Consider the following 269,298-nt stretch of genomic DNA (forward strand, 5'->3'; position numbering starts at 1 on the left):
CTCAAGCGATCCTCCCGTCTTGGCTTCCCAAAGTGCTGGGATTGTAGGCGTGAGCCACCATGCCCGGCTGACAAATTAGTATATAAAATATGACTTAATTGTGGATTTTTATAGTTATGGGCCCTAATGGACATAATGAAAGTTATGTATGGAAGCACACCTTAGAGCAAAAATACTTAGAGTGAACCATGGTAAAAAGGCCTTCAGAGTCCTTTATTTATTTATTTATTGAGATGGCATCTCACTCTGTTGTCCAGGCTGGAGGACAGTGGCACAGTCATAGCTCACCGCACCTTTGACTTCTCAGGTTCAATTGATCCTCCCCCTTCAGCCTCCTGAGTAGCTGGGACTACAAGTGTGCACCAACATACCCGGCTAATTTTTTTTAAATGTTTTACAGCGATGGGGTCTCACCATGTTGCCCAGGCTGAGATTATTTTTATTTAAAAAAAAAAAAAAAGATTGCAACATGAAGTCTCTTCCTTCCTAAACAGATGATGCAGACTTTTTTTCCTTTCAAATGAAGAGGTTTTATTGGAAGGTGCATAGAGAACACAGTCAGTCACGAGAGCAAAAGGAGCAGGTTCCAGGATTCTGGGGAGATATGGGTACAAGCTGAGAACTCCCCTGAGAAGCCTGTGTGCAGACAGCCCCGGGTGATCCTGGCTGTCCAAGGGCTGAGGGTGGGTTGGGAAAGGCCCTCGTCACCCCAGAGGCCAGCTCCCCACACAGCAGCCAAGTAGCACCCAGAGAACCCGGATCTTCACTCAGGGTGGCTGGCAGCAGAGCCACAGCCCAGGCCACCAAAGCCACCAGAGCCCCTGTGTGGCAAGGCTCATGATGCCAGGGTGGTGAGTTGGTTGCTGTTCTCAGCAGGATCCTTAGTGCAAACGGCCATGCCTGTCCAGCATGGCTTATGGGGCTGAGCATGTGATAACTTGTGTGGCCTGTGCCTGTGCAAACACGTGTGCCCTGGGTATCACACCCAGAGCCCTGCTGTGTGAAGAAGCCTCAGTCATCACGTGTGAGCTCGCAGTATGGCCTGGTTATGGTGCCCTTTCCACAAGGCGCACTGCTGCTGCAGGAAGGAATTGCTGTGTCTGCAAATTCTGGACATACCAGACCCTAAATAGAATGCTGGGAGCAGGCAGGTTACAGAAGCCTCTGAGTGTGGCGGCTGTATGGGAATGGGGGTGCTTCACTTACAAGTATTTGAGGTATTACAATGTATCAAATCTTTTTTTTTTTTTTTGAGACGGAGTCTCGCTCTGTCACCCAGGCTGGAGTGCAGTGGTGCAATCTCGGCTAACTGCAACTTCTGCCTCCCGGGTTCAAGCGATTCTCCTGCCTCAGCCTCCTGAGTAGCTGGGATTACAGGCATGCACCACTGCACCCAGCTAATTTTGTATTTTTAGTAGAGATGGGGGTTCTCCATGTTGGTCAGGCTGGTCTCAAACCCCTGACCTCAGGTGATCTGCCCACCTCAGCCTCCCAAAGCGCTGAGATTACAGGTGTGAGCCACCGTGCGGCCAACTTTTGTATTTTTAGTAGAGACGGGGTTTTACCATCTTGGCCAGGCTGGTCTTGAACTCCTGATCTCGTGATCCACCCACCTAGGCCTCCTAAAGTGCTGGGATTACAGGCATGAGCCACTGCACCCGGCCTGTTTATTTTGTTTTTTTAACTCCCCCCACACTTCCACCAAAAAAAAAAAAAAAAGAAAGAAAGAAAAACTAACCGGTGACTCTAAAGTGTCTGGTAGCCGGTGCGGTGGCTCACGCCTGTAATCCCAGCACTTTGGGAGGTTGAGGCGGGTGGATCATTTGAGGTCAGGAGTTTGAAACCAGCCTGACCAACATGGTGAAACCCGGTCTCTACTAAAAATACAAAAATTAGCTGGGCATGGTGTCGCACACCTGTAATCCCAGCTACTCGGGAGGCTGAGGCAGGAGAATTGCTTGAGCCCAGATGTTGCAGTGAGCAGAGATTGCACTCCAGCCTGGGTGACAGAGCGATACTCTGGCTCAGAAAAAATTAAATAATAAAGTCTCTTGCCTTTGGAGTTGGGCATGAAATCTTAATCCATGAGTTTTCTACCTGGGCCAAGGTGGGCCACTGACCACCTTCAGCCTGCATGGAGGCTGGCCCCCGAGGGTCACCAAGCTTTGCCAGTGCTCCCTGGCCTGTGTGGGGCCTGGCTGAGGGCGAGGGCAACAGGAATGCATTGTGTCTGGGGCTGAGCAGGACTTGCGGTGCCTGGGCCCTCTGACCCTGGTGACTCCTGAGCCTGACCCCATCACCCGTGTGGGCCGACACGAGCACCTTCCACGTTGTGCTCCTGTGTTTGCCGCTGGTCTCCAGGAGTGGCCGCTTCTCCATCAAAGAATATTCCAGTCTTCATGCCCATGGCTTCCCCCAGACCCCAGCCCAGCCAGAGAACAAAGACTCCATTTTCCCTCCCTTGCAGCTGCGGTGGTTGGAAGGCCCAGAGGAAGGGGGGTCTGGAGTGGCCTGGAGCTGCGGCCTCCCCAGGCTATGGCCAGGCCCGCCAGGAGGAAGCCCCTTGCAGGCTCTAAGGTTAACGCTGCCAAACCAAGTCCTGATCCTGAGAGGCTGGCTGAGGATGAGAAGGAGCGGTGGTGTCATGCACGGGCACCTGAGGCCCCTGGCTGCTGTGGCACAGAGAGGCCCCCCCAGAAGGACTCCGCAGGTGCTGGAGCTCGCTCCCTGCGTGGACAGCTGCAGCCTGGGCAGGGGTGGGGAGCAAAGCTGCAGGCCCGGCCCATCATGGAAGGACATTGCCAAGTCCATGTGGGGTGAGCCGGGGACAGCATGGGGAGTGGGAGGGGGACAGTGGGAAGGGAGGAGAGGGGGGTGAGCTGGGGACAGCATGGGGAGTGGGACAGTGGGGAGGGTGGAGAGCAGAGGGAGCCTGGGGACAGCATGGGGAGTGGGAGGGGGACAGTGGGGAGGGGGAGAGCGGGGGAGCCTGGGGACAGCATGAGGAGTGGTGGGGGTGGGGGAAGGTGGAGGGAGGGCAGTGCATGGAGGACAGTGGAAGAGGGAGGCAGTGGTGACAGTGGAGAGGGAAGACAGCGGGGAGGTAGAAGGGAGGAGGGTAGGACAGTCCAGCCCCCATTGGCAGGGGCAGCTGGGGAGAGCAGGCCCCGCCTTGTGTGCCCCAGGGCCTGGGCCTGCCTGGTTAAGAGTCTGCACAGTCCCCGAGCTGGAGCTTCTCAATGTCACTGTTGCAAGGTGAGCCACACTCCACTGGGGACAATGCAGGGGCCCAGGGGTCCTCCCTGGGAAAAGTGTGCTGTGCCCCGCCATGGGGTTCGTGGCAGAAGCCCCTCCCCTGAGCTCAGGCCTCACCTCTGGCCATTGAAGACAAGGAGATGCAGAGAGGGGTGCCCCTCACTCCCGCACCCCTGCAGCATGGGCAGGGCTTGGCAGCCTTCTTGGAGGCGCCCAGGCCTGGACAGCTATTCCAAAGCCACAGCCGCCCTCCCCAGGGTGGGTCCCTTGGTCTTAGGAGCGTCCAAGCTGCAGAGCCCAGTAGACAGAACCTGGATCCAGCGCCTCACTTTACAGGAGGGGAAACTGAGGCACAAACATGTGCTACCTGGCTCGGGGGCCAGCAGGCAGCCTTTTCCCTTCTGTCACCTGCCCTAGGGATGGACCACCACGTCTGCCAGCCTTGACTGGAGCCTCCCTGGTGGATGTTTACTGCACACCTACTATGTGCAGGGTGGTGCAGCTGGCGAGAGTCCCCTCTCCTGTTCCACAGGCCGGCAAGGTTCCCCTGAGCCCTGGGGCAGGCAGGACCTTTGGCTGGAGGTGGGTGTGCAGGGCAGGGTCTCTGAGGGGAGACCTCAGACTGTGGACTTGCGGGTGGACGCTTCTTTGTGTCGGGGCCTCCCGTGTCCAGAAGGATGTTGAACAGCATCTGGGGCTTCCACTCGCTGAAGCCAAGGAACAGCCCCCAGCTGTGACAACCCAAAATGCCTCCAGACCTGGCCCCATGTCCCCCAGGGGGACAGAACAGCCTGGTGTAGGGCAGGGTCCCCCGAGCAGGAGTGGCACCTGTTCCTGCTCAGACCACAGACAGCTGAGCTGGCTGTGCCCAAGACGCCCTGCACCCACCGAAGCCTCAGGATACAGGCACAATTTGCATCTTACTGTCTTAAGTCAGGTTTCTGGAGATGACTGTCACAACACTGGAATCCAGCCTGTCTACAGCAAGGGAGAAAGAGGAAGCTGATGTCGGGCTGCGAGGGGCAGGCGTTACAGGGCGGGTCTCACAAATGCCGACATGACAGGCAGGGCTTCTGGGGGGCTTCGGGGACCAGCAGGGAGGCGAGACTCAGGCACTGACCCACAGACGGCATGGCCTTGGATGCACAGTGGTGACAGCAGCCTCCAAGTGTCCCCCGTGCCCCAGGCGTGAGGGGTAGAAGCTTTTGGGGCCCCTGCATCTTTCCTGCCCCCCCGGTGAAGGAAAATCACCTCGGATGGGAAAAGCTGGAGCCAGACTCCCTCTCCTGCATTAGTGTCGCCGTCCTGCCTCTGAGGTCCCCGGGCCCAGGGCACCTCCCGGGACACCTGAGTGGTGATGCATGACCCTCAGTTCTGGGGCTTAGGACCTCTGGGTGCCCCCGTAGGTCCGTCCTGGAGTCACTTCACAGTCACTGCAGATGGGCACCACACCCCACTTTCCAACGCCCCAACTTTCCACACCCAAGCAGCTCCTTGTCCCTGCCAATCAATGCCCGGTGATGACAACTGTTCTTTTATAGACACCACACATCTTCTAATGCTTTCACGTTAAAAGCGGGAGTGGATCCCACATTCACTTAAAGGCCCAGGTAGGGACTGTTTTTGTAGAAAACCAATTTCTTGTAACAAGTACTGGAACCTCATTGTAACCATGAGTCCTCACTCCTCCTTTTGTTCTAAGTCTGGGTCTGAGAAGTGCAGGCCTCTCACAGCTGTCAGTTCCAAGTGACCAGGGCTATAACAGGTCCTGGCTGACCCTGGGAATGTCAGGGGACTCTGGGAAGTAACAAGGAGGGACGTTTGCCCATAGCCCTGGGGCAGACAGTGTGTCCCGAGGGCCAGGCCAGGCCGTCTACTCCATCTCCCTGGGGCGAGTGCACCCTGGAAAGCATCCTTTCCAGCCCTTCTGGAGACAGTCAGCAGCTGATTCATTCTGGGCACCAGCATGGCAGGTGCCGGGGCTGGTCAGGGCCCAGGGCTGTACCCCTCAGCACTGGGCCACCCCGTCTCCTGCCCCCTTGGGACTGTTGGGCTCCGAGGAGCCTGGCGCTGGGGTCAGAGGTCTTCATCTGGACCCTGGGGACCCTCAGGGTTGAGTGGGGTGGGGCTGCTGAGGGTGGTGGGGGCCGGGGGAGCCACCTCTCACTTTGGGGATCATTGCTGAGGTGAGAAGGGGGACCGTGGCCACCAGGTGATACCCTCTCCGTGCACCTGACTGCTGCTCAGGACTCTGGGGACCGTGTTGCCAGGCCTGCGCCTGCTGGAGGGCTGTGTCTTTCTCGCTGCAGAGCCAAAAGCCCTGGCAGCCTCTGCAGCTGGCCAAACACGGCCCTGGCACCGCCTTTCTTCTGGCAAACTCCACCCATGCCTCTTCCAACGGCAGCTCGGCTTTTCACCAGAACAGCCGAGGGACATTGTTCCTCCCAGGGAATGTGGCAGAGGACATTGAAGCCCAGTGGGGACTTCGGGGGCTCCTCGGTGTGGACGGCTGTCTACACTTGTGGGCACACACATGCGTGGGTCCTGTGGCCTCCGGGCGGGAGGCAGGTTGGGAGCGTCCAGGGCAGAAGAGCTCCTGTGACCGTGGCCCTGCAAACAGCCTTGCATGACGCCAGCAGCACGGAGGCCGTCCTGGAAGAGCGGACACCCAGTCTTCTTTTTAAACCAAACACCCTTCGGTCTCAGGATCCCACATCCCACGGGAAGACCCACAGTGGGTCTGGGTACTGGGAAGAGCCTGGTGCTGAATCCTGCACGCTCCGGGTGGAGACAGCCCATCACCAGTCCCTTCCTGTGGGTGACTGGCAGTGACGGCGGGGAGCCCACTCACTTGGGGACACTCGCCTTTGGTGTGGATGACGCTTTTGAAAGGGCTTCATTCCAGGATCACAGCCAATGCCAGCAGTTCTCCCTGGGATGCAGCCGTGGTCCTTCTGGGGGCTGCCCCAAGTGCTCCCCTGCAGTCTGGGAGTCCATTCTCAAGCTGCCACCTGGCCTCTCATGGTGGCGTCTCACAGAAGCCCTGTCCACGCTCCGGGCAGTGAGCTCTGGTCAAACATGGCCTTGGAAGGGAAGTGAAGGAGAGAGAGGAACATGAAGGACACCTTTCCATTCTGCAGGCAGACGTCGGTTTTCTTAGGACTCAGCTTGGTGGAAACAAAGGGTTTAAAGCTTCGGAAACAGCGGCCTGTACAGGGCGCTTCGACTGGCTCTGATAGGAAGAGGCCGGCCATGTTTCCAGCAAGCCGTGTTCCTGCGTCATCTGCATGCGCTGACCTGGCCTTGGAAGTGCGTTTCTGCGGTCGGCCATCAGCTCGCCCGGGTCCACAGGTGACACCACAGCGTGGTGGCTGCGCACACCCTGAGCCCACTGTCCCCGGGGAACCCCTTCTCATGGGTGGCAAAGGGGGCTCAGAGGGGATCCTGGCCCATGGCGGGGAGCCCGGCTGGCCTGCCTGCGAAGCTCAGCGCCCCTTGCAGCCAGAGGCTCCTGCCAGGTGGGTGACCGTGTGTGGACATTTTTCCCAAATTGGACAGGAATCCACATCTGTGTTGCTCCTGGAACTGAGGGGCAAAAACCTCCACCAGGAGACAGGGAGCCGCCCGAGAGCTGCAGGAGTGGCTGCCGCAGAGAGAAGCTGGCGGTGCCTGGACCCGCTCTGGACACCCTGGTGGGGGCTGGGCGCTTGGGAGCACAGGGGTCCAGCACTCGTCTCTCTGCTTCTGTGCATGTTGGGAAAATCCCATTGCAGTGTGAGAAAGTGCACACCAGGATGCCATCCCATGCCAAGGGGAGGCTGCAGGAAATGCCGTGCGCACCATCCAGGGCTTCACTGCATCTCCGGGAGCAACAGTTGTTCAGGGCAAAGGACTTTTGCCTTTTGAAAGTTTTTTGAAAATCTGAAAGACAGCTGGCAGCCAAGCCTCGCCTGGGCCCCCCAGAACCTGCTGCTTCCCATGGCAAACTCACCAGTGAGCTCTGGCTCCGGCCTCACAGCCCAGACACCTGGGGGACAAACCAAAATGGTCAGGGCAGCAGCAATGGGGGGTGTCCCTAAAGCCCCTGGTGTTCGTGAGCTCTCAGCAGCCCCCTAAACACCCCTGTTGGAAGTCTCCCCAAGGCTCCCGGCTCCAGGTAGGGAAAGCACTCACAGATGAGGGGCTCCCCAGGCCACATGGCTTTTGAGAAAGATCCTCTTAAAGGGGTAAGTGCCTGGGAAGCACTCAAAATGCTGTGACCTGGCTCTGGGGCCCTTCCGCGGCCCAGCCGGCCGGCAGTGGCATCATGGCCGTGGAAGATGTTTCTGGGATGACTGAGATTGGCCACAAATGGGAAAGCCAGGGGCAGCTCACAGGAGCCGCCCCTACTCCGTGGCCACTGCGCCTGCACTCCATTGACTGCCACCCTTGGGGGGTTCTGGGACGAGCCCCCCCCCACCCGTCATCAGGACCGTCACTGCAGCCAACGTTCAGGGCTTCCTGCGCCACTAAGTTCTGCTGCTGTGTCTTACGTGGCTGAAACACAGACCTCCAGGCTCTGTCGCAGAGCTGGCCAGAGTCACAGACCCACAGAACAGGGGTGCTCAAGGCAGCCTCAGCGGCTTCCCTGGAAATGACCGACCACCCTGGCCTCTATATGCAGAAGCCATCCTGGCCACCCGACCTGCAGGGCAGACCTCACAGCGCCCTTCTGGCTTGGCAGTGTCAGGAATGTCACAGATGCTGGGTTTCAAAATCACTCTGTGGGAGAGTTCAGGTTGCTAAGGCTCATGAATATTAGTGCTATCGCAACAAAGTTTCTTTTCTTTTTTTTTTTTTTTTTTTTTTTTTTTTTTTTGAGACGGACTCTTGCTCTGTTGCCCAGGCTGGAGTGCAGTGGCGCGATCTCGGCTCTCTGCAGGCTCCGCCCCCTGGGGTTCACACCATTCTCCTGCCTCAGCCTCCCGAGTAGCTGGGACTGCAGGCGCCCGCCACCTCGCCCGGCTAATTTTTTGTATGTTTAGTAGAGACGGGGTTTCACTGTGTTAGCCAGGATGGTCTTGATCCCCTGACCTCGTGATCCGCCCGCCTCGGCCTCCCAAAGTGCTGGGATTAGAGGCGTGAACCACCGCGCCAGGCCTACCACACAAAGTTTCAAGCTAAATCAGTATCGGTGAGGGAAGTTAAAGCAGGCAAACGTTCACACCAACAGAACGAACATTAACATCCACACTATGGGGCCGTCTCTACCTGCATAGCTGCCTTGGAGCCATCGGCCCCTGAGCACCAAGAATATGGCCACCGCCACGGCCACAAGCAGGCACGGGACAGCCAGGATGCTCCACGTGGCCACGTGCTTCTCGCCGGTACTGACTGGATTCTCTGTGATCTTGTCTCTCTCTCCGATTTCATTTCCTACGAGAAAGAGGAAAATAACCGGACATAAAGGATCTTAGAGGAAAAGGGTCTTTTTCATCCTGGAGTGGAAAGTGTTGCAGGGAAGTATTTATTCCAGAGAACTTCCCTGACATGATTTTGAGGTTTTAAAAACACCAGGCTGATGAGAGGAGGGTTTTCTCTTGCAGAGGGGCTTTGTTTCCTGCAGAGATCTTGTTCCTCCCCGTCCTACCTGGGAGAGGCGATAACCCCACCCACAGCCAGGGGAGCACAGGGCTAGGTGTGGTGGGAAGCACAGGTTCTTACTAGATTTTTTTTTTCTTTTTTTTTGAGGCAGAGTCTCGCTCTGTCGCCCAGGCTGGAGTACAGTGGCGTGATCTTGGCTCACTGCAAGCTCCGCCTCCCAGGTTCACGCCATTCTCCTGCCTCAGCCTCCCAAGTAGCTGGGACAACAGGTGCCCACCACCTCGCCCAGCTAATTTTTTGTATTTTTAGTAGAGATGGGGTTTCACCGTGTTATCCAGGATGGTCTCGATCTCCTGACCTCGTGATCCACCCGCCTCGGCCTCCCAAAGTGCTGGGATTACAGACGTGAGTCACTGCACCCGGCCCTTATTGGATTTTTAAAAATCAAAGTGAGGCCAGGTGCGGTGGCTCACACCTGTAATCCCAGCACTTTGAGAGGCCGAGGCGGGTGGATCACCTGGGGTTGGGAGTTTGAGACACACCTGGCCAACATGGAGAAACCTCGCGTCTCTACTAAAAATACAAAATTAGCCAGGTGTGGTGGTGCATGCCTGTAATCCCAGCTACTCGGGAGGCTGAGGCAGGAGAATCGCTTGAACCCAGGAGGCGGAGGTTGCGGTGAGCCGAGATCGCGCCATTGTACTCCAGCCTGGGCAACAAGAGCAGAATTCCGTCTCAAAAAAAAAAAAAAAAAATCAAGGTGAAAGCCCCATAACATAAAATTAACCATTTCATTTTATTTATTTAGTTTTTGAGACAGGGTCTTGCTCTGTTGCCCGGGCTGAAGTGCAGTGGTGTGATCATAGGTCACTGCAGCCTCAACTTCCTGGGCTCAATCAATCAATCCTCCCACCTCGGCCTCCCAAGTAGCCAGGACTACAGGTGTGCACCACCAGGCCGGGCTAATTTTTTTTTTTTTTTTTTTTTTTTGTAGAGATGAGATCTCACTATATTGCTCTGGTTGGTCTCAGGGCTCAAGTGATCCTCTTGCCTCAGCCTCCTAAGTAACTGCAACTACAGGTGTGCACCACCTTGCCCAGCCAAAATGAGCCACTTTATGCTTTATTTATTTATTTATTTTTTTGAGACACAGTCTTCCTCTGTCGCCCACTCTGGAGTGTAGTGGTGTGGTCTTGGCTCACTGCAGCCTCTGCCTCCCAGGTTCCAGCGATTCTCCTGCCTCAGCCTCCCGGATAGCTGGGATTACAGGCACATGCCACCGCACCTGGCTCATTTTTGTATTTTTAGTAGAGATGGGGTTTTGCCATGTTGTCTAGACTGGTCTCAAATTCCTGACCTCAGATGATCCACCCACCTCAGCCTCCCAAAGTGCTAGGACCAGGTGTGAGCCACCCCTCCCGGCCCAAAACGAACCATTTTAAAGTGAGCAATTCAGGGTGCCAGTGCCATCATAACCACCACCTAATTCCAGGATCTGTAACCCCCAAAAGGGAACCTTGTGTCCATGAGCGGTCACTCCCCACTCTTCCCTGTCCTCTGCTGTCCTTCTGGGCAGTTCATCGGGGAGAATGGTCGTGTCCATTTCAGAGGGACTGTGAGCCCGTGTTAGCAGCAAGAAGGACCAGATCCAAATGAGGGGGTCTCAGAACAGCTGGGGCCTCTAATTTTTCTCTTAAATTTTGTTCTCATTTAGTGCTTTATAGCACTCCCTTCAAATTTCACTTTTAAAACTCTAGCTTGGGCGTGGTGGCGCACACCTGTAATCTCAGCACTTTGGGAGGCCTAGGCAGAAGCATCGCTTGTGTCCAGGAGTTTGAATCTAGCCTGGGCAACATAGTGAGGCCCCATCACTACAAATAATCAAAAATTAGCCAGGCAAGGTGCATGCACCTGTAGTCCCAGATACTCAGGAGGCTGAGGCAGGAGAATTGCTGTCCTCCTGCCCCAGAAGCCTCTAGTCTGCTTCGTGTCTCAGTGGCTCACCCTATTCTGGACACTTTGCATAAACAGAGTCCCACAGGCTTGTCCTCAGGTGTCTGGCTCTGTCACTCGCCTGATGGCCTTGAGGTTCTCCACGCCGCAGCGTGCATCAGGACAGCTGCCTCCTTCCTTTTTCAGGCTAATTCTCCCCTGCACGCATGGATCACGTTTGGTGCATCGGTCCACCCACGAGAAACACTTGGGTGGTTCCCACCTTCCGGCTGCCATGAACATTCATGGACAGGCATTTGTTTGAGTCCCTGTTTTGAATCCTCTTGGCTATATCCCTAGGAGAGAACTGCTGGGTCCTGCAGTGCTTCCACGCTTAGCTTTTCGAGGAACTGCCACACCGTTCCCCATGGCAGCTGCACCCTTCTGCTTTTCCACCGCGATGCACAAAGTTGCCAATGCCTCTGGTCTCTGTGTGCAGTGTCTTTGCCCTTCAGAGAGCCGTCCTCACCGGCAAACAAGCAGCGGCATCCCCCTGGGAGCTTGTTCTGAATGCCCGGCGCGTCTCCAAACACACCTGGAGAAACCACCTGGACGGTGCTCAACCTTGAACCTCTGAAGCTTTTAGACACTATGCCGATGCCAGGTGCCAGCCCAGAGCTTCAGGTGCAATGGGTCTGGGCATGGGGGCTTTCATAGGCTGCCCAGATGACCCCACTGCGTAGCCGGGGTTGAGACGACAGCCCTGGGAGAAGCTTCTGCTGCCACTTGGGCTGCTCTGCGGGGAGTATGCTGGCTGGAAGGCAGTTATCAGAGACTGCTTTGGGAGCAGCCCCTCATCCTGCTGCACGCAGCTCACAGACTCTGAATGCTGAGTCATAATGGCTGAGCCCTGATTTCAAGAAGGAGAATGTCTGGCTGTGCTGGGGATCCTGGCGGCCAGGGCAGACTTCGAGCGTATGACCTGTGCAGGCTTCTGGGGTTGAGCTCAGAAAGGCCCGCAGGAGGTGCAATGCTTGTGGTCACTGTCTGGAATTCTTAATGCTTCCGAAACAATGAGCCCTGCATTCTTGCTTTGCACAGGGCCACGGTGAGTCCTGCTGGCAGCCCCTTTCCTGCAGCCGGCAGGGACCCAGGACCCCTCCTTGATCATCTCCTGCCTCCACCTTCTGCCTCTCATCCTGACACAGGAGTTGGGGACACAAATGGGGAGGGCCTGTGTCCTCTACAAAGGAGTCCCTGTAGAGGAACCCCTTCCACAGGGAGGGGCTGGGCACCCCTTCCACAGGCAGGAGCTGGGCACCCCTTCCAGGGGGGCTGGGCACCCCTTCCACAGGGAGGAGCTGGGCACCCTTTCCACAGGGAGGGGCTGGGCACCCTTTCCACTGGGAGGGGCTGGGCCAGCAGCCGTGCCCAGTGGGATTCCCGTGTCTGGGGCCTTCGGTCTGTCTTCTCAGGGGACACACGCCCAAGAGGCAGGGAGCTTGGGTGGGGGCTGCACAGCTGTGGGCTTCTGTCCTGGGCTGCTGCTGCCTAGTCCTGCGGCTTCTGAAGTGTTACCCAGCCTCAGAGTTCAGCCCTCATCTGTAAAGTAAGTTTAAGAAAACTGACTCCAGGTGAAGAAAATGGAGCAATATGCACTGGGCACGGCGCCCATTCCTGTTCCCGGAGACCGTGGTGGTTCTCACCGTGCGGCACATGCCTCTCACCTCCTCTCCCTTCCAAGCACCTTTCGGGTGCTGAGCCGCGTCGAAGGGACTTTTGTCTCCTGCCTCAGAGGCTCTCCCAAGCCAGCCCTGGCCCCGCTGTCGGGCTCAGCTCAGCACGCAGGCGCCGGGACCTTACCTGTCTGGCTGCCGACAGTCAGGTTCTGCTGCAGAAGCACGTTCTCTATGCAGCAGCCAATGTTCACGCTGGGGGTCCACGCGATCCTCAGCACGCTGACCACGTCATACAGGCCCCGCGTGTTCAAGAAGACGGTGTCGTTCTGCAGAGCCTGGTCCAGCAGGCTGTTGTCCGTCTTATTGATCCAGTACACGTTGGGCCTGGGGTAGCCGTTTATGGATGTACATGTGAAGGTGAGCTCATCCTGGGAGGGGCCGTTGGGGGCGCTGACGACGGGCACGCTGAAGTTTGCTGCAGGGGAGGGAAACAGGTCATGAGAGATGCCGCCAGGCCCTGCTGGTCAAGAAACAGAGGGTACACGGTGCCAAGGCTGGGTCAGACGGGAGGCGGCCCATTGTGCCCCGACATGGGTGACAGGCCAGGACCAGGGCTCTGGTCTGAGCAGCAGGCTCCGCCCTGTCCTGCCCAAGAGTCATCCCCCAAGCCAGTCCCAGTAGCCAGGGACCGCTGAGCCTGTCAGGCAGTGACTGGCACCCACAGACCCCCCACTCCATGGCCGTCGGCTGTGCCGGGACCCTGTCATTTGGATCTGGTCATTCTCACTGCTGACGCAGGGGCTCACAGTCCATCTGAAATGGACACAGCTGTTCTCCCCAATGAACTGCCCAGAGCTCCTTGGTTGCCTCTTATTTTTCTCTTAAATTTTGTTCTCATTTAGTGCTTTATGGCATTCCCTTCAAATTTCACTTTTAAAAGTCTAGTTTGGGTGTGGTGGCTTATGCCTGTAATCCCAGCACTTTGGGAGGGTGAGGCAGGAGGATCGCTTGTGTCCAGGAGTTTGAGACCAGCCTGGGCAACGTAGTGAGACCCCATTTCTACAAATAATCAAAATTAGCCAGGCGAGGTGGCATGTGCCTGTAGTCCCAGATACTCAGGAGGCTGAGGCAGGAGAATTGCTGGAGCTCAGGAGGCCAAGGCTGCAGCGTGATCACACTGCTGCACTCTAGCCTGGGCAACAGTGAGACCCTGTCTCAAAAAACGAACTGGCCGGGCGCGATGGCTCATGCCTGTAATCCCAGCACTTTGGGAGGCCGAGGGGGGCGGATCACGAGGCCAGGAGTTTGAGACCAGCCTGGTCAACATGGTGAAACCCTGTCTCTACTAAAAATACAAAAATTAGCTGGGTGTGGTGGGGGGTGCCTGTAATCCCAGCTACTTGGGAGGCTGTGGAGAATTTCTTGAACCCAGGAGGCGGGGGTTGTGGTGAGCCAAGATCGTGCCACTGCACTGCAGCCTGGGTGACAGAGCAAGACTCCGTCTCAAAAAACAAAAACAAAAACAAAAACTAACTCAAGAGGCAAAGACAGCAAGGGTAGGAGCTCTTCCGGAAAACCAAGCAGCCGCAGGTCATGCACTAAGGATTTTTCAGCTGTTTAGTTTCCCTCGAAGTTAGACAGAAGCCTGATAACACAGATGAGAATTTTCTTCACTGGAAGAAACAGTGAATGAGCCAGGGAGGGGGTTTCGTGAACACTTTTCCACGATGTGAGTCTGGGATGGACCCAGCTCCCTCCGCCTCGACGGTCCTACCTGCCACGTGCAGTGTGACCACAACGCTCAAAACCTCCTGGAATCCCAGGGATTGGCTCAACACCAAGCAGTGAAATTTCTGCTCGTCCTGGGGGGTGACGTTGAACAAGCGCAGGGAGAAGTCGCCCCGCCGCATGCCGGCTGGTGACATCAGGGCTCGGTTCCGGTAGCGGCTGTCCACGTTTTCCAAGGAGCTGTTCTGCGGGATGTGGTAGGTCACCACGGTTTTCGACTCACTGGTTTGCCAATATACGTAAACGTCATTTAAATCAAAACGGCTTCCTTCAGGGCAAGCGCAGCTGAGCTCCACGTCGCTGCCTACCATCGCTCGGACTTCCTTCTCCTGAGTATCTGCAATGGCCCAAAAGGTGTAAAATCTGTTTTCAGAGGCTGATGCCCAGGCCCTGAAGCTACTCTACGGGGCAGGCTTTGGGTTTCAAGCCTCAAACACCAACGGTGGCTCAGAATTTATTAACAAGGCACATGTAGGAATGCAGTCAAACTTGAAAAACGCAGACATTTCATGGTGAGGTCCATGTCAATCTTTGGCTTCGATGACACACTCCCGTTATGTAAGGGGCTGCCATGGGGAGGAGCGGCTGGATGGGGCCTGGCCGCTCAGTGTTATTTTTGTTACTCAGCACTATTTTTACTACTTCTCGGGAGTCTATAATTAATGCAAAATAAAAAGTTCTTTAAAAATCAGGCATTTAAGGGAGAACAATTTCTCAGCAATTACATTATATTGCTGCTCACTTGCATCAGGAAAGGTGTCATAAATGTAACATAAATGTACTGTTTGTGCAACTACGTAAATGCCTGTGGGAAAATCTTCTTTTTTTTGAGACGGAGTCTTGCTCTGTTACCCAGGCTGGGGTGCAATGGCGTGATCTCGGCTCACTGCAACCCCTGACTCTGGGGTTCACGCCATTCTCCTGCCTCAGCCTCCCAAGTAGCTGGGATTACAGGTGCCTGCCACCATGCCCAGCTAATTTTTTGTATTTTTAGTAGAGATGGGGCTTCATATGTTGGCCAGGCTGGTCTCGAACTCCTGATGTCAGGCGATCCACCCGCCTTGGCCTCCCAAAGTGGTGGGATTACAGGAGTGAGCCACTGCACCTGGCACCTGCAGGAAAATCTGTGTGTGTCCCCTGCCCCCAAAGCCCTCTGGGCTAGAAGGCTCGGCAAGGTTTCGGGTTTGTGCTGTGGTGCCTCGTCCTTATTCCTGGCTCTTCCAGAGACTGGTGGCTCCTAGGGCTCAGCAGGGCTGCTGCCTGGGACAGGGAGACCAGGGGACCCAGGAAGCCCTGGCTCAGAGGAACTGCATTCTGCCCGCAACAAACACGGGATCAAACAAGAACTCCGGAGTTTGCAGAAGTGTTTGCAGAGTTTCCTTTAAGGAAACGCTTCTATCCTGTGCAGCAACCTAGGTTTAGGGTCCAACTTTCTCCAAAGGGCCACTTGAGAAGCAAGAAGGAGCCTGGTGAGGCTGCTTCCAGCGCCCTGTGGCCGGCAGTCCACGCAGCCGGAGAGCCCATCTCTGAGCGGGGCGCCCCATGGCAAAGCACCCCCTGAACTTACCGGCTCGAAGGCTGCTGAAGAGCAGGAAGAGCAGTCCGGGACTGGAAAAAACAACCAGAAAGGCAGGTGAGGCGGGGCCGCCGGGGAGTTACCTGCATCTTCCAAACAGGAGCAGGCTGGTTCCCACGGGCAGGAGGTAGTTAGGCCCATCACAGAAATGTGAAGGCAGAGCCAGGAGCCTGCCTGCCTCTGTTCTCCATGGGAATTCGGGGTCCCTGCCCAGCACAACAAGTCTGAGGGGCTGGCAGCCTCTCGCCACTCTCTAGCTCTCGCAATAACAAATCCCTAGAAACACAGTGATGCTGGCGTGAGGATGAAGGGGAGCGAGGGACGCCATCGAGGCTGGTCTAGCCTTCCTGAGGACAGATGCCAATAAATTGTAGAAAATCAGAGAAAAAAAAAAGCTTTCAGGGCACCTATAGTAGGAGCGTCACTTAAAATGCTGGGGAGACGGAGAACATCAGGCGTGCCCGTGACAGGGTCAGGTGAGTGACGGGACAGCCCTGTGGGGAACGCGGATCATTTTGAAACCAAACCTGAGCTCCTCCTGTTTCAGATCCTGCTGCAGCTGGTGCCCCTGCCTCGGGCAGCAAATTCCCCTCGTGACTCCAATGCCCCTGCCATCTTGGGTCTGGGAGCCTTTGCACTCTGCATGCCACAGGCTCACCACCTCTTCCCGCCAGCCCCCAGGATGCCTTCCCCAGGCGGAGGCCCTTAGTGGCCGGGACAACTTTGGTAGCAGTGCTTACCCCAGCCCCCCAAACCATCAGTTTCTGGGGCCAGCTCCCCAGGAAGTGGGAGCCCCCGGAGCACGGGCATCTCCTCTGATGTCCCTGTACCTCCAAGATCTGGAAGACGCTCATCCCTTTTCTCTGTGGCCTCCGCCTGGGAAAGCTTGGGGGCTTTGTAAGTCAAAGGTTGGTCTTGTGGGAACCTCCCAGTGGGCTGTCCCTGAGCCCTGGAGCCACAGAAACCCCTGCCCCACCCACGATGGCCGTCATCTGAGTCTGCATGGAGGTGTGCCTGTGCCAAGGGAGCACACATGCACCAAGGCCGCCCCAGGCCACCAGGGGCTCTTGAAGCCTGCAGGTGGCCCTTCCTCTCTCTCCCACTCCCCCTATTGGGGCCACCGTTCTGGCTGGCAAGATGGGTGTGATGGCCTCCAGCAGGCCCCCTGCCTCCACCCGGACCTCCCTGCCTCCAGCCTTAGCCCCTTCAAGCATCTCCCCAGAGCCACCATCTAATCGACAGCTGTGAGAACCCCTCTGTGCCCCCATTTGTCTCCCACAGTGCCCATATTCATCACCAGCCCACAAAGCCCGTCCTGTCGATGGAGGCCTCCTCAGGATATCTGGGGGCTTCCTGGGCCGGGGGTGGGGGGTGCCTGCTCCAGGCTGTTTCTGGCTTGTCCCCTCCCTGGGTGCTGCCTACCCAGCGGCCTCTGTGTCCTCTCCTTGGACCCTCAGCACCCCTAGATCTAACCTACCCCCACCCGGAGTTTGCCTCAAGACCCAGCATAGACAGGAACACCTACTTGAAGGTGTGGGTGGCGGAGGGCTAAGACATTTGGGAGGGTTATGACATTCCGGGACTTTTAAATTCTTTCTCTCTAGGGCGGGATCATAACTGCATACACTTCTAATGGGGAGGGGTACTGGGGAGTGTGACACCGGTGTGGCCCAGCTCTGGGCTGTGCAGGAGGCATCCCTGGGGTCAGAGGCCTCACAGGTTCACCCAGGGGAGCACAGGCTGCGGACCCTACAACGTGGGTTACGAAGAGTATATTTTGGATATTTTCGCAAAAATCCAGGAGGAAGCTGTCACTCCTGGTTCAGGGAGCCACAGCCTTCCCCAGTGCGGATCGGCTGCCGGGCTGCGGGGAATCCCACGTGTGTGGGGGAGGGCGTGTCCGCAGACCGTGGGCACCAGCTGGCCTTGGAGAGCGCTCGGCCGGTCACCTCCCTCCTCCCTTCTTCTAGGAAATCAGCAGTGCCAGGGAGTGGAAGGGGCAGCACCCGTGCCCCGGCGTGCAGGGTGCGCCTGCCTTCCCTCCCTCCTTCCAGCGTTCGCGGTCCTCCTTCCCTGGCAGGGACCCCACCCCCGAGCCCGCCCCCGCACGGCTGCGCGTCCTGCCGTGGGTCCCGGTGCCAGGCCCCGCCGCCTGCTGCCGTCCACGCCCCGCCGGCCGCCCCGGCGCCTCCGCCGCCCGCTCCTCGGACCCGCACTGCCAGCCTGGCACCTCCAGGCGAGCTCCGCAGGCCCCGCGTCCGAGCCGACCTGGGGACGCGCGGGCCGAACCACCCCGCCCCTGACCGCGGCGCCTCAGCTCCTTCCCCGGCTCACCTGCCCAGCCGCATGGTGCGGGCGGAGACCTCGGGCCGCGGAGACCTCGGGGCGCGGAGAACTTGGGCCGCGGGAGACTTCGGAGAGGAGCAACCTCGGGGCGCGGGAGATCGGCTCTAACTGCGCTCCCGCCGGGCCCGAGGCTCTGAGCGCCCAGCGCGCGGCGTGCTGGAGGCAGCCGTGTCCCCGCCCTGTCCCCGCCCCGACCCCGGCCTGGCTCCTCTGGCGACCGAGACCGCCCCGGGACGCAGGAGGCGGGGCGCTGCGCGGCGGCTCCGGAAAGTTCAGCTCTGCCCAGGCGTGTGCCCGTCGGCCGGAGGCGGGACAGAGGCAGGTCGGCCTGTCAGCCTGGACGCGGACCTGGGCGCCGTAGGTGCCCCGGGAAGCTCAGGGGTGGGGGGCACCCGGAGGAAGGTGGCCAGGGGTGCTGCGGGTGCCGGCGCAGCGGGGGAGGGGACCGTGGGAGGCAAGGGCCGTTCCCCGCGCCGCGCACAATGCGCCGGTCCTGCGGCCCTCCCCGAGGAGGAGTCCGGGGACCCAGGCCCCCAGGCTGGGAGAGCGCCAGGCCCCTGGTCGGCTGCGCTCCGATGATCTCAGGACTTAGGCGAGTGAGCTCAGCGAGTGCTGAGGAATGAATGATTGAATGAATGCGTGCATGAATGGAAGGAGGGAGGGAAAGTGGGCGGGCTCTACCCTCTGGGCCAGCCCCAGCCCGCCCCCACCTGGCCTTGCTCCCCTAGCCTTCGAGGGGTCTGAAAGGCGCTGGCGCAGCCTCTTTGCATAACACTGGCTCTGAGGATCCCCCGCTGAGAAACCGAGACATCCTTGCGGCTCTGGGCTCCTCAGCCTTGGCAGTGGCGTCTGGCTTGGAGTCTGGGGCAGCTGGTTTGGGAAAGGCTGCTCCACGCAACCGAGGGTGGGACCCAGGGTCCCTGCTCCCTCCCCACAGCACCCAGCCCACCCCGCCTTCCCTCCCTGATCCCTGCAAGCCAGGTGGAGCCCGGGGGGAGGTGACTCCCTTTCTGCAGAGGCACCTCCGGAAGGGCCTGGGTGAGGCTGCTGGACAGGGCAGCGGGGCACCCTCCTCCCGGAGCCCCCGCCTCTGGTCTGAGGCTCGGATCCCCACCGCCTCCTGCGCGTGGAGGAGGCGAGAAGCGCCGGGAGACGGGGGCCCCAGACGGCACCCCGCAGGCTGCCATTCCTTCAACCAAGATGTAGAGAGCGCCGTGGACAAAAGCTTAAAAAAAATTCTGAAACCTCTGCCCGTGGGAAGTCAACATTTTTGCGGAGCAGAGAGCCCAGGCACAAAATAAGAAGGCGGAAGAGACGGGCTGGGGGGGTAGGGCGGACGGCGGCGGGAGGGCAGATAGAGCAGCGGCGAAGGCGCAGGAAGCCCTGAAAAACCGGGCGGCTTCCCCCTCCGCTGAGAGATGGGGGTTGGGAGGATTTAAAATCGCTCGCCTGGCAGGGGCGGGGCGGGGGCCACCTGCCCTCCCGCGGGAAGAGCTGGGCAGGGCCCGCGGCGTGCAGGGCGGAGGCACTGACCGTCCGCACGCGGGTAAGGTGAGGCGCGTAACCCCATCTGAGCCGGACTCTTCAGGACGAGTCCAGTCCCTGGAGCCAGAAAACCCGGTCTAGCGCCAGCGTGGATGTGCGCTTCCCGGGACACGCTCAGGGACGCCGGCTAGGACCGGCGAGGCTGGTGGGGTGGCGATGTTGGGGGCTGAGGTTCCTCGCCCCGGGGCGGGCGGCTGGTGGTAAGGGACCGCATGGCCCCGCGGGTGAGGAGGGCGCAGGTGAGCCGGGCGGGCGGGCTGCGGGCAGCGCCACCTCCTTCCGGAGGCCCCCTCTGATTGACCGGCCGGGATCCGCGCGCCTCTGGGCCTGCAGCGGAGGTCCGGGGCTGCGCCGCGCGGATTAGCTGACGCCGGGCCGAGCGCTCCACCCCCAGGGCCGGGCGCACCTGAATGCCCTCCACCCGCGGGACTGCAGGGAGGGGGACGGCCCCCGGATACCGCGTGGGAGCTGTGGGAGGATGGGGAATGGGTCCTGGGGGAGCAGAGCCTCCCAAATTAAGGTCTCCCAAGAGCGCGGCCGGTCATCCGCGGCGGCGAAGGGAAGGTGCCCTGTCGGTGGGTCCAGACCCCGCAGGGCCCGCCGTGCTGTGGCCGAGGGGGTAGGTCCAGGCTCTGCTTCCCGGGCAGACGCCAGAGACCCCAGCAAGCCCAAGTGCTGCGGGCAGGCCCCCCCGAGAGAAGGGACGCGCGTGGAGGGCACAGCCAGGCAGGGGGCAAGAAGGCAGCTGGGCCAGAAGGGGACACTGAGGCAGGCCGAGGCGGCCGCGGGGGAGGGCGCCAGGACCAGCTCAGGAACCTCGGAGACAACGGTAAGCGGTGGCTGGTTCAGATCCCAACTCCGGAGCTGTGTGACCTCAGAAAGTTCCTTAGCCCCTTGGTGCCTGCATCCCCTGATCTGTGACATATACGTGAATGGGGTTGTTGTAAGTGAACGCACACAGCACACCGGCACATGGGTCACAACACTTAGATGGGTTTAGATGAAGAAACAGAAAAACCCTTGAGAAGTTTCCTGTAGTCAAAGGAAGGTTTTTGTTCTCCCCCTCAACCGTGACTGTTTCTTCGGCGGGCAGGATAGGCTTTTGTTCTAGGGGTGTGGAGAGAGGGCCCCTTGGCAGTGTCCGGGGCCAACTGGGAACCAAGCAGGAATCCTATTTGTGCAGCCTGGGCTTCGAGGCTCTGGGTGCAAGTGGTAGTGCTTAAGCAGGAAGCAGCTGCCCGACGCCCCTAGCCCCAGGCCGCCCTGCTCTGCCGTTTCGAGGGCGTGGGGGTCTTCTGATCTCCTCCTTGATGCACCTCCAGGCCCTGGTCCTTTTGGGGTCTGGCACAGCAACCTGTGTTTGACAGCATGGGTGTCCGCTGATGCTGAGAGCTCAACTCCTGGTCCAAGGAAGATCTTTTCGCTTTGGGGAGCAGTCATACATTGTTTAACGAAAAGCATACATTCCTTCTGAGAAATGCGTCCTTAGGTGATTTTGTCCTTGTGTGAACACCGAGGGCACACACCGGCCCTGGTGGCACAGCCTGCTACGCGCCGAGGCTGTGTGTCACAGCCTGCTGCTCGCGGGCCACAAGCCTACGCTGCAGGTGACTGCGCTGAATGGCGTAGGCAGCTGTGGCTCACTGGTATTTGTGTATCTAAAGCCATCTAAACATAGAACAGGTGCAGTAAAAATACCGCGTTGTGATATGGGAGCACTGTGGCATTGCTTGTTGACCGAAGGTTGTTATGTGGTGCATGACTGTAGGTTCGTTTCCTGCGGGTGCTGGAACTAATGACCTCACGCTTGCTGGCTCAAAACAACAGCAATCTACTCTCTGTCAGCCCTGGAGAGTGGAAGCCTGCCTGGTGGAGGCGCTGGGGGAGCATCCTACCTGCCTCTCCCAGCTCCCGGTGGCCCAGGCATCCCTATGCTTTGCTCCAGCCTCCACCTCAGTGGCCCTGTGGCTTCTCTGTGTGGTCAAGCCTCACTCCGCCCCTCTCTTATGAGGACCTTTGGGATGACACGTAGAACCCACCTGGATGGTCCAGGGAGGCCTCCCACCTTAATTTAATCCCGTCAGCAAAGTCCGTCCTTTGCCACATGAGGTAACATTCACAGGATCCGGGAATGGGGACATGGGCATCCTTTGGAGGGTTGTTCGGCTGAGCATGGGGTCATGATGCATGCTTGGAAGGCCGGGCACAGTGGCTCACACCTGTAATTCCAACACTTAGGGAGGCCAAGGTGGGAGGATCACTTGAGCCCAGGAGTTTGAGACCAGCCTGGGCAACAGAGCAAGACCCCATCTCTACAAATAATTTTTAAAAATTAGCAGGGCATGTTGGCATGCACCTGTAGTCCCAGCTACTCCAGAGGCTGAGGCTGGAGCCCAGGAGATGGAGGCTGCAGTGAGCTGTGGTTGTGCCACTGCACTCTAGCCTGGGAGACGAGCTAGACCCTGTCTCAAAAAATAAAAATTTAAAATAAAATACAGAGAATCTCAAGGTAGTGTGGACAGTTCTGAGTGTTGAGGAGAGAACAAAAGAAGGAAAGTGCATTTTGGGTGGCAGAAAGCCCCTCACAGCGCCCTGGGCTCCTGCTTTGAAGCAGCCCTCACAGAAACTGAACACGAGTTATGTTGGGCCCATGACACTGGTTCCCTGGGTGGACGCAGCCTGAGCCCAGCCCGCCCTGTCTGGAGCTCTCACCACCCCACCTGGCCCGTGCCCACAGGCTCACGATGGCTTCAACCCCGTTTATGTGTCAGCTCAAGCACGGCCTCCCCAGAGGGCTCATTTGCACTTGGATGCCCTCACCTGTGCTCCCTCTGTGGCTTCAGGAGCCCCGGGGTCATTACAGAGCTTGCTAAATTCATCCCTGGACATGAGACGTGTGTCGTAAGCATCCAGGACTGTCACAAGATGGGAGAGGCATCCAGCCATGTTAATTCAAGTGAAGGCTTCTATTCTACTTCCAGATACACATTTTTAACCTTCAAAGGGTCCAATTTTAACCTTTCTTCCACAAAGCATTTTACATACCACTAATAGTCCCAGTGCAGACCCCAAAGTTCCCCTGTAAGATTCATTTCCTGTGATTCGAGCCCAGCCTGAGGCACAGCTTTCTGCGGGGTTTATCCTCACTCAGACTCAGACTGCCGAGGGCCAGGAGGAGCCCTGCTTTTTGCAAGCAATACCACCTGGGGTAGGACCCAAAAGTGACATCCTTTGTGTGTGGATCTGGCCTTGGCCTCCGCACTGTCTGTTCAGCAGGTCCCTCCTTTGCCTGCCAAGGCTGAGGTCCTGTACTTTGCAAAGGTCTAGCCTGTTTGGTGCAGCTACAATCAGGGTAGCGGTCTCATGGGGAAGGCCCCGGCAGAAAGTGCATCATGCGGGACACGGCGCAGGCGCTCCGAAGACGTCTCCTGCTCACTTCTGGCCTACACCCCATGCCCTGCAGGGTGACCGATGGCTGTGCCTATACATAAAACACCAGACGTGACCAATAACTATCTTATAATATACTTGAACTTCTCAACTAGAACACAGAAATGCTTTCGGGAAGTACAACGCGCACCACCATGTGTGGTCCTGTGTGCAGCGGCGCGGGCCTCGCCCGGTCCCATGAGCCAGCGTGATGGGGGAGAGACCCTGAGTCTCCAGAACCCAGCGGAACGTGGGTCCGCAGTGACGACGCAAAAAAACCAGAGCTGAGCAAATAAAACAAGAATCCGAAGAGGAAAGAGACAATGTGAGGAAAGTTGCCTTTGCTCTAGGAAAAGTCTTTTTTTTTTCTTTTTCACAGTATAGTGACTCATTTATAAAGAGGAAGTGAGTTCTGTTGAAAAATACTTGAAATATTCTCTTAGGGGGAGAAAGCAGTTCTTCACCAGCTTGGTGGGCCACTTGGCCATGAGCTTCGAACTCTGCCTGTTCTGAGCCAGCAGGGACAATTCCACTTCCGAAACCAGAGCCGAGTGCCTGCCGCTGAGAGCAGAGGAGGGAAGGTTGTGAGCAAGCGCAGCGCCCACAAGGTGGCCCGGAGATGGGGCTGGGAAGGAATCGCTGCGAGGGGGTGAAGGGAACAGCCTGCCTCTCAGTTGTCCCAGGTGCCTAAGACCCCCCCGGAACCCCCGCCTGATTCTGGGAGTTTTTCTCATGGACGTGGAGTGAGCGGCAAGGGACCAGATGACTCCCCTGCCTCCTGCGTCCCCCGGCCGGGGGCTGGTCCCCTGGGAAGCAGGCTGGGGGTCACTCTGTGTGAACAGCGAGCTCCAGGGCCATCGCTAGAGGATGTCACCGTCCCTGGGCAGCACGCCCGCAGAGGAAAGGACAGGACTCTGGCCATTCCATCACAAAGGCCATCCCCTGGGTTCCTGGGGCTGCCTGTGCCGGAAGCCCCAGCCCTGGGCACAGGAGGGCAACAGGGGAGAGGAAAGGTCCCCTGTCAGCCTGCTGTGAGGAGCCCTTGAGGAAGACGGGCTTTGCAGACTGGGCACCAACACCCCCTCTCCTGCTCCCAGCCGCCCCACTGGAGGCCAGGAACATCTGTTTATTTTGGGGTGAAGGCTGTGAGTGAAGTGCCAGATACAGTGTCCCCCTCCTTCTCCTCAGGCACCCTCCCTAGGGCAGTGGGGACTGTCCTTAACCATCCTGGGGGTGATGGTGGCCACCTCTGCAAAATGATTTCTCCTTTCGGTGAGTGGGTGTCTCCGACGTCACTGTTGAGACACCCAGGAGCCTGGGAGGGAAACCTGTGGGAAGGAACTGCCAGCCTCCTTCTGGGAACCAGGTGACCCCAGGATCATGGCTCAGGTGCATCCAGCCCTCGAAACCCTGTGAGGAGCTCTGTGGGGCCTTGCTCAGAAAGGGGGCCTGGGAAGAAGCAGCTGCCAGCCACGGCCCAAGCCTGCAGGGACCGCAGGTGTGGCCACTGGAGCGGAGGGAGGCGCCTTTTGTGGAGCAGCCTTGCAACCCTGGGTCTGGCTGCACCTGCCACTTAAGAACCCTGATGGGGCCCTGTTCTCTCACTGCTGTGTGGACGCATGGAGCCTCCGGGGGCCAGGCAGCAGGTGAGGCATGGCCTGTAATGCACACAGGTGTTGCTGGGTCTGCCCCCACCTTCACCCCCGCTCACCCAGCCCCACAGAGCCTTGCATGGCCTCCCAGGAAGTGACATGGCAGGGAACAGGCTTAGGGTTAGGGGGAGGTTGTGCGAAGGCCGGCATGCAGGTGAGAGGGCTTCTGAAGAGAAAGCATTCTGGAAAAGTGGCTCAGCTCAGCCCCACCCAAACTCAAATCCAGGGGAGGCCAGGCCAGCAGGACCTGCGGGTGTCATGCCTTGGCAGCTGCCAGGCAACAGGATCATGCCTCGATGGTGACATGGGAGGTGAGAGGGAATAAGTTTCCAGAACTCACTCTCAGGCAGGAGGAGACATGACTCAGCTGAGCCAGAAAGCGCTCGTTCCACACGAATGCACGTATGAGCGAGGCATGCCAGGCGAGTGTGGGAGTGAGGGGATGGATGGGCGGTTGGCTGGAGGGCGTGAAGTCTGGGCTGCCTGGAAAGGCTGTCGAGGGGCGGGGGCAGCTGGGAGAGGCCGTGGGGGCAGCAGGAGGGGGCGCTCAGCCGCAGAGAGGGCGCGTGGGGTGGGGCTGTGTGTTCAAGGCCCCAAAAGGTGGGGAGGGCAGCCCAGGAGTGCACCGTAGGGGGTGCAAGCGTGTGGGTGGGTGAGACTGATGCGTGTGTGCCTGTGTGATTGTGAGCACATGTGAACGTGTGGATGCACGTGCTAGTCGTGAGTGTGCTTGTGTGAGCATGTGACTGAGGGAGCATGTGGGTGTGTGGATGAGGATTTGACTGTGGGGATGACGGTGTGTGTGTGCACACGAGCACACAGGCGTGTGGATGAGCGTGCAAGTGAGCCGTGTGAGTGTGGCTGAGTGTGAGCACGCATGCGCTTGTGAGTGTGCAAGGGAGGTGGGGAGGCCACACGGAATGAAAGCCTGGGGGCTGCAGCCGATCCAGGGCCAGGCCGCCATGGCGCATATGGGTGTCCAGGGGCTGGACCCCGAGAAGCTGAGAGCCAGTGCTGGAGAAGCTCCCCGAGGGGAAAGGGGCATCCTCAGGCTTCGGTGCCTTCAGGGTCTCAGGGTGGCCCCAAAGGCCAACCGCAGTCCCACCGGGGCACAGAGGCTGCTCTGGGCTTGGCTCTGCTAGACAGACCCCATTTCCTCAGTGAGCCCCGCTTCTGGGTCCATGTTCCCCTTGACCCTGAACGCTTTCAGCTGCCCGGGAAATACCTCCTTATGGCTGGGATGTTGCTCCACACGTGGACAGCATTCTGTAGGGATCCGCCGTGGACATCTGGGATGGTGACTGGCTCCATCTGGGGGCGGGAGGGTCGGCTGTGGGTCAGGGGACCTGGACAGTAAGTGCCCCCCACAGGCCCACTGGCCTCAGCCGCCAACGGCCCTGAGTGGTCAATGGACTTTCTAGCCTGACTGTGTTCCCTACGTCCTTTTTCCTTATAAATCACCTTTGGAGAAAAATGCTAATTAATTATTTTAAACTGACAGAACAGACTCTGTGGCAATAAGATATCAAATTACAAACAGGACCTCAGGCCACACCGGGCAAAGGTCGAGCCGCGTACCCTACACCGAGAGGATGGACTCTGCTCTCACGCCACAGCTGCTGCTTTTTCTGCAGCGGCTAAACACGCACTGGCCCCGCGATGAGCAAGATTCAAACAACTGCAGCTCATCCACCCGCAGATGCCAACTGACCACATTCCACAGCCATGACCACAGCTCTGATTGGGCAGGAGACTGACTTCAGGAACCTCCTCCTGATAAGGGACCCCCAACCATGGACCGGCTCCGGCCGGTTTACAGAGGCTGCGCACCTGAGTGCCTGTGTCCTGAGAAGACCTGAGGTTTAGGGCCTCATTGAGACACACTGACATGTTAAGACTCCACTTCAGAGTGAACACAGGTCGTATGTTACACGCATGTTTGTTTAGTACGCATGCAGCAGGACCCGCTTCATGAATATTCACCTCTCCTCCATAACCTGCTGCACAGGTTTAGCCAACCCAGTCAGCATGGTCAGCACGGAGCTCCTGCCCCAGCCACCCCTCCCCTTCGAAGTGTCTCGTCCTGGCTCCTCTGGTCTTGGCGGAGGCTGTGCTTCCCAGCCTGGGGGACAGGGCCTTGCAGGCTGTGCCCCTTTACAGAAACAAAGTCTCCTGTTCTAAAAGCAGACCTTGTGATTTTCAGCTCATGGCATTTGCTCCCCTTCCGAATAGCTGGATTTGCATTCCAGCCACTCCATGAGATTCCAGCCCCAAAGGAACCTCGACCCCGCCTGGACCCCCAGCAAAGGCTCCGGCCCACAGGTGCTGCCCACTCGGTGGGTCGGGCCCCCTGCTGGTTGTGGCCCCTCCATGGGACCTGAGAGCATGAGGAACTTCCCCCTCCTGAGCCTCACACCTGTCTCCGGTGGCTGAGGTGTGGCCGTCCCTTCCCAACCCTGGAAGTGTCTGGAACACCCGGCCCATCAGCCCCAGGAGGGACCCGTCAACTGAGTCCAAAAGTGGCTGCTCTGACAATCAGGATTCAGATGTGTGAAGAAAAGGCTGTATGTGTGTGGTGTGAGTATGCATGCACGTAGTGTGCCTGTGTGTATGTGGCAAGTGTGTCCCTGTGTGTGGTGCATGAGTACAATGACTGTGCACATGCACACTGCAGTGTGTGTGCACCTGTGGGTGCGTGTGGTGTGATGTGCACGTGCGTGTGTGGAGACTGAGGGGGCAGGGGCAGGAGGTGAGCCCCTGAGGCTGTGTTCTGTGAGCACAGGAGTGGTGTGAGGTGGGACTGCCCTCTAATGCTGTCCTTGAAGGGGCTTCGCGTCCCAGGCCACGGTCCCTGCCTGGACTGCACAGCAGCCCTCCTGGGCCCTGTACACACCTGGAAACCAGGGGCCGCAAGGAGCCAGGCCCGGAGCCTGGGGTGTAGACTGAAAAGCCCCTCCCTCACGTGGGCAGGGGTCAGAGGGAGGCCCACGCAGCCCTGCACACACCTCCAGGAAGCGAGACGCGACATCCTGGTCTTCTTTGTTCAGCACCAGATTGTCCACGAACATCCAGAAGAAGGGCCTGGGGCTGCCTGGCTTGGGCCGTGCGTACTGCAGGAGCCGGTGGAACTGGAACAGGTACCAGCCTGGGGTGGGGTGAGGGGGCAGGGCTGAGGGGGGTCTGGGGGGTGCTGGTAATGGAGGCGCTGTTCAGGTGCATCTGGGCGGGGGCCTAAGGAAACTGGGGCTTGAGAGCAGGGCTGAGGGGGCCTAGGGGATGCACCAGCCTGGGTCTGAGGGGTCCCCCTGACCCTGTCCCTCCAACAGCAATGGAGCCCTGCCCAGTGCTGGGGCCACAGAGATGTGAGGACCCCTCCTCCCCCAGGCAGGCCTAGATTTGGGAAGAGACAGACAGGCAACCCCGAGGGAGGAGCTGATGCAGAGTGCATGCCGAGACACAAATACTGCCTTTTAGAGGAAGCTCCAGAGGACACGTGAGCTGCAGTGATGTGGGCACGCTGGGGCTGCACGGGGTCAGCGGGAGGCTTGTGGGGCACAGGGAAGCCTGCAGTGATGGGGACGCTTACTCTGTTGCTCATGATGAGGGGTGCATGGGTGTGGAGCTAGCTCAGAACTCATCCAGTCAGACACGCTGAATGCATGCAACTTACTGTATGTCAGTGGTGCCTTGATAAAGCTGTTTTTGAAAAATGCTGACAATCTGCAGTTTCTGCCCTGGCATGGAGGTGTGAGGAGAGAGGAGAGGAGACAAGGGTGGTGGGGACAGGCTGCCAGAACTGAAACATCACTCACTGGGAGGACGGTCACAGGTGTGGCCCAGGGGAGGTGTGGCGCCGTACAGAAGATCGAAGGGTCCCCACTCCTCCACCTGCAGGACAGAGGGGCGTGGGCACTGAGAGGCAGCAGCAGTGGGCAAGGTCGTGTACAGCAGCACGAGATGACCCCAGGGCAGACCCTGCTCAGCTCGCAGGGCCCACAGGCCGGGGCAAGCCGAGGAGTTGAACCCACTAGGCAGAGCCTTCCACAGCCACCACCAGCCTCGGGGGCTGCCTGCCTGGAGCCCAGAGGAGAACGCTCCGGGTCTAAGGTGAAGACTCTGTGCCATGCATTTGGGGACTGAATTCTTTTTTTTTTTTTTGAGACGGAGGTTTGCTCTGTCGCCCAGGCCCTGGAGTGCAGTGGCGCAATCTCGGCTCACTGCAAGCTCCGCCTCCCGGGTTCACACCATTCTCCCTCAGCCTCCATGCTACGTCCTCCAGCTATTTTTTTTTTTGTAGAGTTTCCCTGTTAGCCAGGATGGTCCGATTCCTGTTCGTGACCTGTGGCCCAAGGCGGGTACGGCGTGAGCACGGCCGGCGATTGGGATGATTTGCTTTATTTTTTGTCATCTTTTAGGAGCGTAGGGATCACCTTACAACCAAAAGCGGGGGCGGGGGTGGATCCGACTGGGGGCCGAGGCGGGCGGATCACGAGGTCAGGAGATCGAGACCATCCTGGCTAACACGGTGAAACCCCGTCTCTACTAAAAATACAAAAAATTAGCCAGGCGAGATGGCGGGCGCCTGTAGTCCCAGCTACTCGGGAGGCTGAGGCAGGAGAATGGTGTGAACCCCGGGGGGCGGAGCCTGCAGTGAGCGGAGATCGCGCCACTGCACTCCAGCCTGGGCGACAGCAGACTCTGTCTCAAAAAAAAGAAAAAAAAAAAACCCACAAAAGCTTGTGGAATGGGTGTTTTTGACCTGGTATATTGTGACTCTGCTGTGGCATCACACGACAGACAGCAGACCTCCTTATTTTAACTCAGGCATTCCTTTCTACTGACTCCGAGTTTTTAAGCGAAGCTTAACTCTTTCAACCAACTGCCAACTAAAGAATCCCTCAACCCACCTATAACCTGTAAGCCTCAAAATATCCCGCCTTTTGGGGCTGAACCAATGCACATCTTCTATGTATTGATTTATTGATTGATTGATTTTTTGAGATGGGGTCTCGCTGTCACCCAGGCTGTAGTGCAATGGCGAGATCTTGGCTCACTGCAACCTCTACCTCCTGGGCTCAAGCAATCCTCCTGCCTCAGCCCCCTGAGTACCCCCGGGTGCACACCACCATGCCTAGCCAACTTTTTTGTAGTTTTGGTAGAGATGGGGTTTCAGCAAGTTGCTCAAACTGGTCTTGAACTCCTGAGCTCAAAGTGCTGGGATTACAGGTGTGAGCCACCGCGCCCGGCCCGTGTACTGTTTTCTGATTCCACCTGCAGTTCCCATCTCCCTGAAATGCATAAAACCAATTGTGCCGGGTGCGGTGGCGGGTGCCTGTAGTACCAGCTACTTGGGAGGCTGAGGCAGGAGACTCGCCTGAACTCTGGAGGCGGAGGTTGCAGTGAGCCCAGATTGTGCTATTGCAACCCAGCCTGGGCAACACAGTGAGACTCCATCTCAAAAAAAACAAAAAACAAAAAACAAAAAAGCCCCCCAAAACTAAACAAGATAGTCAAATATCAGAACCCCATCTCCTGATAGCACCAGTCTACAATGGACCCAACTTCCCTGGACCCCCTCAAATCACATAACAGCTCGACTCCCATTAGCCCCAAACTCCTCGTGCCTCCGGAGCATCCTTTTGTGTCCTTCCCCGATGTAGCAAGTGGATAAACCTAACTGTTAACGGCAGGTGCGACCTGAGGGTCTCCGAGTGCCAAAAAGGCATGGCGGGGTGGGGAAAGCGGAGGTGAGGGGGGCTGCTGGTGCCAGGCCGGGACCCCCCAAAAGACCTGTACACATGCGGCTGCTCATGCTTCTCTGACAGCAGCATGGGAAGGCACCAGGTCAGCGGGGAATCTGGCCCACAGAGGGAACGCACAGCTGGAGCTGTGTCACCTCCTTCCAGCAGCAGGAGGATGCTTTCCAACAGTGACCAGTTGTCCAGGTCAAGGCTCGGCCTCCTCATTTCAGAGTGTGGAGTGGGGGTTCAGCCCCTCCTTGCCGGACAGCGCCCCATCACAGGCAGTGAAAATTGGCTACTTGGATTTCAAGATGTTGGACAAGATGTTTGCCCAACTGCCCTGCTCTGAGCTCTGGGCTCTGGGCAATGCTGGGACCACCAAAACATGCTGCTCAGCCCTCCGCTTCGGGGCATCACAGTGGTGCTGGGCCGGCGGGGGTGGGGCTGACTCCTGCCAGACCCAGGACACCCACCGGGCTGCCAGAGGCCCCCGTGTGTTCAGGGCTCCTCCCAGCCGCTGCCGCCCCTCCTTGCCAGCCTCATCCTTGGCATTTCCTCTGAGGACACTCGCACCCCTGCCCCCACCGCAGTGTCTGAGAGTGTGCGGTGTCCTTCCTCCTGTGAGGTGTACTCTGGGTAGTGTACTCACGTCCTTCCTCACTGTGAGGTGTACTCTGGGTAGTGTACTCACGTCCTTCTCACTGTGAGGTGTACTCTGGGTAGTGTACTCACGTCCTTCCTCACTGTGAGGGTACTCTGGGTAGTGTACTCACGTCCTTCCTCACTGTGAGGTGTACTCTGGGTAGTGTACTCACGTCCTTCCTCACTGTGAGGTGTACTCTGGGTAGTGTACTCAGTCCTTCACTGTGAGGGTACTCTGGGTAGTGTACTCACGTCCTTCCTCACTGTGAGGGTACTCTGGGTAGTGTACTCACGTCCTTCCTCACTGTGAGGTGTACTCTGGGTAGTGTACTCACGTCCTTCCTCACTGTGAGGTGTACTCTGGGTAGTGTACTCACGTCCTTCTTTTTTTTTTTTCCTCACTGTGGTAGGTGTTACTCCTCTCCTTGGGGTAGGTGTACTCACGTCCTTCCTCACTGTGTCTGTGACATCGTCCACATGCTTCAGCTGTCCCGGCTTAGAACCACTTTCCAGAAAGCCCAAACTCGTCAGCTCTAGATGGGGAGAGACCAGAAGGGCCCAGAGGGTGAGTGTGGATTGTGCCCCTACAGGGACTCAAAAAGGCTGACGGCTGATCGGAGCACCCTTCTACCATTAAGGAGCCAACTTTATATTTTTGTTGCTGTTTTGAGGTGGAGTCTCGCTCTGTCGCCCAGGCTGGAGTGCAGGGGCACGATCTCGGCTCACTGCAACCTCCGCCTCCCAGGTTCAAGCGATTCCCCTGCCTCAGCCTCCTGAGTAGCTGGGATTACAGGCGCTCGCCACCACGCCCAGCTAATTTTTGTGTTTTTAGTAGAGACAGGGTTTCACCATGTTGGCCGGGCTGGTCTCCAACTCCTGACCTCAAATGATCCACCCATCTCAGCCTCCCAAAGTGTTGGGATTACATGTGTGAGCCACTGCACCCCGCCCAACTTTATCTTTTTAATGATGTAGCAGGATTATTAAGGTTGGAGGTTTTTGTCTCACAACAAGCTAAACAAGCAAACATTGCCAAGTATTGATTTAAGAACGTCAAGCACGGCCGGGCACAGAGGTTCAAGCCTGTAATTCCAGCATTTTGGGAGTCCGAGGCGGATGGATCGCCTGAGGTCAGGAGTTCAAGACCAGCCTGGCCAACATGGTGAAACCCTGTCTCTACTAAAAACACAAAAATTAGCTGGGCGTGGTGGCAAGCACCTGTAATCCCAGCTACTTGGGAGGCTGAGGCAGGAGAATTGGTTGAACCCAGGGGGCGGAGGTGCAGTGAGCCGAGATCGAGCCTGGGCAACAGAGAGAGACTCTGCCTCAAAAAAAAAAAAAAAAAAGGATGTCAAGGACGTCAAGGACTGTATTACAGCCCCAGGCATTTCTGGGATGCGATGTCACCTCTGGCTATCTGGCTAGGAAATCCACAGAGCGGTGGAGTCCACTCCACTCTGCAGCTGGTGTGAGCTGCAGAGCCCTGGAACGGCCTTGGAGGAGGCCCCGGCTTTCTCAGCCCCGCCTGGGCAGCAAGACCTTGGGCAGGCTGTGCGGGTGCTGCGAGATCGGGCTCCTGGTCGGCTGCATGGGGCAGATATGTGCTCCCGCGTGAGGCCGCTCTGAGACGCTGTGGGCCTTAGCGGGTGTCCCAGTGGGACCCATCCCTAACAGCCAGAGGAGAGGGAGTGTCTTCATGGATTCGGCTGTGCCTGCGGGGCCCAGAAGACGAGTGCCATTTCCAAAGGCCCCAGTGCAGGGTCAGCTGGGCCCAGGGTGGGGAAGGGTGCAGGTCACCAGCAGCTGGCCAGCTTAGGTGGGGGGTGGGGAGCCCCGGGGGGTGGCCTGAGGGGCAGTCAGGTGTGTGGAGGCATCTTTCCACGTGTGTCTTTGGGATGTCACTGACTCACCTTTCTTGATGTTTTCAAAAAGGGACAGCACCCGGACCGGCTGTCTCCTCCACACAGGCACGGTTTCGAACATCTCAAGGGGATTCTCCTATTTATTAAAAAACCAAAACAGGACATTTTGCCGGCTGCTTGGTTACAGAGCCCTTGAGTTACAATGAAAATTCTTCCCTGGATGAGCACTCACTTACCGGACTTACCGGAGACACACCTAAGACGCACCTGCTGAGGCTGACTGGGCCTGTCCTGACCAGCACTGCCCCCCAGGAAGGCCAACTCCAGCCCCTGCCCCAGCAGTCTCCCGCTCTGACCGGTCTCCAGCCGAGAGACAGTAGGTGTGGAAGGGTTTGCTGATTTTTTTTTTTTTTTTTTTTTTTGAGATGGAGTCTTGTTCTGTCACCCAGGCTGGAGTGCAATGGTGCAATCTTGGCTCACTGCAACCTCCACCTCCCAGTTCTCCTGCTTCACCCTCCCGAGTAGCTGGGATCACAGGCACGTGCCACCATGCCCAGCTAATTTTTGTATTTTTAGTAGAGACAGAGTTTCACCATGTTGGCCAGGCTGGTCTTGCTCACCCAGGCAGCTTCCAGAACCTCAGAGAAGAGAGCCCCACGGCCAGAGATGCCGGGGAGAGGTGAGCCTCGGGGCAGGTGAGGCCTGTGGTTTTCCCTGCCCCTGCCAACCTGATGGGCCAGGCGGACAGCCAGCTCTGGCCTCACGTGCTCCCTATTAAAGGGCCAACCCCCAAGGCCTGAAACTTGGGGGCCTCGGCTTTCAGAGTGCTAGGCTCTGTTCCTATAAAATACCTTCCCATCTGACCCTTTCCTTCGAATCGGAGCAGGCTGAAGCTTGCTAGGCAGGGAAAGATGACTTCGTTCAGCCTTAACAAATGTGAGCTGGAGGCCAGTGCAGTTTCATGATCAGCTCAGGGGCCCCTTGCTCCCCATTGGCCGCCTCATGGGGGGCCACACCCCTTCTATAGGAGCTTCCCGTGGCTGGCCTGCAAATTAAAACAGACTGGAGGGGCTGGGCCCGGTGGCTCATGCCCGTCATCCCAGCACTTTGGGAGGCCAAGGCAGGTGGATCACTTGAGATCAGGAGTTCAAGACCAGCCTGGCCAACATGGTGAAACCCTGTCTCTACTAAAAGTACAGAATTAGCTGGGTGTGGTGGCGGGTGCCTGTAATCCCAGGTACTCGGGAGGCAGGAAGGAGAATCGCTTGAACCTGGGAGGCGGAGGTTGCAGTGAGTCAAGATGGTGCTATTGCACTCCAGCCTGGGCAACAAGAGCGAAACTCCATCTCAAAGATAAAAAAATAAAAAACAGGCCAGGGGACTTAGCACAGCAGCAATTATTCTCTCACAGCTCAGGAGGCCAGAGGTTTTGAAGTGAAGGTGTGCTGGCAGGCGTGCCTCCCTCAGAAGGCACCAGGCGAGGACGTGCCAGGCCTCTCCCCCAGCTCCTGGGGCTGCTGGCGCCCATGGCTGGTGGACGCCTCAGTCCAGTCTCTGCCTCCATCATCACGTGGCTGTCTTCTCCGTCTCCATTTCCCAAATCTCTTACAGTGACACTAGTCGCTGCGTTGAGGGCCCACCCTAAATTTGGAATGATCTCACCTCGCGATCCTTAACTAAATTACATCTGCAAAAACCCTGTTTTTCCCAGGTATGGGATGGAGACTTGGGTGTCCCTCTCAGAGGGACACAATTCCACCTTCTCTGCCTTTGTCTGAGGTTCCTGCCGGCCCCCTGGCTCCTCGGCTGGACTCCCAAAACGGCCCACACCTGGCCAGCACAAGCCCAGGCATTTGCTCCTGAGGACTGGACTTTGAGACGTGCCAGCCACCCTCTCCGGGCCCCTCTCCTATCTGCTACCAGGGCCTCGTTCCTAGGCTTGGAAGCAACAAAACTGCCAAAGCAGTTTACCCAAAGCCACCATCAAGTGGAAGCCACTATCAGAGGAACCCAGGAAAGAGTGTGTGCTCCCGAGCCTGCAGCTGTAGTGCCCATCGGCACACCTGCATTCTGCAGCAGGAACCGGGGGAAGGCCGTAAGTCAGGGCCTGCTGCTGCCGGGTCCTGCCCCTCCATGGGTTCCTTACCGACTCTCGGTCGTAGAAGGCCTTGAGCTGGCTGCGCCACTTCCTCCGACGCTGCAGCAGCCCGTTTCGGGAGAAGGGCAGGCACAGGAAGCACACCCAGTTGCTCATAGCATGCACCTTCCCCGACGTCCCGGGGCCGACCAGGCTATCCACACATTCGAAGCAGTAGCATCTAAGGCCAAACAGAAAACCACAGCAGCAGACATGACAGCCCGCCTATCCCGAGGATGGCGGAGGTGGGCCTGAGCCTTGTTTTGGAGGGAAGTCACGCTGGAGCTCCCTTTGGGAAGACCAGGTGGTGGACTGGGAAGGGGCACATGGTCCTTCCTAGAGACGCAGAGTGACAGGAGCCGAGCCAGGTGCAGAAGACAGGGAGGTGGATTCACAGGCAATGACAGATCCAAGGAACCCCCTAAGCCACCTGTCTGCCGCCAAACTCAAGCCTGCAGAAACAGTGTAGGGACTCCCAGCAAAACCAAATGTAGCAACACCAGCTGGGGGAGAACTTGAGGTGGGGGGAGCTGTAAATACGAGGATGGCCCAGAAGGACCGAGGAGAGGAGCCCACGGAGGGAGCTGAGGCGGGGGAGTGACGAATGAGGGGTGCCCCTTGTCACCTCGGTCATGACCGGCAGCCTGGGGTGTGGGGTTTCCATCGCCCCCTGCACAGTGATGTGGCAGTACCAACACCCAAAAGAAAAATCACAATCGCCAACCGTAGACACCCGCCTCCCATAGCTCAGGGCTCTACGCCAAATGATGCATTGGAGACAGAAATCGGAAGCTCTCAGGGAAATCATCCATTTGGGAGCAAAATCCACCCACACTCCAGAATGAGTAGCTCAAAGGATGGGTGTGTCCTCAGCCCCTTCACCCCCCTGGGCAGGCCCCTCGCCTCACCGGGTGCAATCAGGGTTTCCGCAGATGAGCAGCGTCTCTCCGGAGCAGCAGATGGAGCAGTAAGATTGGTACCCGTCATCGTCGTACAGGAAGAGGGCATCCAGGAACTTGTCCTTGGAAGGAGCAAAGCAAGGCTGGCTTTGTGTCATCCGTGCTCTGAGGCCATGAGGGATCACCCCCAGCCTCTCTGCCTACCTTACACGGGGTGCAGATCCCTCCCTCAAACAGAGGGTGCTGCGTGTGAACCTGGAGACTTCCGCAGCAGATGCAGATGTCTAAAGAAAACATTCAAAGCACAGTTTTCCCAGTGCCATCAAATGCAGCAGACAACTTAAGAATAAATTTAGCCAAACAAATATGAGGCTTATACACTGAAAACTGCAAAGAAGCATTGTTGGAAGATATTAAGGAAGATGGAACAAAATGGAAAGATATCCCATGTTCATGGATCAGAAGATTTAACATTGGCTGGGTGTGGTAGCTCATGCCTGTAATCCCAGCACTTTGGGAGGCTGAGGTGGGCAGATCACCTGAGGTCAGGAGTTCAAGACCAGCCTGGCCAACATGGTGAAACCCTGTCTCTACTGAAAATACAAAAATTAGCTGGGCATGGTGACAGGTGCCTGTAATCCCAGCTACTTGGGAGGCTGAAGCAGGAAAATCGCTTGAACCTGGTAGATGGAGGTTGCTATGAGCCAAGATCATGCCTCTGCACTCCAGCCTGGGGGACAGAGTGAGAGTTTGTCTTAAGAAGAAGACTTAATATTGTTAAAATAGCATGAGTCCCCAAGTGGATCTACAGAGCCCTCTCAAAATCCCAGCTGGCTTTTTGGCAGGAGTTGACAGGCTGATCCTAAATTCATACGTAAATGCAAAGGATCCAGGAAAGGCAAACCCATGTTGAGAGAAAGTCGAGGAGTGGTTGCCTAGAATTAAAGGAAGGGAAGCAAGAAGGGGGAATTGGGAGTGACTGTTACTAGATATGGGTTTTCTTTTCGGGGTGATGAAAACCTTCTAAAACTAGATGGTGATGATGGTTGCTGACTCTGTAAATAAGCTAAAATACATTGAACTGTATGCTTTAAATGAAGCTACAGGGGCCTTGGGAGGGGGAGAAGGGATACATGTGGCACAGTGGTGTCCACTGCCTCCTTCCAGGATCTCACCGTCACCCAGGCTGGAGTGCAGTGGTGTTATCATAGCTCACTGCAGCCTCGACCTCCCCAGCTCAAGCAATCCTCCCACCTCAGCTTCCTGAGTAGCTGGGATGACAGGTGCATGCCACCATGCCTGGTTAATTTTTATTCTTATTTATTTGTAGAGACAGAGTCTCACTATGTTGCCTAGGCTGGTCTCAAACTCCTGGGCTCAAATGATCCTCCCACCTTGGTCTCTCAAAGTGCTGGGATTATAGGTGTGAGCCACTACACCCTGCCTCTTTTGTCTGGTGTGGGCCAACATGCAAACACTCACCTTCTATATTTCGCTGGTTAGCCTTGACTTCATATGCAATAAGATCTGGAAAAGATAAGAAGTAGCCCCTTTCTTCTTCCTCTGATCTCTTAATTTAAATTCGGCCAGGAAGTGAGCATCACACATTCGTTTTCCAAAGACACAGGAGCCTGAGGTCCCCTGCCATCCCGCCCTCACACCTTATCTTGGTGTGTTAAACGCCCATGCCTGGGGGAAGACTATGGGTGGGGAACCTACTGCCCCAGCCGGGTGTCTGAATAATGCATGAATACTCCAGAAGCCTGGAACTCCAGACCTCATCCAGGCCTGGGGTCAGCATCCTAAGTGACTGGTCCAATAAGCAGATGAGCCCTCACCTCTGCCTGTCCCGGGTGAAACAGAGCTTGAGAGCTCACTGGATCCCACCAAAATCACATCCATGCTGGGCTCAGCCTCCGGGTCCAGGGCTGGGATGTCCGCCATGGGGATGCCTCGTCAGGACACACGGACACAGACGTGAGAAAGCCGTCAGCCCCTGCTCAGATCCCTGGTGCACCCCAGCACAGGAAGCAGCTTGCTGAGCAGACCCTGACTAGCTCAGGCCACCTGAACCCCCGCAGTGACACCCACGTGCCCAATGAAGGGATGAGGGGCAGGACAGCCAAGGCCGGTGCCAGCCCTGAGAGGGGCTCGAGGGTCCCCTGAGGCGTGCCCCCCACCTGCCTGGCCCTGTTACAACATGGAAGATGGGGCAGAAAGGGGAGGGCAGGGGCCTCATGAGGACCTGGGGCCAATGGCCGCTGTAGCCCCTGCTTTCCTCTGGGCCCAGCCTTCGACCCCTCAGGGACCCCCATGCTCCAGCCTCCCACAGTGTCCCCCAGGCCCAGCAGGGACCCCTGGGGATGGTCTTGGCCAGCCGCACCCTCGAAGGCAGGACAGTCAGGGAGTGGGAGACAGACTCACGGGTTTCACAGGGCGGTTCCCACGGCTCCTGGTACAGCCAGCTGGGGGGGTCAAGGTTCCAGTGGTCCGGGGCCTCCAGGTGCGGGGTCCCCGGGGAGGACTGGGCCATGGAATGAGGGACGGCGCAGGCAAAGAATGAGCTGGAAGTATCCAGGCCCACCTGGGACAGCGGGCGGCCAGAGGTCACCAGGCTATGGGGGCGAAGAATCTGGGCGTGTCCCGCGGGGGCGGGGAGGGGCGGGGGCGGGGCAGCCCTTCAATGCCGGTGTGCAGTGGGAGGGGCGAGGAGCTGCTGGGGGTCACTTGGGGTGGGGAGCTAGGAAGCTGGGGGAGGGGCAGGGAAAGGGAACACTCAGGTGGGGAGGGTTAAGAGCTCAGTGGGGCTGGGGGATTGGGGTTCAGAGGATGGGGCCCTCAGGATGGAGTGAGGGGTGGGGTTTAGGGACCTCAGTGGGGGATGGGGTTCAGGGGAGGGGTGGAGATGGGAGGACTGGGGATGGGGCAGATGAGGGGGGTTTCAGTAGAGGGGGGCCCTTGGGGTGGGGTGAAGGATAGGGGTGGCTGTGGGGTAGGGGCAGGACGCTCAGAGGTGGGGCTTAGGAAGGTCATAGGGGTGGGCTTCAGGGAAAGGGTGAAGAAAGGGATGAGGGTGGAGGGGTGGAGGGGTGGAGGTAGGGCGGGGGTGGGGGTTAGGTGGAGTTGGCCCCCTGGGTGGAGATGGATGAGGATTAGTGCAGGTGGCCCTCAGGGCAGGTTGGGTGGGTGGAGGGCGGGGCTTAGGGAGATCTGTTGGGGATTAGGAAGGGAGTGGGGGTGGGGGTGGATGGTGAGTTGGAGATGGGCGCCTTCAGGGGAGGTGGTCCTCTGGCAGGATGGGGGTGAAGATAGGGTGAGGGTGGGCACTCAGGGGCAGGGAGGGGTTTCGGGGCAAGGGTAGGGAGGGGTGAAAGTAGGAATGGGGTGTGAGGCTGAGGATGGGGGTTTCAGGGGAGGTGGCCTTTAGGGCAGGATAGGGGTGAGAATGGGGTGGGGATGGGCCTTAGGGATCTCAGGGTCGGTGGGGAGGGGAGTGGGGGTGGGGGTAGGTGGTGAGGAGGAGATGGGGGTGTTCAGGGGAGGTGGTCCTCTGGCGGGATAGAGGGAGGGGCATTCAGGAGCGGGGCTTGGGAGCTCAGTCTGGAGCCCCAGGTTTGGGGGGCAGCTGTCGGGGCTCAGAGAAGGAAACCGGGAAGGCCCTGGAGGGTGGGGTAAGGGGTGTTGGGTGGGGAATGTCAGGGCAGGTGGGGGTTGGGGAGCTGGGAGGGGTAGGTTCAGGGTGGGGGTGGAAGGTGGAAGCAGGGAAGGGAGCAGGAACGTGGGGTGGGCAGAGGGGCACTGTGGGAGGTGTGGGGTGGGCAGAGGGGCACTGTGGGAGGTGTGGGGTGGGTTGGGAAGGGGGACTTTGTTGGAGGGAGGTTGGGGGCTTCAGAGCAGGGGGCGGAGGACCGCGGGGCAGGGCTGCAGCCACAGGGCAATTATGGTGGTGGTCGAAAGTGGGAGAAGACCCTTGCGGGAGGTAACCCCCCTGAAGTGTGGGCTGGGCCTGGGGACTTCCTTCTGCAAGTATTGCATGAGGGGTGACCACACAGGGGCAGCCTGATGGCCCCTTGGCCCCTTGGCCCCTGGCCCAGGCCAGCGTCTCGAGAGGATTCGCCTGGGTAGGTGCCCTGCACCGGGGCTTTCTCCCCCCACCCACTGCCCAGTCTCTCCAGGAGTGAACTGCTGGGTCCCAGCAGAGGCAGCCCAGTGCCTGAGCCCTCCTCCCTGGGGCTGTCAGGCCGCCCAACGGGGGAGTCTGAGAAACTCACAGCGGGGGGGGGACCCTGAGGCACTGGGACAATGAAGTGTCACGTGGGATCTCGGATGGATCCCGGGACAGAGAGGGGCGGCAGGGAGTGGGAAATCTGAATAAAATGTGGCTCGTTGGCTCTAATTTGGTGCGTCTGCAGGTTTGTTCAGGTAACCACAGTGTCCATGGCGGCCTGAGGGCTGGGTGGGGGTTGTGGCAGTTCTGGAGCCTCAAGGTTTGTGTAACTTTAAAGCTGTTCTAACTTAGTTACTTTTTTTAACGAAAAAAAGTGAAGGGAGAGAATATTGACGATGACAGTGAGATCACTTCCCTGTGTTTGAGTAAATGACCTTGATTGTTTTCTCCTCCTTTTATTCCAAACAGCTTTGTTTTTCAGGAGCTCACGAGATTGAAAGTGATGAGAAGGAGCCAGCGGGTGCAGCAGGCCCATCTGTCCCCTGACCCCAGCCCCACACCCAACCTTCCCTGCCCTGCGGGGCTGTTCCCACCAGCACAAGTGGAAAGGGGAGAATTCCTGGGGGCCGGTTTTGACTCCAAGGAGGGCAGTTTTCTTTTTTTTTTTTTTTTTTTTGAGATGGAATCTCGCTCTGTCGCACAGGCTGGAGTGCAGTGGCGCCATCTCGGCTCACTGCAAGCTCCGCCTCCCAGGTTCGCGCCATTCTCTTGCTTCAGTCTCCCGAGTAGCTGGGACTACAGGCGCCTGCCACCATGCCCGGCTAATTTTTTGTATTTTTTTTTTTTTTTTTTTTTTAGTAGAGACGGGGTTTCACCGTGTTAACCAGGATGGTCTCAATCTCCTGACCTCATGATCCACCCACCTCGGCCTCCCAAAGTGCTGGGATCACAGGCGTGAGCCACCGCACCCGGACTGTTTTTCTTTTTCTTTTTCTTTCTTTTCTTTCTTTTTTTTTGAGACAGAGTCTCGCTCTGTTGCCAGGCTGGAGTGCGATGATGTGATCTTGGCTCACCGCAACCTCAGCCTCCCAAGTAGCTGTGATTACAGGCATGCACCACTATACTCGGCTAATTTTTTTTTTTTTTTTTTTTTTTTTGAGGAGTCTCCCTCTATTGCCCAGGCTGGAGTGCAGTGGTGCCATCTCTGCTCACTGCAACCTCCACCTCCTGGGTTCAAGAGAATCTCCTGCCTCAGCCTCCTGAGTATCTGGGGTTACAGGCGCACACCACCATGCATGGCTAATTTTTGTATTTTTAGTAGAGACAAGGTTTCACCATATTGGCCAGGCTGGTCTCAAACTCCTGATCTGGTCATCTGCCCGCCTTGGCCTCCCAAAGTGCTGGGATTACAGGCGTGAGCCACTGCACTTGGCCCTGTCTACGAGTCTTTTTTTAGATTTCCATTCTTCCTAACACATTTAAAAAGTTCCTCTTCACCCCAAGATGGTATAAGCATGCACCTTTATTTTCTTTGGGTATTTTATTTCGTTTTTTCCATTTCATCATTTCATGTCTTCATTTAAGTCATTTTATGTTTTAATTCTAATTGGAATAATTTTAGTGTTTGCCATGGCTTTTGCGAATTACTATCCAGTTCTCTAGAGATCACTTGTGAATACGCCCTCCATTCCCTGATGCATTCAAAACCGTGTGTCAATCACCTGCCTCTCTGAGTGCCTGGGTCTCAGGCTTTGCACTTCCTTCCAGGGGTGTGTCAGTTTCTGCCTCGGAGCTCCTGCCACGTTGGCTGTAGCTTTACACCATGTTTAAACACCCCACGCCATGTGACAGTCTTCAGAACTGTCTTGTCTCATGTTCACTCACCTTCCACAAGAACATTAAATCAAGTTCTTTGAAAAATCCCGTTGGTAATTGGATTGGAATGGTATTAGATTTACACACTAATTAAGGAAGAACTGACTTGTAAAAATATTATCAAGGAGTTAAATCCAGGCCGGGCACCGTGGCTCATGCATGTAATCTGAGCACTTTGGGAAGCCAAGGCAGGTGGATCACCTGAGGTCAGGAGTTTGAGACCAGCCTGGCCAACATGGTGAAACCCCATCTCTACTAAAAATACAAAAATTAGCTGGGCATGGTGGTGGGCACCCATAGTCCCAGTTACATGGGAGGCAGAGGTTGCAGTGAGCCAAGATCACGCCATTGCACTCCAGCCTGGGCAGCAAAAGCAAAACTTTGTCTCAAAAAAAAAAGAAAAAAATTAAAGCCAGCTAGACACAAGGGCTCACACCTGTAATCCCAGTGCTTTAGGAGGCTGAGCTGGAAGGATTTCTTGAAGCCAAGAGTTGGAGACCAGCTTGGGCAACATAGCAAGACCCCATCTCTACCCAAAATGAGGTGGGAGGATCACTGAGTCTCGGAGTTCGAGGCTGCAGTGAGCCGTGGTCTCACCCCTGCACTCCAGCCTGGGTGACAGAGTGAGACCTTGCCAAAAAAAAAAAAAAAAAAAGTTAAATCTAGGAACATGATGTATCTTTCCACTTCTTTCCTCTTTTTTTTTATTTTTCTTTTTTTTTTTTTGAGACGGAGTTTACCTCTTGTTGCGCAGGATGGAGTGCAATGGTGCGACCTCGGCTCACTACAGCTTCCGCCTCCCAGGTTCAAGCAATTCTCCTGCCTCAGCCTCCCGAGTAGCTGGGATTACAGGCATGCACCACCACGCCCGGCTAATTTTGTATTTTTTATAGTAGAGACTGGGTTTCTCCGTGTTGAGGCTGGTCTCGAACTCCTGACCTCAGGCGATCCGCCCGCCTCAGCCTGCCAAAGTGCTGGGATTACAAGCATGAGCCACCGCGCCCGGCCCCTTTTTTTTTTTGAGATGGAGTTTCGCTCTTGCTGCCCAGGCTGGAGTGCAATGGCATGATCTCGGCTCACTGCAACCTCCACCTCATGAGTTCAAGTGTTTCTCCTGCCTCAGCCTCCCGAGTAGCTGGAATTACGGGCACCTGCTACCATGCCCGGCTAATTTTTGTAATTTTAGTAGATACGGGGTTTCACGATGTTGGCCAGGCTGGTCTCGAACTCCTGACCTCAGGTGATCTGCCCGCCTCAGCCTCCCAAAGTGCTGGGATCACAGGTGTGAGTCACTGTGCCCGGCCTAGTTCCTATTTTAACATCAGAATGAATCTATGCATATGTCTACAACGGAAGCCATGCTTATGCATGCAGATTAAACAGTGGCACGCTGGACCCCACGCAGTCTGAGCACTCGGTCCCGGCTTCCCGTTGCTGGCTGGCCCATCATCTGTGGAGAGGGACGCCTGGTCTCTCACCTGCCCCCACTGAGGGACATTTGGGTAGTTTCCGTTCTTTTGTCCTTCCTCTTAATCTCAGAGGACTCCCTTCCAGCCCCTAACCAGGCCACATTCTCCTCTATTCTCTGTGCCTCAGCAGGTCAGGAGCAGGTGGGGACATTGTGGAAGGGACGTCCCCAGAGCACCCTGGCCTCAGTGCCTGCTTCCATGGCCTGCAGTGGTTCAGGACCAGCACACCAGAGACCCGGCAGGGCTGAGGAATGGCTGGAGTCTGCCTGGGGGCTCAGGGCCAGGGCTGAGGATGCCTGAATGGGGGTGCCTGCAGAGGCCCTCTGACCTGGAGATTCCCTGTGTGTTTTCTGCACACGTGGCTATCACTCAAGGGTTGGCACCTTTCCCCAGCACTAACCCATCAGCACTTCTGGGGCCTGCTCCCCTTGTCTCTGGCCGGGTGGAGAGGCTGAGAGAGCCCTGTTCTTTCTCTTGTCCATGCAGCGGGTGTGTCCAGACCTGCTCCAGGGCAGGCCCTGGGCAGACGCTGGGAGAAAGCCAGCCAAATCTCGGGGAAAAGTGGACCCACCAGGCAGGGCTGCGGCCCCGAGGCCAAGTGGGCTGGGGCGGGTTCTTTGGGAACCTGGGATAGCTGGGGGACCCTGCAGAGATACAGGGGTGAGGCCAGAAGGCAGGCCTGCTGGGCAGAGGGAGGGTTCCTCCATGGGGGGAACAGGGACTGGCTGCCCAGCAAAAGGCCAGCAACGAGGGGCTGGGAAGTCAAGCTGCGCTGGGGTCTGGAGGAAGAGCAGGTGCTGGGCTGGGCCAGGAGGGGACCAAGGTGTAGTGGTTTCCTTTCTGGTGCCAAGGGCCATGGGCGGCTGCTAGCATAGAAGGCTCCTGGGGCCCCTCTGAGCGCAGGCTCCTCCTCGGAGTGGGGGGCTCTTCCTGCCAAGGGTGAGCCTGTAAACCAGCACAGCCTTGAGCACCTGAGTTGACACCAGACGGGCAGGGCCCCAGGTGAGGACTGTCACAATGGGGCCAGGGTAAGGATGCCCCTCGGCACAGGTGGCCGTGTGCGGGTCCAGATGACAGGCTCCCCCTGGGCCTCCTGCTGAGGACACCCCACTTACCCACCTCCCTCTGTCAGGGCCACCGTCTGACTCTGGATTCAGGGTTGGCCGATGCGTTGTGGATCCTTTCCTTGTCCTGCGGCTCTGCACTGCCTCATGGGGAGGGACCCCGTGGGAAGCTCCCATCAGCACCCAACGCCCTGTGGTGGTTTCTTCCCTTCCTTTTGTTCTGGGCTTTCTGACTATGGTGGAGCCGCCTGTGTTTGCTGCTTGTTTTTAACCCCTTCGGTAACAAGAGCTCCTACTACAAACCCCAGTGCTGATGGGGCCCACGCCAGGGGTGGGGGTGCCAGAGGGCTGTTCCCTGGTGCCACGCTGCCGACCCTTCGGTGCTGATGGAAGGCCCAGCAGGGGAGAGCCACCTACCCTGGCAGTGAGCAGGTGGGCAGAGGGAAGATGTGGAGGGTGGAAGGGAGGGTGCTGTGTTCTAGGAAGTCCTTGGAGACCCCTGCGTGGGCACCTTGGGCTCCCCCTGAGTGGTGCAATGTGAGTGGCACTGGAAGCCCATCCAGTGGCGGCCACACCCACCAGCACCTCCGCCGGGCAGGCTGGCAGAGGCCTGACCTCAACCTCGGTCCTGGGTGTGGGCGAGTTTCTGCAGGTTATGGGGGGCCTCTGAGGGGAGCCAAGAAGGGGTTCCCCCACCAAAAGCCTTGAGGGGTTCAAGTGGCCCCAAGGATGCAGCTCTAGAAATCTACAGGGTGACCCCAAGTTTCCTACAGAAATGCCAAGGACTTCTACGAGCAGAAGCAACAGGATCCCTGTGTGGCCGGACTCCAAAGACGTGGTTGTGGGGAGCCAAGGTCACTAAGACCACAGGGCCCAGGTGAACCAATGGACACATGGACCATGGAAGGGGGAAGATGCAGAAACAGACCTCATGCCTGTGGACAGCTGGCCTTCGACCAAGGAGCAAAGTCCATTCAATGGAGAAAGGGGTATTTCCAGTGCCAGGGCAACTGGACATGCACCTGCAAAAGGATAAACCTCAGGTCCTGCCTACTTCACACCATACACAGAAGTCAATTTCAGGCTGGGCGTGGTGGCTCATGCCTGTTATCCCAGCACTTTAGGAGGCTGAGGGGGGCGGATCAGTTGAGGTCAGGAGTTCGAGACCAGCCTGGTCAACATGGTGAAACCGTCTCTACTAAAAATACAAAAAAACTAACTGGACGTAGTGGCGCGTACCTGTAATCCCAACTACTTGGGAGGCTGAGGCAGGAGAATCGCTTGAACCCAGGAGGCGGAGGTTGCAGTGAGCCAAGATCGCACCACTGCACTCCAGCCTGGGTGACAGAGAGAGACTAAAAAAAAAAAGAAAAAGGAGAATGAAGTGAGAAATCAGTTTACTAGGTCTCAAGATTTATTATATAGCTACAGTAATCAAGACTGTGTGATATTGGTAAACAGACACATAGACCAATGGAACAAAGCAGAGAACCCAGAAATAGATCCATACGAATATGCCCAACTGCTTTTTAATTAATTAATTTGTATTATAAATTCACAAAACATGAAATTTACCATTTTAACCATTTGAAAGTTTAAAATTCTGTGGCGGCCGGGCGCGGTGGCTCACGCTTGTAATCCCAGCACTTTGGGAGGCCGAGGCGGGCGGATCACAAGGTCAGGAGATCGAGATCACGGTGAAACCCCGTCTCTACTAAAAATACAAAAAATTAGCCGGGCGTGGTGGCGGGCGCCTGTAGTCCCAGCTACTCGGAGAGGCTGAGGCAGGAGAATGGCGTGAACCCGGGAGGCGGAGCTTGCAGTGAGCCGAGATTGCGCCACTGCACTCCAGCCTGGGTGACAGAGCGAGACTCTGTCTCAAAAAAAAAAATAAATAAATAAATAAAAAATAAAATTCTGTGGCAATTAGTACATCATGATATTGTACAACAGTCATCACTGTCTTAGTTCCAGAACTTTTTCATCCACTCTCAGTGGAAACCCCATACTCATTAAACAGTCACTCCTCATTTCCCCTTCTCTCCAGCCCCTGGAAACCACCAATCTCTTTTCTGTCTCTACAGATCTGCCTATTCTGTGTATGTCATATAAATGAAATCATACAATGTGTGGCTCTTTCATGTCTGGCTTACTTAGCATAGCATTTTTGAGGTTCATCCACATTGTAGCAGGCATCAGTACTTCATTCCTATTTACAGCTGAATGATACTCCATCATATGGCTATGCCACGTTCTATGTATCCATTCTTCTGTTGATGGACTTATGGGTTGTTTCTACCCTTTGGCTGTTGTAAATGGTGCTGCTATGAACATTTGTGTACAAGCTTTGCCTTGAATACCTGCTTTCATTTCTTTTTGGTGTATCCCCAGAAGTGAAATTGCTAGATCATATAGTAATTCTATATTTAATTGTGTGAGGGACTGCCAAACTGTTTTTTACAGTGGCTGCACCACTTTCTGTTTCCATCAGCAACTTGTGGGGATTCCAGTTTTTCTACATTCTCACCAACACCTGTTATTTTCTGTTCTTTGAGAATAGCCATCCTAGCTGGGGTAAAGTGGTATCTCATTTGATTTTAATTGGCATTTCCCTAACGATTGAGGATGTCGAGCATCTTTTCATGTGCTTGTTGGCCATTTGCCTATCTTCTTTGGAGAAATGCCTATTTTAGTCCTTTACCCACTTTTTTTTTTTTTTTTGAGACGGAGTCTCGCTGTTGCCCAGGCTGGGGTGCAGTGGCGCGATCTCGGCTCACTGCAGGCTCCGCCCCCCGGGATTCATGCCATTCTCCTGCCTCAGCCTCCCGAGTAGCTGAGACTACAGGCGCCCGCCACCTCGCCTGGCTAATTTTTTGTATTTTTAGTAGAGACGGGGTTTCACCATGTTAGCCAGGATGGTCTCGATCTGCTGACCTTGTGATCCGTCCGCCTCGGCCTCCCAAAGTGCTGGGATTACAGGCGTGAGCCACCATGCCCGGCCTTTTACCCACTTTTTAATTGGATTGTCTAAGAGTTCTCCATATGTTCTCGATATTAGACCGTTATCAGATATGTGATTTTTCAAATATTCACCGGGGGGATTTTTCACTCTCCTGACAGTGTCCTTTATTGTATAAACATTTTATTTTATTTTATTTTATTCTGAGATGGAGTTTCACTCTTGTTGCCCAGGCTGTAGCGCAATGGCAAGATCTTGGCTCACTGCAACTTCTGCCTCCTGGGTTCAAGCGATTCTCCTGCCTCAGCCTCCTGAGTAGCTGGGATTACAGGTGCTCACCACCACGTCCAGCTGATTTCTTGTATTTTTAGTAGAGACGGGGTTTCATCATGTTGGCCAGGCTGGTCTCCAACTCCTGACCTCAGGTGATCCACCTGACTCGGCCCCCCAAAGTGCTGGGATTACAAGTATGAGCCACTGTGCCTGGCCTATAGAAACATTTTAATTTTGATGAAGTCCAGTTTATTTATCTGATGTTTTTGCCATCACATCTAAGAAAATACTAACAAATCCACATCATGAAGATTTCTCTCAATGTGTTCTTCTAAGAGTTCTGTAGCTTTTGCTTTTCTATGTAGGTCTTGGATCCATTTGATTTACTGCCCAACTAATTTTTGACAAAGATATAAAATAAATTTAATGGAAGAAAGACAACCTTTCAACAAATTGGACACCCACAGAGTAGGGGCAAAGAGCCTCAGCCTAGGTCTCACATCTTCTGTAAATATTAACTTGGAAGGGATCACAAAGATTTAAATGTAAACGTAAAATTATAAAACATTCAGGCCGGGCGCGGTGGCTCACGCCTGTAATCCCAGCACTTTGGGAGGCCGAGGCGGGCGGATCACGAGGTCAGGAGATCGAGACCGTCCTGGCTAACATGGTGAAACCCCGTCTCTACTAAAAATACAAAAATTAGCCGGGCATGGTGGCGGGCGCCTGTAGTCCCAGCTGCTGGGGAGGCTGAGGCAGGAGAATGGCGTGAACCCGGGAGGCGGAGCTTGCAGTGAGCCAAGATCGCACCACTGCACTCCAGCCTGAGCGACAGAGCGAGACTCTGTCTCAAAAAAAAGAAGAAAAAAATCTGGCACCACCTAGTTCACTGAGAAAAGTGACACCGTCTGGACACATACCCACAGTGGGACGCAGTGGAGAGGCCAGGCCAGGGAAACTGAGGCCCAACCAGTGGGGCAGGTTTGAGGCAAGAGTAGTAGGAGGGGAGGGGGCAGGGGTCCCTCTTGGCTGAGCCCTTGGGTGAGCAGGGGTTCTTCTGAGCTCACCGGCGCTCGGAGCTGCTTCCCTGACTTGGACACCCATGTGGAATGGCCGTCCCGCCCTCAACAAGCAGAGGCAACTTCCTCTCTACAGTGAGGAAACTGAGGCCCAGTGAGGAAGCTGGTGGCCAAGAGAGTGCTAGGGTCCTCACAAAGTGTTCTGAGGAGACCCACACCTCCCTTGATGCCAGACCACCTGGCCAGGCTGCAGGAGCAGGGCCCAGGGCCTCCAGGAGCCAAGGCCTGGCCAGGGATCCATGTCCCCCGAGGCCATCCTGACTCAGGCTCCAGGCCTCTGGGAGCCTGGCCCTTCCAGGGAGCCACAGGGGATGGAACCTCCATCTGGAGCAGGGGAGAAGGCAAGGAGTCCAGGCTCGTTTGAGGGGCCAAGGCTGAGCCCCCTCCAGCCCCTTCCCTGCTCTGCCATTAGGACCTGGCTCCTCCCAACTTCTGTACACATCACATGGGCAACATCCCTCCTCTTTGCAGGCTGAGAACTTCTGACGTGACCTGGGCACCTGACAGGCACCCGGCACAGCAGGAGCACGGACCTGGAGACTCTCTGTTCTTCCGTGCATCAAGGTCCGAGTCGTGCTTCTGCCTGTTAGCAGCTGCGTGACTCTGGCCGAGCTCCTCCCCGCAATGGGCCTCAGTTTCCACATCTGTGGATGGCACTAATCACGACGATGACCTGAGGAGACCGTTCTGCTGATGGAGTGAGCAGAATCACAAAGCTCTCAGGGCCTAGCCCGGGGCGTGGCAGGTCCGCAGGCGTCCAAGGGCACAGCACAGATGTGGGAGAAAGGGCTGCCGGGCCCTCTCGCTCCAGCCGAGGACACGGGGCTCAGGGATGGAGCCCAATACTGTCCCAGAGCTCTGCTGCCCAGGTGCCTCTTGGGGAAACTGAGGCTCAGTCCCACAAAGGCATCAGCCCCACTGAAGACAGGGCCAAGCCCCCAGCCCCTCGCCCCCCTCCAGGGGTCTATGTCACCTCCAGGGAGCCTTGGCGGCTCCATATCACCCGCGGGCAAGGGGCTGGGATGGAAAGCCCCACGGCTTGGTGGAAAGTCCAAAATTCTACAGGGGCCTCTTTGTTAAACCTCCATGCAAGAGGCTGGGTGACGCCTGCCCACAGGGGTCAGGCTCCAGCCCAGTGACACAGGTGCACCCGCAAAGATTGCAGGTCTTTTTTAAAAAGTGAAGTGCAGACTTGGATCTCGCTTTGCAGTTTTTAATTCCCCTTTAACTATCTCTGGGCTAAGGCATCCATTGACTCACTTAACCATCTGGGGAGAGAAAAGCCACCAGGTTGCAGGGGGTGACTTTGGGGCAGGATGGCCTCTGAAGGGGGGTTGCCCCTCCACACCTGTGGGTGTTTCTCGTTAGGTGCAACGAGAGACTTGGAAAAGAAAGAGACACAGACAAAGTATAGAGAAAGAAATTGGGGGACCAGGGGACTGGCGCTCAGCATACGGAGGACGGCCTCTGAGTTCCCTTAGTATTTATTGATCATTATTGGGTGTTTCTCGGAGAGGGGAATGTGGCAGGATCATAGGATAATAGTGGAGAGAAGGTCAGCAGGTAAGCACGTGGACAAAGGTCTCTGCATCATAAACAAGGTAAAGAATTAAGTGCTGTGCTTTAGATATGTATACACACAAACATCTCAATGCCTTAAGGAGCGGTATTGCTGCCCTCATGTCCCACCTCCAGCCCTAAGGCAGTTTTCCCCTATCTCAGTAGATGGAACATACAATCAGGTTTTACACCGAGACATTCCATCGCCCAGGGACGAGCAGGAGACAGATGCCTTCCTCTTGTCTCAACTGCAACGAGGCGTTCCTTCCTCTTTCACTAATCCTCCTCAGCACAGACCCTTTACGGGTGTCGGGCTGGGGGACAGTCAGATCTTTCCCTTCCCACGAGGCCATATCTCAGGCTATCACATGGGAAGAAACCTTGGACAATACCTGGCTTTCCTAGGCAGGGGTCCCTGCAGCCTTCCGCAGTATTTTGTGTCCCTGGGTACTTGAGATTAGGGAGTGGTGATGACTCTTAACAAGCATGCTGCCTTCAAGCATCTGTTTAACAAAGCACACCCTGCACAGCCCTTAATCCATTTAACCCTCAGTTGACACAGCACATGTCTCAGGGAGCACAGGGTTGGGGGTGGAGTTACAGATGAAAATGGAGTCTCTTCTGTCTGCTTTCCATACAGACACATTCACAAGCTCATCTCTCTTTCTTTTCCCCACAGCCTCAAAGGAGAGAGGAAAGCCGAGTTGCTGGGAGCAACAGTTACTGGTCATCCCAAAGCTGTGTGGGCTGGTTCCCTGGCACCCCAGGGGCTTTTGTGCCTGAATGTGGAGCCAGTGGGTCCGAGGGTTGCCGTTGAACTTGATGTTAGTGAGCTCTCCCCTCGTGAGACGCCTGCCCATGGATGAGCAAGGAGAATGGGGGTGTTTCAGGAGCAGACAGGGATCCTGTGCAAAGCTGGGCTTCTGTGCGACTGTCGCTTGCACTTATTTAAATATTTTTGCTGTAAATACAGAACTGCAGGGGAGAGGGCAGGAAACCCAGAGAGCAGCAGCCCGGCCTGACTGGGGACAGGATGTGCCTGTTGGAGCGGGGACCGGCAAGGCAGGCATGCAGGCATGGGGCTTCCCTCTCGGGGTCTTCAGAAGGCGCAGTGCAGGGAGTGAGACACGCCCAGGCATGGGCAGCGAGAGGGCCCTGCTCCCCGCTCAAGGCTCCCAGGACGTTCCACACAGGAGCCAGCCTGTTTCAACCCTGCACTGCCTGATACTCCACAGCCACCGCTGGCTTTCTGAGATGGACCCCCTCCCCCACAGCTCCCACGACGTCCCCAGCACCTGACCCCAGGCTGACCACCTCGGCCACCACCTCTGGCCCCACCTTCCTCCCCAGGTTTCTTCCCAAACACCCCTAAAGTCTTTTCCGGAGCAATCTCAGACACGCAGAACGCTCAGGGGGACCCTGGGCCTGAAGGAGGTAGGAGAAACCGAGACTGACCCCCGGTCTGGAGGACAGGTGTCTGCCGCTCCCCATCCTGGACTCTGGCTGCCCAAAAGCAAACGGCATGCCTGCCCACGTGGGAATCTTGGTGACGTCTCTCACTGTATCAGTTAGTCCCCAGCCCAGCGCTGCCCAGATTCAGGCTTCCTGGTACCTTCGTCCATCCTTCAGCCCTAACCCATGCTGGCCAGGTCATCTCCTTCTCCGGCTCAGTGGGAACACCCGTGCCCAGAGTCCTCTCGTGGTTCTCTGCAGCCTGCACACAGGGCCTGCCTCCCTGGCTTGACCGCACAGACAAGGGGACTGTGTCACCAAGGCCTCCCATTGAGGCCGCCCCGCCTCCAGGCCATGCCTGCGGGGCCGCCACAGCCTCAGCATCATTGCAGGCCCCAGGCCTCTGCACCTGGTCCTGTTTTACAGGGGGCACTGTCCCCACTCACGTCCACCTGGGACCCTCGGCTCCTGTCCACTGCAGCTCCCCTCCAGGACACCTTCCCAGATGCCCCCAGAAGCTCCTGTCTAGGCCACAGCATCCCTCAGCCTCTGTCACTGGTCCTAGGAAGACCCCTTGGGAGCTCTCACTCAGGGCCACACTCAGGACCCCTGTTGTGGGGCTGGCCGCCTTCCTTCTAAAGCACCTGGAGGAAGGAAGGAAGGAGGGGGTCAATGCGAGCCTCAGTCCCCAGGCAAATGTGCCCCTTTTAAAGATGAGGGAACTGAGGCTCAGAGAAGGAAAGGACTGGCCTGGCTTCCCACCGCCAGCCTGAGATGGGGAGGTCAGGAGGCTCCCCAGCAACGCCCGGGCTGCTGTACCGTCTCCTCCATCAGACTAGGCCTCCGTCCGGCTCCTCCCACAGCCCCAGGCGGGCCCCTGAGTAGGGGCTCTCAGCTTGTGTGGAGGTCCCCCAGGGACACCACCCCGATCCAGCCTCCATGGAGCCTCTTGCCGGCCACTGGGAGGGGCCAGTGCACCCTGGGCAGCCCCTGCCAGAGCCCTGAGACCCGAGCCTCCCCGCCGAAGGCACCTGTCTCGACTTTGCCCCATTCGAGCAGGGCCCTCGCTGAGGCAGGACAGGGCCACATTCGGAAGTGAGAGGCCTCTGAGTCCCGCACAGAGCAAGTCTCTGTCCCCAGCCCCCAAGGCAGCTGCCCCGGCGGGTGAGTCAGGCCGGGTCCGGAGACTTTCCGGGAGCGAGGGAGGGACCGCAGCGCCTCCATCACGGGGAAGTGGCCCCGCGGGAGGCTCTGGCCCTGATTGGGCGCCGGGGCGGAGCGGCCTTTGCTCTTTGCATGGTCGCGGGGGTATAACAGCGGCGCGCGTGGCCCGCAGACCGGGGAGACGGGCTGGCGCACAGCCGGCGCGGACGCCCCACAGCCCCGCCGGGACCCGAGGCGAGGCGAGGGGCTGCCAGTGTCCCGGGACCCACCGCGTCCGCCCCAGCCCCGGGTCCCGGCGCCGACCCCATGGCGGCCGACGCGGCGCTACGCCGGCTCCTGAGGCTGCACCGCACGGAGATCGCAGTGGCCGTGGACAGCGCCTTCCCACTGCTGCACGCGCTGGCCGACCACGACGTGGTCCCCGAGGACAAGTTCCAGGTGGGCCCCCCGCCCGCCCCCCGCTGCCCCCAGGCCCTGTGAGCCAGGGATAGTCCCCAGGGAAGTTCCAGGAGCACCCCGCCCCATGCCTCCCCGCCCCTCCAGATCCCCAGGCCCCTCCAGCCTTCCCCAGCTCCCTCCCTACAAGGAGCCAGGGGCGTCCCTGAAGACAAGTTAGAAGTTGGTCCCCTTCCCCCAGCCGTCCCCACACCTCACCCCCAAGCCAAGCGAATGGCCTCCAGGTTCCCCCAGCCCCACCCTCAACACCCCTACGCCACCACCTGACCCTACCACAAGCCGAGGAGATGGGCCCGGAGCTGCGCCGGCGCCTCTGGCTGGGAGCTCCACCCTCTAGTCATGGTGGAGATGGGCAGGCCGCAGGGTGCGGGGGACCATGCAGGGACCCTCATGCCACCCCACTGCAGGAGACGCTTCGTCTGAAGGAAAAGGAGGGCTGCCCCCAGGCCTTCCACGCCCTCCTGTCCTGGCTGCTGACCCAGGACTCCACAGCCATCCTGGACTTCTGGAGGGTGCTGTTCAAGGACTACAACCTGGAGCGCTATGGCCGGCTGCAGCCCATCCTGAACAGCTTCCCCAAAGGTGGGTCCTGGTGGACTCGGCCATGCTGGGGGCCTGGGGCAGCTGCTGTCACCTGCTCAGCCCAGCTGGACTGGACCCGGAGTGGTGTTTGAGGAGCCCGTGGGTGATGTTCCAGGACCGTCTTGGATCCTAAGAGGCAAAGGGGTCAGGCCTCACCCATCTGGCCAGGGTGTCCAGTTCTGGGGCCCACCCTCTCCCTGGAGAAAACCCTGAGGTTGGGACCCTGCTCCTGCCCCTGAGCTGCAGATGTGGACCTCAGCCAGCCCCGGAAGGGCAGGAAGCCCCCGGCCGCCCCCAAGGCTTTGGTACCGCCTCCCAGACTCCCCACCAAGAGAAAGGCCTCAGAAGAGACTCGAGCTGCAGTGCCAGCAGCCCTGACTCCAAGGGGCACCTCCAGCTCAGGTACCGCAGGGGAAGCCAGCTGGGGTCTCCAGTCTTCCCCGGGAGCCCACACCCTCTCCCCACCCGGGCTCCCAACCACTGGGCGTGGAGCCAGCCTGCCTGGGGCTGTGGGGGTCTCCCCCGGGTACTAGACCCGCACACTGGCCCAGCCTCTCAGCTCCCTCCTGCCCGAAGGCTGAGCCCCCCAGGGCTGGCGAAGTAGGCAGGCAGGTTTCATTTCCTTTTCACTGATGAGAAACCAGAGCCTGGCAAAGGGAATACCCAGCACTGAACCCCCCCTCCACGCCCTCCCACCGGGGGCCCCTGCCCACCAGCACTCACCCCCACCGAGAGGGGAGGCCAGGCTGCCCCAGCTCCCCCATTCAGGCTCTCAACTGAAGGCCAAGACCCCCAAGAAGCCGGAGAGCAGCGCAGAGCAGCAGCGCCTTCCGCTCGGGAACGGTGAGCGGGGCCCAGTGGGAGCGCCTCCCTTCTCCCTGGCCAGGGCAAGGGGTCAGGGGTCAGAGCAGGGCCTGCCCTCTGAGACCCTGTCCTAGGGGCTGGGGACGTGCTGGCCTGGCGTGTCATTCCAAGGGCCTAAGCTGCACCACCAGACCCAGGAAGGGGACACCTTGGGTCTAAGCACGATCTTGCCAGTCACCCCTGCCCCCACTGCACCCTGGTTCTGGGACCCCCTTCTCAGGCACCTTCTCTGCCCATCCACTCCCTATCCTTCAGGACCAGTCCAGACGTGGCTTCCTCCAGAAAATCATCCCTGGCCCCAGCTGCATGCAGGCTGAACCCTTCCTGTTCCCTTCTCCTTCCTTCCCAGGGCACGGGACACCAGGGACCCCCTATCTCCCTGAGGGCAGAGCCTAGGTATTCTGTGTCCCTCCCAGCACAATGCAGGGCCCATGTCATGGGGGGGTGGGGCTGGTCATTGGTCATGCCTTCCTATCCATTGTGCCAGCTCTGCTGACACTGCCACCCCTGCTGACACTGCCACCCCCCAGCACACGCACACATGGGTGCACACACGAACACACACATTCTCATGTCTCTGCACTTACCTGTGGGCTGTCTGCACATGGCAGGACTGGGTCCCCTCCTCGGCCTGCCCTGGCTGGAAGGAAAGGGCTCTGCAGCCCAGTACTGGCTGCTCCTGGCATACAGTATGTCCCCACAGGTGACCCCAATGGGTGCTCCCTTTCCCAGGGATTCAGACCATGTCAGCTTCAGTCCAGAGAGCTGTGGCCGTGTCCTCCGGGGACGTCCCGGGAGCCCGAGGGGCCGTGGAGGGGATCCTCATCCAGCAGGTGTTTGAGTCAGGTAGACGCTGTGGTGGGGAGATGGGGCTGATGGGGAGACCCAGGCTCCAAGATGGATGGAGGACTGCGCCCCTTTGCATCCTGGTGGTCCCACAGCAGACCGGGCTGTCGCTCAGGTAGCCAGAGTTTCTGCCTGTGGTTCTGCTGACTTTGGAGGAGGAGGGTGGGCACTGAAGTCTCCCTGTCGGGGAACCTTCTGCAAGGCCGGTGGTCCAGGCCGACGTCCCCACCCAGGATGTGCAGCACTCCGCAGTCACCTCCATCCATGTGCATGGACCCTCCTGGGCCATGGGGTTGCATTCTTAGAAAGTTCTGCCTGTACTGCTGAGACCCTCCAGGGTATCGGCATTCTTCAACCAGGACAGCCTGTAGCATAGCGTCCTTGCCCCCATACCCTGGCCAGCCTGCAGCGTCCTCGCCCCCCATTCCCTGGCCAGCCTGCGGCGTCCTCGCCCCCCATTCCCTGGCCAGCTGCTGACCCCATGCAATCACCAGTGCCATCTGACCAGGGCACAGCAGGGCCGCTGGCGGCAGACCCACCGTGCCATCGAGTCCAGGGAAGAATCCTTCCTTGTCCCTCCCAGCTCCTGGTCGTTATGGGGATACCCCTGTGCCCCTTGTTCCTGGGCTAAGGACCCCACCACTCCAGCCTCTGCTTCTGTGGCCTCACAGCCATCTCCCATGTGTCCTCTTTATAAGGACACCAGTCATTGAACTTATGGGCCAGTGTGACCTCATCTTAACTAATCATATCTACAAAGACCCCAATTTCAAGTAAGGTCACACTCTGAGGTTCTGGGTGGATGCGAACTTTGAGGGACACTGTTGAACACCCTGGTGTAGATCCAGGACAATCCCCGGGCCCCAGACTCAGCTGGGATGGGGGCGGGCTGGAGGAATGCAGGCTGTGGGAACTCCACCTGTCTCTGCTAGACCCCAACTCGGGGCCTGCAGGACTGCCAAGGCAGGTCCTGCTCGGTGGGTGAGCCAGGACCAGCCGGCATCTCCTCCCAGGGGGCTCCAAGAAGTGCATCCAGGTCGGCGGGGAGTTCTACACTCCCAGCAAGTTCGAAGACCCCGGCGGCGGGAAGAACAAGACCCGCAGCAGCAGTGGCCCGAAGCCTCTGGTTCGAGCCAAGGGAGCCCAGGGCACTGCCCCCGTAAGCCCCTGACCGTCCCTGGGGAGCCCGGCCTTGATGCACCCCCGCCCCAGGAACAGCGTTGCCTCTGGGGGAGTGGCTCTGCTGGGGGGGCTGGGGGCTGCTGCTGAGAGACGCCTGGTGCCACAGCCTGTGCACCCTCAGGCTGCTCAGGCCACCCCCATTGCTGATGCCCCTCTTCCTTGCAGGGTGGAGGTGAGGCTAGGCTGGGCCAGCAGGGCAGGGTTCCTGCCCCTCCGGCCCTCCCCAGTGACCCCCAGCTCCACCAGGTAATGCCCTAGAGCACAGCAGGGGCCCCTGTCTGCCCTTGCTCCTCTCGGGCGGGTCCTGCTGCCTTGACCTGGGCACTCAGGGATGAGCACCAGGGCCTGAACCCCTACCCACAGGGTAGAGCTCTTTTTCTTTAAGAGACAGTATTATTTTCCTGATAATACACAATGGTAATATTTTAAATAAGTCAGAGAAAGCGAGGTCCTCTCAGGCTCTTAAAAGCAGGTCCAGGCTGTACCTGCTGCTCTCAGCTGGGCCCGTGGGTGGGCCAGGCACCCCTGCTATAGCCAGGAGGTCAAGGGTCCACTGGGAATGCCAAGCTCATCCTTCATCCCCAGCATGGTTTCTTAATGGGGTAGAAGCAGTGTGGTGGGTGCCTGCCATGGTGGGTTACAGATCTTGACCACTTGGCACCAGGGGCTCTGTGGGGCCCTGACATTTAGGAATGACAGGGCCCAGTCCTGCACTGCAGGAACACCCGGGCTGGTGGGCGTCTGGGGGATTGTTAGAATGAGTGAGGTCATTGCTGTGCAGGACCAGCCTAGCCTGGCTGTCTGGGGGGATTCTGGAGGAGGTGGTACCTGGGAGACCCCTGAAGGCACAGCACGCACCATCCAGGCAGGGCACAAGGACGGTGGGGGCTGCAGGTGGAGGACTCAGCAGGCGCTGAGGTCGGGAGAGACCTCCCTGGGCCTGGCCCCATTGCCCTGTGAGGAAGGGTGTGTGTGGTTCATGTACAGTTCCGGGGCCCCTGGAACGCGACAGCCTGCAAGAAACTGGGTTTTCTTCCCAATAGGGATGGCCCCGGGGGGTGTCTGTTGGAGACCAGATGGATGGGGAACAGGAGGTCAGGGCGGAATTTCAGGCCCTGGCAGCATGGGAGCAGGGCAGAGACTGGGGACTTCAGGTACCCAGAGATGCTGCTGGGGGAGCCGTTTCCGGAAGGAGGAGGCTCTCAGGAGGGTGCTGCACCGCAGCCCAGTCTGCATGAGCGTCTCTTGCCTGTGCCAGAAGAATGAGGACGAGTGTGCCGTGTGTCGGGACGGCGGGGAGCTCATCTGCTGTGACGGCTGCCCTCGGGCCTTCCACCTGGCCTGCCTGTCCCCTCCGCTCCAGGAGATCCCCAGGTGAGCCTGCACCTCTGCCAGCGCAACCAGGCCACCCCGGTTCACGGCCACCTCCACCCACTGACCCTGAAGGGAAGCTACCCCAAGGCTCTCCCATCCAAGATGGAAGGGGGCTCTGAGTCAGGTCACTGGGCCATGGGGCTGGGGCCTGGGGTTTTCCCACCCTGCCACCTGCCTCCCGGCCTGGCCACACTGGCTGCCCAGCCTGGACAGCTGGGCCCCTGAGGGCAGCAAAGCAGAACGGAGGCCCAGGGTGAAGATGCCACCCTGTCCAAGCTCATCCCAGGCTGCAGCCCACGCCCCCAAGCCCCACCCCAGAGTCCCACCCCAGACAGGGCTGGGGAGCACAGAGGCCACAGAGCTGCGCCCCCAAGGGCAGGTGGGAGTTTGTCCACCAATGCACAGGACCCCTGGCTTAGTGGGGGCGGGAGGCCTCCTCTGCATTCACATCCCGGCGCTCCTTCCCCACAGCCCACCGAGCCCTGCCCCCATTCCAGCCCCACAGGACGTGGCAGTCTGTGGGAGGAAGAGCTCTGGGTGGAGTGGGGGCCCACGTTCAGGCGAGGCTCTGCCCCAGCTCCTGAGTGGCCGTCACCAAGCCCCCTCTCAGCCTCGTGCGTCATCACTAGAATAAGGGGCACAGTGGGGGTCATTGCTCGGCTCCTTCTGAAGCCGTTCCTCCTTGCCGTCTCTTCTGCGCTTGATCACCTCCCATTCTGCTGGGTGCCATTCCCCTTAAGGAAATGGGTGGGTCAGCTTAGGGAGGCCCCCGGCAGGGCCCAGCCCTGAGAGGCAGGCAAAGCCACTGTGGGCTCGCAGGTGTTGGGGATTCCTGGGGTTCATCAGCGAGCACGCCAAGGGGACCCTGATTACGCTGGCCAGGGCCACCCCGCGAAGGGTAAATGTCCCCTCGCTGGGCTCTCCCTTCCTGTGTCTCTCCCCATCTCTCTGCTGTGCCTCGGTTCCCACTCTGCAAAAGGACATGGTGCAGAGCCCCCGAGCTCCACCTGTGGGTTTGGGGATCTGTCACCCGCTGTCTTGTTCTGCATGTCTCTGACTGGTGGACACACGAGCAGTGGGACCTGGAGGTGCTCCAGCTGCCTGCAGGCAACAGTCCAGGATATGCGGCCCCGGGCAGAGGAGCCCCGGCCCCAGGAGCCACCGGTGGAGAGCCCGGTATAGGCCACGCCGCCTCCTAGCCAGGCCACCCCTCCTGTCCGTCTGTCCCCTGGAGTCCAGTGGGACAGGCCTGCCCCAGCCATAGCACTATGCCCCCCATGTCCAAGCCCGGTCCTTGTGGTCTCCTGTGGTGGAGTCCCCATCATGGTTCCTATGGGCCTAAACCCAGGTCTCCTGGCTGCGGGTCCACCCCAGGGGAGGCACTATGAGCACTGATAACGGCCCCAGAAGATGTGTTCATCGTTCTGCTGCTGTGAGGATAGGAGGGCTACTGTGCACAGACCCAGTGTTCCCTCTGACAGCCCTGAGGGCCCCTTGTGTGTAGAGAGGGGAGGAGGGAGGACCACAGAGCCAGGAACTGCCACAGACTTTCCCACTCAGTGTGGACGCCTTCCACCGTGCCGGCGCTCCGCCCCCACCGTGCCGGCGCTCCGCCCCCACCGTGCCGGCGCTCCGCCCCCACCCTGCCGGCGCTCCGCCCCCACCCTGCCGGCGCTCCGCCCCCACCCTGCCGGCGCTCCGCCCCCACCCTGCCGGCGCTCCGCCCCCACCCTGCCGGCGCTCCGCCCCCACCCTGCTGCCCCGGGTTTCAGGGTCCCAGCAGTCACTGACTCCCGGGTGGTGCCGGGCAGGTGCCCGCTGCCCCTCTGATGCTGACCCTTGGGTTCCAGCACCCCCCAGGGCTTAGGTCGGCGGGAGAGGAGGTGAGAGGTCCACCCGGGGAACCCCTAGCCGGCATGGACACCACTCTTGTCTACAAGCACCTGCCGGCCCTGCCTTCTGCAGCCCCGCTGCCAGGGTTGGACTCCTCGGCCCTGCACCCCCTGCTGTGTGTGGGCCCTGAGGGCCAGCAGGTGAGCGGGGAGTGGAAGTCAGGGTGGGCTCTTCAAGGACCTACGGGGTGGATGAATTCACCTGAAACAGGAGGAGAGGGAGGCCCGGCGCGAAAGGCTGTGGGAGGCACAGGGCCTGGGGCCGTGGGGGGAGCGTGGGGGGCTGCGGGGGGAAGGGGACGCTCCTAGACCTCCACTCCAGCTCCTGGCCCTGGGCATTACTGCTCCCCCAACGAGGCACGACAATGAAGGGGGGGATGTCCAAGCATACATGGAGCCCTCCCCTCCCTGCCTCAATTCCCTTCACTGCACCCCTGTGGGCACCACCCTTTAGGAGACTCCCGCACTCAGCCCCAAAGGAGGCTGGGCCCGCCAAGCAGGAGAGAGGTGCGGGTGCCAGGCTTGCAGACAGCAGCCTGAGGGTGCTTGGGTCGCCCCTGCCTCCTGGGGATGGGACTGGCCCCGCTGTCCTGCAGCCTGCGTGGCACCGTGAGGCTTCTCACTTGCACGCAGACCCGCCGTCCAGCCCTGGGTGGTCCCAGGGGAGAGCGCAGAGCACGGGTTCGGGTTCAGCTACATTTTCCCCCGCCCCCCCGCGTCACCCTGTGCTGTCGCCTCCCACAGAATCCGGCTCCTGGTGCGCGTTGCGGGGTGTGCAGAGATGGTACAGACGTGCTGCGGTGTACTCACTGTGCCGCCGCCTTCCACTGGCGCTGCCACTTCCCAGCGGGCACCTCCCAGACTGGGTGAGTGTGGTCCGCATGGAGGCCTGAACCCACATCCACACCCTACACCCCACCCCACACTCCTCTCCCACACCATACAGCCCACAACCGCACCCCACCCACACCCTACACCCATACTCCATCCCACACCCCCCACCCACACCCCTACTCACACCCTACACCCCACCCACACCCTACACCCCACCCACACCCTGCACCCCACCCCACACCCACACCCTACACTCCACAGCCACACCCCACCACACCCCCCCACACCCTACACCTACACCCCACCTCATACCCTGCACCTCACCCACACTCCACAGCCACACACCTCCACCCCACACTCCCACCCACACCCTACACCCACCCCAAACCCACCACTCCCACTCACCACCCACGCCCACACCCCACACCCGACACCTCCCCCCAGCACCCCACACCCCATACCCTGGAGGTGGCACTCCTGCTCCCCCCCAGGCCTGGCAGCCCCTCATCCTCTGCTGCAGGACGGGCCTGCGCTGCAGATCCTGCTCAGGAGACGTGACCCCGGCCCCTGTGGAGGGGGTGCTGGCCCCTGGGCCTGCCAAGGTCAGTGCCGCAGGGACCCTCCATGCATGCCGGTGCTGGGGGTGGGGAACCCCTTGGGTTGGGGTGGGGGAAGCACATCTCAGGGCAGACCCTGGGTGCCAGCTTCGAGGGTTTGCACCATATGCACTGACCATGTGCTCGTTATCTGTAGAAAATATTGTCCCTTTAAACCAATTCTTTTTGGCAACTTAAATATAGTTAAAAAGCTCCCCCCGAGGGTTGGTGACTGACATCACGGTTGGCTGTGTGGCTGCCTCACAGCTTGAGCCTGAGAGTCCCGCCAGGGCGCCCTGGTGGGGTGAAGGGAGAGCGGGAGTGCCACGCCTGCAGGAGCACACCCCCACCCTGTCTGACCCCTCTAGGTCGTCTCACCCCCAGTCCTCCCTGGGGCCAGGATCCACCCCATTGTGTGGCCGGAGCCCTCTCAGAGAGGCAAAGCGACCCCAGGTCCAGCCACTAGTTCTTCCTGTCCTCCTGCTCTGGCGTCAGAGAGGACCTGGGTGGCATGGACACCCCTGACTGCTGGGGCGGCTGAGCTTGCCCTGGAGCTGGGTGTGGGGGAGGCCCGAGTCGCTGCTGCAGGAGCCTCCAGGGGTGGTGGCCTCTTGCCCTGACCGTCCCCAGCAGAGGCCTCCTGAGCACGTCCTGGCCACCGAGGAGCCTTTAGGGATCCTGGGGTGATTACACGTCCCACCTGCTCCACTGGCCCATGCTCTCTCCCAGCTGTGCCTCCACCCTGTATACACCGTGTGGGTGACAGGCCACCCCGGCGTGGTACTCCCCAAGAGGGTGACAGCCCGCCCCAGCGTGTTACTCCCCGGGCAGGTGACAGGCGTCCCTGGCATGCAGGCTCTGGCCTGGCATGGCACAAGCCTCAGACCAAGCCCTGCCCTTGGGGCTCTTGTGAAACAGTGGCGTGGCCCACAGCTGTCACTGTCCCCTTCCTTCTAGAAGCCTCCCTCCTCATACCACCCACCTGGAGTCAGGGGCCCAGCCGGGCCTACACAGATGCCCCTCCCCAGCCCTAGGCAGCTTTCCTGCAGCTGCTCCTGCAGCGGATACCTCGTCATTAACCTCCTGGGTTCTGTCTCTGAACAGTAGAGCCCTCTTTCTTGTCATTGTGATGTGAAATGTAACGCCATGTTACAGGAAAAGTTCTGGCTGGCCTTGGCCCCTGCCCCTCCAGCCTGTCCCCTTCCCCCAGGGTGGTTGAGCTTGGCCCCAGACCCCGTCCTGAGCATGTCTCCCACCCCCTGGGAGCATCCTTAGGACCGGGGAGCATCCAGGGGCTTTCTCCTCCAGACCGGGCAGCCCCTCCCTCAGCCACGCTGGGCTGCCGGGCCTTGCAGCGCCAGTGTTCACCCGAGTGGAGGAGCTGGGATGTGGCTGTTTGGGGCTACAAATGGGCAATTCCACAGGGTTCTATTTAATATGGTCTCCTCTCTGCTGGGGGTGCCTGCCTGGGCACCTTCCCCCACTCTGGTCACTCACTCATAGTGTGGGCTGGCCCTGGTGGTGCTTGTCGGGGGCGGGGTGGCATGGACCAGGCACTTTCCTCTCTGGACCTCAGACTTCCCCTCTCAGAGTGGGACTTCCTTGCTGGTTCCCTGAGCCCCCTCGTTTTCCCCAGGAGGCCACACAGTGTGGAGGCTGTCTGGGGGCCGCGGCAGCTGGCCGTGGGCGGTGGGCAGTGGGCAGGACCCTGGGGAGGCAGCCGCAGCCCCATCATGCCCACGCAGGCCTGTGCCCCCGCCCCCAATGGAGCTGGGTGTAAGAATTCCCATCTCAGTGTGGGGGAAACACCCCCGCGGCCCCTAGGCCCTGCGGCCTCTGTGTCCCTGTGCGGCCTCTGTGTCCCCGCCAGGGCTGTGGGAGTTGGGTTGACCTCTTCCCTTTCCTGGGTTCCAGGATGACACTGCCAGTCACGAGCCCGCTGTGCACAGGGATGACCTGGAGTCCCTTCTGAGTGAGGTAATGCCTCCCCCGGCCTCGGCTGCACCTGCCCCTCCTCCACCCCCCCTCCCCTGCCTCAGCCAGCACCCAGGCCCCCCACTCTGGGGGAGGACTGCCAGCCCCCACTACTCCTGAGCCATGGAAACTCAGGCTGTCCCTCCTCCACCCACCAGGAGCCCCAGTGCTGCTGAGCACCTGGCACCCCCCACAGAAGCCCCCCCAGCCCCTCGCAGGAGCCCCCCTGGCCCCTCCCCCTGCAGGAGCCCAGTGCTGCTGAGCGCCCCCAGCCCCTCCCCGACAAGAGCCCCCACACGGCCCCTCCCCCGAGGGCCTGGACCCTGGCAGGCAGGGGCTCGAGCACCAGGCTCAAGTCCACTTTCCCAGGGAGGGTGGGGTGTGGGAGTGGGGGGGTCCCAGACCCCGTCCCTCTGAGAGTTGCTTGCCCCTCCCAACTCAGGCCTCTCTACGCTAAGATGGGCAGGTAGAATCTGTGGGGAAAATGTGACTTTTAAGGGCTCTGTCTTTTTGGCAAGAGGATAAGCTCCTCCAGCCTGCACGGGTTCTTCTCAGTGCCTGATGTGGCACCTGGGAGTCCCAGCTGACCATGAGGCAGGGGTCCTGCCCTGTGCAGTGGCCGTGCCCCACACACCCTGACCATGCAGGTGTCTGTAGAGCCCCAGGGCCTGAGAGTGGGCCAGGAGACCCAGTGCTGGGTAATGGAGCTGCCCCGCTGGTTGGGGTCCCCGGACATAGCTGGAGAAATGAGGGATGGGCTCACAGCCTCTCCGGGGCGGCGGCCTTATTTCTGCTGGCATCGTGAGGCCCGTGGCCCCATCCTGTGGGAGCGTCAGGCTCCTGAGCAAAATAAGCAGCTGGCCCTGACCCCCCACCCCGAAGGAGCCACCCGAGGAGGCAGAACTGCCATGAACTGCCATGAACTGCTATGGGGATGTGCCCTGGGCTTATGGGATGCGGTGAAGTGCACAGGACAGGGTCCTCCCCAGACTGGCCTGTGCCGTGGACCCTCGGGCCTCAGTTTCCCCACCTTTGACTTAGAGGGAAGGTTGGATGGTGACTTCTTGTAACGATGGCCACAATTCTGTGGCCGTGGCGGGGGCGCACCTGGAGGTTCTCACCATCGCTCTGTCCCGCAGCACACCTTCGACGGCATCCTGCAGTGGGCCATCCAGAGCATGGCCCGCCCAGCAGCCCCCTTCCCCTCCTGACACCGGACGGCTGGGACACACAGCTCTGATGGGAGGGTGCTGAGAAGGACACTTCCTTCCTCAGCCCTGGAAGCTGGTCGGCTGGGACCAAGAAGGGGACAGCACCACGTCTTGTTAGTCCTCGGCTGTAAACAGCCCTGTGTTTCTGGGGACACCAGCCGTCATGTGCCTGGAAATTAAAACCTGTGGTTTCGAGATGCTCTTCAATGGGGGCATTTGTTTGGGGCGTTCGTACGCCTGGTGCCTGAAGTGTTGGCCAAGCTGGCTGGAAGGGAGCTTGCCGTAAGGGAACAGCGGTGCCTGTGGGCAGGAGTTCACCAACAAAACCACAAGGCTCTGTTCCCTGCCTCCCACGGCCCCCCAGCAAAACCCAAGCCCTTGCTGTCCACCCCGCAAGGCCCTGCGTGGTTGGGTCCCCACCCCCGGCCTTCACCCCTCACTGTGCTCTTGGCCTCCCTCTGTTCCCCCAGCAGGCTTGTTCCTACCTGCTGGCCTTCGCTAGGCGTTCCCTCTGCCTGGACACTCCTTCCCCTAGAGCTCTGAGTCCGGCTTCTCATCGTTGACATCTCAGCTCCAATGTCACCTCCTCATTTATCTTCCCAGACGCTGGCGTTACCACTAGACCAAGGAGCCCTCTGGTGGCCGTGTCTGGGCATAACAGAAGGCTCGCAGTCCTGTCTTCTGGTCACACCTTACTACGTCCCCTCAGCTCCTGTCCCTGTATGGCCTGGCTTTTCCTAGGTTATGATTATAGAGCGAGGATTATTATAATATTGGGATAAAGAGTAATTGCTACCAACTAATGATTAATGATATTCATATATAATCATATCTAAGATCTATATCTGGTATAACGATTCTTGTTTTATATTTTATTATACTGCAACAGCTCGTGTCCTCCGTCTCTTGCCTCGGCACCTGGGTGCCGCCCACACCACGGGGGAGGGTGGACATGCTCTGTGCAGACAGTCGAAGGTGACTCTCCAGGACGGCCAGGGCACTGCATGTGTCATGGCCTCTAGTTGTGAGATAACGCCCAGGTTGATGTGTTCTCACACTAGGCACAGTAGATAAGGTGGAAACCAGGAGGCGTTCATGTGACTGGGGCCAGTCCGAAGTCAACGTGGTGGATTAGCATCCAAGAGGGAGCCACCTTTGTCCCCATGGGGTGATGAGGTGGGGCCGTGGCATCCAGGGTGGCTAGAGAGCTGGCCAGGGCGGTCCCAGACGCTGCAGACACGCCACCCATCAGGGGCCAACGCCCGCCACTCCAAAGCCTTCTCCCTACCTAAATGCACCCGGGCCATGAAGTCCTCTGGACCTTGTTCCCAGGCACGCACCCAGTCTTCCCCCCAGCCCAGTGCTCTGCTGACACCTGGGGTCTCACCTTGGGGGCCTGGGGAACCCCAGTCTTATCAGAATTCCTCTACAGACAGGTCCAGGAGGACCCTGCCCCTGGGCCCAGCATCCCTTCATGGGGTTGGTAGTTCGACTGCGCTCATGTCGTTGTCCCCCAACTCTGTGTCACTCTTCTTTGGGACTTGAGCCCTGAGGTCCTACCCTTCCTTCATCCAACTGCATGCGGCTCTGGGGGCTCCTCCCCCAGCCACAGCTCAATTCCCTTAGAAACAGCAAGGATTCTGTTTGGACGCGGGTGGGCAGACAATGCATGGACGACTCCCCTCCTTCCACCCCACAATCACTGGGTTGAGGACCAGGGAGGCAGGGACGGGCCTCTCGAGGGCTTTGTGTGTGCATCTCGGGAAGCAGCAGTCTCCCCTGCTCTCGATAAGCATGTGCTCAATTGGCGTTTTATAAAGTAAATAGAAAATGGCAAAAGAATGACTGCCTCTCGCTGGGCGGCTGCTGCCCTCACCCCGCAGTCCCCACTGCCTCACGCTCCTCCTGTCTCCTGCCTTTAGACACCAGGCCTTCCCTGAGCTCGGCTGTCTCTCTGAGGGGATGGAGGTTTGTCTCCTTCATCTGGCCACTGGAGCGAGGTCTGCCCACGTAGCAGGCCTGCCATCTGCTGCTGAGCACGTGAGCACACACGCGTGGACACATGAGTGAGCACACATGCGCGGACAGGCGGCTATTCACACGAGCAGCTGCGGTCCACAGAGCGGTCTACACAGCCTGCATCGGCCCACAGAGTGGTCTACACAGCCTGTGGCCCACAGAACGGTCTATACAGCCTGTTCCGCCTCCCATGTTCCTTTCCTAGGGTGGCCATGACAAAGGACCCCAGGCCAGAGGGTCAAATAACAGACACGATTTTCCCACAGCCCTGGAGGCTGGGGTCTGAGTCAGGGTGCAGCAGGGCTGGTTCCTGAGGCCCCTCCCCTGGGCTGGCAGATGCCATCGTCTCCTCCCTGTGCCCTCACAGGGCCATCCGTGTGTGTCTGTCCTCATCTCCTCTTCTCACAGGACAGTCAGACTGGATCAGAGCCAGCCTAATGGCCTCATTTTAACTTACCTGCCCCTCTCTGTTTTTTGTTTGTTTGTTTTGAGATGGCGTCTCGCTCTGTCGCCCAGGCTGGAGTGCAATGGCCTGATCTCGGCTCACTGCAACCTCTGCCTCCCAGGTTCAAGCGATTCTCTTGCCTCAGCCTCCCGAGTAGCTGGGACTACAGGCATGTACCACTATGCCTGGCTAGTTTTTGTATTTTTAAAAAAGATGGGGTTTCACCATGTTGGCCAGGATGGTTTCGATCTCTTGACCTTGTGATCCGCCTGCCTTGGCCTCCCAAAGTGCTGGGATTACAGGCGTGAGCCACTGCGCCCGGCCTGTTTTTTTTTTTTTTTTCTTGAGACAGCGTCTCACTCTGTCGCCCAGGCTGGAGTGCAGTGGTGCTATCAAGGCTCACTGCAGCCTTGACCTCCCAGGCTCAAGAGATCCTCCTACTTCAGCCTCCTTGCTAGCTGGGACCACAGGCACATGACACCACCCTGGCTTTATACTTTTTTTTGTAGAGACGGGGGATTTTTTTTTTTTTTTTTTTTTTTTTTTTTTTTTTGAGACGGAGTCTCGCTCTGTCACCCAGGCTGGAGTGCAGTGGCGCGATCTCGGCTCACTGCAAGCTCTGCCTCCCGGGTTCCCGCCATTCTCCTGCCTCAGCCTCTCCGAGTAGCTGGGACTACAGGCGCCCGCCACCACGCCCGGCTAATTTTTTTGTATTTTTAGTAGAGACGGGGTTTCACCGTGGTCTCGATCTCCTGACCTCGTGATCCGCCCGCCTCGGCCTCCCAAAGTGCTGGGATTACAAGCGTGAGCCACCGCGCCCGGCCTGAGACAGGGGATTTTGCCATGTTGGCCAGGCTGATCTGGAACTCCTGGTCTCTAGTGATTCATCCTCCTGCCTTGGTGTCCCAAAGTGCTGGCATAACAGGCGTGAGGTACCGTGCTCAGCCTTAGCCACCCCTTTAAAGACCTCACAGTGGGCCGGGCGCAGTGGCTCATGCTTGTAATCCCAGCACTTTGGGAGGCCGAGGCGGGCAGATCACAAGGTCAGGAGTTCAAGACCAGCCTGGCTAACATGGTGAAACCCCGTCTCTACTAAAAATAGGAAAATTAGCCGGGCGTGGTGGCACGTGCCTGTAATCCCAGCTACTTGGGAGACTGAGGCAGGAGAATCGCTTGAACCCAGGAGGTGGAGGTTGCAGTGAGCCGAGACCGTGCCACCGCACTCCAGCCTGGCAACAGAGCGAGACTCCATCTCAAAAAAATAAAAATAAAAAAAAAAATAAAGACCTCACAGTGCCATTGTGAGTAATGAGGGGTGAGGGCTTCGACGTGTAGGTCTGGGGGAGACAGACATTCTCCTTGGCCAAGCTTCGGTCGGGTTCCTCTGAGTCTTCTTCTAGATGAAGCCTCAAGCTTGGGCTCCGGCCCTGGTCCACTTAGTCCAGCTCAGCAGGAGTCCTGTGGTCAGGTTAGCAAGTGTTGTGGGCAATTCTGTGTAACATCCCTACCACCTACAGCAGCTCTTTGAATCCATCGGGGGCTGGGGCGGCCTCAGGGGCAGGCCCTGCCTTTGGTCTCTGCTCAAGTGTCACTGTTTGGAAATTGTCAATAATTTATGAACAAAGAGATCTGAATTCCACGGTGCTGAGCCCCACGGCCATCCTGCCAGGAGTGCTGTGGGCTCTGGGACTGGCCGGCTCTGGCTTGGGGCATTCTAAACACCCAGGTGGAGAATCGGTGGACACTGGCAAAACAGCTGGGCTCAGAAGAGTATTTCTGGAAAAGATTAGGCTCAAGAGAGCAAATCAGGCTGGAGCTCTGGGCTCAGAATCTTCAGTGGATTAAAAGCAGCCCTCACCCGCTTGCCCTGTAACTGGAGCTTCCACATGCTCTATTATATTAACCTGGGTGATTCAGGTGAAAGACGCCTCAGCTCTTCTGTGAATTCCCAGGGACCTCAGGGCTTGCAGAGCTTCCCTTTCCTGGGAAGGCTGGGCTGGCACCTGCAGGCAGGGGTCCTCTCGGAGGTCCCAGGGACAGGTCCTGCTCAGTCTCTGGAACCCAGCCCCCAGGAGGCTCCTCTTGCCACCCCCTTTCCACCTGCGGCTTTTCCTACACCATCTTCTGTAGGGACCAGCCCCACAGGGTCGGTGGGTCTCTCCCTGTGTGAGGCGACGAGAGAGTGTAGAAATAAAGACACAAGACAAAGAGATAAAAGAAAAGACAGCTGGGCCCGGGGGACCACTACCACCAAGACGCAGAGACCGGTAGTGGCCCCAGTGTCTGGCTTCGCTGTTATTTATTGGATACAAAGCAAAAGGGGCAGGGTAAAGAATGTGAGTCTTCTCCAGTGATAGGTAAGGTCACGTGGGTCACGTGTCCACTGGACAGGGGGCCCTTCCCTGCCTGGCAGCTGAGGCAGAGAGAGAGAGAAGACAAACACAGCTTACGCCATTAGTTCTACATATCAGAGACTATTAGTACTTTCACTAATTCACTACCGCTGTCTAGAAGGCAGAGCCAGGTGTACAGGATGGAACATGAAGGCGGACTAGGAGCGTGACCACTGAAGCACAGCATCACAGGGAGACAGTTAGGCCTCCAGATAACTGTGGGAAAGCCTGACTGGTGTCAGGCCCTCCACAAGAGGTGGAGGAGCAGAGTCTTCTCTAAACTCCCCGGGGGAAAAGGAGACTCCCTTTCCCGGTCTGCTAAGTAGCGGGTGTTGTTCCTTGACACTTCTTGTTACCGCTAGACCACGGTCCGCCCAGCAAAGGGCGTCTTCCCAGACGCTGGCGTCACCGCTAGACCAAGGAGCCCTCTGGTGGCCCTGTCCAGGCATAACAGAAGGCTCGCACTCCTGTCTTCTGGTCACACCTCACTATGTCCCCTCAGCTCCTATCTCTGTATGGCCTGGTTTTTCCTAGGTTATGATTATAGAGCAGGGATTATTATAATATTGGGATAAAGAGTAATTACTACCAACTAATGATTGATGATATTCATATATAATCACATCTAAGATCTATATCTCGTATGACTATTCTTGTTTTGTATTTTATTATACTGGAAGAGCTCGTGTCCTCGGTCTCTTGCCTCGGCGCCTGGGTGGCTTGCCGCCCACAACACACACACGTGATGAAGCTGTAAGAAAAGGGAGAGAATAATGACCCAAAATGTCAGCACAAGGATGCCTCAGGGGTAGACGCAGGTGTCTTTTTTTTTTTTTTTTTTTTGAGACGGAGTCTTGCTCTGTCCCCCAGGCTGGAGTGCAGTGGCGTGATCTCGGCTCACTGCAAGCTCCGCCTCCCGGGTTCATGCCATTCTCCTGCCTCAGCCTCCCGAGTAGCTGGGACTACAGGCGCCCGCTGCTACGCCAGGCTAATTTTTTGTATTTCTAGTAGAGACGGGGTTTCACCATGTTAGCCAGGATGGTCTCGATCTCCTGACCTCGTGATCCGCCCGCCTTGGCCTCCCAGAGTGCTGGGATTACAGGCGTGAGCCACCGCGCCCGGCGACACAGGTGTCTTCTTAGCGCCTTTTAGCCCACGCTATGTGCTTGCGCAGTCTCTCAGTGTGTTTTCCAACATTTCACAATTAAATAAGGAGTAGTCGATATTCACAGCCACCATTTCCACCGTATATGTAGCGAAAAATGCACAAATCCTAGTGATCAGCCCGCTGAGCTTTCACAAACCGAACACACCGTGCGGTCACGAGGCGGCTCTCCCGAACACCGGCTCTGCATCCCCAGGGCCCGGGGACCAAGACTTTCCCAAGGGCCCAGCAAAAGTGAGGAAGGAAGGAAAGGAGGGAGAGGGAGGGAGGAATGCTGGCTGCTTTCCGCCAGCGCCCCGTTTGGGTAACGCCTCTGCTGAGGCCTGAAGGCAGCCCTGAGGGCCCCTGGGTGGCAGGGAGGGGTGGTGGCTGCGGCCAACAGCAAAGAACCTCCGGAGAAGCAAAGCTGGGCCAGACGTGCCACGGGTGCCACCGGGGCCTGGCGCTGGAGAAGGGACGCGTGCGGCCGCACTGGGACCAGCCCCGCCCTGGTCCCCGGCCACATCCTCGAGACCACCGGGCTGGGGGGCTCTGCCCCGGGTCTCACTGCTCAGGGCCCGCGTTACATTGCACAAGTTTAGAAACGCACAGCGGGAAGGCCCCGGCGGGCCGAGGGCGCAGGATCCCTGCTCCGTCCGGGGTCCGTCCTGCGAGGAGGCGCCAGAGGCGGGCCCGGGGCGGGCCCGGGGCGGGGCGGGCGCAAGGCGCGCGCAGGGCGGGGACGGGGACGGCGACGCGGCGCAGGCGGCGGGAGTGTGAGCTGGGCCCGGGTCTCGGCCGCCGCCATGGCCGCGGTGGACCTGGAGAAGCTGCGGGCGTCGGGCGCGGGCAAGGCCATCGGCGTCCTGACCAGCGGCGGCGACGCGCAAGGTGGGCGGGGGTCCCGGCCGCGTTGCGGTGCAGGGTGGGGAGGGCGCCTCCGCCCCGGCCCCTCTGGAGCGCCCGCCGAGCCCTGGGACCCGGGTCTCGGGCCGGCCGTCCTCCCTCCAGCCCCGGCCTCCCGCCCTGGCCTCCTGCCCCGGGTCTGTCCCCCGCTCCTCCCCGGCGCGGTCTCCGGCCTACGTGCGGCCGGCCACGTTCTCGGCCTCCGCCTGGGTCTTGGCACCGCCCGCGCCCTGCCCCGGGGTGTGTCCGACTCTGGGCCGCGGGGCGGGACCCCCGAGGATTCCCCGAGGCCACGTGAGCGGAGGGCGCCGGTCCCGCCGCCCCCAGAGCCTGGCCCTTCCTGGTTCTGAAGCGACCTGGGGACCCGGTGCCTCCCGAGGGCCGGCGCCCGACTGCGGGCTTCCGGGACCTCCTCCCGGCTGGGCGGGGGCGGACTCACCCCCGGACCGCGCCTCCTCCTCGGGGCCCTCGCGGCCGCCTTCGTGTGGATCTAGCTGAGGAAGAGGGCGGTGGGGAGATGAGCTGCCCGGGGCATTGAGCAAAGCCCCGTTGTCACCCTTTTTGCAGGGGTACTGGGGAGGCCCCAGGTGGTGGGGACTGGAACTTGGCAGAGCTGGGTGGGGGTCCGGCCTGAGGGCGTGGTATCCTCCCACGCTCCCTCCTGGAGGCCCGGTCCTGCCCACTGCCGGCCTCCAGTGTCTCTGGCCTGACATGTCCAGTGTGGCACCTGTGGCACAGGACGCCACCTACCCTAACCCTCAGGAGGAGAGAGGAGAGGATTTAGGAGACCAGAAGTGAGGTGCTGGGTTGGGAAGGGGCCCAGCCAGCACCCCAAGACTGTGCAGCGGGGTCTGGTCTTTTAGAGTTCAGAAAATGGTTGAGAAAATGCGGACACACACCCCCACCCAGCTTCAGGCATCTGACCCTCCTTTTCCCTATCTGAAAGCCAGGAAGAGGCGAGAAGGAAGCGGGCCTTGACCGGGACCAAGCCAGGGAGGCAGGAGTGGCTCATGGGTGTCACTGTCTGAACCCCGGCCTGCAGAGGGGGCTCCTTCAGACCTGGCTGAGCCAGGCCTGTGGTGGCTGCCCGCCCGCCCTTCTCACAGCTGTGGCAAGAGTGGGAGCTGCTGCTTGTTGCCGGCCACTGGCAGTGTCCTGGAGCGTGGCCTGGTGGGTTGTGGGCCCAGGTGGGAGAGGAGGCCCATGGCCTTGGAGGGTGAACTGGGGAAGCTCCATCCCATGAAATTAGACAAGAAAGACCCCGAGTCTGGAGGGCAGACACGTTGCTGCGGGGCCGGCCTGCCTGCCCGCCAGGGAGGCGCTTTCTTGGTGAGGCTGGCAAAGCCCCAGAGCCCACCTGTGACTGCCTGAAACACAGAGGGTCCCCAACCAGCTTCCTTGTCTGCAAAGTGGGAGCAGCAGCAGCGGAGGGTTGGGAAGGTTCAGAGCCCGAGGTGGCACTTCCCCCCCCACCCCCTGCCACCCCATGCACAGACTGAACAGAGAAGGGGGGCTCACTGGAGGTTGCTGAAGGGCCAGCCTGGCAGGTGGTTCTTGGGCCAGCGGAGAGGGGCACCCAGGGTGACAGACAGGCAGTTCTGGATGCTGGTGGAGGATCTGGAGATGGGAGGCCCCTCCTGGCCCTGTGGACAGGCTGGCTGGGTGGGCCTCCCATCTCCGTCTGAGCTGGGGGTGCCGACTGCCCAGCTTGGCCCCAGTGCCTGATATGGGGTGGGCAGCGCTTCCTGGCTGCAGCTGGGAGGGTGCCCACAGTGCACCTGCTGGCCGATCATGGCATCCCAGCTGGGTCTGTGCCTTCCTCTGCAAATGTCCTCCCTTCCCAAGCCCTGGGCAGCTGCAGCGTCTCTGTATGCGAGCTCCCGTGCGTGGACAGGGAACAGGTGGTTTTCTGCAAGGGAGGAGGACTCCACACACTTCCCCAGTTCAGGGCTGGGGCTGATTCGTGGAGGATGATCGGGGGCGAGTAGGTTGGGAGGAACTGACATTCTGGGCAGAACCAGGGTCCTTCTGTTTCATGAGTTCTGAGAAGCAGTCTGCGGGGCTCTCCCTGGCCACCACTGCTGCTGCCGTGTGGCTCCCCATGGTGGGTGCTCTGTTTTTCTTCTTGGGGCCCCACTGCCTTCCTAGAAAGGCTGACCCTGGTCGAGGGGAAGCCCGTGGCCTAGTGTGGCCTTCTCTGTGCCCTCCGTGTCAGCCGGACAGCAGGAGAGCGGGGACTGGGAGGCACTTTCTGCCCCGATGCTGAAGTCTGCGTTTGTTGGATGTATGGAACAGCCAGCCTCACCACCCTGCCAGTGTTGCCCAGTCCTGGGACTTCTTGGGCCTTGATTTTCCCTTCTGTGAAAAGGGGGGTTGGGGACAAGACAGGCCACCTTGCAAGTTCCTTCTAGCCAGCCCACAAGTCCTGTCCTGTGTGGCTCTGGGTCACGCCTTTCCTGTTGGCCTGGGGTCCGTGTTGTCAAGCAGGGGAGGGCGTTGTTCAGGGATGTCTCTTTGCACAATAACCTGTGCAGAGGTAGCTAGAAGACTTGAAACAGGCCGGGCGCGGTGGCTCACGCCTGTAATTCCAGCACTTTGGGAGGCTGAGGCGGGTGGATCACCTGAGGTTAGGAGTTCAAGACCATCCTGGCTGACATGGTGAAACCTCATCTCTACTAAAAATGCAAAAAGTTATCTGGGCATGGTGGCGCGCATCTGTAATCCCCGCTACTCCGGAGGCTGAGGCAGGAGAATCGCTTGAACTAGGAGGTGGAGGTTGCAGTGAGCTGAGATCGAGCCACTGCACTCTAGCCTGGGTGACAGAGCAAGACTCTGTTTCAAAAAACAAAGAAAAAGCCCCAAAAATCAGCCAGGCGTGGTGGTGCACGCCTGTAGTCCCAGCTACTCGGGAGGCAGAGGCAGGAGAATCGCTTGAACCGGGGAGGCAGAGGTTGCAGTGAGCCAAGATCCTGCCACTGCACTCCAGCATGGGTGACAGAACGAGACTCTGTCTCAAAACAAACAAACAAACAAACAAAAAAAAAACAGCCCGGCCTGCCTGTGCCCACCTTCATCTCGCCCTGGCCTGGGCACTTTTAATTCTCTGGGCCGTTTGTCTAGTGCCCCCTCCCGGCCCCTGCAGGACACTGTGCCCTGCCTTTCCCTGGCCGGCGTGTTTGGACCTTGGTTTCCTGTTATCGCAGGTGAGGACTTAGCTTCCTGGCCCGCCACGCCTCCCTGACATGGTGTCCTGTTTGGAGCCTTCAGGCTCATGCTTACGTCCTTAGCTGATCATTAAACTTTGCGACCATTTCATGCTCACTGCTTTCTTGCCCAGGAGCTAATGGTGAGGAAAGGTCACGGGGAGCCAGCACACCAACCTCAGACATCGAGTTTGTTCCAGCCTTTTTCCTGGGCAAGGGTGGCTATCACCTGCTGGTAGGCAGCGGCAGGCCCACTGTCCTGCCTGTCCTCTGACTGTGTGGTGTCCGCGACTGCTGCGCGAGGTTTATTTTGAGAAAGAAGAGCCGATTAAAGGGCCATTAAAAAGGTCTTTTGAAGATTACAGCTTCCAATGAGGTTGACAGAGAAAATTTATTCCTTCAGGCCGCAGCCAGTCCCGTTCTAAAATCCAGGACATGTCCCGTTCCAGTCCCGTTCTAAAATCCAGTCCCAACAACAAAGTGGCCGTGTGACATGGCCACTTTGTTCTCCTCCCAAGGGCTCAGCACAAAGCTGGGTTTTGGCAGCTTCATTGTCTCTGGGCGTCAAAGCAGGTTTTATTTTGCAGAGCACCCTGAAGACATTTGGAAGCGAGGGGCACCCTCGCTGACCCCTGACCCTGGGGCCCCTTTGCTGTTCCCAGGCCCCTTGACAAGCCCACCAGGCCAGCTGCTGAGATGGCTGTGACCCTGGGCTGACCCTCCCAGTGGCACACTGACTCCGCCTGGAGCTGGGGAGACCAGAGAGGCCTTGTGGTTGGACGGTGGCCTGGGTGCGCTGCTCCTGCCCTCTCCTTGCCCTGCCTCGGCTGCTGCCTGCCAGAGGTGGGCTTGGACCTGTGGTGGGACCGGGTCTGCAGGGAGGGCGAGGGAGGGACAGAGGCTTAGCTTCGGCCAGCTGTGGCTGAGTGGATCTCCCTCACTGCCCCCAACTCCAGTGAGGGTGGGGGACAGGGAGCCTGTAGTCACAGCACCGCCTTGGACACTCAGCTTCAGGCAGCAGGACTTGGCTCTGCTGACTGTTTTTGGTTGTCAGGTGTTGGGGTGGCTCAGCTGTCTGGGGGGGGCTCGGCTGTCTTTCGGGGGAGGCTTGGCTGTCTGGGGGGCTCAGTGTCGGGGGGCTCGGCTGTCTTTCGGGGGAGGCTTGGCTGTCTGGGGGGCTCAGTGTCGGGGGGCTCGGCTGTCTGGGAGGCTCGGCTGTCTGTTTTGAGGGGGCTTGGCTGTCTGGGGGGGCTTGGCTGTCTGGGGGGGGCTTGGCTGTCTGGGGGCTTGGCTGTCTGTCTGGAGGGGCTCGGCTGTCTGTCTGGAGGGGCTCGGCTGTCTTTCTGGGGGAGCTCGGCTGTCTGTTTTGAGGGGGCTTGGCTGTCGGGGGGGCTCAGCTGTCTGGGGGGGCTCGGCTGTCTGAGGGGACTCGGCTGTCTTTCTGGGGGGCTCGGCTGTCTTTCTAGGGGAGCTCGGCTGTCTGTCTGGGGGGCTTGGCTTTCTGGGGGTGTGTGGGATGCTTGCTGGGTTCCCGCCCTGGTTTCAGCTGTAGCAGCCGCGCTCCCATCTGTGTGGGGATGTGAGGGAGGCACTGTTCCTTTAGAGACGGGGTTGCTTGCTCAAGTGGAGAAGCTGCCAGTGTGGGCAGCTCCAGTTCCCTGCAGGCTCTGTGCTCTGCCTGTTCTGACGTCTGTGCCCCTTCCTCCTGGATGGCTGCCGGGCTTGGCTGTAGCACCCCTGTTGGGATCCCCTGGCTGCTGGGTGGGGAGAGCGCCACCTACTGAACCTGAGGATGGGTCTGGGTGAGTCCTGGCTCTGCTGCCACCTGCTGGGCTGTGGAAGGTCCCTCACCCTCCCTCTGGGACCTCGTTGGATTCCTGTAGTGTGGGGATGGTGGCAGATATTCTGGCTGCTACGTGGGAACAGTGTGCCGATCCCTGGGGTTTCTCAAGGTGTGGCACCTCACCTCACACCTGCTCCCTCCTGCTGAGCCCCACGCCAAGCTGGAGAGCGGATGCGAAGCATGTGTAACCAGGGTAGAGGTCGAGAGTCGTCTCATGGGGGTCTCCGTGTTCAAGGGAGCTGCTGAGGCTTGAGCAGGAGCCCCCGGCAAGTCAGCACCTCCCGCCTCTGCGAGTGCTCGGGGGTGGAGGGCAGGGGCTTTTGAGGGGCACGAGGCTTGGGGACAGAGGACCCGCATGGCTTAGGGATGGATGGCATGGTACGGATGCCGGGAGGGAGGCAGGAAGAGCAGGGCTGGTCCCAGGGGCAAGGGCAAGCTCAGGCCTGTTACACGGCCCCAGACCTCACTCGGAGGGGGACCCCGGCCGCCGGCATGGGTTTCCTCCTCTCTGAAGATTAGGTGGTCTTGGCTGCCCCTTTTGTATGAAGTCGTGGATATCTTTTGAGATGGGGGCTCTCAGGAAGAAGGTGTGAGGTACATTGGCACCAGCGTTTCCTGCCTGCCGCCGCCTCTGTTAATGTCCCTCTCCAGGAAACCGGCTTTGTTAAGGCCCCCGCCGGGACGGGCTATTTCTTTCACTGCAGTCCTGGGAGCCGAGGGCAAGGGGACAGGAAAGAGGAAGTGACCTCAGAGCCTGGTGGCACCAGCGTCATGTCCAGGCTGGGGGGTGAGGGTCCCTGAGGCCCTGGGGCAGGGCAGTGCTGTCCCCTGGGTGGCTGAGGCCGGAGGGGCTCTGTTCTCAGTCCCCTGTCTCATTGCGGAGGAAGGAGCCCATGGGCATTCCAGCGAGCGCTTTCCTCAGTGCCCAGAGGTGCTCCCCGGCTCCTCCATCCCCGTGCTGCAGCCTGAATGTCTGGGGTGGGGGCCGGTGTGGGAGGTGCCAGCCCCTTTTCCACCTGCCCCACTTTTTATCCTGCTCTGTGGTCAAGGCCTGGCCCCGTGGCCTGTGAGTGTGGGGGCTCCATGGCAGAGGTTGGGGTGGCGGGGTGTGGAGTTCGGGACACCCACACACGCCTGGTTGCCACGCCCTGCATGGGATGCTCCCAGTTTATCTCTAGGCACCATACTCCAGGTGCTCGGAAGCTGAAGCCTAGAGCCTGCTGGGTTCACCCGAGCCTCCACCCGGGGGCCCAGGGCTGGTCCTCAGGTTTCCTGGCCTGGTGCCTTCTGAGATGGGGAGGGTGACCAGGCCTTCCCTACCCCCTGCCCTCTGAGATGGGGAGGGCGACCACGGCCTTCCCCCACCACCCCCCCTCTGAGATGGACAGGGTGTCCAGGCCTCCCCGACCCCCTTGTCTTCTGAGATGGGGAGGGTGTCCAGGGCCTTGCGTCTCAGCGTGGGACTGACAGGTGTGCCCTGACCTCCACAGGCATGAACGCTGCTGTCCGGGCTGTGACGCGCATGGGCATTTATGTGGGTGCCAAAGTCTTCCTCATCTACGAGGTAAGGCCAAGGTGGGCTGTGTGTGTGCAGGGAGTGGGGCCTCCTGAGGCGCATGCCGAGGTGTGTTCTGTGTGGGTCACCCTGGGAGACGGGGTGGTCCTGGCCTGGAGGAGCTGACGGGTATGTGGTCTTGGGGAGTGTGAGGGGGAGCTTGGGGGCCAGGCCAGAGGCATCTGCAGAAAGAAGAGAAGACCTGCTGCCTTGGGACTCAGCCCAGCCCGGCTGGAGGCTCAGGGCCTGGGGGCAGGGAAGGAGCTGGGTGGAGAGGGAGCATAGGCCCTTCCTACAGTGATCGCTGACGGGCCAGGCCCCACCCACCACACCCCTGCCTGGTGTTCCCCAGCCTGGCCCTTGTCCCGCCCTGAGGCCTCTGTGAATGAGGACCAGGGACCTCACCGCCTCTGCCCTTGTCCTCCCCAGCCTCCTGCCTCACCACCCAAACCCGGGGAACAGCCCCTAGCAGCAGCTCTGCTGCGTCCATGTTCATTGTGTTCCCGTAGGAGCAGCAGATGCCCCACTGCCTCAGCCCCAGTCCCCGTGGGAGATTTGGGGCTCGCCCTCCGTCCTGGGTATTTACACACCCACACTTGCACTCACACGTGCGCACACACAGGCGCATTCACACACTTGGGCCACACCACGCACTCACAGGCTGCATTCTTGCCTTGTCAGGTGGTTTTCCACAAGACAAGGCCTTTTGTTATTTTGTTGCCACTTTTTATGTAATATGTAGCTGTTTACATAAAATGTGGCAACCCCAGCTCTGCAGCCCCAGGCACTCAGCCCCACCCGGCTCACTGCTCGGCTCACTGCTCACCGCCCTGGGTCTCAGTTCCCCCATCTTGGCCCCAGGGAACAGCAGCCTGCCCAGCCCTCCCTCTGCAGGACCCTGTGAATGAATGAGCGAGTGGGCAGGCTGTGCTGGCCCGTCTTCTCCCTGCGGCCAGGCTGGGGTGGGGCTGGGGTCCTGCCAGTATTGGATTAGGAAGCAGGTCTCAGAGCCCTGGGGAGCTGGGTGTGGGGCCTCTCTAGGCAGGCTGGGCTGTGTCCCTACAAACCCCTCCTGCCACCTGCTTGACCTTCAGTTTCTTCTTCTAAGTGGCAAAGGGGAGAAATTAGGGTTTTCCTGAGCCCCCACACATTTGTGGTTGGGAAAGACTCCTGTGGGAAAAGACAGAAAACAGGTTCATCGGTGCAGAGTGTGTCCTGGAAAAGGGGACAAGAGGCACTTTGCTGTTCCTAAGAGTCCTGGCTTCTGCAGAGCCCAGCAGAGACCAGTGCGCATGGAGAAGCCGAGGGGTATGGGGACACAGTGTGAGGCCCTCGGAGGTGGGGGAATGCAGGAGGGTGAGTTTATGGGAAAAGGAATGAAGGGGTAGGCACGGGTCCTGGGGCTGTCTCTGGGTCCTGAGGGTTGCGAGGGGCATTTACATCCTGTCCGGGCGGGAACAGGAGGAGCCTTAGTCTTGGGATGCTGTGTGCTGCTTTCCTCTCGAAGGGAGGCAAGGCTGAGAGCTTCCCTGAACCTGCTGCCTAGTGGGCTTTAGCTCAGAAACATCCATATCTAAGAGGCAGATTTTGATGTGAGACATTCTGGTATAGCGGCCCAGGGAAGACTTCCCCTCCGTCCTGTGAAGGTTCTTGGAAAAATCCACTTGCCAAAGGCAGATTAATAGGGCAGAGGTGCTGGCATTCACTGTGAACAGGCGTGGAGAGGTAGGGCGAAGATGCTGACCTGCCCTCCTCCCAGGGGAAAGGGGCATGGGCAGCCTGGATGATTCTAGGGGGGTAGGAATTTTTTTTTTTTTTTGGAGACAGAGTCTCATTCTGTTGCCCAGGCTGGAGTGCAGCGGTACAATCTTGGCTCACTGCAACCTCCACCTCCCAGGTTCAAGCAATTCTCCTGCCTCAGCCTCCTGAGTACTGGGATTACAGGCACCCACCACCACGCCCAGCTGTTTTTTGTATTGTTAGTAGAGATGGGGTTTCACCATGTTGGCCAGGCTGGTCTTGAACTCCTGGCCTCTGGTGATCCACTCGCCTCTGCCTCCCAAAGTGCTGGGATTACGGGCGTGAGCCACCGCGCCCGGCCATGAATGGTTTTTAGGGGATTCAATGGGCTTGGACAGCATCTGTTTGTCCTGGTGACCACCTGCCCAGGTGTGTTGGCAGACACAGGTCTTTCTTCCTGCGATGACCTCAGTGCATGGAAACTCAGGGAGGGGACTGGCCGTCACTGTTCCTTTCTGCAGCAGCTGTGGGCTTTAGGCAGATACGGGGGCCTCAGGGAGCAGCTGCATCCTGAGCTTGGAGGAGGCAGAGGGTCGAGAGGCAGAAGGGGGAGGTCAGGGAGACCTGCGGCTGCGTCAGTTCACATCAGACAGCATTTGGGTTTCTGAGCCCCCAGCGTTGGCTTCCTTCAGCAGGGAGACCGATCCCTTCTCCTTGGGGCTGTTGTTAGGGCGGAAAGGGAGGGTGGCCTTGGAGGTGAAAACCCTTCTCAAGTTCTGACACAAAGGAGGGCTCGGAACAGGCTGCTCTTATCCCCCCCAGGAGAGCCCACAGCGCAGCAGGGAGGGCCCTGAGCCTGGGTCCAGGCCTGCAGGGGTGAGAGGAGGGGGCGGGGTCCAGGTCTGCAGGGGTGAGAGGAGGGGCGGGGTCCAGGCCTGCAAGGGTGAGAGGAGGGGCGGGGTCCAGGCCTGCAGGAGTGAGAGGAGGGGGCGGGGCTAGAGGGGAAGGAGGGGAAGGTGAGCTCCGCCTAGGAGGACAGATACGGAAACAAAGTGGGTAGAGGGGGGCAAACCGCTTCTAGAAGGTTCCAAGGGTAGGAGGAAGTTGTGTCTGTGAGACTGATTCCAGCAGACCTGAGCCACTGGCCTTGTGGGGGCTCTGGGGACTGCTGGGCTGGCCACACCTGCCTGTCCCTCTGCCTAGTGGGGCAGGGGCCTGGCTGGCACCTGGGCTCTGTATTGGATCCTGAGTTTTGCAGACAGATCTGTGTTTGGTGGCCTCCTGCTCAGGTGGGGCTGTGGGTTTGGAATCATTTTCCTGTTTTCCTTGTTCCTAGCTCAGGGCTGGTACAACCAGAGGGGCCAGGCTGGCCTGGCCTGAGCTGGAGGAAGTAGCTCTGTAGTCCCTCAGATCAGCCCCTGAGATGGCGCAGGGGCACCTGTCCCCCAGCTGAGCTGGTGGGGAAGGGAGGCCGTCAGGCTGGGTGCCCGCCATGGCCAGAGTGGGGACGTTCACGCGCCCTGCAGCGTGCACTGTCCCTTGACCCCCTGCCTGGTTGAGGCACTTGCCCTCCTGGTCTCCAGGGCCCTGGCACCCGGTTGGGGAGGAGGCAGAGGGAGGAGCAGAAGCCCACAGCTGAGCTGGCATCAGCCCCAGCCGAGGAATGGCTGCTCCACTGCTTCACCTCACGGCCTGGAGAAGGCTGCTGATGCCATGGAGGGACCGGGGCTGCACGGAGGAGGCCGCCCTTCTCTTCTCCACACCCTTAGTGAAATGCAGTCATGAGTGTCCCTCCCCTCAAACAACAAGAAAGGGCTGGCCGTGCAGTAGGAAACAGGCACGTGGTGTGGAGGCTGTGCAGGTGCCAGCTGGGAAATCCCAGGTAGAACCGCACGAGGGGCAGATCCACGGCACTGGATGGAAGGCCCAGTGTGGCCAGCGTGGCGGGACGCGGAGCCCGGAGGAGCCCCTGCCTGGGGTGTTGCTGGCCTTACAGGCGATGGCCACTCGGGTCCACTGGACCCAGGAGCCCCCTCGGGCAGGGGCCTGCCTGTAGGGAGGTGTGTGTGTTCTCAGCTGCCCGCTCTGGTGAGCAGATGGTAGGCTGGGCTGTTCACGCGGCCGCCACACAGCAGGAGCATGCACCGTACAGCCTGCCGGCCGCGTGCCCGGGAGGACTCCAGGGGGGACAGAAGGAGCCACACACAGCAACCTCTACGGTGTCATTTCTAGGACTTCAGAACAGGCAGACCTAGGATGCACCCTCAGGAGCTGGATGGCGGGCTCCGCTGGGGCCTTTGGGTGCTGAACTTGCCTGTGTGGATCTGGGTGGGGTGAGGGAGCTCAGACAGGCCCCTGCACCAAAGTGCTTGCCACGGGAGTCACGCCCCGGGACACACGGACTCACCAGCTGTGCAGAGGATGTCTGGAGCCCTCCTGGGGGGCACCCAGACCCCATTACCCCAGGCCCTGGGATGATGGTGGGGCCTCACAGTCAGCACCCCGGTCCTGCTTTCTGCTGCTGGGGTGAAAATCCTGCTCCCAACCACATGCTGCCGGCTGCCATGGGGTCCCCTATCTCATGCCTGCCCCGCTCTTGATTTCAGGGCTATGAGGGCCTCGTGGAGGGAGGTGAGAACATCAAGCAGGCCAACTGGCTGAGCGTCTCCAACATCATCCAGCTGGTGAGGCCTGGGAACGCAGATGCATGTTACACACGGACTCGCAGACAGACACACAGAGACAGACCTGCACACACAGACACATGCACAGAGACAGATGTGCACAGACACATGCACAGACACACAGACAGGCACACAGACACGCACACACACACAGACATGCACACAGACACGCACACACACACAGATGCACGCACACACAGGCGCATGCACACACACACCCGTGCACACACAGGCGTGCACACAGACACAGACGCGTGCACAGATACACACAGACAGACACACAGACGTGCACACACACACAGATGCACACACACAGGCGCATGCACACACACACCCGTGCACACACAGGCGCATGCACACACACACCCGTGCACACACAGGCGTGCACACAGACACAGACGCGTGCACAGATACACACAGACAGACACACAGACGTGCACACACACAGACACACAGACGTGCACACACACACAGATGCACACAGACACATGGATAGACACATGCAGACACATAAATACACAGATACACACGTAGACACACAGATGCGCACACAGGTACACAGATACAGAAACATACAGACATGTGTACTCAGAGTCACACACACACGTGTCCCATCGCACAGGGGCTCAGGTTCGGGCCAACCCTGTCATCTGCTGCCATGGAATTGTTGGGTCGCAGGGTCATGGGGTTGCCAAGGGCCAGGAGGGCCGGGAGACGTGGCCGTGCTGGGTCCTGGAGGAGCCCTGGCTGAGGCTGGCTATGAGGGGCCGCGTGAGCACACCTGGAGCTGCTGAGGCTCGTGCCCTGGAGGCCCCGGCCAGTTCCCTGCGTTGGTACAGGGCCTGTGTGTGGCAGCCTATGCTTGTGTGTACTGTGCTTTCCGGTCTCCAAAGCCTTCCACTCTGTTACCTTTGGGCTTCCCGAGCCCGGGCCGGGACGGACATTGTCCTCCTCTTTGTCTCTCCAAGGAGAGAGGCCCAGGGAGGTAGGGCCACCTCAGGTTTCCAGAGACCCCGGGGCTTCTGCCTCTCACTCTGCAGGGTCTGCCGGTCCCCTTGCTGCCCCATCCTGGGGTCCCTCCGATGATCCCAGGGGCTGTCTGCCGCCTGCCATCTCTCCTGAAGGTTCTGGCCTCTTCTTGCAGGGTGGCACTATCATTGGCAGCGCTCGCTGCAAGGCCTTTACCACCAGGGAGGGGCGCCGGGCAGCAGCCTACAACCTGGTCCAGCATGGCATCACCAACCTGTGCGTCATTGGCGGGGATGGCAGCCTCACGGGTGCCAACATCTTCCGCAGCGAGTGGGGCAGCCTGCTGGAGGAGCTGGTGGCGGAAGGTGGGTCTGTGCCTGGTGCACTGGATGCCCTGGGGTTTTGTTTTGCCGCTGCTGCCAGGCATGGGAATGGGCGGGACAGAGGGAGGAGGGAGTCCTGGGTACCCCGAGGCAGAGGAGTGGCTGTCTGGCGGCTGGCCGGGGAGGAGTGGCGTCTGCCAGCGCGAGCTCGGAGGTCTCCCAGAGATGGAGGTCAGTGCTCAGGCCTGAAGGAGGGGACTCAGGCAGTGCCTGGGCTGGTGGAGGCCGGCGTCGCTCACCCTACGAGGCGTGGACAAGTCTTCTCTGGGATTGATCCGAGGGAGATTCTGGACAGGCGTGGTCACAGTTTGCAGAAATAGAGTTAAAACCGGGGTGACATAAGACACAGAGTCCCGAGATTGCTGCTTGAAAAGTGGCCTCTCGGAGCCGTGTCTGTTCCATGTCCCTCGTGTGGGGGACCCTGAGGCGAGGCCTTGGCCGCTCTGCAAGGCACCCCAGAGGTCCCTCGTCTGCACTTGGCCCCAGTGGATCCGGCTGTGCTGCCACAGGGTTCCAGGCAGGAGGAGGCTGAGCCTGGAACTGCGGGGCCCCTGCCAGGCTGCACGCCTGGGATGCGGGGGAAAGGGTGGCAGGACAGGGGTCTCTGGCCCTGTGGTGGGGCCAGTGGAGCCTCAGCCAGGCCCTCCCGCTGCTCCTGGCCCAGGTAAGATTTCAGAGACTGCGGCCCGGACCTACTCGCACCTGAACATCGCCGGCCTAGTGGGCTCCATCGATAACGACTTCTGCGGCACCGACATGACCATTGGCACGGACTCGGCCCTCCACCGCATCATGGAGGTCATCGATGCCATCACCACCACTGCCCAGAGGTGAGTGAGGCTGGCGCCAGCGGCCAGCTCAGGGCCCCTCCTCCCCGCACGGTGGTGAGGTGGTCTCAGGGTGACAGCCATCCGCAAGGGCAGCGGACTCTGGTAGCCCCCGGCATCCAGGCCAGCCGCCCTCAGCCCCCAGCTGGGGGAACGCACAGCGGGCTCCACTCCCACTCTGCCAGGCTGCGGGGGGCCTTTGTGCAGCCCCTTCTGAGGGGCAGCTGCTTGCCCTGGGGTGTGACGCCCCCAAAGGAAGTCCTGGGCTGGCCAGGCCTGGGCTCGGCAAATGACCCTCAGCCTTGGAGCAGTCGAAACCAGCCCAAAGGCTGGAAGGAACCCAAGGTATCTTTTCGCTCAGAGCCTGGGCGTGAGAAGGGGCTGTCCCCTGCCTGCCTCTCCATCCAGTGGGTCCCTTGAGCACCCCGCAGGGAATCGGGCCGGCAGGGCTGTGTGGCTGGCACTGATGCATCCCTCCTGTTCCATCTCCACAGCCACCAGAGGACCTTCGTGCTGGAAGTGATGGGCCGGCACTGCGGGTGAGGAGGGGCTTCCTGGCCGGCTGGGGTGGGCCGGGTGCTGCTGGGGACCGCAGCGACAGGTGTGGCATATTTATTCTAGGGCTCAGTTAACACCATGGGTGGGGTGTGAGAGAGCCGGGTGGGGGCCGGGAGAGACAGAGAAGCTGTGGCCCAGAGTCGAACCTCTGGGTAAGGGGAAGCTCCCCTCAAAGACTGGGTGGGGGTCCTGAGCAGGCAGGCGCTCGTCCCTCCAGGTACCTGGCGCTGGTATCTGCACTGGCCTCGGGGGCCGACTGGCTGTTCATCCCCGAGGCTCCGCCTGAGGACGGCTGGGAGAACTTCATGTGCGAGAGGCTGGGTGAGGTGGGTGCCGTCCAGCCTGCTAGGGGCTGCAGGTGTCCTGGGGCACTGGGTGGGGCCGCAGGTGTCCTGGGGCACTGGGTGGGGCCGCAGGTGTCCTGGAGCACTGGGTGGGGCCGCAGGTGTCCTGGGGCACTGGGTAGCGCCCCTGGGGTTTTGGGACCAGCTTTGACCAACTCATCTATCACTTATTGGATCATCAGCAGCTGCAGGTGCCCCTCGGGGCGGGACGCACAAGGAGTGGGGGGCTACGGGGCTGACCTCCGTGAGGCACCTGTGGTCCTGCCCCCAGTGGGCAGGAGGTGGAGAGGGTCACTCAGGCCACCGCCGCCCCAGGCTCAGCTCTGTGGTCAGTGTGGGGACCTCGGTGAGGCTGCTTCCTGGGGTGGGACTGCTGAGCCTGGGCCAGTGGGAGGTGGTTGGTTGTGAGGTCCAGACGGCAGGGCCCTGGGGCGGCAAGGCCAGGAGCTGGGCCAGGTGGAGAGCAGGGCCTTCCCCTGAGGGCAGTCAGGGCCCGGGGGTGGGTTCTAGCCTGGAAAGATGTGTCGGAAAGTGGCTGTAGCCACAGAGTGGACAGGAGGTCCTGGAAGCAGGAGAGAGTGGGGAGGCTTCTGGGAGGCCAAGACCGCCTCTGGGAGGGATGGGGGGTGCCTGGCGGGGAGGGGTGTGTCTGGAGTGGGGGTGCTTGGAATGCCGCCCTCTGGTTCCCTTGAGGGGTGGAGTTGGGGGCTCTGGCCTAGAACAGGCTGACACTGCCCTGTGGACCCTGAGACCCCTCAACTAGGACAGGTCAGCCCCTCGGTGGGGCGGGGCTCAATGGTGGACCAGAGGCACGGGCCATTCAGGCTGTCCTCCGCCCATACCCGACCATGCAGGGCAAGCCCAGGGGCCCCCGTGGCTCTAGCTTTGTCGTCTGTGCGCTGAGGCTGAGGCAGGACCACTGGAACCAGCCCTGGGGGCAGAGGGTGGGTCTGGGGCTGACACGGTATCCCTGTCCCCATGTGAAGGTGGCAGCGTCACTCCCATTTGTGTGGACACTGGTTCCACCTCCGCGTGGCTGTATAGCGCTGCCGAGGGCAGTGGGAGAGGCCGTGGGTAATGACCTGGCTTCTAGAACCTTCCCCAATGGAGCCTAGGGGCCAGGGGGAGACGGAGCCCAACAGGCGAGGCTGGCCCGAGGTGCGGGTCCTATGAGGGGCCTGCTCTCCTAGGGCAGGGACTTCACCCCGGGGGTCCCAGCTGCAGTGGTGACCTCGGCCTTAGCTTATGTCTGTGACTCAGGTCGGGCCCTCCTGGAAGTGGCCTGGATGCAAGGCCGGCCCACCTGCTTCCTTCCTGCTCTGTGTGAGCAGCTCAGGCCCTCGCTGAGTCTGTTTCCTCCTATAACGTGCGGGTTCCCACCCTGCCCACCACCCAGGGTGCACTGGGGCAGGGAGGGTGGCGCAGCTCTCCTGTGGGACCTGCAGCCCATCTTCCGGGTGTCTGACCTCACCTGCACTGGCGCCACCTCCTCCAGGTAGCCCTCCACTCCCACCGCACCCGGGCCCTGTCTGAGCTGCTCCAACCCTGTCCCTGTAGGAGGCTTTGTGGCCCGTGGTGGGCAAACATGGGGCTTGTGGCTCAGAGCGAGTCCCACAAATGTTGGCTAGGTCGTTGAAGTGGACAGCTGGAAAGCCCTTTCAGTTCCCAGAGAGCTGGGCCGAGGCTGGTGTGTGGTGCTGAGGCAGCAGCCTGAGGCTGGCAGAGGGGACGGTGTGTCCTATGTGCACCAGTGTGGACCCACAGTGGCTTCAGGGTGCAGGGTGTCCGGGGAGCCCTGGCTGGTGCCAGCGATGTGAGGTCCCTGGTTGTAAGGATGAGCAGATGGAAGCTCACAGGGGCCCCAAGTGGCCCAGGCTAGCCCGGGCAGGCCCCTCTGCCCTGTGCCCCGTGGAGTGGCAGCCCTGTGTGTCTTCCTGCCTGGAAGCCTTCACCAGACACAAGGGCCCAGCTCCAGCGTGTGTGTGCTGGGCCCAGCCCCGAGGGCCCCCTTCCTCCCCTGCTGCCCTTCCCAGGCTTACGGGCACCACCTCCTGGAGGGCGGGGGTCCTAGTGGGCCCAGCCTCATCTCTGCCCTCGTGCTCCGGGCCTGCTTTCCTCCTGCTGGGTGGGGGTGGTGCCCTGGCCGACGTGGGTTGGGGATGGTGGCCCCAGGGAGGGCTCCTGGCGCCTGGGGGCTGTGTCCGGGGCAGGCTTCCCTGCCTGGCAGCTGAGCCCTGTCATGTCTTTGACCCAGACTCGGAGCCTTGGGTCCCGGCTGAACATCATCATTATTGCTGAGGGTGCCATTGACCGCAACGGGAAGCCCATCTCATCCAGCTACGTGAAGGACGTGCGTGTGGGCCTGGGGGTGGCCACTGGGCAGACCCCCTGCTCCTCTAGGCCGTGTGGGCTGGGGCTCAGGGCTGGTCCTTCCCACTGTCCTGCAGCTGGTGGTTCAGAGACTGGGCTTCGACACCCGCGTAACTGTGCTGGGCCACGTGCAACGGGGAGGGACGCCCTCTGCCTTCGACCGAGTCCTGGTAAGTGGCCGCCACCCTGCCCTGCGTACGTGCGTGGGTAAGCGTGGTGTGTGTGTGTGTGTGTGTGTGTGTGTGGGCAGTGTGCACGCGAGCGTGGCACGTGCACTGTGTCCATGTGGCTGTGGGTGAGTGTCCATGGCTGTGTGTGGGGGTGTATGCGTGGGGGATGCCTGGTCCTTGTGAGTGTGTCTGTGTGTGTCTGGTCCTCGGTGTGTGTGTCAGTGTGTGTGGGTGTGTCAGTGTGGGTGTGTAGTGGGTGTTCCCTCAAGCTGTTGCTCCTCCTGGGGGAGACTGAGGCCTGGCTTATCCATTCCCCTGCAGGCGTAGGGAACTCAGACCTGGGGACCATGGGAGGCTCCCCACCAGCCTGTGCCTCCCGGCCGTTCTGCCCCCCACCCCCTGCCAGCCCAAGGTGGCAGCAGTCAGGGCCAGGGGTAGGCCCTGGGAGAGGGGCTGGGTGGGCAGAGGGTGGTGCCTGCGGCATCACAGTCTGGGGAGCTGGTGCTGGGAGGGAGCATTCGGGGTCTGGCGGCATCACAGTCTGGGGAGCTGGTGCCGGGAGGGAGCATTCGGGTCTGGCGGCATCACAGCCTGGGGAGCTGGTGCCGGGAGGGAGCATTCGGGGTCTGGCGGCATCACAGTCTGGGGAGCTGGTGCCGGGAGGGAGCATTCGGGGTCTGGCGGCATCACAGTCTGGGGAGCTGGTGCTGGGAGGGAGCATTCGGGGTCTGGCGGCATCACAGTCTGGGGAGCTGGTGCCGGGAGGGAGCATTCGGGGTCTGGCCTGGCTCACCGTCCTTGGTCCCGATCACCGCTGGGTGTCACTTTGTCCTCTGCAAAATGGGAATCAAGTTGGAGACAGATGGAATGGGTCTGGGGCCAGGCAGGCCCCATGGTAGGCAAAATGCCTGTGTATGAGGGTGGTCACCCTCTCAGGCAGGGCCACAGACTGTCAGACAGGTGGGCTTGTGCTGAGGGAGACCAGGTGACTGCGCCCAGCCCTGTGACTGCACCTGGCCCTGTGACTCCTGTGCTGAGCCGAGCATTCCCAGGGAACCCACAGAGCTGGACGAGGGCCACTCTACAGAGGGGACGCTTCCTCAGGGAGGGACCCTGCCGACCTAGCCAGGCAGCTGCTGTCCCCTCTGTGAGGCCTCAGGCTCACTCTGAAGAGCCTCGTAAGAGGCCTGGGACATCAGGGCAAGCCAGCCGCCGCCGCCGCTGAGCCTGGGTGACGGAAATGCCGCTGCTGTGACCAGGCCAGCCACGTGCTCCCAGCCTGCAGGCTGCCGGGTTTTCCAGCCAGTGTCTCGGATGCCCAATGCCGGCTCCGAAACAAAGGACAGTTGATCATCCCCAGCTGCAGCTGTCACCCAGAGTGTCAAGAGTTCTTGTGCTCCCTGAGCCCGTATTCCCACTGGGTGCCGCGAAGGGGGCCAGGGGACCCTAGCACGTGCAGTGATAACCTGGACTTTTCCAAGGAGCCTCATCCTGCATGGGGGGTGTCTCCGAGGCTGCTCTCCCTAAACAGTGTCCTAGAGAGACCGCCTGGAATAAGGTGCTGCCTGTGCCTCACTTGGAAGATGAAAAAACCTGTGGCCCTGGGGGTGCAGCTGCTGGGCTGCTACAGGGCCGGCCGCTGGTGGTCATGGGATGGCCACGGCAGCCGCAGGCCTGGCTTTCTTTTCCACTGTGGCCGGTTCCTGGGGTGGGGCTGGGGCCTGCCTTTGCAGTGTGTCCCTGGGGGGCAGCTCCTGGATGTGTCCACTGCCCAGCCCCTTGGCCGGCGCGGACACACACCAGGGAAGTCACGACATGAGGGCCTCCACGGGAGGAACCATCGCAGTGGATGGGGCCCTGGGGACCTGGCTCCCGCCCTTGCCCTGCGCGCCCAGCGATGGCACCGAGCGACGGTGGGTGGGTCGCATTGCATGGCACCCTGCACCCCGCAGTGCAGGCTGGGCCTCCCAGCAGGGCAGCGAGGACTCTGTGAAACGGTGTCCAGCGTGCCATCGTGAATGCTGGTCAGACACGTTTCCATCTCTGGTGCCACCTGTTCTGGAAGTTTCCGTCAGCGTGGGGGGCTCTGGAAGCTGGGGTTTGCGCATCTGCAGAGGATGGGCATGTGGCTTGGGGTAGAGGGACCAAGTGGGTGTGTCAGCCTGAACCCCTCCCCACAGAGCAGCAAGATGGGCATGGAGGCGGTGATGGCGCTGCTGGAAGCCACGCCTGACACGCCGGCCTGCGTGGTCACCCTCTCGGGGAACCAGTCAGTGCGGCTGCCCCTCATGGAGTGTGTGCAGATGGTAAGCCCTGGGGCCCCCCATCAGAACCACCTGGCCCCTCTCCCCAGTCCCCACTCACAGGCCCCACTGCTCTCTGGGGGTCCCAGCACTGTGAGCACCGGAGGGCAGGGCCTCGTGGCTGGCCCAGGGCATCCCAGGTCTCTAGGGAGGGGAGGGGTGTGAGCACATCCCCAAGTGGGACGTGGGACCTGGGACATTCCCCAAGAGGCGTGTCGGAGCTGCAGGGAGCCTGGTGAGCAGGGGAGTCACAGGGGTCCACGGCTACTGAGCTTCTGTGGGCAGTGGTGGGAGTTGGGGTTACGATGGGTTGGAGGAGGAGGGGCCGGTGATCAGAGCAGAGCCCTGGGAGGAGCTCGGGCAGGTGATGGGGTACACTGGGGTGGCTGGAGCAGGGACCCGGGAGAGGAGGTACGGGGAGGGTAGAGGCGAGGGGGCCGGGTGTGGGGGCTGGTCCAGCCCTGGCTCAGTGGGTTTGGAGGCCTGCAACTGGGGCAGAGTGGCCCTGCCTGGAGCCGGAGCTGCTGGGAGGAGAGGAGGGCAGCTGGGGGCAGGGTAGGGCCTCCTGGCCTCAGCCAGCCTCAGAGGAGCTGGCCTTGGTGGGGACCACTGTTCCTAGGGAGAGGCTGCCAGGCCTGGGCCAGGGTCAGGAGATGCCGGCCAGATCTGCCCTCGTCAGGCCCACCGGCTGGGGCAGTGGCCATGGGTGTGTGGGCCGGGCACCGCATAGTCTGTGTTCTGTTTCTCTTCCTTAAGACCAAAGAAGTGCAGAAAGCCATGGATGACAAGAGGTTTGATGAGGCCATCCAGCTCCGTGGTGGGTAAGCCCCCTCAGCAGACCCCTGCACTCTTACATGGCTGGGTCCTGGTGCCAGGCAGCACGTGCTGCGGTGGCGCTGTGCACGCCTGGCCTGGGTCATCCTTCTAGGCACCGCGTCTGAAGATCGAGGGAGGAAGGGGCCCGCGGGTGGTACAGGAGGCGGGCTGGGAGGTGTGGTGCCACAGGACACCCTGGGCGGTGGCATGGGCAGGGCCCAGTACACAGGGATCTGGGCATGGCGAGGGGATGAGAAGCTGTGGATGCAAGCCTAGGACATGGGGTGGCCCCGCGGGGGCTGGGAAGGCTGGCAGATGTTGGGTGTGGGTGCCGCTCTCCTGCAGGCATCCTGGTGGCCGGGTCAGGCTGGATTGGACGTCTGGTTTCCCATCTGTGCCCCCACCCGCTACCAAGTTGGCCAACCCTCCCTTGAGCTGGATGCCGGCCACGTGCTTTGCTGCACGGGCTGGCGTGGCCTCGTGTTGGGGGTCTCTCACCTTCTGTGGAAGGTGCCCTGCCTGGCATACGTGGTGTCTGCTGCCTCATGGCTGAGCTTCCATCGGGCCGTGTGCCTGTGACCAGCCTCCTGGGCTCTGTCACGGCTGCACTGTGGCTGTGTGCCGTGGGGCTGCTGGGCTGTGCATGGCGTGACCCGAATCCTTTCCAGGAGCTTCGAGAACAACTGGAACATTTACAAGCTCCTTGCCCACCAGAAGCCCCCCAAGGAGAAGGTGAGGCAGGGAGCAGCACCCACAGAGGGAGAAATGGGCTCGGTTATTCTGCAGCCTCTTCACGCTGGCCCCTGTGGCTGGGCCCGCCTGCCCCCACTTTCCCTCCTGCTGGGGTCCGAGCTGTGAGCAGGGAGGGTGGGCTTGACCTCTGCCTGGGCTCAGGCACAACTGTGGCTGGCAGGTCCCAGAGGCTGGGACCCTGGCTGCAGGGCTGGCTGTTGCTTCTCAGTGGTTGATGGAAATGAAGTCAGGCCCACAGGCTTAACTCAGGAGAGGAGGAGCCATTGTATAGAAAATGTCCCCCGTGGCCAGGCTCACACCTGTAATCCCAGCACTTTGGGAGGCTGAGGTGGCCGGATCACCTGAGGTCAGGAGTTCAAGACCAGCCTGGCCAACATGGCGAAACTCCGTCTCTACTAAAAATACAAAAATTAGCTGGGCGTGGTGGTGGCACATGCCTGTAATGCCAGCTACTCAGGAGGCTCAGGCAGGAGAATCGCTTGAACTTGGGAGGTGGAGGGTGCAGTGAGCCGAGATCCTGCCATTGCACTCCAGCCCGGGCGACAAGAGTGAAACTCTGAAAATAAAATGTCCCCAAACAGCTGAAAACCTCAGGAAATGGGATCTCTCTAAAATAAGGATGAAATGGCTTGTTTCTAAAGTCCTGGGGGACAACGAGGGCCCTGTAGAGAGAGTCATGGCCAGTGAGGTCCTGGCTGCCAAGCCCCTTGAGCCACAGCCGGAGCTGCAGGCCAGGGCGGACAGCGTGGCCCAGCCTGGGTCTGGTCTTCCCTTCCGTGGTCATCTTTGGGTGTCCCTGCTGCTCCAGCCTCCTGCTTATCCCCAGAGCCAGTCAGTGCGCTCCACCCTCCGTGGTGGGGCAACATGGTCTCCATGAACCCAGAACCTGGCTGGGGCGTGACTGGCTTTGTGGGCAGCAGGGCTGGCTCGTACCAGGACTCAATGGGGCCATGTGGCTGTGGAGCCCTTGGGTGTGGTTGCTGCCAAGTGGGGTGTGCGGCATGTGACAGGTGCGCGCCAGGTTCAGAGCCTCAGCACTGGGGTGGAGGGGAGGTGGTGGTGGCCATCACTGGATTCACATAGACGTAGTGGGGTTTTGTGTCCATCAGGTTAAATTAACTGTAGTCCTGATGGGACTGTCTCCACGTCTTTTCCCTTCCCTTAATATGGCTACTAGAAAACACGATAGTCAGGGCCCCTTCCTCACTCGTGGCTGTGCACCCCCTGCCCCCCCGCCCGCTGCCAGCCCCTTGTGTGGGCACTGACCTGTGCTCCCGCCCCAAGCCTGGCTTCACAACGGTGCTCGCCCCCTCTGCCTCCTCTGCTGCCTGCGTGCCAGGGGGCCAGGCTTGCACCATGTCTCTTTTGGTCTTCACCAGAATCTTCTGGAATTAGAACAGATACCGTATTCCCAGGGCAGTGGGTGTGCTGGGCAGTGTCCAGGCTGGTGGCAGGGCCTGGCCCCTTTTTCCAGAACCTGCCGGCCTGCTGACTCCTGTGCAGGTTGGGGGTCCCCTCCTCGGCCGTGCCTCACGCTCGTCTCCCTTTCTCTCTGAAGTCTAACTTCTCCCTGGCCATCCTGAACGTGGGGGCCCCGGCGGCTGGCATGAACGCGGCTGTGCGCTCGGCGGTGCGGACCGGCATCTCCCACGGACACACAGTATACGTGGTGCATGATGGCTTCGAAGGCCTAGCCAAGGGTCAGGTGGGTCCAGCCGGGGCAAACAAGCGAGGACTTGGGCCTTCTCTATGCAGACTTGGGGCGTTTCCTGTGGAAGGCTGGCTGCTGGAGGTGGAGGCCGAGGCCTGGGTCTGCGTGTCGGTGCCCACCCAGGCCTGGGTACTCAGCTCTGTCTGCAGCATGATGCCCAACACTGGCTGGCCCCTGGGCACAGGCCCACCTCTGGGGGGAGTTGACCAGAGGCTCAGACTGGCCCTTGAAGCTGCATCTCCTCCTGGCAGGTGCAAGAAGTAGGCTGGTACAACGTGGCCGGCTGGTTGGGGCGTGGTGGCTCCATGCTGGGGACCAAGAGGTGAGCTGCCTGCTGCGGGTACCTGGGGGCAGGAGGGCCAAGGCGCAGTATCCAGGCCCCGCAGGTGGGGGCGGCAAGGGGAACCCAGCCCGGGGCCCTGGGCTCGGCCCCTCTTCCTGCTGGTGGTCTGCCCAGAGCAGGCTTCACGCCTCCTGCCTGGGGCTTCCTGGCCTGAGCTCAGCTGTGTAGGGCAGGCTGCTCTGGCGGCCCCTTGCCCACGGTGGGCTCTCTGTGGCAAGGAAGCTAGCCAGCGTCTGTCCCTGCCTGGCCGGGCCAGGCAGCCTGCACTGTCAGCACTCTGGCTGAGGCTGTGGGCCTGTCTGATGGCTTTTGTCCCAGGGCCTTAGACCCTTCCGTGGGCATGGGGTGGGCACAGTCACCCTGTGTGACTACAGGGGAAGTTGCTGAGTCCTGAGCCACTGAGTGGCTGCAAGGGCCAGAGGAAGCATCCTCTCCTGCCACTGAGTGTTGAGCGAGAACGCCTCGGGCAGGAAGGGGTTCCCATGGGGAGCCCAGGGGGGTGGGGGGTTCACTCGGTTGCCTGGCCGGTGCCTGGTGATGCTGAGTGGTGCCCAGGCGGCTCACGCTGGGCGTGTGTGTCCCTCTCCGAGTGGAGCCACAGCGCCACATCCAGGGCGTTGCAGTGACTGCTGACCGGCTCGGAGGAACGGCCAAGGCAATGCCTTTCTGTGATCAGATGCAATCTGGACACGTGTCCCCGGGTGCTACGTGTTCACGCGGCTGTGTCTCTGACTGCAGGACCCTGCCCAAGGGCCAGCTGGAGTCCATTGTGGAGAACATCCGCATCCATGGTATCCATGCCCTGCTGGTGGTCGGCGGGTTTGAGGTGAGGGCTGCCCACGGACGAAAAAGCCCTGGGGCACAAGAGAGCCAAGGTGTCCTCCCGCCGAGGGGGCCTGTCCTGAAAACCCGTGTGCCAGCTGGGCCGATGCAGCGGCTGAGAGGATCGGGGTTTTAAGTGTGGTGTGTGGGCTCGGGGGGGTTCTTCACAAGGTTCCGATTAACCCCGGTGCTGGGGAGGGGCAGGGGAGGAAGGGGACTCGGAAGCCGGAGGACGAGAAAGAAGGGAGGCGGAGGAGGCCGAGGTGTAGGCGCTGGATGGCATCGCTTACGTGGTGTCCTGGCACTGGGCAAGCTGTCACTAAATAATGAATAAGTGACAGCCCTTTCCCCTTGCCCTCCATGGAGTGGATCTGGGGTCAGAGTGGGTTGGAGGGGCCTCCTGACCCTCATTAGAGTCCAGTTTCCCTGGTAGGCGTCCTGAGATGACACCAGGCTGACTGCCTGGCCCAGCCCCAGGGGATTGAGCAGGTGGGTCCTGGCGTCCAGCACGGGGCACGTGGCAGGTCGGCAGGGAGCAGGGCTGGGCGGCCGCTGGCAGAGCCTGTCCCTGGCCCACCCTGGTCTTGGTGCTGTTTTTGACCTGCCCCCCGTCCCTACTGCTGCAGGCCTATGAAGGGGTGCTGCAGCTGGTGGAGGCTCGCGGGCGCTACGAGGAGCTCTGCATCGTCATGTGCGTCATCCCAGCCACCATCAGCAACAACGTCCCTGGCACCGACTTCAGCCTGGGCTCCGACACTGCTGTAAATGCCGCCATGGAGGTACGGGGCTCCTGGACCCCTGCCTGCCATGCCCAGGCCCTTGTGGGGTGGGGCTGAGCCTACGGAGGCTGCTGGAGGGGACAGTGCATGGTGAGCACCCGGGAGGGCTGCCAGGGTTGGGGTTTGTGGGGCACAGGCCCGGGTGAAGGGGCTCAGCTCCCTGCCATAGCCACTTCCAGGGCCAGGGGGGCCCTGCGTTGTTCCTCGCTACTGTGACGAGCTCAGATGGGGAGACTAAGGCGGGAGTGTCCCTGCCCCAGTGCTGGGTAGTCTAAGAGCAGTGCCTGGCCTCTGTCCAAGGGTGCCAGGGACACCCCTGCCCGCTCACAGCCAGTGTGTGTGCAGGCCGCTGTCCACTGTGCCTTGGGGGGTGGGGTCGCCTGGTTGAGAACCCTGGTCCTGTGGGGCCCAGGTGGGAGGTGGGCCCAAGCCTGGTGCTGCTGGCTGTCTGGGTGCGTCAGCCCCAGGCTGGCTTTGGAGACACAGGGCTCCCTGCAGGGTAGCCATGCCCACGGCCTGCAGGGAAGGGTGGGCACGTGGAGGACCCCGACCCCCCTTGTCCCCCAGAGCTGTGACCGCATCAAACAGTCCGCCTCGGGGACCAAGCGCCGTGTGTTCATTGTGGAGACCATGGGGGGTTACTGTGGCTACCTGGCCACCGTGACTGGCATTGCTGTGGGGGCCGACGCCGCCTACGTCTTCGAAGACCCTTTCAACATCCATGACTTAAAGGTGAGCCCAGCCTAGCCCCTGCTGCAGCAGACCCGCCGGCATGCCAGCCTGGGCCCCAGACACTCAGGCCGGCCAGTGCAGGGCAGCGCCTGGGCAGGCGGGACTCATAGCCCAGTGCTCTTGCTGGCCCTGCATCGCTGGTCAGCCTGGAATTCCCTCCTCTGGCTCATCCGTGTCCGCCCCTCCCGCAGGTCAACGTGGAGCACATGACGGAGAAGATGAAGACAGACATTCAGAGGGGCCTGGTGCTGCGGTGAGGCTGCCATGGGTCCCCGGCCACAGCTGAGCTTCCAACCCTCAGGGCTAGGGGTGGGGCTGCTGAGGAGCGGCTGGGCAGGAGAAGGCAGGAGGGGTCCTTGGAGAGGGTGGGCGAGGGCCGCTTTCCTGGGAGCTGCCACTCCCTCTCCCAGGCCTGGCCCAGCGGGGACTCAGGATTTGGGGGAGACCTGAACTCGTTCCCCGCTGACTCAGGCCCTGCTGTCCCTCTCAGGAACGAGAAGTGCCATGACTACTACACCACAGAGTTCCTGTACAATCTGTACTCATCAGAGGGCAAGGGCGTCTTCGACTGCAGGACCAACGTCCTGGGCCACCTGCAGCAGGTGTGGGGCAGGGGTGAGGCTCTGAGAGGCCTGCCCCTCTTTCCTGCTACCATCTGTCCCTGGGCCCAGGGGTCCCAGCCTTCACGGGCACCCACGGGCACTCCCGGCAGGCCCTCGGGCATGTGTGCCCTGCCCCAGTGAGGGGACCGAGGCCCGTATCTAGGTGAGGTCTCATTCCAAGAAGGGGTGGGGCTGGGGCTGGAGCCGGGGCCCAAGCCAGGGCATTCACAAGCTGAGCCGAGCTCCCCACCCCTGCCAGGCCTCCTGTGGCCACTTCCGCCGAGCCCCTCACCTAGATCCTGGTTTGCTCCCTGCCTTATGGTGGCCCTGCAGGAAGCCCGCGTCCTGGGGTTTTCTGAGCCAGGAAAGGGAGTCAGGGTGGCTGGGCATGGGGCCCGAGGTGATGGGGCCCGAGGTGGGGCCACCGGCTGCCGATGCAGGGCCCAGGAGTCACTTGACTTGGCCAGGGGGCAGCCGACTGCCGGCCTCGGAGGCAGCTTCTGGCCTGGACTTGGAGCTGGAGAGAGGAGGCAGGGTCCTCGATCGGGAACAGACGGGAACTGTGCACGGGCTGGAAGGAATGGGTGTCAGAATCCGCCTGGGAGGTTCCCCGTGGGGACCCTGTCTGCACTGGGGTTGGGCCTCCCCTCTCCTTGGCCCAGGCAGCCCAGGGGAGTCCAGGAACCGGCCTCCCGTTTCCAGGGTGGCGCTCCAACCCCCTTTGACCGGAACTACGGGACCAAGCTGGGGGTGAAGGCCATGCTGTGGTTGTCGGAGAAGCTGCGCGAGGTTTACCGCAAGGGTAGGTGGTGGGTGCGACCCGAGGCCTCACTCTGCCCTCCCCTGGCTCCCTGGGGCAGGGCCTGGCTGTGGAGGCTGCCACGTGCCTCTGTTTGCAGGACGGGTGTTCGCCAATGCTCCAGACTCGGCCTGTGTGATCGGCCTGAAGAAGAAGGCGGTGGCCTTCAGCCCTGTCACTGAGCTCAAAAAAGACACTGATTTCGAGTGAGTTCCACCGAAGCCTCGTGGAGGCGGGTGGGGCTGAGGGGTGGCCCAGACCTTCCCTGAGGCAGGTGTGCCAGGCCCAGCCCCACGCGCACCCTGACCCCGCAAGGCCTCCTGGGCCCCCACGCCCGGGTCCCCGCCAGGCTGTGGAGAGCAGGGACCATGCCCAAGTCTTCTGAGCGCAGCACTGGGCGATACTTTCGGGTGGGCATGGGGGCACAGTGGGCAGCCAGGAGTGGGCACGCCTGAGGGCGGCTGCGGCTGACTCTGTGCTGTGCCTCCGAGGGATGGGGACCCCAGACCCGTCCCAGCTCCATGATATCGAGATGTTTAGAGGGAGGGGCATGCACAGGCCGCAGGGTCGGCGGGGTGGGGGGGCTGGGGGCGTGGCCTGAAGAGCTGCCCTGACCCCTGACTCCCCATCATCCCCCCATCCCCGCCCTGCACAGGCACCGCATGCCGCGGGAGCAGTGGTGGCTGAGCCTGCGGCTCATGCTGAAGATGCTGGCGCAATACCGCATCAGTATGGCCGCCTACGTGTCAGGGGAGCTGGAGCACGTGACCCGCCACACCCTGAGCATGGACAAGGGCTTCTGAGGCCGTGCCCACGCCCCTCCCCAGCCCCCTCCCATGCCAGCCGCAGCGCCAGGGCTCAGATGGGGCCTGGGCTGTTGTGTCTGGAGCCTGCAGGCAGGTGGGGGCTGCGTCCCTGTTCAGCCCACCCCCTGCCTCTATCCCTGGCCACCTGCCAGGCCTCCCTGGGGCTGCTGTCTTGAGACCAGCCTGCCAGGCCCTCCAGCAGGAGGACAGAGCACCCTGGGGCATCCACCTGCCTGCCCAGGGGACGTGGCGCTGTCGGTGTTTGGAGGCTGCTGCCCCCTGGCTTTGGCGCCCCATGGGCCCTCAACGTCTCCCCACGCTGGGCTCACTACATGGGCTAGCCCTCGCCCTACCTGGCCGGTAGGCTGCTGGCGCCTGGGTTGTGTTGAGAGGGGGATGCCCCTGGCCCTGCCTCACTGTGACCTGCTCCTGCCCACGTGCAGCACCTGTCACCTTTTCTAGAAATAAATTCACCCTGACTGTGGGGTGCATCCGTCTCTGGAGAGCACAGCCCGCGGAACTCCTCGGAGGGAGGGGAGCAGCACCGTGCGGCCAGCCCAGTGGGCAGCGGCCCCAGGGGTGGAGAGCCCTCTGGCCAGTGCCTGGGCCAGGCCAAAGGGACATGTGCCCTAGGAGGCCACAGGCGCTCTCCAGGACTCCCTGGGGGCCACCAGGGTGACCTGAGCCCCTCCTGGTCCTCCCCTGGGGGCAGAAGGGTACAGCCTCACTCCTCTGTCTTCCCAACCTCAGCCTGAGTGGGGGTCTCCAACCTGCAGGCTGGTGGCTGACTTGAGCCAGCATCCAGGAGACATTGATGGTGGACACGCAAGAGGGGAAGAGAAGGCAGTGCAAAGCTGTGCCCACCAGGGGCTGGGGCTGAGTCCTGCAGGTGGTTATGGGGTGGTGGACGCCCTGCTCGCAGGATGCCTATTAACCTTAGCGTCGAAGCCCACGCTCTGCATCACCAAGCTGGCAGGTGCTTGCCCAAGAGGGCTGCTTCCTGCCTGCAGTGCCACCCTGGGGATGTGGTTTTGGGACACAGGAGGTATCTCAAGGGAGACCCTGGCTTGGAGGGTTCTAAGGGCCACATTGAGGGCCCCTGGGCGTCTCCTGGTTGAGCTCAGGCCAGTGAGGTGGCTCTAGGGACCTGGTGAAGGGGCTGCGGACCCTCTTGCCGTCGGGCACCTTGATATTCCCAAGAGCCCCTCACTGTGTTGGCCCTAGTGCCGGAGGCCTCCAGATTGCTTCACTCTGGAGGTGGAGGGGCCCACACCTAGTGGCCTTCTAGTTCATTCTGAGCTGGGCCGTTCTGGGGCCAGGCCCTGGAGGGGACAGTTGTCTAAGGACAGTGCTCCTGGGTCTGCAGCTCTGTCTCAAAGGAACAGAGGAACGGGTTCGCAGGCCCAGGGAACCACACAGGCATGCCTTGGGGGCTCTGTTGTGTCACACCGTCTGGGATCAGGACTCAGTTCTGAGTAGACCCCCCTTGGCCTGCCCTGCCTGATGAGGTGTTAGAACCTGTTCAGCTGCCACTCAGCTGCTGCACCCAGGTGGTGGCCTGTGGCTGATGCCCGGGACAGTGGCCGCCTCCCTCCTGGGCGACGTGCTGTGGCGAGCGCCTGCGTCAGGCCCACTTCTGGCTGCGTGGAGTTGGCGTTTCTGGTATTTTGGGCAGAGTGATGCGGCCTCCTGGGCCCTTGGTCCTCTCCTGTGAACTGGGTGAATGGGACAGTGTGATGGCAGTGCTGCTCGGCTTGAGAACCCACTTTTGGGGTGACTTGGGGAGGAGTGGAGTGGGACTGTGGGGTACCCCGAGCTGGACGTGCTTCTGGCTGTCCTCCATGGCTGGGGGCATTGGGTGACGAGGTGTCGGGAGGGGGAGCATGCAGGAGGCTGAGGTTGGAGGCGGCAATGGTGGGGACGGGGATAGGGGGAACCGTGGGGCTGAACGCAGGCAGCTGCCCCCACAGGTCCCACCCAAGGTGCGCACGGTGTGGGGCAGGAGGGCGCCGGTGTAAGCCCCACATGCCCACGGCAGCGCATGGCAGGGGAAGTGGAAGGGACTCAATTTAAACGACCTCAACCATTCCAACAAAGCGCTTTACTGAGGGCACCCACCCCACAGTCCCAAGGAGACACAGGCCTGAAGACTGTCCACCCTCTGTGTCCCGAGTGGTGACTCCACTCCCCACTGCCCGGAGATCACACACCTTCTGGAGCGACTGTCTTCACCCTGGGCTTCCCCAAGTCCGGCGACAGTGGCTGCCCCAATGCTGCAGCTGGCTCTGGTGATGGTGGCACGGCATGGCCCCGAGCTTGGGAGAACAGCGGCCTGCACGCGTGGTCACGCATCACCGCTCAGTGGAGGACGGGGACATCTCACGGAGATCTGGATCTCAACCCCACACAGGACAAGGGCCCAGGGAGCTGGCTTTCCTACACACCAGCTGGAAGACTGGCTCCCCATCTTACGTGAATGCTTCCTTGGTTTTGGGGGGCACTAGGAAGGTCCCCAGGGCCGCGGGTCACTGCCCAGATTGTGGCATCCTCATAAGACTTGCGATTCTTCCCAGAGGAAAGAAAACCCCTCTCAGATGCTCCAAGGACTCCCCTAGTCCAGCTGCTTCCTGTGCCAGGCCCGGACCCCAGAGCAAACAGGCCTGTTCATCCACAGCCTCACAGCTGAGGGCCCTCCTGCAGTTCTTCACAGGAGAGAGAGAGGAAGGCGCACCTGCCCAGCCCGGCCAAGAAAACAAAACCCTCTCCCGTGGATGCGGGAGGTGCTGCCTGCTGAGAGCAGCTCAGGGCAGATGTCCCTGTGGATGCCAGCATTGTCGAAGTCTCCCTTGTGCAACAGAAATCTATCCAAGGACCAAGGGCTGGAATCGGCAAAGCCATCCGTGAATACCTCCTCATTCTGTGGAGAAACGGCCCTTACTTTCAGGAAGACTGTCACAACCATGCCTTGGGAAATGTCACCTCCAGATCAACCTTGGGAAAATCTTTTATTAGGGAGGACAGCCTGCAAAATCCTCCCTTTAAGAGCCCAGGCCAGCCCAGAACCACCAAACCACAGAAGGGGAGTCCTGGGGACAGGACTGGTGCGGACAGCATCTCTACCGCCCTGGTTAGCTGGTACCTAACACCCACTCCTGCCCTCGGCCGATGTGGCGAACCAGGGAGGCTTTTGTGTGGGGCCAGGGCTGCGGCCGTGGCAGCCACCCTCCAGCTCCCGGGGGCTGGGGAAGACGCTGGGGTCCCCGTGGAGGGTGGAGTGGCGCTCAGGTCCTGCGGTCACTCGGCGTGCTCCTGCACCTCCTCCCCACGCAGGGCCTGCAGCCGGCTGCCCACAGTCTGCTGCACGGCCTCCAGCCCCTCTGCGTCCAGCTCCCGCAGCAGCAGCAGGATGGCACTCAGGACATTCTGGGGGCAGAGAGAGGTGCGGGCTAAGCCCACCCAGCACCGCGAGGCTGCTTCCCTCCACAAGGGCTGGGGCCTGGCCAGCGATGCCCCACCACAAAGCGACTGGTCCCGGGGGTGCGGGCCGTCCAAGTGACTGACCGGCACACACGGAGAATCTGAGCAGAGGAGGAGCCCTGTCTGTGAACATGTGTGTGGCGCTTCTTCCACGTGACTCCTGTTGCCCTCAGCCCAGCAGGGCCTGGGCCCACATTCCACAGACCAGGAGACCAGGAGAGGCTGAGGGGCCAGGAGGGCTCCGTGCGGGGCACGTGTTACACGTGTGTGCGCATTCACAGACCCACACACGCAGCTCCCACTGGGGCGCAGCTCTTCAAGGCCCTGTGAGGCTCCATCCTCCCTCCCCACGATTTCTGTGCAGTGGGCAGAGGCAGCAGCGGCCCCCTAGCAGCCCATCACTCACCCTGCTCTTGTGGCTGCTCAAAGCATCCCTGGGTGAGAAGGAAGGAAACTGGTCCTGGGAAGGGGGCTTCAGGCCAAGTTCACCCCGGGCGCTGCTGGTGAGAGGGACACAGGCGTGTGAGGGTCAGGGGCTCGTGGCAGCGGGGGCCTCTGCAAACCCTGTCTGCAGGTCACATCCAAGCAAAGGCGGGGCTCATGCAAATCCCACCTGGCACACGGGGGCAAGAAAAGGGAGGCAACTCCTGTGAGGTCAGGGGCTACAGATGGCAGCTCCTACAGAGCCCGGCACTTACTTCACGTGTGGGGTGCCCTCCCGGCACCCTGGGGCTCCCCAGCTGTAATACCTTCCACCCGGGGCCTCGGGGACAGGGTGGGGGCCACCCGAACACACAAATGCGGGGGGAGAGCTCCTGACCATGGGGTCAAGCCCTGTGCCGGACGGCAGATGCCTAATGGAGATCACATCCCGATGCCCCCACCACAGGCACCAGCAGCAGGCGTGATCTGCCAAGCAGGAGAGAAGCGCCCAGCTTCTATCAAATGTGTTCGTGACCTGCAGCCAACTGCCCTGGGAGGCGCCGGCGTCTCACTGCAGTCAGCCCTGTGGCCCCTCCGCGGCCCCCAGGCCCAAGGCCGTACGGGCACTGATGGCCGTGCCCACAAACCATTCCAGTGACTGTGGCCCTAGGCCACACCCCCCACCAGGGGCTCCCTGCACCTCACAAGCTCTGGTGCTGCAAGCCTTCTCTGTGCCAAGGCACGGGGCCTGGCTCACCCCCCTCCTGCTCCCTGGCACATCCACTGTTGGGCAAAACATGGACCTGCCACTGAAATCACTACCTGGGCACTGAGTCACTCCCAGAGAATATGGATGAGAACAGACACTCCCCCGGATAATCCCTCTCCCTCACTTCCCAGAGATGCAGCTCACAGGAAGCCCCATTCACTCCCCGTGGGAGGACCCTGGGGGACAGGGACGGGCTGCGGAGTCCCCACTGCCCTCCAGCCTCACATTGCCTCCTCCTCGCTGTCCAGCGGGTCCTGGCCAGTCTCAGCAGCAGAGCTGAGGGACCTCAGTGTGCAGCATGGCTTGGGGCTGCCGTGGCCTGTGCCCTCTCTCTCCGGGGCGGCGGTGATCTCCTCTCCCTCACTCAGTGCACGGGACAGCTCTTCCTCCGTCACAGCTTTGGGATGAAGGACAGAAGACAGCATGAGTGGCCTCACCCACGTGCAGGCCACACGCACTGCAGCTCCAGTCCTTACTGCAGCCTCAGGCACAGCCTGCTTGTGAAATGCATGCAAGTGTATCCACCTCCAGGGACAACTCCCAGAGTAGGAGCCGGTTCCTCACTGTCCCATCCCCAGCCTGGCACGGGCCGACACACAACAGATGGTGGAGGGCTGCTCAGGAATCTCAACACCAGCCTTGGCCAGAAGCAAATACTCCTCAAAACCTCAACTAAGACACAATAGAAAAAGGAACAGATCATCCTTAATTTATTCCATTTTACTCACATATCAATTTCCCTAAAGTTTATATTACTAATATTAATAAAATTGTCTGGAAGAAAATATTAGTGTCCGTATGCCTGACAAGGATGAGACACTAGTGTGCTGAGAATGCCAAGGATGAACAAACAGCATGAAACCACAGCCTGGAAAACTGTGTCGGTGCTGACGCTGGCCAGAGGAGGCACGAGCGCCTCCAATAGGTGGAGCGCAGCAGCGGGCACTGCGGTGCTGGGCAGCCCCTTCCCACGGCGGGAGCGCGATGGCACCGCCACCCTAGGTTCACAGTGGCCCGTGGAGCCTGCCCAGTCCCTGTGGACCAGTGCGACGCTGCTTGCCAGATACTGACGCCCTCACTCGCCATGGTGCATGGCGATGGTCAGAGCAGGGCTGCTACTCACAGAAGCAAAGAAGGAACCCTTTTGCTTTGCTACCAGGTCCTGCGGTCATCGGGGCATATGCAAACTGTCAGTCCCAGGAGGGACCCTACGCTGCGCTGCTGCATTCGGGCGGCGGGATCAAGAGGAGACACAAGCTAGGGGAACAGCCTCTGGAAGAGACTTCACAGGACACATCTGTGTCCCGCCAGACCAGGTATTTGCAGAAAAGGAGAAGAGAAAAGAGGGCCGGGGACATCCCCTTCCAGGGATTGTTTTGGGAGGGCCGGTGACCCCGCTGCGGCCACCTACCCTGGTTGTCCAGCTTCTGTAGGCGCGGCAGGGTGCGCAGCACGGTCATGCGGTAGCGGTGGGGGCTGGCGCCGCAGCACGGGTTCTCGGCCAGCCACAGCACCCGCAGACGCGGCAGCCCCTTCAGGTGGAAGAGCTCGGCCAGGCTGGGGATGCGGTTCCTCCGCAGGTACAGCTCGCTCAGGCGCTGGCACCGGCTCACGGGCTCCAGCGTGGAGATGCTGTTGACGCTGCACGGAGACCAGCACAGTCGGCGAGGGTCGTGGCCAGGGCCCCCAAGGCCACCTCTCAATCCCCACCCCCAGTAAAAGGCACTCAGGGACCTGTGTCCCTGCCCTCTCCTGAGAAGCCCAAATCGGATGTCACGAGTCATGTGCAGCGGACCTGGGCCGAGGAGAGAGCTGTAGGAAGGCCAGGCCCTGAACTCAAAGGCGGACTGGGGTGGACCCCGCCAGCAACAGCCCCTTGGCCCGACGCTCCGCATCAGCTCCTCAGGGCACTAGAGTGTGGGAGGTGGGGGATGTGGCCCTCCTTCACAGGTGAGGAAAACTAAGGCCTCTCAAGGAACATATCATGTCGCCCCAAAGCAGGGAGCGGCCAGAAAAACTCCTGGCAAAAACTACGAGCCAGCTCCATGTGACATGGGAGTGAGCACGGACCTTCCAAACCCCCGCTTGAGGGCGACAACTCTGGGGATGGGCCTCATTTCCATTCTACAGAATGTGGATGCGTCAGAGAAGTAGAGAAACGCAGGAGGCCGGGAGCGGAGACCTGCAGGCTTTACCCGACAGCGTGGGGTCCGTCCCCTCCGCAGGCGAACACGCGGAGCCGCTCCCGCAGGCCCTCAAAGGTGCGGAGCGTCCGCCTCCCGAGAGCCAGGGCCCCCTGCCTGGAGGGCTGCTCTCGCATCCAGCAGGCGCCTCAGAAGGGCGGTTACCAGGCCCCCATGGGCAGCCTGCGGTGCTGAGCCCCCCTCTCCATGCCATCCCTTCACTCGGGGTTTCCCAGGTATTGTCTCAGCAGCACCTAGCTATGAGGCTGCCCCATTTTACCAAGAGCAAAACTCAGGCTGTGGGACTCTTTCCAGGATGGAGTCTGCCCCAGGCACAGGCAGCGGCGTGATGTGCGGACCACACCCGTGGCCTCCAGGCTTCCTGCTCCGCTCCAGGGCAGTCAGGCGTGCAGGCACCAGGCACCTGAGCTCGGTCAACACCCTCGGGATCCTGTCCCTCCTGAGATGTGACAGAAATGGCCCCACACACGAGCGGCCTGATGCTCGGAGGCCCTGTGGCCCCTGGGTGACTCAGTGAGCGGCAGGGACAGGGCTGGATCCACAGCTCCGCCCCAAGCTTCCTGCCACCGTGGGAACCACAAGCTCCACGTTTCCCTGTCAGGTAAGCCTTTCGGAGGCAGGGCTGAAATCCCATCCTCACTGTGTCGCCTGACTTAGTGAAACGAGCCCCGCGGCAGGCACGCGCACCCCGGCTCAACCTCTGGGCGGGCACGCGCACCCCGGCTCAACCTCTGGGCGGGCACGCGCGCCCCGGCTCAACCTCTGGACTCGGGCTCCATCTCCTCCTCGTCTCCCTGTGGGGTGGGCACTTGTAATACCTCCATGTTACAGAAAGGAAACTGAGGCACAGAGGGCCATGCCTCGCCCAAGGTTAGCCAGCCAATAGACGGGAGGGCTGAGATTTGACCCAGGAACATGCCTCCAAGCCCATTTCATTCATTCAGCAAGGCTCGGGCAAGACAGGCTGGTGCCCGCACTGGGGATGCCTGAACACCAGATGGACTGGCCTCAGCCCATGGTGGGCAGCAGGCTGGGCACGGGCATCAACATGGCAATGCCAACCTTGGAGGGCGTTACGGAGGATGGGCAGGGGCTGGCCTACCCCGCAGCTGCCTGTGAGATCAAGAAGGTAGGTCACAGTCAGGGACCAGGGGCCTGCAACACCCACTCTCAGAGCGCAAGCCCTGGAGCCTTCTGAGCTGCCAGAGGGGTGGGCCTTCCCCACAGGGTTTAAACCCTTGTGAGCTTTTAAATGCGGAAACCCAAAGAAGGCACCCATCCAGCGTCTGGTGGGCAGTGGTGAGCCATGAGCGTCTGCTCCCTCCCTGGGTCCCACAGTAGGCAGGAGGGAATTCAGGGTAAAGGGAGCTCTTCTCTTCCCCAGAGCCCCCAAATACACCCCAACTGCCTCAAAGTCCAGTAACATTTGTTCATTCAAGGTTCCCTTAGTCTGTTGGGAGGGCAGTGACCCCAGAAGACAGGCACAGGTCATGGGGTGCAGAGAAACTGGTAAGCAGTGGTGGCACTGGGGGGCAGAAGAGGCCAGGACTCTGGGGTCCCGGGGCAGATGTGGCCACTGTGAATCCTTAGGAGGGCTGGCTCCACCACTGACTGGCCTAGTGAACACAGCAATGGCTTATCGGAGCACACAGGCCAAGGGTGGGCAGGGGTACAGCAGGGCAGGCAGGGGACAGGAGCCATCAGGAGGCCCAGGTGAGGCTCTTAGGAAGGAGGGCTGAACATGGGGGCCACAGGGTAGGCCCAGCTCTCGATGTCCCGGCCCCTCCCCTTCTAGAAGCCGCACTCAGTCTGTGCTGGAGGTTTCCAGGTTATGTCACAGTGCTGGGTCCCACTGGAGGGACGTGAGGCTCTGCCCCGGCTTCCAGGCCCCAGGCTGAGCATGCTGGCAGGAGCGAGGTACCTGAGTGTGATCACCTCCAGGCTGGGCATCTCCCGGCAAATGGAGATCTAGGAGGAAAAGAGCATGACTAGCAAGCATGGCACAGCAGGGCATCGCGGCCGCACTGCCATCAGCCACAGAGAACTGTCGAAGCCATGGCCAACCCACTTCCGGGGCCTGAGGGGCACGGCCCTGCTCAGCCAGTGTGCCCAGGGTGAATGCCCAGGAGCATGCCAGGCTCCCCTCTGACACCACCTTGCAGCCCAGACGCCCCGCAGACTGAAGGAGAAATGTGAGGCTCCTCCTTACACGCACTCTCTTTATTAAATTTTACAGCAGCATCGTTGCTGTCAGATGCTGCCAGCAGTGGAGACAGAGCATTCATTACTTTAGATGCCCTCAAAGGACATCAGGTAAGGGGACCCCAATGCCCCCTATGCAGGGATAGAAAGCAAGGAGAGGGTGGAAATCTCTTCTTGATAACAGGTCTGGGCCAAAAGGAAGACAGGCTTGAAACTGGATCTCAAATCACACTGGTACTGTCAATTCAGGGGTGAGGTGCCCAGTGGTCCACAAAGCCTTCACAACCTGCAAAGCTCCCACATATGCGAGAGCCCACCATACGTCAGGCATGGCACCAGCGCTTGGGTGCCTGGCAGGGCCCCAACCTTAATGAACTCACAGCCTAGTCAGATGCATCCCATGTATAAGGGACTCGTGTCTATGGACATGGTACATTTGTATATTCACTGCTAAACATGGAGTATTTCAGTTACAGCACAAAACAGATTACATCCAGGTGCCATGTAGCCAGGCTTTTTTTTTTTTGTCTTTAAGGAAATGTACAGTTCAAATTAAAAAAACAAAGGAGAATAAAGAGATAAATAATTGGGCTGGACATGGTGGCTCACACGGCTGAGGCAGGTGGACCACCTGAACTCAGGGGGTTTGAGACCAGCCTGGCCGACACAGTGAAACTCCATCTCTACTAAAAAGTACAAAAATTAGTGGTTGCCTGTAGTCCCAGCTACTCAAAGGCTGAGGCAGGAGAATCGCTTGAACCCGGGAGGCGGAGGTTGCAGTGAGCCAAGATCGTGCCACTGCACTCCAGCCTGGGCAACAGAGCGAGACTCCATGTAAAAAAAAAAAAAAAAAAAAAAAAAAGGAAAGAAACAATTGGTATGCGATCCCTGTGTAAGTTGGGGACATTTTGGACTGAGAAAGAGAATGAGGGAGAGAAGAAAAAAATCTTTCCCAGACGCACACGCTCAAGTTCTCCCAGCAGCGCTTATTCTCTGCCTGCCTTTGGGGTAGCGGTAGGGGGTACGAGGCTAGATGTGACCAAGAAGAGGGGGTGTAGACCTTCAACTTCCCCTTAACAAAGTAAAACAAACCCTCCTGGGATTGCTTTCCAGGTGAGAGCAAGTTCCAAACTATTGCTCCCCTCCTCTGCGACCAAGTGACAAAGGGCATTTCATTTATAGGGATGTTGACGGGAACTGCAAAATAAGCCTGGCACTAGAGAATTGTTTTTCCATTAGTGGTTCTGCAGAACGAAAACTGCTAAGTGAACGAAGTACCAAGTGTGGGACTGAACTGATAGGTGCAGTTTTGTCAACTTAAAAATTCTCTTGGGAAAGAAGCTACAACATTTGGGATTGAGGCTATTTGGAGATGATCAGCACAATATTTACATCTGTGAGGCAATACTTACATCTGTGAGGCGGCTGCCCCTAGGGAGAGAAAAGATACATACTTTAATTTTGTTAAAGTTGAATAAAAAATACTGAAGACAAAAATTCCAAAAATGACCGATGACTCCCTACAAACCTTAAGATTCTAGGATTTTAGGCCGGGCGCGGTGGCTCAAGCCTGTAATCCCAGCACTTTGGGAGGCCGAGGCGGGCGGATCACAAGGTCAGGAGATCGAGACCATCCTGACTAACACGGTGAAACCCCGTCTCTACTAAAAATACAAAAAATTAGCCGGGCGTGTTGGCGGGCGCCTGTAGTCCCAGCTGCTCGGGAGGCTGAGGCAGGAGAATGGCGTGAACCCGGGAGGCGGAGCTTGCAGTGAGCCGAGATCGCGCCACTGCACTCCAGCCTGGGGGACAGAGAAAGACTCCGTCTCAAAAAAAAAAAAAAAAAAAAAAAAGATTCTAGGATTTTAATGGCATGGCAAAAAAGGAAGGTTGCCCAGATAACTGGCAAAGGTGTAAACAATTGTTTTAGTTGATTTTCAACTAAACTGTATGTTTGACGTTGGGGTGGTACTTTTTAGATAAGGAGCAGCAGGCGGTGCTCCATTTGTAAGACACAAAAAGATGAACTCTTCCTCATGGTCCCTGAGTAGCAGAAGGTTCATTTCTCTCACTGACAGACATAAACAAGGGCGAAATTCATAAACAAGAGGCCAAATTCAAAGGGTGAACAGGCACCTTATGAAGCAAACTTTAAAAGCCTGAAATAGGGTTGTTGTTTCTCCCAGCTTAGTGAGAGTACTGACCACCCCATGCAAAACAAAGAAATGCATTATTGAAAGCAAATGACACAGATGAATTGTAGCCAAAACACCAGATACGCCAGGGCAGAGAGAAAAGCTTTTTAATTAACAGGGAAGAGCTCACTCTGGGCAGTCTGGAGACACCCCTGGGAGGAAGCGTCTGCTCTCCCTGACCCCCACGCCCGCCTGCACGGTGCGGCCGGTTGACACGGCGCAGTGACTCCGCTGAGTCCCCAGGGAGCCCTGGAACTCTTGCAGGCCTCAACTCCAGGCTCCCTCCTCTGGAAGCTCCTGGTCTTCCTTGGCCCAGTGAGACTCAGCATTACCCGCCTTTCAGCCTGCATGGGTCCCACCGCACCCACGTCCCTTCCTGTCACCTGCCAGGAGTACCCTGGGCACAGCCGCCCCCAGTACTGATCACCAACGTGTTTCCTGACTCAGTCCTCAAGAGCTCAGTTCTCTCTCCTATTCGACTTGGTCCCAGTGACTGCTGGCAACCCCAGACATCAGATCCAGCCCACAGGGCAGCCTGGGCAAAGGCGGGCCGGGAAATGGGGGGGCTCAGGCGACCCCCGACCCCCGGCCTCCTCCCCTCCCCCACCCGTGGCTCCTTCGCCGCCCTCGCCCCTGCCCTTCCCCCCGTTCCACTCCTGCCCCCGCCCCCTCCCCAGCCCTGGCTCCGCCCTCTCCCCGCCCCGGCTCCGCCCCTCACCGCCCCGGCTCCTCCCCCGACCCCGGGGCGGCCGCGGCCAGGCCCTGCCTCACCAGCAGTTGAGCTTGCGCACACTGTGCAGCTCCGAGGCCTTGGCCCGGGTCAGGACCATCTTCCGCGTGAGCTTCATGGCGGCCGCCCAGGCCCGACCGGCGGGCGTCCCCAGCCTCCTGCTCCCGGGCGGGTGACGACTGCGCGGCGCGTGTCTCCAGGGGCGGGGCCCGCGTCGTCAGGGGCGGATCCTGAGCCCATTGGCGACTAGGTGAGGACAGCGGGGCGACGCTAGCGCGCTGGGGCCGCTTGGGCGCTGCTGACACGTTGGCTCTGCTCCTGCTCATGCGCGGCCTGGGGCGCCCGGCTCTGACGCGATTCTAACGCGACCCCGGAAGCGCGCGGCGAGCAGAGGGTGGGTGCAGGTGGCGGTCCCCGAGTCTGCCCAGTGAGGGCTGAACTGCTGCTCCCAGGAACCGAGGGCGGTGGGCTCGGTCCCACCCGCATCATGGCCGAGTGCCTAGGCCTGACTCTGAGCGCGGGCCTAGCGTGGATGGGATGGGCACTACACAGCTCCAAGTTACGCGATTCAAACTCTTGGAATAAACCCAGGGCAGCCCTGGGGCTGTGTTGATTCCTTGTCTCCCTCCCTCCCTGCATTTATAGGAAAGACGCACGGGCAGGTCCAGCAGAGCCCTTACAAGCGTTTCAGCCTTTTAGAAATCAGATAAGACCCTCTAAACATTGTTACACGGGCCACAGTTACATTAAGACAGGCGTTCTGACGTTCTGAAACCGCCTTTGCAAAAAATTGTATCGGTGAGAGAAGGATGGCCTTGAAGGAGATCTGGCCAACCCCCATCTTGCCTTTGGCCTTAAAGCCGCCCTTAATTATTCCTGGATAAGCAAAGCTAACTTTGGGAGGCATTTATAGTTTAAATGATAGCAGCCCTTCCTCAAAACTAAACAGCCTTTGTAAAGCTAATGAGACCACTGCAACCGCCTTTGCAAAAATCATAACTGAAGAAATTATGACAGGGAAAGGTCTCCTAATGTGGGCGGCAAGCCACCCAGGCGCCGAGGCAAGAGACCGAGGACACGAGCTCTTCCAGTATAATAAAATATAAAACAAGAATAGTGATACCAGATATAGATCTTAGATATGATTATATATGAATATCATTAATCATTAGTTGGTAGTAATCACTCTTTATCCCAATATTATAATAATCCCCGCTCTATAATCATAACCTAGGAAAAACCAGGCCATACAGAGATAGGAGCTGAGGGGACATAGTGAGGTGTGACCAGGAGTGCGAGCCTTCTGTTATGCCTGGACAGGGCCACCAGAGGGCTCCTTGGTCTAGCGGTGACGCCAGCATCTGGGAAGATGCCCGTTGCCAGGCGGACCGTGGTCTAGTGGTAGCAAAAGGTGTCAAGCAGCAACAACCGCTACTTAGCAGACCGAGAAAGGGAGTCACCTTTTCCCCAGGGGAGTTTAGAGAAGACTCTGCTCCTCCACCTCTTGTGGAGGGCCTGGCATCAGTCAGGCTTTCCCACAGTTATCTGGAGGCCTAACCGTCTCCCTGTGATGCTGTGCTTCAGTGGTCACGCTCCTAGTCCACCTTCATGTTCCATCCTGTACACCTGGCTCTGCCTTCTAGATAGCGGTAGTGAATTAGTGAAAGTACTAAAAGTCTCTGATATGTAGAAATAATGGCGTAAGCTGTAAATTAGTGAAAGTACTAAAAGTCTCTGATAGGTAGAAATAATGGCGTAAGCTGTAAATTAGTGAAAGTACTAAAAGTCTCTGATATGTAGAAATAATGGCGTAAGCTGTCTTTCTCTTTGTCTTCTCTCTCTCTCTCTCTCTGCCTCGGCTGCCAGGCAGGGAAGGGCCCCCTGTACAGTGGACACGTAACCTTACCTATCATTGGAGAAGACTCACATTCTTTACCCTGCCCCTTTTGCTTTGTATCCAATAGATAACAGCGAAGCCAGACATTCGGGGCCACTACCGGTCTCCGCACATTGGTGGTAGTGGTCCCCCGGGCCCAGCTGCCTTTTCTTTTATCTCTTTGTCTTGTGTCTTTATTTCTACACTCTCTCGTCGCCGCACATGGGGAGAGACCCACCGACCCTGTGGGGCTGGTCCCTACATCCTAACCCACCCCATCTTCCTACTATCCTCTAAGCTGCCTTTGTTCATTCCTGGGTGTAGACCAGACTAGCCTTGGGAAGGAATTTAGTTTATAGATTAAACTCTGAAATAAAATTGATAATAGCCCTTTCCCAAAAAAACCCTTCTTGCCTGGGGACCAGTCTGCCTTTGTAGGACTAACAAATTAAGCTACGAGATTAAAAATTACAGTTTAGGGGCCATGCAACCTCTGGCAGCAAGAGTCTGAACCTCCCCAAATTGCTTCTGGGAATAACATCACTGTTGCAAAACTTAAGATCAGTGCTTGAAATATTTTGTAGACCCTGCATTTGGATGCAGCAGATGATACCACCCAAATGGATAATCTGGCTCAACCATGTGTGTGATCCCACCCAGGGACAGAAGTCAGCCAGAAATTGTTTCGACCCCCTATGATTTAATCTTCAACCTGACCAATCAGCACTCACCACTTGCTGAGCCCATACCCGCCAAATTATCCTTAAAAAGCTGATCCCTGAATGCTTGGGGAAACTGATTTGAGTAATAATAAAACTCCGCTCTCCTGCACAGCCAGCTCTGTGTGAATTACTCTTTCTCCATTGCAATTCCCTTGTCTTGATAAATCGGTTCTGTCTAGGCAGTGGGCAAGGTGAACCCATTGGGCGGTTACACTACCAGCCTAGAAGGGTAGAGGAGCATGAATTCCACTAAGGAGCAGATGTAAACTTTCGTCAGCCATTATTCTGGAGGTCACAAGACAAGCTACTTCCTCAATTACTCTTGCAGGTAACATCACTATTGTAGAACATCACTATTGTATCTTTGCAGGTTTCTTGCACGTCTGACACGGATGGATCCAGCTAGATGTCTTGCCAACAGCTCCTGTGGCCCCACCCAGAAGCCATGCAGCACAAAAGGACCAGAAGGACAGCTAGATTTCATCTCGCACGTAACCAATCGGCACTCCCCATGCCCTAGCCCCCTGCTCACCAAACTACCTTTGAACAACCTCTAACCTATGAGCCTTCAATTGTAACCGAGCAGCTTAGCAGCTGTGAATCCAAAATATCTGAGACAGGTCTCAATCAGTTTAGAAAGTTTATTTTGTCAAGGTTAAGGACAAGCCCGTGACACGACCTCAGGAAGTCCTGACAACATGTGCCCTGGGTGGCTGGGGCACAGCTTGCTTTCATACATTTTTAGGGAGACATGAGAAATCAATATGTGTAAGATGGAAAAAGAAGAGAAAAAGAAGAAAAAATGTATGTATAAGATGTACATTAGGCCGGGCGTGGTGGCTCACGCCTATAATCCCAGCACTTTGGGAGGCTGAGACAGGTGGATCGCCTGAGGTCAGGAGTTCGAGACCAGCCTGGCCAACATAGTGAAACCCCATCTCTACTAAAAATACAAAAAATTATCGGGGCGCGGTGGTGGGTTTCACTCGCGTCCGTGTGAAGAGAACACCAAACAGGCTTTCTGTGAGCAATAAAGCTGTTTATTTCACCTGGGTGCAGGTGGGCTGAGTCTGAAAAGAGAGTCAGCGAAGGGAGATAAGGGTGGGGCTGTTTTATAGGATTTGGGTCAAAGGGGTTCTCTGGTGGGCAAAGTGGGGGTCACAAGGTGCTCAGGAGGGGAGCTTTTGAGCCAGGATGAGCCAGGAGAAGGAATTTCACAAGACAATGTCATCAGTTAAGGCAGGAACAGGCCATTTTCACTTCTTTTTTGGTGGAATGTCATCAGTTAAGGCAGGAACCGGCCATCTGGATGTGTACGTGCAGGTCACAGGGGATATGATGGCTTAGCTTGGGCTCAGAGGCCTGACAGTGGGCGCCTGTAATCCCAGCTACTTTGGAGGCTGAGGCAGGAGAATCGCTTGAACCCGGGAGGCAGAGGTTGCAGTGAGCCAAGATTGTGCCATTGCACTCCAGCCTGGGCAACAAGAGCGAGACTCCGTCTTAAAAAAAAAAAAAAAAAAAGATGTACGTTATTTCAGTCCGGAAAGGCAGGACACCTTGAAGGCCGGGTAGGGGTGGGAGGGTGGAGGGAGGCTTCCAGCTTCCAGGTCATTGGTGGATAAGAGACAAAATATTGCATTCTTTTGAGTCCTTTCACTGAATACACAATTTCGTCTGGCATAGTGAATCTGCATTTTTACATAAACAATAAGGCAGAGAAAGCAAACAGATAGGCATGTGTCTCCGGTGAGCAGGGGGAGGACCTTCTGTCCCACACCTGTGAAGATCAGCTATCAGTTTACATTCCAGGGTGAAATTCAACAGAACTGTTTGAGGGTAAAGATCTTGAGGCCCACAAGGAATTTCCTTGTGGGCAAATTGAGGGAGCTTCATAGCTTTTTATCTTTGTAGCAATCTTATTTAGGAATAAAATTGGAGGCAGGTTTGCCTGATGCACTTTCCAGCTGACTTTTCCCTTGACTTAGTGATTTTAAGGTCTTGAGGTTTATATTCCTTTCACACAGCTAAGCCTCAAACCATGTTTTAAAACTTTTTTCCCCTTTCCTCCTCCTCCACCCTAGTCTGAAGATGTAACTGAGACAAGCTGCTTATGTTACCTTTCATCTTGAAATACAGCCTGGGAATGTGAACCTCCACTCCGTTCTCATCCCAGGCCTTATGCACATTTATTTTACCTGGATGCCTGTTAAGCACACACCATGCTCACTCACCTGGTCATCTCTTTGCTTGGAAGCTTCAGGGGTCAGCTCCTGAAAGGGACCGGACACCTCATTCTGTCTCCAACAAGATTACTTCAAGGCTGGAACTCACTCTCGGCCTTGAAGTAATTGAGGACTAAACTCTGATTTTTTTTATCTTGCCCAAATTCCTAAGGGGTATGGAGAGTCATGCCCTACAAACCATAAATTCTCATCAGATGGGTTTTATTTAACCTTATATATCGTGGTGTTGACAAAAAGAGTCAAACTCTGTAAAATATTTGAAGAGATTTATCCTGAGCCAGATATGAGTGACCATGGCCCGTGATGCAGCCCTCAGGAAATCCTGAGAACATGTGTCCAAGGTGGTCGGGGCACAGCTTGGTTTTATACTTTTTAGGGAGACATGAGACAGCAATCTAATACACTTAAGAAATACGTTGGTTTGATTCAGAAAGGCAGGACAACTCAAAGTGGGGGCTTCCAGGCTATCGGTGAATTTAAACATTTTCTGGTTGACAGTTGGTTGAGTTCGTCTGAAGACCTGGGATCATAGAAAGGAAATGCTCAGGTGAAGATAAAAGACTGTGGAGACCGCCAGGCGCGGTGGCTTACGCCTGTAATCCCAGCACTTTGGGAGGCCAAGGTGGGCGGATCACGGGTTCAGGAGATCGAGACCATCCTGGCTAACACGGTGAAACCCCGTCTCTACTAAAACTACAAAAAAAAAAAAAAAAAAAATCAGAGCTTAGTCCTCAGGTTGGTGTAAGATGTGGGATGATAGAAAAGTCTGAGAGCAGTGCCTTCTGAGCTCTTCTACACCAAGCAGGCAGAATGTTCAGTGCTAATGAGGCTGGAGCTGGGCCCCAGCAGCGGTAGGAAGCTTCCAGCAGGCTCAGGTTGCGGGTGCTTGCAGGAGTGCAGTGTGACGGCCACGGGCCTCAGAGCTCTGGTGGGCTCACGAAGGCTCCGCTGGACCTACGTCACAGCCTTGGCCCCCCGCCCAGCCCTGGGCCTCCCTTCTTACAGGGGGTGAGTTAGGCACGCTGCTCCCCAGTAAATCTCAGGGGGCCACACACAGAGCCTGCTTCCCAGAGACATGGAGAGTGGGGGACACTGGAGCTTCCTGTCGAGTCTTTGAGCAAGGCCACCACTGCTGTCACCAGGCACACGGGGCTGACACCCGCTTTGTGGTTTCAGCCAGTGGGTCGGGGTTTCTGGCTTGCAGCTAGGGGTGCTGCTGAGGACAAGGTACCATGGATTGACCGCTGCTCCCTCCTGCCCTGACAGCTGGGGGCTCTGCAGGGCTCAGCAGGGAAGGCTCACTCCCAACTCAGGGCAAACGCTATTCTGGCGACACGTGGTACTGAGTCCCATGCGCCCCAGGTCCTGTCCTTGTCTCTTCTTTCCTCCACCACCTTCGCCCCGTAGGTGACACCCCCAGTCCAGACCCGCTCCAGGCTGATACCCTAGTCACCTGCACTGCATAACAAATCACCTCCAGACTTAGCAGCTCACAGTGGACATCGCTGTCTCCCGGTTTCGGAGGCTCAGGCATCTGGAGCAGCTGAGCTGCTTGGCTGGGCTCAGCCTCCTGGGAGGGAGGGGGACCGTCTCTGAGGACCTGGTTGGGGTCTCCCAGCTGCCCCACAAGATGTCCGTGGGAGGCTTTGCTCCCTGCAGCATGGTCTCTCACAACATGGCCTCCCAAGGAGTGAGGGATGAGGGGGGCAGGGAGAGGGGGAGAGGAGGAGAGAGAGACAAATGGAGAGTCAGCAAACGTGCTCCGGAGCTGAAGTTTTCATGATCTCGGAGTGACCACCTCTCCCCTGCCCATGTTGCTGGCCCTGCCACCCCCACTCGGGGGCAGAACCTGGTCCACCCTGGAGGCTCTGGGCTCCATACCACATCCCTGAGGCAAACTTTGGAACTACTCGGGTGGCAGGTGTGGCACACCTCCCAGATCCCCTTGGGAACTCTCCCTTGGTCTCAGAAGCCAGTGCAGTGGGTAGCCTGCCTGACCACCGGCTGACCGAGGACCCCTGGCTGGTGCTGCAGATGGCTCAGATCCCTGTGGCAGGTCAGAGCCAGGCCTGGGAGAAGGGACAGGCAGCACGTGTTGATTTATATTTTTTCAGCGTCCTGAGAGGTCTTCAGGCCTTGTGGTCATTTCCAGCTCCGTTCTCGTAATTGCCGTTCTGGGAGCCATTGGGGCAAGGGCGCCTGGCACAGAGAGTTCACGGTGGCCACGCCGGCTGCAGTCTTTACCCTGGCGTGGCATCCATCGCTGTCCTTTCACATTTTAAGAACAGTTCTGTTGTATAAGATATTTCCAGAATGCAGATGACTCTGTGGACTCCAGAGATGAAAAGAAACATGTCTGTTCCCTCAGCCCGAAGCCCTGCTCTAGACCAGGTGTCAGCAAACTGCAGCCCACTGGCCAGATTGGGCCCGCCACCTGTTTGCAAATAAAGGTCCTTTCTTTCTTTCTTTCTTTCTTTCTTTCTTTCTTTCTTTCTTTCTTTCTTTCTTTCTTTCTTTCTTTCTTTCCTTTCTTTCCTTCCTTCCTTCCCTCCCTCCCTCCCTCCCTCCCTCCCTCCCTCCCTCCCTCCCTTCTTTCTTTCTTTCTTTCTTTCTTTCTTTCTTTCTTTCTTTCTTTCTTTCTTTCTTTCCTTTACTTTCTTTCTTGATGGAGTCTCGCTGTCACCCAGGCTGGAGTGCAAGGGCCTGATCTTGGCTTACTGCAACCTCCGCCTCCTGGGTTTAAGTGATTCTCCTGCCCCAGGCTCCTGAGTAGCTGGGACTATAGGTGTCAGGCCTCTGAGCCCAAGCTAAGCCATCATATCCCCTGTGACCTGCACGTATACATCCAGATGGCCTGAAGTAACTGAAGAATCACAAAAGTGAAAATGGCTGATTCCTGCCTTCACTGATGACATTCCCTTGTGAAATTCCTTCTCCTGGCTCAGAAGCTCCCCCACTGAGCACCTTGTGACCCCCACCCCTGCCCGCAAGAGAACCCCCTTTGACTGTAATTTTCCACTACCTACCCAAATCCTATAAAACAGCCCCACCCCTATCTCCCTTCATTGACTCTCTTTTGGGACTCAGCCCGCCTGCACCCAGGTGAAATACACAGCCTCGTTGCTCACACAAAGCCTGTTTGATGGACTCTTCACACGGACGCGCGTGACAATAGGCATGCGCCACCATGTTCGGCTAATTTTTTGTATTTTTAGTAGAGACAGGGTTTCACCATGTTGGCCTTCAACATGCTGATTTCAAACTCCTGGCCTCAAGTAATCTGCCTGCCTCAGCCTCCCAAAGTGCTGGGATTACAGACGTGAGCCACTGTGCCCAGTCTGCAAAGTTTAATATTAGTGCCCAGCTATACTGTATTTGTTCGTTCTTGCATTGCCATTAAAAAACCCCTCAGACTGGGTAATTTATAAGGAAAGAGGCCTAACTGGCTTACGGTCCTGCAGGCTGTACAGGAGGCATGGTGGCTTCTGCTTCTGGGGAGGCTTCAGGAAGCTTCCAATCATGATAGAAGGCAAAGCGGGCAGGCATCTCACATGGCAGGAGTAAGAGAGAGAGACAGGAGCAGGTGCCACGTACTTAAACGACCAGATCATGGAAGAACTCACTCACTGTCACGGGAACAGCATCAAGGGGATGGTGTTCAATCGTTCGTGAGAAACGCCTCCTTGATCCAATAACCTTCCACACTGGGGATTACAGTTTTTTTTGGGACAGAGTCTCGCTCTGTTGCCCAGGCTGGAGTGCAGTGGCACGATCTCGGTTCACAGCAACCTCTGTCTTCTGGGTTCAAGTGATTCTCCTGCCTCAGCCTCCGAGTAGCTGGGATTATAGGCGCACACCACCACGCCTGGCTAATTTTTGTATTTTTAGTAGAGATGGCGTTTCACCATTGGACAAGGCTGGTCTTGAACTCCTGACCTCAAATGATCTTGCCTGCCTCGGCCTCCCAAAGAGCTGGGATTACAGGTATGAGCCACTGTGCCCAGCCTGGGGATTACAATTTGACATGACATTTGGGCGGGGCACAGAGCCAAACCACGTAACATACTGTTTCATTTATGTAGTTGATCCTTGAACCACTCAAGAATTGGGGGCTCCAACACCCCTTAAAGTTGAAAATCTGTGTATAACTTTTGACTCCTCCAAAACTTAACTATGAATAGCTCACTATTGACCAGAAGGAAGGCTTACTGATAGCATAAACACACATTTTGTATGTTGTATTATAAACTGTATTCCAACAATAAAGGGAACTAGAGAGAAGAAAATGTTATTTAAAAAATCATAAGGAAGATAAAATATATTTACATTAAGTAGAAGCAGCTCATCATAAAGGCCTTGCCGTCTTCCCGTGAGTAGGAGAAGGGGGAAGAGGAGGGGGTGGTCTAGCATCTCAGGGGTGGCAGAGGTGGAAGAAAATCCACATAGAAGTGAATCCCGGCAGCTGAAACCCATGTCGTTCAGGGTCAGCCGAATGGCCCATGGCTGCCTTCCCACTGCAAGGGCAGAGGCGAGGAGCTGGGACAGAGACCATGCGGCCCTGTGCAGAGAGTTTGCTGCTCCTGCTCTAGCTGGAGCTTCCCTCCTTCCCGGAGTCTCCTCTGAGGAGCCCGCCGCCTGTCACCTGCTCCCGTGTCTCACTCAGGACCAGAGTGTGCCAGTGCCTGCGGCCCTGTCACTGCCTTTTTCTCTAGTTGTGGTTTTCTCCTGCTGCCAGAGCAGGGGCCTTTTCACCTGGGCCTCGTGCCCACACCGTGAGAAACACTTTGTGCCAAGTGCTTTCTCTCTCTGAACTCGAGAGGACTCTCCAAGGAGATTGGTACCTGCCCTGCTCGAGTTTTATGGTCACGTGTCCTCTCTTTTATGGGAAGAATATTGCATAATTGCTACTGCAGCAGCGTCTGGGCAGACAGACATGGTCCTCTGTGGAGTGTGCGGTTCTTCTCTAGAAAGGCAGGAGCCGCTCCCAGGGCGATGTGGGCCCAGCTGGTTCATCAGAGATGGTCAGCTTGGTAACTACTTCACCTTAAATGACGTTCCCACAGAGGCCCCGGGATACTTGGAAACAAGCGCCCAGCCAGTCTCGCAGATGGCTCTGCAGTTATGACTGTCTTATAAAATAGTAACTGCCCTGCAGTATGTTTTTAGTTAACGAGATGGCCCTCCAGCCAGAAAGCATCCAGGGCAGGGGCACTGGATGGGGCTCTGCTGACATGGAGCGGGTGAAAGGGAGGGGTCTTCACTTCCTTTGCCTGTTAAGGAGGCTCTAAGACACCTCTCTGGGGATGTTGCTGGTTGTCATAGAATCCAACTCCTGCAGCGGGTGCTCATCGAGCACATCTAGTTGCAGGGTGGACCGGGCGGAGGACTGTACCGTCCAGCAGGGCACAGCTGCGGGTGTGTGGGGACACTGTGCTGGTTACTCTGGAGGGCAGCTTCTGGCCACGCTTGTGCAGAGTAGTGTCCTGAAAAGGCGACAGTGTCCTGAGTGCTGTCCTACACCAGGGGCTCTGACCACTTTCCCACCACTTTGCAGGCACCAGGATGGTGGGTTAGTGAGATGGTGGACATCCTTCAGCACTGCTGGCTGGCTCATCTGCGGAGGGCCATCCAGAGGCGTGTGCTCTGGGCAGGAGTCCGGGCAGCAGGCCTGCACACGCAGGGAGGAAATGAGGGTGGCGGGTCAGGCAGGAGTCTGGGGGCACCCTCCCTCCTCCCAGATCAGAGGCCACAGGACCTCTTCACTTCCCTGGACACGGAGGCCAGCAGAGCCCAGGAATGGCAGCCGGGTATCGCCCTCTGGTGGCAAGGAAGGGGCGGACAGTATGGCTTTGCGTCTGGGTGAAAGGGCGTCTGGGTGGTCTGGGCCATTTGGGAAAGCGTATTCGCCTTCTCAGGCATCAGAGGGCAGTCCCCGCCCCTCCCCAAGCCAGAGAGTGGGCAGCACACAGGGTGGATGGGGCCCCGTGGCCAGCACCTGCCGCGATGGGGACTGCTGGGCTTGATCTTTCTGGCTGTTCCTGTCCCCTCTATTGTGACAGATCCAGGGAGCAGGCCCTGAGCCTGCCCCAGCCTTGGGGTCCTGCCTCTCTCACTGGGAATGGTCCCTGGCTCTGGGGTCACATCTGGAGTGCTGGGGGAGGGGGCTGCAGAGGTCTTTGAGCAGGGGGTCCTGAGTCTCGTTGTGGGGGGTCTCACTCAGGCCCAGGTCCCCCTGCGACTCCTGTCCTGCCTTTCCCACTCCCGTTGGCTATTCAGGGCTTAAAGATAATCGCGGCAATCGCCGGTTTAAAGGAGACACCTGTCCCCAACCCTCGGAAGGCACATATCCGCGCGAGTGTCCGGTCCCAGGTCTCTGGGGAGGGCGGGCCCGCAGGTGCGGTGTCTGGGCCCAGTCTTCCCTGGCGTGTCCTTGGCTCTAGCTGCGGGCGCGGGACGCGGCGCGGGAGGCGCTCTCCGGGCTGAGTGACGCAGAGCGCTGCGGGCGGCTCCACTGCACAGGGCACGCGGCGCACGCTCGGGCGAGATGCGGACGGCCCTGCGGGGCCAGGGCTGCGGTGCCGCGCGGGGACGCGGGTGACGCCCGGGCGCGGGCGGCTCCGAGCAGGTAGGTGCCCGCCGGGGGCGGGGCAAGGGCGCGAGCCCGGGTGCGGGGACTGAGGCAGCGGTCCCTGGAGCTTGTGAAGGTTGCGGCGGGGTGCAGGGGCGTGGACCGGGGACGAGTGCGTGCAGGGGCGCGGGGTGCGGGGACCGAGGCCGCCGGCCCCGGTGCTGCTGCAGGGCGCGGCGGGGTGCAGGGGCGCAGGCGGGGTTCGGGGCCCTGGTGCAGGGCACGGCGGGGTGCAGGGGCACGGGTGGGGCTTGGGGCGCTGGTGCAGGGCGCGGTGGGGTGCAGGGGCGCGAAGGGGCTCCGGGTGCTGGTGCAGGGCGCGGTGGGGTGCAGGGGCACGGGTGGGGCTTGGGGCGCTGGTGCAGGGCGCGGTGGGGTGCAGGGGCGGGCGGGGTTCGGGGCGCTGGTGCAGGGGCACCGGTGGGGTTCGGGGCGCGGACTGGAGCACCGAGTGTGCGCAGAGGCGCGGGGCGCTGACTCGGAGCCAGGTGCGGTCTGTCCGCGGGACGCCTTGCCGCTGGGGCGACCCTGTCCGGCTGGCGCGAGGGGACCTGGAGATGAGGGACTCGGCCGTCCTCGTGCCCCTGCCCGTCCGCCGGGACCGCAGGGTCCGCTTCTGGGGCGCTTACTTCCTCCATCCCCGCACCCGCCTCTGCCTGTCCAGTCCCCGAAGCACTGGCTTTCACGCGGGGATTTCAGAGGATGCCCGAGCAACCTCCAAAGAGGGCAGGGAGGCCACACGGTGTACCGAGGGAGTGCAGGGCGCGCCTGTCCCAGTCCTGCCGGTGCGAGAGGCCCGCCCTGCCCAGACAGAACCTTCCATTTCCCGGGGAATCTGCTGGCTGGGCCGGGCTGGGCTGGGCTGGCTGGGGGCGGGTGGGCACACCAGGATCCTCTTGAGTCGCCTGGTCCTGGGCTCGCGTGCCAACGAGTCTTCTTGAATTCGGCCTAGGTGATGGTGGTAGTGGTCTTCCCGCTGCCACCCCTGCCATGTGGGACCCCCGGGGCTGAGGGTGGGGCTGCTCAGTGGCTAACCCTGAAGGGTCCGGAATGCCACCCCAACCCACGCTCCCTGGGGCTCCACTGCACCCCTTTCTCCGGGAATAGCTCTGTGCAGGGCTTGGGTTTGGAAATCCACCCCACATGGGGCCTTGCCTTGCTCATGCCTGCTTCATGCATTGTCTTCTGGAAGTTCACTTCCTACCTGAGTGCTCTCAACACTCACACCTGTGCCAGTTGCTTGTGGAGAATTTTAGCTGTGAACCAGGGTGGCCCAAGCTGTTCTCAGGCGACCTGTGAGAAAGGGATTGAGCCTGTAATTTTGGGTAGAAGAACCCCAGAAAGGGCTGGATGGGCCCTTGGAAGGTTGTTGCCAGGCCTGGGTTTTCAGGGTTCTGCACCCCTGGGCTGAGGCTGAGGCACCCGTCCTGTTGGGCACTGGGTCGAGCCATTGGCCCCCTGACAGCGGGCATCAGATGCTCACGGGGGCTCCTGGCTGCCTCCTGCAAAGTCTGGGGTGGTGCTGGAGCAGGTCTGACCTGCTTCCCAGGGCCCATTTGCCGCTGGGATTAGAGGAACCTGCACAAGACCCCAGGGGCTGTGCTGAGGTGGGCAGCTGCCTGAAAGATGAGCATGTGAACAGAACATGCTGGTCTTCCTTAAGGCAGAGAGCCCCACACCGTGGGCCCTCCTGTCTGATGCTGGGACCTTCGTTTCCAGCATGGAGCCATCCTCATCCCGTGCAGGGTGGACCACCTGCCTGGGGAGCCATCTGCAGTCTGGGTCCCCTTGTGGTGCCACTGTGATCTCTCTAGAGCCTCCTCTTCCTCCTGCCACTGGGGACGTCTCTGCCCCTCTGCTTCCCTTGTAAGCTGGTTGTGAAGCCGGGCCAGTGGCTGCGGGGACAGCTCATGGCCCTGGAAAGGCCCCACTGGCATGCGGCACGACATCTGCTCTGAGAACTGCAGGAAAGGGCCGGGCAGGGCACCCCTGCCATCCTGCCAGTGAAGTTTACGGGTCTTGGAATGAGTGTGGCCAAGGGGCAAAGGGGAGGAGGGAGAGGGGGAGGTGGGGTTGCCTGAGAGTGCCTGCCCCAAGACAGCAGCCAGTAGCTCAGCCCCAAGTGCCCGGCACCGAGCTTCGAGCTGCGTGGCCCCAAAGAGGGGCTCAGTCACCTAATGTGATCAGGGGACGGCAGAGCAAAGTCTTGACTGACAGTGACCGTAATGTGTAGTGGAGATGACGTGGCCAGAGATCGGGTTTCAGGGCAGGGATGAGGGGGGAATTGCAGTCAGATCTTTTGCCTCCCAGCAACCCTCTCCTTCACACCTTTGGGGCAGGGGCAGGGGATGACCATGGATGACCTCATGAGAACCGCCTTGTGGGTGTCAGGGGCTCAGGGAGGCCCCGCAGGGCTTGAACACGCTTATGTTTCTCATTTGTAAAGGGAGGGCAGTCATCCGGTGGCTTCTTGTGGCCTCGGTGATGAAGGCCGCATCAGAGCCAGGGAGAAAGGATATGAGAGAAAAAGATTCCTTTGAATTACTGTCTTTTTCCTGGAGTGGAGAGATGTGGTACTCCCCAAAACTTCCTTTCTAGGCTGGGCACGGTGGCTCACGCCTGTAAAACCAGCACTTGGGGAGGCGGAGGCCGGTGGATCGCCTGAGGTCAGGAGTTTGAGACCAACCTGACCAACATGGTAAAACCCTGTTGCTACTAAATACAAAACAATTTAGCAGGGTGTGGTGATGGGCACCCATAATCCCAGCTACTGGGGAGGCTAAGGCAGGAGAATCACTTGAACCCGGGAGACGGAGGTTGCAGTGAGCCGAGACTGCGTCACTGCACTCCAGCCTGAGCGACAAAGTGAGACTCCGTCTCAAAAAACAAGAAGAAAAAGAAACTTCCTTTGTGGACAGTGAGGGCTATTTAAAAAATTTTTGGAATATGAAAGTAGTCACTGGTGTCTGGAAGCAGGAAGTGTGCAGAATTGCACAGTTGGGAAACCATGTCGCCGGCAGCTGATGCTGGCGGTGGAGACTTCCCTGTGTGGTGCTCAGTACAGATGCATCCGTGGGGGAGGGAGCTTTCTCTGGCCCTGCAGTGACCTGAGGTTGTTACCATTATGAACGGCCGCTGGGACCCCCGCATGTGCATGTACTCCCCCCAGAGTGTCCGGGGGCCCCAGCCAAGGGACACAGCTCAGGCAGCTGGGAAGATGTGCAGGCTGATGAAGAGAACCGGATGAGGGCTTCACATGAGGAAGCATGTGGCCGGGTCCTCTCAGAACATCAGCCTCATCTTCCTGTCTCTGATCTATTTCAGCAACCACCCCGTGTGTCTCTAGAACCCCCAGTGTAGTGAGCTGGAGAGAGGACTGTCCTGAGGGCAGCAGGCCTGGTTGCAGCTGGCGTGGGGGTCTCAGGATGGAGCCCTCAACCCTGGGGAAAGCTGGCTCCGAGCAGGAGGAGGGCTTTGGGGGGCCTCCCAGAAGGGTCACTGCCCTGGGGAGGGTCTCCAATCTCCGGCGCAGCAACAGCAGCCTCTTCAAGAGCTGGAGGCTGCAGTGCCCCTTCGGCAACAATGACAAGGTAGGCTTTCTGCTGGTCAGCCTGCAGCTGGCACGTGGCCATGGAGGTCACTGTTGGGCAGGTCATAGCTTGAGGCTGTGACAACGGGGGTGGGAAAGGGGCTGCTGACCTTGGGGGCTGCTGCCCAATCATACCCTTGGGAGAACAGAACTGGGGAGGGTGATGTGTGGCTGGCCTTTCTGGCCTTCTGTGGGTTGCATGATCATTTCCCGTGGTTGGTCTGATTGGGAAATCACTGGGTTAACTCAAAAATGTTGTGCTAGAGTCCTGGCAATCTGTTGCCCATGCTTACCTGGTTGTGTAATGATTTCACATCCTTTATCTGATTGGGAGGGCCTGGGCCTGGGCTAGCTTTCCCCGAAGCCCCGGATACAAAGACACAAGTGTGTTGAAAGCACGTGGCATCTTGCAGTCCCCTTGCCAGGCAGCCAGGAAGGTGGTTACCCTTTTCCCGATGGTGCAAGATCCAGGTCCCCAGATCCCCAGCCTCCACGTTTTCCACCACACCACGTTGTTCCCAAGGAAGGTGGTGTTGTATAAACTGTAAAGTGCGTGCACATTCAAATTGGCCCCAAGAGGAAAGGATTTCTTAGCTTCATTGCTCCCTCCTGAATCCCCACCTGAGCGTCTTGGCAAGGTGCTTCTAATCTTTGGCTCGGGGTTGCGCAGGCTTCCTTCCTTCCAGCAAATAGTGTGGAAACTCCTCAAGGAGCTCAGATGTGTCTCCGGGGGGCTGGGTGTGCTCTTTCGAATGTTGGAGGATCTCATTGTGCCGTCTTCACCTTCAGCAAGAAAGCCTCAGTTCATGGATTCCTGAAAACATCAAGAAGAAAGAATGCGTGTATTTTGTGGAAAGTTCCAAGCTGTCTGATGCTGGGTAAGTGACATGATTTGTGTGTCAGGCCTCTGACTTCTTCCTTCTGATCCCACATGGAGTAGCTGATCAGGCCAAGACCCCTCAGGGCCTCAGTGAAGGGTCACTGGAGATAGCTCTGTCTCCGTACGAGGCTTGGAGTCCGTAGAGCATTTCCACCTAACCCTCACAAGCCTCCTGTCGGGGACAGTTGACCCTCATCCTGCCTCGCAGGTGCAGGGACCAAAGTGCAGAGTTTAGGTGACTTGTTCAGGGTCGTAACGGCGCTATCGCACGGCGAGGCCCAGTGGTTTGAACACAGATGCATCCTCTAATCCTCTCATTTCCACACCTGCCCCCACCCCAAGAGAGTGAGTCCCAGGGTCCAGGAACTAGAAGGGCCTTAGGGAGAGTCCACGGCCAGAAGACTGCCCCCCTGCACAGCTTGCCAAAGCCAGAGGCCCGACTTGCCCCCAGGCCCCACAGAGCCCCCTTTGCCCCTCCTCCCCACAGAGCCCACGACTCAGGTGTGGCCAAGACTCCCACCCAGGCAACATGGCCACTGTCTCTGAGTGGCTGGATATGCCCTCCGGAGCCGATGGTGCTCCCCGCAGTTGGCGCCCCTTTAGGCACGAACAGAATGTTGATTCATGTTTGTGTGCCCTCCCCGAGCAACACCCATTTCATGCTCTTCCACAAATGAGCCACACGCTTCCTCCTTTTACTCCATCGCCTGGTGAGCTCCTACTTATCCCTCAAGGCCTATTGCAGATGCCGCCTCTGCTGTGCAGCCTCCCTTGACTGTACAAACTCTACCAGGAAGTGAGCTTCCCTCCTACCGCACCGTGTGTTTCTCTTTGATCCCAGCTGTCGTGCTGTAACTGTGTGGCTTTGTGTTCATCTTTCTTGCTAGCTGCTGAGCTTTTGGGGGTCTGGGACGAAAGCCAGAGTATTGTATTAATCCCCAGAGAGTGGCCTTCAGCTCATATTTACTGAATATGGGGAGGGAGAAGCATCCTGTGCTTGGGAAACAAGAAGATTGTGTTGCCCCAGAGTACCTCTAGTGTACTCGGTACATCATCAGAGTTTCACGGTCACCAATATAACAGCTGTCCCTCGGCATCCCTGGGGAATTGTTCCCGGACACCCACGGATACCAAAATCCCATATCTCCTATCAGTCCCCAAATCTCATATCAAGTCATTGATATGAGATGGTGTGGTATTTGCATATAAATTATGCACATCCTTCAGCATACTTTAAATCATCTCTAGATTACTTATAATACCTGATACAATGTAGATGTTATAAAAATAGTTATACTGCATTTAAAAAAATTGTATTTTTGGGCCGGGTGCGGTGGCTCAGGCCTGTAATCCCAGCACTTTGGGAGGCCAAGGCAGGCGGATCACGATGGCAGGAGATTGAGACCATCCTGGCTAACACGGTGAAACCCCGTCTCCACTAAAAATACAAAAAATTCCCCGGGCGTGGTGGCGGGCGCCTGTAGTCCCAGCTACTCTGGAGGCTGAGGCAGGAGAATGGCGTGAGCCCAGGAGGCGGAGCTTGCAGTGAGCCTTGATCGCGCCACTGCACTCCAGCCTGAGCGACAGAGTGAGACTCCATCTCAAAAAAAAAAAAAAAAAAAATTGTATTTTTGTTGTTGTGTGGGTTTTTTCTTTTTCGAGACAGTCTTGCTCTGTCACCCAGCCTGGAGTGCCGTGGCACCATCTTGGCTCACTGCAACCTCCTCCTCCTGGGTTCAAGGGATTCTCCTGCCTCAGCCTCCCGAGTAGCTGAGACTACAGGCATGCGCCACCACGTCTGGCTAATTTTTGTATTTTTAGTAGAGATGGGGTTTCGCCATGTTGGCCAGGCTAGTCTTGATTGAACTCCTGACCTCAAGTGATCCACCCGCCTCGGCCTCCCAAAGTGCTGGGATTACAGGTGTGAGCTACCGTGCCTGGCCAATGTGTTGTTGTTTTATTTTTTTTGAGATGGAGTCTCGCTCTGTCTCCTAGCTGGAGTGCAGTGGTTCAATCTCAGCTCACTGCAACCTCTACATTCCGGGTTCAAGCGATTCTCCTGCCTCAGCCTCCCGAGTAGCTGAGATTACAGGCATGCGCCACTATGTCTGGCTAATTTTTGTATTTTTAGTAGAGACGGGGTTTCACCATGTTGGTCAGACTGGTCTCAAACTCCTGACCTCATGATCTGCCTGCCTCAGCCTCCCAAAGTGCTAGGATCACAGGCGTGAGCCACTGCATCCGGCCATGTTATTTTTAATTTTTTTTTTTTTTTTCCTGAATATTTTTAGTCTGCGTTTGGCTGAATCTGCAGATGCAGAACTCGCGGCCATGGAGGGCTGGATGTACAGACAGTGAGGAAGAGCCCCATGTGGAAGGAGCGGGGTCTGTAGAGCAGTGGTGCTCCAGCCTCGGAGCGCACCCTTGTTACTGGAAAGGGGTCCCGATCCAGACCCCAAGGGTGGGTTCTTGGATCTCACACAAGAAAGTATTTGGAGCAAGTCCACAGAGTAAAGTGAAAGCAAGTTATTAACAAAGTAAAGGAATAAAAGAATGGCTCCTCCATAGGCAGAGCAGCCCTGAGGGCTGCTGCTTGGCTATTTTTTTTTTTTTTTTTTTTTTTTTTGAGACAGGGTCTTGCTCTGTCGCCCAGGCTGGAGTGCAATGGTGTGATCTTGGCTCACTGCAACCTTCATTTCCTAGGTTCATGTGATTCACCATGTTGGCCAGACTGGTCTGGAACTCCTGACCTCAGGTGATCCACCAGCTTTGGCCTCCCAAAGTGCTGGGATTTCAGGCATAAGCCACCGTGCTTGGCTGGTTGGCTATTTTTATGGTAGTTTTGGATCATGTTGTAAACAAGGGTGGATTATTCATGAGTTTTATGGGAAATGGGCGGGGATTTCCCAGAACTGATTTTCCCTTTCTTTCAGATCATGTATGGTATTTCTGATGTTGCCATGGCATGTGTAAACTGTCATGGCGCTGGTGGGAGTGTCTCTTACATGCTAATATATTATAATTAGCCTGTAATGGGCAGTGAGGATAACCGGAGCCTGCTTTGTCGCCGTCTTGGTTTTGGTGGGTTTTAGCCAGTGTCTTGTACCCTGTTTTATCAGCAAGGTCTTTGTGACCTGTGTCTTGTGCCGACCTCTTGTCTCATCCTGTGACTTAGAATGCCTTAACCGTCTGGGAATGCAGCCCAGTAGGTTTCAGCCTCATTTCACCCAGCACCTATTCAAGATGGACTCACTCTGGTTTGAACGCTGCTGACACCGTGACCTGCTGTGTCCTGAGAAGCCTCGGTGAGGTCCTGTGGGTCTGGAGCCTCTGCTGGTCGGCTCTGCGTGCTTCTCACGTGGAAGTGGAAACCCTTGGGGCAGCAGGGCCCAGAGAGAAAGGGGTGCTGACCTGGATCAGATGTAAGCAGGACAGACTTGCTTCTGGAGGTCCCCAAAGCCATCCCCCATGCTCAGGGGTTTGCTAGGACTCACAGCTGTGCACACAGCTAAGGTTTATCATGGTGAAGGCCTACGTGGTGGGCTTGACAAGGGAGAAAGACACAGGCCGAGTCTGGAGAATCTGAGGGCAGGCTGCTGCTGCTTTCCTGTGCAGGCGCCATGCGTGCTCCTTCCTCCAGCCAAGAAGAACGTGGCAACCTGCGAAGCCCATTCGAGGCTCAGAGCCCAGGGCGTGCATCCTGTGCTGGCCACGTGGGCCCCTCTGCATGGCAACCACCTAAATCCCAGACTCCCAGCAGAAAAGCAGCTGTTCAGCATAAACCCACTGCAGGAACAGTCCAGGCCCAGCAAAGCACTCCTAGCAGTCAGGGGACGGAGAGGAGCTCCAAAAGCCCCATCCCCAGACACCACCTTGAAGGCAGGCCCCTCTGAGGAGGCAGCCTGAGATCTGCTGCGCCGAGTCTGTCCCGCACAGAAGCGTCTCTCATCTCACCAACCACAGTGGTCACTGCAGCAGGATGGGAAGAGGGACCAGGTGTGTTCCTGGCTGCTCCTTCCTGAGGAGTGGATGGAGTGTCCCTCCTTCTTGTGGAAAGACCAGGGCGGAGCGAGTGGTGAGCATCGTCTGCCACAAACACAGCTTCTGAAGCAGATTTATTTATACCACTCACGTGTTTCCATTAAGCATGGTAGGGTCTTCCCACCCCACTCGTCCAGACCTGGAGCCCCTCGACACCCGCCCGGGGAATCCCACTGCTTAGCCCCACGTCCTGGTAACCCTCCTCAGCTCTGCACAGACTCGTCTCATTTCCGTGTCTGCTGTGGCCACCCTGGTCCAGACCTTTGTGTTCACATTTTTCTACCATGGATCTCGTGACCTTGGGCAGATGACTTCTCTTCCCTGGGCCACCAATCCTCATCTGTGAAGCGCAGAGACTGGAGGGGATGCCTCAGAATTCAGGCGCACATGCGGTGGGGGTGGGGGAGGTGGGGGGTGGTGGGGGAAGGAAGGAGCCCAGGTTGGAGAGAATACACCTCCAAGAGCTCTCATTTTCCGTGGGGTGCCGGGGGTGGCGTCCCGTTTACGCCTATCTGGGCCGAGTTCCGAGCAACTCTCTGGTGATGTAATTTCTGGGTCAGTGGCCACAGTGCAGTTTCCAGCATCACATCAGGCTTGCAAACACCACGCAGGTTTAAGTTGCAATCTCATCAGAGGTGATGGTTCAAGGAGAAGAGGGACAGGAGGTAGCTTGTGATAGGCTGTTAGGAACACACACGGACATCTGGGGCAGTATTGGAGCAAGACGGGAGAGCTCAGGTCCTTGTCCAGGGAACTCCTTTCCCCACCTTGGACCCAGGTCTCTCATCCATAAACAGTGGAGGTCACATTGTGTCCGGAGTTGGTTCCTTCCGGTGGGTTCTTGGTCTCGCTGACTTCAAGAATGAAGCCGGGGACCTTCGCAGGGAGTGTTACAGCTCTTGAAGGTGGCACGGACCCAAAGAGTGAGCAGCAGCAAGATTTATTGTGAAGAGCGAAAGAACAAAGATTCCACAGCGTGGAAGGGGACCCGAGCAGTTTGCCACTGCTGGCTGGAGGGGTGGCCAGCTTTTATTCCCTTATTTGTCCCCACCTGTGTCCTGCTGATTGGTCCATTTTACAGAGCGCTGATTGGTCCATTTTACAGAGCGCTGATTGGTCCATTTTACAGAGCACTGCTTGGTCCATTTTACAGTGTGCTGATTGGTCCATTTTACAGAGCGCTGCTTGGTCCATTTTACAGTGTGCTGATTGATCCATTTTACAGAGCGCTGCTTGGTCCATTTTACAGTGTGCTGATTGATCCATTTTACAGAGCCCTGCTTGGTCTATTTTACAGAGCGCTGATTGGTCCATTTTACAGAGCGCTGCTTCGTCCATTTGACAGAGCGCTGATTGGTCCATTTTACAGAGCGCGGATTGGTCCATTTTACAGTGTGCGGATTGGTCCATTTTACAGTGTGCTGATTGGTCCACTTTACGGTGTGCGGATTGGTCCATTTTACAGTGCGCGGATTGGTCCATTTTATGGTGTGCTGATTGGTCCATTTTACAGAGCGCGGATTGGTCAATTTTACAGTGTGCTGATTGGTCCATTTTACAGAGTGCTGATTGGTCCATTTTACAGTGTGCTGATTGGTCCATTTTACAGTGTGCGGATTGGTCCATTTTACAGTGTGCTGATTGGTCCACTTTACGGTGTGCGGATTGGTCCATTTTACAGTGTGCGGATTGGTCCATTTTATGGTGTGCTGATTGGTCCATTTTACAGAGCACCGATTGGTCCATTTTATGGTGTGCTGATTGGCGCATTTTACAATCCTCTTGTAAGACAGAAAAGTTTTCCAAGTCTGCACCCAACCCAGAAGTCTAGCTGGCTTCACCTGTCAACATCAGGTGCTCACAAGATCCCTGCAAGTATGAAGTGCCTTGAGCGTGACCTTAGGGGTTTGTACGGATTTGGATTTGTAGGGTGCACATCCGGGAGGAATTATTTTTCCCATTTTAATGGTTGAGAAACTGAGTGTAGAAACATCTGAGATCACACAGTCACTGCGTGGTGGGGAAACCCGTTTCCTTTCTCACTGCTCAGTGGTCTTTCCCCTGTGCCATCTGGTTCAGGTTTCATCTGGTTTTAGAGTTTTGTTTTTTTTTTAAATTCCCTTATTTGTCCCCGCCCATGTCCTGCTGATTGGTCCATTTTACAGAGCGCTGATTGGTCCATTTTATAAAGCACTGATTGGTCCATTTTATAAAGCACTGATTGGTCCATTTTTTTCCTGTCTCATCTGTATATATATATATATACATATATATGCACATATATATACATATATATATATACATATATATGCACATATATATACATATATATACACATATATACATATATACACACATATATACACATACATATATTTACATATATACACACATATATACACATACATATATTTACATATATACACACACACACATATATATATATATTTATTTATTTATTTATTTTGAGACGGAGTCTTGCTCTGTCGCCCAGGCTGGAGTACAATGGCCCAATCTTGGCTCACTGCAACCTTCACCTCCCGGGTTCACGCGATTCTCCTGCCTCAGCTTCCTGAGTAGCTGGGACTACAGGTGTGCACCATCACACCTGGCTAATTTTTGTATTTTTAGTAGAGACAGGGTTTCACCACATTAGCCAGGCTGGTCTCGAACTCTTGACCTTGTGATCCGCCCACATCAGCCTCCCAGAGTGCTGGGATTACAGGCGTGAGGCACCATGCCTGGCCTCATCTGAAATTTTCTAGGTTATTTGTTACCAGCAAAAAATAGGAATCTAAAAATATTGTGGATTAACAATTAAACAAGTTATAAAGAACACATAAATTTATCTCTTCTTGCCCTGAAACACTAATGAATTGCAGTAAAAGAACAAAAAGACTTTAACCCACAAAGAAAAAAGAGGGAAGGTAGCAGTTGAAGAAAGAGATTGCCGCATTCTTGCCAGGGAAGGGGAGGAGGCAGAGCAGCAGGTCCTGAAGGCTGGTGACTCTGGCAGCTCCTGCTGTTCCCGGGCGAGGGGAGGAGGTGGGAGACCTTGGGCGAGGTGCTAGCCCCATGTCATCTGCTTGGAGCCTCCATTTGTGTGTGCTTTTAACTTTTTATTTTGAAATAATTATAGATGTACAGAAGTTCCAAAGATACTACAGATGGGCCCCACAGTTCCACCTGTGGCCACATTCTGCATAACTGTAGTACAGTACCCAAGCCAGGAATTAAAGCTGGTAGAATGTATGTGTTTAGTTTTATGTCTTTTTTTTTTTTTTTTTGAGATGGAGTTTTGCTCTGCTGCCCAGGCTGGAGTGCAGTGGCACCACACCAGCTCACTGCAATCTCTGCCTCCTGGGTTCAAGCGATTCTCCTGCCTCAGCCTCCTGAGTAGCTGGGACTACAGGTGAGCGCTATCATGCCCAGCTAATGTTTATATTTTTAGTAGAGATGGGGTTTCACCATGTTGGTCAGGCTGGTCTCAGACTCCGGACCTCAAGTGATCTGCCTGCCTCGGCCTCCCAAAGTGCTGGGATTACAGGTGTGAGCCACTGCTCCTGGACTTATGTCATTTTTCACATGTGTATTTGTGTAACTACCACCGTGGTCAAGACACAGCACTGTCCGTCTCCACCGAGCTCTTCCTGTACTTCCTCTGTATGGTCAGCTCACCTCCCTCATCATCCCTGATCCCTGCAACCACCAATCTTTCTTCATGCCTATCATTGTGTCATTTCGAGGATGTTACATCAATGGAATCATACGCTACATGACCTGTGTCTTTTCCCCTCAGCACAGCACACTTGATATCCATCCAAGTTGCTGCTTATGTCAATATTATTATTATTATTATTATTATTTTTGAGATGGAGTCTCGTTCTGTCTCCCAGGCTGGAGTGCAATGGCATGATCTCAGCTTACTGCAACCTCTGCCTCTTGGCGACTGGGAGTAGCTGGGACTACAGGCATGCGCCACCACACCTGGCTAATTTTTGTATTTTTAGTAGAGACGGGGCTTCACCGTGTTGGCCAGGATGGCTTTGAACTCCTGACCTCAAGTGATCCACTCGCCTTGGCCTCCCACAGTGCTGGGATTGCAGGTGTGAGCTACCACGCTTGGCCTTGTGTCAATATTATTTAACTGCTAAATATTCCTTTCCCTTTCACCTTGCCTGTGTCATTACACTTCAAGTGAGATTTTGGTAGACATCAAATAATTGGGTCCTATTTTTTAAAATACATTCTGTCAATCTGTTTTTTAATTGTCGTATTTAGAAAATTTATATTTAGTGTAATGATTGGTATGTTAAGGCTTATGTCTGCCATTGTATTTTTTGTTTTCTGTTCTGTTTTTTTTTGTTTGTTTGCCTTCTTGTGGGTTACTTGAACATTTTTTAGAATTCTATTTTGATTATTCATACTATTTTTGTTTTTTGGAGACAGGGTCTCACTCTGTTGCCCAGGCTGGAGTGCAGTGACACAATCTCGGCTCATTACACCCTCCACCTCGCTGGGCTCAGGTGATCCTCCCACCTCAGCCTCCTGAATAGCTGAGACTACAGGCAGGCACCACCATGCCCGGTTAATTTTTGTGTTTTTGGTAGAGACAAGGTTTGGCCATGTTGCCCAGGCTGGTCTCAAACTCCTGAGCTCAAGCAATCTGCCCACCTTGGCCTCCCAAAGTATTGGGATTACAGGTGTGAGCCACTGCTTACAGCATACTATTTTTGAGTGTATCTTCTTGTATCACTTTTTTTTTTAAAAGGGGTTGCTCTAGATAGTATATTATATAATATAGCTTATCACAATCTACCGATGTTGACATTTTACCAGTTTGAGTGAAGTATAGAAACATTATCTCCTTTAACATCTTGTCCCCTTCTTAATCTATAATATAATTGCATGAAATATTTCTTCTGCATATATTGAAATCAGGGCAGGGCACGGTGGCTCAAGACTGTAATCCTAGCACTTTGGGAAGCTGAGGCGGGCGGATCACGAGGTCAGGAGATAGAGACCATCCTGGCTAACACGGTGAAACCCCGTCTCTACTAAAAATACAAAAACAAAAACAAAAAATAGCCAGATGTGGTGGTGGGTGCCTGTGGTCCCAGCTACTTGGGAGATTGAGGCGGGAGAATGGCGTGAACCCGGGAGGCGGAGCTTGTAGTGAGCAGAGATCGGCGCCACTGCACTCCAGCCTGGGTGACAGAGCGAGACTCCATTTCAAGAAAAAAAAAAAAAAAGAAAGAAAACCATGGCAGATAGTGTTATAATTTTTGCTTCAGCCATCAAACATCAGTTAGGAAATTCAAGCGGTTACTCTTTTTGTTATTCTTTCTTTCTTTCAGATATTCCAAAATTCCTTCTTTTCTTGTTTCCTTTCTGTTTAGAGAATGTCCTTTAGCTATTCTTTTAGGGTGTGTCTGCTGGTGACAAATTCCCTAGCCTTCCTTCAATTAAGAAGGTCCCAACTTCCTGTCATTTCTGAGGTTTTCTTTTGTTTTTTTTTTTTTTGAGGAGTCTCCCACTGTTGCCCAGGCTGGAGTGCAGTGGTGCCATCTTGGCTCACTGCAACTTCCACCTCCTGGGTTCAAGCGAGTCTCCTGCCTCAGCTTCCCGAGTGGCTGGGGTTATAGGCGGCTGCCACCATGCCCAGCTAATTTTTCGGATTTTAGTAGAGACAGGGTTTCACCATGTTGGCCATGTTGGTCTCAAACTCCTGACCTCATGATCCACCCGCCTCAGCTTCCCAAAGGGCTGGGATTATAGGCATGAGCCACTGAGCCTGGCCGCTTTTAAAATTTTTTATTTGTTTTTAGTTTTCGGAAGTTTAACTGTTATGTGTCTTGGCATGTATCTCTTTGGGTTTATCCTGCCTGGTGTTCACTCAGATTGTGGAGTGTGTAGGTTTATGTCTTTTTTGTCAAATATGGGAAATTTTGGCCATGACTTCTTTCCATACATTTTCAGGATCACTGTCTTTTTCTTTTCCTTCTGGAACTCTGAGCATGAATGTATGATCTTTTGTTATAGTGCTGCAGGTCTCGGAGGTTTTGTTTACTTGTGTATTTTTTCTTTGTTGTTGTTTGTTTTCTCTCTGTGGTTCTTAGTGGGCAATTTCTACTGTTCTATCTTCTTGCTCCTGGGTTCTTTCCTCTATCTCCTCCATCCTGCTCTTGGGTCCATCCATTGAGTTTTTTATTTCGGTTACTGTATTTTTCAGTTCTAAAGTTTTCATTTGGTATATCTTCTCTTTTTTTTACTGGAAATTTATATTTTTTCATTTGTTTTGAGCATGTTCATGATTGCTTGTTGAAGCATTTCTAATGTGGCTGCTTTAAAATCATTTTCAGATAATTCTAACATCTGTGTCATCTTGGTGTTGGTGGCTGTTAGCTGTCTTTTTTCATCCTGGTTAAGATTCTCCTGTCTCCTTGTAAAACTAGTGATTTTGATTGAAACCTTGATAGTTTAGATTTTATGTTAAGAGACTCAAGATCTTGAGTCTCCCTCCCACGAAGGGTGACGTCTAAGCCCCCCCGTAGCCTCCACTGATCCACTGACACTTCCTGGGGAGGCTTCTTGTTACTGCTGAGGGTGAGAAGAGTTCCAGCCCACCTTTAGGCCTCTGCTGCCTTCCCCATGGCTGGAAGGGCAGGTGCTTTGTTTTTGCTGGGTGGGAGAAGGTTGTGGCTTTCCACTGGGCCTCCTCTGATGCCTTCACAGGGAGCAGGAAGGGCACCACACTCCCTGGGTGACTGGTGCTGTGTCTTTGCAGGAAGGTGGTGTGTCAGTGTGGCTACACACGTGAGCAGCACTTGGAGGAGGCTACCAAGCCCCACACCTTCCAGGGCACACAGTGGGACCCAAAGAAACATGTCCAGGAGATGCCAACAGATGCCTTTGGTGACATCGTCTTCACGGGCCTGAGCCAGAAGGTGAAAAAGGTTGGTTTCCATCACTCTTGCTCTGAATTGTAGGTGGAGCTGCATGGCCCCATAGTGACACGCGGTGGTCGGCATTTCCTGGGGCAAGAGCGGGAGGCTGGCAAAGTTCCAGGGTGCATAGAGCCCACTGCACAGCAAGGGAGAGGGCGGGGACGGGCTCTGCAAGGCAAGCAAGAGATGCACCCCACTCTCAGAGTGCTTGGCCATCTGCAAAGCAGGGTGGGGCACAGTGAGCTTTCTAGGAAGGTGCAAGCCAGGAGTGGTGAGTGAATTCTGGCTGGGTGTCCCTGGGTGGCATTTGTCAGGGCCTGGGAGGGAGTAGGGAGGAAGGAGAGGGATGCAGGACACAGACGCGCTCAGGGTGTGCTGGGGGAATGGTAGGAAGGGTGTGGGGAGGGAGGGAAAAGCAGGGGGAAGGGGCCCAGGATAGCAGGGAGGCCCGTGTGGCAAGTCTGGAAGCAAACGTTGAGAGTCCTTGCGAGGAGGCTGGGCCAGGCATGGCGGGATCCAGGCTGAGCCTGGCCTGCAGGAGAGCGCTGTGAGGGTGCAGACTGCTGGAGGGAGGCCCAACTGCAGGGTTGGGTTCTCTCATGCACAACCTCACTGAGCTCCCTGGACCAGCCATCTCTGACCAATTCTCAGGCCCCATCCCAGGCCTGTGGAGTCAGAGGCTCGGCCGCTTGCGTGTTGACCAGCCTTCTGGAGGGTTCTGAGACTCGCGTGTTGACCAGCCTTCTGGAGGGTTCTGAGACTCGCATGTTGACCAGCCTTCTGGAGGGTTCTGAGACTCGCATGTTGACCAGCCTTCTGGAGGGTTCTGAGACTCGCGTGTTGACCAGCCTTCTGGAGGGTTCTGAGACTCGCGTGTTGACCAGCCTTCTGGAGGGTTCTGAGACAGTGATTGGGTGCCACTGTCCTGGGGGGGTGGTGGCACTGATCCCTGTGCTAGGGTCTGGAGCCCTGAACTTGGTACCTGCCGAGTGTGACCTGTCCACTCGATGTGTGGTGATGCCATGAGGTGGCCAAAGAGGTTGAGTGGCAGGTCCCAGAGACGGGGTCGTGTGGCCCCACGCTTCCTGGCTGGCACAGCCCTTGAGCCATCCTGTGTCACCATGACACGTGGGTGTTCTCCAGGCCCCTGGGCCCCTCTGTCGCTGTGGTCACGGGGATAGTCCTGTTGTTGGGTTTCAGGTGAGGGATTGAGGTATGGGAAGGCCCCACACTTTGTCCAAGGCCACCGTGGCCGTGGCAGTGCTGGGTTTGAATCCAGCTCTGGGGTTCTGGCTGCATCCCTCCCCCAACCCCCCTGGCTTCTCCCAGCCCCCTCCCTGCAGCTGCCGACAGGGGCCGGTGGTGTGAGGGAAAAACGCCTGTGGCCTGACAGTGAGTGACACCAGAGACACAGACCCTGTGGTGCAGCAGGTCTGCCTCGAAGCCCGGGAGCGTCCACCATGCAGGCCGCAGCCCTGCTCCTCCCAGGGAGACCAGCACCTCCAGATGCCTGGTGGACCCGGTGGGACCCACGTTCTGATGGTGACAGGCACCGTGGTTGTGGGTTAACTGGACCTTCTTTAGTGACAATGCTACCACATGTTTGTTTTGAGGGCACCTAATGGCATTTCTGGATTTCACCCATCACCTTTGTGTCTCTGGTGGGCCAATCCCGGCGGAGATTGCAGGCCCGGCTGGGTCTCTTCAGACACAGCCTGCCTAGCGGAACAGGGAAAGTCGACTGCGTACTTGTGAGGGTCTCCTGGAGCACGAGGGGCCAGAGTGATGACAGAGCCTGGGAGAGCCGTGTTCAGACGGGAGGCAGAGGAAGCTGGGCCCGCTGAGTCCCCAGGATGGGCCAGGGCACAGGGGCCACAGAGCAGAGGGGACAGGGCAGAGGGGACAGGAGAGGGGACAGGAGAGGGGGCAGTGCTGGGCACACAAGGACAGGAGGGCAGAGACCCCGGTGCAGGAGCTGATTAGACCCCGGGGAGGCAGGGCCCAGGCGCTATGGCAGGAATTGGAGTCTATGCTGGCGCCTGTTTGAGAGGCGCCCCCAAAATCGAGAGGAAGAGGAAAAAGTGGGTGCTGTGGGGGCACGAGGGCTGGGGGAGGTTTGCTGAGGGCGATCCTTGTCCCCAAGGGACGGCCTGTTGCTCCTGGCTCGGGCCTCTCTGCCTCCCTCTTCTCTCATGATCCGTGCCCTGCCCACATGGGGACCCCTTTTCTGGGTCTCAGCTGGAAAAGTTTGCGGTGTCTGCCGCCCGCTGGGGCCTCTCTGCGTGGCCTGTGTGGGTCGGTGCTGTCCCTGACCACGGACACACGAGTTCCCTCTGCCGTCTTCCCTGTCCCGCAGTACGTCCGAGTCTCCCAGGACACGCCCTCCAGCGTGATCTACCACCTCATGACCCAGCACTGGGGGCTGGACGTCCCCAATCTCCTGATCTCGGTGACCGGGGGGGCCAAGAACTTCAACATGAAGCCGCGGCTGAAGAGCATTTTCCGCAGAGGTCTGGTCAAGGTGGCTCAGACCACAGGTAACTCGGAGGCTGGAGGGACACGAGGCCCCGGCGGGTGGGGTGGGCTCTGGAGGCAGTGCCGGGGCAGTCAGGGCCATCAGGACCCAAAAAGTCCCTGGGAGCCACCGAGGCTGTGCCCCAGCCTGAGTTGGACCCACGCACCCCTCACCTGGGCACTGCTGCTCCCTGACGCCGGTGCTGCCCCTGGCTTGCCTGTGGGCTGGAGATGGCTCAGTGTGTGGCCCTGCTGGTACCCAGGGCCAAGCAGAGATGAGAACCTCGGTGGCCTGGGAACCTCGGTGGACTGGGTGCATGGCTGGGCCAGTGTTGTGGGCCAGTTGTGGGGGTCAGCGAGAGTTCCCAGTCATCAGACTTTCCATTATCATGTTTTTCCATCAAAATCAGGCAAGGAGCATTATTATTTCCATCTTTTCACTTGAGGCAACTGCCTGGTTGGAGTCAAATCACCTCCCAAGGCTGCACCACTGGTGAGAGCCAGGCAGGGACCCAGTCCTGGTGGATGGTGTGAGATCCCAGGTGCCGTGACCTGGTGCCCCGCCCCATCCTAATTCCATGGGGAGGGGGCCCCAAGTCCTCAAGGCTCCCCGGGCCTCCCTGGAGGGGACTGTGGATGAATAGTGAGGCCCTGAGGTGATTACTCGGCAATGTTGCATCCGGATGGGCCTAGAGTCACCCCGCTCTTCCTGGGGTCTGGTCTTTGCCTCGAAGTGGAGTCGTAACTGAGCCTGACTTGGCCTACACGGCTCACAGAGTCCGCAGTTTCATTGTCTGCCTGGTGACTGTGAGGCACGGCTGCATCTTTTGACCTGTGAGCCCCACAGCCCTGCTTGTAAAATGACCAGACCTTTTCTCAGCCTGGTCACGTGGGACTCGGTTTAACGCAGGTCACCATCCCACAGGCACTTTCCGAAGCTTTGCTGCCTCAAATAATGCCGTGGATTTGTTCGGGTCTCACCTGCTCCAGGTCTCAATGTTGCATTTTTTTAGCTTTCAATATCAATGTCCTTGTTGTCCGTTTCCTGGCCCAAAGCCAGTACCACCTTTTCAATTGTTATCTATCTATCTATCTCCATCCATCATCCATCCATCCATCCATCCATTTATTTTTGAGACAGGGTCTCGCTCTGTTCCCCAGGCTGGAGTGCAGTAGCATGATCTCAGCTCATTGCAGCCTCGACCTCTTGGGCTCAGGTGACACTCCTGCCTCCGCCTCCCGAGTTGCTGGGACTAGAGGCGTATGCTGCCATGCCAGGCTAATTTTTGTAGAGACAAGCTCTATGTTGTCCAGGCTGGTCTTCAACTCCTGGGCTCAAGTAATCTTCCTGCCTCGGCCTCCCAAAGTGCTGGGATAACAGGCGTGAGCCACTGTGCCTGGCCGATTGGCTGTTTTTTTTTTTTTTTTTTGGAGACGGAGTCTTGCTCTGTCACCCAGGCTGGAGTGCAGTGGTGGTGGCGCTATCTCAGCTCACTGCAACCTCTGCTTCCTGAGTTCAAGCAATTCTCCTGCCTCAGCCTCCTGAGTAGCTGGGACTGCAGGTGTGTGCTACCATGTCTGGCTAATTTTTGTATTTTTAGTAGAGACAGGGTTTCACCATGTTGGCCAGGCTGGTCTCGAACTCCTGACCTCAGGTGATCTGCCCACCTCGGCCTCCCAAAGTGCTGGGATTACAGGCGTGAGCCACCACGCCAGGCCTGATTGTTGTTTTTATGGCAACACTGTGACCCAGCCTTTGATATGGCAGCATTGCACCAGGGACAAACCCCGAAAGTGAACAAATGTGACTTTCGCTGGTGCCTCAAGGGGAGGCTGTGGGGCAGCAGCTGTGGCCTCACCTGTGCCTCTCACCCTGGGGCAGCCCAGGAGAGCAGACCCCTGGGGACCTCCTGCTCTCAGGCAAAGCTGCCGCCAGCTCACGACACTGGGTCAGGCCAGATGTGGGGTGGGAGATGTGTTTCTTTTTTTTCTTTTTTTTTTTTTTTTTGAGACGGAGTTTCACTCTTGTTGCCCAGGCTGGAGTGCAATGGCACGATCTTGGCTCACTGCAGTCTCCGCCTCCCGGGTTCAAGCGATTCTCCTGCCTCAGCCTCCTGAGTAGCTGGTGTTACAGGCATGTGCCACCACACCCAGCTAATTTTGTATTTTTAGTAGAGATGGGGTTTCCCTGTGTTGGTCAGGCTGGTCTCGAACTCCCAACCTCAGGTGATCTGCCTGCCTCGGCCTCCCAAAGTGCTGGGATTACAGGTGTGAGCCAGCGCATCCGGCCACAGGTGTGTTTCTTACAGGGGTGGCTGCAAACCACCGGCAGCAGATGGCGGGTGGGAGGTGTGGGGTATCCTTCCTAGGGACCAGGCTGAGTGGTGGGAGCGAGGAAGCACTCTGCCGCACCTGGGTCCTGAAAGCTGGACGGAAGAGGGAAAGCAAAATAGAAGAATGCAGACAGCGTGCTGAGAACCGCGATCCTGAGACTGGGGCCTGAGGAGGCAGCAGGGACCAGGGAGAGGGGCGGGGCCTGCTCCTGTTCTCACCCCACCTGAGCACGGTGGGAACCTCGGTTCCTTACACCTGATGCTGGTTTGAAAGCCCCTGAGTGAGGAGCTCTGCGTTGATGGGGGCGGGGCATCGCTGAGCCTAGAGGGGCTCAGGCGTCAGGCTCCTGGGTGTCAGGGTGCCCCTCAGTGCTGCAGGGCCTGCCCACCTGTGCTCCTTCCCCAGGGGCCTGGATCATCACAGGGGGGTCCCACGCCGGCGTCATGAAGCAGGTAGGCGAGGCGGTGCGGGACTTCAGCCTGAGTAGCAGCTACAAGGAAGGCGAGCTCATCACCATCGGAGTCGCCACCTGGGGCACTCTCCACCGCCGCGAGAGTCTGATCCATCCCACGGTGAGTGCGGCCCCCGAGGGAGGGGAGCCTAAGACCAGGGGTGTGGGTGACGTCTGACCGGGCGCTGTTGTGGGGAGCAGGCGGATTGTGCAGGGGCTGGGGTGTGGGTGAGGTCTGACCGGGTGCTGCCAGGAGCAGGTGGAGTGTGCAGGGGAGGTGGGGTGTGGGTGAGGTCTGACCGGGTGCTGTGGGGAGCAGGTGGAGTGTGTAGGGGCTGGGGTGTGGGTGAGGTCTGACCGGGTGCTGTGGGGAGCAGGTGGAGTGTGCAGGGGCTGGGGTGTGGGTGAGGTCTGACCGGGTGCTGTGGGGAGCAGGTGGAGTGTGCAGGGGCTGGGGTGTGGGTGAGGTCTGACCGGGTGTTGTGGGGAGCAGGTGGAGTGTGCAGGGACTGGGGTGTGGGTGACGTCTGACTGGGCGCTGTGGGGAGCAGGCGGATTGTGCAGGGGCTGGGGTGTGGGTGAGGTCTGACCGGCTGCTGCCAGGAGCAGGTGGAGTGTGCAGGGGCTGGGGTGTGGGTGAGGTCTGACCGGGTGTTGTGGGGAGCAGGTGGAGTGTGCAGGGGAGGTGGGGTGTGGGTGACGTCTGACTGGGCGCTGTGGGGAGCAGGCGGATTGTGCAGGGGCCGGGGTGTGGGTGAGGTCTGACCGGGTGCTGCCAGGAGCAGGTAGAGTGTGCAGGGGAGGTGGGGTGTGGGTGAGGTCTGACCGGGTGCTGCCAGGAGCAGGTGGAGTGTGTAGGGGAGGTGGGGTGTGGGTGAGGTCTGACCGGGTGCTGTGGGGAGCAGGTGGAGTGTGTAGGGGAGGTGGGGTGTGGGTGAGGTCTGACCGGGTGCTGCAGGGAGCAGGTGGAGTGTGCAGGGGAGGTGGGGTGTGGGTGAGGTCTGACCAGGTGCTGTGGGGAGCAGGTGGAGTGTGTAGGGGAGGTGGGGTGTGGGTGAGGTCTGACCAGGTGCTGTGGGGAGCAGGTGGAGTGTGCAGGGGCTGGGGTGTGGGTGAGGTCTGACCGGGTGCTGTGGGGAGCAGGTGGAGTGTGCAGGGGAGGTGGGGTGTGGGTGAGGTCTGACTGGGTGTTGTGGGGAGCAGGTGGAGTGTGCAGGGGAGGCGGGCGCACTCAGGAGATTGGGTGCAACTCCCAGACCCACCCCTGACCCAGGTGACCCCGGACGAATGGCTAACTTGGCTGGACTCTGGTATCTTCCTCAAGGTTGTAAGAGGGGTCCACGTGAGAGTCGCTCGCTGTGAGGGCTCCGCTAACAGCGGAGGGAGGGAGCGTAGCCAGCAGGCAGCTGGGTGGGGCTGAGCCAGGGCGATCTGACCCCGAACCGGAGCTTTTAGCACTTTGAGTCCCTGTACTCAGAGGTCTCCTGCAGCCGGGAATCCCACTGTGCTGTGGTCTCTGGCAGCCAGCACCCACCCCCAGCTTCTCTGTCAAGGCTGAGGACGGAGCACTCCTGCCTCTGATTAACTGGATGCAGGAGAAGCAGTTGCTTTAATCCGGAGCCTTGAGTTGAGACAGATAATGAGTCATTCAGCCAGATTTTCCAAGGACACACTAACTTTGGCACAATGCGTGTGCCCCTGAATTCACGTGGTCAGGACAGCCCAGGGAACACTGGCCTGTGACTCACTGAGCAGGTTCCCTCGTCACCCCAAGGGGCGGTTTACTCCTCTGGCAATGACACGGACACTGTGCGTCCATTCCCCGGGGTGGGCAGAGGACACTCCCAGATTCCCACGAGGGGCCCAGCAAGCACTGGCCAGCCCCAGCCCGGCCTTCACCTTCCTTTTGCGTCAGAATCATGAATGTATCTGGCAGGGTCGGACTGGAGCAGCTGTTCGGCTTTGCTCGCTCTTTTCACAAATTGAAAAACTGAAGCCAGGAGCCGCTAGGTGATGTCCCAGGTCACTCCTTACTTTCCTCCCCACGCTGAGTTCAGACGACTTCCCGTGACACCACCGTTGGTGGCGTTGGTGGAGGAATGGGACTGTGGCTGCTTACGCTCAGCCACACTCCCTCTCTGTGGTTGGTGGAGGGTGTGTGTCCCAGCCCGGCTGCCGCCCTCCCTTGGGTCTGTCTCCTGGGGCTGCTGTAACCCAGGCTCACAAACTTGGTGGCTTAAAGCAGCAGAAACTTAGTTTATCAGATCTGCAATCTGCGTCGCTTGGCCATCATCCGGCCATCGGTGTTGGTGGGGCCACCTCCCTCCAGGGCCTAGGGGGAAGAGCATTCCTTGCTGCCTCCAGCATCTGGGTGCTGATGGGCATTCCCTGGCCGGTGGCCACCTCCCTCCAGTCTCTGCCTCCGTGTCCCATGGCCTTCTCTGTGTGCCTGTGTCAAATCTCCCCCAAGTGTTCCGTAAGAACACTTGTGATGGCGTGTAGGTCCCACTAGGGTCATCTAGGGTGATGCCTTCATATCAAGATCTTTAACTGACATCTGCAAAGACGCTTTTCCAAACAAGGAAATGAGGAGCAGCACTTCCCGGTCCATGAGAAGGCCTTGATGTCTTTGGGTGGCCATGATTCAGCCAACTGTAGTCCTCCCTCTGACCTCAAAGATTCCTGTCCACTCCACAGACAAAATATGTTCACACCATTGCCAGATCTTGGCTGGGTGTGGGGGCTCACACCTGTCATCCCAGCACTTTGGGAGGCTGAGGTGGGCGGATCACTTGAGGACAAAAGTTCAAGACCAGCTTGGCCAATATGGTGAAACCCTGTCTTTACTAAAAATACAAAAATTAGCTGGGCATAGTGGCAGGCGCCCGTAATCCCAGCTGAGGCAGGGGAATTGCTTGAACCCAGGAGCTGGAGGTTGCAGGGAACCGAGATCATGCCACTGCACTCCAGCCTGGGTGACAGAGCAAGACTCTGTCTAAACCAAACCAAACCAAACCAAACAAAATGATCCCCTCCAACTACCAACCTGTTACAGCAGAAACTCCAAGATCAAAATCTCATGTAAATATCATAAGCTCGGCCGAGTGTGGTGGCTCACACCTGTCATCCCAACACTTTGGGAGGCCAAGGCAGGCAGATCACCTGAGGTCAGCAGCTCGAGACCAGCCTGGCCAACATGGAGAAACCCTGTCTTTACAAAAAATTAGCTGGGCATGGTGGTAGGCGGCTGTAATCCCAGCTACTGGGAGGCTGAGGCAGGAGAATCGCTTGAACCTGGGAGGCGGAGGTTGCAGCGAGCCAAGGCTGTGCCACTGCACTCCAGCCCAGGTGACAGAGTGAGACACCATCTCAAGCAAAACAAAATAAACAAACAAAAATATCATCAGCTCAAAAGTCCCAAATGTCATCATTTAAGTCAGGGACGCAGAAGACTCTAGGTCTGATCCATTCTGGGGCAGAATTTCTCTTTGTGTGTGCACCTGTGAGACCAGAAAACAAGGCACCTGTCTCCACAATACAAGGGAAGAACAGGTGTAGCATCACAGCTATAGAAGCGCTCATTCCCAGCGGGGGAACACGGGAAGAACGAAGGCATCACCAGCCCCAGGCAATTCCAAAACCCAGCAGGCAGAATACACTAGGTGATAAGACCGGGGAGACCCCTCTGTGGCTTGGGCATCCCCCACCCTGCTCTGTGTCCATGGCCCTGCCTTCAGGACGATCCTTTTCCCTGAAGGTTATAGCTTTTTGTCTGTTTGAAGATTTTAAGGAGTCTGACGACCTTTCATTTTATCCCGTCTCTGTCCCTTTCAGTCCAAATTTGCAGTGTTGTTGTTGATACAGCATTTGTGAAAACCTTGTGGTCCTCCTTTGAATGCCATAGGAATTTCTGCCAGTAGACGAAAAGGGCTCTGCAGACCTTTCCTGTGATGCCGTCTCCACTCCTGGCTTCTGAGATGGTTGAGTGAATCTCAGTCTCCTTGCCTAGTCTCTTCATCACTAGCAGGAGGTTGTTTAGACACACCCTTGGCCCTCTCTCTGTGTTTTTTTTTTTTTTTTTTTTTTGAGACAGTCTCATTCTGTCACCCAGGCTGGAGTGCAGTGGTGCGATCTCAGCTCACTGCAACCTCCGCCTCCCGAGTTCAAGCGATTCTCCTGCCTCAGCCTCCTGAGTAACTAGGACTACAGGCATCCACCACCACGCCCAGCTAATTTTTGTATTTTTAGTAGAGACAGGGTTTCTCCATGTTGGCCAGGCTGGTCTCGAACTCCTGACCTCAGGTGATTCGCCCGCCTTGGCCTCCCAACGTGCTGGGATTACAAGCGTAGCCACCGCACTGGGCCCTCGGCCTTCTCTTTAGAGGCCGCTTTTCGAAGAGTGAATCTCTTTTCATTTTCTGCATTATATGCGACCTGCATTATATGTGACCTGCATTATATGCGACCTGGAAAGGCTGAGAATTTCCCACATCATCAAGTCTCCTGGTTCTGTTTTGTCTGTCAGTTTTCCCCTCAATTTGTCTCTTTCCTTTTGCATTTTGTGAGAAGCAGCAAGAAAAAAAGCCAGGCCACAACTTGAACACTTTGCTTGGAGATCTCTGTGGCTAAATCTTCAAGTTCATCATTTACAGTTCTGCTCTCCACAAAACTGCACAGCACAATTCAGCCAGGCTTTCTGTCACTCTGCAGCAAAGGTGGCCTTCCCTCCAGTCTCCAGTGCCACATTTCCCACTTCCTTCTGAGCCCTCACCAGGAGCATCTGTGATGTTCATTTTTCTGCTAAAATTCTGTTCATGCCAGTATATGTATTCTCTCTATCTCTCTCTCTTTTTTTTTTTTGAGACGGAGCCTTGCTCTTTTGCCCAGGCTGGAGTGCAATGGCGTGATCTCGGCTCACTGCAACCTCTGCTTTCCGGGTTCAAGCAAATCTCCCACCTTAGCCTCCCGAGTAGCTGGGATTACAGGCATGTGCCACCACACCCAGCTAATTTTTGTATTTTTAGTAGAGATGGAGTTTCACCATGTTGGCCAGGCTGGTCTCGAACTCCTGACCTCAACTGATCTGCCCACCTTGGCCTGCCAAAGTGCTGGGATTCCAGGCGTGAGCCACCGTGCCTGGCCCATATATATATTTTCTAAGGCAGCAGTCCCCAGCCTTTTTGGCACTAGGAATTGGTTTCATGGAAGACAGTTTTTCCACAGATGGGGGCGGGGTGGTAAGTGATTGGTTTGGGGACGATTCAAGCACATTACGTTTATTGTGCACTTTATTTCTATGATTACATTATAATATATAATGAAGTAATCATACAACTCACCATCATGTAGGATCAGTGGGAGCCCTGAGCTTGTTTTCCTGCAGCTAGACGGTCCCATCATCTGGAGGTGATGGAGGACAGTGACAGATCATCAGGCATTAGATTTTCATAAGGGGCGTACAACCTAGGTCCCTCGCATGCACAGTTCCCAGTAAGGTTAGTATTCCCATGAGAACCTAATGCCGTGGCGGATCTGACAGGAGGTGGAGCTCGGACAGCGTCACACACATGACGGGGAGCGGCTGTAAATAGGGATGAAGCTTCGCTCGCTCACCCACCACCCACCTCCTGCTGTGTGCAGCCCAGATCCTCACAGGCCATAGACCATTACCAGTCCATGGCCCAGGGGGTGGGGACCCCTGCTCTAAGGCAACAAAGCCCTCTCTGCCCTGCTCCTCGCTTCCTTCTGAGCCCTTACTGCGAGTTGTTTTTTTTCTGAGACAGGGTCTCACTGTTGCCCAGGCTGGAGTGTGTTGGTGCGATCCTCAGCCTTGACATCCTGGGCTCAAGTGATCTTCCCACCTCAGCCTCCCAAGTAGCTGGGACTACAGGTGTGCACCACCATGCCCGGCTAATGTTTTTATTTTTGTAGACATGAGATCTGCTATGTTGTCCAGGCTGGTCTTGAACTCCAGAGCTCAGGTGATCCTCCCGCCTTGGCCTCCCAAAGTGCTGGGATTACAGGCATGAGCCACTGCACCCGTCTCTGCAAGGCCTTTAACACCACATTCCCACCAACATTCTCTTCAAGGATGTTGAGACGTTTTCCATCCACAGTGCTTCAAAATCCTCCCGTCTTCTCCCCATTGCCAGTTTCAATGCCACTTCCACGTTTTTAGGTGTTTGTTACAGCAGCACCCCACTTCCTCACCCCAGACCTGTATCCGTTTCCTGTGGCTGCTGTAACAAATGGCCTCAAGCCTGAAACAGCAGCATTGTGGTCTCTCACGTGTCTGGAGGACAGAACTCTGATGTGAGGGTCACACCTCTCCTGAGGCCTGGGAGGAGGGTCTGTTTCCCTGCCTCCTCCACTCCTGGAGGGTCTGGCTTTCTCCACTTGTGGCTACGTCACTCGTCCCTGCCTCTGTGGTCCCTCGGCCTCCTCTCCTGTGTGTGTCTCCCACCACCTCTCTCCTGTAAGGACACCTGTGATGGTATTTTGGGCCCACTCGGATCATCCAGGTTAATCTTCTCATGTTTCAATCACATCTGCAAAGTGACTTTCTCCAATAAGGCCACATCCACAGATTCCAGGGACTGGGACCTGGTCTCTCTGGGGGCTGGTGTTCAGCCTGCTCGTGTTAGAGAGGCAGAGCTTTCCAGAAGCTGTGTCTGACGCTTCCTGGCCATCCCAGGGCAGCTTCCCCGCTGAGTACATACTGGATGAGGACGGCCAGGGGAACCTGACCTGCCTGGACAGCAACCACTCTCACTTCATCCTCGTGGACGACGGGACCCACGGCCAGTACGGGGTGGAGATTCCTCTGAGGACCAGGCTGGAGAAGTTCATATCGGAGCAGACCAAGGAAAGAGGAGGTAGGGGAGTTTGCTTTTGAGGGCGCTCGGGCAGAGTGCACAGTGGGCTGGTCAGAGTGTCAGGTACAGCTGGTCACGACCAGGACGTTCAACAGGCCTGGCGCTTGGGCAGAGTGCAGTGGGCTGGTCAGAGTGTCAGGTATAGCTGGTCATGACCAGGACGTTCAACAGGCCTGGCGCTCAGCAGAGAGTGCAGTGGGCTGGTCTGAGTGTCAGGTACAGCTGGTCACGACCAGATGTTCATGGTACTCGGAGCGTCCTCAGAACACACCTGGGTTTCTTTCCCATGTCTCTTTATACTTTGTTCCAGGAGGGTCATCTTCTCTTGCCAGTTTCAGCCAGTGGGAGGGCGGTCTGGGGGGCTGGCAGCTCACCTGTGTGCTCGCAGGTAATAGGCCAACCTGCATTTTTTTTTTTTTTTTTTGAGACAGGGTCTGGAGCGCAGTGGTGTGATCTCAGCTCACTGTAGCCTTGAACTTCTGGGCTCAAGGGGTCCTCCCACCACCCTCCCAAAGTGCTGGGATTACAAGCTTGAACCACTGTGCCTGGCCCTACAATTATTTTAAACCATGATTATGGTCTGGTCTCAGGTTCAGAAATCAGAATGTACGATAGTCAAAACTTAGAATTTGACACCTTTTTCCTCATGGGGGGATGGGATGGGTTTGAGGACGTCGGGAGGTCAAGTGCGGGGTTTTGCACATCACTTGAGGAGGGTTCAAAGAGGAGATGGTGAATGGGAGGTGTCTGACCTGTGCCCGGGTGGCTGGGGTCCCTTGCAAGCTTCCTTGTGCATCGGACTCCCCTGGAGGGCTCCTCACCAGCGCGTGGGCTCTGGCCCCAGGGTCTGATTCAGCAGCTCCAGGTGGGCTGAGAACTTGCATTAGGAGCACGTTCCCTGGTGAGGTTGATGCTGCAGTTCAGGGACCAGGGACCACACTTTGAGCACCCTGCTTGACTAGGACACCCAGGGTAGGATGTGTGGGTGAGTGTGTGAAGACGATGGGCCCATGGGGGGCTCACAGACAGAGTTTGCTGCCTAGGGAAAGGGGTTTCTAAGTCCTTCTCAGGCTCCACTGCTGTTGGGCTGGATGAAGTTCTGGGTGGGGCTGGGCGGATGGACACAGGATGGACGTGCCGCATGCTGCTCCCATCCGCACGTGACAGGTTATGCCCACCTGCTTGGGGCATCAGCTCTGACTGTCCATGGCCCCTCTCCCTCCCTCCCAAGAGAGCAAGCAGGGGTGGATGGGATGCAAGCGAGTGGGGAAGGTGTGGCTGGCGGGGGGCTCTTGAATCTGCTCATTGATGTGGAACAGGCAGGTTCCCTGGGAATGCGGAGCTTTGGCCTTCAATGGCGACTCAGCAGTGGCAAGAGGCCTCCCAGCAGGTGCTTCAGTGTGTGGTTAGGCTGGAGCCGGCAGGGGGCAGGGAAGAGTGCCCCCAGGGCAGGGTCTTGCCCCCCACCTCTGTCCCCTCACTCGGCTCCATGCTTTTTCTAGGCGTGGCCATCAAGATCCCCATCGTGTGCGTGGTGCTGGAGGGCGGCCCGGGCACATTGCACGTGAGTATGGCCGGGTGGGAGGGGGCACGTGTGGGCCTGTCCCACCGCAGGCTGATGACTGTCCAAAAGTGCTTGTCTCAGGACTCAAGACTGTTGGGAAGAGGGCAATGAGCTTGCCCACCAGGAGAAGAGAAAGAGCATCTATGCTGTGTCGGGGCTGTTTCTGGGTGCTGGAGGAGGGTCGGAGGAAGGTGTGTGGGGAAGGAGGCTGGGCTTGGCTGTGACCGGTCCATTGACCAGCATGAAAGGAAAGGGTGGGGCCCCAGGGCCTGGAGTGACTGGGGAGCCTCTGCTCCCAGGACCCGCTGGGGAGGCTGGGGGGTTTCTACAACTCTGCCCCCAAGACTCCTCCAGGAAGCATTTTTCAAAGTACAGGGCCGTGGCCCCCATCCCAGATCCATGGTGCCAGCAGCTGTGTGACCGCAGATGTGGCAGGCAGCTTGAATGCGCTGCTCTGCTGGTCTTCCTTCCTGACCCTAACCCTAACCCTAACCCTAACCGCTTTGTGGCGTGCAGGGTGCGAGGTGACCTCACCTGCTGTAGGAATGTACGAGGACATGTAGCCTGAGAATCTGGAGCAAGAGTGTGGGCTTTTGTGAAGGATGGGATCATAGGCAATGTCTCGTTTATGTTTTATGATTGCAGGAGGTCAAAACAGAGCCTTGGGGGCTTGAGGCTGAACGGGAATCCATAGAACACCGGGTCCCCACTCCCTATGCGTGCCGAGTACCCTTCACGGCTCTCCTGCTGGGGCGGCTGCACCTGCCTCCTTACCCCAGGCTGATGCTCATGCACACGGCAGGGTCCTTCCTGCCAGATAGCTTTGTGGCCAGTCCCTTCCCGAAATCCAGCACACCCTGGAGCCCAGGGGCCCTCCTCATGGCCCTGCTCTTACTGTGGGCTTTTATGAGGTCGGTAACTCCAGGTCCCCTTTGCTGCGAGGCCCTCATGTCTGCGGGTCCATGGGCAAAAATGCTGGGAGTCTTTGATTATGCTGGTGCTGAGGCCTGAGGGGCGCCAGGTGTGCAGCCCCCAGTGTGTTGGGGAAGCTCCCTCTTCCCCCAGAGCAGGGGACGCCACCAAACTAATAAGTGCTTTCAGTGGATCTCGGAGTAGCGTTAGCCATCCCTGCCTTTAGCTGGCCTTGGAGAATTCTCCATTTCAGAAAGCATCGGAGCGAGGCGAGGACCCAGTTCCAGGCTCACACCCCCACCTGCCTTGCAGACCATCTACAACGCCACCACCAACGGCACCCCCTGCGTGGTCGTGGAGGGCTCGGGCCGCGTGGCCGACGTCATTGCCCAGGTGGCCAACCTGCCTGTCTCGGACATCACTGTCTCCCTGATCCAGCAGAAACTGAGCGTGTTCTTCCAGGAGATGTTCGAGGCCTTCACAGAAAGCAGGATTGTCGAGTGGACCAAAAAGGTGAGGCTGACAGGCGCGATGGTCACCAGCATGTGGCTGCTTCACAGAGACACTGTCAGCCTGGTGGGCAGGACCAGGACTCACGGACCGGTGCGGACAACCCACCGGGTCTGAGCGGGTGCCGGAGTGATTTGCAGAGGGCGGGGCACAGGTGGGAAACCTCCTGGCTGGGTTCCGGAGGTCAGACCCCATGACAGCACGTGAAAGGAGGGTGCGAACCTCACCGGCAGCACACCAGGGCGGGCTGGGAACACTGCTGGGCTCAGTGGTGCTGTGAAAAGGGTCTGCTGGATTGGAGGGTGGGAGGCAGGCGCTGGGGAGGCCTCAGCCGAGTCGGGCAGCAGGGCAGCTGCGAGTAATGGTGTGGGTCGCAGGGTCCAGTCCAGATCATAGCCTCACAGGTGAATTAAGGCATGTAGAGTGGCCTCAGGAGGGGCCATTGCCCCAGTCCAGGGGTAGATTTTGGGCGGCCCCTGCCATGACCCCAGCCTCCAGTGGGGGTCAGTTGTGAAGGGCCGTGGTGGGTCAGCCCTGGCCACCCCACCAAGCCCTTGACCCGGGGGGGCGGCCTCCAGAGGAGAGTCCCTCCCCTCCCTGTACCTGCTGGTTCCAGGGTCACCTGACTCAATTCTTGGAGGATTCTTTGCAGGGGTTGGCACTGGGGCCTTTTCATCCGAGTTTCCCAGCAAGCCGGGGCCGGCGGAGCCCTCTGTCTGTGTCTTTCCTGCAGACCCTGGACATCCCCAGGTTCGGAGTGGCTGACATGCGCTTTCCACGGCTCCCACTGTGTTTAATTTGGGCTCTGTGGGCAGTGGTGACCCCCAGCTGCAGGCCACAGGGACACACGTATTTGGCCAGATTGGGTCTGTGGAGAGGGGATTAAAAATGGGCGCCCTCAGGAACCACGGGTGTCGGAAGGGCTGGGTGGAGGTCTTGGCCCCGTTGGCCAATCCAGAAGCAGAGTTTCTGTGACTGGTGATTTGTGGGTGGCACAGTGACCTTGTTTCCTTCTGTGCTTTGTGATGGTCTCAGAGTGACCTTGTTCTGCACAGATGTCTTCTTTTTTTTTTTTTTTTTTGTGAGACGGAGTCTCGCTCTGTCGCCCAGGCTGGAGTGCAGTGGCGCAATCTCGGCTCACTGCAAGCTCCGCCTCCCGGGTTCACGCCATTCTCCTGCCTCAGCTTCTCCGTGCACAGATGTCTTCTGAGAGCGTTTTTGTCCGGCAGGAGAATTACATGATGTAGCTGTAAGCGTCAGATCAGTTTGTGAAAACATCGCGGTCCGGCTATGAGCGGCCGCTCAGCTCCCGAGGTCAGGGCGGCTTTCTGACCTTCCCGGTGCCACTGGGACTTGTCAGGCGGGCCCTGGAGCCCTTTCTCTGCTGGTTGATAAATTATTCAGGCAATTCTCAGAACTGAGTTTAATCTGCTGTTGTTGAAAGGTGCTTGTTTTTAATGCACTCTCCATAGCCAAGCCAAGGCCCTGAAAGTGGTGCTTTCACACTCAGCCGTCAGGCCTCAGCAGGGTCAGTGGGGAGGGGCCCAGCCACGCAGCCAGGGTCAGTGCGCTCCTTTAACACGCCTTCTCAGAGTGTCCGTCTACACTGGGGAGGAGTTGCAGAGCCACCCTCGGGTGCTGCCGCTGGTGGGCGGCCCCGTCAGAGGGGCCCGGGGGGCCTCCCTGCAGGGACTCACAGCTGTGGCCAGGAAGAAGTTGCCCACCTTCGTTCAGCCTTGCCTTTCTCATCTGTCAGGTAGGGGTACTGAGTGCTCGACTCAGATGAGGAAACGGGGCCCTGGTGTCCATATGGGCTCAGACGCTGGGAACTGCTTCACCCTATGAGGACAGGGCGGGCTGAAGTCCAGGAGACTTTTACAGGCTCAGACGCTGGGAGCTGCTTTACTGTATGAGGATGGGGGTGCTGAAAGCCAGGAGACCTTTGGCTGCTGGATGAGGGTGGAGTTTGCCAGGGAGCCCAGGATGTGTTTTGGAGTGGTCACGAAAGCTGGACCCCGAGGGATGGGGCACCGTTGAGGTCTTAGGCATGGAGATGGAGTGTGAGGAGCCCTCCAGGTGAGGGCAGAGTCTATGTGGAGGCAACGGGGCCAGGCTGGGGACGAGGAGAGAAGCAGGGGAAGCCAGGTGTGGCCTGGGGAGCCGGAGGGACAAGGCTGAGGCTTACTTTGGGAGCAGTGGGAGCCATGGGAAGATGCGTTTGTGGAGTTGCCTGCCCTGGACACAGGGGGAAGGCGCTTTAAGGAGGAGTAACTGTAGTAGACATACCTGCTAGGGATGCCATGATGGATGGATGGATGGATGAATGGATGGATGAATGGTGGGTGGGTGGTAGATAGATGGATGGATGATGGGTGGGTGTGTGGATGGATAGATGGAAAGATGGATGGATGAATAGATGGATGGATGGATGGTAGGTGGGTAGGTGGGCATGGATGGATAGATGGGTAGCTAGATGATAGGTAGATTAGATGGATGTATGGATGTATGGATAGATAGACAGATAGGTGATAAAATGGATGGACTGGGCACAGTGGCTCACACTTGTAATCTCAGCACTTTGGGAGGCTGAGGCAGGTGGATCACTTGAGGTCAGGAGTTTGAGACCAGCCTGGCCAATCACATCTGTACTAAAAATACAAACATTATCCAGGCATGGCGGTGGGTGCCTATAATCCCAGCTACTTGGGAGGCTGAGGCAGGAGAATTGCTTGAAGCCAGGAGGCGGAGGTTGCAGTGACCCAAGATCGTGCTACTGCACTCCAGCCTGGGCAGCAGAGCAAAAAGTCTGTCTCAAAAAAAAAAAAAAGATGAATGAATTGATATGATAGATAGATGGATAGATAGATAGTGGGTGGGAGGTAGATAGAAAGATAAGTGGATGGATGAATGGTTGGTAGGTGGGTGTGTGTATGGATGGATGGATGGAAAGATGGATGGATGGATAGCTAGACAATAGATACATGTGGATGGATAGATGGATACATGGATAGATGGATAGGTAGACAGATAGATACATACATATATACATAGATGAAATACACATGGATGGATAGATATATACATGGACGGATAGACAGATTTATAGATAGATAGATAGATTATGTAGATAGATAGATGGGTAGATGCATAGATGGATAGATAGATCAGATTAGGTAGATATACAGATAGATGGATAGATGCATAGATAGATAGATCGATTGATCGATCGACAGATAGATAAGTAGACAGATAGATAGGCAGGTAGGCAGGTGGTGAGGAGTGGCCTGGGCTTAGCAGGAAGGCTAGGAGGAGCAGCCTCGCATGAAGCTGCACTATCGTCAGGGTGAAGATCCGTTGCCCTTGGATTGTGTTTTCCACCCAACAGATTCTCACAAACATGGTGTATTTGGTCCCCATGGATCTTCATCTGCACCATCTAACGCAAGAGGAGATGTGGTGGTGTCCTGGCCACAAGGGCAGACAGGACCCAGGGCTCTGGCCGTGTCCAGGGCCTCAATTCTATGTGTCCTGGAGGAGGCAGGGGTTCAGGAGTCACTGTGTGTCTCACTTAGAAAATGCTTGTTGCAGATCCAAGATATCGTCCGGAGGCGGCAGCTGCTGACTGTCTTCCGGGAAGGCAAGGATGGTCAGCAGGACGTGGATGTGGCCATCCTGCAGGCCTTGCTGAAAGGTGAGGGTCAGGGAACATGGGGACAATGGGGTGGAGGCCAGAATGTGGGCTCTGAGGGCCCTAAGTTCTAGTCTTGAAGCGCCATGATTCTGGGAACCAGAATATTCCTCCTTGGTCAGAAACCCTGGCCAGAGGGCAACTGGCGACGGGCAGGTGGGCGCCTGCCTGTCACCTGATGTTAGAGGTATGAGCTCCTTTATTTGTAACTGGAATCCGAGTGCAGCCTGTGTCATTTTTACCTTTGTGGTGGTCATAATTTCTCATAAAACTTCAGGGTGGAAAGAAAGAGTGCGGAAGTTGCCTCTCTCAACTTCCTGCTTGCTGGCTACTTTAGCTCCTCTGCCTCTGATGCAGGAAAGAGTGTAGAGGCAGAGCAGGGCCTCAGGAATGGTGCGATGGACTCGAGCTGTAGTGGCTTTCTGTGTGACTTCTGTTGCTTAGGCTGGCCCTTTCTCCAGGCCACAAACATCACTGTCCTCTTCTCATGCCACAGGAGAGAAGGCTTATGCCTCCTTCTCTTACCCAGCTGGCACCTGACACTGGGAAGCCTTGGTCTTATATATGCTCCTCCCATCCGATGCTGGGCTTCTCACCCTCCGGGGTTGGAGGCCCCAGGCTGATTCTGAAGGGCTCAGCAGAGTGGGCCCAGGCTGGGATCAGCAGGGAACTTTTGTGATAAAGGGCAGACTTTCATCTTGTTTCTGTGTTGATTTGAGACTCCCCTTATCAAGGACTTGATGTTGTGCATAAAACCTCACACCAACAGCGAGATGATAGACTACATATTAGACCACAGATTAAGTCTTAATTTATCTCTCAATAGATTTAAGATAGATATTATACAAATTATCTTCTCTGACAACAAGATGAACTTAGGAATTAATAAGGATGTAAAAGTGGAAAATTCACCAAGTTGTGGAAACTAAACAACGCTACCTTAAACAGCCAATGGATCAAAGAAGAAATCAAAAGGGAAATCAAGAAACCAATGAAAACAAAAGCACAATATATCAAAGCTTATGGGACATAGCAAAAACAATGCTAATGGAGAAATTTATAGTTATAAATGCTTACGTTAAAAAATAAGATCTTAAACCAACAACCTAACTTTACAACTTAAGTAATTAGAAAAATAAGAACAAATGAAATCCAAAAGTAGCAGAATGAAGGAAATAGTAAAGATTAGAGCAGAGATCAATGACATAAATAATAGAAAATTGCAGAGAAAATCAATAAGGTAAAAAATTGGTTATTTGAAAAGATCAACAAAATTGACACACGTTTAGCTAACTAGACTAAGAAAAAAGAAAGAAGATTCATATTACTAAAATTAGAAATGAAAGTAGGGACATTACTCCTGACTCTACAGAAATAAAAAGGATTCTGTGAACAATTGTATGCCAACAAGTTGGATAACCTAGATGTGTTAGTCTGTTTTATGTGACTAAAACAGAATACCACAGACTAAGTACTTTATAAACTACCTAGTACTCTATAAATCAATCACTGACCATCCTTGCATTCCCAGAGGATGGTCAGCATCTGGCAAAATTGAGGGGCCAACATCTGGCAAGGGCCTGCCTCGTGTCATTCCAGAATGGCAGCACACACATGCCCTTCCAGTGGAAGGCAGAAGGGTAAGGGAGCACACAGACGCATGAAAGAGAGTAAGAAAGCAAGAGGGAGCTAAACTTGCTTTTTATAACAAGCCCACTCTTGCAATAACTAACCCACTCCCAAAATAAGACATTAATCCATTCATGAAGGCTTTGCCCTGTAATGGATCACTTCTATTAGGCCCCACCTCCCAACACTATTATACTGGGGATTACATTTACAACACATGAACTTTGGGGAAAACATTCAGGCCATAGCACTAGATGAAATGAACACATTTCTAGAAGCACAAAACCTACCAAGACTAAATCATAAAAAAATCAAAAGTCTGAATAGACCTATAAGTAGTAAGGAGACTGAATCAGTAATAAAAAATCTCCCCACAAAAGTTTTAAGTCTGATAGCTTTACTGGTGAATTCTACCAAATGTTTAAAGAACTAACACCAATCCTTCTCAAACTTTCCCCAACAATTCCAGAAGGAAAACTTCCTAATTCATTCTTTGAGGCCAGCATTACTCTGATACCAAAGACAGACACTGCAAGAAAACTACAGACCAATATCCATTATGAACATTGATACAAAATTCCTCAACAAAATATTAGCATACAAAATTCAGTAGCATTAACAGGATTATACACTATGACTACATGAGATTTATTCCTGGAATGCAAGGATGGTTCAACATATGAAAATTAATCAATACACCACATTAACAGAATGTTGGGGAAAAAACCATGATTATCTCAACTGATACATTTGACAAAATTTGACACCCTTTCATGGTAAAAACATTCAACAAATTAGAAATAAAAGGAAACTACCTTGATGTAATAAAAGCCATATATGAAAAACTCCCAGTGAATATCATGTTCAATGGTGAAAGACTGGGACATAGCAAAAACAGTGCTAATGGAGAAATTTATAGCTATAAAAGCTTACGTTAAAAAATAAGATCTTAAACCAACAACCTAACTTTACAGCTTAAGTAATTAGAAAAATAAGAACAAATGAAATCTTTTCCTCCAAGATAGAAATAAGGGAAGGATGCATACTTTCACCACTTCTATTCAACATTGCATTGGAAGTTCAAGCCAGAGCAATTAGACAAGAAAAAGAAATAAAGCTTATAAATTGGGAAGGAAGAAGTAGAATTATTTATGTTCACAGATGATATGATTTTTGTATTTGTCCATTTCACACTGCTATAAAGAACTGCCCAAGACTGGGTAATTTATAAAGGAAAGAGGTTAAATTGACTCACAGTTCAGCATGCCTTGGAAGGCCTCAGGAAACTTACAATCATGGTGGAAGATGAAGGGGAAGAAAGGCACTGTCTTCACAAGGTGACAGGAAGGAGAGGTGCCAAATGAAGAAGTAAGAGCCCCTTCTAAAACCATCAGATCTCATGAGAACTTACTATCATGAGAACAGCATAGGGGAAACCGTCCCCACAATCCAACTACCTCCACCTGGTCTCTCCCTTGACACATGGGGATCATAGGGATTATAATTCAAGATGAGATTTGGGTGGGGACACAGAGCCTAACCATATCAATTTTCTGTGCAGAAAACCATAAAGATTCCACAACATACCCCTGAACTAAGAAATGAATTCAGCAAAGTAGCAGGACACAAAATCAATACACAAAAATCTTCTGCATTTGCTGGGTGCGGTGGCTCACGCCTGTAATCTCAGCACTTTGGGAGGCTGAGGCGGGCAGATCACAAAGTCAGGAGATCGAGACCATCCTGGCTAACATAGTGAAACCCTGTCTCTACTAAAAATACAAAAAATCAGCTGGGGGTGGTGGCAAGCGCCTGTAGTCCCAGCTACTCAGGAGGCTGAGGCAGGAGAATGGTGTGAACCCAGGAGGCAGAGCTTGCAGTAAGCTGAGATCACGCCACTGCACTCCAGCCTGGGTGACAGTGAGACTCCGTCCCCTCACCCCCTGCAAAAAAAAAAAAATCTGCTGCATTTCTATACACTAAAAATGAATAATCAGAAAAGGAAATTGTGAAAACAATTCTATTCACAGTAGCATCAAAAGGAAAAAAATACTGAGTAATTAATTAAACCAAGGGGGTGAAAGACTTGTACAATGAAAACTGTTAAACATTGCTGAAAGAAATGAAAGAAGACATAAATAAATGGAAAGACATCCCATGTTCATGAATTGGAAGCCTTAATATTGTTAAGATGTCAATACTAGTCAAAGAAATCTACAGATCCAATGCAATTCCTATCAAAACCCCAGTGATTTTTTTTTTTTTGCAGAAATAGGAAAGCCCATCCTAAAATTCATGTGGAGTCTAAAGGGATCCCAAACAGCCAAAATAATTTTGAAAGGGAAGAACAAAGATGGAAGACTCACACTTTCTGATTTCTAAACTCACTACAAAGCTATAGTAATCAAAACAGTGTGGTAATGGTGTAAAGAAAGACATAGAGGGCTGGGTGTGGTGGCTCATGCCTGTAATCCCAGCACTTTGGGAGGCCAAAGTGGGCTGATTGCTTGAGCTCAGGAGTTTGAGACCAGCCCAAGCAACATGGTGAAACCCTGTCTCTATAAAATCTAAAAGCTGGGCAAGGTGGTTCATACTTGTAGTCCCAGCTGCGTGGGAGGTTGAGGGGAGAGGATCACTTGAGCCCAGAAGGTTGGGGCTGCAGTGAGCTATGATAGTATCACTGTACTCCAGCCTGGGCAACGGAGCAAGACCCTGTCTCAAAAAAATCCCAAAAAGATATGGAGACCAATGGAATAGAATAGTGAGCCCAAAAATAAACCCTCACATATATGGTCAAATGATATTTGACAGGAATGCAAAAATCATTGAGAGGGACAGTCTTTTCAACAAATGATGCTGGAAAACCTGGATATCCACATGTCAAAGAATCAAGTTAGACCCTTACCTAACACCATATACAAAAACTAACTCAAAGTAGATCAAGGACTTCTGAATATAAGACCTAAACTCTTAGAAGAAAGCACAGGGCAAAAACTTCATGACAAAGGATTTGGCAGTGGTTTTTTGGCCATGACACCTAAGGCACAGGAAACAAAAGAAAAAATAGATAAATTGGGCTTTATGAAAATTAAATAATTTTGTTCATCAGAAGATATTATCAACAGAGTAAAAAGGCAACCCATGGAATGGGAGAAAATATTTGCAAATCATACATATGGTAAGGGATTGGTATCCAGAACATATAGAGAACTCCTATAACTCAACAATAAAAAAAAACACAATTCAAAAATGGGCAAAGGACTTAAATAGACATTTCTGTAAAGAAGACGTACAAATGGCCAATAAGCACATGAAAAGATGCTCAGCATCACTAATCATTAGAGAAATGCAGACCAAAACTAAGAGATAATCATTTCAAACACATTAGGATAGCTACTATAAAAAAGAACAGAAAATCACAAATGTTGGCCAGTGTGTGGAGAAACTGGAACCCTTGTGCACTGCTGGTGGATATGTAACATGGTGTAGCTGCCGTGGAAAACAGGATGACAGTTCCTTAAATATTTAAAAATACAATTCCTGTATGATCCAGCTATTCCACTTCTAGACATATATGCCACTTCCCACCCCCAAATTTAAAGCAGGGTCTGGAAGAGATATTTGTATACTCATGTTCATAGCTGCATTATCCACAATAGCTAAAAAGTGGAAGCAGCCCAAGTGTCCATTGACAGAAAAATAGATAAGCAAAATGTGGTCTATTCCTACAATGGAATATTACTGAGCTTTAAGAAGGAAGGAAATTCTGACACATGCTGCAACATGGATGAACCTTGAAGACACGTTAAGTGAAATAAGCCAGTCACAAAAGGAAAAATACTATATGATTCCACTTACATGAGGTCCCTGGAGTAGTCAAATTCATGGAGGCAGAAAGTAGAATGGTGAATGCCAGGGTCTGGGGGAGAGGCGAATGGGGAGTTAATGTTTAATGGGGATAGAGTTTTAGTTTCCAAGATAAAAAGATATATGGAGAAGGACAGTGATGATGGCTGCACAACATTATGAATGTACTTAAGACCAGTGAACTGTACGCTTAAAAATATTTGGCTGGGTGAGCTGGCTCATGCCTATAATCCCAGCACTTTGGGAGGCTGAGGTGGGAGGATCACTTGAGCCCAGCCTAGGCAACATAGAGAACCCTGTCACTACAAAGAAATAAAAAAAAAACTAGCCAGGCGTGATGGCGCACACCTGTACTCTTAGTTACTCAAGAGGCTGAGCTGGGAGGATTGCTTGAGCCCAGGACGTTGAGGCTGCAATAAGCCTTATGATTATAAATATGATCACAGCACTGTGCTCCAGCCTGGGTGACAGAGTAAGACCCTGTCTCAAAAACAAAAACAAATCAACCCAAAAAGTTAAGATGGTAAATTTTATGCTACATGTATTTTACCACAATTTAAAAGCATAATGAATTTTAAAATATTAACTTTATGAAGGTTCAGCTTAGAGACAATAAGCTCCCCCAGTTCTAAATGTACTGTATAACAAGCCTAGACACCGTGACCCACCACAGTCTCCACACAGGACATCTCCCCTACCCTGAATGTTCCCTCATGGCCCTTTGTAGTTAAGCCTCCCTCCAGCCTGGCTCTGGAAATCATCTGTCTGCTTTCTGTCACTCTAGATTAGTTTTGCCCATTTTAGAACGTCACATGAATGAAATCATACATGATACATTCTTTCACGTCTTGTTTCTTTTGCTCAGTGCATTGTTTTTGAGATTCATCCATGTTGTTGCATGTGTCAGAGCTTTGTTCTTTTTTGTCTGTGAAGGAGTATCCTATTGTGTGAATACACCACAGGTTGTTTTTCCGTTCATCTGTTGGTGTGGATTTAGGTTGTTTCCAGTTTGGGGCTATTATGAATAAAGCTGCTATTTGTCTTCATTTCTCCTGGGTCAATATCTAGGAGTGGAATTACTGGCCTTTATGGTAAGTGTATGTTTCACTTTGTAAAAAACTGACAAACTTTTCTGAAAAGATTGCATTCCTTTTCCTGTGTGCTGGCAATGGATGAGCGTTACCCTACATCCTTGCCCACACTTGGTGTTGTCAGTCTTTTAAACTGTAGCCATCCTAGTGGGTATGAAGTGACATCTCGTTGTGGTTTGAATTTACATTTCCCTGAGGACTACTGATGTGGAGCATCGTTTCAAGGACTTTTTGGCCATTTGCCTCTCCTCCTTCTGAAATGTCTTTCAGATCTCTTGTCTATTTTTATTTGATTATTTGTCTTCCAGTTTTCAATTTTTAAGAGTTATTTGTATATTCTGATACAAATCCTTTGTCAGATATTATTTTCTCATGGTGTGTAGTTTGCTTTCATATTTTCTTCAAGATGTCTTTGAAGAGCAGGAGGCTTAAATTTTTTTTTTTTCTTTTTTTTTGAGATGGAGTCCTGCTCTGTTGCCCAGGCTGGAGTGCAGTGGCGTGATCTCGGATCATTGCGAGCTCCGCCTCCTGGGTTCATGCCATTCTCCTGCTTCAGCCTCCCAAGTAGCTGGGACTACAGGCGTCCACCACCACACCTGGCTAATTTTTTGTATTTTTAGTAGAGATGGGGTTTTGCTGTGTTAGCCAGGATGGTCTCGATCTCCTGACCTCATGATCTGCCCACCTCAGCCTCCCAAAGTGCTGGGATTACAGGCGTAAGCCACCGCGCCTGGCCAATTTAATCAATTTTTCTTTATGGTTCATGTTCTTTGCGTCATAGCTAAGAGATCTCTGCCCATCCCAAGGTTGCAGATATTTTCTTCTGTTTTCTGATGGCAGCTTTGTAGATATAGCCTTTATGTTTGGGCCTATGAACTGCTTCAGGTTGATTCTTATGTATGGTGTGAGGTAAGGGTCAAAGTTCTTTCTTCTTTTTCCCCAAATAACAACCCATGTTTTAAAAAGTTAAACCAGAAAGGGAGCACAGAAACTACTTGAGCAAAATAACTTGTCCTGAGAACCAGTGAGGTGGTTGTTACTGTTGAACATTTACAGGCAGTTGAGGCAGGAAAGGAAATGTGATGGCTTCCGAGTCCTGAGTTTTGGATGTTAGTGTAAGATGCCTGCCCTCCAGAGACCTATGTCTTCTTAAAACAGGGAGGCCTTTTTCTTGCTCACTGCCCACCTGTCGCTCAGGGGCCAGGGCATGGCCAGGAGGAGGGCAGGGGAAACAGGGGTGAGTGGACGTGATGACCAAAGCTCCAAAATTCACTGATTCTGACCCGAAATGGAATGTGCTTTTGCAAGGCTGTGTGTATGGGAGGAGGTCACTGGGTGCTGCGCCTGTCACTTTGAATTGTTGAGAGGCAAGGGCTCATGACACATCCCTGACTCTGACGTCATTTCCCTGGAGGGAAATGGCTTTGAGCCCCAGATCGAGGCCCAATGTGTACTTGTTCATCTGCAGCCTCACGGAGCCAAGACCACTTTGGCCACGAGAACTGGGACCACCAGCTGAAATTGGCAGTGGCATGGAATCGCGTGGACATTGCCCGCAGTGAGATCTTCACGGATGCGTGGCAGTGGAAGGTAAGTCTTCCAGAGCACCCCGTGGAGGGGCCCACTGGGCCCACATGCATTGCACCACGGAAGCAAGGGCAGGCAAAGGTCGCATTGTCTGGATCCCAGCCCTTCCCTTGAGGGTGGGTGACCTGGGCAGCTTTCATCCGCCCCAGGTTGGGGACAACAGCAGCCCCCATCTCCAGGGCCTTTGAGATCAGGATGACGTGGGGTGATGACCAAAAGCAACCATCACCGCACGATGTTTGCTCTCAGCCTTCAGATCTGCACCCCACGATGACAGCTGCACTCATCTCCAACAAGCCTGAGTTTGTGAAGCTCTTCCTGGAGAACGGGGTGCGGCTGAAGGAGTTCGTCACGTGGGACACCTTGCTCTACCTGTACGAAAACCTGGAGCCCTCCTGCCTATTCCACAGCAAGCTGCAGAAGGTGCTGGCGGAGGAGCCCGAGCGCCTGGCTTGCGCGCCCGCGGCGCCCCGCCTGCAGATGCACCACGTGGCCCAGGTGCTGCGGGAGCTGCTGGGGGACTTCACACAGCCGCTTTACCCCCGGCCCCGGCACAGCGACCGGCCGCGGCTCCTGCTGCCAGTGCCGAACATCAAGCTCAACGTGCGTGCTGGTAACGGGGCCCAACCTGGCCTCGCCCGCGCGGGCTACTATGTTCTTAGAGCTCTCTGTTTTTAAAATTAGCTTTTATTTTTATTAGAAAAGACACACGCTCTATCTTAGGCTGCTTGGGCTGCTGTAACAAAATTCCACAGACAGGGCAGAAACTACCAGTTTATTTTCTCGAAATTCTGGAGGCCCAAAGTCCCAGATTAAGGCACGAGCAGGGCTGGCTTCTGGCCAGCGCCTCTTCCTGCTTGCACGTGGCTGCCCTCTTGCTGTGTCTTCACATGACAGACAGAAAAGTCTCTGGTGCCACTTCCTCTTCTTTTTCTTTTATTTATTTATTTATTTATTTTTTTGAGACAGGATCTCTGCCACCCAGGCTGGACTGCAGTGGCACGATCTGGGCTCACTGCAACCTCCGCCTCCCGGGTTCACGCCATTCTCCTGCCTCAGCCTCTTGAGTAGCTGGGACTACAGGCGCCCGCCACCACGCCCGGCTAATTTTTTGTATTTTTAGTAGAGACGGGGTTTCACTGTGTTAGCCAGGATGGTCTCGATCTCCTGACCTCGTGATCCGCCCGCCTTGGCCTCCCAAATTGCTGGGATTACAGGCATGAGCCACTGTGCCAGCCCGGGTATGGCTTGGTTTTATACATTCACAATCTGTGCTTCTTAAGTCCACTGTGTTTATTTAAGACACTCAGTTGAAATATGCTTAGGAAGGTCCAAAGCAGAAGCTCAGGCTTATCTGTACCTGTGGTTTAGGAAGAAAAACACATTTCTTTATAATGAAAAACCTTCAGGAAATTTCTAGGATCACTTGAGGTGTGTTTTGTACGGTATGCGATGTGGGAGACGGTTTTTTTTCTACTGCTGGGGAGTGTTTCCCAGCTACCTGAGTATGCGTTTCCTGGTCCGGGGAAAAGCCTAGCCATGTAGGGAGCTGGGTCTGGGTGAGGTGCCCTGTCCTTGCTCATGAGTGAGCCTTGTTGCCCCCCTGGCAGATCTTTCCTAGTGGCCTTTCTGCCACAGACACTGCAGGAGAGTCCCTCAGGGAGAAGACAGTCACTGACCTATTAACACACTCCACTGTGGTAGAATTTTGCTTTGTTGAAAGCAGCTTTGATGCCATCAGATAAGACTGGGGAACCTTGAAGTGCCTGGCATGAAACAAGAGTCTACAAATGTTGGTAAAGGAGTTAGATGGGTATTTCACTTTCTAGATATCTCCAAAACAGTGTTTTAAAAAACTTCCGTGTGCATAAGAATGATCTAGGGTGTTGCTGAAAATGCAGGTTGTAGTTCTCCAGGGACAGTGAGATCCTGAGAAGGTCGGGGCTGGGGTCAGGGCCTGCACCTCAGACAGGCTCCGCCAGTGACTCTGAGCCAGGGGGGCCCGGCTGGGGCTCTGACAGTCCACTGCTCACCAGGTGCAGGGAGTGAGCCTCCGGTCCCTCTACAAGCGTTCCTCAGGCCATGTGACCTTCACCGTGGACCCCATCCGCGACCTTCTCATTTGGGCCATCGTCCAGAACCGTCAGGAGCTGGCAGGAATCATCTGGGCTCAGGTAATAAGACCAGCTTCTCAGCAGACACAGCTATAGGCCAGCGGCCAGCTGGGCAGCGTGGCTGGGGAGCCTGAGGCCAAGTGCTGTGGAGGCCGTGGAGGGGCGTGGAGGCTGTGGAGGGGCGTGGAGGCCGTGGAGGGGTGTGGAGGCCGTGGAGGGGTGTGGGCGTCTCCAACACCGGGAAGGACTTGGGGAACCTGGAGGTGGAGAACAAAGAACTTAGCTCTAGGCAGGAAAGGAATTTTTTTTTTTTTTAAAGACGGAGTCTTGCTCTGTTGCCCAGGCTGGAGTGCAGTGGCACGATCTCGGCTCACTGCAACCTCCGCCTCCCGTGTTCAAGCGATTCTCCTGCCTCAGCCTCCTGAGTAACTGGAACAACAGGCATGTGCCACCACGCCTGGTTAATTTTTTATATTTTAGAAGAGATGGGGTTTCACCATATTGGCCAGGCTGGTCTCGAACTCCTGACCTCATGATCCGCCTGCCTCAGCCTCCCAAAATGCTGGGATTACTGGCGTGAGCCACTGTGTCCGGCCCAGGAAAGGAATTTTTAAATTAAAAGTTCTGCTAAAAAAAACTGGTTCTGTGGTTATGTCCAGGGCCAAGTCTCGCTGGGCACGCACAGGCCGGGTGGTGCCACCCTCTACAGCTCACACGGGTTCCGATGGGGGCTGGTGCATGTGCTGGGCATGTGCTGTCCATTAGGCTTTGCAGGGCAAGCAGACCCCTCCCACAGGCCATGCAGGAGCCTGGGCCATCAGAGGTTGTGTATTGACTGGGGTAGGGCTTAAATTGTCTGTATAGATGTGGTCACACACAGTGATTGCCCAGTGGCCCGCGCTGTCCCCGGGCCTTGTTTTCATCACCTGGGGCAGTGTGTTGGGTTCCTCAGGCTGGGTTGAGCCTGGCTCTTTAGAGTCTCACGGTGGCTCCTCTGGTCCCCAGAGCCAGGACTGCATCGCAGCGGCCTTGGCCTGCAGCAAGATCCTGAAGGAGCTGTCCAAGGAGGAGGAGGACACGGACAGCTCGGAGGAGATGCTGGCGCTGGCGGAGGAGTATGAGCACAGAGCCATCGGTGAGCTCTGCTGGGCACGGGCTGCAGGCCATGGCTCAGCCATGCATGCCCTCACTGGGGTCCCTGTCCCTGGGTCTCAGCCATGCACACCCTCACCTGGAGTTCCTGTCCCTGGGTCTCAGTCCCATGTGCCCTCACCCTGGGGTCTTTGTCCCTGGGCCTCAGCCCTGCACGCTCACCCTGGGGTCCTCATCCCAGAGTCTCGGCCCTGTAACCACCCAGTGGGTTCGTCTTGCCTGCTGCTCAGATAGAGCCCATTTGTTAAGACAGCGAGATTGCAATAGAGAACGAGTTTAATTCACAGAGCCGGCTGAATGGGATGCTGGAGTTTCATCACCCAAATCAGTCTCGCTGAACATTTGGAGCCCTTTTTTTTTTTTTTTTTTGAGATGGAGTCTTACTCTGTCGCCCAGGCTGGAGTGCAGTGGCACAATCTCGGCTCACTACACCCTCTGCCCTCTGGATTCAAGCGGTTCTCCTGTCTCAGCCTCCCGAGTAGCTGGGATTACAGGTGCATGCCGCCACACCTGGCTAATTTTTGTATTTTTAATAGAGACGGGGTTTCATCATATTGGTCAGGCTGGTCTCGAACTCCTAACCTCAGATGATCCACCCACCTCGGCCTCCCAAAGTGCTGGGATTACAGGCGTGAGCCACCATGCCTGGCAAGACTGGGATTTTTTAAGGATAATTTGGTGGGTAGGGGGCCAGGCAGTGGGGAGTACTGATTGGTTGGGCCAGAGATGAAATCACAGCGGCTCAAAGTGGGTTCTTCTCACTGTCTGCTATGCATGATCACAGCAGGTTGAAGTGGATTCTTCTTGCTGTCTGCTGTTCCTAGTGGGTAGAAGTAGGTTCTTCTCGCTGTCTATTGTTCCTGATCACAGGGGTCGAAGTGGGTTCTTCTCGCTGTCTGCTGTTCTGGGTGTGGACACAGAACTGGTTGGGCCAGATCTCCAGTCGGGGTGGTGTCAGGGATGCATCAGAATGCAGGCTTTCAAAATACCCTGGGTTTTCCAATAGTGATGTTACTCCTAGGAAGAGTTGGGGAGGTTTGGAATCTTGTGGCCTCTGGCTGCATGACTCCTAAACTGTAATTTCTAATTTGTGGCTACTTCGTCAGTCTTACAAACGCAGACTGCTCCCAGGCAAGAAGGGGGTTCGTTTCGGGAAATCTTTGTTTGGAAGTTAAACTATAAACGAAGTTCCTCTCAAAGTTAGTGTGGCCTATGCCCAGGAATGGACGAGGGCAGCTTGGAGGTTAGAAGCAAGAGGGCTCAGTGATTATGATCTGCTGCTCTGATGGGGCTCTGATGTCTCTGCCCAGGGGTCTTCACCGAATGCTACAGGAAGGACGAAGAGAGAGCTCAGAAACTGCTCACCCGCGTGTCTGAGGCCTGGGGGAAGACCACCTGCCTGCAGCTCGCCCTGGAGGCCAAGGGCATGAAGTTTGTGTCTCACGGGGGCATCCAGGTGACCTCCCAAGGGCTCCTTCCAGAAACAGACGCCTGTGGTGCCTGCAGGGTGGACACAGCCTCCTGTTTGTGCAGTTGGCATGCACACTCACACAGGCTTCAGGGCCCTCAGCAGCTCGGGGACAGTGCCTGACCCCTCGGCCACCTGCTCCAGGCTCTGGCCTCCCATTTTGCAGATGGGGGAAACTAAGATGAAGCAAAAGCAGGAGCTGGTGGCCATGGAGGTCGCAGTTCACCTCCCCATGGATGTTCCTACCTGAGAGCTGCAGGCAGAAGCCCAGGTGGCTCTGGGAACGGCGTCCGCCCTCTCTCCCTGGAGGGATAAGTGGGACACGGCGTGTCTCCCTGGAGCAGCAAGGGCTCCCAGGCATGGCTGCCCTCAGCATCGCCCTAGCACCCCCGGCAAGGCCTGGCTCACAGCGAGTGCCCCTTGCACGCTGGCCTTCCTTGGAGCTCCGAGCTATTGCCAAGTCCATGAGCTCCCATTGTGTCCTGGGCTGTGCCAGGCCTAGGGAGGCCTGGGGAGGGGTCCTGTCCCCCACCGCAGAGCTCAGAGGGGCCAGTGCTCTACAGCTTGCAACTGCGGGGCCTTTGAAGTCAGCAGAGATGAGGTCCCTTAGCTTGAGGTCGGGTGAAAGGCGGGATTGGGCACCCAAAGCCCCAGGGCAAGCTGTGTCTTCACCACTTTCTGCTGTGAGACTGCAGGCCAGCTCTGTCCACTAGGCACCCCGAGTCCTCAGCAGACAGCTGACGGGCACCATCTGGGGCACAGGGCTGGGCACCGCTGTCCTGAGACTGCCCCCATCCGCAGGCCTTCCTGACCAAGGTGTGGTGGGGCCAGCTCTCCGTGGACAATGGGCTGTGGCGTGTGACCCTGTGCATGCTGGCCTTCCCGCTGCTCCTCACCGGCCTCATCTCCTTCAGGTGCTGCAGGGCTGCGGGGCTGTGGGACTGTGGGGCTGCGGGACTGCGGGGCTGTGGGGCTGTGGGACTGTGGGGCTGCGGGACTGTAGGGCTGCGGGGCTGTGGGAGGGGCTCCTGGGGGCTCCGGATCTTCCCTAGATCCCCTCGCTGGGAGCAAGTCACGTGTCCTCAGAATTGTCCCCGGATCCTGGGGCCATAGAGATGGGGGTGGGAAGCAGAGCAGGGCCCCACGTACTGGAAGCATCTGCCCTGCCCCAGCCCCAGCACTGATCTCATGTTGCTGGTTAGCCTGTCCCTCGGCCACAGCAGCCTGGGGTCAAGGAGGCCGGGAAAGATGGTCTCCTGCTCCTGCCGGCACTGCAGACCTAAGCCAGTCTGGGGCGCGGGCAGTTAGTGCAGGTCTGGGATGCAGGCAGCGAGCTACGGCTGAGTGCCTCCCTGTCCTCGCAGCCACAGAGCCTGTATTGATGGCATTGCTTTCCCTTCTGAAGGAGGAGGACATGGCTGGCTATGGTTGAAGACCTGGCCTGGCCTGGTGTCCCCACCTGCACCTCCTCAGAGGCTTGCTGGGGCTTTGCGGGGTCTGCTGTGTTTTACTGAGGGCTGGATGGAGGCTCAGGGTCTCCTGGGAGTCAGGGCAGATTCAAGACCCCAGCGAGGTGGCTGAGCCCCTTCTGCAACCCACAGGCCACAGTGCCCGCCTCCTTCCCTTTCTCTTCACGGCCAGGATGGGTACCTGAGTGCTCAGGAATCCTGGTGGGAAACTGAGGCAGGGAGGAGCGGCTCAGGTGTCCTAAAGCAGTGCTGGCTCCTCCCCTGCTGTCCCGAGGATGGCAGAGCCGTGTCACTGATGGCCGCCTCTGCTCCCGTTCCAGTGGCCCTGGGATAGGGACCTGGGATCAGGGCACACCACAGGGGGAGTGTGGTCAGCCCTGCCCCCACTGAGGATGGCAAGGAAAGCCTGTCCCCATTTACGGGAGGGTGACCAAGGCCTGAGCGCCCACTGAGCACCGGGAGCTCTGAAGCTGGGGCCCTCCCAAGGCTGGGCTTGGGGCAGGCTGGGCCTCCCTGTGTGCAGCCATGAGGGTCATGGCCATGGGCAGGGCGTCAGTGGGCATCCCTGTGTCCTCACTTTGCTGGGCTGTGGGGTCCAGCCCCACCCCGGTGACTGCGTGTGGCGCTCCCAGGCTGCGCTGTGCCGGCTCTGTCTGTAGCTGCCGTTATGGCCCTGGATCCCTGAGTGATTTTGCCCCTAAAAGCACATCTCTCTGAGGGGCACGGGGGATCATGGGGTGGCCAAGGCCTGTGGAGGTCAGGACTCTGGCCCTGGCGGTCACTGTGCGCTGCGACGGCCACAGGGAGAAGAGGCTGCAGGAGGTGGGCACCCCCGTGGCCCGCGCCCGTGCCTTCTTCACCGCGCCCGTGGTGGTCTTCCACCTGAACATCCTCTCCTACTTCGCCTTCCTCTGCCTGTTCGCCTACGTGCTCATGGTGGACTTCCAACCTGTGCCCTCCTGGTGCGAGTGTGCCATCTACCTCTGGCTCTTCTCCTTGGTGTGTGAGGAATTGCGGCAGGTACAGCCCCACCCGCTTTTCCACGCCCCAGCCCGGGGCCACCCACCTGGCTGCATTCTCATAGGGGACCCAGGGCTTAGAGCCCACCCCATCTAGCCTGCCCAGCTCCCTGCAAGCTGAGCAGAGCCGGTGTTTCCTCCCCAAAATGGGTGGCTGGGGCCCTGCCCTCCAAGCCCCTCCCTCCTCATGCCCCCTGCGCCTGCTTCCCTGCTTTCCCTCGGCCCAGACATCCTTCCCTCCTGGAGACCGGCTGAGCAGCTCAAGGTGGATGCCCTGACCTTGTGGACTATGAATGAGTGTGTCCCTTCCTCCAGGAAGAGCAGTGCAAGGTGTGGGGTCCCTAAGACCCCTCTCACATTCAATAACGAGCCAGAAGGACCCACAGATGCTGGGGAGTGGCAATGCTCACTTACGGTTTCTTAAGCAAAAGTCTACAGACTAAACCAGCCAGGGGGAGGGACGCAGCTGCATCCAGGACAGCTCTGAGCCCAGGGAGGTGTGGGTGGCACTCCATCCTCCCAGTGATGATGTGTGGCCTCATGCGTGGAGGCACGGTCCCCAGGGAGGCTCACGGGCCTTGGTGTCTACTGGAGGTCAGTCACAGAGGCGCGGCTGACACCACATGGTTGACCTCAGTCTCCAGCCCTCCAAAGGTCAAACTGAAAACTGCCTAGGGCCCCACCCCAAATCACACTGTGGGACCACCTGGCATGGCCCAGGCCCCAGGAACAAAGACACCCTCATCAGGCGGACATTCCAAGGGCTCAGAGGCTACCTCCCTGGAGCTGGGCGAGGCCAAGCTGCCCTCCAGGTGGGGCGAATCCCTTACTGTGTGGGGTCTTCACTGTGCCCTCGCGGTGCTTGCACCTGCTGGCAGCCAGTGAATGGGAACTAGGTCCATGGGACCCTCAGGGCAGTGGTGAGGGGGTGGGGTTGGCCCACGGGGCAGTGGTCCTGGCTTAGACTCATCTCTGCTCTCTAACCTTGCTGGACCACCAGGCCCCCAGTTAGAAAGCAGTGTGCACTCTGTAAACACCACTGCCTGCTGGGGCCCTGGGGGAGGCACCGGCGTCCCCAGGAAGGAAGATCAGGTCCAGGACTCGGCGGGGCCTGGGAGCTGTGCTGTGGCCCTGGCTCTGCTGGGCTCTCCTTGGCCCTCCTCTTGCCACATGTCTTCTGCCACCAGACCCTCTCTATGAGGGGCCAGAGGCCTCCATGCACCCCCAGCCCCAGCCCCATGGGCAGCAGCCTGAGAGCAGAGGGGGCACTTCCTTCTCCCTGCATCTGTCTGTGATCTGGGGAGGGCCCTGGTTGGTCCTGCTGGTCACCTGCCCCACCTGTCCAACTGCTGGGTCCTGGGGCCTGGGGCTAGGGAGGGTGTGGGGACTCCTGCCAAGTAGGCCAAAGGGGGGCTCCCACAGCCCCTGTCAGGGTCCTGCACTCTTGGCCTGCTGAAGAAGCAGTGTGGCCCCTGACAGAACAAAGATCCTTGTGGGAAGGCAGCTGGCACCTGACATTGAGGAGGGGGCTGCTCCAACACACACACACACACACACACACACACACACACACGTGCACACACATGCATACACATACAGGTACATGCACACAAATGCACACACAAATACATAGGCACACATACATGCATATGCACACATACATACATGCGTATGTACACATATACACATACATGAACACAGCACATGCATATGCACACATACATGCATATGTACACATATACACATACACACATGAACACAGCACATGCATAGGCACACATACATGCATATGCATACACACATACATGCACACATGCACACACATGCACACACACATACATGCACACATACACATGCATACACACGTATGTATGGACACACGCATATAGAGATGCACACACATGCACACACGCATACACATACACATGCATACACACAAATATACACACAGATAAATACATGTATACATACATGCACACATGCATACACATACATGCATACACATACACATTACACACGTGCATACACACAAATATACACATACACACATACACATGCACACACATACACACATACACAGCACACAAATGCATACACACGTACACAATATACACAGGTACATATATGCACACATACATGCACACACACGTATATACACATACATGCACATACATACACAAATATATGCATCACACAAGCACGTATACACATACACACATGAACAAACACGTACACACATACACATATACACAAGCACATACATATGCACACATACATGAACATACACATGAACACACATACATACACATATACACACATGTACACAACATACAAATACACATACACACGCAGACATACATATACACATACATGCACACACGCATGCATACATAATACATGCACACATGTATGTGCATACAAATACATGCACACACACAGAATGCACGCATACATACACAGTGCACACATACGTGCACACATGCATATTCACACACATACACACATACATGCAGAATATATGTACATACACATATATGCACACACAGGTGCTGAGTGAGCAGGGGGCCGGGGTAGCTGCTGCCAGCACTACTCTGCATTGTTCCTCCATGTCCTGTTCCCATCTCCCTCACTGACCCAGCTCTCTTCAGATCAGAACCAATGTTCGGATTTGCTGACCATGATGATAGCGTCAGTGGCAGTGATGATACTGGTAGTGATGATAGTGACAGTGATGATAGTGGTAGTGATGATAGTGGTAGTGATGATAGTGGTAGTGATGATAGTGACAGTGATGATAGTGACAGTGATGATAGTGGTAGTGATGATAGTGATAGTGATGATAGTGACAGTGATGATAGTGGTAGTGATGATAGTGACAGTGATGATAGTGGTAGTGATGATAGTGACAGTGATGATAGTGATAGTGATGATAGTGACAGTGATGATAGTGATAGTTATGATAGTGATAGTGATGATAGTGACAGTGATGATAGTGGTAGTGATGATAGTGATGATAGTGGTAGTGATGATAGTGACAGTGATGATAGTGGTAGTGATGATGGTGATAGTGACAGTAATGATAGTGGTAGTGATGATAGTGGTAGTGATGATAGTGACAGTGATAGTGACAGTGATGATAGTGATGATAGTGGTAGTGATAGTGACAGTGATGATAGTGACAGTGATGATAGAGACAGTGATGATAGTGGTAGTGATGACAGTGACAGTGATGATAGTGACAGTGATGATAGTGGTAGTGATGATAGTGGTAGTGATGATAGTGACAGTGATGATAGTGACAGTGATGATAGTGGTAGTGATGATAGTGACAGTGATGATAGTGGTAGTGATGATAGTGACAGTGATGATAGTGGTAGTGATGATAGTGACAGTGATGATAGTGACAGTGATGATAGTGGTAGTGATGATAGTGACAGTGATGATAGTGAAGTGATGATAGTGGTAGTGATGATAGTGGTAGTGATGATAGTGGTAGTGATGATAGTGGAGTGATGATAGTGACAGTGATGATAGTGCAGTGATGATAGTGGCAGTGATGATAGTGGCAGTGATGATAGTGGTAGTGATGATAGTGACAGTGATGATAGTGACAGTGATGATAGTGACAGTGATGATAGTGGTGATGATAGTGACAGTGATGATAGTGACAGTGATGATAGTGGTAGTGATGATAGTGACAGTGATGATAGTGACAGTGATGATAGTGGTAGTGATGATAGTGGAGTGATGATAGTGACAGTGATGATAGTGAAGTGATTGTGATGATAGTGACAGTGATGATAGTGACAGTGATGATAGTGGTAGTGATGATAGTGACAGTGATGATAGTGACAGTGATGATAGTGGTAGTGATGATAGTGACAGTGATGATAGTGACAGTGATTGTGATGATAGTGACAGTGATGATAGTGACAGTGATGATAGTGACAGTGATGATAGTGGTAGTGATGATAGTGACAGTGATGATAGTGACAGTGATGATAGTGGTAGTGATGATAGTGACAGTGATGATAGTGACAGTGATGATAGTGGTAGTGATGATAGTGGTAGTGATGATAGTGGTAGTGATGATAGTGACAGTGATGATAGTGACAGTGATGATAGTGGTAGTGATGATAGTGATAGTGATGATAGTGACAGTGATGATAGTGGTAGTGATGATAGTGACAGTGATGATAGTGGTAGTGATGATAGTGACAGTGATGATAGTGATAGTGATGATAGTGACAGTGATGATAGTGATAGTTATGATAGTGATAGTGATGATAGTGACAGTGATGATAGTGGTAGTGATGATAGTGATGATAGTGGTAGTGATGATAGTGACAGTGATGATAGTGGTAGTGATGATGGTGATAGTGACAGTAATGATAGTGGTAGTGATGATAGTGGTAGTGATGATAGTGACAGTGATAGTGACAGTGATGATAGTGATGATAGTGGTAGTGATAGTGACAGTGATGATAGTGACAGTGATGATAGAGACAGTGATGATAGTGGTAGTGATGATAGTGACAGTGATGATAGTGACAGTGATGATAGTGGTAGTGATGATAGTGGTAGTGATGATAGTGACAGTGATGATAGTGACAGTGATGATAGTGGTAGTGATGATAGTGAGTGATGATAGTGGTGTGATGATAGTGACAGTGATGATAGTGAGTGATGATAGTGGTAGTGATGATAGTGACAGTGATGATAGTGGTAGTGATGATAGTGACAGTGATGATAGTGGAGTGATGATAGTGGTAGTGATGATAGTGACAGTGATGATAGTGGTAGTGATGATAGTGGTAGTGATGATAGTGACAGTGATGATAGTGGAGTGATGATAGTGATGATAGTGGCAGTGATGATAGTGGCAGTGATGATAGTGTAGTGATGATAGTGGTAGTGATGATAGTGACAGTGATGATAGTGAGTAGTGATGATAGTGACAGTGATGATAGTGACAGTGATGATAGTGGTAGTGATGATAGTGACAGTGATGATAGTGACAGTGATGATAGTGGAGTGATGATAGTGACAGTGATGATAGTGACAGTGATGATAGTGGTAGTGAGGATAGTGGTAGTGATGATAGTGACAGTGATGATAGTGACAGTGATTGTGATGATAGTGACAGTGATGATAGTGAAGTGATGATAGTGACAGTGATGATAGTGACAGTGATGATAGTGGTAGTGATGATAGTGACAGTGATGATAGTGACAGTGATGTGATGATAGTGACAGTGATGATAGTGACAGTGATGATAGTGACAGTGATGATAGTGGTAGTGATGATAGTGACAGTGATGATAGTGACAGTGATGATAGTGGTAGTGATGATAGTGACAGTGATGATAGTGACAGTGATGATAGTGGTAGTGATGATAGTGACAGTGATGATAGTGGTAGTGATGATAGTGACAGTGATGATAGTGACAGTGATGATAGTGGTAGTGATGATAGTGATAGTGATGATAGTGACAGTGATGATAGTGGTAGTGATGATAGTGACAGTGATGATAGTGGTAGTGATGATAGTGAAGTGATGATAGTGGTAGTGATGATAGTGACAGTGATGATAGTGAGTGATGATAGTGACAGTGATGATAGTGAGTTTGATAGTGATAGTGATGATAGTGACAGTGATGATAGTGGTAGTGATGATAGTGATGATAGTGGTAGTGATGATAGTGACAGTGATGATAGTGGTAGTGATGATGGATAGTGACAGTAAGATAGTGTAGTGATGATAGTGGTAGTGATGATAGTGACAGTGATAGTGACAGTGATGATAGTGATGATAGTGGTAGTGATAGTGACAGTGATGATAGTGACAGTGATGATAGAGACAGTGATGATAGTGGTAGTGATGATAGTGACAGTGATGATAGTGACAGTGATGATAGTGGTAGTGATGATAGTGACAGTGTATTGGTGTGATAGTGAAGTGATAGTGACAGTGATGATAGTGAGGAGAAGTGACAGTGATGATAGTGGTAGTGATGATAGTGACAGTGATGATAGTGACAGTGATGATAGTGGTAGTGATGATAGTGACAGTGATGATAGTGGTAGTGATGATAGTGACAGTGATGATAGTGGTAGTGATGATAGTGGTAGTGATGATAGTGGTAGTGATGATAGTGACAGTGATGATAGTGGTAGTGATGATAGTGACAGTGATGATAGTGGCAGTGATGATAGTGGCAGTGATGATAGTGATAGTGATGATATGATAGGATGATAGTGATGATGATAGTGACAGTGATGATAGTGACAGTGATGATAGTGGAGTGATGATAGTGCAGTGATGATAGTGACAGTGATGATAGTGGTAGTGATGATAGTGACAGTGATGATAGTGACAGTGATGATAGTGACAGTGATGTAGTGATGATAGTGACAGTGATGATAGTGAGTGATGATATGATAGTGACAGTGATGATGATAGTGGACAGTGATGATAGTGGTAGTGATGATGTGACAGTGATGATAGTGACAGGTTGGATGATAGTGACAGTGATGATAGTGACAGTGATGATAGTGACAGTGATGATAGTGGTAGTGATGATAGTGACAGTGATGATAGTGACAGTGATGATAGTGGTAGTGATGATAGTGACAGTGATGATAGTGAGGTGGATGATAGTGACAGTGATGATAGTGACAGTGATGATAGTGACAGTGATGATAGTGGTAGTGATGATAGTGACAGTGATGATAGGGTAGTGATGAGTGATAGTGATGATGATGACAGTGATGATAGTGGTAGTGATAGTGACAGTGATGATAGTGACAGTGATTGTGATGATAGTGACAGTGATAGTGACAGTGATGATAGTGGTAGTGATGATAGGACAGTGATGATAGTGATAATGATGATGGAGTGATGATAGTGACAGTGATGATAGTGAGTAGTGATGATAGTGACAGTGATAGTGACAGTGATGATAGTGGTAGTGATGATAGAGACAGTGATGATAGTGATAATGATGATAGAGACAGTGATGATAGTGAGTGATGATAGTGACAGTGATGATAGTGGTGTGATGATAGTGGTAGTGATGATAGTGACAGTGATGATAGTGACAGTGATGATAGTGGTAGTGATGATAGTGACAGTGATGATAGTGACAGTGATGATGATAGTGACAGTGATTGTGATGATAGTGATAGTGATGTGACAGTGACAGTGAGGATAGTGATAGTGTCAGTGATAGTGATGATAGTGATGACACTGTGATATTGACAGTGAATAGTGATATGACAGTGAGGATAGTGATGATAGTGATAGTTACTGTGATAGTGACAGTGACTGTGATGATAGTGGATAGTGATGTGACAGTGATGGTGACAGCAAGGATAGTGATGATAGTGACAGTGATTGTGATGATAGTGATAGTGATGTGACAGTGACAGGATAGTGATGATAGTGTCAGTGATAGTGATGATAGTGATGACACTGTGATATTGACCGTGAATAGTGATGTGACAGTGAGGATAGTGATGATAGTGACTGTGATGATAGTGACAGTGACTGTGATGATGATAGTGGATAGTGATGTGACAGTGATGGTGACAGCAAGGATAGTGGTGATAGTGACAGTGACTGTGATGATAGTGACAGTGATTGTGATGATAGTGGATAGTGATGTGACAATGACAGTGAGGATAGTAAGAGTGACAGCCTGTCTGCCTTCCCACCGCCCCTCTTCCCAGTAGCTCTTCTATGACCCTGACGAGTGCGGGCTGATGAAGAAGGCAGCCTTGTACTTCAGTGACTTCTGGAATAAGCTGGACGTCGGCGCGATCTTGCTCTTCGTGGCAGGGCTGACCTGCAGGTGAGTGGCCTCACGCCGATGGCAGGCCCCTGTCTGAGGCAGCCAGCCCCGCAGGGGATGAGCACAGGCCGGCCTGGAGCCAGCCGCACCGGGTGAGGCTCAGCTCCTCTGTGAACCCTGGATTGTCATCTGTCCAATGGGTGTCCAGGCAACAGCGCCCCACCTACCCTTGGGATTGTTGAGGGAGCACAGAAGGGGCATGAGTGCTCCCGGCAGAGCTGAGATTGTCCATGTACAAGGGGCCATGGATGGCAACCTCTGGAATTGTCCCAGCTCCACGGACACGCGGCTGCCGCTTTCTCCCTCTGCCTCCCTACCGTGGGGTCACTGCACTGCCTGTGACGGTCTCGTGTCTCTGCGAGGCCACGGCCCCCTTTCTCTGAGGCAATAGGGCCCTGGCTACCTGCTGGCTCCCCAGGTGCCCCCGCGCCAGGCTGCCCTGTGGGGCTGGGCGTCTGGACCTTTCTGAAGAAAAGTGGGAGGCTCTGTTCCTCAATCTCATGCCGGCTTTGAACACCTGGGATGCAGGGCCCACCAGAGCCCTTTGCCTCCAGGGCCCACCTGGGCTAGGACAGGTGGAGGGGCGGCGGGGGACAGCTCTGGGGGCTGCTGTGAGCAGGTGGCTGAGGTGCGTGTGCTTCTGCCCGGCGGCCAGGCTCATCCCGGCGACGCTGTACCCCGGGCGCGTCATCCTCTCTCTGGACTTCATCCTGTTCTGCCTCCGGCTCATGCACATTTTCACCATCAGTAAGACGCTGGGGCCCAAGATCATCATTGTGAAGCGGATGGTAAGGGGCGAGGGCACTGGCTCCATCGTGCCTGCAGCCCAGGGTGGGCCTCGGGGAGGGCAGGCCTCTTGCCACTGGCTCAGACCGGGGCTTAAACACACCGGCAGGTTCCCCATCCCTGCTTTGCCCCTTGGGCTCCCAAGAATGCCCTTCTCGTATCTTTGACTGTATGTCACCTCTTCCAGGAAGCCTTCCCTCATTCTCCTCTCTGATCCCCACTTATTCCTGACATCTGATTCAGCTCTAGGAGCTTTCCTCCTCGGGTCATGGTTATGTCTGACCCTCTTGCACTTTGTGGTGCCAGCACAAATATGTCGGCAGTCCACGAGGGTGTGGAGGCAGCCCCAGGATCGCTCCTGCGAGCCTCCTGCATGCCATGTCTGTACTGTGAGTGGCAGTGCCGTCTCCACCGCTGCTGGGCCTGCCTCTGCGCCCAGTGAGTGTCGGGGGCCAGGAGAGTGTAGCCCACGCACTCTCTGTCCTGCAGATGAAGGACGTCTTCTTCTTCCTCTTCCTGCTGGCCGTGTGGGTGGTGTCCTTCGGGGTGGCCAAGCAGGCCATCCTCATCCACAACGAGCGCCGGGTGGACTGGCTGTTCCGAGGGGCCGTCTACCACTCCTACCTCACCATCTTCGGGCAGATCCCGGGCTACATTGACGGTAGGAGCCGGGTGCCATGGGAGCTCGGGTGGTGATGCCGGGAAGCAGGAGAGAGGCTGGAAAGGGGCTGCAGCCTGAGTGGGAGCGAGGCCGGCTCTGTCGGGGTCTTGCGGTTCCCACCTGGCCAGCGTCCTCCCTGGGGGCATTCATTCCCCAGCTCCTGTGGCAGGAAGTAGAAGGGGCTCCACCAGGGGAGGGAGGAGGGTGGGCCTGGTGGGGATGGGGGTGGGTGGTGCCACGCAGAGGTCAGAGTGGGCCGAGGGCACCTGGGGCATCAGCTGACAGCCCCCTGAAATGGAATGTCACCCTGTTTCCCCTTTCCCTCTCACCTCAATCAGAAATAACTTCCTTCTTCTCTTGATGGAAAGAATTCATTCCTCCCTCCCTCCTTCCCTACCTCCTTTCCTTTCCTCCCCTCCCCCCTCCCTCCATCCCTCCTTCCCTTCCTTCCTTCCTCCCTCCCTCCCTTTCCTCCCTCCCTCCCTTCCTCCCTTCTTTCCTCCCTCCCTTTCCTCCCTCCCTCCCTTCCTCCCTCCCTTCCTCCCTCCCTCCCTTCCTCCCTCCCTCCTTCCTCCCTCCCTCCCTTCCCTCCCTTCCTTCCTCCCTCCCTTCCTCACTCCCTCCCTTCCTCCTCCCTTCCTTCCTCCCTCCCTTCCTTCCTCACTCCCTCCCTTCCTCCCTCCCTTCCTCCCTTCTTTCCTCCCTCCCTTTTCTCCCTCCCTCCCTCCCTTCCTCCCTTCCTCCCTCCCTTCCTTCCTCACTCCCTCCCATCCTCCCTCTCGTCCTCCCTCCCGTCCTCCCTCCCTCCCTTCCTCCCTCGCTTCCTCCCTCCGTTTCCTCCCTCCCTCCCTTGCTTCCTCCCTCGCTTCCTCCCTCTGTTTCCTCCCTCCCTCCCTCCCCTCCCTCCCTTCCTCCCTTCCTCCCTCCCTTCCTCCCTTCCTCCCTCCCTTCCTCCCTTCCTTCCTCCCTTCCTCCCTCACTTCCTCCCTCCCTCCCTTCCTCCCTCCCTCCCTTCCTCCCTCCCTCCCTCCCTCCCTTTCCTCCCTCCCTCCCTTCCTCCCTCCCTTCGTCCCTTCCTTCCTCCCTTCCTCCCTCCCTCCCTTTCCTCCCTCCCTCCCTTTCCTCCCTCCCTCCCTTTCCTCCCTCCCTCCCTTCCTTTCCTCCCTCCCTCCCTTCCTCCCTTTCTTCCTCCCTTCCTCCCTTTCTTCCTCACTTCCTCCCTTCCTTCCTCCCTCTGTCCCTTCCTCCCTTCCTCCCTTCCTTCCTCACTTCCTCCCTTTCTTCCTCACTTCCTCCCTTCCTTCCTCCCTCTGTCCCTTCCTCCCTTCCTTCCTCACTTCCTCCCTTCCTTCCTTCCATTTTTTGACAGGGTTTTGCTCTGTCACCCAGGCTGGAATGCAGTGGCACATCCACCTGCTGCGCTCGAGTCCTCCTCCCACCCGTCTCCCGAGTAGCTGGGACTACATGTGCACACCAACACACCCGGCTAATTTTCATATTTTTTGTAGAAATGGGGATTTCACCATGTAGCCCAGGCTAGTATCGAACTCTTGAGCTCAAGTGATCTACCCCCTTGGCCTCCCACAGTGCTGAGATTAGAGGCGTGAGCCACCATGCCTGGCAGAGAGAACACTTTTCATATAGAAGGTTTTTTTTTTTTTTTTTTTTTTTTTTTTAACAGCTTCATTGAGAGAAAGTTCACCTGGATAAAGTGCACCTGTCAGTGGTTTTCAGTATCTTTACAGAATCTAATTTTATAACATTTGCATCACCCTGAAAAGACCCTGTATACTCACTCACAGCCACTCCCATTCCCCTTCCCTCAGCCACAGCCACCCATGAAGCTACTTGTGAGTTGCCTTTTCTGGGCGTTTCATAGAAACTGGATGATGTAATGGGCAGTCTTTGGTGTCTGACTTCTTTTACTTGACGTCACGTTTTCAAGGTTCGTCACCGTGTGTCAGTATTTACTTCTCGTTTACGGCTGAATAGGACCCCGCTGTGTGGACACACCACATTTTGTTCATCCATTTATCAGTTGGTGGACATATGGGTTGTTTCCACTTTTCCTTTTTTAAAAAAATTAATATTTAATTTTTTAATTAAAAAAATTTTAAATTAATTAATATTTAATTTTTTTTTCCCCGAGAGGGAGTCTCGCTCTGTTTTTTTTTTTTTCCTGAGAGGGAGTCAGGCCGGAGTGCAGTGGTGCAATCTCGGCTCACTGCAACCTCCACCTCCTGGGTTCAAGCAATTCTCCTGCCTCAGCCTCCCAAGTAGCTGGGATTACAGGCACCTGCTACCATGCCTGGCTAATTTTTGTATTTTTTGTAGAGATGGGGTTTCACCATGTTGGACAGGCTGGTCTTGAACTCCTGACCTCAGGTGATCCACCTGCCTCGGCCTCCCAAAGTGCTGGGATGACAGGCGTGAGCCACCACACAGGGCCGTTTCCACTTTTCAAATGCTGTGAATAACGTAGCATGAACAGTTATTTATAGGGTTTTGTGTGGGTATGTTTTTATTTCTCTTAGACACCTAGGAATGCATGGCTGGCTCATATGGGAACTCCATGTTTAAGTTTTTGTGGACGTACTGGGCTGTTTTCCAAAGAACTGGCTGCATTCCACATTCCTGCCTGCCTAGTCCCAGGATTCCAATTTCTCTACCTTCTTACCAACATTTGTTATTGTCCATTAAAAAAAAAAGCTCGCATCCCAGTGGGTGAGAAGTGGCTCTCCTTTTCGCTTTGACTGGCATTTCTCTAAGGACCCGCCATGTTGAGCATCTCCTCCTGTGCTAACTGGGTCGTCTGTATGTCTTCTTTGAAGAAATGTCTCTTCCTCTCCTTTGCCCATTTTTCTTTTTTTTCTTTTTTGATGGGGTCTCGCTCTGTCACCCAGGCTGGAGTACAGTAGTGTGATCTCGGCTCACTGCAACCTCTGCCTCCCGGGCTCAAGTGATTCTCCTGCCTCAGCTTCCCGAGTAGCTGGGACTATAGGCGCACGCCACCATGCCTGGCTAATTTTTGTGTTTTTTAGTAGATACAGCGTTTCACCTGACCATGTTGGTCAGGATGGTCTCGATCTCCTGACCTTGTGATCCGCCCACCTTGGCCTCCCAAAGTGCTGGGATTACAGGCATGAGCCTGGGATTACAGGCGTGAGTGCTGGGATTACAGGCGTGAGCCACTGCCCCCAGCCATCTTTGCCCATTTTTCAATTGAGTTGTCTTTTAGGGAATTATTGAGTTGTAAGAGTTCTTTACATAAGGATGCCAGTCTCTTACCAAATGTATGATTTGAATTTTTTTTGTCAATCTGTGCGCTGACTTGTTATTTTCTTTTCGGTGTCATTTGATGCACGACCTTTTGAAATTTTGATGACGTTCAACTTATCAATCTCTTTGATCATTGTGCTTTTGGTGTCCTAGCTGAAAACCATTGCCATGATTTATGCCTGTGTTCTACTAAGTGTTTTATAGCTTTCGCTTTTTGTTTGGCCTGGTGTGTGGTAAGGGTCAGTCTTCGTTGTGGCTCTCCTGTTGTCCCAGTACTATTTGTTGACGAGACTGTTCTTTCCCCAGCGAAGCATCTTGGCATCCTTGTTGAAAATCATTGGACCATTAACATAAGGGCTTATTTCTAGAGTCTCAGTTCGACTCCACTGATGTCTGTCCTTGTGCCAGAACCGCACTGTCTTGGTGAGCATAGCCTTGTAGTAAGTTTTGACCGCACTGTCTTGGTGAGCGTAGCCTTGTAGTAAGTTTTGACCGCACTGTCTTGGTGAGCGTAGCCTTGTAGTAAGTTTTGACCGCACTGTCTTGGTGAGCGTAGCCTTGTAGTAAGTTTTGACTGCACGGTCTTGGTGAGCGTAGCCTTGTAGTAAGTTTTGACCCACTGTCTTGGTGAGCGTAGCCTTGTAGTAAGTTTTGACCCTACTGTCTTGGTTGGTGTAGCCTTGTAGTAAGTTTTGACTGCACTGTCTTGGTGAGCGTAGCCCTGTAGTAAGTTTTGACCCTACTGTCTTGGTTGGTGTAGCCTTGTAGTAAGTTTTGACCGCACTGTCTTGTCTTGGTGAGCGTAGCCTTGTAGTAAGTTTTGACGGCACTGGTCTTGGTGAGCGTAGCCTTGTAGTAAGTTTTGACCGCACGGTCTTGGTGAGCGTAGCCTTGTAGTAAGTTTTGACTGCACGTCTTGGTGAGCGTAGCCTTGTAGTTTTTGCACGTCTTGGTGAGCGTAGCCTTGTAGTAAGTTTTGACTGCACTGTCTTGGTGAGCGTAGCCTTGTAGTAAGTTTTGACTGCACGTCTTGGTGGTAGCTTGTAGTAAGTTTTGACCACTGTCTTGGTGGCGTAGCCTGTGTAGTGAGAGTTTGGTGAGCGCTGGTAAGTTGACGGTCTTGGTTGGCGTAGCCTTGTAGTAAGTTTTGACCACACTGTCTTGGTGAGCGTAGCCTTGTAGTAAGTTTTGACTGCAGTCTTTGGCTAGCCTTGTAGTAAGTTTTGACTGCACGGTCTTGGTTGGCGTAGCCTTGTAGTAAGTTTTACCCACTGTTTGGTTGTTTTTTTTTTTTTTTTTTTTTTTTTTTTTTTTTTTTTTTTTTTTGCGTAGCCTTGTAGTAATTTTGACGCACTGTTTGTTGTAGCTTTATAGTTTTTCTTTGTAGTTTTAAGTTTTGACCGCACTGTCTTGGTGAGCATAGCCTTGTAGTAAGTTTTGACTGCACCGTCTTGGTGAGCATAGCCTTGTAGTAAGTTTTGACTGCACGGTCTTGGTGAGCGTAGCCTTGTAGTAAGTTTTGACCAGGCATAGTTTTTGACCGTGGCATAGCCTTGTAGTTTTGACACGTCTTGGTGAGCATAGCCTTGTAGTAAGTTTTGACCGCACTGTCTTGGTGAGCATAGCCTTGTAGTAAGTTTTGACCACCTGGTCTTTTGTGTTTGATGTCTTGTAGCTCCTTGTAGTAAGTTTTGACTGCACGGTCTTGGTTGGAGCTTGTAAGTGCCCTTCTTGGTAGTATTAGTTTTTGACTGCACCTGGATACTTGGTGGATGGCGTAGCCTTGTAGTAAGTTTTGACCACACTGTCTTGGTGAGCGTAGCCTTGTAGTAAGTTTGACCGCACTGTCTTGGTGGCGTAGCCTTGTAGTAAGTTTTGACTGCACCGGTCTTTGGTTGAGCGTAGCCTTGTAGTAAGTTTTGACTGCACCGTCTTGGTGAGCATAGCCTTGTAGTAAGTTTTGACCACACTGTCTTGGTGAGATAGCCTTGTAGTAAGTTTTGACCACACTGTCTTGGTTGGCGTAGCCTTGTAGTAAGTTTTGACCGCACTGTCTTGGTGGTGTAGCCTTGTAGTAAGTTTTGACGCACTGTCTTGGTGGCGTAGCCTTGTAGTAAGTTTTGACTGCACGGTCTTGGTGAGCATAGCCTTGTAGTAAGTTTTGACGCACTGTCTTGGTTGGCGTAGCCTTGTAGTAAGTTTTGACTGCACGGTCTTGGTGAGCATAGCCTTGTAGTAAGTTTTGGTTGGTAGCCTTGTAGTAAGTTTTGACTGCACGGTCTTGGTGGCGTAGCCTTGTAGTAAGTTTTGACCACTGTCTTGGTGAGCGTAGCCTTGTAGTAAGTTTTGACTGCCTTGGTAATGCCACTGTCTTGGTGAGCGTAGCCTTGTAGTAAGTTTTGACCACACTGTCTTGGTGAGCGTAGCCTTGTAGTAAGTTTTGACCACACTGTCTTGGTGGCGTAGCCTTGTAGTAAGTTTTGACGCACTGTCTTGGTGAGTAGTTTAGTAGTTTTGACTGCACGTCTTGGTGAGCATAGCCTTGTAGTAAGTTTTGACCGCACTGTCTTGTTGGCGTAGCCTTGTAGTAAGTTTTGACTGCACGTCTTGGTGAGCATAGCCTTGTAGTAAGTTTTGACCGCACTGTCTTGGTGAGCATAGCCTTGTAGTAAGTTTTGACCGCACTGTCTTGGTTGTAGCCTTGTAGTAAGTTTTGACCGTACTGTCTTGGTTGGCGTAGCCTTGTAGTAAGTTTTGACCGCACTGTCTTGGTGAGTGTAGCCTTGTAGTAAGTTTTGACCGCACTGTCTTGGTTGGCGTAGCCTTGTAGTAAGTTTTGACTGCACGGTCTTGGTGAGCGTAGCCTTGTAGTAAGTTTTGACCGCACTGTCTTGGTTGGCGTAGCCTTGTAGTAAGTTTTGACTGCACGGTCTTGGTGAGCGTAGCCTTGTAGTAAGTTTTGACTGCACGGTCTTGGTGAGCGTAGCGTAGCCTTGTAGTAAGTTTTGACTGCACGGTCTTGGTGAGCGTAGCCTTGTAGTAAGTTTTGACCGCACTGTCTTGGTTGGTGTAGTCTTGTAGTAAGTTTTGACTGCACGGTCTTGGTGAGCGTAGCCTTGTAGTAAGTTTTGACTGCACGGTCTTGGTGAGCATAGCCTTGTAGTAAGTTTTGACTGCACTGTCTTGGTTGGCGTAGCCTTGTAGTAAGTTTTGAAATTCAGAAGTGTGAGTCCTAATTTGTTCTTTTCTAGGATTCCTTTGGCCTCTAGGTCCCTTGGCTTCAAAAGAATTTTTGGGTCAGCTCATCAATTTCTCCAAAAAGGGCATCTGTGATTTTGATTGTGAACATGGGATGTCTTTTTGCTTATTTAATTCTTTAATTTCTCTCAATAATGTTTTATAGTTTTCAGTAATAAGTCTTAATGCTTCTGTTAAATTTATTCCTAAATATTTTATTATTGTCCAAACTATTAGAAATAGAATTGTCCTATTGATTTCATTTCAAATTGTTAATGGCTGGTATATAGAAATACATTGTCTTTTGTAGATTGATCTTGAACCCTGAAACCTTGCTAAACTTCTTTATTACTTTTAATAGTTTTTTAGTGGATTTGTCATATACGAGACCATGTCATCTGCAAAAAGAGAGTTTTACTTGTTCCTTTCCAAACTGGTTGCCTTTTATTTCTTCTTCTTGCCTAAGTGCCCTGGCTAGAACCTCCAGTACAATGTTGAACAGAAGGGACAATGGGGGACATCCTTGCCTTGCTCCTGATCTTAAGACGAGTCCACTGATCTTAGGGAACAAGTCTTTCACCATTAAGTGTGATGTTAGCTGTTGGGCTTTTGTAAATGTCCTTTATCAGGTTGAAGAAGTTCCCTTCTATTCCTAGTTTCTTGAGTGTTTTTATGTGAAGGAGTGGTAGACTTTGTCAGCTGCTTCTCCTGCACTTATTCGAATGTTCAGATGGTCTTTGATCCTTTTACTATTAATATGGTGCATTCCATCAATTGACCTTCGAATGTTAAACCAACTGTGTGTTCCTGGGACACGTCCCACTTGGTCTTGGTGAATAATCCCTTTTATATGGTGCTGGATTCACTTTGCTAGCTGTTTTTTGATGATTTTTGCACCTACATTCATGAAGGTTATTGGTCTGTGGTTTTCTTGTAATATGTTTGCCTAGTTTTGGCATCAGGATAATACTGGCCTCATAAAATGGCTTAGGAAGTAGTTCCTTCTCTTATATTTTGGAAGAGTTTGTAAAAGAGTGGTTTTAATTCTTCCGTGAACATTTGGTAGAATTCACCAGTGAACTCCTCCGAGTGTGGACTTTTCTTTGTGTGATGTTTTTAACTTACTAATTCAATCTCTTTATGTGTTATAGGTCTATTTATATTTTCTGTTTCTTCTCCAGTCACCTTTGGTAGTTTGTGTCTTTCTAGGAATTTGTCCATTCATCTAGATTATCTAATTTTTTAGCATGCAATTTTCTCTAGGATTTCCTGTGAGTTCTTTTTCTTTTTGTAAGATTAGTAGTAATATCCTCTCTTTCATTTCTGATTTTGGCAATTTGAGCCTTCTCTCTTTTTTTCCTGGATCAGTCTAGCTACAAGGTGGTAATTTTTTTGTCGCTCTTTTTCAAGAACTGAATTTGGTTTGTTGACATTCATTGTTTTTGTTTTCTCGATCTCATTTATATCCTAATCTTCATTCTTTCCTTCCTTCTGCTTGCTTTTGGCTTGTCTAGGGGAAAGCATCCAGTCTTTCCCACTGGGTATGATGTTAGCTGAGGGCTTTTGTAAATGTCCTTTCAATCAAAGAGGTTCTCTTTGATTCCTAACTTCTTGAGTGTTTTTATTGTGAAAGGGTGGTTTGCTCTTCTTTTTCTAGTTTGCTACAGTGGAAAGTAACATTAATAATTTCAGCTCTTTTTTAATATAGGAATTTATAGCCATCAGAGTGAGTTTCTATCTTAGAAAATTAGTAACACATTCAAAATAGGTTTGATTACCCAATAGTGCATTGCTCATTGTTGAACAATTTTAAAATTCAAGATAAGTATAAGGAAAGAATGTTATTTATAATTTCACCTCCCGGAGTTAACCACTATTAACAACTTACTATGTTTCCTTAGAGAGTTGTTTAAGGTAGAAGCTGGTTCCATATTCAATAGTCCTTACTTTCTATGCACGCAGGACGCTATTTTGCTTCACAATCACCCGTTTCACTTGTCGATGCATTGCCTCTGCAGCATCTTCCCTTTTCCACATCTCCCTGTCCCCCTTCTCTTTGGGATAGTTGTTATTTTTTTCCTTTTCAATTCTTCTTATTATTATTTTTTTAATTTTGAGGCACACATTTGCTCTTGTTGCCCAGGCTGGAGTGCAATGACGCAATCTCGGCTCATTGCAACCTCCACCTCCCTCCCGGATTCAAGTGATTTTCCTGCCTCAGCCTCCCGAGTAGCTGGGATTATAGGCGCCCGCCACCATGCCTGGCTAATTTTTGTATTTTTAGTAGAGACAAGGTTTCACCATATTGACCAGGCTGGTCTCAAATTCCTGACCTCAGGTGATCCACCCGCCTTGGCCTCCCAAAATGCTGGGATTACAGGCATGAACCACTGCTCCTGGCCTTTCCTTTTAAATTATTTCCCACCAAATTGAACTCCCCAGGCTTGGGACCTGGTGCTGGCCCTGGCTGGGACCCTGGCAGTGCCCTGGTGGGTGGCACACCCTGGGCGGAGGCACGGGCCAGCCTGGGTGCAGCTCTGCCCCCGGGGCCTCCTACCTGCATCTGGCTGGAGACAGATGCCTCTTTCTGGACTTCTGGCCCAGAGGTGACAGCTGAGGTCACCCAGATGAGCAGCATCAGGCCTGCGGGGGACCTGACAGTGACTGGAGGCCTCGAGGGCCCCCTCCTGCCAGGTTCCTCTTGACTCTGTGTTGTTTTCTTGGCTCACCCACCCCCATTCCCAACGCCAGGCGTGAACTTCAACCCGGAGCATTGCAGCCCCAACGGCACCGACCCCTACAAGCCCAAGTGCCCCGAGAGTGACGCAACGCAGCAGAGGCCGGCCTTCCCCGAGTGGCTGACGGTCCTCCTACTCTGCCTCTACCTGCTCTTCACCAACATCCTGCTGCTCAACCTCCTCATCGCCATGTTCAAGTGAGCACCTGGGTGGGGCTGGCGTGCAGATGGGTGGGTGGGCGGCGTTCCTGGGCCGCAGTGGCCACGCTGTCTCCAGGGTCTTGTGGACAGTGTGGATGATGGGCTGGTGCACAGAAGTGTGTCACTCGTATCCTGGTGGAGTGTGCACAGCCACTCTCTGTGGTCACTGCTGCATCTCTTGAGCTGGCGTGGGTCTATCCTTGTGGCTGCTGGGGACCCGCAGTGTGGCAGATCCACATGGGCCCTGCTCACGGCACTTCCGCGGAGGGCAGGGATGTCGGCGTCAGCCCCGTTCCTTTTGCGCAGGAGCAGCGTTATTCGTGAGCTCACTGCTCTGCCTGGGGAGTGTGCTGGGGCCGCTGCTGCTCAGGGCTGTCCCTTTGTCACCCCGAGGGCTCTGCCTGTTTCTCCCTGTTACTGAGCAAAAGGGCTCACTCCCCAATGTGCAGGAGGCCAATACTGTGACACTAGGTTTTTGAGAAAAGAAAAGCTTTTATTCTAGGCCAAGCCACAAGGGACAGGGGCACAGTTCACGTCTGTCTCCCCGTGCTGGCTTTAATGCAGTGTTTCTATTAGGGAAGGTTCGAGGGTGGGTTCTTGGATTAGTAAGTGGCTGGTGGAAGAAAAGGGGGTTCTGGAAAGTTGTGTCTCCTCATGGGTCTCGTGTGCACATTTGGGCGGAGTTACTGGGACCCCGGGGTAGAAACTCGGGCTGTGCAGACTCCAGCTGGCCACATTGGTCCCAGCTGACCTCAGCCAGTTCCGAAAGCTCTTGCGAGCAAGTCTCAGCATCCCAGCAGGTGGTTTCTCTTCCTGTCTGCCATCTGTAAGTGTGAGCATTTCTCTTAGTTGCTGGGTTCTTTAGCTCTTTGGGGCCAGTTCCCCAGCCCTAGACGTGTTCCTGCCGCCCCCACTGTGTGCCTCAGACGGCACTGGCTCTGCGGTGCCTTCCCGGAGCTCCTATCCGTCTGTGGACGGCTCTGTGTCCGCCCTCCCGCGCCATTAGGGTATTCCTCATCTGCACGTCTTCACGTGCTTTGCTGGTTTTGTGGATTTGCACACGTGTCCACCTCCTCTGGGCCTGGTGTTTGTGGCAGTTTGAATAACAGCCCCAGGGATGTCCACACTCGAACCCTGTGGCTATGGGGCCGTATGTGGCAAAAGGGACTGGGAGGGTGGGGTTAAGTGGAGGATCCTGAGATGGGAAATTATCTGGGGTTATCTGCATGGGCCCGACATCATCACGAGGGGCCTTGGAAGAGGGAGGCAGAGAAGGAATGTGACGGTGGAAGTGAGCGTCAGGGGGAGGTGAGAACCCCAGCCCAGGAATGCAGGTGGCCTCTGGAAGGCAGGAAAGGCAAGGCATGGAGGCTCCTGACCTATGGGAGGAGCACAGCCCTGCTGAACCTTGGTTTTAGCCCAGTGAGACTCCTGACCTCCAGGACTGAGAGAAGAGTCTGATTGCTTTGAGCTGCCGAGGCCGTGGCGGTTCACTACAGCAGCATCAGACCCATGCAGTAGCTGTTTCTTCTCTTTGAAAATGTCTAGGATTTTCTTTAAATGCTTAGTGTCTTGAAACACCCAGTCTTATCATAGAACTTTTGGAATGTTTTTTGCTATTGTTGCTTTTGAAACAAGAAGTACAAAATAGGTGGCTGTCCATCCAGCCCCTGGTGGACGTGGTCCTCTGGGGTCGTGTCTCTGATCAGCCACAGCAGCTGTGGGCCCCAGGCTTTTGGGGTTCTGTTTTGCTCTTGCAGCTTTTACACTTAGAACAAATTAAATGCTGAGGACCTCACACCAGAGGCAGCATAAAAAAGAACTCCAGGGAACCAGGAGGCCATGCAGAATGAAAACGCAGGTGTTTGGGGTCCTAGTGGGCCCCAGGGTTGGCTCTGGGGGTTCTGTGGCCAATTCCTGGCCCTGAAAGTGGAGCTGAGGAGCCCAGCACAGCTGCGGAGCTGTCATGGCCCACAGAAAGCCGGGTCTCCCCGTGCTGCCCCCATAATTCAGAAAGCCTCCCAGGCCCTCAGAGCCCTTCCCAGCCTCTGCACACAGACCCTGTGCTACCCGGGACTCTGAAAATCCTTGTGTTCCTGGTTTTGTTAGGAACCAACTGTTTCTCTTCTTGTTTCATTGGCTAAGTTGCTGAGGTTGCCACCTTTTGCTTTAACGTGGGTTCTGAACATTGAGACAACCTGAGCATGGGCTAGGACTGTCATCTCGAGGCCAAGGGGCTGGTGGCAGGACGCTGTCCCTGCAGCAAGTATGGCACCCACACTGCCAGCTCCCACTGCGGAGGGCTCTGTGCCTGTCACCCTGAGACACATCAAGGAGGCCCCTGCAGCCCTGCCTCTTCCACATGCACCCCTGGATGGGTCTGGCTCTTGTGCTCGTCAGAATCCGCAGATCAGGTCTTAGAGTTCAATGCCAGACAGCGTCTGTCTCCTGATAAACACTCACTGCGTGTTATTCATCACTGAGGCTTATGAAATCGAAAGGCTGCATGCTTCTCCTTTTTTCTTGCCTCGGTTCCCAGGAAGCCTGGAATTGTGAGGTCTGTGGGCTGAGTTCTGTGCCTGGAGCTGGCCTCCTGTGTGGCATGGCTCCGCTCTCTGTGGCATCACAGTGGGCACGCGGGCGGTGAGAGGGTCTGTTCCGGCTAAACACCCTGACCTCGAGGTGTCGCTTTCTCCTCCCTGACAGCTACACCTTCCAGCAGGTGCAGGAGCACACAGACCAGATCTGGAAGTTCCAGCGCCACGACCTGATCGAGGAGTACCACAGCCGCCCTGCCGCACCGCCCCCCTTCATCCTCCTCAGTCACCTTCAGCTCTTCATCAAGAGGGTGGTGCTGAAGACTCCGGCCAAGAGGCACAAGCAGCTCAGTATGCCAGTCCCAGTGCCTCTCCTGAATGTCCTGGCCGCCCGGGTGCAGGGGGGTGGAGATGGTGTGGCAGCTCTGCCCAGAACCCTGGACGCTCGGCAGGCGTGCAGGCCACTCAGGCCACTGGCCTTCTGCTGGCCTTGAGCAAGTGGTGGGGACCGAGCCCAGAGGCCCCCTTGGGGGCAGTTGTGCAGCAGGCGTTTCCTGCCACTCAGGACTGGCCCCCTCCCACGGGGCCCCCCGGTGGGTCAGGGCTTCAGGGCCCACTTCCTGAGGATTCCAGGTTCCCTGGTCTGTCCTCCCACCCTGACAGAGAACAAGCTGGAGAAGAACGAGGAGGCGGCCCTGCTCTCCTGGGAGATCTACCTGAAGGAGAACTACCTCCAGAACCAGCAGTTCCAGCAAAAGCAGCGGCCCGAGCAGAAGATCGAGGACATCAGCAATAAGTATGGGGGCTCAGGTGGGCCTGGGGGTGGGAAGCCTCTGGGGGACCTCCTGCAGGTCCACAGGCACCATGAGTACATGTCCCACCTGGGGAGGCCCAGCAATGCCTGATGGTGGTGGTGGTAATGGTGGTGGTGATAGTGGTGGTGATGGTGGTGATGGTGGTGGTGATGGTGATGGTGGTGGTGATGGTGATGGTGGTGGTAATGGTGGTGGTGATGGTGATGGTGGTGGTGGTGGTGATGGTGGTGGTGGTGGTGATGGTGGTGGTGATGGTGATGGTGGTGGTGATGGTGGTGGTGGTGGTGATGGTGGTGGTGGTGGTGATGGTGATGGTGGTGATGGTGGTGATGGTGATGGTGGTAGTGGTGGCGGTGATGGTGATGGTGGTGGTGACGGTGGTGGTGGTAATGGTGGTGGTGACGGTGGTGGTGGTAATGGTGGTGATGGTGGTGATGGTGGTGATGGTGGTAATGGTGGTGGTGGTGGTGGTGATGGTGGTGATGGTGGTGGTGATGGGTGGTGATGGTGGTGGTGATGGTGATGGTGGTGGTGATGGTGGTGGTGGTGATAGTGGTGGTGATGGTGATGGTGGTGATGGGTGATGGTGATGGTGGTGATGGTGATGGTGATGATGGTGGTAATGGTGGTGATGGTGGTGATGGTGGTGGTGGTGGTGGTGATGGTGATGGTGGTGATGGTGGTGGTGGTGGTGGTGATGGAGGTGGTGATGGTGGTGGTGGTAATGGTGATGGTGACAGTGGTGGTAGTGATGGTAGTGGTGGTGCTGGTGCTGGTGGTGACGATGGTGGATGTGGTGGTGGTGGTGATAGTGATGGTGGTGATTATGATGGCAATAGTAATGATGATGGTGACAATGTAGGACCTTAATGAACTAGCTGATGTCAAAGCCCCTTCTAGCTTCCATTCTGAGTGAACTAGATACACGTGCCCTGTTTGCTTGAGTCTGGGCACGATGACTTCCAGTTGAGCCCTTGGCATGCTCTTTGCCTAGAACAGTCTTCTACCAGAGAGAGTCAGGACTTGCTGTCTCTCTCTATTCAGGCCTTACTTCATTGGAGGGCCTTTCCTGCCCTCCACCCACCCTGTCCCCATCCCCTGTCTTTCTGGAATCTGGATGTTGGTTGGTTGGCTGGTGGGTTTGTGGGTTGGGTCATGTCTAACTGCCAGGCTCCATGTGAGAGTAGGGTCAGAGTCCCACATGTTCCCCATAGTATCCTGGGACATAGAGCAGGCCCAGTGCCTAGAAGGCACTCAGGAAATCCTGTGCAATTCTGGAACTGCTGCTAGTTCCTGGCCTGGCAGATTTGCAGGAGGCTGGGGTTGCTGGTCTCCAGGCCTGCTCAGCCCTGACGTTTGGCTCTGGTGGTCCACTTACAGAGAAGGGGCCTGGGGCCATGCAGTGCCCTGAGAACCTTCTCTTACTTGCTGTGGCCAAGCACAGCTTTGATGGATGGCCTCGTCTGGGACTTTGAGCAGTGGCCATGCCCAGGGCGCAGATGCTGGGGGAAGGGGCTTGGGAGAGTTTCTGAAAGGCGGCCTCCACATGTCGGGATGAAGCTGGAAGGCCACAGCTCTGCTGATGACCAACATAGTCAGGGCTGGAATACGATGGCCGGCGTGTATTAAGGGCTCACTGAGGACCACACCCTTCATCTGCATCATCTCGCTCAACCCTTTTGCAGAGGGAGGTATTTTTCCTTCCACTTTTACCCATGAGGAAGTGGAGGCCCAGGAAAGTGAGAGAGGTGGCTCAGCTTCCACCACTGGCCAGCAGTGTGGCCTGGAATGCAGGCCCCAGCAACTTTGCAGCCTCTTGCCTTACGGGAGTGGGCTGGGCCCCAAATGAATCAGTCCCAGGCTGGGCGCGGTGGCTCACGCCTGTAATCCCAGCCCTTTGGGAGGCTGAGGTGGGTAGATCACGAGATTAGGAGATCAAGACTATCCTGGTTAACATGGTGAAACCCCATCTCTATTAAAAATACAAAAATTAGCCGGGTGTGGTGGTGTGCGCTTGTAATCTGAGCTGCTTGGGAGGCTGAGGCAGGAGAATCGCTTGAACCCAGGAGGCGGAGGTTGCAGTGAGCTGGGATCGCACCACTGCACTCCAGCCTGAGTGACAGAGCAAGACTCCACCTAAAAAAAAAAAATTTAGTCCCAAATGCCTCTCAGCTCCTGCCCTATCCCAGATGTCTTAAATCTCAGAGCTGGTCTGCTGCCTATTTCCCAGCCTGGGTGCTCGGTGAAAGTTGGGCACCTTCAGTTATTTTCTGAGGTTGAAAAAGCTTAACTAAAATATAAATTTTCAGGCCAGGCGCGGTGGCTCACGCTTGTAATCCCAACACTTTGGGAGGCTGAGGTGGGAGGATTACTCGAGCCCAGGAGTTCAAGACCAACCTAGGCAACACAGTGAGACCCCCGTCTCTACAAAAATTTTTATTTTACAAAAATAAAACAATTAGCCAGGCACGGTGGCTCATGCCTGTGATCCCAGCTACTAAGGAGGCCCCGGCGGGAGGATTTCTTGAGGCCAAAAGTTTGAGACCAGCCTGGGAAACATAGTGAGACCCCATCTCTACAAAAAATAAATAAAACAACAAAAAAGGAAAGAGTAGCCAGGTGTGGTGGTGCACATGGGGTCAGGAGTCCCAGCTGCTCAGGAGTCTGAGGCCAGGGCTTCGAGGCTGCAGTGCGCCATGATGGTGCCACTGCACTCCAGCCTGGGTGACAGGGTGAGACCCCAACTCTAATGCATATTTGTATATGAGTAGAAGTTTTCCCAAGTTGAGGCTGCAGAACATGTTTCCGCTGGGCCGCTGGCTGGTGTGCTCAGCTGTCACTCCCACTGGTCAGCAGCTCTGGCTTATCCGCAGAGGGACCTGGGACAGAAGCTGATGTGCTTCAGTTGACCCGATCTTGCAGAACACGGGCTCCAGGGAAAGTGAGGAAAGAGCTCCTCAGCCCGTACCAAGGGCCCGAACCTGGTCACCGTCCCTTCCTCCAGTGAGGAAGCCGGGGACCCGGGAGGCGCATGAGTGTGGAGTGCCATAACCTTGCGGCATTGAGGTGAGCTGAGTTCACGAAAGCTCCTCGCCCACAGGGCAGGGCTGGAGCTTTGGGGGTCAAGGACAAGCTCTGTCTGCAAATCTAGACCCTGCATCTCACAGTGGTGGAATCACGTGGGTCTGAGAAGGCTCCAGTAACCACCGTCACATGTTTGCAAGGCTGTCTGGGAAAACGTGGCAGGTGCGGTTAAGCGGCTTTTGTGGAATTAAGCAAAATGAAATGTGAGTGAAAGGAGACGCCCAAGCCTGGGGCGAAATCACTTTCTTCCCTTTCCCTAGATAACTGTTTAAAGTGGGTCATATCCCCAGAAAATTTCTGTGTTACTAAAATAGTTGCTCAGTGTATTATAAGAATATCACTTGCAGTGGGCGCTGTGGATGAAAGGAAGTGAGGGAGCCCAGGGGACAGCGGATGAGAGCTGGAGACTCGGGTTTGCCCACAGAGTTATTTTAACCATAAACACAGCAGGCCAAGGCTGGGCGAAGCAAAATAAGACAGAAACCAAACATTTCCAGAAAAATAGCATCACTCCACAACCCCACAAAACAAGACAGAAACCAAATACTCCCAGAAAAACAGCGCTGCTCCACGACCCCCACAAAATAAGACAGAAGCCAAATATTCTCAAGCAACAGTGCCGTGCCACATCACCCCCAAAACAAAACCAACCTCTGCTGTGCCCAGAGGAAGTTTCATTGTTTATGACCTGTCACCTGGCCCTCCCTCAGTTCACTCACCTGCCCCTCTCTCCTGGGACCGACAGGCTGCCAGAGCTTGCCGTGTGAGCCTTGGCTGTCCGTCTGCTGAGACGTCTTCCCCTTTGGGGCCCTGGGCAGTTTGGTTCTATGGGAGAAATGCATGTTAGAAATAGTTTCATATTAAGAGGAAGCAAAGGCTGACCCAGGGCCTTGGTGGCTGCGTCTGGCAGGGCTGTCTGCAGAGCGGTGTGGCGTTCCCGGGGCCCCAAGGTGTGGTGTGCATCCAGCTCAGCTGCTTCCTCTTTCAGGGTTGACGCCATGGTGGACTTGCTGGACCTGGACCCACTGAAGAGGTCGGGCTCCCTGGAGCAGAGGTTGGCCTCCCTGGAGGAGCAGGTGGGTCCGAGGTCCGGGCTTCCGTCAGGAGGTGCCACTGCTGGGCCTGGTGGGCGGCTCTGCCATGTGGTGGCACCGAGAAGGAGGGCTCTGAGAAGTGATGGTGAGGAGGCCGGAATGTCGGGCAGCCGTTCCCAGCTGGAAGAGGCACCCTGTGTGTCCTCCAGAAAACCCCGCCTAAGGGTCTCTGTGACTGAGCTCCTCCTGTGTGCGCTGAGGCCTCCATGGCTGGGCTGTGCTCCTCGCTGCTCCCAGGAAACAGAGTGCTTGTCCCCTCCCGGCCTCCGAGGAGGCTGTGGGACCCTGTGTCTGAGCCCTGGAGAGGCCACAAGACCGAGGTGGGGAGGACTTAGAGACGGCCTCTCGGGGTCTGCCTGCCCCACCTCATCAACGTCCACCAGCTGGGCTGGGCCGTGCTTTCCAACAACAGCACCTGCGGCCACGGCAGCCCCTGCGGTCAGCGCTGAGCCCTGTGGATGGCTCAGCCACCCAGTGCTGCTGCTCCCAGCCTTGCTCTGTGGGGCAGGGCTGGGCCCTGTGCTGCTGGGGCGTCCACCATCCACCAGTCCTGCCCGTTGCACCCAGGGGTCTGCCCAGGCCGCCCTCTCCCCCGGTCTTGGCCATGCTGGGACCCCTGACAGGGTGCCCAGCACTGAGCCACACGAGTGAGACATGTCCCCCTGTCCCTGGTGGGGGGGCACATCGGCCTCTGGGGAGGCTCCTCCTGGGAGGTGCAGGAACCCTGGAAGCCTCTGGCTTTGGCGGCCTGTGACCTCTCCCTGTGGTGCAGAATTGCCTGACTGCAGCTTCATGCTGGCTCCGGCCTCTGGCCTGTCCAGTCCCGTGACAGTCCCACTGTTGTGTCTCTTGGGCAGGCTGCACCATCAGATGTGTGACTTGGCAGCCCCCGGGGGGAGCCGGGTGGGCCTGGGGCAGCGTCCTGGCTGGCTTGGTGGCTGCCTGGGGAGGAGGTGGTGTCTCACTTTTAAAGGGCGCAGGAGCTGAGTGACAGGGGTGGGGCTCCTGGCTGGGGGCGTGAAGTCTCGGTGGGCAGTGGGGTGTGTACCATGCGTGTGGGTGGCAAGTGCTCACTGTGTCTTGGGCCATGCCTTCCAGGTGGCCCAGACAGCCCGAGCCCTGCACTGGATCGTGAGGACGCTGCGGGCCAGCGGCTTCAGCTCGGAGACGGACGTCCCCACTCTGGGTGAGTGGGTGGCCAGGCCAACAGCTGGTCTCCACCCGCCTGTGTTCTTTTGGGTCTGGGGTCAGTTGGGAGGAGAGGCAGCTGGGGGTGGGGGTGGGCTCTGTCTAGGAGGAAGGCACTGGCTGCAGCCTGTTCCAGGCCTGGCAGGGCCAGCGCCCTCAGGAACTCAGCCCACCCACCGACGCTGGCGCCAAGGCCCCGCCCAATCCCTGACCTGACCTGGTTCCTGGACGTCCACAGGGAGGCCTGGCCTGCTGTGCCCTGAGCTCCCCACATACCGCACTGCAGAGTCGGGGTGCGAGCCGGGCAGCTGCAGACTGTGTCCGAACCTGGTCACGTGGGCTGAGTGACGAGAAGCAAAGTCTGTTTTCCTAAATTCGCAGCCGGCTATGAAATGGACATAAGTAGCCTTCCTTGGGCCACTGAGTTTCGCTGGCCCTCAAGGAGCATATTTGCCCTCGTAACTGCACTGTGAGTTCAGCTCATTACCGAGGTCCCTGATTGCCACAAAGAGGCAGGTGCCGGCGGGGACGCTGCCTGAGCTCCAATGGCCATCCTCCCTGGGGGCCCTGCCCACTTCAGAGCCAGTGTTTGACCTGCATGGCCATTTGGGCTTGGGGAGGTGGAGGAGCCCAGATGTTTTGGTGGAAGGACCACAGAGGAAGTCCTTGTCCTGTGGGTGGGCACCTGAGCCCGGGCTCCGCCTTGCGTCACGGCTTCCTGACTGTCCCCAGCCTTCCAGAAGGCCGTGGAGGAGCCGGATGCTGAGCCGGGAGGCAGGAAGAAGACGGAGGAGCCGGGCGACAGCTACCACGTGAATGCCCGGCACCTCCTCTACCCCAACTGCCCCGTCACGCGCTTCCCCGTGCCCAACGAGAAGGTGCCCTGGGAGGTGAGCACCTGCCCAAGCCCAACCAGGCGCAGTGGCCAGGCCCCTGGGGAGGGGAGGGCGGCCCTGTCCCCATCCATCTGGTATTAATCCTGGCTCCAAGCCACTGCAGCCACAGGGGGATCTGTGCGTCTGGCAGCCCCTGTTTGACATTTGAGGAAACTGAGGCACAGAGCAGTCAGGTCACAGGGGCCCCCCAGCTGGAGGTGGTGGAGGGGCCTGGGTGGGGACACACTGATCCCCACAGAACTCGAGGCTCGGGCTTCTCCCGTGAGCGTCCTGGGGCCCAGCCCCCCTGGCCCCATTCCCCCAGATCATTCCCTGGTCCTAGACCCCACCCACCCCGGTGAATGGCTCTGGCCCCTTTCCAGGCACCAGGCATGGAAGAGAGACAGAGACACAGAGACAGGGAGATGGCTAATGGCCCCGGGGAGACCCCCGCCCTCTTGGTGCGGGGCTTCTCTCTGGCCTATCCAGAACATTCCAGGCTGCTGCTTCCGCTGCCTCCCCTTGGTCTCCACCACATAGCATCCTCCTTGCCTCTAGGGTCCAGCTTAGCCCCCTGCCCTACTCTGGGAAGACCCCCAAGGCCCCCAAGTCATGGCCACCTGCCCTTCAGCTGGCCCCAGGGTGGAGGTCCCTGAGCCTAGCCCCCAGCTCTGCCTGGCACTGGGCTCTGCCCAGCTTGGAGCTTCTGCCCTGCATGTTGGGATGTTGGTGTCGGGTTCAGACCCAGCTGAGCAGCCCTTTCACCCTGGTGCCTGGGCCAGCTTTGCAGTGGGGGTAAAAATCTGAGGGAAAACTCCCTGCTTTGCTACAGACGGAGTTCCTGATCTATGACCCACCCTTTTACACGGCAGAGAGGAAGGACGCGGCTGCCCTGGACCCCGTGGGAGAGTGAGTATGGGCCGCTGTCCGTGCTCCCAGCTGGCCCCAAACCCAGGGCCTCCTAGGGGCTCCCTTGAGAATCCCAGTCAGAGCCCAGCCCGGGGAGGCCCAGGTGAGCAGGAGGGGCCTGTGGGGGCCTGAAGGGGCCCAGCTCCTACTGTTGTGTACACCCAGCCTGCAGCCACTCGGCTGGGCCCTTGGTTGGGGGTGAACCCTCTGTCTGTCTGCTCTGTCCCACCTGCAACACGGGGACACAGACACGCTTTCTCCTCTGCTCCCAGCACCCTGGAGCCGCTGTCCACGATCCAGTACAACGTGGTGGATGGCCTGAGGGACCGCCGGAGCTTCCACGGGCCGTACACAGTGCAGGCCGGGTTGCCCCTGTGAGTGTGCCCCCCATGGGCCCCGCCCCGTCAGCCTTTGGGGTTTGCCTGGGGGGCAGGTTTCCTCTCTGGGCAAAGGAAACATTTTTCTCATAAAACAAAACAAAAGCACGTGAGCCACAGAAAGGAAGAAAACATCAACTCATGGCATCTCCGTAGCCCCCAGGCATGGGGGTGTGGGACTTGCCCCCTGGCCTCCGGCAGGCCCTGCCCCACGGTCCCTGCCGTAACCTGGGGACATGGATTTATCTGTGTATGTGGAGATGGCTGTGCTGGGAGAGGGTGATGCCTCAGAGGATGGGCAAGGGCTGTGCAGCAGGGAGGGGACACGGAGATGGGCGCTGGCAGGCTCACCTGGCTGGGAAGGTGGCCTCGCCTGGCATCCTGTTCCCCACAGGATCGGTGCTGCACCCATCATACAGGTGAGGAAACCCAAAGTAAAGGTGTCAAGTGCCCCGCAAGCACCTACAAGTGCCCTGGAAGGAAGGAGCCTGGGGGTCTTGGACCCTGCCATGAGGAGGAGGTGGAGGAGGGGCCACCAGATCCTGGGGTTGGGGGGTTGCCGGGATGTGGGGCATGGACCATGGGGCTGAGGAGCCGAAGGGTCTGAAGGACGGGGGGACTGCGTGGCAGGCCTTTGCGGAATGCTCTGGAACAGGGTATGGGCTCCTCTGCCTGGAGCCGGAGGTCGAGTAAGGAGGTGGTAGGAGGCAATGGGACCTGAGAGCAGAGGTCCTGGCCGGGTGGCTGCAGCTGCAGGCAGCCCGCTCTGGTGTTGGAGTATGTGGGACGGGCAAGGGTGGATGTTTAGGGAGGTGCATCTGGTGGCTGTGGGAAGCTGATGAGGAGAGCAGCAGGTGCATGGTGTGGGCAACAAGGCGCGAGCACCTGCTCTCATGGGCGGCTGCCACACAGGCAGGTGTGTCAGGACTTGGCAGGACGTGGTGGCCACGCGGGCTTTATAGCACAGAAGAGCACTTTCTATATGCACCATGCTTCTGTTGTGGACTTACGAATCATATTTTCATTATATTTCCTTAGGTGCGTTCTCTTTCTATGAAATTATAAAGACACACCTTCCTATATTCATTTGATACATTTTAAAATTAGCTTTTTTCACCAAGAGTTTAATACAGCTGAAGGCTGATTGTATAAGGTGTGAGGAGGGGCCTGATTTATTTTGTGAATTCACACAGAAAGTGAGCTGCCTGACTTCATTTCCTGCTAAGGTCTGGCTCCTCCCTAGCTCTGGCTCCTCCCTTAGCTCTGGCTCCTCCCCTTAGCTCTGGCTCCTCCCCTGAGGTCTGGCTCCTCCCCTTAGCTCTGGCTCCTCCCCTTAGCTCTGGCTCCTCCCCTGAGGTCTGGCTCCTCTTTCATAGCTCTGTATGCCTCTGTCCCACTCATCTCATAGCAGGTCGTGCCACTATTTGCCACAGCATTGCAGTAATCCTGACTCTGGGATAGCATGTCTTTAAACTTGCCTTTTCTAGTCTTGAGCCTTTAGCTTTTTTGTGACTTTAAAAGCCGGTTTTTCTAGCTCTATGACAAATCCATTGATAAGAATTGTATTAAATTTATAGAAAAATTTGAGACAATGGACACTTTTATGATAATGAATCTTCTATGACTGTATTTGTCAACATTTATTTATGTCTTCTCTTTGTCCTTCCCTAAAGTTTTATAATTTTGTTCATAAAGATCTTACATTTTTAAATAATATTTATTCCTCAGGTATTTGATAACTTTTGTTATTTGGGGGAATTATAACATTTTTTCTTTTTCTTTTCTTTTTTTTTTTGAGATGGAATTTCACTCTTGTTGCCCAGGCTGGAGTGCAATGGGGTGATCTTGGCTCACTACAACCTCCACCTCCTGGGTTCAAGTAATTCTCCTGCCTCAGCCTCCTGAGTAGCTGGAATTACAGGCGTCCACCACCATGCCCAGCTAATTTTGTATTTTTAGTAGAGATGGGGTTTCACCATGTTGGCCAGGCTGGTCTTGAACCCTGACCTCAGGTGATCCACTCACCTCAGCCTCCCAGAGTGCTGGGATTACAGACATGAGCCACCACACCTGGCCTATAACATTTTTTTCTATTTTCAATTTTTAAAAAATATATAGGGGCATTATTAATTTTGTTTGCTGACTTTGTATCTAACAACTTTATTAAACTTTCTCATTAATTATATAAATGTGTTTGTAGATTTTCTATGTAAATAATATATATTCTGCAAATAATATTATCTTTCTCCTTACAATAATCATGCCTCATTCCTTTTTCTTGCCTTATTGTGCTGGGTAAATTCTTCAGTGTAATTTAGAATATTGGTAATATTAACAGGCTTCCTTGTTTCTGACTTAATGGAAATGCTATCGACATTCCACCATTAAGTATGGTATTTACTGAAGAAATTTATAAATACCTTTTATCGGATTAGGAATATTTCTATCTAGTCCCAATTTTTCAGGAGCTGAATGCTACTAAATGGTTTTTCTGCCATTGATTGAGATAGTTATCTTTCCCCTTTAGCCAATTAGTGTGTGAATTATTTTTATAGCTTCTTCAGTGTTGAGCCATCCTTGCATTCCTGGAATAAACTCTTATTTAATGTACTGCTGGAGTTAATTTACTAACATTTTACTTAAGATTTTAAAAAATCTGTGTTCAAAAGTGGAATTTGCCTATAATCTATATTTCTTGTACTGTCTTACTTTGGTTTTGGTATGAGGTTATACCAGTCTCAATGAATGAGCTGGTCAGCTTTCCTTCTTTTCTCTTCTTTGGAACTGTTTGAATGAGGTGGAGATAATTATTTGTTTCTTAAAGTCTGATAATACTCACCTATAAAACTGTCAGGTCTAACATATTTTGAGCAAGTGGATTTCTAACTACTTTATCTTCCATAATGATTTTTGGAACCTTATTTCCTGTTTCTTCTTGGGTCCTTTTTAGTAATTGTAAATTTTCTGGAAAATTATTTCATCTAACTTTTGAAATGTATTGTGTCACAGATGTCCAAAATATTCTTTTATGATTTAAAAAATCTCTAAATATACAGTAATTTCTCTTTTAAGCATTGATATTTATTATGTATTTCTCTTCTTTTTTTTTTGATTATTCTTGCCAGTGGTTTAATTTTATAATCTTTTCAAAAAACTAACTTTTGGATTTGTTGATTATCTTAATTTTTCGACCTCATCCATTTTTGCTTTTATTGTTATCTTCCCTTCCTTTCTACTTCTTATGGATTTGCTCTTGATTTTTGTGTTAGGGCTCATTTTTATTCAACTTTCCTGGTTTTCTAATAAGGGTACCTAAGACTATAAATTCTCTCTAAGACCTGATAGGCTGTATTCCTTAAGTTTTGATGTGTAGGGATTTTATTTTTTACTTTATGAATTTCATTGTAATCTTCATTTTACACTTTTGTTTTGCTCTTTTTTTTTTTTCTTTTTGTGGAGAATGAGGTCTTGCTCTATTGCCCAGGCAGGTCTTAAGCTCCTGGGCTCAAGTTATCCTCCTGCCTCTGCCTCCTCAAGTGTGGGGATTACAGGTGTGAGCCACCACACCCAGCATAATCTTCATTTGATTATTTAGTGATGTACTTTTAGCTTTTTTTATCTTGAGATAGAGTCTCACTCTGTAGCCCAGGCTGGAGTGCAGTGGTGCAATCTTGGCTCACTGCAACCTCTGCTTACCAGGTCCCAGTTCAAGCAATTCTCCTACCTCAGCCTCCCAAGTCTCTGGAATTACAGGCATGCACCACCATGCCAGCTAATTCCTTTTGTATTTTTAGTAGTGATGGGGTTTCACCATGATGGTCAGCCTGGTCTTGAACTCCTGACTTCGTGATCTGCCCCACCTTGGCCTCCCAATGTGCTAGGATTACGGGCGTGAGCCACTATGCCTGGTTATGCACTTATAGTTTTTCAGCCATTCTTTGTTATCACCTTCTAGTTTTATTGAATTTTTGTTGGAGTGGGATTGGCAACATGCTGATTCTTGAAATTGAAATGTCCTCTGTGGCCCCAGTCTTTACCCTGGGTTGTTGCAGCTGCTTGACTGTAACCCTAAACTAACACCTAACCCTAACCTTAACCCTAACCCTAATCCTAACCCCTAACTCTAACTCTAACCGTAACCCCTAACCCTAACTCTAACCCTAACCCTTAACCCTAACCCTCTTGGCCCATTCACAACAGCAGCTTGTGTGAGCTTGTCTGACTCAAGTCACTCACACACTCAGATGCCCTTTCTGGTATAGGAGTGACTGTCCCCACATCTGTCTGGGGCCAGCCCCCTCACTGTATTAGTTTTCTATGGCTGTTGTAACTAAGTACCACAAACTGGGGGGCTTAACAGAAATGGATTATCTCACAGTTCTGAGGGCCAGGAGTGTGAAATCAAGGACCACACTTCCTCTGAGGGCTTGAGGGGAGACCCCTTCCTGCCTCTCCAGCTCCTGGTGTTCCTGGCAGCCCTTTGTGTTCCTTGGCTTGTGATCTCTGCCTCCCTAGCCACATGGCCTCTCCCTGCATGTGTCTGTGTCTCTTCTGTTCTTAGGATTATAAATCATACTGGGTTTAGGGCCAACCCTATTCCAGTGTAGCTTCATCTTAACTAATTACACCTGCAGACACTATTTCTGAACAAGGCCAGATTCTGAGGTTCTGGGAAGGACATACATTTGTAGGCATTGTTCACCCCAGTGCATCTTTGTCCTAGACCCATCTCCCATTGCCTCTCAAGGTCCTCATCCCAGGAATGTCCTGCTCCTCCTGCACCTGGGTCCTCCTGCCCTCTTGTGTTGCTCCTGCTGACATAAACTCTTTAAACAAGCCTTCTCCTTTGCCCCTGCCTGCAAGTCCCTTCCTCTTTCGAATCCACTCTACTTGGGCTTGGCTTGCCCCCTCTTTCTGAGATGGATTGAGGTCAGGTCAGCAAAAATTCTGCCTTGTTCAACCCATAGGCCAGCTCTCCACCCCTCAACCCACCTGCATTTCTGGAGCTGAGTGGATGAGTGAATGAACGTGTGATTGCTGCAGCGGGACTGTCGCTGCTTTTGTGCTTTGGGGTTGTGTGGGTAGGTTTATGGATGGGCCTATGCCTTGACGTCGTGATGGAACTACCGAGCCTGTGGCAGGGAGATGAGGGGTTGAAAACCGTGTGGACGAGATCATGCCCGGGGGCTCAGAGATCAGGGCACAGTGAGAGCAGCTGAAGACTCGGGCGTGGGGGGGCGGGCTGCGGTGGGAGGAGGGCAGCATGGTGGTCCGAAGCCCCTGCTGCCCGGCCCACTCAGGCTGACTGAGAAGCAAGGGTGCAGACTGTTTCCCTCCTGGCAGGAGCAAGCGTGCATGTGGTAGGAGCTGGCAGGCCCCTGACCTCCCTCCTGGCTCTGCCACTGGTCGACTAGGGATGGGGACGGTGAGAGGACAGCAGGGCCCTGGGGCCCAGAGCTTCCTGTGGGAGTGGACTCGTGCCAGACAGAGCATGTGGCCTCCTCTGTGAGCTTCTTGATGGATGCACTGCACTCAGCATGAACAGCAGTTACAGGGAGACCAGGCAGCCTTGCTCCCAGCAGCAGGACCCGCTGCCTTCCTCTCCTTCTGGAGCTCAGTGCAGCTCTGCCCAGTGCCGAATTTGTCCGTGGTCTTGGTTCTGGGTTCTGCCCGCTCAGTGGCGTGAGGGCAGGAAGGAGAATGGTGGCTGGCAAAGGCGGGCTGGACGGCAGTGAGAGACGGGCTTGGGGTTGAGGGGAGGCAGCAGTGGCCCTCGCAGGAACCCTGACTGAGCCCTGGCCTTTGAGCTGAGGTCCCCAGGCCTTGCTGCGTATGTTGCCAGCTCTGTAGCTTGGTGGGGCCGGGGCTCTGGTTTCTGAGCAGCTTCTGGGGAGGCTGCCTGGGCCCCACCGTGCAAGTCCCCCCGGCCACAGAGGAGACTGCAGAGTGAGCTGGGAGGGCTGTCTGAGAGGCCTGGCCAGATGGGCCCTACACACTGGGCAGGTTCTGGTGTGGACTCTGATTGCCGTGGGCTCAAGCAGGTCTGCGCAGAGGTGCCACGAGAGCTGGGGCCCCTGACAGCTGAGCAGGAGCAGGGCGGCTGCTGGGGGGCAACAGAGAGGAGGGGCTGGGTGGAGGCAGGGAGGCCAGCTGGAGGCTGCCACGCCAGGCAGGGTTGGGGACGGTAGCGCAGGCCTGGCTGGTGGCCGCCGGTGCTAGAGGTGGTCAGCTGTCCCGGGGCAGCCATGCACGGCCGCGCAGACTCAGGAGGACGGAGTCCAGGCTGTGTGGAGAGGAGGCCGTGAGGCGTGGGTCAGAGGCTGCAGCTCTGGTGGGGTCTGGAGGTCAGAGTGGAATGGTGGAGGAATGATACCACTGTTCCCACTGTGGCATGGATGGTGGTGGGGACTGTGGTGGGGACGGTGGCGGGGACGCTGGTGGGGACTGTGGGGGGGCTGTGGCGGAGACGCTGGCAGGGATGGTGACAGGGACTATGGCGAGGACTGTGGCAGGGACGCTGGCAGGGATGGTGACGGGGGCTGTGGCGGGGACACTGGTGTTGGGAACACTGGTGGCAGGGATGGTGGCAGGGATGGTGGCGGGGACTGTGGTGGGGATGCTGCTGGGGACCTTCTGTAGACGAGGAGGCCGCCCCCCCGCCCCCGCACGATAGTGGTGGTGCATTTCTTCCTTCTGTTTTAGTGGTACATTCACAGGAACTCGCCCGTTTCTAGATCTTGCTGTTTCATATAGGACCTGGTGGTGTCAGGGAGACCAGCCTGGCCCAGTGGGAAGCGTCTGTGGCTCCTGCTGCCCGTGGTTAGCACACTGTGCTGGGGGGTCTGTGTGGCCTATCATCTGTGGCCACACAGACGCAGGGCCTCTGGGTGTCTGGCCTGGCTCCCACGCTGCCCCTCGGAAGGCTGCCAGGACGGAGGCCATGCTCTCGCGTGTTGGGGCCTTTGGACGCAAAGTGCTGGCCTGAGCAGTCGGCTAGGTCCATGCTCTGTGGGGAGAAGGTGGCCACTTTAGCCCCTCGCCGGCCTGTAGTGGCTGGACTTCTGCTCCCAGGGAGACCATTCCCCCACCGGGTGACCCCAAGGCAAACCAGAGCCTTGGTCTCACTCCCTGGGAGTCCCAAAGGGATCCTCCTCCCTAGGCCAGAGCAGGTCCCTAAAGAAGCCTGCAGGCTGTCCCACTGTGCTCCGGCTCCTGACGCCCGCTGTCCCCTCTGAGTTGCCCTCCCTGCCCTGTCCTGCTCCCACATTGCTGGACGGTGGACTGAGTCAACCCCTCCGCATCCTAGGAACCCGATGGGCCGCACGGGACTGCGTGGGCGCGGGAGCCTCAGCTGCTTCGGACCCAACCACACGCTGTACCCCATAGTCACTCGGTGAGTTCATGCGTGCCGGGCACCAGCACCTCAGCAAGGCGCTCACTCCCACCTTCACAAGGGGTTGCTGCCATTGCCCAGTGCTCAGGGGCCGGGAGGGCGGCTTTGGTGCTTGGCACATGGTGCCCATCGGGGGGATGTGGGGGGCGTCTGTGGATAAACGTGAATACACCCGAAGCAGGGCAGAAGTGTCCATGCCGCCCATCCTGGAGGAAGATCTCAGGACCTATCCCCTCTCCTGGGCTGCCCTCACTTTCCTGCCGGTCCCTGCCCATTACAGGGCCCCTCCATGGGGACACAGCCCCACACTCACCCCTCAGACTCACTCCTCCACTCCCATCCACAGGGACACAGCCCCACACTCACCCCTCAGACTCACTCCTCCACTCCCATCCACGGGACACAGCCCCACACTCACCCCTCAGACTCACTCCTCCACTCTATCCACAGGGTCACAGCCCCACACTCACCCCTCAGATCACTCCTCCACTCCGATCCCGGGGACACAGTCCCCCACTCACCCCTCAGACTCTCTCCACATTTTCCCGGGGACACAGCCCCACACTCACCCCCTCAGACTCACTCCTCCACACCCATCCACGGGGACACAGCCCCACACTCACCCCCTCAGACTCACTCCTCCACTCCCATCCACAAGGACACAGCCCCACACTCACCCCTCAGACTCACTCATCCACGGGGACACAGCCCCACACTCACCCCCTCAGACTCACTCCTCCACACCCATCCACGGGGAAACAGACCCACACTTACCCCTCAGACTCACTACACTCCCATCCACAGGGACACAGCCCCACACTCACCCCTCAGATTCACTCTCCACTCACATCCACGGGGACACAGCCCCACACTCACCCCTCAGACTCACTCCTCCACTCCCATCCACGGGGTTACAGACCCACACTCACCCCTCCACACCCATCCACTGGGAGACAGCCCCACACTCACCTCTCAGACTCACTCCTCCACACCCATCCACAGGGACACAGCCCCACACTCACCCCTGAGACTCACTGTCCACAACCATCTCGGGGACACGGCCCCACATTCACCCCCGCAGACTCACTCTCCACCCCCATACACGGGGACACGGCCCCACACTCACCCCTCAGACTCACTCCTCCACTCCCATCCACGGGGACACAGCCCCACACTCACCCCTAAGACTCACTCCTCCACACCCATCCACGGGGACACAGCCCCACACTCACCCCTCAGACTCACTCCTCCACACCCATCCACGGGGACACAGCCCCACACTCACTCCTCCACACCCATCCACGGGGACACAGCCCCACACTCACCCCTCAGACTCATTCCACACTCATCTACGGGGACACAGCCCCACACTCACCCCTCAGACTCACTCCTCCATTCCCATCCACGGGGACACAGCCCCACACTCACCCCTCAGAATCACTCTTCCACACCCATCCACAGGGATACAGCCCCACACTCAACCCCTCAGACTCACTCCTCCACTCCCATCCACGGGGACACAGCCCCACACTCACCCCTCCATTCCCATCCACAGGGACACAGCCCCACACTCACCCCTCAGAATCACTCTTCCACATCCATCCGCAGGGATACAGCCCCACACTCACCCCCTCAGACTCACTCCTCCACACCCATCCACGGGGACACAGCCCCACACTCACCCCTCAGACTCACTCCTCCACTCCCATCCACGGGGACACAGCCCCACACTCACCCCTCCACACCCATCCACGGGGACACAGCCCCACACTCACCCCTCAGACTCACTCCTCCACACGCATCTACAGGGACACAGCCCCACACTCACCCTCTGACCCACTCTCATCCACAGGGACACAGCCCTACACTCACCCCTCAGACTCACTCCTCCACACCCATCCACGGGGACACAGCCCCACACTCACCCCTCAGACTCACTCCTCCACCCCCATCCACAGGGACACAGCCCCACACTCACCCTCCACTCCCATCCACGGAGTAACAGACCCACACTCACCCCTCCACAACCATCCACGGGGAGACAACCCCACACTCACCCCCTCAGACTCACTCCTCCACTCCCATCCACGGGGACACCGCCCCACACTCACCCCTCAGACTCACTCTCCACACCCATCCACGGGTACACAGCCCCACACTCGGGGACACAGCCCCACACTCACCCCTCAGACTCACTCCTCCACTCCCATCCACGGGGACACAGCCCCACACTCACCCCCTCAGACTGACTCTCCACACTCATCCCTCAGACTCACTCCTTCACTCCCATCCACGGGGACACAGCCCCACACTCACCCCTCAGACTCACTCCACACCCATCCACGGGGACACAGCCCCACACTCACCCCTCAGACTCACTCCTCCACTCCCATCCACGGGGACACAGCCCCACACTCACCCCTCACACTCACTCCTCCACGCCTACCCACAGGGACACAGCCCCACATTCACCCCTCAAACTCACTCCTCCACTCCCATCCACGGGGACACAGCCCCACACTCACCCCTCAGACTCACTCCTCCACTCCCATCCACGGGGACACAGCCCCACACTCACCCCTCCACACCCATCCACTGGGAGACAGCCCCACACTCACCCCTCACACTCACTGTCCACAACCAGCCCGGGGACATAACCCCACACTCTGCCCTCAGACTCACTCCCCCACAGCCATCCACGGGGACACGGCCCCACACTCACCCCCGCAGACGCACTCTCCACACCCATCCACGGGGACACATAGCCCCACAGTCACCCCTCAGACTCACTCCTCCACACCCATCTCGGGGACAAAGCCCGACACTCACCCCCGCAGACTCACTCTCCACACCCATCCGCGGGGACACAGCCCCACACTCACCCCTCAGACTCACTCCTCCACTCCCATCCATGGGGACACAGCCCCACACTCATCCCTCACACTCACTCCTCCACGCTACCCACAGGAACACAGCCCCACATTCACCCCTCACACTCACTCCTCTACTCCCATCCATGGGGAAACAGCCCCACACTCACCACCGCAGACTCACTCTCCACACTCACCCCTCAGACTCACTCCACTCCCATCCACGGGGACACAGCCCCACACTCACCCCTCCACACCCATCCACTGGGAGACAGCCCCACACTCACCCCTCAGACTCACTCCTCCACACCCATCCACAGGGACACAGCCCCACACTCACCCCTCAGACTCCTCCACAGCCATCCACGGGGACACAGCCCCACACTCACCCCCGCAGACTCACTCTCCACACTCATCCCTCAGACTCACTCCTCCACTCCCATCCACGGGGACACAGCCCCACACTCACCCCCGCAGACTCACTCTCCACACTCATCCCTCAGACTCACTTCTCCACTCCCATCCACGGGGACACAGCCCCACACTCACCCCTCAGACTCACTCCTCCACTCCCATCCACGGGGTTACAGACCCACACTCACCCCTCAGACTCACTGTCCACAACCATCTCGGGGACACGGCCCCACACTCACCCCCGCAGACTCACTCTCCACCCCCATCCACGGGGACACGTCCCCACACTCACCCCTCAGACTCACTCCTCCACTCCCATCCACGGGGACACCGCCCCACACTCACCCCTCAGACTCACTCCTCCACTCCCAGCCACGGGGACACAGCCCCACACTCAACCCTCAGACTCACTCCTCCACTCCCAGCCACGGGGACACAGCCCCACACTCACCCCTCAGAATCACTCTTCCACACCCATCCGCAGGGATACAGCCCCACACTCACCCCCTCAGACTCACTCCTCCACTCCCATCCACGGGGACACAGCCCCACACTCACCCCTCCACACCCATCCACTGGGAGACAGCCCCACACTCACCCCTCAGACTCACTCTCCACTCCCATCCACAGGGACAGAGCCCCACACTCACCCCTCACACTCACTGTCCACAACCAGCTCGGGGACACAACCCCACACTCTGCCCTCAGACTCACTCCCCCACAGCCATCCACGGGGACACGGCCCCACACTCACCCCCGCAGACGCACTCTCCACACCCATGCACAGGGACACATAGCCCCACAGTCACCCCTCAGACTCACTCCTCCACACCCATCTTGGGGACAAAGCCCGACACTCACCCCCGCAGACTCACTCTCCACACCCATCCACGGGGACACAGCCCCACACTCATCCCTCACACTCACTCCTCCACGCCTACCCACAGGAACACAGCCCCACACTCACCCCTCAGACTCACTCCTCCACTCCCATCCACGGGGACACAGCCCCACACTCACCCCTCCATTCCCATCCACGGGACACAGCCCCACACTCACCCCTCAGACTCACTCCACTCCCATCCACGGGGTCACAGCCCCACACTCACCCCCTCAGACTGACTCTCCAGACCCATCCACGGGACACAGCCCCACACTCATCCCTCACACTCACTCCTCCACGCCTACCCACAGGAACACAGCCCCACATTCACCCCTCACACTCACTCCTCTACTCCCATCCATGGGGAAACAGCCCCACACTCACGACCGCAGACTCACTCTCCACACTCACCCCTCAGACTCACTCCACACTCATCCACGGGGACACAGCCCTACACTCACCCCTCAGACTCACTCCACACCCATCCACGGGGTTACACACCCACACTCACCCCTCCACACCCATCCACTGGGAGACAGCCCCACACTCACCCCCACAGACTCACTCTCCACACTCATCCACGGGGACACAGCCCCACACTCATCCCTCAGACTCACTCCTCCACTCCCATCCACGGGGACACAGCCCCACACTCACCCCCGCAGACTCACTCTCCACACTCATCCCTCAGACTCACTCCTCCACTCCCATCCACGGGGAAACAGACCCACACTTACCCCTCAGACTCACTACACTCCCATCCACAGGGACACAGCCCCACACTCACCCCTCAGACTCACTCCTCCACTCCCATCCACGGGGTCACAGCCCCACACTCACCCCTCAGACTCACTCCTCCACGCCTATCCACAGGGACACAGCCCCACACTCAACCCTCAGACTCACTCCTCCACGCCTATCCACGGGGACACAGCCCCACACTCACCCCTCAGACTGACTCTCCACTCCCATCCACAGGACACAGCCCCACACTCACCACTCAGACTCACTCCTCCACGCCTATCCACGGGACACAGCCCCACACTCACCACTCAGACTCACTCCTCCACGCCTATCCACGGGGACACAGCCCCACACTCACCCCTCAGACTGACCCCTCCACACCCATCCACAGGGACACAGCCCCACACTCAACCCTCAGATTCACTCTCCACAGCATCCACGGGGACACAGCCCCACACTCACCCCTCTGACCCACTCTCATCCACAGGACACAGCCCTACACTCACCCCTCAGACTCAGTCCTCCACACCCATCCACAGAGACACAGCCCACACTCACCCCCACCGACACAGTCTCCACACCCATCCACGGGGACACAGCCCCACACTCACCCCTCAGACTCACTCCTCCACAGCCATCCACGGGGTTACACACCCACACTCACCCCTCCACACCCATCCACTGGGAGACAGCCCCACACTCACCCCTCAGACTCACTCTCCACTCCCATCCACAGGGACACAGCCCCACACTCACCCCTCAGACTCACTCCTCCACTCCCATCCACGGAGTAACATACCCACACTCACCCTCCACACCCATCCACGGGGACACAGCCCCACACTCACCCCTCAGACTCACTCCTCCACTCCCATCCACGGGGTACACACCCACACTCACCCCTCCACACCCATCCACTGGGAGACAGCCCCACACTCACCCCTCAGACTCACTCTCCACTCCCATCCACAGGGACACAGCCCCACACTCACCCCTCAGACTCACTCCTCCACTCCCATCCACGGAGTAACATACCCACACTCACCCTCCACACCCATCCACGGGGACACAGCCCCACACTCACCCCTCAGACTCACTCCTCCACTCCCATCCACGGGGTTACACACCCACACTCACCCTCCACACCCATCCACTGGAGACAGCCCCACACTCACCCCTCAGACTCACTCTCCACTCCCATCCACGGGACACAGCCCCACACTCACCCCTCAGACTCACTCCTCCACTCCCATCCACGGGACACAGCCCCACACTCACCCCTCAGACTCACTCCTCCACTCCCATCCACGGGGACACAGCCCCACACTCACCCCTCAGACTCACTCCACTCCCATCCACGGGTTCACAGCCCCACACTCACCCCCTCAGACTGACTGTCCACACCCATCCACGGGGACACAGCCCCACACTCACCCCTCAGACTCACTCCTCCACTCCCATCCAGCCCCACACTCATCCCTCACACTCACTCCTCCACGCCTACCCACAGGAACACAGCCCCACATTCACCCCTCACACTCACCCTCCTCCCATCCAGCCCCCCCCCCCCAACTCACTCCTCCATTCCATCCACGGGGACACAGCCCCACACTCACCCCTCCATTCCCATCCACGGGGACACAGCCCCACACTCACCCTTCAGAATCACTCTCCACACCCATCCACGGGGACACAGCCCCACACTCACCCCTCAGACTCACTCCTCCACTCCCATCCACGGGACACAGCCCCACACTCACCCCTCAGACTCACTCCTCCATTCCCATCCACGGGGACACAGCCCCACACTCACCCCTCCATTCCCATCCACGGGACACAGCCCCACACTCACCCCTCAGACTCACTCCTCCACTCCCATCCACGGGGACACAGCCCCACAGTCACCCCTCACATTCACTCCTCTACTCACATCCTTGGGGAAACAGCCCCACACTCACCCCCTCGTACTCACTCCTCCACACCCATCCACGGGACGCAGCCCCACACTCACCCCTCAGACTCACTCCTCCACTCCCATCCACGGGGACACAGCCCCACACTCACCCCTCCATTCCCATCCACGGGGACACAGCCCCACACTCACCCCTCAGAATCACTCTTCCACACCCATCCGCAGGGATACAGCCCCACACTCACCCCCTCAGACTCACTCCTCCACACCCATCCACGGGACACAGCCCCACAGTCACCCCTCACACTCACTCCTCCACTCCCATCCACGGGGACACAGCCCCACACTCACCCCTCACACTCACTCCTCCACTCCCATCCACGGGGACACAGCCCCACAGTCACCCCTCACACTCACTCACTCCACCCCTACCCACAGGAACACAGCCCCACATTCACCCTCACTCCTCTACTCCCATCCATGGGGAAACAGCCCCACACTCACCCCTCACACTCACTCTTCCACGCCTACCCACAGGAACACAGCCCCACATTCACCCCTCACACTCACTCCTCTACTCCCATCCATGGGGAAACAGCCCCACACTCACCCCCTCGTACTCACTCCTCCACTCCCATCCATGGGGACACAGCCACACACTCACCCTCAGAATCACTCCTCCACTCCGATCCCGGGGACACAGTCCCCCACTCACCCCTCAGACTCTCTCCACATTTTCCCGGGGACACAGCCCCACACTCACCCCTCAGACTCACTCCTCCACACCCATCCACGGGACACAGCCCCACACTCACCCCCTCAGACTCACTCCACACTCATCTACGGGGATACAGCCCCACACTCACCCCTCAGACTCACTCCTCCATTCCCATCCACGGGGACACAGCCCCACACTCACCCCCTCAGACTCACTCCACACTCATCCACGGGGACACAGCCCCACACTCACTCCTCAGACTCATTCCACACTCATCTACGGGGATACAGCCCCACACTCACCCCTCAGACTCACTCCTCCATTCCCATCCACGGGGACACAGCCCCACACTCACCCCTCCATTCCCATCCACGGGACACAGCCCCACACTCACCCCTCAGATTCACTCCTCCATTCCCATCCACGGGGACACAGCCCCACACTCACCCCTCAGACTCACTCCTCCACTCTTATCCACAGGGTCACAGCCGCACACTCACCCCTCAGACTGACTCCTCCACTCCCATCCACAGGGACACATCTTTACACTCACCCCTCAGACTCACTCCTCCACTCCTATCCACAGGGACACAGCCCCACACTCACCCCCTCAGGCTCACTCCAGCAGCTGGCCCACTGCTCTCACCCAACGCACAGGCCGCCTTCCATATGGGTACAGACGCCTCTGTCCCTGAGGAAGCTGCTGGGGGCTCTTGGTGACCCCATTTGGCAGGAACGGGATTCTGGGGTCCAGGCCCAGCTGCTGTGCCTCATGCTCTCTGGGGGCTCTGCCTCCACAGCCCGGACCTCCCCCCAGCAGAGGGGCCTTTGGCCTCAGGGTGCTCTTGCTGCCCAGCCACTCTCACCCAGTGGCTTCTCTGGCCGTGGAGTCATGGTCCTGGGGTGCGAGTCACTCTCTGCTCCCCTGTCCCTTTGGCCTCTCCTTGGCCTGCCCAGGTGGCACTTGGCACCCCACATCACCCACATGTCACCCCCAGGCTGCACTCAGCAACCCACGTCACCCCCACATCACCCCCAGGCGGCTCTCGGCACCCCACTCCAGGGCCTCACCCCACATCACTCCCGGGAGGCCCTCGGCACCCCTCGTCACCTCACTGGACTCCCACTGGCATTTTCTAAGAGTGGTCAAACTGCAAAGCTGGGTCAAAGGGCAGGTACCTCTCTAAGGGTTTTAATGTTTAAAAAATTCTCCATGAAGGCTGGGGCTCTTTCTAGTCCTACCCGCTATTGATGGAAGTAAAGAATGACATTCCCTAAGTGGTTACTATCTCAGTCTTTTCCCTGGGGATGAAGAACTTGAAAAAGAACAGGGTTTGAGCCTGCAGTAGGCTTGACACCGCCCCGCCCCAGGCAGGGCCAGCCCCACTGTGGCGCAGGGGAGGGTGGAGGCCGCAGCGGGTCCTGGGCAGCCGTGGCCGCTCCCTCCGCAGGTGGAGGCGGAATAAGGACGGAGCCATCTGCAGGAAGAGCGTAAAGAAGCTGCTGGAAGTGCTGGTGGTGAAGCTCCCTCTCTCCGAGCACTGGGCCCTGCCTGGGGTAAGGCTGCCACGCGTGGGACCTCTGTCCACTGGGCTGTCTGTCTGTGGGTCACTTGTCCATTCATCCATTCCACCCACGGACTGAACACCAGCCCCCTGCAGCCCCCGGGCAGGGAGGGTTCGAGACCCCAGCTTGTTTTGTCTGTAGAAGACACTCCTCCCTCCCGTTTCCTCATGTTGCAGTTAGGAAAACCCAGGATCAGAGGATCTTTTGGTGCATAAACACTAACGGGGCACCTACTGCGTCCCAGCCATGGGCTGGGCTGCGGCTGGAGGCCACCTGGGCTCCCCCTGCGGCGTTCAGGGTGTTGAGGGCAGAGGTAGCTCCTCACCCGTGTGTCAGACACCAACCTGGGGCAGGGTCAGGGGCGGGGTGTGCACAGGCCCCTCAGCTCAGGGGCTGGTTGTGGGGCTGAGGCTGGAGTGCACCCCAGCATCTTGTGGGGAGGGGTGCACACACTCGGGACAGATGGCCTGGGCCTTTCTTGTTCAAGTGCCTCCAACAGCTCCTGTTTCCTCCCAGGCCAGCCCGGCCTCCACAGCCCTCCAGCCCCCTCACTGCAGGGGATGGATGAGGCTGGTCCTGCCAGGAGGTCTGAGTCCTGCCAGGCCTGGCCGTGGCACACGGCCTCTGGGGTACGGCCTGCCCCGCAGGGCCTCTCCTCTGCACCTGATCCCGGGAGTCTGTGACTTACAACTCAGCAAGCAGCTGTTGTGTTTCTCTGACCCCGAGCTCACGGCCTGGTGGCTGCCTCTGCTGGTGTGGGGGTGTGTGTGCTACCGTGGTGTGCAGGGCAGCAGTGCCACGAGGGCCTTTGGGCAGGAACGGGGACTCCGGAGCCCAGGTCCCCACTGCTGAGTCCCAGTGCTTTGGGGGCCTGTCTCCACAGCTGGAACCATCCCCGCAGCAGAGGGGGCCTTTGGCCTTGGGGTCCCCTTGCTGCCCTGCTGCTCTCACCCAGTGGCTTCTCTGCCTGTGCACACCCGGCCCTGGGGCACGAGTCACTCTCCGCTCTCTGGCCTCTCCATACGGAGTGCGTGGGGTTGTGTCTTAGGTCCCACTCACTGGCATCCCTGTCAGCTCAGGCTGGTCACTGAGAGGGGCACTCTGAGGGGCCTCCTGGGTTCCTGGCTCTGTAGGGCACGCACCCTTGACGGTGGGAGTGTCATGGGGCTGAGGTGGGACCGTCTTGACGTGGCCTGTAAAGTCTTCCTGAGAAACCCACGGGTGTTTCAGTGGGACTTTGAATGACAAATAGGGTGGGAAAGATGGGTGCGGGGAGGAGGAGGTGCCGGCAGGTGGCGCTCGGGAGCATCTGGGAGCCCAGCCAGCCGCAGCACAGGCCGGGGTGGGACCGGGAGAGACAGGAATGCAAACAGGGAACCCGCCGTGGCAGCCTGCTGCACTGGGCGCGAGCTGGGAGGGGTGACGCGGGGGCAGGCGCCAGAGGACCGGGGAGGGGGTGCCCTGGCACCCTTGGGGAGCCTGAGCTCAGGGTGGGTACCCTGGGGCCTGTCCCTGCAGCCCAGTGTCCCCTGCTCGGGCCACGGCAGGGCTCACAGATGCTGACGTGGACGGCGGGTTCTGGGCAATGTCACTGCATCCCGAGACGCCTCCTGCCTGTGGCTCCCAGGGCTGGGCCGCTGCCCAAGCCGGGCAGGAGGCCAGTGGAGACGGGTGCCAGGGCAGCCTGAGGTCCTGCTTCGGTGCCCTGTTGACCTGCCTCTGTCTTCTGTCTGTCCAGGGCTCCCGGGAGCCAGGGGAGACGCTGCCTCAGAAGCTGAAGTGGGTCCTCCGGCAGGAGCACTGGCCGGCTTTTGAGAGCTTGCTAAAGTGCGGCATGGAGGTATTCCTGGCCTGTTTGCTCTGCTCCACCTGTGTGTCCCCAAGGCTGTAGGAGGAACACAGTGTGATACTGGGGACCTGCCCCAGCCCCACTGGGTGACAGCAGTCCCACCCGGCTTCACCAGGTGACGGTGGTCCCAGCCCCTGCCCCCACGTTGCACAGTTCCCAGAGGACCCGGAAGCATAGCTGTGTGCAGGGTCCCTCAGACATCTCGCCCTCCCTCTCTGTTCCATTTTCTGCTCTGTAAATCAAGGGGGATGGGCTGAGGACCCTTGCTGCCTTCGAGTGTGACAGCTGCTTGGAGGCCTGGTGCCGCCCTTCTCCCCACATCCACCCTTGCCTCGAGCACAGCTGCACCCAAGGGTGCTGGGAAGCCAGCACCTGCCCCCAACTCCCAAGCTCTTGGAGGGGCCCTTCCCATGTGCATGCCCAGCCTGGGGGCCTCCCAGGTAGCGGGGGCTACAAGGGTGAGACGCCACACCCGGCTAATATTTTGTATTTTTAGTAGAGACAGGGTTTGGCCATGTTGCCCAGGCTGGTCATGAACTCCTGGACTCAAGCGATCTGCCCATTCTCGGCCTCCCAAAGTGCTGAGATTACAGGCGTGAGCCACTGTGCCCAGCCCTTTATGGACGCTCTTTATAAAAGCAGGCTACACGGGCCAGGCGCACTGGCTCACGCCTGTAATCCCAGCACTTTGGGAGGCTGAGGTGGGTAGCCCTCAAGTGATCACTTGAGGTCAGGGGTTCGAGACCAGCCTGGCCAACCCGTCTCTACTAAAAATGCAAAGATTAGCCAGGCCCAGTGGCGCACACCTGTAATCTCAGCTACTTGGGAGGCTGAAGCAGGAGAATTGCTTGAACCCAGGCAGCAGATGTTGCAGTGAGCCAAGGTTGCACCACTGCACTCCAGCCTGGGCAACAGAGTGAGACTCCATCTCAAAAAAAAAAAAAAAAGTGATCAATGCCATGGTGTGGAACACTTCACAACATTGTGCAGCCACTTCCTCTATCCGGTTCCAGAACATTCCATCACCCCAGTCACCCCCAGCTCCTCCCCAGCACTCCCGCATCTGCTTCCCATCTCCTTGGATTTACTGGTTCTGGGTGTCTGTTATGAGTGGACTCCTACAGCAGGTGGCCTTTGAAACTGTCTTCCTTCACTGAGTAGACGTTTCCCAGATCTCTGCAGGGCAAGGACGTGTCTGAAGCCCGCATTGGGCTACTCCACCGTGCAGGCCCAGGCAGGCTGACAGGGGCTGGGGAGAGCCGGGCCGGGGTCCTGTGTGTGGTGGAAGCTGTGCTCAGAGCTGGGGCAGGGTGGAGGGCACGAGGTGGGCCGGGGCACCGCTCAGGCGTCCCTCGCTGTTGGGCCTGCCCTGCCCATCCAGGTGTACAAAGGTTACATGGACGACCCGAGGAACACGGACAATGCCTGGATCGAGACGGTGGCCGTCAGCGTCCACTTCCAGGACCAGAACGATGTGGAGCTGAACAGGCTGAACTCTGTATGTGCCTGGCCTCCTGGGAGTGGGGAGGCAGGGACGGGTATGGGCGTGGCCTCCGGGGAGGGGGAAGGTGGGGACCGGGGTCTGGATTCTGGACGTGCCTCAGGGGCTTCCAAGGGAGGGACCTGGCTATGCTCCTGGGGCCCAGGGCCAGAAACTGGAGGCTACAGGGTCAGAGTCTTGCCCAGAAAGTGACAAAGGGGGCACCAGGGAGCCACCTCAGATGGCCAGAGCTGACAGGGCTGGCCAGGCGACCATGAGGGCCCTGTGTAGTTCTGGGACCTGGGTCCTCCAGGGGTGAGACTGGCAAGGCCCCACACCCGCCCCCTGCCCTGCTGCTGGCTTTTAGCCCTTTATGGGGATGTGGATTCCCAGTACTTGGATCAATCCTGCATGCTCCTAATTCAGAACTGGGATGGGAAAGTTCCATAAATAACCCCGGGCCTTATATGCGGGCTAAACAGCTCCTGGCAAAGCTGCACTTGCAGCTTCTTCCCCTGAAGGATCCTCAGGGCCTTGCGGGTGCATCTCTGGTGCACCTGACACAGGGGTCCTGCCTCCCATTTCACAGAGGAGTAAAGGGAGGGTGCGCAGGCCCCAAGCCCTCGAAGGCTGCAGTCTGTAGGGCTCAGCTGGGCAGAGGCGGGGCTGGCGGGGAGGGTCAGCTCTGCCCTTGTTCTTCCAGAACCTGCACGCCTGCGACTCGGGGGCCTCCATCCGATGGCAGGTGGTGGACAGGCGTGTCCCACTATATGCGAACCACAAGACCCTCCTCCAGAAGGTGGCTGCTGAGTTCGGGGCTCACTACTGACTGTGCACTCAGGCCGGGCAGCTCCAGTCCGTGGACGGTCCCCCCAGAAACCAGGGCTTGTCTCTCCTGAGCCTGTCCAGGACCCCGGCTAATCCTGGGCCCTGCGCATGATGGGGTTTGGTGGACCCACTGCCCCGCAAGTCTGCCGCAGATGACCTCATGAACTGGACGGGGTCAAGGTGACCCAGGAGGAGAGCTCAAGACAGGGCACAGGCTACTCGGAGTTGAGGGGACCCTTGGCCATCAGGTGAGGGGCTGGGCCTGTGCAGCTGGGCCCTTGGCCAGAGTCCACTCCCTTCCTGGCTGTGTCACCCCGAGCAGCTCATCCACCGTGGAGGTCATTGGCCTGAGGCAAGTTCCCCGGAGAGTCGGGGTCCCCTGTGGCCCCCTCAGGCCTATGTCTGTGAGGAAGGGGCCCTGCCACTCTCCCCAAGAGGGCCTCCATGTTTCGAGGTGCCTCAACATGGATCCTTGCCTGGCCTGGGCTAGGGGCACCGTCTGAACTCCTGGCTGTCAGGATAAACTCCATGGGGTACAGGAGCCCAGACAAAGCCCAGGCCTGTCAAGAGATGCAGAGGGCCCCTGCCAGGGTTGGCCCCAGGGACCTTGGGACGAGGCTGCAGAAGCTCTCCCTCCCTACTCCCTGGGAGCCACGTGCTGGCCACACCCAGGAAGGAGGGACGGCATGGGCAGGAGGCGGGGACGTGGGGGCCTCCTGGTTTGGTGTCAACAGCTCACAGGAGCATGAACCATCAGGGCCCTCAGGAGGGGAATGTGGTAAAACCCAACACATTAAATCTGCCATCTCAGGCCTGGCTGGCTCTTCTGTGCTTTCCACAAATAAAGTTCCTGACACATCCAGGGCCAGGGGCTATGTGATGGCTGCCTGAAATTCTCCTCCATCCCCGGGTGAGCTTCCTCCGACCCGTGGGTGTCCTGCAGCCCCTCAGCCCTACACCCCCCGTTTCTCCTCCGACCCGTGGGTGTCCTGCAGCCCCTCAGCCCTACACCCCCCGTTTCTCCTCCGACCCGTGGGTGTCCTGCAGCCCCTCAGCCCTACACCCCCCGTTTCTCCTCCGACCCGTGGGTGTCCTGCAGCCCCTCAGCCCTACACCCCCAGTTTCTCCTCCGACCCGTGGGTGTCCTGCAGCCCCTCAGCCCTACACCCCCGTTTCTCCTCCGACCCGTGGGTGTCCTGCAGCCCCTCAGCCCTACACCCCCGTTTCTCCTCCGACCCGTGGGTGTCCTGCAGCCCTCAGCCTACACCCCCGTTTCTCCTCCGACCCGTGGGTGTCCTGCAGCCCCTCAGCCCTACACCCCCCGTTTCTCCTCCGACCCGTGGGTGTCCTGCAGCCCCTCAGCCCTACACCCCCCGTTTCTCCTCGACCCGTGGGTGTCCTGCAGCCCCTCAGCCCTACACCCCCAGTTTCTCCTCCGACCCCTGGGTGTCCTGCAACCCCTCAGCCCTACACCCCCAGTTTCTCCTCCGACCCGTGGGTGTCCTGCAGCCCCTCAGCCCTACACCCCCGTTTCTCCCTGTCTTCATTTTCCTAAACCTGGGCTCCAGCATCGTTCCCAAGCCCACCAGGCCAGGATGGGGGCATCCACATTCCCTCCTCCTTGGCTTCCCCTGCAGGGTGGTGCCAATGTGCCCTGGCACCCCTGCAGGGGCTCCGGATGGAGCCTGGGGCTGCCTGGCCACTGAGCACTGGCCGAGGTGACGCCCACCCTTCCCTGGGCAGGCCTCTGTCTTCCACCTGACCCAAAGCTCTCTGGCCACCCCCTTGTCCCCAGGTATCCCCCTCACCCCATCACCAAGGACACAACTGACCCCTTATGCCCTGCTTAGAATCAGTCCCATCACCAGCTTTCGTGACAGAGTCACCCTGGGGTTTGATAAAAATGTAGATCTTCAGGCCCCTCTTGAAGCTCAGAGGCAGCAGGGCTGGGAGGTCCTGGAAGCTGCATCTGTGGTCAGCATCCGCCACTCCCAAGGGGCTCGAAGGTGGTGGGTTTGAACCACAATGCAGCCTGGATGTGGCCCACCCCACCCCTCTCCAGCTCCCTCTCCCCCTGCAATACGGCCTCCATGTGCAATGCAGCCTCCACGTGCAATCCAGCCTCCAGGTACCACAGGGAAGGCCTGTCACTCCTCGGTTACTGGCCGTGGGTCCAGACGTCTGCCAGGGACCACGCTGAGCTCAGTGCTCCTGTTTCTGGCTGCACCACGGGGCTGAGCTCCCACTGTCTGGGGCTGGTCTCGGCTGTGTCTGCAGGATCTAGAAACGCCCACGCTGAAGGTTGCCCCCAGGGAAGGGGTGGGGGCTGTGCCTGGGGGTCAGACCAGAGTGGGATGCCACCAAGGGGACAGGCGTCTGCTCTGCTCACTTAAAACACCCATGACACGAACTTCGCCATTGGAACCATTTCAGCTGCACAGTGCAGTGGCCGTAGACATTCACAGGGCTGTCCCCCACCACCACCGTCCCCCCTGCTCTGCCCACTCCTAGAGGTGCTGCTCTTCCAACCTGGGGCTGCTCCCTACTCCAGCAGCACCCCTGAGGGCCTCGTGGCTGAGCTGTGGGTGCGTGCTTGGGCCCAGCCACACACCAACAGCGGCCCTGTGGGAGGAAGTTTTGCCTCCCTTTGTAGAGGGATCTGGGGTGCGGAGAGGGCAGAGGGCTTGCTCAGTCCTCTCAGCAGCCACTGGCAAAGCCAGGCCTGGACCCAGCTCTCCTCGGCTGTGTCATGCAGCAGCCACAGAGGTCAGTGGCTCCTAAAACCAAATGGGAAACCATGACATGCCTGGCTGACCAGGGACTTTTTGAGAGGCATGAGGCCTTCTGATCATTCACTCATCCCTTCCTACCTGGTTGCTGAGCCTGTCTGTGCCCTGGGGATTGGGATTTGAGCGGGGCAGTGATGAATAAAACCCATCCCTGCCCAAGGGCCTCACAACCTGGATGAAGTCCACTCAGGACTGCAGGAGCCGGACTGGGTCGGAGGCCGGGGAAGAGCAGGCATTCCAGCAGAGGAGTCAGGTGGCTTCTCCAGTGAGACAGCTGAGAGTGAAGACTCCAAGGGCAGAACAAACAGCAAACGGGAGACAGGCAGGGGCACGTTCCACAGCACTGATGTGGGCCAGCCTGCTGGGGGCAGTGTGGAGCAGGCAGTGCCCTCATCCAGGACCTCGGCATTGAAGGAAGCGAGGGTGCTGTGAACCATGGTCTCTTAGAGGCCACTGTCCTCTAAGGGAAGAGCTCACATGAGCAGGATCTGGGTGGGGGCTGGCGGGAGGGTGAGCGGAAGCTGGCTGAATGCAGACGTGATGGCCAGAGCTCCAGCAGCCTTCTGGGGCCACGAGGATGAGGCACCTGCCTGGTGTGGTGGAGTGGGAGGTGACAGGCTCTTTATGGCCCCACCCTCCGGAGTCCTTTCTTATGTGAGAAGGGAATACTGTGTGTTAAAGCCACTGTTATTTTGGGTGCCAACCAACTTTAACCTAAAATTTGTTAAATATGCAGCCAACCAATTTTCATGGAATCACCAGACAACCCAGAACCACCAAATGTTTGAGGAAAACCAATCACTACCAAAAAGGGGCCCCCAAAGTCAGCAGGTATCAAGGAAGCAGAGCAAACAACACCCTCAAAAAAAGGGCAGTGCATCTTCACAGGTTTATCTCTCCATAGAGAAGACACAGGCTTAAACACGGAATGGAAAAGATAAATATGAAAAATGTGACATCCAAAAAAAAAAAATTAAAAAGTGATGGGGTGAAAAACAGGAAGAAAAGGCTGAAGAATGAACTTGTGCCTGGAACACACTGTCAAGGAATTCTCCACTTTGTGATGGCGGCTTTCCTCAAATATCTGGGGATGCTTTATTGCTTCCTTTGCTTTGTACTTGAAAATGCCCAAGTTTTTTTGTGCACAGCAGAGAGAGATTGAGGGAAAGTACGAAAAAAAAAAAAAAAAGGAAATGAAGGACGAAGCCAGACATTCCAACGTCTGCACACTGAGAGTTTCAGAAGAAGAACAGGCTTGGAGGGAGGGAAATGATGCACACCCGGGCCCCGCGGGCCCCGCAACGGAAGCTCTGCCTGCTCCTCACAGTTTCTCCCGGAGCCCAGAGCAGCGGCTGTTATAGAATCAGCTCTCCGTGAATGAGACACGAGGTATGTCTTCATCTTCATAAAATTTTAGAACAATGAAGGCAAAAGGAAAGATTTAAAAACCAATGTGGGCTGGGCACGGTGGCTCACGCTTGTAATCCCAGCACTTTGGGAGGCCGAGGCGTGTGGATCACCTGAAGTCAGGAGTTCGAGACCAGCCTGACCAACATGGTGAAACCTGGTCTCTACTAAAAATACAAAAATTAGCTGGACGTGGTGGCGCATGCCTGTAATCCCAGCTACTCAGGAGGCTGAGGCAGGAGAATCACCTGAACCCCGGAGGCGGAGGTTGCCGTGAGCCGAGATCACTCCATTGCACTCTGGCCTGGGAGACAAGAGGGAAACTCTGTCTCAAAAAAAAAAAAAAAAAACCAACGTGATAAAAAACCAAAACAACAAAAGCCATCCCCAGGCTTCCCGACAGCCATGGGGTGAGAGAAGAGGGTGTCCCAGCGTCCCCAGGTGACTGGCTTCGTGTCTAGAGTCACAGACCCGGCCACGCAGGCCTTCAGGTGGCAGCGTCCCCATGTGACTGGCTTTGTGTCTAGAGTCACAGACCCGGCCACGCAGGCCTTCAGGTGGCAGCGTCCCCATGTGACTGGCTTTGTGTCTAGAGTCACAGACCCGGCCACGCAGGCCTTCAGGTGGCAGCGTCCCCATGTGACTGGCTTTGTGTCTAGAGTCACAGACCCGGCCACGCAGGCCTTCAGGTGGCAGCGTCCCCAGGTGACTGGCTTTGTGTCTAGAGTCACAGACCTGGCCACACCCAGTGACAAAATGTGAGGATGCAGAAAATGTCACCCACGCGTCTTTCCTGAACGAGTTTCTCAAAGGTGAATTACAGAAAACAAAACAAAATGAAACAGAACAAAGCACAGACCACTGCAGGCTGCCCAGGCTGTTGTAGCAAAATGCCACAGGCTGCCTGGTCTAAACCTAGAAGCTATTTTTCTCGCTGTTCTGGAGGCTGGAAGTCCACGATCAAGGTGCTGGCAAATTCAGTTTCTGGGGAGGGCTGTCCTGGGTGGCCATGGTTAACAAGGCTGTCCTGGATGCTGGAAATGGGCTAAGAGGATAGATCTTAAGTGTTCTCAATACACACAAAGAAAATAAAAGAAGCTGGTGCCGTGGCTCATGCCTGGAATCCCAGCACTTTGGGAGGCCGAGGGGGGTGGATCACTTGAGGCCAGGAGTTCAAGACCAGTCTGGGCAACGTGGCGAAACCCCATCTCTATTAAAAATAAAAAAAATAAAAAAAAATTAGCTGGACATAGTGGCACGTGCATGTAGTCCCAGCTACTGGGGAGGCTGAAGTGGGAAGATTGATTGAACCTGGGAAGCAGAGGCTGTAGCGAGTCAAGATTTCACCATGGCAGTCCAGCCTGGGCGACAAAAAAAAAAAAAAAAAAAAAAAAAAGAAACTGTTTTAGGTTGCTGCAAAAGTAATTGTTTCTAGTTGCAAAAACCTCAATTACTCTTTGCACCAACTTAGTAGTAACTGTGAGGTGTGAACATGCTAAATAGCTTGACTGCAGTGATCATTCACAGCGTGTATCAGAACATCAAGTCCTGCGCCTTAACTATACACAATTCCTATTTGTGAATTTTCTCTCAGTAAAGTTGAAACAATTTTATAGAAATCTAATAATAGCCTAGAATTAAAATCCCAGGCGGCCTCAGCGGGGGTGGCAGAGGAGACTTGTGCAGGCAGCTGAGGTGCAGTGGCCTCCCTGGCTTGCTCTGGGGGAAGAATCAGACGCTGGGCCACACATGAGTGCAGGGGAAACATGGGCTTCAAAATGCAGGAAGTAAAGCTCAGGGCATCACTAGAAGGATAGAAATGGAGGAATGACTTTAAACCACTGGAGGAATAAAATGAAACAACAAAATCAAGGAAAAAAATATCACTAAAGAATGGTTAATATGAAACAAAATGGCAGGAAACAGTCAAACTGTGACAGTAATAACCACACATGTAAGTGGCAAGTCTCGTATTGGGACAAAAACATAACACAACTAGTTCCTGCTATTTTCCATCTACAAGACTCACGTGAAACTAGAGGGATGCATAACCGCTGAAAACGGGGACTTTTACACCAGGCAAATGCTCTCAGAAAGCAGGATGTGGAAACGGTCATCACAGACCAACAGAACCGAAGGCTAAGTTTGTCCTTTTAAGGAACAAAGAGGAAAGTGTAACTGGATAAAACTACAAATACATTAAGAAGATACTATGATCATGGTCTATTATGTAACATGGATATTGTAATATTGTAATATATAAGGCAAAAACTATATATAAATATATAAAGCAAAATTCTTAAATTTATAAGGCAAAATGGAAATTCAAGAAGAAATTGGCAAATTCACAGCCATTGCTGAAGTCTTTGCAGATTTCTCTCAGAAATTAAAGCAATCAAGAAGCACAAGGAGGCCGGGCGTCATGGCTCACACCTGTAATCCCAGCACTTTGGGAGGCTGAGGCTGGTGGATCACTTGGGGTCAGGAGTTTAAGACCAGCCTGGCCAACATGGCAAAAGCCCATCTCTACTAAGAACACAAAAATTACCCCCGCATGGCAGTGCGTGTCTGTAGTCCCAGCTACTCAGGAGGCTGAGGCAGGAGAATCATTGAACCAGGGAGGCGGAGGTTGCAGTGAGCTGAGATTGTACCACTGCACTCCAGCCTGGGAAACAGAACGAGACTCTGTCTCAAAAAAAAAAAAAAAAAAAAAAAAAAAAAAAAAAAAAAAAAAAAAAAAAAAAAAAAAAAAGCCCAAGGAGAACAGGGCAGAATTGGAATGTAGGCAGTGGAGATTGCGGTCGCCCTGTGGGCATGTGTACATGTGCGTGTATACCTACAGCTATGGATGTCTGTGTGCCTGTCTGCATTTATATGTACACATATCTTGATGGATTATGGATTACATATTGTGCATATAACTCATGTGTAATATGCATGAACACACACATGAACGACACGTGAGCAAACACTATGGATCCATACAGTGTGTGATTCTGCACCTGCTCCGCTGCAAACAGGTCCTGAGGAGACACTTCATCTTCAGACACGTCTGCATGTGCAGACGGAACACGCACAACCTCGCAGAGAAGGGGTCCCAGCAAGTTTCCAAAGCACCCCCACCCTGCTGGAAACACCCTCCAGCCACAACCTCAGGAGAGTCATGCTAGGACGGGGGTGGGGGGGCGTGCCGTGAGAGGACAGCAGGCGTGAGTGGATCTCCAGGCACCCTCGGACCCTGAGCGCCCAGCCCTGACCAGCTCAGCAATGGCACTGTCGGCCGGCCAGCGGGCCCCACTGGGAATGCAGCCCTCCTTGCCCTTTGCCCCCTGTGAGGGGCTTCTGTCCTCACCATCAGATTGTGGCAGGAGGCCTCAACTCCTTCTGTTTCCCAGGCTGGGTGACTATGGGGAGGGCAGGGCCACCAGAAGAGTGGAGGCTGTCCCGCGACTCAGCCACAGGGATTTGGGGGAGGGAAGTGAGGACTTTGAGCTGGGCATGCTGTCCTCCCTAATAAAGCAGAGATTCTCTCCGGAGAGCCAGAGGGGCTGAAGCAGCTTCCCCCAGAGCCCCCCTCACGTTGCCTCCAGCTGGGACGCCCTGCAGGTCCAGTGGGGTAGAAATGAGACATGAGAGAGAACGAGAGGATGTGTGCCACCCAGCAGGCACCTCTCTCTGAGAGAATGAGAGGGCACATGCTACCCAGTGGGTGCCTCTCTCCGGCGTGGCTGGAGGGCTTTCAAAGGAACATTCATAACCTTAAATGCACTTGTTTGAAAATAAAAAGACTAAAATAGATGGTCTAAGTTTATGACTCAAGAGGCTAAAAAAATAGCTACAAAATAAATCCAGAGGTGAAGATGAAGACAATGTCGGATTTTATGAAAAAGGAAGAAATAAAGAACTGGTATGATAAATATATTCAAAAACCAGTTCTTGGAAGATATCAACAAAAACGACAAAGCTTAGACGACTCAGAGCAAGGGAAAGCCAGAGATCGGGGTGGGTGTGGCGTGCAAGAGAACCCACAACGAGGGGGGCTCCAGAATCCAAGGGAGGACCCCGGGAAATGGGACAGGCTGGGAGCCAGGGGCGAGGAGGTGGCTCAGGTGGCTAGGGGGACTTTGGGGAAGGATTGCCTGGCTACACAGACCGTGCTCGCGGGCCCAGGAGGGAACATAACCAGTCCGGATTTTCAAGATTGACAGAGAAATCCAGGAATTCAGGGAGCTTAGGGGAAGGCTCAGTCTGGCCAAAGCCACTGAGGACCAATTGGCTGAAAGGCAATTCATGAGGACGGACGCCCTGGAGAGTGTGGCTGCTCCAGTCCAGCCCTCGTGGACTCCTCCTGGCAGCGCTGGCCCTCACCACGGTGCTGCCCCTGCCCTGCCTGTGAGATGGCCGGGGGCTCTGTCTGAGGGTCCCCACGCCGGGTGAGGGGCAGGGGCTGGGTCAGGAGGGACGAGTGTGGAAGCGGGGCAGCAGAGGGCCCTGGAGGGCAGCAGGTGGTCAGCCTGCACCCAGTGGCCGGCCGTGGCAGTGGGGCAGGGCTCATTCGAGGCCGCTCTGTCTCTCTGAGTGTGGGGTGGGCAACCCCGGCTCCTTCACCCAGGATGTTTTATTCACTTCCCTGATGACATCCCAGCCCCGTGGATGCTGCAAGTGCAGCTCCTCCATGCCAGTCCCCAGCGAGACGTACTTAGACCTCTCCTGGCCAGATGCCCTCACGGCTGGGAGAGTGATTAACCAGCTGCAGCAGCTGCATTTTACCCCCAGACCACAAGGCTGGGTCCTGGGCAGATAAGGGAGTGAGATGCTCAGCCCTGAACTCAATCACAGCCATGAGGGAGGCCACAGCGCGCAGACCAGGGAGGCAGGAGGAGGCTTCTGGTGTTTTTGAGAGCACAGGCTGTGGTCTGGAGCAGACGGCGCCCCAGGCTGGGTGCAGGGCCCTTGGAGACGGCTGACGTCTTCACCAAATGGGGCAGGCCACACACGCAGAACCCAGGGGACCCAGAGAAGGCACTCACCACGCGGCTTCACACAAGTGCCCCTGACTCAACAATCGGTCAATCAGTGCATACACCGTGAACACCGAGAAGCGTCTGTGACCGGCGAGCATGCCGCACACCTGCCTTGTCTTGACGGTGGCATCACCCACACTTAGTCACGCACTCACCTCTTAGGTGTGAGCAGCTGATGGGTTACTTATGTCAACAATGAGCACCTGGTCATCTCCAGCCCCCAGAGCCCTGGAGCCTCCGCACTGTTGTCCCCATGCTTCTGACCTCCTCACCCCCCACGAGTCTCCTCTGCTCTTGAACCTCCCCAGTCGGAACCTGGCCAGGTGTGCTTTGCGTGCCTGGCCTCCTTCACTCTTGGCAATGTCTGCGGATTCATTCCTGTCTACACTGCAGTGTTCAGTGGCAACTGCATGAATTCACTGAATTTAAAATATACTGTCACGTTTGGGTTTGGCTTTGGCATCTCTTCCGCTTTTAACATACCAACTTCACAGCTCACGTTATTCTAATCCCTTTAAAAGATAATTGATTTAAAGCAAAAATCATAACAATGCGTTGTGGGGTTTATGACACACGAGAAGGTGGGATGGTGACGGTGTGGGGTCCGGGTGAGGGTGGCGGCACCCCGCTGTGGGGATCTTACAGTGTGCCTGACCCGCTGGGACAGGAGAAGCCGGAGGCAGGTCATTCTCCACCCTGGGGCAGCCACTGAAATGACAGCAGAGTCACTGTGGAGGGGCCAGGCGGGGAGCACACACGGAACCCTAAGGAAAACCTGAGGCTGGAACAGAGGACAGAGGAACGGCGCTGTGTGGAGCAGCCCGGGAAGAATCAGCACAGACCGGGCCCGGCCAGAGCGTCGTCACCTCAAAACAAGGTCACCAAAGCCAGTCACCCTGGCAAAACAGCGCAAGCCAGACCGCTGCCCTCACTCAGCTTCTGCAGTTTCTCTGCTCATGTTCTTTGTCCCTTCCAGGATTCCACGCTGCTTTTTGCTGTCACTTCTCCTGTCTTCTCTTGTCTTCCATGAGCTTTTTGCCTTTGAATGCACTGACCAGCCACTTTGTATGGTGTCTCTCAGTTTGGGTGTGCCCAGGTTGTTCTCATGATTGGAATGGGGAGATGTATTTTTGGCAGGAATATCTCAGAAGTGACGTCCTTCTCAGGTTGTTGTATCAAGGGTACGTGATGCCAATCTGCCTTGCCACTGATGGCCCAAGCTTTGTCACATAGATAAGGTGGTTTCTCCACTGAAAAGCTGTTATTACTTTTTTAGGCTAATAAATATGTCAAAGCAGATACTTTGATCCTACGGAAATCTCCAAAGAAGCTAATTTAAGTATAAGACACACTAGGTAAAAAGTAACAAGGTAAAAGAAGATATCCCATGCTAAACTAATCAAAGGAAAGCAGGAGTTGATTTCAAGTCAGAGTCTAGGGATAAAGAGGCTCATTTCATGATGACACAGGGGTCAACCAGTCAAGAGCATGGCACGATGTGAGCACAGGGTCTCAAAACACACGAAGCAAAAGCTGATAGAGCTGCAAGGAAAAATTACAGACAAATCTGCAATTACAGTCAGAGGTTTCAACACCGCTATCAAGAACTGGTTGGTTTGAGATAGGGTCTTGCGCTGCCACCCAGGCTCAAATGCAATGGCACAATCATGGCTCACTGCAGCCTTGACTTCTGGGCTCGAGAAATCCTCCTGCCTTAGCCTCCCAAGTAGCTAGGATTACAGGCATGCGCCACCATGCATGGCTAAGTTTTTGATTTTTTGTAGAGATGGTGTCTCACTTTGTTGCCCAGGCTGGTCTCTCAATAGTTAGCAGAGCAAGTAGACAGAAAGTGGATGATAATATAGGCTACTCAAATAACACAGTCATTGCCGTTTATAGGACACTTAATGGAGCAACAGAACACAAATTCAAGTGCAAATGCAACAACTGCGAACCATATTTGAGGCCATGAAAGAGTCTCAATAAATTTAAAAGGATCCAAAACATAGAATATGTCCTCTGACAACAATGGCTTTAAATTAATGATCAACAGCAGAAAGAGCTCTGGAAAATGCACAAATATGTGGAAATGAAATAGCATAATTCTAAACTCATGGGTCAAAAAGAAAATCAAAGGGAAAATTATAAATTACTTTAAACTTAATGAAAACAAAAATACAATATATCAAAATTTCTGGGATGCAGTTAAAGCTGGACTTAGAGGGAAATTTATAGTACTGAATGCTTATACTAGAAAAGAAGGTCACAGATCAGTGACCCCAGCTTCCACCTTAAGAGACCTAAAAAAGAACAGAAAGTCAAACCCAATGTAAGCAAAAGAGGCTGGGTGCAGTGGTTCATGCCTGTAATCCCAGCACTTTGGGAGGCCGAGGCGGGTGGATAATCTGAGGTCAGGAGTTCGAGACAAGCCTGGTCAACATGGCGAAACCCCATCTCTACTAAAAATATACAAAAATTAGCTGGGCATGGTGGCACATGCCTGTAATCCCAGCTACTCAGGAGGCTGAGGCAGGAGAATCGCTTGAACCCGGGAGATGGAGTTTGCAGTGAGCCGAGATTGCCCCCACTGAACTCCAGCTTGGGCAACAAAGCAAGACTCTGTCTCAAAAAAAACAAAAACAAAAACAAACAAAAACAAGCAAAAGAAAGAATAAAGAGTGGAAGTCAATGAAAAAAAGTGAATCAATGAAACCAAAAGGTATTTCTTTGAGAAGATCAATACAATTGATAAACTGCTGTCTGACTGTTCAGTTTAAAAAAAAGCCACAAATTACCAGTATCAGAAATGAGAAAGATGACATCACCTCATACTTCACAGATGTTGAAAGGATAAAGGAATATTATGAACAACTTTATGCTAATAAATTCAACAACTTATATGCGATGGGCAATTTCTTGAGTGATACAAACTACATACATTCAGTCAAGAATAAAACTCAGCAGTTGTGTATCCATTAAATAATTCAACCACATATAAAAATGATAATACATCATGACCACGTGGTGTTTATCTCCAGAACACAAGATTGATTTAACACTTTAAAATCAATCATTATACTCTATCATATTAACAGATCATCATGCAAAAAGATTCTAAATAGATGCAGAAAAAACAAAATCCAATTTTCATTCCTGATTAAAAAAACTCTCAGCAAACAAGAGAAAGGATAGTCTTTTCAACAGTCTGGAAAAAACTGATTATCCACATATACAAAAAATAAACATTGAATCATAACTCATACCATAAACCCAAATAAACTTAAAATAGGTAATAGACCCAAATGCAAACCTTTAAAACTCTAAAACCCTTGTGACTTTGGGTGAGGCAAAGGTTTCTTATATATGACACCAAAAGCAGGATCCATAAAAGAAAAACATAGATAAATCGGATTTCCTCAAAATTAAAAAATTCTGCTCTTTGAAAAACTGTTAAGAGAATGAACACACAATCCAAAGGCTCGGAGAAAACATTTACAGATCACATATCTGATAAAGGACTTGTATCCAGAATATGCAACAAACTCCCAAACTCAATAATAAGAAAATAACCCAATTAAAAGTGAGTAAAAGATTTGAACTCAACGCTTACTACAGGAGATGGAGAACAAACAGATGAAATGATGCTCAACATTATTGGCCAACAGAGAAATGCAAATTAAAACCACAATTCCATCTATCACCACATACCTATTAGAGTATTTGAAATTAAAAAGAGCAACCATACCAAGTGCTGGGGAGGATGTGGAATGTAAAATCATACAATCGCTTTGGCAGTTTCTTAAAAAGTTTCACACAGGCTACTGTGGCATCCAGCCACTCCACTCCTAGACATCTATTCAAGAGAAAGAAAAGCATTCATCCAAAGACTTGTGCACAACGTTCAGATCAGCTTTATCTGTAGGAGCCAACACCAGAAGCAACCCAAATGCCCACCAGCAGGTGAATGGATACAAACTGTGGTACATTCATACACTGGAGTACCATGCAGCCGTAAAAGAAATACGCATTGACAAACCAAATGACACAGGCAAATCTCAAAAATAATTGTGCTGAGTGAAGGAAGCTACACAAAAAGTACATATTATATGATTCCATTTGTGTAAATCATAGGAAATGCAAAGTAATCAGTAGCGACAGAAGGCAGATCAGTGCTTGCCTGGGGATGAGGGAGGGCAGGGAGAGATGACCAAGAGGGAACCCGGGGTGTTCACTAGGCTGATTGTGGTGATGGTTTCACAGGAGTATCCGAGTGTCAAAACGTATCAAATTAAAATATGTGGCTTACCGTCTATCAATTACACCACAATAAAGCTACTTTTTGAAAACCATGAGGATGGCTCAGGTCCGGCTCAAATGCCCCCACCCTGCCTTCCTTCCTTGGGATGTCAGACGCTGGAGCTGGAGCAGGAGGGGACCTAGATGGGCGGAGATCTAGCCCTACTCACCCACTGGCCACGGGGTAGGCGAGGGACGCTCAGCAGGGGCTTCCCGCAGACCCAGGGTCTTCAAGCCCCAGAAGTCCCGATGCCAGAGGGAAGAGGGGATTTGCCTAGAGTGAGGGGCAGGGGCTGGACCCACAGCCCCTCCCGGCGCACAGACCCCGCCCACACCCATAGCCACGCCCTCAGCCCGCACCACCTCGTCCTCAGCCCTACAACCACGCCCCCAGCATGCCACAATCACGCCCACAACCCGCCCACAGCCCCTGCAGCTTGGGTCTTAGTACCAGCTCCATCTAAAGCCGCACCACCGGCCCATCCCATGTCCCGCCCCCATCTCTTCCAGGCCCCGCCCTGCCGCAGAACCCGCCCTCAAACCCCGCCCCCACCTAACCACAAATCCCGTTCCGGTCTCCTTACTTGCCCCGCCCCTTCCCCGCCCCCGCGGGGATTCGACAGCCTGTCTCCGCCTTTCGCCCCGCCCCCTCCAGGCCCCGCCCCACCACGCCCCTCGCCCGCGCAGGCAGGAGTCGCGGCCTCCCCAGCTAGTGGTCGCGGGCGCGGGCGCAGGGGCAGCGGGGTGGCCGCCGCGCCAGGCGTGGAGCCGGGTCTGGCGGGCTCCGAGAGGACCGGGAGCGGCGCGCAGAGCAGCCTCCGGCCGCCGCCGCGCAGGTAAAGCCCCCGCCCAGCCCTGGGAGCGTGGATTCCCCCCCACCCTATGACCATCCCCCCGCCGCGAGTGCTGGGGTCTCGGGGGTCCCAGGTTCCGGGGGTCCTAGGGCCGGAGGGTCTAAAGGCTCGAGGTCCCGGGGGTCCGAGCCTCTCCCGGCCGGCTCCGCGCGCGGCCCCGCCGTCCACGCCCAGCGCGGGCCGCGCGCACAGGGCTTGGCTTCTCTGTTTTCTCCGTTTCCTTCTTCAGGCAGTTGAAAGAAAAGGCGCGGTTCTGTGCCCGGTGCGAGCCGCGGCTCCTTTAGGGCTGGCAGGGAAGGGCTTGCTGGGTTATTACAGTTTTTAGGGATTGTCGGCGTCAGCCAGGCGTTGGCTGCGGGAGTAGCCCCTGGCGCGCGGGCGCCCGCTGGTGCCCGGCCACGTGCCCAGCTTGACCCGCGCTCCAGGTTCGGGAGAAGCTGCAGCCGTCACCGTCCTCCTGGCGTCCACCCTGAGGAGCGGCTGGGTGGTCCCAAGCCGCCGCCACCCCGCCGCCCGGCCTTTGGTCCCCAGCGGTGCCGTAGGTGGCCAGGGCTGGCCGCAGTGACCACCCACTGGGCCACGCGGAGCCCCCTGGCAGTGCCAGCTCCCTGCACTTGTGGGACGCTCCTCCCGGGCGCATTGGGAGTCTCCAGAAGTAAGTTACAGGCAGAGCTGTTTAAGGAGGCGTGCTCCCCACCCCAGACCCTTCAGTAGGCCCTCAACACCCTCCCCACCAGTGGATGCGTTCCCCAGATGACCGCAGCCGGCAGTGCTGACCACCCTCCCTCCCTTTCCCCTCCCTCCCTTTCCCCTCCCTCCTGCGTCTGCCCTTTCAGAGCTGCCAGAGTGGAGTGCACTGCTTCTCCCAGCGGGGCAGGATGGCGGTTTCATGTCTGGTTGGAGAAGGCCTTGCCCGCGGAAAAGAGCTCCGTCCCCAGGCCTGAGCAGAGGCTCGCGCGTCCCCGTCCCCAGGTCAGGTCAGGATGGGCACTGTGCGCCCACCTCGCCCCTCGCTCCTGCTGTTCTCCACCCGGGGGTCTTGTCTCTTCCTCCTCCTCTGCCTGCGCCTGGGCGCCGCCTGCCCGCAGCCCTGCCAGTGCCCTGACCACGCAGGGGCTGTGGCTGTCTTCTGCAGCTTGCGGGGCCTTCAGGAGGTCCCCGAGGACATCCCGGCCAACACCGTGCTCCTGAAGCTCGATGCCAACAAGATCTCCCACCTGCCGGACGGGGCCTTCCAGCACCTGCACCGGCTCAGGGAGCTGGATCTGTCTCACAACGCCATCGAGGCCATCGGCCCCGCCACCTTCGCGGGCCTGGCCGGGGGCCTGCGGCTGCTGGACCTGTCTTACAACCGCATCCAGAGGATCCCCAAGGACGCCCTGGGCAAACTCAGCGCCAAGATACGCCTGTCCCACAACCCCCTGCACTGCGAGTGCGCCCTGCAGGAGGCCCTGTGGGAGCTGAAGCTGGACCCCGACTCCGTGGACGAGATCGCCTGCCACACCTCAGTGCAGGAGGAGTTTGTGGGGAAGCCTCTGGTTCAGGCTCTGGATGCGGGTGCCAGCCTCTGCAGCGTCCCCCACAGGACCACAGACGTGGCCATGCTAGTCACCATGTTCGGCTGGTTCGCCATGGTGATCACCTACGTCGTGTACTACGTACGTCACAACCAGGAGGATGCCCGGAGGCACCTGGAGTACCTGAAGTCTCTGCCCAGTGCCCCCGCCTCCAAGGACCCCATCGGCCCGGGGCCCTAGCGCCTGTTCCGGCAGACCCCCGCCGGTGGCTGCTGTCACTTTTGTAGTAGGTGGTGACTGATGATGCTTTTGCTCTTCCCCGAGGCAGGTGTCAGTCATGTGTGCTCCCCACTGTTGCACTCAGGGACAGCAGCACCTCCAGGCTGGGTGGTTTTGCCATCACATCCGTGTGACGGATGAGGAACCTGAAGCTTAGAGGAACGGAATGACTGCCCGTGACGATACCATCAGGAAATTGTCCCAGTGGACTTCAACCCGGGCTGTCCATCGTGACATTCCGCCTCCTTCCACCATGCGAGCCAAGTACATTGGAACATGAGCCCTGTTTCCAGAGCAAAGTAGCAGAGACCAGGTTTTTCTAGAGAGCTAAGTGGGATGTGTCGCTCAAACTGTCCTACTCTTTTTTATTCTCACAATGGTTTTGTAACCGTAGTGCCAAAATTTCAGTTCAGTAATGGGGTGAACAATATGGAGAGAGACCTGGGAAAAGTCCAGGGTCGCTTGCCCGGGGAAGACGGCAGCCACATACCTGGGGCCCCGCCTGCTTCCTGCCCCTCTGGCTGTGCCTGATGCGGAGGCCCTGCCCCAGGGCGATCTTGGCTCACTGCAACCTTTGCCTCCCAGGCTCAATCACTTCTCCTGCCTCAGCCTCCCTAGTAGCTAGAATTACAGGCATGAGCCACCACGCCTGGCTAATTTTTGTATTTTAGTAGAGAGGGTTTCACCGTGTTGGCCAGGCTGGTCTCGAACTCCTGGCCTCAAGTGATCCACCCGCCTCAGCCTCCCAAAGTGCTGGGATTACAGGCGTAAGCCACCACACCCGGCCCTGTGCCTTGCTTTTTCTACTCACTAAGATACAAAACAGCTCTTTTTCCAAGGCCCGGAGTACTGGTGATTGATGTTTCAAGGCCAATCAATGGGATGCTTCGTCTTCTCCAGCAACGGGAACTCTCTTTTCACCTCTGCTGCCAGGAGTCTCAGAGATAATTTAGTGGTCAATTTACTAACCTTACTTCACATTCAGGTTAGATGTTACCTCCACCTATATGATAGTAATTGCTAATTTTATTTTTTATTGTCCTTTTTATGAGTGTTTATATTTTAAAGTACTTTGAGTATTTTTGGGGGGGTACAAATGAGCGATCAGTGTACATTGTGTGTGGACTGAAGTGTAGGTATGTAGAGATGCTTCGCCAAACAGATGCTTAAAAATGACTGGAAGTTGAGGGTGGTTTCTGTTTGGAAAGTATCAGGTGACTTGGAAGGTGAGAGCCTGTCCAGGGTGTGCGCTGGTTCTGATGTGCCCAGTGTGTGCAGTGTGAGTCACGGGGGTGTCTGTGTTGTGGGGTGCTTGCTAGGCTTTGCTCTGCCCACAGTGCAAACGCGGGGTGGGGGAGGGGCCAGGCCCAGTGTGTGAGTGGAGGCAGCCCCGGGCCCCGCCTGCTTCCCTCATGCCACGCTGCCTGAGTGTCGCCATGCTCGGACCTCCACGGAAACTGCCAGCACCGCTCACCCTTCCAGTGAGAGCTAGAACCAAGTGCCAGCCCCCGGGAGTGCACCCGTGCTAGTGTGGGGCCGCGTGGTCCACAGGGCCAGCAATGTGGGGGGGGGTGTCCGGCTCCACTGTTTGGAGGAAGCGGGTGCTGACACAGCAGAGTGCCCTGGGCCCGTGGGGATTTCCTTCCAGAGGACACATGGCTGAAAGCATAGGATAAGGATGTGTGGGTGAATGACCGGTGCCATCCCTGGCTCTCTGATAGATGCAGGTGGGACAGGTGAACTGTTGCTGGCCTGGCCAGCAGGCCTCGGGTCACATGGTGATTGGCATCCTCCTGCTACCCCTTCTCCATGCCAGGGTGCCTGTAGTGGGTTTGCCCAGCACGTGTGACCCCAGGTCCCAAGGAGAGTGTGGACCGAGGCCTGCGTGGTGAAGGCAGGGCCTCTCCTCGGCCCTGTGTCCTGTGGGTGCCGGCCAGTCCCTTCTCACATTTTGGGGGGCCCTTTCCCTGCTGCCAGGGGACTCTTCATTTGTCCTTACCCTAGAATCAGCCCAGAGACTGGACATCACCCAGACGTGGCCCTTCAGGAGGTGCACAGGGCAGGGGCAGGCCCGTCCCTCCCTGCCCCAATTTGCTGGGCCGCCCCAGCCCAGGGTCTGGCCTTCCCCTTGGTGAAGGTCTGCTGGGCCCCTGCCCACCTCCTGCTGGGAGGAGGAGATGGGGAGAGGACCAGGAGGACACGAGAGGCCCTGTCCCTTGCACTGTGAGCTCAGTCAGGTCCATAAGCTGCCCACCGTCCTGGCCTTACTGTGCCCCCTGCCCCACCAACATGGGGGAAAACACTTCCCCTCTAAGGAAGACCATAGAGACCCCAACACTGTGGGACCCCAAAGCTCTTTCATGCTCATTGGAGCTCCCGCCCAGGATGCTTGCAAGTCTTCAGCTCTCCCGGGGTACAGCCCTCCCCTTCCTGCCCTCTAATGTCCTCCCCTCCCCTGCCCTCCCCTCCACTTCCTTTCTCTGCCATCCCGTCCCCTCCCATCTTGTGACCTCTTTACTGGCGGGGCCTGGAGCCCATGATGGACACTTGCGGAAGGAGGGGCAGCGGAGCACCCCTGAGGTGACATCGCTGCCTGGCCCCAGAGCACCCCGCCCCTCCCTGTGACTCAGTTCTTCGCAGCCCACATGTGAGCATGTGCACCCTGGGACCTGCTGCCTGCTGGGACGCTCAGGCCAAATCAGCCCCTCTGCCTTCATGCTGCACTGATTGCAAGAGTTTCCCACATCTGCAGAGGCCGTGGGCTCAGCCCCACACCAGCCAGGCCACCAGTGTTGACAACGGAGAGGCGGGGACAAAGGGAATATCTCAGTTCACAGTGTGGACATGGTGGAGGTCTCGGCCTTGTGAGACAAGGCAAGGGGGAGGGGATAGGAAATTGGGGGTATTCTGTGACTCCTGGGCCACCAGGGAGCCAGAATCTTCCAGCCAGACTGGCTGGGCAGGGCTTAGCTTCCCGATGCTGGCCATTCACCACTTTCACCCCGGGAACCTACCTGGGTATCATGGGAGGCAGAGCCTGAACCCCAACCCAACCCTAACTCTAACCCCTAAACCATCCCTCACCCTAACCCAATCCTCGCCCTAACCCTAATGCTAACCCCTGACCCAACCCAATCTTGACCCTAATGCTAACCCCTGACCCAACCCAATCTTGACCCTAATGCTAACCCCTGACCCAACCCAATCTTAACCCTAATGCTAATCCCTAACCCAACCCTCACCCTAACCCCTACCCAACCCTCACCCTAACCCTAATGCTAACCCCTGACCCAACTGTCAGGCCTCTGAGTCCAAGCTAAGCCATCATATCCCCTGTGGCCTGCACGTACACATCCAGATGGCCGGTTCCTGCCTTAACTGATGACATTCCACCACAAAAGAAGTGAAAATGGCCTGTTCCTGCCTTAACTGATGACACTGTCTTGTGAAATTCCTTCTCCTGGCTCATCCTGGCTCAAAAGCTCCCCTACTGAGCACCCTGTGACCCCCACTCTGCCCACCAGAGAACCCCCCTTTGACTGTACCCAAATCCTATAAAACAGCCCCACCCTTATCTCCCTTCGCTGACTCTCTTTTCGGACTCAGCCCACCTGCACCCAGGTGAAATAAACAGCTTTATTGCTCACACAAAGCCTGTTTGGTGGTCTCTTCACACGGATGAGAATGATTTGGTGCCATGACTCAGATCCGGGGACCTCCCTTGGGAGATCAATCCCCGGTCCTCCTGCTCTTTGCTCCGTGAGAAAGATCCACCTACGACCTCAGGTCCTCAGACCCACCAGCCCAAGGAACATCTCACCAATTTTAAATCCAGTAAGCAGCCTCTTTTGACGCTCTTCTCCAACCTCCCTCACTGTCCCTCAACCTCTTTCTCCTTTCAATCTTGGCGCCACACTTCAATCTCTCCCTTCCCTTAATTTCAATTCCTTTCATTTTCTGGTAGAGACAAAGGAGACACGTTTTATCTGTGGACCCAAAACTCCAGCACCGGTCACGGACTGGGAAGGCAGCCTTCCCTTGGTGTTTAATCATTGCAGGGACGCCTCTCTGATTATTCACCCAGGTTTCAAAGGTTTCAGACCACGCAGGGAAGCCTGCCTTGGTCCTTCACCCTTAGCGGCAAGTCCCGCTTTTCTAGGGGAGGGAAAGTACCCCAACCTCGTAGCTCTGTGCCCCGATCCCTTATTTCTGCGCCCCAACCTCTTATATCTCTGCACCCCAACCCCTTCTCTGCTTTTCTGGAGGGCAAGAACCCCCCACTCCTTCTCCGTGTCTCTACTCTTTTCTCTGGGTTTGCCTCCTTCACTATGGGCAAGCTTCCGCCTTCCATTCCTCCTTCTCCCTTAGCCTGTGTTCTTAAGAACTTAAAACCTCTTCAACTCTCACCTGACCTAAAATCTAAGCATCTTATTTTCAGCAATGCCGCTTGACCCCAGTACAAACTCGACAGTAGTTCCAAATGGCCAGAAAATGGCACTTTCGATTTCTCCATCCTACAAGACCTCAGTAATTTTTGTCGAAAAATGGGCAAATGGTCTGAGGTGCCTTACGTCCAGGCATTTTTCACACTTCGTTCCCTTCCTAGTCTCTGTTCCCAACGCGATTCCTCCCAGATCCTCCTTCTCTCCCTCCCGCCTGTCCCCTCAGTCCCAACCCCAAGCGTCACTGAGTCTTTCCAGTCTTCCTTTCCTACAGACCCATCTGACCTTTCCCCTCCTCCCCAGGCTGCTCCTCACCAGGCCCAGTTAGGTCCCAATTCTTCCTCAGCCTCCACTCCTCCACCCTGTAATCCTTCTATCACCTCCCCTCCTCACACCCGGTCCGGCTTACAGTTTAGTTCCGAGACTAGCTCTTCCCCACCTGCCCAACAATTTCCTCTTAGAGAGGTGGCTGGAGCTGAAGGCATAGTCAGGGTACATGTACCTTTTTCTCTATCAGACCTCTCCCAGATCAGTCAACATTTAGGCTCTTTCTCATCAGACCCCACTAACTATATACAGGAATTCCAATATCTAACTCTGTCCTACAATTTAACCTGGAGTGACTTAAATGTCATCCTGACTTCTACCCTCTCCCCAGCTGAACGAGAAAGTTTTTTCTCTAGCCCAATCTCATGCTGATAACCGCCAGCTTCACGAGCCAGACCTCCAGGAAGGCATTAGAGCAGCTCCCCGAGAGGATCCCCAATGGAACTATCAGGCAGATTCCCCACGTATAGCTAGGCGAGATTACGTGATTTCCTGCCTAGTTGAAGGGCTTAAAAAACGTATCTTACAAAGCTGTTAATTATGACAAACTTAAAAAAACGACCCAAGGTAAAGATGAAAACCCAGCCCAGATCATGGCCCGCTTAGCAGCAACCCTTAGACGCTATACAGCCCTAGACCCTAAAAGGTCAAAAGGCCGTCTTATTCTCAAAATACATTTTATTACCCAATCTGCTCCCGACATTAAATAAAACTCCAAAAATTAAATTTCGGCCCTCAAACCCCACAACAGGATTTAATTAACCTCACCTTCAAGGTGTACAATGATAGAAAAAAGTTGCAATTCCCTGCCTCCACTGTGAGACAAACCCCAGCCACATCTCCAGCACACAAGAACTTCCAAACGCCTGAACCGCAGCGGCCAGGCGTTCCTCCAGAACCTCCTCCCCCAGGAGCTTGCTACAAGTGCCAGAAATCTGACCACCAGGCCAAGGAATGCCTGCAGCCCAGGATTCCTCCTAAGCCATGTCCCATCTGTGCGGGACCCCACTGGAAATCAGACTGTTCAACTCACCTGGCAGCCACTCCCAGAGCCCCTGGAACTGTGGCCCAGGGCTCTCTGACGGACTCCTTCTTGGCTTAGCGGCTGAAGACTGACGCTGCCCGATTGCCTCGGAAGCCCCGTAGACCATCATGGACGCCGAGCTTCGGGTAACTCTCACAGTGGAAGGTAAGTCCATCCCCTTTGTCAATACGGATGCTACCCACTCCGCATTACCTTCTTTTGAAGGGCCTGTTTCCCTTGCCTCCATAACTGTTGTGGGTATTGACGGCCAGGCTTCTAAACCCCTGCAAACTCCCCCACTCTGGTGCCAACTTGGACAACACTCTTTTATGCACTCTTTTTTAGTTATCCCCACCTGCCTGGTTCCCTTATTAGGCCGAGATATTTTAACCAAATTATCTGCTTCCCTGACTATTCCTGCAGTACAGCTGCATCTCATTGCCGCCCTTCTCCCCAACCCAAAGCCTGTTACCATCCCATTAAAACTTAATCACCCTTACCCCACTCAACGCCAATATCCCATCCCACAGCACGCTTTGAAAGGATTAAAGCCTGTTATCACTCACCTGCTTCAGCACGGGCTTCTAAAACCTATAACCCTCCTTACAATTCCCCCATTTTACCTGTCCAAAAACCGGACAAAGCTTACAAGTTAGTTCAGAATCTGCACCTTATCAAACAAATTGTTTTGCCTATCCACCCTGTGGTGCCAAACCCATATACTCTCCTATCCTCAATACCTCCCTCTACTACCCATTATTCTGTTCTGGATCTCAAACATGCTTTCTTTACTATTCCTTTGCACCCTTCATCCCAGCCTCTCTTCGCTTTCACTTAGACTGATCCTGACACCCATTAGGCTCAGCAAATTACCTGGGCTGTACTGCCGCAAGGCTTCACAGCCAGCCCCCATTACTTCAGCCAAGCCCAAATTTCATCCTCATCTGTTACCTATCTCGGCATAATTCTCATAAAAACACACGTGCTCTCCCTGCTGATCGTGTCCAATTAATCTCCCAAACCTCAATCCCTTACAAAACAACAACTCCTTTCCTTCCTAGGCATGGTTAGTGCGGTCAGAATTCTTACACAAGAGCCAGGACCGCACCCCGTAGCCTTTCTGTCCAAACAACTTGACCTTACTGTTTTAGCCTAGCCCTCATGTCTGCGTGCAGCGGCTGCCACTGCTTTAATACTTTTAGAGGCCCTAAAAATCACAAACTATGCTCAACTCACTCTCTACAGCTCTCATAATTTCCAAAATCTATTTTCTTACTCACACCTGACGCATATACTTTCTGCTCCCCGGCTCCTTCAGCTGTACTCACTCTTTGTTAAGTCTCCACAATTACCATTGTTCCTGCCCGGGACTTCAATCTGGCCTCCCACATTATTCCAGATACCACACCTGACCCTCATGACTGCATCTCTCTGATCCACCTGACGTTCACCCCATTTCCCCACATTTCTTTCTTCCCTGTTTCTCACCCTGATCACACTTAGTTTACTGATGGCAGTTCCACCAGGCCTAATCGCCACACACCAGCAAAGGCAGGCTATGCTATAGTACAAGCCACTAGCCCGCCTCTTAGAACCTCTCATTTCCTTTCCATCGTGGAAATCTATCCTCAAAGAAATAACTTCTCAGTGTTCCATCTGCTATTCTACTACTCCTCATGGATTATTCAGGCCCCCTCCCTTCCCTACACGTCAAGCTCAAGGATTTGCCCCCACCCAGGACTGGCAAATTAGCTTTACTCAACATGCCCCGAGTAAGAAAACTAAAATACCTCTTAGTCTAGTTAGACACTTTCACTGGATAGGTAGAGGCCTTTCCTACAGGGTCTGAGAAGGCCACCGTAGTCATTTCTTCCCTTCTGTCAGACATAATTCCTCGGTTTAGCCTTCCCACCTCTATACAGTCTAATAACAGACCAGCCTTTATTAGTCAAATCAGCCAAGCATTTTTTCAGGCTCTTAGTATTCAGTGACAGACTAAAGGTCTTTTAAAAACAACCTCACCAAGCTCAGCCACCAACTTAAAAAGGACTGGACAATACTTTTACTACTTTCCCTTCTCAGAAGTCAGACCTGTCCTCAGAATGCTATAGGGTACAGCCCATTTGAGCTCCTGTATAGATGCTCCTTTTTATTAGGCCCCAGTCTCATTCCAGACACCAGACTTAGACTGTGCCCCCAAAAAACTTGTCATCCCTGCTATCTTCTGTCTAGTCATACTCCTATTCACCATTCTCAACTACTCATACATGCCCTGCTCTTGTTTACACTGCCGGTTTACACTGTTTCTCCAAGCCATCGCAGCTGATATCTCCTGGTGCTATTCCCAAACTGCCACTCTTAACTTTTGAAGTAAATAAATAATCTTTGCTGGCAGGACTATGCTGAACCTCCTTAGACACTCTCTAATTAGATGTCCTAGGTCCTCCCAATTCTTAGACCTTCAATACTGTTTTTCTCCTTCTCTTATTCCGTTTAGTTTTTTTAATTCATACAAAACCGTATCCAGGCCATCACCAATAATTCTAAATGACAGATGTTTCTTCTAACAGTCCCACAATATCACCCCTTACCACAAAATCTTCCTTCAGCTTCATCTCTCCCGCTCTAGGTTCCCACACTACCCCAATCCCGCTCGAAGCAGCCCTGAGAAACATTGCCCATTATCTCTCCCTACCATCCCCCAAAATTTTCGCCGTCCTAACACTTTACCACTATTTTTTATTTTTCTTATTAATATAAGAAGACAGGAATGTGAGGCCTCTGAGCCCCAGCTAAGCCATCATATCCCCTGTGACCTGCACGTACACATCCAGATGGCCGGTTCCTGCCTTAACGGATGACATTCCACCACAAAAGAAGTGAAAATGGCCTGTTCCTGCCTTAACTGATGACATTGTCTTGTGAAATTCCTTCTCCTGGCTCATCCTGGCTCAAAAGCTCCCCTACGGAGCACCCCGTGACCCCCACTCTGCCCACCAGAGAACAACCCCCCTTTGACTGTAATTTTCCTTTACCTACCCAAATCCTATAAAACGGCCCCACCCCTATCTCCCTTCCCTGACTCTCTTTTCAGACTTAGCACACCGGCACCCAGGTGGAAATAAACAGCTTTATTGCTCACACAAAGCCTGTTTGGTGGTCTCTTCACACGGACGCAAATGAAACCAACCCTCACCCTAACCCTGATGCTAACCCCTAACCCAACCCTCACCCTAACCCTGATGCTAACCCCTAACCCAACCCTCACCTTAACCCTGATGCAACCCCTAACCCAACCCTCACCCTAACCGTGACGCTGACCCCTAACCCAACCCTCGCCCTAACCCTGACGCTGACCCCTAACCCAACCCTCGCCCTAACCCTGACGCTGACCCCTAACCCAACCCTCGCCCTAACCCTGACGCTGACCCCTAACCCAACCCTCGCCCTAACCCTGACGCTGACCCCTAACCCAACCCTAACCCTGACGCTAACCCCTAACCTAAGCCAACCCAGCCCTAACTCTAACTCTAAAGCTAACTCCTAACCCTAGGAGAGGAGCCCAGGCCCGGGCCCCTCCGCCTGCTGGTTTCCTGTTGGGCTTTGGAGCCCCAGATGCCTGTCCAGAGGCTCCCTTGTGCGGGGTGGGGTCCAGCAGTGGGGGATGGGCCCGGAGCCGGGGTAGCCACCAGCAGAACCATCCTGATCCACAGGGCCGTCCCTGGTGGGGTGGGACCCTCTGAGGCAGGAAGGCCACTGAGGGCAGCGAGACTCCTAGGCCCACTCACGGCGCAGGCCCCACAGGAGCTGGCTGGAGGCTATGGGGTGCAGGGGTTGCGTGGCAGGCAGTGGAGAGTGGGTCATGCTGGCAGCTGTGGGTGAGGAGGCTCCTCTCATGAACGGCCCCGGGGAAGTGGAATCTGGCCCTCAGAGACCCCTGGCCTCCTCCGCAGGGGCTGCCTGCAGGCTGGGAACCGGGGACCACCTCCCGCCACAGAGCCCGGGGCCCCCAGCCTCGCCTACAGGGAGGGTAGATGAGAGTTGTAAACTGCACATGAGGCCGGGCTAAACCTGGACGTGTGTTTTGTAACCGAAGCAGCCAGGAAGCTCTGGCTCTGCCCAGAGGTCATCTGGGCAGGGCATGGGGACGAGTGTCCAGGCTGAAGGCAGGGCCCGGCCAGCAAAGGGCCATTTCGCATTGAGCTCCACAGCTGGTCACATTCTGTGGAACGTGCGGACGTGCTCGGCCCATCAGACAGGGTCTGGAGCGGGGCTGCCATCTTGGGCAGTTCTTCCCGGGGGTCTGCAAAATGCCAAGGTCACCAGAGCCAAGGCAGCAAGGCAAGGAGCCTGGCTTCTAAGAGCTTCTAAGAACTCTGAGCAGGTGTGGCCCATGGTTTGGAAGCAGCTGACCCCATAGCAGATAGCACAGAGGGCGGCCCAGAGTCCTGGACGCTCCTGGCACGTCCCCTCGTGGGGGACGTGGGGGCTTGGCTTAGGCCTCGTCTGGCTGGCCTTCCTGGACCGCAGTGGCCAGGAGCTGAAAACGGTGACCCCAGGTTCCCTGCAGCGGGGATTTCTGTTGGCCAGTCAGATGCGTTTGCATAGGACTTGGATCCTGAACTGTGTAACTGGAGAGGCAGGTGTGAGCGGGCCGTGCTGCTGGCCCAGACTGTGCCGGTGTCTGATTCTGTTGTCTCTCAGCCCTTCTGTGAGCCCTCAATAAAGCTCTTTGTGCTTTAGTCAGCAAGTGTGGATTCTGTCGTCTGCAACTCTGCGGCCCGGCCCAAACCCCAAGCCTCCCCCTCCCCCAGACCTTGCAGTGCCATGGAGCTGAGGGACCTGTGAATCCACAGCTGTGGCCCCAGAAGGGCTGCTGGAGCTGAACCTGCATGAGCCCCGCAGAGGGTGCAGAGCCGGCTTGTGCAGGCCCCCAGCAGGCTCATGACAGCGGAGGGTTAAATGTAGCTCCTGACAGCCAACTGTTAAGGTTTCAGGCATTTTTGCACCAGGTGACATGATGGTAGGCTGAACATGACCATGGCAGCAGTCTCTACATCAAGGAAACTGGCAAATGTCAACACGCTGGGTGCCCTCACTCCTGCCCCCCGAGGCTGTCAGTGTCTTCCAGCCCACACTGCGGGGCGCCTTGTTGTGTGGCCGCCTCCTAGGCTGGGGCGAGGGTCTCCAGAGACCACCATTGTGCAGGCTCTTGGTCAATAGCAGGGTGTGGTGCTCGCGCCAGGGGACGCATTCTCTGTGTGACCTCCACACCCCCAGGTCAGGTCGGGATGTGATTTGCTTCTCCAGGGCCGTGACTCACTAGATCCACCTCCCACTGGTGCATGGTGGCCCCCAACAGCCCGGCCCCCACTTCCAGGCCCCGGCCTGCCCTAGGGTCACAGGTGCTGGCCTGTCCCCACTGTCCTCCTGACCACCTGGTGCTCCCGGCCACCCTGCCCGTCCCCCCGTCTCCTCGGGACAGCCTGGCTGCTTCCACTTGCTGGCCCCTGCCGGCGCACCTGCTTTCCAAGCCTGCCCTGCCCCTCAGCTCCTGGGGTGGGGAGGGGAGACCTCGCCTTCTGCCTGCAATGACTCCCACCTGTCACGGAGCCCCCCTGCAGCGCCACCAGGCCCTGCCCTTTCCCAAGCAGGGGGACGGGACCGCTGTGCAGATCCCGGGTCCTGCCCCTAGGGAAGGGCCTCGCTGCAGAAGCCAGGCTGCCTACCTCAGAGTGCGGAGAACCAGCTCCCCTTTCGGCATCGGTGGCGTCTCTCCATGGGAAGGGAGCGGTTTTATCCAAGCAGGACACTGTTTTCTGTAGTTTTACCTTCTTTCAAGAAATGTCGTACATAAGACCTCCGTTGAGTGTGGCAGCTCTTCATTGATATTCCATTGGATGCACCAGTGCGTCCTAGTCCCCACGATCAATGTGTAAATCGTAACATTCAATCATAGCTAGTTTCACACTTACAGGAATAAATGGAGAGTGCTGTACTGGGCTCCATTCGCTTCCTCCTGCCGTGATCCACGCCTGGCCAACCCGGCTTCCCATCCTCACACTCGCCTACGTTCTCCCTCCAAATGAGTAAAAGCAAATCCCAGATCTCAAAAACAAAACAAAACAAAAAAATACCTATCTGTAAATATAAGCAGGAACCCTTCACACATAGGGCCTCTTTTTTGTTTTAAACATATAACCACAAAACTACCATCCACCTGAAAATGACATTCCAGCGGCTCCTGACTCTTCCTTGCGGGGTGCTCACATCTCCCTGACGATCTCGTCGTATTTTCCGGGCTGGCTGGAATCAGTCTCCCCAGGGCTCCGCCAAGGCCGCTGGCCAAGGCCTCTTAGGTCTGTTAGCTTATGGACCCCGTTTGTCTGCTGTCGGCTCCCCTCACGGTGGCTCTCTGAAGCAGCCTGGCTGCCCGCCCGGGGACACCCTGCCTGGATTCTGCGGCGCCCCCACGGCGCCGTGCATGCGCCTCTGTGAATGCGTGCGCTCGCTGGATTTCCCGCAGGGCTTGCTGGCCACACTCTCCCGTCAGCTGTGTGTCTTCGGTTGTCGCCTGGGGACATTTGCAGCTGCTGTTCATTCACGGGGTGATTGAGCAGGATCCGCTGGTCCATGAGCCCTCTTCGCTTGTTAGCTAGAATCTTCCAGGAAACGCATCGGTGCCTCCTTCCCTGCGCCTGGTTCCTGCGGGATCGCAGGAGGGTCACTGGATACGCTCCTTGATTCACCAAGTGCAGGGTGAAGAGCTGCCTCCTCTAACAGTGACAGTCATGTTGTAAGCATCATTTTGCATGGCTCTAAACACATTTGGTGGCCTTACTTTCCCTAATGCAGCCACAGCGTCCCGTCTGTGACCAGTGGCACCTCCGCGTCTGCTCTGTCTTTACGACCAGCCCTGGTTGTCCGCGCAGCTTCGTGGCTCTTGGTGGGACAAGGGGTTCTTGTCTTGCCCCCTCTTGCCCTGGCCCTGGGGAGCCCTGATTTCTTTCGGGAGGAGAGGCATCCACAGCCTGGCCTTGACAGGTGCTCACCGTGAGCCAGCCCTGCCCCTCAGGCCTGCCTGGTCTGTCCCCTTGAAAGGTCAAACAGCCTGTGGGCTCCCATGGATGCTTCCTGTGGCCCAGGGCTCAGGTGCCGTCCTCCCACCCTCGCCCGGCCCACGGTGGCATCTCCACCTCACCTCAGCTCCAAGCACCCCGGAGGCAGAGGTTTCTGCCTTCATTTCACCTCCCTCTTCAAAGCCATCTCCATGGTGGGCAGAACCGCAGCCCGCAAAGATGTCCCTATCCTCATCCTTGGATCCTGTGAAGATGTCACTTTATGTGGCAGAAGGGACTTTGCAGGTGGGATTAAATCCAGGACCCAGAGATGGGCGATGTCCTCACAGGGTCCTAGTAAGTGGGGGGTGGGAGCTGTGAGCACAGGGGGTCGGGGTGCTGTGCGGCTGCCTTGGAGGTGGAGGGGGGCACCCCGAGCCAGGCATGGGAAAGGCAGGAAACAGGTTCTATCCTGGAGCCTCCAGAGGGATCCAGCCCTGGCAGTACCTTGATTGCAGCCCCGTGAGACCCGTGTCCAACCTCTGACCTCCAGAATTCTAAAATAGATGGCGTCGGTCAAACCCCAAGTTTTTGGCAATTTGTTTTAGCAGCCACAGGACACCAGCCACCTCCGCACAGTGAGAGCTGCCTACGTGGGCAGAGCCGATGGTCCTCGTGCTCTGGACACCCCGGGCACCGTCCCCAGGGCTCAGTTCTGGGGGTGTGTCTTTAATGCCATAGCCCAGTGACCACAGGGAGCTCACATTGCCTCTGTCAGCCTCTCCTGCTTCCCTGCAGGACAGGAGCGTCCCTCCCAGACGGGACAGGGGCTGTGGTGTGGGGTGGCTCAATGCTGCTGGCTACCTGGATCCTCACACACACTCGGGCACACACACAGGCACACGCACACACTCTCACTCTCCCTGCACACACACAGATGTTCACTCTCCCTGTACACACACACACACACATGCTCACTCTGCCTGTACACACACACACACACACTCTCCCTGTACACACACTCTCTCTCCCTGTACACATACACACTCTCCCTGTACACACACACACATGCTCACTCTGCCTGTACACACACACACATTCACTCTCCCTGTACACACACACACACACGTTCACTCTCCCTGTACACACACACACACGTTCACTCTCCCTGTACACACACACACACACACTCTTCCTGTACACACACACATGCTCACTCTCCCTGTACACACACACTTGATCTCACTGCACACACACACCAGCACACACGCTCACACACATTGTCCTACACGCCTGAGCTGGGACCGAGGAGACTGACCGATGAGACTCAGTTCAGGGACAGCAAAATCCCGCAGCCTCATGACAGGGCTCAGGGAGGGCTGCCCGCCTGGGAGGGGACAGCAGCCATGGCCTCACCAGCAGTGCTGGTGCCCTTTGATCGTAAACAGAGCAGAGTGCACCGGGCAGGAGTGCACGTGGCTGGCAGCACCTTGTCTGCCTCCTTCCTCCCTGGCGCCAGCTCCTGACGCAATCAGATGCCCAGTGACACCCACAGCACAGGGAGGAAGTGCATGGATGTCCAGGTCCCTCTATGGAGCACAGCTGTGTAGCTTCAGGTCCTCAGGGAGGATGCCCCATTCACCCCTCCCTCATGGGTAAACTGAGGCTCAGGGATGGGGAACTGGCCGGTGGGACTAAACACAACATGTCCTGACCCCTGCGTGGGACTGCTGCCTCTTTGGGCCTTGCATTCATCAGGGCTCACCAAGGAAACAGCCACTAGGATGTGTGGAGAGGAGCAGAGACTTTGCACGAGGCACTGGCTCCTGTGCGGTGTGGGCGGGCAGGTTCAGGACCCAGAAGAGCCCATGGTGCAGGCCAAGCCCAAAGGCAGGCTGCAGGAGAAGGCCCTTCTGGCCCAGGGGGCCCGGCCTTCTTATTCTAGTTTGGCCTTCAACTGATTGGATGAGGCCCACCCATCTGCTTTACCCGAAGTTCACAGATTTGAAAATTAATCTCATCCAAAAACACACTCCAAATTGACCCATGAAATTAACCATCACAGCTGTCAGGCTGGGCTCTCAGAGGTCCCCACAGTGCGACTGACCGGGGTGGTTTCTCCCCTTCTCCCCGTGTGGCCACCTTGCCTCTGAGAGTACTTCCAGGGGCTCTGCCAGCAGGTGTACCCCAGGGTGACCAGCCTGCCCTGCCTGAAGCTGCCTCCCCACAGGCCCGGCCAGGTCCCTGATGCTCTCTGCACTTCCTCCAGTCGCCCCTATCCTTCCTGGCCCCGCAGGCCCCACCTGCAACCCCAGTGAAATCAGAGCGCCCCAGCCCTGAGAGGTGTGGCTGCTCCTCCCTGGGTGGGGTGGGCAGATGGAGCTGATAAAAATGCAGGCTGGCCAGTTACATCTGGATTTCAGATCGATAGCTTTCTTTCAGTGTAAGTACGTCCCGTGTAACATTTGGGATATACTTACACTAAAAAATGTATTCATTGTTTATCTGAAATTCAAATTTCACCGGGCACCCTGCATGTTTATCTGGCATCCTTGGCCCCACCTCTCCTGAGGCCAGCAACTCCAGCCCAGACACACTGCAGCCCCTGGCTGCCCAGGGCCGGCCAAGGAGAGGCAAGGGCAGGGCCAGGCCTCAGGGATGGCGACAGCAGGGATGTGTGGGGGTGGAGGTCTCTGCTGCAGGCTGGGCACATTGCAGGGGCGATGGGGGCAGCCTCTGAGGTCATGGAATTCCCTGGGCTCTCCTAGCCTCTGGGGCTCCTTATGCTCACAGGTCCTCTGGCCTGGCCCCTTGGCCCTGCTCTTCTGGCTCCCTGAGGAGGCTGTGACAGTTCGGCCCCCACCAGCCCTCTCAGGGCTCCTGGTTACCTACTGGCCTGAAGGAGGCTCTGGAAAAATCAAAGCTTTTGGAAACTAGGAGGCTCTGGTTAGTCTTAAAATCCCAGATGTGGCCCTGCACTGAGAAGGACCAGGCTGGGAGTGGTCGCTGCATTAGTCCATTTTCACACTGCTGTGAAGAACTGCTTGAGACTGGGTAATTTAGAAACGAAAGAGCTTTAATTGACCCACAGCTCAGCATGGTTGGAAAGGCCCCAGGGATACTCACGATCCCGGTGGAAGGGGAAGCAAGGCACCTTCTTCAGAAGGCGGCAGGAAAGAGAAGCAACGCAGGAGGAGCTACCGAGCATGTATGAAACCACCAGGTCTCCTGAGAGCTCACTGTCCCAAGAACAGCATGGGGGGACCACCCCATCATCCAGTCACCTCCACCTGGTCTCTGCCGTGCATGAGAACAGCATGAGGGGACCACCCCATCACCCAGTCACCTCCACCTGGTCTCTGCCGTGCATGAGAACAGCATGAGGGGACCACCCCATCACCCAGTCACCTCCACCTGGTCTCTGCCGTGCATGAGAACAGCATGAGGGGACCACCCCATCACCCAGTCACCTCCACCTGGTCTCTCCCGTGCATGAGAACAGCATGAGGGGACCACCCCATCATCCAGTCACCTCCACCTGGTCTCTCCCGTGCATGAGAACAGCATGAGGGGACCACCCCATCATCCAGTCACCTCCACCTGGTCTCTCCCGTGCATGAGAACAGCATGAGGGGACCACCCCATCATCCAGTCACCTCCACCTGGTCTCTCCTGTGACACGTGAGGATTATGGGGATTATGGGGCTTACAATTCAAGATGAGACACAGCTTCCTCTTCCTTTGTTCTTCCTTTCCACACTTCTGGGGTTAATTAGCGCTGTGCTTTGTTATATAGCTTGATAAAACAGTCAAAGGCCTAAGCTATTGTCGAAAACAGCATAATGCCACTAGCTTTTGAGTGTGTATGTCAACATCTGTTTTTCTGTATCTAACTTTTCTTACTTCCTTTTGCAAAAGGAACCTGCTTAGCCTGACAGTGCTAGTGTCATACTTATGGGAAGCCAGCTCCCTCGACTTTTTCATTTTTATCCCTCTATTTTTCTCGGGCTGGAGGGCATTGACACATTCAGTTATTTATTTCTCAGAAAAGGCAACAGAGGCTCAGGGAGGCTAATGACTTGCCCAAGTTCACATCGCTAACCTACGACAGGCCTGAAGGAGATCGTGTCTACGGTGGTCCATTTCCAAGACAAAGTGCCTTGACTTGGCTTAGGTCTGCAAAATACAGAAGAAACAGGATATCCCAGGCCCCTGCTCGGATAGCCAATGCCTGCTTGTCGGGATCCCCCTTAGTTGCCCTCACCTGAACCGAAGAAGTTTAGTCTAAGATAAAAGTTTACTAGCCTGCAAAACAGCTGGCTTTGTCTGTTCTTATCGGTCTGCCAGCTACTTAGGTCATAAGTCAAATGCGTAAAGAGCCCCAGGGCTAACTAGGATTGCAATGCACTGTGGACTGCAACAAAATGCAGCAAGACAACCCTAAAAAGACACCTAAAGCCCCTGCCCAACAACCAATAGGTGACGTCCGGGAAGACTGTGACCCCCATAGTGCTCAGCCTATGAGGAACTGGGGGAGGGACCTGCACACTAGGGGATAAAGTGCTTGTTCAAACCACACTGGAGGCCGGTGCGGTGGCTCACGCCTATAATCCCAGCACTTTAGGAGGCCGAGGTGAGGTGGGCAGGTCACTTGGGGTAAGGAGTTTGACACCAGCCTGGCCAACATGGCAAAACCCCGTCTCTATTGAAAACACAAAAATCAGCCGGGCGTGGTGGTGAGTGCCTGTGATCCCAGCTACTCAGGAGGCTGAGGCAGGAGAATCACTTGGACCCGGGAGGCGGAGTTACAGTGAGCCCAGATCCTGCCACCGCACTCCAGCCCGGGCGACAGAGAAAGACCCCATCTCAAAACAATAGCAACAACAAAACCGGGCTAGGCGTGCCTTCCCATTGGACACCCGATCTCACAAGACTGTCATTAAAAGTCTCACTCTCGCTGTTCTCCGGGTCGTGAGCCCATTCTCTGGGTGTGGATGGGTGAGTTTGTTTCTCACAAGGGCCAGGACTTGAACTCAGGCCGTGAGACCGGGCCAGGGTTGTGAGCAAAAGTGCAGCTCATTGCGGTGCCTCCCTTGGCACCAGTGGGAGGGGAGAGGACCCCAGGGCTCCCCAGCCTGGCCACGCCAGCGCTCCCAGCCGTCTCACTCAGTCCCACGAGCCCACAGAGTGCCTGAGCTCAAAGGGACTTTGGAGACCATCCAGTCTTTCTTCCCAGTTCACACACCCAGAGACTCGGGCCCAGAGAAGACAAGTGACTTTGTTCAAAGTCACAGGCAAATTAGTGGCAATGCCCAGACTTGAACCGAGATTGGCAGAGCTTGGTGGTCTGCCACAAACCACCCGCCCCCACAGCAGGTGCGGGTGGGGGGCTCCGTCCTTCCAGTCACTACAGCAAGTTACAGGTTTCTGCGTCAGTGCGCCTCGTCTTAGGAAGAAACATCTCTGGGCTGGGATGGCTAGCTCCCCGCTTTCAGCCATGTAGAATTTCTCTTGGCATTTTAGTTAGAAGTGTTGTCTAGATTTCTTAAGTGTCTGAGGCTGCCCTGGCCACAGGGATGAGTTAGGGAAAATTACCGTTTCCCATGTGCATGTGTGAAGCTCTCCGTGCTCACTAAAGTCAGAGTGAGAAGCAGCAAACACGTCATCAGGAGGGTGGCCAGCACGGCTGTGTCCTTTCACACGTCCCCAGATCATCCTTGAATCCACCTACATTCTAAGTTCATTCTCAAAAATGAGATTCCAAATTTCAGGATCTATTTATAGCCAGACGATTTTGGTGCCCCCTGCTCAAAAGCCTTGATTACTCCTGTGCCTTCAAAATAAAGTCACAAATCCCTGGCCCATCATCCAAGACCACTTGCGATGTGGTTAAATCTACCTCTGTGAGTGCTAGTAAATCCACGTCTACTAGTACTAGTAAATCTACCTCTGCTAGTGCTAGTAAATCTACCTCTACTAGTGCTAGTAAATCTACCTCTACCAGTACTGCCCCCCACTGTTTCCTTTCAGGCATTCAGCTCAGTCTACGGCCCGCAGGCAGATTTCCTAGAAATAACTGCTCCTACTTCTGAACTCTTAACAAAAAGGTCTCTGAAAAGGAATTTGGAGGAAACAGACTATTCCAGTGAACAGTGTACAAGCCTGGGAGATGTGGCCTTTGGTGTAAAACGAAGGTGTGTTCAAAGAGCAAAGAGGGAGTTCAGGTTTTAAAGCAAAAAGCTCCTGCCCTGGGGTCCCCATTAGGTCCATGTAGGCAAACGAAGGATTGAAACGTGCTTAGTTCTGATTGGTTGATACAGCTGGGCCCTGATGGGTTGGTTTCCAAGCCGCAAACCGGAGGTCTTTGTTAGCTGTTTCCTTCAAACAGTGGTGGGGGGGCGTGCGGGGCGTGGGGGGAGTGTCGGGCTGGGAGGAGGGTGGGGGCCGCTCTGGCTACAGTTAATCTTGGCACTGACAACGGGGACTGATTGGGCTTCGTTGTGAAAAGGGGGGCCCTGTGGTGCGTTTACAGTATCTGAGAACACAGAGTTCGTGGCCACTCCCTCACCCAGCCCTGGGCACCAGGTTATGTTTTAAATTTGGGCACCTCAGTTAGCCATGGGGAACCCCTTTTGTTTGTCAGCCAGGGCATAGTTTACCAATCCCAAATCTGTAATCTCTCTCTTAACAAATCGCTTTCTACCCAAATACAGATCCTTAAGGGCAGGGCCTCTGGTTCATTTTTGTCATCTCCACCTAGCAGAGAGCGCGGCACACGGCAATGATACGGGAGTGCGGGGAAAGGAAGAGCGTGGTCCCTTTAAATAATACAGAGGGGGAGGTGCTGGGTAGAGGTGGGCGTGGTCCCTGGCTAGGGCTCCACCCCCACGGACCTGGGTGAGGACAGGCACTTCCGCCTTCTTGCCCAAATGTTGCATTTTCCAAGACCACCCTGGCCCGCCATGCCCCCATCCTGGGCCTATAAAAACCCGCAGACCCTAATAAGGCAGAGACAGAACTGTTGGATGCTGAGAGGAACACACATCAGTAGAAGAAGAAAAGCAGCTGGACATGGAGAGGACGTCAAGGGAGCATGCTGGCGGAAGAGCACACCCACAGACGCCGGCAGGCCACCGAGCGGAGGGCCACCGAGCGGCAGGCCACTGAACGGCAGGCCACTGAGCGGCAGGACCAGGAGGAGTTTGGCCAGGGCAGTCGGAGGAGAGCCGGGGCGCCAAGCACCCCAGCTCCAGGGGAGAACCATCTCCCTTCTGGCTCCTCCATCAGCTGAGAGCTGCTTCCACTCAATAACACTTTGCACTCATTCTCCAAGCCCCCGTGTGATCCGATTCTTCTGGTACACCCAGGCAAGAACCCAGGATACAGAAAGGCCTCTGTCCTTTCGACGAGTACCTCTACTTGAGGTACTCATTGACCTGGTTAACACAAGCCGCCTACAGATGGCAAAACTAAGCACTCTGGAACACAGGCCCTCTGGGGCTTCAGCTGTAAACATTCACCCCTGGGCACTGCCAGGGGTCGGAGCCTGCCTGACTGTATGCTCCCCTAGAGGTTTGAGCTTCGGGGCACTGAAGAAGTGAGCCACACTCCCATCGCACACTCTGTGAGGGGGACAAAGGAAATTTCTCTCTTTTAACTGGGGCCTCATCTGGGATCTCGGAAAGTGAATGCCTTTCTCCCAAAACCCTACCACCTGTCTCTCTTTCCTGTGGGTAAGAGGCTCTGTTTTCCTTTCATCTCTTTTTTGTCTCTCACGGTTTAAAAATGACTCTTATCTCCTTCTTTATGATGTTAAAAGAGTTTTGCTACAGGCTGCAGCAATGTTACTATGTAGAATTAGCATTTGGCTCAGCCGCCAAAGTTGCAAATCAGTCCAATGTTTCCTAGAGGTGCCATGTATGCCTCCACCTCGACAGCCGCAGGCACACACGGCTCTGGGCACCTCTCCTTATTCTTTCCCTTTCCAGCTCGGGCACCTGGGCGTGCCCACAGCAGGCAAAGGCCAAGCCCAACAGCCACGAACGGGGCGGGAGGAACAGCCACGAACGGGGCGGGAGGAAGCCGAGGGGGTGGCCGGGACCCTACAGGGAGTGCCTTGGTCAAGTGTGCCAAGGGAACTTTTTCTCCCCTGGCCAAGGAATTCAGCCTGGTCTGAACTGGGGAAAGGATGGGAAAGTTAGAATTAGAGGGACCCAGTTGCACTAAGCAAGGGGTTCTTCCCCAGAATCTTCCCCTTTTTGCCCCTTAAACTGTTTTTCTCTTCCTTTTCTAAGTGAGAGGGCTCCCCTCCCAACTCTGTTTCTGATGGGGAAGTTAGCAGAGGACCAGCGACCCCTGCTGGCTGAGAGCTGCAAATTCGGCAGGGCACATTTGAGACACTCAACAGATACAACCAGCCTCTGAAATATCTTTTCAGTCCCAAACTCGATTCCAAGCTTCAGGCTGAGGTCTTAGAAAGAAAAAACAGGTCTGAGGGATCCAAAGCCAGGGAACAGGCACAATGTAAATGGGTAGCACCAATTCCTGCTGACTAAACCCCCCATCCCATGGAAGGAGGCCATGCTTCATGGCATAAACAGGCCCAGGGAACTGAAGGTTTGCCGACAGCAGGGAGAAAGGGAGGCATAGGCAAGGGCGGTTCATTCCTAGTCTGCAGGTTTTCCCTGCTTCATGGGTACATACCACATTAGTACCCATGGCTGGCACCTGCCAAGGTCACCAGGGCTCAGGGATAAGGAGTGGAGAGTGAAGGGATCATGCTCATTTTCTCTCTCCATCACACCCTGAGTTTTCGCTGAAAGAAGGAAGGGAATGAGGGGCCCCTCTGTTCACTGTCTCCAGTTCTCTTCAACACCCTCAGTTTATACTCCTCTGTAGTGTACCCTGAACCATCGGGTCTGCTTTGACCCTCAGAATCTGCAGGAGAAACACCTCAGAGCCCTCTGCACAAAGGTTGGGCCAAATTATGAAGGACTGGGTTGGCCCTAGGAAGGAACCATTCATTTCCATACCATTTGGCTGCTGAGACTTTTCTGTAGATGTGAGGACAGATGGCCTGAGGCCCCATATGTGCAGGGGCCTTTCTATACCTTGCAAGGCAATCCAGACCTTGCCGACCGTGTAGGATTCATCCAGCCCTCCTGTTTGCCATCTCAGAGAAGGCTGCAAGGGGTAAGCCCAGGGAATTAAAGATACGAGTCCTAGAGGCACCCCAGAAAGAGAGGCCAGCTCCCTCAAGCCCTGCTCCTCTGGGTCCACCCTGACCTCCCTATCCAGCTTCAGCCTCTCACTTGGCCCCTGCTGGAAATTCTCACTCTGAACAAGCCCCAGTCTCACTCTTGCTTCTCCAACAGATGCCTGGTGAATTTGGGCCCAGTAAGGTCCAGGTTCCCTTCTCCTTACAGGACTTAATATAAATTAAGGGGGGATCTGAGCAAGTTTTCAGATGACCCTGATAGGTATATAGATGCTTTCTAGAATTTCAACCAAACAGTTGAACTCTCCTGGAGAGACTTTATGTTACTTTTGACTCAGACTGTGATGGACACTGAGAAACAGGCCACTCTCCAAGCTGCAGAGAGATTTGGGGATGGGCTTTGCATCACATGTAGCATCAGGAAAGGGGGTGAATATTATCCAACCGGAAAAGAAGCAGTACCAGTGAATGATCATAAATGAGACCCCAATCACGAGATGGAAGCCTGGAGGAGGAGACACTTTCAGGTGTGCGTAATGGAAGGCTTACATAAGACTAAGAACAAGTTGTCCATGATCGACCAGGAATTTGATGAAAATCCAGTCGCCTTTTAGAAAAGGCTAAGAGAGGCCTTGGTAAAGCTCACCTGTCTCTCTCCTGGTTCAGTTGAGGGACAGCAAATCCCAAAGCATAACTTTATTACTCAGGCGGCTCCTGACATCAGGAGGAAGTTGCAAAAACTGGGCCATTGGACCAGATAGTACATTAGAGGACCTCCTAAAAGTGGCCACCTCAGTCTTTTATAATAGAGATGGAGGCCCAGGAAAGTGAGAGGAGACACAGGAAAGAGACACAAAGCTTCAGTGACCACCGTGTCGGACCACAAACCCCAGAATTCCCAGGGTGCGTCTGTTAACTGCTAAAGATACGGCAAGAATAGTTACTTCGTTCTAAAGTTTATCTGCTCTTGTACAAGGTTTAATTTCTTGCACCAGGGTGAAACAGCTCAGGGTACAACTTTGCTGTTAGTATATTTCACTTCTTATCTTTGTGATCTTTGGCGGTACATTCTTTCTTTTTATAACACACGTGTTTAACCCATGCATACTTAACCTTATAAAACCTGGGTTTTTTTTCTCTCATGCCTAGAAGTCATCAAACTCCAAGTGGACAGGCAACTGGAGCCTCAGATAATGACTCCCCTTTGCTAGGATCCCTTAGACAGACCTCTGGGAGGAATTTGACTGCCATTTTCCCCAAAACGACGTCCCCTGTCAGCAGGAAGCAGCTAAGACTGGTCGTCGTCCATATTCTAACAGCAGTTAGATGTACGTCTTCAGAGAGGGGAAATGATATGCGAGTGCGGGGAAGGGAAGAGTGTGGTCTCTTTAAATGATACAGAAGGGAGGTGCTGGGTAGAAGAGGGCGTGGTCCCTGGCTAGGGCTCCACCCCCACGGACCTAGGCGAGAGCAGGCACTTCCGCCTTCTCACCCAAATGTTGCATTTTCCAAGATCACCCTGGCCTGCCATGCCCCCATCATGGGCCTATAAAAACCCCGAGACCCTAGCAAGGCAGAGATAGAAGCTGCTGGATGCTGAGAGGAACACATCAGCGGAAGGGAAGAAGAAAAGTGGCTGGACATGGAGAGGACGTCAATGGAGCTTGCTGGCGGAAGAGCACAGCCACAGACCCTGGCACGCCGGCAGGCCACCGAGTGGCAGGCCACGTAGCAGCAGGCCACCGAGCGGCAGGAGAAGGCAGAGTTTGGCCTGGGCAGTCGGAGGACAGCCGGGCCACTAAGTGGCTCAACTCCAGGGGAGAATCATCTCCCTTCTGGCTCCTCCATCAGCTGAGGGCTGCTTCCACTCAATAACACTTTGCACTCATTCTCCAAGCCCAGGTGTGATCCGATTCTTCTGGTACCAAGGCAAGAACCCCGGGATACAGACAGCCCTCTGTCTTTTCGACGAGTAGAGGGTCTCATTGAGCTGGTTAACAGAAGCTGCCTACGGACAGCAAAACTAAAAGAGCACGCTGGAACACACGCCCTCTGGGGCTTCAGCTGTAAACATTCACCCCTGGACACGGCCGTGGGGTTGGAGCCTGCCTGTCTGTATGCTCCCCTAGAGGTTTGGGCATTGGGGCACTGAAGAATCGAGCCACACCCCCATCGCACACCCTGCGAGGGGCACAAGGGAGCCGTTCCCTTTCAGCAGGTCTTAATAAACGCTGAGTGAATGAATGATTACGCACTCAGAACAATCAGTTACCCTCTCCCACTCCATGTCTGGGAAGTACCAACAGATACTGAAAGGTAATGGGTAATGTCTGGAGATTTTCTCCACAGGATAGAAACAGAAAGCTCAAATGAGGCAGCAAGTTGAAGAAAGTGTGACACTGCTTTATTTTTAGGATTTTTTCTCTTTTTTTAAATAAATATATGTGTAGAGAGACAGGGTCTCCGTTTGTTGCCCAGGCTGACCTCGAATTCCTAAGCTCAAGCCATCCTCCCACCTCAGCCTCCCAAGGGCTGGGATCACTGCATGAGCCTCTGCGCCTGGCCCTTAGAATTTTTTTCTTTTTTAAAATTTTAATTATTTTATATATATTTTTAAGTTCCAGGGTACATGTGCAGGATGTGCAGGTTTGTTACATAGGTAAACGTGTGCCATGGTGGTTTGCTGCACCTGTCAACCTGTCACTAGGCATGAGGGCCAGCATGCACTAGCCCTTTTCCCTAATGTTCTCCACGCCCCCCTGGCCCAGCCCTCTCCCAACAGGCCCCAGTGAGTGTTGTTCCCCTCCCAGGATTTTTTTTCTTAAGGAAACACATCACATCAGGCACTGAAGTGAGGGTATTGACTCTCTTTGAGGTTTGTATGCACTTTTTAACCAGAAGTCATGGCTGGGGACACAAAAGCACCTCCTTGCCTATGTAATTTTGTTCCTTTACCGCTTTAAACAGGCAAGACGTGGTTTGCATTCCTTTCGCTGCTGGTGTTGTTGGCTTTGTGCTTCTAAACAGAAATAACTTGACTGACTTTTGCTGTCAAGGTTGTGAAAGCCCCCCACCCCCATATGTTCCACTCATTTGTCACCGAAACCCTCAGTGTTGCTATCTGTGCAAAATGTGTGTGGGTCGGGTTGTGTCAGGCATCGGACGATGTCAGTACCTCTCCTCACTGTGAAGGATGACCCTGTGCACACCACCACTCCAGGCAAGGATGCGTACCCACCGTCCCGGGGTTGAAGCACATCATTGTCACCATCGCAAGGGAGTGACAGCCCTTTACAGATTACATCTCCTTTTCCTGGTGATTCTCCCTCTTAACCCCTAAATGAGTCCTGCAAGATGGCTGTTGATTCTTCCTATAGCACAGCTGAAAGGGTTGAATGGCTTGTCCTAGAGCACACAGTTGGGCAGGGCTGAGTAAAATGAAACCCAGTGCTTGTCCCTCCAGGCTGCGGCGAACCTGCACTAGAGTTTTATGAAAGTCCAACTTCCTGGCGATAGGCAGAAAAAGCAACAATCACCTTCCCTGCTATTTTCACCTAGCGGACAGTCTTCAGCCCAGAGAACGTCTTCCCAAAGTCCAAGACAGAAGGTACATGTAGAAAATGAAATAGAGGTTCCTCTTCAAAGGGACTTTCCTCCCAGTCTAATTCAGAATAGATAGTAACCTCTCTTAGAAGCAAAATTGAGGCCGGGCGCGGTGGCTCACGCTTGTAATCCCAGCACTTTGGGAGGCCGAGGCGGGCGGATCACGAGGTCAGGAGATCAAGACCACGGTGAAACCCTGTTTCTACTAAAAATACAAAAAAAAAATTAGCCGGGCATGGTGGCGGGCGCCTGTAGTCCCAGCTACTCGGTGAGGCTGAGGCAGGAGAATGGTGTGAACCCAGGAGGCGGAGCTTGCAGTGAGCCGAGATTGCGCCACTGCACTTCAGCCTGGGCGACAGAGCGAGACTCTGCCTCAAAAAAAATAAAAAAATAAAAAAATAAAAAAAAAAAAAAAGAAGCAAAATTGACTCAAAGACCTGTGTTAATATTCTTAAATTCTGCTAGCTGTAATAAAAAAACCAATATACTCTGTTCTTAGCTCCCACATTTTAGCCTAGGTATTTGCCCTGGCATGCCTGAACCGGTCCAAGCAAGAATTAGGTCATAGCCTATTCCTCTTCCTTATTTGGAAGTGTTTTTCCTCTCTCAGCATTCCACAAGTCACTACCTCTCTTCCTTTGTTCTCCTCTGCCTTTGCCTCTTTTGGGAAGTCCTAAGTTGCCAGCCAGTCGGGTCTAGTACAGGATGTGAGGTTCCATTCCAGCCGGTAGAAACTGGACACAGCAGTAGGGTAGATGTGTCAGGTTATAAATGACCCTGTCTTTTTGGTTTGTGTGTGCTCTCGTGGCGAGACTGCTAGTGAGCAGCACCCTTTCTGCAGAAAGTAAACTAGCCTTGCGGAGAGATCCTTTGTCTCAAGTGTTGATTTTTGCAACACCGAGCACCCGTTCCCAACAGTACACGTGTCTGTCTGTGTGTGTACACATCCACCCATCAGCCACAACCCTACGCCTGAAGCCAAGCACTAGAAAGAAATCCTCGGGGTCACATCATTGTTTCAGATTTCCAGTCTCACTTCCTGAACCTGTTACCATTCGGGTCTATATCTCCATCCTCCCAGATCATCCTCTGATTCCACCAGAGCCAAACCCAGAACCCTCTGCTCATTTCACTCTTTCAACACACATATTCCAGGCACTTCTGCCGCTCAGCATCTCCCAAGGGTGAGCCCTGAGCTCGTGCAGGGATGAATGCTTTCCATGGCTTTTCTGTCTGCCTGCAGTTATGCCCCAATCTCTGGGGACAGGACCCACCAGGTCTGTCTGGGGAATACATGTGTGAGACCGGAACTGGCTCCTCCCACTCTCAGCCCCAGTGACCTGCTCTGTAAGGCTGGTTGTAAGTGTGGCTGCTGCCCCTGCCCAAATGCTTTAGGTTCCCCTCCTGGGATTCTCCTGCCCCTCTAAGCAGCTCTCCAGGGGACCCCATCCTGACACTCAAAGAAAGCAGAAAATGGGGTTCCTGATGAGAAAAGAACTGTTCTGTGAGGAACACAAGTCCTTTTACATGATCAGGCACAGAGAGACATGGAGAGGGGACAGGAGTCCTGTCCTCCCCCCTCTGAGCTGTGTGTTCATCTTCAGAAGCTGCGTGCGATGACCATGAGGAGCCACTAACCAACAAATCATGCCCAGCGGATGCTGCGACCTGCACCGCATAGCTTAGTGGTGTTATTTCTGTGAGCCAGCGAGACTCCCGACAAGCAGCTTTGTGTTGGCCTGCTCCGTGTCGCCCTCTTTTGCCTGTAAAAACCTGCCTGTAATGAAGGCCAAAGAAAGCAAGCTCACGGCTGGAAGCTCATGGCCGGGAAGCTCACGGCCAGGCGTACGTGGGTGTGAGTCTTCTGGGCTGCTGTCCTCACCCTGGCTCAAGTCAACTCTTTAAGTTAGACTTCATGCCTCAGCCTCTTCCTTTTAGGTGGACACTGATGGGAATACAGGAAGGGCCCCCGTCCTTCCCTGTCTGAAGCTCAGACTCCGCATGAGAGGACTTCCCACTCCACCTCAGGATGGAGACAGCCTGCTGAGGATGCAGCTTTGTCCAATGAGTTCAGGAGGGCTGGTGGCCGCGTCTGTTAATTCTGTTGGGGCAGCCAGTGGCAACTGGCAGTTATTCCAGCTGAGGATGCTGGGATGGTTTTTTTTTTTTTTTTTTTTTGAGACACGGTCTCACTCTGTCACCCAGGCTGGAGTGCAATGGCATGATCTCGATTCACTGCAGCCTCAACCTCCTGGGTTCAAGCAACTCTTCTGTCTCAGTCTCCCAAGTAGCTGGGATTACAGACATGCGCCACCAAGCCTGGCTAATTTTTGTATTTTTAGTAGAGAGAGGGTTTCACCGTGTTGGCCAGGCTGGTCTCGAACTCCTGACCTCGTGATCCTCTGCTTCAGCCTCCCAAATTGTGGGGATTACAGGTGTGAGCCACCGTGCCTGGCCTGGGACGGAATTTTAAGTGAACCGTGGCCCTTAGATCATGAGTCCAGCTTCAGTGTCTGATGAAACGACACCGCAGGGTTGGGAGAGAGGGGAAGATTCGCAGGTCACGCCGAAACCTCTGGTTAGCCCCCGGCTTCCACATCCTTCCCAAAATCTTTAGCTCAAGTGCCGCACAGCCCCTTTTGCATGTCTCCCCCACTCCTTGGTGGCAGAGGCCCCTGTTGGTAAAGCAACAATGGAGAAGTGGGGAAGATAAAGAGCTGTAAAAACTGCCCCAGAGAAGCTGCAAGAAGCTTCGCTGGAATCAGGTTTTGCATCTCCGAATCGGAGCTCCATTTGTTGGGTCGGGGACCATGCTTATTGGTTCAAGAACTGACAGAAGAGGTGTTTGCAAAATGCTTGTTGGGAGGATAAATAAACAGCTAAAGGAAATTTTATCTGAGCCTGAGAACCGCCTGCACCAGCACAAAAGTAAAGCCCCAGCACCCTCGGGCCAGGCCTGCTGGAAAAATTCCCGTGTGTCAGCCGCAGGAAGACGTGGGCAAAATGGGGCATATCCTGACCAATGCAGGAAATGGCCCTGCTCTTCTGCTCGTCTCCCTTCCACTGTGATGCTAAAAATCCCATCAAGGCCGGTCATCAAGCGGCAGGAAGTAAGAGGGTCAACTTTTGCATGGCCATTTAGAGGTTTCCTGGAAACCTGGCTCTCTCCCCACCGTTGCCCCATGAGCATGGTGGTGACGAGCTTGGGCTCTGAAATCAGAAAGTCTCAAGTGTGAAACCTCAGTCTTCTTCCTTATTAGCTGTGAGACTATGGGCAAATTACTCAACCTCTCTGAACCTCAGTTTCCTCAAACTGTAAAATGGGGCTAATGTTGGGTGACACTCAGCATAATGTCAGAAATAGAGTTAGTGTCCAATAAATGTTGATCTCATCAGCCCCACAGCCCATTCCGCCACTCCCTTCTTTCTCTTCCTCCCCACAACCCAACTTCATCATTGCCTACAAACAGCCACAGGATAGAACTCGGGACAGTTCGGGACAGCTCTGGACAGCCCAGAGGTTATCTACCAGTCTAAGAGCAATCAGTGAGTCCTGCCCAACTGCCCAGCTGTTTGAAAAGCACGTGCTGTTTTTCAACACGAGACAAGCCTGGCCTGTTTGAAAAGAAGCTGGTGCTGTCCATAAGCCACATATTTTTCTAGGAATGACAAGGGTGTGGATTTACAAAATCACTCTTGACCCTTTAAAGTAACACAACTATATTTTGCTCCCACCATATCTCAAGTGGCACCCAGATTGTGAGGCCTTCCATCCGGTGAGTAGTGTCACCTGGAGAGGTGGTGACCGATTTAGGGCCCCGGTTTAGGGCTGAGCCAGGATCAGCTGCTTCTTTGTGTGTTGGTCCCCTTCTGCGGAAAGCAAAGGGATTGGACTAGATGATCGTGAAAGAACCTTCTGATGTTAAGATATAGAGTTTCGATGGTTCCATGATAGAGGGATCACAGAAAAGTAAGATCCACAAAGCTTAACCTCCCAGGGGGACAATTACAATAATGTGAAGTTAATGCTAACACAGCATAGTTTGATGTGGGTGTGACGGCATAGGGAGGTCGGGGGCCTGGAGGCTTCTCAAACTCATTCTCAGCACCAGATGTGGCATCAGGAACAGCCTGAAGGGAGGCTAAGGGATCCTGCCCTCTCCCCAGCTCTGAAGATGCCTCCACAGTGAAAAAGAGACAAGGAGCCCCCAACTCTGCACTTTCACTGGCTACTCCCACACTGGGGGGCAGGGGAGGAGGAAGACCCCAACACCTCCCACCACCGCTACAGACCCCGACCAAGCTTCAGTTCTCACCTGCACCACCACCCCAAACCACCCCTGAGAGCCATCAGGTGACAGCTGTGTTTCACCTGCGAAAGGTCTTCCTTTGGCAATTTTTGTCACAAGTTTTTGCATATTGTTTGCGTAAATTTGCAGGTAGGATTCAAAAGGTCCCGATTCCAATTACGCAAGAGGAAACACACTGACTGCACTTGCAGTTGAAGAAGGTTCTCAGAAGAGCGCGCTAGAACCGTTCCCCGGTGCCAGGAGAGGTGTTTGAATTATGTGCGGCTGGGGCGCCCAGACAGGGGCTTCCCCACGATCCAGGAAATCAGAGCTTTTCCAGCGCTGGCTCGAAATCATGGCTAACAGACAGAAAAGCGCTTTTCTCAACCCCAGGGGAAGACTGGGGAGGTGGGCGGGGCCACAGGGCCCACTGATTCCATCCAAGAGGGGACGTGGAAGGACAGCGGCAAGCCCACGTCTGAAGCTGCTCCCTCCTGTGAAAGGCAAACAGAATCCTGAGATGCCAAACTCACTATTCCAAAGGGAAAGGGAAAGCTTGGAAATGGCGTCACGCAAAAACCTGCCTTTCAGGAGAACCAGTCTGTTTCTGAACAGAGAGCTTGCAAGACGGCCAGCCGGCCGTGCATCTCCCCGGGAGGCCTCCCGCACTCCGACAGTGTCGATGAGCAGCTGATCCTCGCGAGCGTGGGACAAAAGCAAGACCAGGGCTTGCTTTTATTTTTGTTCAGGGACA

The 269,298-nt window shown here is 56.0% G+C and overlaps 7 protein-coding genes, 2 long non-coding RNA genes and 2 other non-coding genes across 17 annotated transcripts; 7 read left to right on the forward strand and 4 right to left on the reverse strand.

The window, feature by feature from the left end:
* Positions 1-4,163: 4,163 nt before the first annotated feature.
* ICOSLG (inducible T cell costimulator ligand) lies at positions 4,164-18,329 on the reverse strand. Of its 3 annotated transcripts, XM_003277364.3 has the most exons (7): positions 18,148-18,329; positions 15,805-15,845; positions 14,224-14,574; positions 12,634-12,924; positions 8,506-8,670; positions 7,247-7,282; positions 4,164-6,338 (listed from the first exon to the last, which is right to left on the reverse strand). In XM_003277364.3, the coding sequence occupies exons 1-7, from the start codon at positions 18,159-18,161 to the stop codon at positions 6,328-6,330; spliced, it is 909 nt and encodes a 302-aa protein (XP_003277412.1). In that variant the 5' UTR covers positions 18,162-18,329; the 3' UTR covers positions 4,164-6,327. The 3 variants fall into 3 exon arrangements, with proteins under 3 accessions (XP_003277412.1, XP_030662067.1, XP_030662068.1); XM_030806207.1 differs by having other exon boundaries at positions 4,164-7,282; XM_030806208.1 differs by lacking the exons at positions 4,164-6,338; positions 7,247-7,282 and having other exon boundaries at positions 8,355-8,670.
* Positions 18,330-23,504: 5,175 nt separating this feature from the next.
* Positions 23,505-38,010, reverse strand: DNMT3L (DNA methyltransferase 3 like). Its single transcript, XM_030806253.1, has 11 exons — positions 37,905-38,010; positions 37,549-37,593; positions 36,271-36,350; positions 36,076-36,188; positions 35,177-35,348; positions 33,079-33,166; positions 31,613-31,701; positions 28,598-28,673; positions 27,791-27,930; positions 26,011-26,096; positions 23,505-23,694 (listed from the first exon to the last, which is right to left on the reverse strand). The coding sequence occupies exons 1-11, from the start codon at positions 38,008-38,010 to the stop codon at positions 23,526-23,528; spliced, it is 1,164 nt and encodes a 387-aa protein (XP_030662113.1). The 3' UTR covers positions 23,505-23,525.
* Positions 38,011-53,435: 15,425 nt separating this feature from the next.
* Positions 53,436-65,075, forward strand: AIRE (autoimmune regulator). Its single transcript, XM_030806357.1, has 15 exons — positions 53,436-53,567; positions 53,993-54,167; positions 54,414-54,569; positions 54,936-55,010; positions 55,764-55,877; positions 56,891-57,036; positions 57,225-57,305; positions 58,318-58,433; positions 59,510-59,609; positions 60,284-60,466; positions 61,070-61,191; positions 61,680-61,761; positions 62,310-62,330; positions 63,670-63,732; positions 64,869-65,075. The coding sequence occupies exons 1-15, from the start codon at positions 53,436-53,438 to the stop codon at positions 64,938-64,940; spliced, it is 1,638 nt and encodes a 545-aa protein (XP_030662217.1). The 3' UTR covers positions 64,941-65,075.
* Positions 65,076-71,681: 6,606 nt separating this feature from the next.
* PFKL (phosphofructokinase, liver type) lies at positions 71,682-99,464 on the forward strand. The gene is made up of 22 exons (XM_030806265.1): positions 71,682-71,832; positions 78,384-78,457; positions 82,795-82,872; positions 84,017-84,206; positions 84,889-85,054; positions 85,546-85,590; positions 85,827-85,935; positions 88,208-88,303; positions 88,401-88,493; positions 90,674-90,799; positions 91,553-91,617; positions 92,281-92,344; positions 93,924-94,070; positions 94,328-94,398; positions 95,158-95,245; positions 95,868-96,020; positions 96,588-96,752; positions 96,944-97,005; positions 97,243-97,354; positions 98,057-98,156; positions 98,254-98,359; positions 98,809-99,464. Exons 1-22 carry the CDS (start codon positions 71,748-71,750, stop codon positions 98,954-98,956), a joined length of 2,343 nt encoding a protein of 780 aa, XP_030662125.1. The 5' UTR covers positions 71,682-71,747; the 3' UTR covers positions 98,957-99,464.
* A 2,481-nt stretch (positions 99,465-101,945) lies between these two features.
* CFAP410 (cilia and flagella associated protein 410) lies at positions 101,946-111,314 on the reverse strand. Of its 3 annotated transcripts, none has more exons than XM_030806275.1 (7): positions 111,001-111,314; positions 109,447-109,465; positions 107,754-107,800; positions 105,040-105,269; positions 103,854-104,025; positions 102,843-102,933; positions 101,946-102,382 (listed from the first exon to the last, which is right to left on the reverse strand). In XM_030806275.1, the coding sequence occupies exons 1-7, from the start codon at positions 111,075-111,077 to the stop codon at positions 102,254-102,256; spliced, it is 765 nt and encodes a 254-aa protein (XP_030662135.1). In that variant the 5' UTR covers positions 111,078-111,314; the 3' UTR covers positions 101,946-102,253. The 3 variants fall into 3 exon arrangements, with proteins under 3 accessions (XP_030662135.1, XP_003277414.2, XP_030662136.1); XM_003277366.4 differs by having other exon boundaries at positions 102,843-102,936; XM_030806276.1 differs by lacking the exons at positions 107,754-107,800; positions 109,447-109,465; positions 111,001-111,314 and adding an exon at positions 105,699-106,074 and having other exon boundaries at positions 102,843-102,936.
* On the forward strand, positions 105,797-107,799 carry LOC115833154. Its single transcript, XR_004028599.1, has 3 exons — positions 105,797-105,889; positions 106,127-106,961; positions 107,628-107,799. It is a non-coding gene; the product is annotated as an uncharacterized LOC115833154 (long non-coding RNA).
* A 10,973-nt stretch (positions 111,315-122,287) lies between the features above and the next one.
* TRPM2 (transient receptor potential cation channel subfamily M member 2) lies at positions 122,288-223,392 on the forward strand. Of its 3 annotated transcripts, none has more exons than XM_030806267.1 (33): positions 122,288-122,425; positions 125,753-126,018; positions 126,807-126,895; positions 137,726-137,894; positions 140,242-140,422; positions 143,139-143,305; positions 149,879-150,059; positions 151,562-151,623; positions 152,848-153,048; positions 156,634-156,736; positions 164,789-164,910; positions 165,157-165,510; positions 166,944-167,081; positions 168,027-168,156; positions 169,484-169,629; positions 170,443-170,555; positions 171,914-172,130; positions 179,863-179,981; positions 180,637-180,769; positions 181,257-181,428; positions 190,696-190,879; positions 193,589-193,770; positions 194,083-194,215; positions 198,307-198,394; positions 199,511-199,598; positions 200,333-200,490; positions 201,308-201,384; positions 201,657-201,758; positions 209,068-209,154; positions 218,147-218,252; positions 220,000-220,101; positions 221,492-221,608; positions 222,294-223,392. In XM_030806267.1, exons 2-33 carry the CDS (start codon positions 125,854-125,856, stop codon positions 222,417-222,419), a joined length of 4,512 nt encoding a protein of 1,503 aa, XP_030662127.1. In that variant the 5' UTR covers positions 122,288-122,425; positions 125,753-125,853; the 3' UTR covers positions 222,420-223,392. The 3 variants fall into 3 exon arrangements, with proteins under 3 accessions (XP_030662127.1, XP_030662128.1, XP_030662129.1); XM_030806268.1 differs by lacking the exon at positions 122,288-122,425 and adding an exon at positions 125,089-125,126; XM_030806269.1 differs by lacking the exons at positions 122,288-122,425; positions 125,753-126,018; positions 126,807-126,895; ... (11 more) ...; positions 169,484-169,629; positions 170,443-170,555 and having other exon boundaries at positions 172,041-172,130; positions 179,860-179,981.
* Positions 191,355-200,326, reverse strand: LOC115833155. Its single transcript, XR_004028600.1, has 3 exons — positions 199,818-200,326; positions 198,038-198,143; positions 191,355-191,706 (listed from the first exon to the last, which is right to left on the reverse strand). It is a non-coding gene; the product is annotated as an uncharacterized LOC115833155 (long non-coding RNA).
* On the forward strand, positions 218,206-218,268 carry LOC115833192. The gene has a single exon (XR_004028637.1). It is a non-coding gene; the product is annotated as a Z6 small nucleolar RNA (small nucleolar RNA).
* On the forward strand, positions 219,965-220,043 carry LOC115833193. The gene has a single exon (XR_004028638.1). It is a non-coding gene; the product is annotated as a Z6 small nucleolar RNA (small nucleolar RNA).
* Positions 223,393-237,667: 14,275 nt separating the features above from the next.
* On the forward strand, positions 237,668-239,168 carry LRRC3 (leucine rich repeat containing 3). The gene has a single exon (XM_030806274.1). It carries the CDS (start codon positions 237,772-237,774, stop codon positions 238,543-238,545), a length of 774 nt encoding a protein of 257 aa, XP_030662134.1. The 5' UTR covers positions 237,668-237,771; the 3' UTR covers positions 238,546-239,168.
* Positions 239,169-269,298: the final 30,130 nt, after the last annotated feature.

This window comes from Nomascus leucogenys, chromosome 25 (assembly GCF_006542625.1).
Source record: "Nomascus leucogenys isolate Asia chromosome 25, Asia_NLE_v1, whole genome shotgun sequence".
Taxonomy (NCBI): domain Eukaryota; kingdom Metazoa; phylum Chordata; class Mammalia; order Primates; family Hylobatidae; genus Nomascus; species Nomascus leucogenys.

Bases quoted from the DNA above. Each gene is read 5' to 3' on its own strand.
- ICOSLG (XM_030806207.1), bottom strand. The intron at 14,575-15,804 runs GTAAGTTCAGGG...GGGCCATTGCAG, and splicing joins CTTCAGCAGCCTTCGAGCCG to ATACTCAGGAGAAGGAAGTC. The intron at 8,671-12,633 runs GTAAGGTCCCGG...TCTTTCTCGTAG, and splicing joins GACTGTCGGCAGCCAGACAG to GAAATGAAATCGGAGAGAGA.
- DNMT3L (XM_030806253.1), bottom strand. From the start codon at position 38,010: ATGGCGGACATCCCAGCCCTGGACCCGGAGGCTGAGCCCAGCATGGAT. The intron at 37,594-37,904 runs GTGAGGGCTCAT...TATCTTTTCCAG, and splicing joins TTCACCCGGGACAGGCAGAG to ATCTTATTGCATATGAAGTC. The intron at 35,349-36,075 runs GTGAGGCGAGGG...GTTTGGCCTTAG, and splicing joins GGAAACCCTGATTGCACCCG to ATGCTACTGCTTCGAATGTG.
- AIRE (XM_030806357.1), top strand. From the start codon at position 53,436: ATGGCGGCCGACGCGGCGCTACGCCGGCTCCTGAGGCTGCACCGCACG. The intron at 53,568-53,992 runs GTGGGCCCCCCG...ACCCCACTGCAG, and splicing joins TCCCCGAGGACAAGTTCCAG to GAGACGCTTCGTCTGAAGGA. The intron at 61,192-61,679 runs GTGAGTGTGGTC...CCTCTGCTGCAG, and splicing joins GCGGGCACCTCCCAGACTGG to GACGGGCCTGCGCTGCAGAT.
- PFKL (XM_030806265.1), top strand. From the start codon at position 71,748: ATGGCCGCGGTGGACCTGGAGAAGCTGCGGGCGTCGGGCGCGGGCAAG. The intron at 88,304-88,400 runs GTGCGTGTGGGC...ACTGTCCTGCAG, and splicing joins CATCCAGCTACGTGAAGGAC to CTGGTGGTTCAGAGACTGGG. The intron at 94,071-94,327 runs GTGGGTCCAGCC...TCCTCCTGGCAG, and splicing joins AAGGCCTAGCCAAGGGTCAG to GTGCAAGAAGTAGGCTGGTA.
- CFAP410 (XM_003277366.4), bottom strand. From the start codon at position 111,077: ATGAAGCTCACGCGGAAGATGGTCCTGACCCGGGCCAAGGCCTCGGAG. The intron at 105,270-107,753 runs GTACCTCGCTCC...GTCTCCGTGCAG, and splicing joins CTGGAGGTGATCACACTCAG to CGTCAACAGCATCTCCACGC. The intron at 102,383-102,842 runs GTGAGTGATGGG...CTCTGCCCCCAG, and splicing joins TGAGCAGCCACAAGAGCAGG to AATGTCCTGAGTGCCATCCT.
- TRPM2 (XM_030806267.1), top strand. From the start codon at position 125,854: ATGGAGCCCTCAACCCTGGGGAAAGCTGGCTCCGAGCAGGAGGAGGGC. The intron at 150,060-151,561 runs GTAGGGGAGTTT...TGCTTTTTCTAG, and splicing joins GCAGACCAAGGAAAGAGGAG to GCGTGGCCATCAAGATCCCC. The intron at 194,216-198,306 runs GTATGGGGGCTC...TTCCTCTTTCAG, and splicing joins ATCGAGGACATCAGCAATAA to GGTTGACGCCATGGTGGACT.
- LRRC3 (XM_030806274.1), top strand. From the start codon at position 237,772: ATGGGCACTGTGCGCCCACCTCGCCCCTCGCTCCTGCTGTTCTCCACC.